Source organism: Balearica regulorum, chromosome 12 (genome assembly GCF_011004875.1).
Source record: "Balearica regulorum gibbericeps isolate bBalReg1 chromosome 12, bBalReg1.pri, whole genome shotgun sequence".
Taxonomy (NCBI): Eukaryota; Metazoa; Chordata; class Aves; order Gruiformes; family Gruidae; genus Balearica; species Balearica regulorum.
The window spans coordinates 19686474-19906212 of NC_046195.1; the positions used below are offsets into that span (position 1 = coordinate 19686474).

General features: G+C 42.2%; 1 protein-coding gene across 3 annotated transcripts; it reads right to left on the bottom strand.

Moving 5' to 3' along the window:
* Positions 1-10009: 10009 nt before the first annotated feature.
* Positions 10010-206188, bottom strand: ADAMTS17 (ADAM metallopeptidase with thrombospondin type 1 motif 17). Of its 3 annotated transcripts, XM_075763924.1 has the most exons (24): positions 206044-206188; positions 204954-205315; positions 194730-194895; positions 178312-178484; positions 166899-166982; positions 166161-166318; positions 159822-159865; positions 131255-131360; positions 110526-110666; positions 109063-109213; positions 94171-94272; positions 92364-92509; positions 87122-87288; positions 84385-84512; positions 73064-73184; positions 70497-70571; positions 64924-65004; positions 57128-57285; positions 52716-52875; positions 50591-50726; positions 37415-37619; positions 32846-32998; positions 16255-16432; positions 10010-13272 (listed from the first exon to the last, which is right to left on the bottom strand). In XM_075763924.1, the coding sequence occupies exons 1-24, from the start codon at positions 206111-206113 to the stop codon at positions 13121-13123; spliced, it is 3417 nt and encodes a 1138-aa protein (XP_075620039.1). In that variant the 5' UTR covers positions 206114-206188; the 3' UTR covers positions 10010-13120. The 3 variants fall into 3 exon arrangements, with proteins under 3 accessions (XP_075620039.1, XP_075620036.1, XP_075620038.1); XM_075763921.1 differs by lacking the exon at positions 70497-70571; XM_075763923.1 differs by lacking the exons at positions 10010-13272; positions 16255-16432; positions 32846-32998; positions 37415-37619; positions 70497-70571 and adding an exon at positions 47554-47793.
* Between the last annotated feature and the right edge of the window lie 13551 nt (positions 206189-219739).

A 219739-nucleotide genomic window follows, 5' to 3' on the forward strand; every position in this document is an offset into this window, starting at 1 on the left:
ACTAAGCAAACAGGAAAGAATACTGGATCGTTTGGGTTTTTTCTTTGCTCTCCTCCCCATTTATTACTGGAAGAAAGAGTATTTTTGCCTGTGAAAAATCTCTGTGCCTCAAGAGGTAACACTGGAGTGTGCTACTGCACCAGTGCTGAACTTCTGGGTAGCTTTGCTTCAACTTGATGGAGAAAATTATAGTGCAACTATTAGCCATGGATCTTTATATGATCAACATTACCTCGACTTTAAGCATCTACACTTACAAACTCCTTGCTTGTAATTATATCACAATAGTTTCAACTTACCAGAAAGCCGCTCACACCAGCTACTCTTTGTGGAAATGTCAAAGGAATGGGACCAAGTCCCAGGTGCCCAGAGAACACAAGTTATGGCTGGCCAGGAGGAGAAGATGCTGTCAAACATGTGGCACCTGGAGACGTGAGGAAAGCCAGGGCAGCTGCTTGATCCAGGAGATAAACCTTCATGCCTTTTCTAATAGATGTGATGCGTTTACAGATGTTCCCAGAAAGGGGCAGTAGAGACCAAACCCACACGATGAATAGAAAGAGATGTCCTGATCAGGGAGAAATATAAATAAAGAGAAAGAGTTACTCGCAATGGCTTGTTTGTTTGTTTTTTTTTTTTTTCCTTGGCATAGAGAGGCTCCACCATGTGTCCATTCAAATAAAAAAACGGGACCTGTATAGGCCAAAATGGGGCTGCTTGGTGTAACACAATAATCTCAACCCACTCTGAGATCACTTCCTTCACCTGCTTTTCAGAGCAGGGCACTAACCCTGCCCATGTTTCAAATGTGGATGCTGTATGGGCTGCAAGAGCAGGCAGAAGGGCATGTAATGCATCGGGGAGCACTACATAATGCACTACTTAACACTTATGTCACTACAAAGCAACCTTTGACTTGGCTTTTTAGCAGAGGGAACAATAATAATTTGGGAAAGGCTTACTATCAGGCTCATGAATTACCTATACCATGGCTCATCACTAACACAATTTGCCTTCCACCTAACCTTGAAAGAGAGGAGACAAGAGAAAAAGTGGTGCTTATAAAATCAAGATTCGCAATAGGTCATGTTGGTGTAAAGGTGTGAAGCAGGGAAGCTCATCCCTGGACCACTTTAACAATCTCTTCAGGCTCTCTTGAACCTCAGAGTTAATTCTAGAGCTGATCAAGCTGCTGCGTGAAGGAAAAGGCACAATTATTTACCTGGAGCAAATCCCATATGCTTTACTTCATCAAGCCACTTATCCCAGCCCTGTGCTATTGTTTTATGTCATTCTCTTGCACTGTCCATAAGCCATAGCAGAGGGGATAAATCTGCTGGTGGGGATGTCCAGGAACTCCAGTCATGGGACAATACAACAGGCATAAACCATGCATTCAGACTCTTGCTCAAGGAGTTTCTGGCCTAAAAGTAAGATTTAAAAACATGAAAGCAAGTAGGGGGCAATGTGAGGTGAGTGACCAGCAATCTGCAGCAGAGGAGCTGAGGCAGTAACAGCTTTATCAGGAAACCAAGAACCCTTTCTGGTCCTGCTCTCAGCATAGCTCAACACACCAGCAAATCTGGCTGGAGACTGAAATCTTGGCTTCCTCTGAAGCCAATGGCAAACGTCCCACTGGCTTCAATGGGAGCAGGACTTCATGCCAGATCTCGTGCTTCCCATTCCTTTGCCGTAGCCATGAGAGCAAGCTTCCCTTCCAAGGCTGTGTCTGCAGCTAGGGCCTTCAGGAGCAGAAGAATGGCTCTCCTTGCAACCTGAGAAATATCAATGGGAAATGAAAGACTTCTTTTTAAAAGAAACGGCAACTGCCCTAGAGAACAACTTGTCCAGAGTTATGGGGCTCTCTGGAGCCCCATTTCTTTCTCTCTGAGATTTTTCCCTTAGGCTTTAACTGCCCACAGGGTACACAGCAGCTCAAGCACACAGCTTGAGTGTGGGAGAGGTGGTATGAGCTGGGTTATGCAGTTAGCAACACTCATCTCCCATGGTCTTAACATCCCTCATTCCATACCTGCTCGCACAGCAGTACCTATACATAGTGTGACTTACACCAACACAGGCAGGAGAAGACTAAGTTGGCCCATTTCTGCTTTTATCACAACAGAGTTCATGCCTGTTGGAGGAGGTAAAGAAAGGGATGATGGAAGGGCTGTGCGCTGACCACACAGGGCTCTATGTTTGCTCTGGCATGAGCATCTCTCTGCTGAGATGAGCATCTTGAGATCTCCAAGCTATTTGTGAGGTGGCAAGGTCATGGCTCTCATTTCCTGCAAATCTTTGCTTTCCTTGGCAAAAATCAAGAATTTTGTGAGGGAAATCTTGGTGGGTGTTTTGTGATCAGTCAAGTACAGCAGATTACATTACTGGAGGGTGTATACAGGACCTCCCGTCTGCTAGACATAGTAAAATGAGTCTGTTTGCTCCAGAAATTCAGGAGTCACCAGCATGGTGCTGACCACCTGTATTATTTCTTAGGTCACGCGGCATGTCTATGGGACAGAATGATGTCTGTACAGCTGACTGTTTGCATATCAATTCTAAAGGCAAAGGAAATTCTTCAAATCCCAGAGCACAAATGTGCACTGCTACAGAAAAGCAGGTGGAGATGTGCCAAGTTACAGCTCCTCAGTTGCTACCCCTGTAAAGAATGCCCTGCAAGGAAAACTGGAAAATATTTCATGAAAGAGCAAAGATAACACAAGACTATCTGGCGAAGGGTAGAATTTAATATTAATGGCTTTCCTTTAGTCACTGTATTTCCTGATCCTAACGTAACCCTCTCAAATCAGCAATGGTCAGACAAAGGCTATAAACTTTTGCACATCTAAAAGGTCTTTCACTGAAAGATCTCAGAGCACTTTGGAAATACTAGAGATTGCTGATGGATGGCTCTTCCCTGAGGAGACTGCCCACATAGCCAATGGGCAGATGCCCCTTTGGCTGTAGAGGCCAAACACTGAAATTTGGCTTCTGCCCTGCTCTGCAAGAACATCTTCCTTCTTTGTCTCCCATTTCATCAAAGGAACCCAGGAAATGAGAGGAACTGGGCTGCCCTGGAATTCACACTCCAGATTCCGTGGGGGAAAAAAACCTTCTCCACGGGCAGATGGGTAATAGATACACAGCAGTGATGTGACTGGTGTCATTTCAGCCCGTCAGCCACTTTAGAATCTTGTCCCTGGAGGTCCTCAGGGTTAGATAGAGACTGCTCATGGCTAGGCATGGCTCAGCTTCTGGTGTATCTGAACATCTCCATTAAACAACAGCACGCTGAAGCTTGCTTTGAAAGTGAGCTGGACTAGCCCCATCTCCCCACCCTTCCCTGCCAACTGGTACTTGCCTGGAGTGGTCCAAGTATTAGTCAACACGGATAAGAGATGTACAACATGGCTCCTCTGAGTCTCGCGGTCCTTCGGTCAGAGGAGATCCTTCCATGCCACCCACATCTTCATTTAACCTGGCAAAGTACCTGAATTACTGAGCTGACTTGCCAAGAGAGATTTAGGCTGGAAACATGTCTAGAAAGATGGCTCTCATTAAGGGCTGAGATCTGCAAAAGAGCACAATGCTGGCTGGGGCACAGAGCTGCGGAGAGACGCGTTAGTCATTGCCTGCCTCATGTTCGGCCCTTCGGACAGTCTCCTCTCTTGGAAGATGCACTGTTTTGCCTGTGTGACTGTTGGCAGAAACTAATGAGCAGAGCTGGTTGAAAAATTTCCATCAAAACAATATTTCTGTTTTGCCAGAAGATAGTTTAAAAATTAAGTGGAAAAATTAGAGAAAAGGGCTTGGGTTTTGGCTGACATTGTTGGTCAAAAAAATTCCAAACTTGAGATTTTTTAGCCAAAAATGGAAGTATTTGAGGTAAGGCAGGGGAGGAAAGGGGAGGAGCCTGGCAGGCCTTAGCGATACCCTGAAAAACATCTAAGAAAATTTTGACAAATATGAGGATGTTTTTGTCAATTTTTTCCATAGTGAAAGATACTTCTGCTTTACAACCATTCTACGGGGATGCTGGAAAGCAAACAAGCAAATACGCTTTTTCTTTCTTATACATATGGCTATAGATGCTCCTAGCTTCTAGTATAAGCATAAGCAGCAATTCCTCTAGAGAGATATATAAGAAAGACCAGATCTGTCACAGGAGCTGCCCAAGAGCGTACTACCCAAAACCTATAATTCTCAGAAAGGGACACACACACAGAGCTGATTCTTCTGTGAGTTTGTACAGCTGATGGAAAGCCTCGATAACCTCACAGTTGCCTTGCATACAAATAAACCGAGCCATGGGGACAGCCAGGGAAAAGGCACTGTTTGCGAAGGAAGGTACTGTGCACACAGCTGTTGCAAAACCATCCGTACTTAACAGTCAGCCAGCCAAGGCAATGTTGTTGCTAATAACATTGCAGAGAGAATGGCACATAAATACCTGGGAACCCACAGAAAGCTGTTTTCCATCTTGCTTACACAATAATGTGGTTTTTCTTTTTTCCCTTTAAAATTGTTTCTTCAGCAAAACATGGTGGGGAAAAAAACTGGCTGGAAACTTCCTTACCGTCCGGGAAATGTGACCAACAGCATTTCATCGCCTCAGTGTCACAGTCCCCTCCTCAAGGTATTGTTGGCCAGTGTTGTGAAACGATGGGGGGAAGAAGCCGCAAGCGAGAGCGGCTGGCAGCTCTGGGGGCTTGCCAATGTCTGAAGAGAGCAGCAGTCTGTTAGTTCAGCAGGGCCCTCCTTCCTTGACACAAACCTGGGCATAAAGCAGATCTGATGCTGCTGAAGCCAACACAGCGCAAGTGGTACAGAAGGTGAATCAGCTCTGTGAGAAAACCAAGATGTGATATGTTGTTATTAGGCAGTGGAGAGCAGGGGAGGTTCAATTTATAGTGATTTCCTAAGGAATTAGACCATGATTCTGGACAGGATTTATATTTTAAACAACACTTAATTTTTTTAAAGGACTAATTCAATCTAGATGTGGATTTCATACCTTTTCCTTAATGAGAGCAGCACCGGGGGAAGCACGCTCAGAAGTACTGACGTGTCCTGGCAGGGGCTCCGACTGCTGCAACTCGCCTTGCTGACAACCTGAGCTTGACTCTCGTCCCACGACAGCCTGGGGTTACAGTCCCGGCGACTTCCACCACAAGCAGCTCTGGCTCAGAGCCGCCGAAGTGATAAAAGACTTCTTGTGTGATCATCTCAAGAGGAAAGTTTGGTGCCAAACAAAGCTGCAGTCTAGTTGGGTCTTTTTGCCATTAGAGACAAAATCAAGGGGAAAAATACAGAGCTGGGGAAATAAATGGAAGCTGCAAAATGTTCACATAATATCTTTTCCAAGAAAATGAAAAAAAAAAACCCCAAGAATGGCTTGTCTGGCTTTGCTGGCCAGGCCGTGGTTGCACTGATCTTCGTGCAACCTAAAGATCCTGTTAGAGGATACATGTTTTTCACTGATTCATCGACAGACTGAGTAGTTTTACTGCCTGTCTCCAGGATGGCTGCACAATGATGTAGTATGCAGGGACCTTACAGAAACTGTCGGTGATCTTTCAACAGCCAATGCTTTTTGGGGTAGCCGAGCCAACCATACAGACTGGCGCTACCAACGCTCTCCTCCTGCTGAACAAACGAGCATTTCCCTCTCTGCCAGCCCACATGTGAGCAGTATCCAGGCTTGGGGCTGGACCTCGCAGCCCAGTTTCTGTAAGGGGCATCTCTGAAATGATGTGGATTTTACCCTTGTCTACTTCCGATAAAAAATGTGTCTGAGGATAAAAATGGAATATGGAATATCCCTTTCCCTCCCCTGCCAGTGCAGTAACCACAGTACAGGCTCACACGATGAGCCTATGCTCATCTCCATGGCTTTTCAGATTGCTGCTGCCCATAACCCCAGCTAGCTGCTTTGGGAATCAGCCTTTTCCCCTGGATCACCTGTAGTCTGTAAGCTGTTGAGAGAAGGACCATTTCTTTGGGCACAGCCTTCCAGTATCCATGTCTGGTTGTAGCTTCTAAGCGTAACTGCACAAAGAACACTGAATCATTACAAAAGATCTCAGAACAAAACCCCCCCTGAAAGCAGCAGTGAGACATAAGGCTACTACAGGAGTACGATGAGAAAAATATTTTTCTTCAGAGAGTTGAGGGAGGAGATTAAAGGGAAAGGGACAATGATCATGCAGGGAAGGCAAGGCCACAAAGCGTGCCTGTGGGAAATAGAGGAGGATGGACAAGGCAAGCATCTCTGGAGTTACAGAGACTCAGGGAGAGGCTGGAGACACCGAGGATGCAAGGGTTCACCTGGAGACCGAGTCATGCCAGAAGCCAGCCCCACATGCAGACGTCCTGTGGGCTCCACCATGGCGAGCGTGCAGAGTTGCTCTCTCCCAAGGTTGAGGATGCCAAGGCCTGTGGCATGACCCAGACAAGTCACACTGGAGGCTCCAGCTCCACCCAGGCCACAGAGGGATGAAAGGATGAAACATCCAAACAGGAGTCTTTCACAGCCAAACAAGAGGAGCCGAGGGAAACCACAAGTTTCAAGAAAGCCCAGCTGCTTCTCCCCAGCCCAGCGGCCTCGGAGGATACCTATCCCAGGCCATGTGGACCTGGGCAGCATCTCAGCTGTGGTAACATGCAGGGAACACACAGGCAAGCCCCAGACATCAGCGGCAGGACTCTACTAATTGGGAAAGTCTGAGAGTCTGGCCACCATTTGGCAGACACGGCAGCTCTGACAAATTAATAAATGCGGTACAGTGCAGCCTCCAGGCATTCTTTGTGGGGTCTGTCACATGAAAGTGGCATGAAAGGAGATGAGGCGATGCAAGACACATGGAGGTCAGCTTTGGAGACTCTCTGATTACCTTCTGGGTAGTCACTGCTAAGGGGAGTTTGTGGTCCCTCTCTGCTTATATACTCTCTTCTTTAAACTCTCCTTTTATAAACAGACAATTCTTCCCAGCCAAAGTGAAGATCCTTCAGTCCTGCTCATCCAAGGCAGTTACGCTGTTGCAAAGTCTCTCTCCAGGCAGAGCAGCCCTTTTCTAAAGAGTGTGTGGAGAAGCCAGAGACATGATAAAAGGACAAAAAAAAAAAAGCACAGATAACTGTCTTCGTGCATTAGTAGAGTTTGAGGAACTCCTGTCTTCTCACTGACTCCAAATCAAGATAAACAGAAGGACGATGAAGTGCAAGTTGATTGGAGAAGTGTTATCAAGCATGTTCAGCACAGGTCAAAGTAGAAGAAAAAATGCTGTTCAGGAGCAGTTCCCACAGCCTGCCTGTTTCTGGGTGCACTATATTCATACAGTAGCAGGACAAGTGAAGCAAGTAACTTGCCAGCAAGTAGGTTACCCAGGCTTCTTTTCTTACACCATCAGAAGGCTGAGTGCACTGAACGTGAGTGCATCTGGCACAGTTCTTCTCTGCCTGGAACTCCACAGCATATTGGTGTTTGTGCCGACACTCTTCAATAAGAAGAAAACATACCTTTCCCAATGGACTATGTGGTGTTGGGGAAAGCACAAAGGAACATGTGGTTTTTCACTCTACCAACAGAGCAAGGTCCTCCAATGGTAGTACGCTGGGTGATGTGTGGGGCTGATGCTGGGATAAGGTGATCCATATTGAGCTTTTTGGAAAGAAATTTCCTTCCAGAGGAAGCAGGGTTCCACCAGCTTGCTGCAAGGGACCAAGAGACAGCTAAGGCTGCCATGTACACCAGGACTTGCAAAAGAGTGAAGGAAGCAGGTGGAATTGGTGGAGGCAGAACTGAGCTCCAAGCAGCTGAGGGGAGATTATACTTTCCTCCTGGTACTTTTACACCAGAGCACCAGAGCCATCCAACCCCACCTGCCTTTAATGATCTTGGCTGAGGTGCCTTAAATAAAGGAACAACTAAGATCACAGGGAAGGACAATGGCTCAAATCATCTGGTTTCTTGGTTAGAAGATGGGGATTATGAATAAGAGAAAAACAGCATGCAAAATAGGCAAACTAAGTATATAAGCCTACTGGATTTATAGAAGAGATATTGGCACATACCAGGAAAATTTCAAGCCAAATGTATGACAGCATTCCTTACACCCCTCCCACCCATTGCCATATCCCAGCTTAATGTAAAGCCTTTTGGCTTCCAAAGGCTTATAGCTATGTTTTATTGTTTAAACAGGTCAACAATTGCAATCATATGTTGACTCCAGGCAATACACAAACACGATGATGTGTTAATATACAGCAACACTTGGATGGAGTTCCTACAATTTTGCTGCTGTTAACAGTCATATGTATGATCACAGCTGAGCTGGTATCTCCTAGGGCTACCTCTGAAAACTAGGAAGCCTATCAGTGTTGTTCCATTACCAAGAAGCCAGCGTGAGATCAGTAAACGAGCTCTATTTTTAATATAAGTATAAACTCCATTTCTGGAAATCATTTTGGGAGGAGAACTCTCTCACACCAACTGTACTTCGGCTTGTTTTTAAGGCTGCTTTAGAAAGGTGCTGCTCCCATTCCAGAAGCGTCCTTTTAACAAGAATTGAGCTGGAATGGGATATGGATGATGGCATCTTTGTAAGACAGGATGGGAGAGGATCCTACTGGCATATCTGTGTGCAGCTGTCTGCAAAAAAAATCTTCACCATGCTGAGGGGGGAATTAAATAGTACAAAAATTCTGGCTAGTGCCTACAACAAAGACATCCAAACCACTTGGCACTGAAGTAATTCTGTTTATTTCACACCAGGGAAGTGTGCAGCTAGGTTATGTAGATACCTTTCCAATGGATGGGATAATTTTGCTCCAGTATAAATTTCCACATGCTCAGTAGCCTACATTATCAGGTTGCGCCTGTGGAGCAGCTACCATTAAACATACAGCAAGCCGCCACTTCATCGCAGCTCCAGCACACATTGAAAGCAACTTTCCTCAAAAGTACTGGCAAAATGTCCCCCCCCCCATACATAAGCTTTAGCTTCCCCGCAGCCTGCTCAGGCATACACAGCGATACCCTGAACGGAGCCTGGCTCACTTTTTCCAGACAGGCATTTTCTACTGTTGTGTCACTGACCACAGACCTTGCAAGGCATTAATCAGGTATTAACATTCCCTGTGCTTTAGTTTGCAACTTGATTTGTTAGCGCACTGGGAACTCTGAGATGCCAGAATTTGGGTGACAAATGACCTTTTACACCTACCACAGCTATCAAACAGTTGGCCTAGACTTAACCAAATCCCAGTCTCAGTCCAGTATTAGACAGATGCATAATGTACTACTTACAGCTTCACTCCTTTCTCTTAATTTTCATGCTAGCTGGTTTGCTTTGTACTTTTTTCAAGTTCAGAAACCTTATTAAAGTTGTTATGGAAAAAATAAATTTATTATTCAACATAGTCAATTTTTTCAAAATGGAATGATTCTCTTTTCCTTTTTTTTTTTTTTTGGTTTGGTTTTCATTTACAACTGTTTCCATTCAGTTTGACTGTTTTTATCTTTTCTATTTATAACCAGCACAAAAAAGAAAATTACCATGGATACAGTACATATGCAAATTAGCTAATGGAAAAATATATACATTTCACTCTGTAATGAAAAACTTAAATGATATTGCCATGGAGAATATATCCCTGTATTATAATAAAATATCAAGCAATAATCAACTGCTAAGATTCTTTTCCACCAACAAAAAATAGCACCATACATGAGATAGATAGTGAGAATCTACACTCAATAACACAATTGTGCAACTAGAAATGTACAGTACTTTAGTAACAGTACAGAGTATTGTTTACAATATGGAAATACCACCACTGTAATCAAAAGAGCGTCAATCTCTTACGAACAACTAAAAAAAGTATTGTCATAGATACACTGAAACAAACAGCTTTCTTTTCACCAGTATGTAGTAACTGAGGGCAGAGCATAGCTGTAAATTCATAGTAAAGCTCCTATAAAATGATACAAAACAGAAATGCAGGAGTATTGAACAGAATTAAACTTTTTTATTATTCTTATTTTTGTGGCTATTATAAAATGAGAAGGTTGTCACCATATGATGTAAGAGAATGTAATAAAATGGAGCTGTCTTGTGGCATCAGTTTTTAATTAATGTTGGTTTCTGATTATAAAAAAAGGTTGATGCATGCTAATCTGTGGGCTGTGAAAGCAAGTGAAGTTTTTTTTTCAGTGCTCAGACATTTCCAAGAATTCCTTGTAAATCCATGTTTCCTTAGGTAGGACCCAGAACTTGGACCCAAATGTCCTTTGAAGTCCAGAACCTAGCATACTGGGACAGGCCACAAGTCTAACTAGCCTGGTATCCTGTTCCGGACAGTGGCCAGTAGTGAATTATTAGCGAAAAACATAAGAATTAAAATCCTTCCTCTCCTACGCACCTTTCTAGGAGCCCACCTTTTACCTAGGGAGGGTGACAGATCAGCACTGGAAGGAAAAATGACCCCTGCTATTTAAAAGCACCTTTGATTCCCAATAATAATAATAATAGCATGTACTATTCTTCCAAAATAACAGAGTGGCCCAGTGGCAAATCCTTCAACAGCCCAACGCGAGTATTAGTAATGCCAAAAAATGATGAGCAGGGGGTGGTGTTTCATCGGGCCAGGCCACTTCATGGGCAAACGTTGCCCATTAAAAGAAAAAGAGCAAACTCCAAACCAAGTGAAGGATGTAAAGGGACCCGTCTCGGTCCAGCTGCTGTGAGGTGGCTGTGGTGGACAGGAGGCAGCAAGGACAGTCACAGCCCTGCAGGCTGTGGCACCAGGCAAGGGGAGAAACTACCACTGTGAATTACCAGTATAAACCAGGTCCTCTGGGTTCTGTGTGATGGCTCCGAACTCCTCATTAGCAGTTCATCTACCTCCTAATTTGCCTAACTGAACACCACCATGGTACTGCCTAAATCTTCCCTGTCACCCCCGCCAGCAACATTTTACATTGGTTACTCGCTATAAATAGTTACACAGCCTCTCCAGTAGGGCTACAGGATGGGAATAAGAGAAGGAAGAGGTCTGATCCTGACTATAGGATGCCAAAAGAACATCCAGCATAACAAAAACCAAGTTGGAATCATTTCCCTGATAGAGAAAATCATCTGGGGCACTGGAAAGCAGATCTGTTTGAGACAGGCACTTGAGAAAAAAATTGTGTGCAAATGTGCCTTTGTGCATACAGGCCAGCCCTTGTGTGCACACACGCTCATTCGCGCTACTAAGCACAGATGCGGATGTGAAGCCCACACAGTATCAGTCTGTTGATGAGCATTAGCTCCCTGTGCTTGAAGATCTTAGCCCTTAAGAAAATGCTAATGAGTTATTCCAGTGAGGTCCTGGATATTGAAAGGATTGTAATAAGGAAGAAAAAGTTGCTTTAAAGATATGTTAGGTACTAAGAGTCTTTATCCCTCCTTGCATTGAAAAAAAGAGACAACAGCAACTAAGACAACTTGAGGACAGGCGTGAGCAATCCAGACTGGCCCAGGGGCTGGGGGGTAGTAGCTGGGCTTTAGTTCTGCACTCATCTCCAAAGAATAAAACAGTAACACACAGTTCTAGAGCGAGTACAAAGCTGCAATTCATCCAAACGGCTCTGTTCGTATCATGAAGAGCAGGCTGTAACTTAACCACTGCACAACTGACCTTGGACCCTGGCAAGGGAAATGATACATGTTGGAGCAAGATATGATAGAGAGACATTGATCTGTAGGACTAATGGAGGGGACAAACTCTGCCCTGGGTAGAGCTCCTGTTTCAAGTCTCAGATCTCAGAGAGAAGATTGGTTTAAAGTGCAGAGACATGGAAGAGAGTATCATATATGCAGCACTTGCTAAGTGCTCTGATAGCACCAATCTGATAGCACCAAACCTGATAGCACCACAAAAGTAAGACAGGAAGCATTAAAATACAGTGAGTAAAATCGTAATCCTTACTGCAGGCAATGGAGGTCTTAGCCTTATGGCTTCAACAAGCTCAAGATTTCACTTTGAATGTCTTGTATCACTGACTACTTTTGACTCAAAAGGCTACATAACCTCAGATGTATACAAGAGCCAAGAGACAGGAAACATCTGTTTTGTTCTTTCCTCCATCCTTCACACAAAGCTTGTTCCAAATCCTGGTTCTGTACCAACCCTATCCAGTTTCATGGTCCTCTTAAAAAAACCCAGTCTCATTATCTGATTGTAATTCTAAAAACTGGAGAGGATTAGGCCAAGTAATCCCTCAGTGAGTTCTACTAGATGAAATGATTTCTGGCTTCTCCCATCTCATGTAAATGGTTCTTGCTTAAAAATAACTATCTACTGCTGTTAATAAGCTTCCATTTCATTAAGCTCAGAGAAAAATTATGTTTCATAAAAGAAACTATATTATTCTGGAGAAAAGAGAGAGAGAGGATTGTTTTTTAAAATTAGAAAGAAGAGTAGTCCCTACTAGTTGCTGTAAAAAAATACGACTTGGAATGTTGGGTATAATTGTACTGAGTTTTCTGCAGGAATTTCAGAGATGTCCATCCTCTGCTATCAGTTTTCACAAGCTTTTACAACAAATCCTCTCTTTAAATTAAGCCTTTCATTTATGTGCGTCCCTCCAAGCCCACTCCACAGTGGGATAACTGTTGGGAATTGAAAACATCAGATGAAAGCCAAGATTAAAAGATTAAGTAATGTCTCTACCTTTGCTGAATTATTTTGCCAGAGGCCTTCCTCCATGGAGGTACCCATAACCTTAGTCAATGTAATCACTTTGCAACTCTTGTCCTTTTCTTTAATGGTAGCAAGCCATCCAGTGGCTGGTGATTTAATATATTAAAGTAAAAAGCATTAATGAAAAATGTAAGGATGTCAAAATACGATAAAACAATTGGCTCCTTGAGATGACTCTTTCTGTTTGTTTTTTTTTTAAGGTGGATGAGTGGATTACTTTGGTATCCAGTCTGTAGTATTAGTTTCAAGTCTTATTAGGTATGCTTTGGAATCCACCACACTGTAGCAACTCATGAAGTTCCAGTACTCAGACCTACTAGTCCGTGATTTACATACAAATAGCTGTAATACCCTAAGAAGTAGCACAGATTCATTAACTCTTCTGCTGCATCTTGTTTGCATAAAAGTCTCTGCAAGTCTGGCAACAGCGCTGATACCACCGCATGTCTTGGCACAGATTCTTCTCCCGGATCACCCTGCAGTACACTGTCCACTGGTCGCCTGTGCACTTGTACGTGAGAGCAGCTTTGGACAAGAAAAGAAAGGAGAAACTAGCAGATTAGCCAGAGAATAGCATTGCAGGTGTGATTAAAATCACTGCCTATCCGGGAAGAGAAGGCCAATCTTGCTGTCATCACTGGAGATCAGATGATGTTCTTTCTACCGAAGTGCTAACTGCAAGGGTGTAGCTGGACCTAACTGGGGAGAACAAGCCTCCTCGTGCTGTTCCTATTTTGTCTAGATGAATAAAATGTCTAAAGCATCTGCCTAGATTTAAGCACATGTACACCTCACAGCAGCCAATGGTAAGCTGTGTGCTCCTAAGGCACGCTTTCAGTAGTGGCCATTCTTCTCTTGGTGGAAAACGTTTTTACAGAGGAGCAAAATCAAACCCAGGGTCACATGTGCTTTTATACAAAAGTAATGGTAGCGAAACTGTACACTTGATAAAAATGCACACGTATAGTGAGTGCTTTTTATGGTGTGTGATTTATAAATTGTATGTAGCATTCTTACAAATGCTGTGATAATAGGAAAATCTTTTAAATGAATATTGTGGCTTCTGAGGTTGGGAAAAAATGGTCTAATTAAAGAACACCAAAAGGTGCTGACCCAGCAGCATCTTGAGTCCTTTGTTCCTCATCTCTGCCGGATGAAGCCAGGAAAGACTCTTATCCTGTATTTAGCTGTGAGTCTCAGTGCCAAGCACCAGAAAATGATGGCAGCAAAACTGATAGGAATGTTTGTTTATCACTGGAGCTTTGTTCAGTTGGACAAGAAGCAAAAGTTTGCTAGAATCTGATGAAAGTTGCCCTGTCTCAGAAAAAAAGGAACATGAAGCCAATTTAAAAAACCTGATTGTGAGAAAACAAAAATTGAGTGGAAGTGACTATCCAAAACAGGGAGAGGGTAGAGTGATTTCTGAGTTTGCCAGCAGTGGAGGGGCTTTTTGAGGGGGTTAGATCTGCAGCACTCCCCACTAGCTATTGTTCCAACTAGGCACAGTGCTCAGAAAATGTGATGTAGCTGAAAAAATTACACATCTTGCAAGAACATCTGAGAGAGACCTGAGATGAGAGACTTTATATAATAAGAAGACACTGAGGCACAAACAAAGCTAGGACGCTAGTATTTTAGAGGTCTAAGGTCCCTCACAGGTTGTGAAGTAAGACAGGAAGCATGTTGAGGAAGCGATATGGGCCAGGTGCCTGAGGGACAGAATAAACCCCCTCTGAATGTGTCTTCGCTGAGGGACACTGGACACAGATGTAAAAGTTAGGTGAGGTGAACCCCACATTTAGAATCTTCTGAAAATGTTGCCGGGATGAAAAACATTCTGGAGTGGGGACAAAGTAGCATGGGTTTTGTAGACTACTGGAATTTTTTTCTGCGTAATTTTTTTTTTGGTGAGGATTCCATTGCAGAAAACAGAAAATTTTGTTTAAAGAGAATCCAATGAGAATTTGTTTATAAGCAGGAAGAGCAAAATACTCAATGATATATCTTTCCGCTAATATCAAATATCATTGTTTCTGGCCCTGGTGATTCCAAGCCCAATTTAGAAACAAAAGCATCCCAAATTATTTGCAGATTACTTTCAGCAGGGACTTGAGCCTTCTCAGTCTTCTAAACACATGAGTTTTTTATTGCTTTGTCCTAAAATGTGTATTAGGATGGATTTCTTGTCTCATCAGTGTATCAAGGGCTTACTTCACAAATGAAATGTTTTTCTTTCACTATGCTCTTAGCGCTAAAATATCTGGGAAGTACTCTCATATGTTCTTAAACAAGAGCTTAGAAGCTCCTCAGTATGACTGCATTTGCAAGAATAAAATTTCCCATTCTTTTAAACATCTGTTAAGCTTTTGGGAAACACATTTCAGTTCAGAAGCTTCAAGTCCAGTCCTAGTTGAAGTGTTATTTAATACTGGACAGCCCTATTAGAAAATGGTTCTCTATTACTTAGCTTCTCTGCCTTTTCATATGTATTAGAGGCTTCTTAACCTACAAAACTAGCTCTGCTGAGAGGATGGAGGCTGCTTTTTCTGGTAAGCTTTTAGCAGCACTGTTTACAACCCAGCCTCTTATACTGAAAAGTAATGGGAGGCAACGATGAGGCTGTGTCCGTGTAGCTGATGGCTTAGTTTAGCTTCATCTTACTGGTGATGATGTGTGAAATGTAAAGAAACCAGCTTGGTTCTTGGAGCTGTGGCTGAACACACAGGGCTGAAGTTTGGAAAAACATATATTTATCCCCTTATAAACTGAGCAAATATGATGTGGAAAATCATTGATTCCCACGATTTTGTATTAACAGAAGCATTCTTAACTACAGCCATTTCTTAAATACAGTGTTAAGGTGTTTTGGGAAACAGCTTCTCACCATATTCTCATCTCAGCCAGGTACACAGGGTATGCAGGGAGGGTGAGAAGAAGGACAGTGACAGAAAATCAAAGGGTTCACAGAAAGAGGGTAGATGCTCTTTTGCCTCCCTGGGCAAATTAATTCATCAAATCACATTCCTGTGGCAGCAAATGAAAAGCAAAAAAACCCAAAACAACCCAGTGATGCTCTACTTGTCAAGGTCATGTACTTTTCTTGGGTCACGGATGAATAAATTATCATACTTACACTCACCGCAGCAAAAGCAGGGTGTGAAGGTGTTTGTGATGGAGAAAGATATGCCTGTCAGCTCCCTCACCTCTGTGATCAATCAATCAATCAATCAATCAATCACCTACCCACAATTTGTGCGCTCCTGTTGGTCTCTCAGGTCTATCCACTGCTGAGCGCTCCAATTTGGGCAAAGCCAGAAGCAGGGACTGATGGATAAAAGAGGACCTATCCACACTGGACCTTTAGTCTAGACTCTGACTGGGGGGCCGTCTCCTAATTTCTGGCCTTGGGCAATCCTCTGAAGCCCCACTTTTATCACACTGGGACCCTGGGCTTTATCTGGTCCTTCACAGTTGGCATCTTACCCCCCCCAAACACCCCTCACTCACCAAGTCTGGGCGAGGTAATTGTGTTGACATTTATCTTCTCATTGCAGACCTCTTGGTGGCACTGCCTGTAGGCTGCTGGCTTGGACAGGACAGGGCACTCATTGCCGTGGCGCCCGGTGACTTTGTGCATACACTGGACCACGCGTGACTGGAGACCCTTCCCACAGGTTGAGGAGCACTGGAGGAGAGAAGGCACTGAGACACAGTCCAAGCAGAGTAGCTTCAAATTCACATACACACATACACCAGAAAAATCACTGCCAGAGCTGAAGTGTGCAGCAGACTGGCAGCTCCCTATGGTGTTGAGGACTCAACAACAGAAGCATCATGTCATCCAGGGACCCTTCATATAGCTCTCGCATTTGTCCATGATGATTTCACAGCTTCAGGGAGTGCTGTCAGCAGAGGAACTGTCCTGGCACAGGGAAGAAAGCTGTTGTCTTTCTGTCTGGACTCAGAGTCCACCTATATCTACTGTCCCTGTGGATGCCCGCAAGGTTCAAGGAGGCAGAGATGCAATTCCCTCCACCAGCCACAAAAAGGCAAAGCTGGAAAACGTATAGTGCTTAATTATGGATGAGCAGCTTCCACCTCCCTCTCCATGAATGAGCCAGTGGTACTGGTTGCCTTGGTTTAAAAGCCCTCTCCAAGACTTGGATGGTCTAACAAGGCTTCCTCCACAGACCAGATGACCACTGCCAGGCATTACAGCAGAGGCAGGCAGCTCTTAGTGCATGCCCAGACCTCTAGAGAAGCTCTGTTCCAGTATACAAGAGAACACATCAGGTATTCAAGTATTCACTCTCATCTATCCCTGCTAACCGTCTGGCACTTGTCTGTCCTCCTGGGAGCAATTGTAAATTGTACTCCATGAGTTTTGGCTTCTATTAGCCAGGAGGCCCAGTCTGCTTATACGCTCTCTCTGTTGTCGTACAATTGGAGTCCCTGACTCTCCCTCCCTCTTCCTCTGGCCCAGTCACTTGTGATTTACAATGTCCTACTTGCACGCTGTTCAATTTTAATAAAGCAAACACAGTGAGCACAGTGAGGTGCACCAGCTGGAGTTAATAAAAGAACCTTGTATTTAAAATAAAGAAACAATGGGTTGCAGGACTTTGGTAAGATTCCTATTTCTGCTAAAGCCACACACAAGCAAACGATAGGGGAGAGGAGGAGGAGGTGGGGGAAAGCTCAGGAGATATAATTAGGATGATGTCAAAAAGATCATGTTTTCTGTCCTCTGCTGTTTCTGAACAAAGCCAGCGCAGTGGAGCTCTCTCCCTGAAAAACACTATCGCCTTGGAGTGGTACTTCTTAAAAACAGCATGCCAAACATTGAAGAAGCTCAAAAGATGAGCACAATTGAGGTTGGACTGAAGTCCAAGTACGAAGGATGTGTATGCAGTGTGAATGCTTTAAGATTAGGACCCAGGGCCAAAGAACATATGGATGTACGTAGGCCTCCACCTCTCCCATCTATGGGGGAGAGCACAGCAAAGCTGTGGTCATTTTGTTCTGGAAATAGCACAAGAAACCCCTACTGCTTCTCAAAGACCATCTGATATAAGAAGTATAGCTTTGTTCTGGACCGGAGCGCAGGGAGCTTTTCCTTCCTCTATGAATCATTGAAAGGCCTGATAAAAAATGGCCTCAGATGAACAGGACCATGTAAAATAGAGCTGACGGAGTCCTGCTTCAGACAATGCAATGCAGAAATACATTTGCACAATGTGAACTCTTTATTTCTGAGTAGGAGTTGTAGGATCAGTGAAGCCTGCTGTCAAAAAATAACAGTGACTCTTCTTTAAGTCACTTACATTAACGACTGTTTATTAAACAAGTTTCTTGTATTTGGTGTACTCACCAAATTTGTATTTGCTTTTCTCTTAATTTTCCCCCTATATTCCACCTGCTCTTTATTCCTATTCTTTCACCCCTAGCCTCTCTCTAGGATTGAACTTCTGCATTCAGAACAATCTCTGGCTCAGATTCCTTCTGGTCTTTGTCACTAAGCCATCCTAATGTGCAGTTTACCTCTGCGTTTCCAGCTATGCAGCCACCTCCAGGACCTGATTATTGTATTTTGAAGGTAGCAGTTGTGCGATATTAAATTTTTACATGTATTTTGGAACTTGTCTTTTTAAAAAAATAAATATTTGAGGTTTTTTCCTTTATATCCTTCTTATTTCAATTTAGGGTCAACACATTGGTTTATGACAGTTTTTTTGCACTTAAGATTTTCTGATGTTGAATTTACATCAAAATTGGTCACTGTCTATTAACACCTCAGCAATGGTTATGGTATTTAGGACTATGCTGAACGAGCCCTTCCCTTGTATGCCCTACCAAAAAGCAATCACCGAAGTCCCTTATTTAAACCCTCTTCATAACTTGAGCTTCTGCAGTGAGCTGTAGGCATTTCGTTAGTCTTGGGTGTCCCTCTGCTCTTCCCCAGCACTGTGTGACCTCAGTGACTTCTACCAGTCTGGAAGGCAGTCAGGCATGGCCATTACATTTGGATTTAAAGTTAACAATTTTTATCCTGAAAAATGCAACCATTAGGCCCTTCCACTTCACTAGTCATAAGCAACCTCTAATCCTCAGGATTTCAGTAGCACTTTTAGTCTTCAGAGTGCTTTACTAATCTTAATCCTCACAAAAGTCTTTGCAAGGGGAGTAAATGGTACATCCATTTTACAAACAGAATAGCTGTTACCACATAGGCATAAAATAACCCATCCAGGCCACACGGTTCCTTCACATGATTGTAATATAGTGAGTCTGAAACCTCTGTCTCTGGCTTTTAGGCTCTCCCTGTGCTTATGAATGCTCTTAACAGAAAAAAAAAAAAACCCAACAAAAAAGAAGGAATGAAAGAAAAAAAGCATTTTTCTCATAAGGTGAATAAGGTTTTCAGATACCAATATACAAACACTCACCTACCTTTGTCTGTGTTCCTGTCTCTGTATTTGTTAACCAGCAAGGAGGGCAAGCAATGAAACTTTTTCCACAGACACTGCCAACTCCAATCCTTAGACAAATAACAGCAGAGTTTTTGCCCGAAGCAGTTTTATTCCTTCTCCTGGGAGACTGGGATCATCACCTATGCTATGCAATTAGTTTTTCACAGCCAGGAAGACAGATTTTAACATCTTTCTTGAACTCTTTTGGGCTTGGCAGCTAAAGGAAGGTTGGACATCTGGCTTATTTTAAGACGAAATTTTCAACTCTGTACTTGGATAGTCTCTTTCCTAGGAATTTCAATAGGAAATAGGAATAGATACAAAATACATACAAAGGGGGAATTGTTACTCATGCTGCACTATGAAGAGAGGACATCATTAAAAGAGGCATAAAAATCAAACTCCAACTGAACAGCAAATTCCCCTAAATACCTCCCCTCTTGCTCTGGACAGCTAAATGCACTGCTACAGTCTCTGTTCCCAAATATGTATGGAGCAAGTAAGCATATCCACAGAACAATTTTCAGGGCTAGATCACTCTGTGCCCTCTGATACAGGACCCTCAGCCTTGGACACAATTTATAAGGAGTTTGAGTAAGGAAAGGTGCTGTGGTCATCTTGCAAACACAGGAACTTCCAGGCAGCCAAAGCTGCCAGAGAGCGTATGGCTTGTGGCCGAGTGTGGCCTGAGCTACAGGGCCAAAAGTACCATTACAGCCCAGCACCTGATCCAGCTTCTACAGAGCTGGTACACTTCCACTGTGCAGAACGCTGGGAGGCTCCACTGCTGCACAGTGAAACTGCACTGATCACGTTTAAAATGCTGTTGATGGACATTGGACTTTTGGGGCAACTTTTGAGTTCTTACAAACTATTACCAAACATACTCTGAAAATCAGAAAAGCCTTTACAACCATTGATGTAATTCTCAAGAAACGCACGTGTGTTGATGCCATGATGGAGTAAAGTGATCTGTGAAAGCGGAGGAACGGTTTTGGAACCTGGTTCGGAGCTGCGTGGATCTCTGCCTGCCACCTGAGCTGCTACACAAGTCCTGAGAAAAAACCCCCAAGCAACTTGCCTACTCTAGGAAGCTGGGGACTCGCACAAGTGGTTGAATAGAGATACCAGTGTCAAACAAAGAAATGTTTTTTTCCTTCCATCAGGCATTGCCAGTGATATCACTATCAGAAAAATGCATATGCAAAATGCACATAGTTTAACCATAATGGACTAAACTGACAATATGGCCATTGTAAATTGGAAATCCACCCACATGAAACGATCAAAGGATTGTTCTGCACTGTAAAAAAGAGGAGGTTAACGAACAGTTACAAAAAGTGAACCTAATGAGAGCCCTTGTAACTCCCAGGTCAAACGCTGCTTGAGAAGGCAAAAGGAATACAAAAATGCCCCCATTCACATTCTTTGGCAGTAACATGCAAGCCAGTGGGGATATTGAGAAGGAAATAAACTCACAAATTGTCAAGGCAGCAGCTGCATTCATCAGCCTAAAGAAGATTTACTCACTAAAAAACTTCAGCCTTAAGACCAAGCTATGATTTTTCAACTGGAATGCTATTTCCACCTTAGGATACTGATATGAAAGGTTGAATTCTACCAAAGGTGCTGACAGATGTCTAATTGCTTCGAAAGCAAATGCCTCGGGAGAATATTAGGTATTAAAATAGAATGAATTTATAGTAAGTGCTGAGATCTGTCAGGGATTTCATCAACTCCTGATTTACAAAAGATAGCCAGAGAGAGTAACAAGAATGGATGAAGCCAGGGCAGGGCTGCTGTTGGGCAGCTGGAGGAATGCGTAAGAGAGACCAGTTCGAAAATCCCAGTGTTGAGCCTTACTGGGGACAGAAAAAGGTACAGATGTACCACCACAGAGGACAGGCTGTGATCTGTTCAGGACTGAACAGGATAATGAAGCATTGCTTATGCTTTAGCTGAGAGCTGCAGGCTAGGCAGGGATGCATTCAGACCATGCACCACCTTTAAAAATGTCACTTTTCTAACCTCCGAGAGATGTTAGTCTCTTTTGTAAGAGGCTTGCTTTTTCCAGCAGAAGGTTGTAGCATCCCTTCAGCCAATCCTGAATGTACTCCAATATTTAGAAGGCTGATCTGTTGCAGGGAAATACAGTTCAAGATGATTGTTGTAACTAAGCTGAAGACAAGATTTTTTTTTTCTTTATTCATCAGTCTGCAGTCATCTGATGTTTAAAGATACTGGTTTGTCCCCAGTTTGCTGAAAGCTGCTGAAGCCAAGGATAACACTATAGCTGAAGCTCCAATATTCAGAGAGAGAGTCACGCTCTACTGACTTCAGAGTTCAAGTATTTCAAGGCGTTAGGATAGGGTAGAGTGTTTTTCCTCCAGGGGTCTTAGTTCTTGCCTCTATGAAAGTCAGAAAGCAAGCAAGACAAGTACCTATTAATAACATTCTAACATGGCATCTGAGATGGATGACAAATGTCCTGTAATTGCTGCGTTCTGGAGACCTTAATAATATACATGTGTGTGTTCTAAAAGTCAGTGCTCCGCACACCTTAACATCAGGCTTTTTCTGAGTATCATTAATTCAAACTAGCTGAAAAGCAGCATGCAATACGCTTTCATAAATACCGGGTCAACTTTCACCATGGCATCATGCTAAAGAAAGAAATTTCTGTCTTTTCACTGATAAGATCTAATTAGCCCAAAGCAAACTGTAAGCTGTTTTTCAAGCTTCCTTGTTCTTTTCTTTCTTTTTTTTTTCCCCTCTTTTCTTTTTTTCTCCTTTTTGAACCCCAGATCTGTAAAGAGAACATATCTGGTCTTGCTTACAACAATCTTTCATTTGGAAACTTTTGTGAAATGACTGATTTGTTTAATTTAGCCATGAAAAAATGCATACCCTTCTGACTCAGTACAGGAAGAAACAATAAATTATAGCAGAAAATGCTCATGGCTGATGTGACAGTATCTTAGAAGAAAAAGAGAGAAGCAATCTTTGCAAACTGCCTACAGCTGTGCTTTCAAACTGCATGACCCTAAGGAACAAGACCTGACCAGTACATTCAGCATGTCTCACTGCATAATTAAGCCTGACTTTGCTATTCTGAAAAGTTCCATTGTGTACAGAGAGTTCAGAGATTAAGAGCTGAATACATGAATATTCTGGGTAGTGACAGTGCCCCTAAGTACTGGTGCAATGCAGCCCAGGTGGATGCTAATGAGGAAATGTCATTTAATTCATTATATCAATCAGACAGAATTTACTTCTCGCAAGCTCTCAAACTGGATTTCAAGAACAGGATCAAGCAGAGATGTGAAATGATATGGTATTGCCTATAGGGTACCATATTCTAGCATGCCACCTATAGTGTGTGTGCAACGTTTTGATCTGTGGCAGGTACAAAATGGAAATACTCCATAGCTTATTCCACCCAAAAAACTGCAAGGAAATGATACTGACTCCTGTTGAAGATGTTAGCCTGAAAGAATACCTTGGGAACTGAAGCTCCACTGAACACATATTTTAGTTATTCATCAGTTAATGACCAATGCTTCCTAAATGCAATTTATTAAAAGATGTAATTAAACTAGGGACTATTAGGATTACTTCACTTCAGCAACATGCTGCTCACCTCTGTCATCTCAGTCCTGCCTGAGCATTCTCTAGAGAGGGAGCTACTCAGCTTTGAAATGTATGGTGCTAACACTGCATTTCATCTCTTTGCACAGTCAAACAAGGGATCAACAGAAGCCTGATACTAATTGCTCTTTAAAGATGTTCTGGAAGATTGTCACCTTAATGCCTCAGTAGTCATTATAAATCTCAAAAGGCTATTGGAAAGACTGCAAAATTATAGCAGTCCCTGCTAGCAATACATACTGTGTGCTGTAAGGATTCAAGGGGCAAAAGCCTCTTCAGATGAGTAGTACAAACTTTAAATGGTGAATTACCTACTGTTCGTATATTTAAAAACATGATCCTAGACACTGTAACGTCTCAGAGTAACTCAGAGAAAATGAATGCCAATATTTGAACAGGCTTGTCTTTAATGTTTTCTTCTTTTTCACATTAAAAAAGAAAAGGAGTAAAGCAGTCATGATGGAATTCCATTTCCAATTCACTGATCTTGGTGGGAGGCTTTAATTCTCCATCAAAACAAATGCAGTTAATGAACTAGGCTTTTAAATAAAAAATATCAAAAAGGAAAAGTTATTCTTCCAATTAATAGGATCTCTGGAGGCTGTACTGGAACATGAGACAATAACACTGTGACAGAACATACTCCACTTCAAACAAAACACTGATGAATAAGGTCTTTCTTGCAGCACATTCTCCTTTACTAAGGAACCATCAAAATAATTTATACTATGGATATTCTCAGAAACTCCAGCAGAGATGAGCTGTGCAAATTGTTGTGCAAACAAGGAGCAGTCATTGCCTCAAAGGCATGAGCAGGTCTTGGTAGCTTACAGTCCCCCGGGAAATGACATGGCCAGCCAGCATTGTAGCCAACATCTCTTCACTTTCCATGCCTAGGTTTCCAACTACAGCTGCATCGACTGGGGCTGGCAGTTAGCACAAGTTTAGGTAGAGGCTGAACCTCAGTTTAGTGCCATTACACAGTATTTACACCTCTGACCATCACTAAAGACTTGCACAGATGTGGGGACAGAGAATCAAAGAGCAAAAGGGGTGGGATTCATTTTACTGAACTAGTTCTGTTTAGGTTCCCTTTGCTGTCAGCAGAGATCACCGCTTCAAATGGCAATTCAGCCTTTACTAAGGAAAGAAGATAAAACTACTACCTTCAGCTGCCTGTCTTACAATGACTGTAATGGAGCCTAACAACTATCTCAAACAAGGCACCGAACTGTCAGGTGGCTAGAACTCTGTGATGTGAATTCACTTAAGTGACGGACCCATGACCATACAGAAGTCTGTAGTTAATACAAGCTGAACTCATATGAACTTTCCTTTCTTTCCTAAAAAAGTGTATTTCCAGTAGGGGTAGGAAAACTATATTTCTAAGTCTGTCCACAACACAGCAATTGGTTGTACTTGGTGGTGGCAGGACCATCCATGATTATGACTTAGCCCAGAGAACTCTTTGATTTAACTCCTCAAGGATGCATTGCCCCAGGAGATTTTCTTTCTTAAAGCTGTAATTACCTTAAAGACATGGAGATTCCACGGAAAAAAAACTGCAGACAGTACTTAGCTCAGGAAATGGTTAGCATTTCCGTTAATTAAGAGACCACATTCCTAGAAAATCCCTAGGTAAAAGCTATTCTTAAAGTATACATGTTAAGACCAAGGGATTATCTAAAAGTCATGCCTTGAGTACCACAAATATTCCTAGAAGCATCCAACCTCTTTTTGATGTGCTACTTCTTCAGCAAGGCAGTAGAAGGGCCTTGGGCTGGGTTTTAAGCAGCCCAAGGGGACAGATTTGTGAAATGGCAGCAGGAACATGGAGATGTCTCCCCTCATATCTCCTCTTCTGAGGCTTTTACTTCCATGATCCAAGTCTTTTTCTCAGAACCCTTATTCTGGATTCAGGATGGCTCATAGAATCATAGAATCATTTAGGTTGGAAAAGACCTTTAAGATCATCAAGTCCAACTGTTAACCTAGCACTGCCAAGTCCACCACTAAACCATGTCCCTAAGCACCACATCTACACATGTTTTAAATCCCTCCAGGGATTGTGACGCCACCACTTCCCTGGGCGGCCTGTTCCAGTGCTTGACAACCCTTTTGGTGAAGAATTTTTTCCTAATATCTAATCTAAACCTCCCCTGACAAACTTGACGCCATTTCCTCTTGTCCTATCGCTTATTACTTGAGAGAAGAGACCAATACTCACCCTCCTACAACATCCTTTCAGGTAGTTGTAGAGAGTGATGAGGTCTCCCCTCAGCCTCCTTTTCTCCAGGCTAAACCACCCCAGTTCCCTCAGCTGCTCCTCATCAGACTTGTGCTCCAGACCCTTCACCACCTCGTTGCTCTTCTTCGGACACACTCCAGCACCTCAATGTCCTTGTAGTGAGGGGCCCAAAACTGAACACAGCACTCGAGGTGCGGCCTCACCAGTGCTGAGCATGGGGCGACAATCACTGCCCTGGTCCTGCTGGTCACTCTATTTCTGATACAAGCCAGGATGCTGTTGGCCTCCTTGGCCACTGGACACACTGCCAGCTCATATCTCTTTTACCTCTTTTTTCATTTTTCTTTTACTTAAGTTTGTGGAATAAAATGATAAAGGGAACAGAGAAAACTCCAGCAAGCCCTGAACTGACAGGAAAGATGACAAAAAAATAAACCATAGCCTTGGAGCTCTGTCATATGTAAACTGCAAGCCAGAATTCTGCATTTTATGTTGAAATCCTTAACTCGCTGAAGTCATTGGGAGTTCACCATTGATTTTGGTAGGTCAGTGATTTGGCCCATAGTATTATAAACAAAAGATTTCACTGCACCAGAAGAGATGGGTGGTTTCTGCTTTGTAAAACAAACACCAGCTTTCTCTCTATTTTATTCCATGCATTTCCTCAATGGAGGTTAAATTAAAGGTGACAGTTTTAGCTCATCACAACTCAGAAGGGTACCATTCTACTTCAGAAATGAAGAGCAATGGCTTTTCATCTTCCTTTCTAAATGGCTGCATGAAATTTTACTGGGATACTGGTAACAACTTTCCCAAATTGAGGAGTGTCCCTGGCTGATACGACCAATTTTGGGCCATTTGTTCTCATCCTCTATAGTGAGGAGTATCTTAAGATTAGCTGTTGGCAAGAAGGGCTGTGGTTTGCACATCAATGATCATGCACCAGAGAAACAAACCATGGGGAACCACAACTAGCAGTACAACTTAGAGCAGTCCACAGGGGCAGTAGTTGCTTTGATTCCTGGTCATGCCTAGGACCAGAGAAGCAGAAGGTTTGAATACTAAAGTTTGTTGGGTCCTCTCTTGTCACATCCAGCTCTATTTTCTTCTGGAGAACAACTGATCTGCATCAGTGAAGCCTGTAGACAATCTTCCAATGTCTGTTTCTAGCTATGGTGCTGAATGCACATGAGCAGCCAGAAATCATGAAGTTGTTTGCTGAGCCAAAGTGAGTAGGCAGCAGGGAAGGGTCTGTCAGCTGTGATATGCAACTGCAGTTTTAAGCGACAATCCCTCCTGCAGACATTTTTCTGAATTCAACAAGAAAAGTTATTTTCTCCAAGGTAGAAGAAGATGAACTTAGTTATGACCTTTATGAAGAATTAACAAGTTGTCCATAGTTTATCATAAACAGATGGTGGGTCAAGCCATGAGTTTGTAATGAATGTTAGAACAAAGGACAGTTTGCTTCCATATTTACAACAGTTTTGAATATACCTCTCAAACCACAGCTGTCCTTGATTTGCTCTTCTTATCATGTAATGTGAATTAATCATTAAAAGTGAGGTGTATTGAGGCTTTTGTTCATGTTCCCAAACATTTGGAACTCAGAAAACATGCCTTCCTGGCACTGGAAGATTGTAGAAAAAAAAACCACCCCGAAACAACCCCAGCATGTTTTCTGGTGTACTGTAAGGCTAGGGGGTTTTATCTCTTAGAGAATACAATCTACTGTAATCCTGCCAAAACAATTAATTTGCAATTACAAAATCCTTGTTACCACCCATTGTGATGAATGACTGCTGATTTTCAGTATGAAACACCTCTATGTCTGGCACAAACCCAGTATTTTTCTTATAGGAAATTAGATTTTTTCCTCCCTATTGTTAATATTCTTCTGGGATGAGAACCCATAGCCAGCATTTCACAGGCTGAGCAAAATACTGTAAAGAAATTGGCAACTATTGATGTCCAGGGAGGGCAGGTGGCTATAGGCAATTTTTCAGATGTGCTTTATCACTACTGACACTATCTGGCAACAAGAACATTGTTTAACATCAAACTTTGCCAAGCTGATCCTTACTAGCGTTTTCCAGTTTCTGGAGTGTACAATCTTTCTGAATCCAGTGAAAGTTGTGGCAGGTGGTTATATGAGATGTAAAGTGGTAGAAAAAGATTTCTCCTTTACTTGCCCCCCTAACTGAAACCCTGCTTGACATGTCATATATTTCTGTTTTCACCTGAGAGCATGAATCTGCGATGGTTCCTACACAAGACCCAACGATCTTGCACAGTCTGGCAGGTCAGATTCTGATCTGCATGGCATTGGCACAAGCCTGCATTAACCTAAGTGGCTGAATTAATCTGGATTTACACTAATGTAAGAGAGACTGATATCTGACCCACTGTGCTGAGTGAGATCCTTGGCTTGTGGCCAATGGGTTGTAGGGAAGAATGAAAGACAGTTACTGTGGATTTACATTGGGTTATCTGAGATTAATATAGGCTTTAGTATTTACAGAACATTTCCTGTAACTGCAAAGAAAAAATGTTGCAAAGCCAATATATTACAAGGCTTCTATGTATCTTTCTTCTAAAAATCTTTTCACTGGGCTATGTAATATAATAGGTTAATGAGATAAATTGTTGCCTGAGGGACAGAAGTTGCATGTTTAAGCTTCCAAAAGCTGAAAATGCATCCTTCTGAAAGTCAGCACTAACGATGTAGCTAGTGCATCTTGCTTGTAATTCTACCTTCCTTGATACAATATCAGTTAAAAGGAGAATAGCAAAAAAAAAAAAAAAAAAAAAAAAAAGAAACTGGGAACCCTGAACCATTCTGTGCTATTGGCTCGAAATACAATACTTCAGGACAGAAATAGAGTATGTAGAGGCATATGAAACAGTGAAACAATTAAATAAAACTGGAAATGAAGAAAGATCCATAAAAATCTTGTGGAGAATTGCTCCTGCTATATAATCTTGCCTCTTCAGTTATACCCTAGAAGAGTCCAGAAGCCAACTGGAGAAAAGGAGAGCAACATGCATAAAGACACATTCTGTTCACTAGCTGCCTGCATTCTTCACGGGAATGTAATCCTTGACATAGGGTTTGTCAGCAAAATACAATTCATCATGAAAGAATGAACTACTGTCTTGCTAAAGTATCAAAAGGCGTATTTTCAGCAGCCTAGGAGTCTGAGGCAAGTGTTGGGAAACTGAACTACCTATGTCTGTTCTTTTGACTAGCACAACTACAACAAAAATGTAAAAATTGTTTCCAGTGCTAGAACATTTAACAGCTCAGATTTCAAACAAGGAGGAACTCTTTCAAAGTAGAAAGAGCGTATGAGATGTTTGTTTCTTTAACTGAATGCAAACTGGATGTGGAATTTCCTTTTTGAATGGGAGATGGCTTGGATTCCCATTTGTATATTGCATCATATATAAAAAAGGATGATATAATGAATTGCAATTCTGAAGAATCCCGGCAGCAATGAAAAAAAATATTTCAGGTTAACACCTTCAGTGGATCTCTTGCTGTGCAATCTATCTTTCTACTAGGTTCAAAGACTCTTGGGCCAGGAGCAGTTTAGTTATGCAGCTCATCATACCAATGCTGCATTTGTGTTAAAGGCTGAAAATAATAATTATATCCGTTTAAGATAAGAGGTTTAAGAGAGAAGTTGCAGTAGTGCAGAGAAGTTGGAAGATTAATAGCAGTGGTAATGGAGGTTACACATGGCTGCTAGTAACAGAAAAATACTCTGTCTTTAAAATTACAGCAGACAGTCTGGACTAACAAAGGTAACTTCAAAGACATTTAAAATAACTTTACAGGCCTGGCCATACATGTTTGCAAAGTGAACTAGATACAGCAGTTCCTCATGCAATGCTTGAAATATGCTGCAAATACATTGGGAATGCACAAGTAGCACAGCCAAGACTGCTTGCTAAATCTGCTCAATTAGCTCCAAATGCTTTCCACAGATATAATACCTAGTAAGGACCATCCGCAAATAACCCTGACAAAAAGTGGGGAAAAATTCCTCTTCTTCAGAGTGTGGACAGGCAATGACTGCAAAACCACTACTAAGGTCATTGGATGAGGTTTTGGCTGGCAGGTACAGGATAAAGATCAGCATGGCCATGCCTCCGGCCCTTGCCTCTTCTACAGACAAGTGGATCCAGAGTCTGAGAACATAAAACCACAACTTGTCTGGCACAGACTTGGAGCTTCTACTGCTGCCCACTCATGCACCTTCTGAATGCAACAGGATCTAAAATCTTATGTAGGGTAACCACGTACATCACTGTCAGACACGAGGTGAGTTATTTATATAGTGCTGGGAGCTCCTTAGGGAAGTGATCTGTCTTCTTGTGCACAGAGTCCGTGTAGTCTATAAATACTACTAATAATAACATAAAAATAACAGTCTGCCATTACCACCCAAACAGCCTGCTCTATTTACAAGTTGTATTTGGACTTGACTTTTTAAATGAGGTTTTGCTTCTTTCTTAGATGACTTTCTTGTATCTTCAAATGATCTTGGTTTGGGAAATAAAGGATTGGAGGCCCAGTCACCATGTAAGCTGTTTGCACATAAAGTATCAAAGCCCCTTATTTTAATCTGTGATAATTACTACTGTTGGTTAAATCTTGCTTCCCTGATGATTCTTAACAATAAGTAACAAATGCATAATGCATTAATTGCAAAAAGCTGTTGCTTGTTCTGAGATCAATTTGTATTAATAGAAAAAGTTTCCATCTTAGTCAGCACAAAGCGCTCTCACAGCGATTTTTACAGCACCGGCAACAAATGTTTTACAATGGAATTTTACCCTGGAAGTATGAGTTTTAAGGAGGTCACTATAATCTAATTGCTGCAGACTTTTTGTTTTTCCTTAAAGGAGGAACTGTTTAAAGCTGGACAACACCAAAGAGGAGATGCTGATAGCTGTAAAGGCTCTCCACCTAAGTCTAAGCCCTACATTAAAGCTTCTGGATCCTCATGATGAAAATCCTTCACTTGGGATTTGCGAAGAATTGAATTCCACACCAAATATTTAAGCTATCTGGGTTTCTGGGACAATGCATCTTCTTCAAAGATTTGTATCTACCCGTACCCTTTCCTAGCAATCCAGTGGTGCCTTTTGTTTACCCCTCTAGTCAGAGAATAAGAATCTAATTGTGTGATCTAAGTGTCCAGTCAGAATTAACCAATATGTCTAGAATTTTAAATGCTCATTATAAACCAAATCTAAGTCCAAGAACATCCTGCTGGACTCACACAGGGTGAAATTCCTGGGAAGCAGAGAGTTGGCACAAGCTCTCCGCAGACAGAAGCAGGCCACATATGCAGCACATAAGCTTTTGTGCCCTTCTGCACAGGGAGGATCCTGATCCTGAGTTAAGAATTGCAAATGACAAGTGATTTTGCACTGATCCTATCCTGCTCACATGCAGACACTGAATCCATCATCAACACTATTTACTGTGACCGATGTACGATTGCAGCCTTTCTAGCAGTGAGCCAACATCTTTATCAGATTGGAACCATTCACACCATTCTGAACTTTCAATCCATGTAATCAGTGAATACACAATTATTTCATATTCCTCCCTATAAAGAGAATCCGGGTCCATTTGCATGCCAAAGTGTTTTAAAATTCGACAAATAAATAAATAATGTTATTTCACCTGTTAACACATGGGAACTGTTTGTTTTGGCCAGCATGCATGGACTGTGTGTGCCAGGTTATGAATAAAATAATGTTCAATACTCTAAACATTCTGTGATACAAATTCCTGGCTCAGCATAAATACAGACCTTCTGTATGTGGCAGGTTCTTAATGCATTCTCCAGCACTGACACCATTAAATTTACGTATCTATGACAGAGTATATCTATAAATATCTGTAATTCCTAATAATAATGTAAAAAAATGGAATCGCAGATAAGCCAATTTGCCCATCATGGGCCTCTATTTAACTGGATTTTGCTTGCTCGAGTTTGGGTTTTTGGAAAGCAAAATGCAACTACTGTATCCTAGTGGTTTCTGCACATGCCATACATTCCAGAACACAAAGTAGGCTTTCTTTTTAAAGAACAGTACAGTTACAGAGATAAGATAAAAGCAAACTGGAATATAATATTCCTGGGAAATTTTAGTTCTTTATGCAAACATGAAGTCAGTAATGTAAAGGATATGAACAACACTGGCAAAGGCTGAGTTTCTCACATTGCCAGGCCTCCTTCCCAAGCAAAACTACCTGTTACTTTAAGATCAGAATGCAAATACAGAGCAGACTCTGCTCTGGTTTAATCCACGGCATTCAGGAATTAATTCCACTGATGTCACTGGAGAAACTAAGTTCAGACAGGCCTAAGTGAAGGTAAAATCCAGCCCTGAGGAAGGGACTGATGGTTTTGGCTCTGCCTTTAAATTCATGGCTTCCTTTCATTTCAGGTGGCTGGAATAAGTCTAGGACTGGACTATGCTGTGTCGGTCTCAGACGAGCATGAAATTCAGCTGCACAGCTCTAGTCTTGCATCTGTGGTAATAAAATAGTGCACTGCCAGACTCTGCATGCATTGACAGGCTGAGAGAGTTAGGCTTGTTCAGCCTGGAGGAAAGGCGGCTCCGGGGAGATCTAATCGTGGCTTACCAGTACCTGAAGGGGGCCTGCAGGAAAGATGCTGAGGGACTGTTTATCAGGGAGTCCTTATCAGGACAAGAGGTAATGGGTTTAAGCTGAAGGAGGGTTGATTTACATTAGATCTTAGAAAGAAATTCTTTACCATTAGAGTGGTGAGGCACTGGAACAGGTTGCCCAGAGAGGTTGTGGATGCCCCATCCCTGGAACTGTTTAAGACTAGGTTGGATGAGGCTTTGGGCTAGCTGGTCTAATGGAGGGTGTCCCTGCCCGCAGCAGAGGGGTTGGAACCAGATGATCTTTAAGGTCCCTTCCAACCCAAACCATTCTATGATTCTATGATTCTATGGCACGAGGCAGAGGAACAGAACTCAGCTGTGAGCACTCTCAGTTACCCTCTGTTTCTGTGTGAGTCTGCTAGGGCTTCCCCCCAGTAGTATTCAGTTTAACAACAGTTCTCCCAAACCTTCAGATTTATCACTTGTGGAATAAGAAGACTAAGGTCCGGCTCTCTTCTCAGCTCCATATAGATGCTTTAAGGGAGACAAAACTCTCACCACAGTCCCCTTGTGAAATTTCCCTTATTTTTTAGTGACTAGGTTCCTAACTTGAAATGCAAATATTTAACACATATATACACTCAAGGAAACCAACCTTCTAGCATTCAATCTGCTAGCCAGAACTGTTCAGAGTTTTAGTTTTTGCAATATGGAAAGCAGTTTCAACATCGTTTATAAAGTAGCTTTTTGACACCGGAGTCCACCTCTGGTGGGAATCTTGTGTGGGTTTTGCCTTTGGATGGTTAAGCTGTCAATTAATACTCATTTCTATCCTGTTTGGAGTATTTTTCTCTAAAACTTGCAGGGTCATATCCATAAGCCTGTGTTGCAATGTTTGGGTTATAAACAGTATACAAGGAAAGCTTAAATCCCAGCAAAAACTCTAATCAAAACCAGTTAAATCATTCCTTTCTGAATATTTAAACTGCAGATTAACTCAGACAGCACATGGACGCAGAGCACACTGAACATCTTTACACTTCGAAAGAAAATACCACGTAGTGTTTGCCGTTACCTTAGACCAATCGCCTGTTTTCCATTCATAACAGCCTGTGTGATCCTCACACTCTTCCTCATCTCTTGGCCTGGTAGCTGCATCACATTTTCCTTGAGAATTTGTGCATGTCACTGTTCTTTTCTGAATCCCCTTGCCACAGTCTGCCGAGCACTGCAAAACAACAAGTATTGGTTTTCTGTTACATGATGCTAGAAATGATAACTTTTATTTTGGTAGCATAGCTAAAAGGAAAATCTGGTTTTATGAACACAGGGGAAAACTGATAACCTGTAAGATTTTTCCCCAATAATTTAAGCTCTTTCAAACATAAAATAGTAATTTGAAAAGCATCTTGAAATATCTGCTTGTGAAATGTTTTACTTATGACAAATGACGATTCTGAAAGTCAACCTTCTTTGAAAAATATCAGCTGGCATTTTGCTAGAATTGGTGTTACAGATGAATAAACCCACAAAATCTAGTGTTTAAGAGCTCATCATTCATACTGAAAAAGAACACACTGAGATTTACAACAGAGAACTGCCACGTCCCTTGATGTATCATCGGAGTAAAATGATGGCAATAAATGCATTTTGAAATCACAGTAGCATGAGACCACTGTTACAAACACATTTCTGCAGTACAGTTTGTACATACCATGGTAAAGTCACAGTTCTCACACGTGTTCTCATGTGAAACACATACATGACCCTCACTCTTTGTTTTACCATATCCTCATCACTACGTTAGTCCTGGAGAACTTCGAATGTACAAAGGGGATAGCTCAGGAGAGGCACTATTGGGTGACCCACAGTGTTGTGATCAGCTTCCAACCATGGCCAGCAAGCTAGCCACAGACATCAGCAGGGATGAAAGACAGACTTCTCAACACCAAAAGCATAAGCAGGGACTGTCTGAAGTCCTCCGAGAAAGAAGCAGGCTACAAGAGCTGCTACAATCAGTTGCTGAAGGAAGATTTGATTCAAGCATTTGGGCATTGTAACAAACGTTCATACAAGCGAGCACAAATTGTCCACAAATGTTTTTGTGCCTGGGCATTATGAAAGTGGCTTCTAAAGAGCAGGGATATCTGGTCTGTCATCTCTCCCTGTGGTTGGCTGGAAATTCTGTTTTACTGGAGAATTTGTCTTGATTTCATTGACTGTACTATGTGGGAAAAGGACACTAGCATGAACTGAAACAGAATTTCTGTTTTAAATAACCAGTTCGTAATAGAGTAACAGATCTGCTGATGCTGTTCAGCCGTCCAAGTGCATGCCAGTACACAACAGCATAGCTTGTCTCTCTGCTCTTCATTTTCATGCCACTTCAGTGGTTAAGAGTGAGAAATTTTCTTGAAGAGCCACTGGGGACAGGTGGGTGGAAAAATGATATATGTACCAACTGAGATAAAAAATAACCTCCTCTAGCATGTCAAGTTCTCCCCTTCAGGGGATCAGCATGGAAAAGACAGTTGATTTGACACTGAATAAATAGTGAAGATATGAGATATTCTGTGAGGTCTTTTGAATGTATTCCAAGAAGCTTCTCCATCCAGGGGGGTCTATGCTGGAAACAAGCGTCAGCTTGATATAAATTACATCAAATGGACAAATCTCAGCATGCCTGTCTAACCGTCTTAAAAATACAATCCAGGCAGTTCTGACCTGCTGGCCTTGTTAAGGACATGAATGACAAGTGTTTATGAGCTGGCAAGCAAACAGACATGCCTTTAAATACTTCAGAGCACTACAAAGTGACTTCTTGAAAATCTGGGAAACTTTCCACTTAATTTACTATGTGCTGCTCATGGCGTGACCTCCTTACGGATGTAACATCTTTGTAACAAGAACAATTGTATAGTTCTGCTAGATATGGGGATGAATTCTTCCAGGCTTTGCAGAATTCCAGAAACTGCTTTGCTGGACTCCTCAGAGCACTAGACTTGCCAGAGATCCCAGGCTGGAGCTCCCTAAATGGTACCTAAAAGCCATGAATTTGCCCCAAGTTGTATAGACTTTCCTAAATTATATATCATTTTCCTCAGTCCTCAGGGTGGACTCCTCAGGGTTGCACTCATTCATCTCAAACTACATAGCTCAATATATAAAATCTTTCAAATGGTCCAATCTACTCGAAGTAAATCAAACCGAAGTGGGACGATTTTTCACAGTAGGAGAAATCTCTAGGTGTGTTTTACAAGCAAGTCTGGGAAAAACACCAACTGTTTGTTCTTCCCACAAGCTTCTAAGTCATTCACAGATTAATACTGCATATAGTTTCCTAGACAAAACAGCATTTGCAAAAGGTTTCCAACAGATCTTTGGTGGTCACATATAAATCACTCTCTTTAAGAGTTTTTTTCTTTCTTCAAGTCATCCGTTTTCATGAAGAATTTCTTAACATATCGATTTTACAAAGATTCCACAACAGAACAATCTGCAAATTAATATGCGCAGTCCCTGAGTGTCCAGGGATCATTAGGTCTTATTTTATTAACAAATTACTTAGTCAAATCCCATGAGGTTTTGTAAAGGAGCAACACAACTTTGTAGTTAAGACATAACTCCTTTATTTGAAGGAAATCCCTATTTTTTTGTACTCCAGTTCTCTAAGAGTAGAAACAATTCACCTTTTTCTGACAACCTCTATTTTTGTCATTAAAAATGGGTTGAGCAGTACTTTGTCCAAAACAATCTCAAGTGTCTGGCAATAAAAGGGGAACTTAATTTTTTTCCACAATGAAGATTGCATTGGAATTTGCATTGAAAACACACATTTTTGATTTGGGACCAGATATCAGTGTGGTCAATTGTTTTTTGTTGTGTAACCAAAAAGTTCAAAAACATACATGACAAAATTGATCTATAAAATGATAACACTGCTGTTATATTTACTCCACAATATCAGATTAAAATGTTAAGGATTAAAGTGATTACCACTGAAGAAAGACCTAGTTAGGAGAAGTGTTCAAACTGGCAGAGCATCAAATGTGTCCTGGAGTCAAATGTGCTACATAATAGCAGAAATGTGCCAGAACAAGAATGAATTTAAAATCACGAGTGGGCAATTACAGATACGACAAAAGGTAAATAAGTTTATCAAATGAAAAGTAAACAAGTTGTTGAAAAAATGATCTAAAAATATTATGTATTTGCAAATGAGTTACATGGTCACAAATATGGAAGATTTCCACTCTGGAAAAAGTCTTCTGTAACTTGACTTACTCCATTTCATAAAAAGGAGAGAGAAGTACCTGGGATTGTTAACAAAAGACCCAAGTAAAAATTTCCCATGTAAAACAGGTAGGAACTGCACCATAAGAATAGTCTCAGCTATAAACAGTTCAGCTGGTTCAGCTATAAGAATAAAGAAGGCATCATCTGAAAGGGTTACTTCTATAACACACAAAAGACCTGTCAGACAACTTATTAAATCTTTGGTGTGTTTCTCCACATCTTTTGAAATGAAAGAACTCAGAAAGAAAACGAATCTCATGCATTAATGAACAGATACAGTGTCCTACTGAAAGGAAACACTATTCTCACTTAACTATCTTCTCACTTGCCAAATAAAGATTTCCTGTTCAAAAGGTGGACAATGGAATCACATTGTGTTTGTTAAGAGACACTGTTCCTCAGTGCAAGATCTGAACTTCTGTGACTTTTTAGCACATTTCTAACAATAATATTTTGCAAAAGCTCTTTGACAATGTTTTAAACAGGAGCTCACTGTTTCAAAACAGAGATGAATAACAAGGAAAGATCCTTCCCACAGAAATAACTGTTGCTGGACAGTCCCATAACACAGCCAGTCTGGAATGAGACTGATAGAGCTGTAAGCACTGCACCAAAGAGCACAAGAATCTTATCATTCATATGAGCCTAACAGCTACAACATCAAAACTAACATGGACATTCTATTAGGACTGTTACTCACAAGGTACAAAGTTGCCCTGTATTAGTGGAGTCCTGGTCAAGAACTGTAGGTATACTCCCAGTTCACTCTGTTGCTAAATAAAACACAGGCTAACTGTCTAGACCACACATAATTTATATCTGAAATGTATTTATAATATTTGAGAATAATTTCTTAACTCTGCAACAACGTGGACATGCACCTTTTTTTACAAAGAATAACCAGGTTTTCCATGTTCTTGAAATTACACAAAATAAGGTTGGTTAAGGCCCAAAGATTGTACATTCTCTGTAACATTTGGATGCTTGATAAATCTGGTATTTATTTTATACTGCATTTAAATGGAGCCAGAAGCCCTGGTAGGTTACTACACTTGTGTTCTCAGGTCAGTCAAATGTTTCTCCTTGCTGGTCAGAGTTTTCAGATGGAAAGATATAGTTACTATAGCATGATATCTAAAACCTGCCTGAAAAACTCATCCGGTATGGAATACAAAATTCAGCTCCAAACTGATCATCTCAACAAATGACAGTCCTTCTCAGTGCCCCAGTTCTGTGAGGCATTGAGTATGCTGACCATGAGAACATGCTTAATTTTAAGCACTTAGCTGGAGTAGGGCCAGTGTATTCAGAGCTGTGTGCTGTCTGGCTCCTTGAATCAAGTTCCTACCTTTGACCACTCTGATGCTTCCCAGATAGAAAGGCAGTCCCGTCCTTCGCAGCTTTGGACAGTTGCTGGTTTATTGCCAAGGCAGTAGAGGTCTCTCGTGTTAACGTAGGTGCCATTTTGCAACTGATAAACACAAGTCACTTCCCGGTGCTGGACACCTTTCTCACAAGTAGCAGAGCAGGGACTCCAATGGCCAGTCACCCACCTGGGAAGGAGCCAGAGAAGGAATGTTAAAAAAGTGGTGGGATAAAACATTATGCTTCACTTAAAAACAGTAAGAAATGGGCAACTCTTCCTAGATTTGTGGGTTCTTCAATGGTGCTGTATTGCCATCACACTGAGATTACCTGATCACCTTTAGGAGCTGAAGTGTGCAAAGCAGAAAAGTGTCGGTTTACAAGTGTATGTATGTCCACTTCTGCCTCCATGCTAGAGAGAAACACAAACTCTGCATAGCTCCCTTTAACCCCCAGTCTTTACAATGTGGCTGCATTTTTCCCCCAGGTAAAGACAGACTTGTCTGCAGACCATCCTATCCCACAAATATTGTTGCGTTTGAGAGGAACCTGGGAAAACTACTGCTACATCTGCACGCACATCTTCACTGTGCAGTGGAGCTGTGCAGAGAACCTGTACTTACTGTGTACAAACCGGGATGGTGCTACGGCCAGACAGTTTGCCCAACACGGCTTTCCTGCATCCAGGATCAGTCAGCTTCTCTAGCCCTACAGTATATGACCTCAAAGCATACAAATCCTCTACATCCCAGACTGTTAGAATGCAAAGACATCTCCTGCCTCATTTTTAGTTCACCCTCTCACAGCTGCTGGTCAGATTTCCCTTTTCATAGTTGGGCTTTCCAGGATGTTTAATTGGAATCTCATCTATTTGAAGTTCATGGCATTAGGGGCCTCAAAAATGGAGAATAGCTGGCCATGTTCATTCTTAGAAAATCTGAATTGCATTTAACTGCCAAGGCTCAAGAAGTACATAAAAAGACAAGATTTTCCCTATAGAAAGGATCCTGCGATGTTGTTTGAAAGCTGCTGTAGCTCACAAGGATGTGCCATAATCCAGTCTGGATGGGGGCACATTTCCCTATAACCATCATTTCTCCGAGCCTTTGGGATTCATTTACTTTGTAAGCACATTTCAGTTCCCACTTCCTTCCCCTTTGATCAAAGTGTACTGGGAACAAATACATGGCCTTTTTTGTTGTTGTTTGCTTTGTTATGTCTTTAAAGGCTCTTTGGCAAACACCCAGCACAACGTTGTGAGGTGTTCAGGTTCCTCCAAGGTAAGGAACACATTGCTGCTGGGAGCAGTCTCCAGCTGTGGGCATGCAAGGGAAATGAGGCAACCTCACCCGGCTGTCTTCCAGCTCAGTGTAAGGCGAACTGAAAGGCTCCCACTGACTCCAGCAAGTACTGGAAGCACCACTGTGGTTAGAGGTGGGCTACAAGGCAGTGAATAAAATGTCTAAGAAGAATCTGAATTAGGAGGTATATAGGGAGAAAAGATTTTTTTCCTTGAGACAAGCAGCATCGATCTTTACGCTTCCTGCAATCTGTCAATGAGGAACATGTTCTCTGTAATTACAGGCATTCCTGGATGAAGTGAAAGACTGGAACAATAACTGTGTAGGTGCTGTGCACCAGAAGGCTATCATGCCTTTCTCACCAGGTAATTGGCCTTCTAGCCTGTTATTTAGGACTGTCACCTAGATTAGTATCCTTATACCATGAATCTTTTTACTTGTCACTCAATCCTGGCTTGTCTGTTATGATAAGTGGCTCAAATAAGACTTCCCAAAAACAAAAGTCTGCTCTGAAATACTATTTCATTTTGATGAAGGCTCCAACATTCTAGGTAGAGCCCTGTATGTGCCAACTTATTAACCATATTTCTTTTGAAGTTGCTGCGTAACTTCTCCTAAACAGATCAAACAACTGTTTCTCATCTTCGTATTCCTGAACGGGGCAAAATCAGTTCAGCACAATTTGTAGAAACATCTTCGTTTGGTGCAATTGTCATGAATTCATTTGCCAAATGTTATGGTTGATGACCTGATGTGACAGCACTGATGACTGCGTTGACAGTGAAGGCAGAAGCCATTAGATTTGAGCAGGACAGGATCGGGCAGGCTGGCCACCTGTCTTTTGTGGAACAGGGCCCCACTCAAATGTTTCTGTGCATTAAAGCAGTTGACACATCTGCGAATTTCCGTTGGCTAAAACAGCTGGCAAGACACCAAACGTGTTTCTCTAGACAGTAGTTTTGGCCCATCTCTGTGGCTGAGTGCTTGGTATTTTGCTTACGGAATGGGAAAATGCCAGCTGGGTAATCAAATACTAGGACTGAAATACTGACAAAAATAGCCTTGAAGTGCAGAAATCAGTGTTCATGAAAATTAATAGCCAGGCTCCCTTCATATCAGCTGGGCTCTGCCCTATCAGAGCAAATGTGGAGGCAGCTATCTAGTTGGGTGAAGGAACTGCTCAGCAAGGGCATGTAGAGGGAGAAAGAATGACTTTGTCTTATGAGCTGAATGTGAGTCACAGGGCCGGGAACTGTTTCTGTAGAGGCTCCACTGAACTAATATTCACTTCAGCACTGTACTCTCACTGTGATCTACAGCTACTGGCAAAAGAAAAAGGGAAAGGGACTGAAAGCAAAGGAGAAAGATAAAAATACATTCTTGGCAGAGGCTCTCTGTGAGCTTGCATTTAGGATGGGCAGCATGCAGCATGCCAACTATTTCCAAGATGCCTTAAGAAGTCAGGTTATGACTTTCAGGAAGGAAAATTCCTTTTTAATTTTTTTTTTTTTTTGTTATTGCTCTTGTGGAAGGGAGAAATCATCTCGTTTCTACGCTGTTCAGCGGTCTCTAGTTAGTGCCACTCTAGCACAGATATGACAGAGCATAACTGGAAAACTAGCACAGAAAAAACAAATCATGATCATGATGAAAAGAATGACTGCACAGGGCATGAGCCAAAACCCAGGGAATCAATACAAAGCTGTGCCTGTGGTAAAAACACAATCTCCAGCTTTTTTGTAAGAGTGGCACCTGTATGGCCAGCTTCAGCTACCGACCAACTACATCCATCCCTGCTCCAAGCCCAATGGTTACAAATAACATGGGACTACACCGTAAAGGATCTCTGAAACCTCACAGCCCACTCGATCCTACTTGTGACAACTGCTGCTGACATGGAATCAAAATACTTAGAAATTAAAGGCTATTTTAAAGTAGTGGTTTTAGTCTCATATCCAAGAGACAAGTGATAGATTAAATGTTTGAATAATAATAATATCAGTAAAGTAGGCTATTTTCAAAGGCATCAAGAGGATGATCACTTTGACCACAAAATTTCATCCTCTCAGTGAAATCTCTGTTTGGTTCAATGGCTTGTAAAAATGATCTGGCAAACAAGTAAATGTGAGTGCTATGTGCAGTACTGGCAGTACCCTGGTCTTTCCCCACAGTTCTCCCAAAGCCCCCTTCATAGGCAGCAGAAAATACTATTTTAGTACCTGTAAGAGACAGAATCACTGCAACTATATTTCAGCATCCTTCACAACCAAAGTGGAAAGACAAGGGATTTATGGATAAAGTGATTAAATATGAAAATTCCTACCAGTTTCCTATTTGGTAATGTGCAGCAAGGTATTAGCATAATTACCATCTGCAAGTTATATGTACACAGGGAAGAAAAATGTGATGTACAAATAGTATCACATTATGGTTACTGTTAAATTACACTACAGACAGATTTTCCTCTCTACACTGTCATTACACCTTTTGAACACACCTGGATGTGTTTAAGAATAAGACTTACTTTTCTTTTTTTTTTTAAACAGTAAGTATTTTTCTTATGACAATGTAAAAAATAATTCCAGGGTTCTAACTCAAAACACCAAGCTAGTTCTGTATTATTAACTAAGCCAATTAACTGTTGTACGCTGAGCCCTGTGTACATCACATAGAGCATTTGGCTTCCAGTTATGTTTTAAGCCTGTAAACTGATCTTAGGGATTGCTTGACACCACAGATCTTTTCAGTTTGGTCTTTCCCTCCCAGGTTATAACCTATATTCTGAGTATTCGAGCCGGAGTCCCTGGAGAGCCTCACATTTTTCCAACAAGCACTGATTTATGTGACAAACACACTCATCTTTCTCACAACCACAGGGATGATTTTATCCTTGGTATTATTTTTTGTAATCTTACATCCATAGAAGATTCAAGAGCTAGATGATCCCTGCTGGTGGTTAGATTTAGGAAGAAAGTGATGAGCTTTTAAGCACAGATCTTTTAACCCAGTCAGTGGCTGTCTTTCTAGCTAAAAAATGCCCAGAAGGGTGTGTTTTTCTACAGCCTCAAAAAGCTAGGATGGGCAGAAAATGCAATCTGAGAGGGCTGTTTTAAATCTTTGTCTTCTGAGTCTTCCTCAACCTCTGACCTCTCAGTATCTCTGCTGAGGAATTGGGAGTTCTTCTAATCTGCTTTGGCAACACTCATCTGGCAGGCCCCTGGAGCAAACTTGAAATATCTTTTGGAGGTTCAGTTCATCATTTGATCTTTCTATGGTCTGGATTAGTCATTAACCTTGAATTATCCACTCTACCTACTTGCCTACTTCCACATTTTCTAGGAAAAAAATTGTCTACAGCACTATGTACATAAACCCAGGGGAGATGAATGTCTGCAAATGAAGACTTGTAGCTAACGATTTGGAAAAAAAATGCTATGAAGATAAAATGGGTCAAGGTTGAAGGATGGGGCGGAGGAGTGCAATCAAAAGACATGAGGTCATTTTTTAGAGATTTGTAGCCTCTTATAACATAAAGCCATTACATGTTCTAGGTAAATATTGCGGCCCATTAAATTTCACCTGGTTATTTCTATCTCAAGCCCTGCAGAAGAGGTGCAGGGCTTGAGGTTGGTTCTGTTCCATTAACTAAACATCCATGACCTATTCGCACATGCCCTCACAATTGACAGGGATTGCCTTACTTTTGTTCCCTCCCTAATGAAATTAATTTCCCTGCTTTCACAATAATCGCTCGGATGTGACCAGAGACACATTTGCAATAACACATTTTTTTCTCTTTTTATTAAAGCTGTTTTTTTTTTTTTAATTGGCTTTTAACTACAACTAGTTAAGAGCCTGTACTACCACTGAATAAAGTATCAGAGGAAATTTTCTCCTAAACAAGACATAGCCAGTCTGAAAAAGTACAGAAACTAGTTGTGACAGAAACTAATCTAAAGCAGTGTAATCTGAGGGTTCTATTTCTAATAGATTTTATTGCATACCCTTTGGTTTAACATACATTGTTGCTCTAATATACAGGGCAGGATAACCCCGTGTCTAGTTAGGATTGGTTGTCTTCAGCACTGGCTTGGGATGCAAAATCATGTCGAAGTCGCTCTTAGTTTTCTGAAGCACCTGGGTGAAACTGTGGCTCTGCTGATGTTAGGCAAAACTCAGACCAACTTGCAGTGGGGCCAGGACTTCACACTGGATAATTTTAGCAGGGAGAATTGGAAAAGATCTCTGAGAATCAGTCACGTGGAATTGACAGTCAGATATTTTTTGCTTACAGCGATCAAATTAAATTCATGCTTGAATATGCAGAAGCAAGAAAACACTGTTTATAAATAGACTTATGATTTCCATGAAATATGCACACTCTGCTGTTGTATCTTTCTTTCCCTACACATTTCTAAAGCTCTCCACCATATCTCTGCTATACTGGGGTCAAAATAATCAAGTGAATCTTGACTTTTGGGAACAGGTTGTGCCACACCCAGTCACTAGAAGGTTGGTTTGTTTTGTTTTTTTTAAAGTACAAGGAATCTAGTAGAATAATACAGCTGCTGATGTTGAAAGTAGGACTCCAAGACTAACATTCCTGTCTGATTGCCTTTATAAACAGTGCTCAGTAATTTTCCAGTACAGTAGTCATTCTGCTAACAGACTTGCCAACTTTCACTAACACAGGTTTCTTTTTTTCTTTAGTGATTATCATTTTGACAACTTTTTTTTTTTTTTTTAAATTTCCCACCAATTATAAGATCAGCCATAGGACAATGTTTTATAATTTACATGCACCTTGGGAAGTTTTTTTTAAATGGAAGACCTTGTCTTCTCCATCCTCTGTCCCCCGTCAAGTAGATCACACAGTTTCTGAGGACTCGGTGTGGCACTGGTGTGAGTAGGTGTCCTTGCTGGCAGCTGCCTCGCTAAGGCACAGAACCTCAGTACTCTCAGAGCCCTTTTTCAGCGAGTTAGCCCTATCCTGATCCATGGCTGGTGTATCTTTGGTGGGGCATCTCCCTTCAAGAAAGGCAGTACCTTTTCCTCAGCTCACACCACAGGATGCAAACAGTGTAAAGAGCATTACAGCAGGCAGCAGTAGGAGTGAATTTCATGATTAAATATTTTGCTAGATTATCCTGCTAATCCTTCTTTGTGGGTAAAGACTGCACTTGGCCTGAAGAGCCTCAAACCAAAGAAACACAGATCATTTAACATTTTAAAACAAGGCAGTGTTCAACATTCACGCTGTTGAGTCAAACATTATAATGGGAAAAACTGTGATGTAAGCCAGCCTGGGTGTTTACACCAAAGCTAAGAAACATGTCTCATGACTCCCTGTGAAAACTAATGCCAAATTAACTTCTGTTCTAGCAAGTCATCTTGAATTATTTCATGTAAATGCATTTAGCAGTAGCCAATAAGCCCTCCTCATTCTACTCTCTGTCTGTTCCTAAGACTTCTCTTCTCTTCCAGAATTGCTTCAGTGAGTTGAGTTGCTGGATTTGCTTGGAAACATCTTTTTGTCTTTCAGTAGCTAATTAAGTACTGATTGCCTGTTGCTGTACTCAATGAACTGCCTACGACCTGGAATGCGTGTGATTTTGTCTCCTTCTAGTGGATAGTGACAACAAGATGTACCCACAACAGGACATCAGCTACCTACTCACAAAGGTACCCAGAAGAGTCTGAGGCTTTCTGATCTACAGCATTTGCCTTCTACTCCTGCAAGACCTGCCAGAGACCTGCTGCAGCTGCCCACCGCCGGCAGCTCAGGGTAGTTTCCTTGAAGAGCAGCCACCAGGGTGCAGCATCGCCTGGTCGCTCAGCCGCCTGCAGCCACCGTGTCTTGCACAGTGTCCAGCACAGTCCTGGCAAATTCATTAAGCTCAGACTGATTCTAGAGATCCCAACTCCAGTTTTGGGAACTACTTCAAAACGAGCTCTTACGTGGTGCCTCCTTGGATCAGAGGGTGCTAACATTACTATTTATGCCAGATTTCCAAGCTAAAATGATTTGAAACCCTCCCCATGGCTGTTCCTTCTTTTCTTTTTTTCATGTAACCAAATTCAAAACACACCAAAAAAGATGTTTCTTAGCACAAGGCACAGATAAGGTTTTGAACTCATTGCCATTGGACCATATGGATGATAAACATTTGCACAGGTTCCAAAAGAGTCTGACTGCATTAATGAAAGAACATAACCATTTGGAAGCATTAAATGTCTAGCTCAGTCCCTTCAGTTAACAGACGCTCCCAGTATGTCCCTCCAGTTTAGTATAATTTCTATACAGCCCTGCAAGTAATTTCTAACATTCTCAAGGAGTTTTCCTTCATACTGCTCCCCCCTAAATTCTACTATTTGAAAGACTTTCACCTCACAAAATAAGTTCAAAACTGTTCTGCTCCCCATCTATCTGTGATGATAACACAAATAAAAATGGTGCAAACAGACCAGAATCAGGGATGCTGACTGATTTCTGTATTATTGGACTGTTAAACAGGGCGCTGTCACAGGTATATGGTGGAGCATAAAGGGAGAGGTGGACTCTCAGACAGTAACAGTCATATAGATAAGCACCATGAGCTTAAATCAGACTAAGAATGAAAGCACTGGGCGCTATCAACCATTACACACTGAGGCACCACGCTTTGAGCAGCCACCAGCCTTTCAGGCAGGTCAGCGAGGTGCCAAACCAGCTGGGGCCTTGGCTGAGTCTTATAACTGGCTTCATTTTTCGCCGGTGGGCATCACTGTGGTACGTGAGCCCTTGGAGAGCACAGTGTTGGATTCCAGTCCATGGATAGAAAAGTGAGAGGGGAATAGAAGAAAGAAAGAAAGAAGCAATCCATGTAACCTCAGCAGCGTGCCAGTTTTTAGAGCGGATTTGGAGGGAAACAATAATCAAAGAAATAATGGCAAATGGATGCAACATAGGTTTCCTCCAGGAAAAACTCATTGGCTGTATTTCTTTGATTAAAATAACTGCTTTTCCAGACAAAGGAAATGTGGTAGATTTAATCTGTTTGGTTATCAGTAAAGAACTCCTCTTGCTGCACTGGAAATGCATATGTAAGTTGGAGAAACTGGTGATACGCTGGGAAACATGGATATCAATGCGTAAATTGTATGGTAGGTGAGAGCTTGCCACAGTGTAGTGCTGTAAAGGAATATCAGATATGTCAGGAATTTAGATTAGTTACCAGTGGACTTCCTGAAAGATCTGTCTTGCATTTGATCTAATTTAGCATGTTCATTAATGACTTTGGCACAAAAAGAAGAAAACTTCTGAAAAATTGGGGAAAATGCTGACAATACAAAGTCTAGAAGCCTTGTCAATGCAATGGAAGATTAGGATGTCATACAGGAAGAACTGAATAACCTTTAGTACCGCAATAACAGAAGTACGATGAAAATTAATAGCACACTGTAAAGTTGTGTGCTTAGGGACTAATAACAAGCATTTCTGTGTTAAAGTAGGATTCATATGTTGAAAGAAATGAGGAGGAAAATGTCTAGAATGACTGTAAGCCACAAATATGATGCAGCCATGAAAAAAGCAAAGTACATATATTAGGAGCATTACTCCCAATGAAGACAGGAAAGTATGAATGCAATTGTGTAAGGGTAGCTTGGACTGGGACCGGGATTCTCCATACACTTCTGGTCACCTATGTACTCAAATTATTAATTTAAGTAATGTAAATTAGACCACTAGTAGAGAAGGTGACCAAGGTAACCAAGGTAATGAAGAATTGATGCACAATCTCTGATCCAATAAGAAGTTAAAGAAAAGTAATGGAGTTAGCCCAGCAAAATGATGGAAGGAGGAGATACACTGGTATGCTTTATCATATGGCACTTAGCCCAAGGCAAAGAGATAGGGAGGGAAAATACTATCAAAGCAAAGGAACAGAGCTGATGCAAGAACAAATGGCTGAAAAATGACAATAAATAATTAATGCTGGAATTAAAAGATCCTGACTCACATGAACAGCAAGGTCACAGGAGAGCCTTCCAGTGAGGGAAGGAGACTGTGGAGCAAAACCAGTTTATGGAAAGGAGTCTATGACATGCTGCTGGTAGTGGCAGAAAACTAACCCTTGGACTGAGGAGATACTTTCAAGTCCTAAACAGTGAAAATAAGGGCTCATGTCTCCTGTGGTTTTCTGTAGATGAAGGCAGCTTTTATGCTGCTGTTAAGCATCTGTGTAGGAACACCACATATTCAGCAGGTCCCTGAAAGAACTCAACCTCTATTAGAATCTATTACAGCAAAGAGGAGGAAAATTAATAGTGTTTGCATACAGGCCATTACAATTCTAACAGTTGGGAAATTTCATGTGTTTTTGGTTCTTTTCCTGCATTAGATGGGAGCAGTTTCACATTCATAGACCCAACCATGCATGTTGAAGTGTGTGGCCACTGGCCGACCTATGTTTTCAGTAATAACAGCTGATGTGATCTGTGATTTCTGAGTCTTGTGCCAACATGAGTGCTGGGTTTGCCTATATATTTGGGTTGGTGTTCAGTGTGCTGGAAACAACCCATACGCACCGCATGCAAGAATCCAGATTCCATCTGGTTACAGGAGGGCTTTGTAAAAAATATCTAAAGAGCTAGGCAAAGGATTAGAATAAAGAGGTGCTAATAGGGTGCAGTTGGGACAGGAAAGGAAGCTGTAAAGAATTTAATGGAAAAAGAGGGTCAAGGAACATAAAAAATAAAATAGGAAGAAAAAGAGGCATTTTTTTAAAAGGTGAAAGAGTAACAATAATAAAGATTGAAAGATTCTTTTATTTTTGCCAGTTTCAACAAAACCCTTAAGAAAATTCTCTTCTCTGACGTTTAATTTTAAAACATGTCAGTGTGTCCAATCCTTTTTTCAATCCTGCCTTGTTTTTTTCAGATGCTGGGTTGCAGTTGCAGAGTTCTAATCTTCTCCTTGGCCTCATGAAACTACTGTCCCCTGCCCCACATTATTTGGCTCTCCCAAGATGTGGCTGAAGTTCAAAGGGATATATAATTTGCAAAGCACTTTGGGATGGTGCTGGAAGAAAGACACTGTTACTAATATCATACCCTTTTTTTTTCTCCAGATAACTTTATATATATAACATGGGTTATTATTTTTTAATTTTTATTATAATATCTCAAATGCAATAGCCTCCTCCTCTTCCTCCATTTATACAACATGATCTCACCCCATCCCAAAGACTCTGCAATCCAGATTATACACGGATTAAGAGAGGAAGCAAAGGGACAATGTGGGATAGTGAATTAAAGTCACACTGCACATCCAAAAGAGAAACAGAGACAATATCCTATGATCCAGTCCTGTGCTGGCCATAAGACCCCTCCCTAGAGATAAATCCTCTGTAAAGTGATTTTTCTAAATTTTGAGTAAAAGTATAAATGTAGATCAAAATGCACAAAGCACAGCAGGTTTACTATAGAAAGGAAAGCATTGTTCCTTCTTCTACACCCAGGTAAAGGGCTTAGGTCTGAGTGGAAATGGGAAAGGACCTTATTGTAACAAGATGCTACAATAATTTTACTTGAAACCCTAAAACAAATTCAGGGCTTATAAAAAAAAGCATTGACATGGTGAAAGAGAATGGTTTCTTTAAGATGTTCTTGGTCAGAGAATATGCTAAGCATGCATTTCTAATATCTGGGTGGGCAAAAGCAAGTGGAAATTTAAATTCTACAGAGGCACAGAGAATGTGCTTCTGAAAATGTTTCCAGTCAAAAGCATGTTAAGTGTGAAAGTGTAGTCTACACGGAGTGAGTGAGAGAGTGTGGTCTATCAGATCATCAGCAAGGATTTTGTGGCCTTTCCGGGTACTAAGCACATTTGGTGCTTGCTGTCATTGCTCTGACAAAAAATGGTCCAATGAGAGTGTCCCTGTGGCAGTGCTAATTGCTTCTGGGGACAACTGTGCTAAATTGTGGCTATAAATTGCCTGATAATTCCATACAGAAGAGATACCTTGGAATAACATTAAGGGCTGGACCTGAATCCACAAAGAATACAGTCTGGATTTAGGAACAGAGTATTCTTTTCTCAGGAGGATTTGTGTGATTTACCTAATCCACTGTCCCTGCCGTGGCCAGGCAGGAATGTCATGGTGAAAGTGTGCAACAAAGAGGAGACTTCACCAAGGGCTCAGGGTCATGGAGATCCCACTGAGAAACAGCACTGTGGGTCTTACGGCTCTAACAGACCTGATGGCCAAGACGTCCCTTAGCTGCTCTTAGCTAGCAGAGGCAGAAGCTTCCTACTTCTTCCAGAACTTTGTAAGTTGTTTTTCTTCATCTCTACCACCTAGAACCCCTCCAATACACCTGCCTGGGCTCACTCCAGTCTCCTCCCAATGGCTTCGCAAAAGGTCTAGAAGAAATATTTCATGTCAGGGCAGAAACACAAGCAGATACTCCTTCCTTCTGTCTTTCTGAGAAAATGACATGACAGAAGTCCCAGCATCACTGAATTCAGGAAACTTCCTCATGGAAATGACAGTTTCCTTGAAGTCATTGAGAGCCTGGCTCTCCTTACCCACCTAGAAGCACATGGGATATCTCATTATGCCTTTCCGTACCACTGAGAGCGGTATGGCCACAACAGCGTACAGCAGCAATAATGGGCAGTGCAGACAGAAAATGAAACCTGAAACGGCCTAGGCTTATTGATGGATTACCTGACATTGGATTTCTCTGCTTCAGGGCACTTTAATCAGAGTGCAGGTCTAATTAGAAGGAAGTGTGTTGTTTCTCATTTTCCCTATTGTTTCTGCCAGCTTTGTAGCTGGCCAGGATTAGCTTTGTAGGTAGGTTTCCCTGGCTTGTCTGATTAAACGAGATGCAACAGCTAGCAGGGTGTTTTGAGTATGCTTTTTTAGATATTGTTGCGCTTTATCCTAAATGGATTTTATGTTCTAGCTACTGTCAAAGTGGAGCATCTACATTACTCCACAATGCTGAACATTACTGCAGAGCAAGAATGAACTTTTTCATTAGCAAACAAACTGAACAAATTAATTTGCCTTCTATGTTTTGTCATTTTGGCCAGAAACCTCTTTTTTTTTATACAATGCAGATTAAAACTAATTCAGCTAAAAGTGCTTGCCAAATTAAAAAGAAAGCTTTTTATTATTTTTGGAACTTATTAGTATTAGATCTCTAATTACTCCAGCTAATGCAGAAAAGCACCCTTACTGAGGAAAGCATCTAAAATGTGTTTCATCATCATTTCTTCACTTCAGCAAGATTCAGGTATTTTTCCAGAACTATGCAGGTGTTGCTAGACACCGTACAAACTTCACACGAAGAAGATACGCTTCTTGACTAGAGACTCCCAGTCTGAACTGTGCTAATACAGATCATGCATGCAACACAGCAGGTCAGCTGTAGTAGCTTAAAGGCGGTGGGTTGTTTGTGAGGTGTTTTGTAGCACTCTTTGACAATTAATCAGACCCTAGTCTGTGCTGATTAAAAAAAAAATAAGGTTAGATATGCTGTCACTGCACTCCTGTCTAGCTTTATACTGCCAGTTGCTCTGTCACCCAGGAGGCATCAAAGGGGATAAAAAAACCCATCCCTAAACAATGCATGAAGGCAGCTTGCATAGAATCTGGCCCTGCTGGCCACAAATTAAATGGACTCTGAGGTAATGAAAATCTAACCTGCTCAACAAAAGGAAATGAATATTACAGCTGGTTACTAGGGCTAACAATGCATTCCAGTACTTTTAGACATTTTCACCGTGTTCACCAGATGGAGGCTTTGGAAATGGGTGATTTGTGAAGGAAAAGGATATTGGGTTTTATTATTTTTTAACTCCTTACCGTGACTGGCAGGGGTGTGTGTTACATTTCCTGACCTGGGGCTCGGGGCGATTCACTCGTTGGCAGTCACTGTCATTCACCAGTGTCATGGTCTTGTTAATAATTCGAGTACAAGACACAATGGTTTTCCGTTCACCTACAAGTCAAATAAATAAAAAACAAATCTGAGAAAGGAAACTAGTGGCTAAGAACAAAACCATGTCAACTTGTTAACCAAAACTCAAAAGCTAGGAGCTCCCTACTACCTCTCCAAGATGTAATCTATAGAGACCTACCACCTCTGCAAGCAATCTTATTTCCCACTTCTGTTTTACCTTTGTACTGTTCTGGTTGTTTTTTTCCCCCACAAGCTACAAAACTTTCCTCAATAATTGTGAAATTGACTGCTTCACAGGAACAACATGTTGGCTTTCTCTTTCTAGTCTTTAATGTGAAAACAATCTTGAAAGCAATTTGTTTTCATTTCTGGTTCCTCCTCCACGTGAAGCTGTGCCCTGTAATCACCTAGGACAGATGCTGCAGCTATGTAAGCTGAAGCCACACAATCGTCCACCCCTCAGAGACTGATAATGACAGGACAGCTGCCTCTTACTGCTCCCCATTCAGAAAGAGTCAGGTTGAGAAGGAGTAACCGGGATTCAAGAATGATATGGGCTTGTTCATATTTCACAAAGAGGTGAAATTAAGCCACCAAAAGAAATAATTTCTCATCTTCAGTCTTCCAGATATACTACTTTGAAAACCCTGCCAGTAAAAGACATCTCAGGAGTAGTCAGCATTTCTGACATAAACTGTGCATCAGGAGTTTCACCACAGCAGTGTGGCCTTCAGGGTTCAGCCTTCCACGGTGCGACATCAGGAAAGCTGTGCACAAGGCAGCATGACAATGACCAGATGCAACAAGGAAAATACTATTCCTGCACCACGTGACTTTGCCTTACTGCTAATTATTTTGGTTTTTCAGATCCTCTTCTTAGCCCTGACTCTTCATCAAATTGAGTTTATTCATGATCTGCAGCAAATACTAAGAAATAACTCAAATTCTGTTAATAAAAAATTTATAAAGGTCTGTATGGAAGGGAAAAGGCTCTTCCTGGCTTGGCTAAGTAGTAAAAGCATCTCACAACCAAAATATGAGATCAATTGCATCCAATTGCTACTACTGGTAGGAGTCATGTTGCCAGGTACTGATTTGCTTCAAATATGTGGCAGGTTTGCAACACGAATCAAAAGAGCCACAAACAAATTTCCAACTCATTCATGTGAGGGTTTAATGGCTCTAAGAAATTATTGTTTTAAAACATGAGTAAAAGCAAGTGTCCATTTTAAAATGAGTTCTATTTACAGAAAAAAATAAATCCACAATTTCAGTACATTGAGGGCAGTGAGCCTTCAAATACGAAGATGAACATTCTTTCTTTGTGTCATATAATATGATAAATAATTGGGTCTGCTGGCAAAGAAAGACTGGCCAGAATGCATGGAAATGATCCATTTTCCTCAGGGAAAAATCTGCTTCTTCTAGCATGGACAGTGGCCGATAAACCAGTCTCTGACTTCACAGGCATCAATTCCCCCTAGGGTTTCAGCAAATCTGTCTCAGCGCATCCTAGGGATCATCGGAAAAGTGTGATTTGCAGTGTGCTCATGTACTCCTCGAAAGTCCACCCCACATTAAGAGCATCTGACGCAATCTCCAGGAGTTGTCACAGCAGCACTGCCCCTGTTTCATCCCTGGGGAAGGAAGTGTCTTTCAGTGAACATGTCTGAACACCTGTGAAAACTCGGCTCCAAGAATGTGACGGAAGCTTGAGATACGGGGCTGCACACAGTGCCTTGAGCCATCCATGGAGCGTTAACCCAGGTGCAGTTCCAGCTACGGTAACGAGCCGACAAAGCGGCGTCCCTGCCAAAATACTGGGTGAAAATTAACTGTGGGGATGTGGATGATAGCTGGGAGAGCTGGTGAGAATGAGCTCTCATTTGAGTTCATTATAGCAACATCCATTCCCAGGGTCGGTTTCCTTCATGCTTTGGCAACACTGTCTTCTGCAGGCACCTCTCTAACGGCTGGTGTCTGCAAACACCGTATGGTAAGTCTCACCAAGCTTCCAAATGGCCTTACCTCCTCCACACTGCACACTGCACCCTTCCCATCCGCTGTGCGTCCAGATGTACAAAGAATCCTGTTGCTTTTCTGGCTCGCTTCTGTTTTCAGCAGTATAGTTTACAGGAATGGTGTATTCGTAATGAATTCCATAATTCTGGTCATGAAATAACAGCACCTGGTTCAGCAGGAAAAGAAAGGCTGTTACGACACACTGTGTACTGGGAAAGCCAAAAAACTGCAGAGACAGTAATGCTGGAAATGCTGTCTAAGGCCAATATTTCTAAAATATAAGTACGTCATGAAAGGCAACCAAATCTTTATCTAGAAGCCTGAAATTACAGTGGTATTGGCAAAACAGGGCATCTGCAGAAGCAATAACTGCTCATGATTTGTGAATATTTAAAACAGTCATGGAGATGTCTAAACCTGGAATTCGGTGCATAACTTTGTTTAAGCCTCAAACGTGAACAGCAGGCCACTGGCTATCTAAAGAGAAATAGTAAGACAACAGGAAGCATTAAATCAGCAGTTTTCATGTAACAACTATTTTAATGAGCATCTAGAGTTAAAAAGTCACTCATCATACTTGTTCTATGCTTGTTTTCTAGAAAGCAAGTTGTCTGCAGCCTCATGCAGAGCCTCAGGCTTATGGTGGGAGACCTTTGTAAGGAATGGAGAAGTTCTAGGTTAACACTAAACTGTTTATTGATCATGGTCCTGGGCAGCCTGCTCTGTGCTACCCTGCTTGACCAGGGGGTTTGGACAAGACAACCTCCAGAGATCCCTTCCAACTTCAACCATTCTGTGATTCTGTGAGCTGCAGCATTTACAGCCTTTGAGTTGGGCTGCAGCAGTCCAGTTTGAAGGCAGAGAGATGTTTATTAACACATCCGAAGGAACAAGGTGATTCCTCTCAAAGCAAAAACAACTAATGCAAAAAAATGTCACATGCCTTCTGGGAAATGTGGCACTCAAAGTGAGCATGACTATTCCTGCTGACAAGCTGTAGGAGCAGGATTTTATTGTCTCAGAAACCTGAGGATGACAAGGAAGAGCCATATCATATAGGTGCTGGGAACATAGATATTTTCATACCCTGCATATTGCTAGAGGAAGGTGAAACCTGCTTCCAACAGCAGGCTGATTATTTCCCATGGAGTCCCATGTGATGTCTTTAGTGTTATTACTCCAAAATTCACTATTAATGGAGACAGAGGAACAGAGAAAAATGCTTATTTTTTCACCACAGGCAGATGACAGTTCTGGTCCTGCTTTGATTTACATGTTGGGCTTCGTTTGGCTCTCACTTTCACTAGCCTGAATCATAAGTGACTAGAAGATACCCAGTGGAGTATGAGGTCCATGGAATCTGAGTTACCACACTATTAACAAATGCCATAGAAGTACTACTGTAACGCTGATGGTGTGGCTTTAAACTTACTTATACTTATTATCCCATAATTGCAGCAGCATTCGACAGGTGAATTCTGCTGGTTCTTGTCACCTAGTGAAATAGGAGCAGCACCTTATCAAATAAGATATTTTAAGCAGGGCTATCATAAGTGAAGCAAGCGGCTGCCCAAGTAAAAAAAAGCAAATTTACAAATGCTATTTTCTGCAAACAATAATTGTTTTCAGTTCAGATTTGCAGAAATCACTCCTACTTAACCAATAATCTCACTAAAGATGCCATAAACTCATTTAACCAAAAAAAAAACCCTGTATGTGCTGAAAGGAGGGGTGCAGCTTGCAGCCACTGACATCTTGGAGGTCTGTGCGGTGAACACTGTGGGGCTACGCAAACTCAGCACCTGTGAGTTGCTCTGCACAATGCATAACCCTAGGAAGAAAAGCATCTTCAGGAAGATGTGGGGAACAAAGATAGGATTTTGCTTCAGCTACAGAGGGAGCCTTACTATCAGAACCAAATACCAAGGTTGAAACAAGCCAGTAGTCATTACAGTTTCAAAGATGAATGTTTTGGGGGTTTTTTTAAACAATTTGAAATACCAGGCAGTCAGAGGCAGAGAACTCAAGTCCTGCTCTGGCTTCGTTTAAGTGCATGAGATACGAACAGCTTGTTCTACAGAATTGATCAGTCAGTCTTGTCTAAAGCATCTTTATGCTCTGGGAGTGTTTGGCTGTCCTCTGTTGCCAAGAGGAGGTCTAGCACAGGCCTAGTTACACAAACATTAATTTCTCCAAGAAATATACTTACGGCAATGCACTTGGAGAAAAGCCGCAAGTATTAAAAACCAGCTCCTAAAAAGAAATCCTTATTATCTCAATATGGGTGCAAGACTAGTGAATCTAAAGGCCCATATGAAACCAATTTAATGCAATTTCGTAGCCATATATAATTGGGGTGTGTGTATGTGTGTATAATTGGTTTCAAATGCAGGTCACAATGGACTGACTGAAGCTTCTGGCTCTTTGTCAGTCCAGTGTATTCCACCACTGTTTGAACAACAGTTTTCTATTTAGAGGTAACTGGTAACCATCCTGCCTTTTTTGCATTGAAAGAATGAAACCCACTACCCTGTATCAAGGAAAAGATTAATATCTGATTTGAAGAAAAGACTTCACGTGTGCTTTGTTTATGACTGGCAGTGATTTTAAGCCACATGTTTTTTTTAATGGTCTGGTAACTTTTACTTTCCTCCTTTTTAATCATTTCTGGGGGGAAGGTGAAGAAGGAAAATTTCCTCTGCTAAAAATGCCAGTCTGTATGTGAAAAGGATACTCATGGAGAACGTAAGAATCACTAGTTTCCTATGCTAGTTGCTTACACCTTTATGAAGGGGAAGTGAGTATTTCTTTAAAAACAAATCTCTACTGATGCTGAAGTTCACAAACTCTAGTACCACATTTTATTGCAGTACACCTCAATGTAGTAACACCCTGGAAGGTTCCAAGAGCTGGCAAAGGAGCCCTGCACAACATCTTCACAAACAGTACCTGTGCAACTCCAGTACAAGATTCTTTGTCAGAGTCCTGGTTTCAGGAGGGAAGATTTGCATTAAAGCCAAAGTCAAGCAGAAGCTGACTTTGATGATGATGAAGATGGCTCCTGTATACACTTCCCTTGTGTGGGCAGAGCTTGAATTACCTGGCTGAGTCAGAAAAGTGATGGTGCCCAAACCTGCACCACTGACTATTTCAGCAGTAACCTCTTTGAATCCAGCTTTACAATGGCCTGTATGTGAACCTAGTAACCTCACTCATCTGTCTGACAAAGCAAAGACAAAACACCTCCTGTTCCTATGCAGCATATTTTGACACAGGATAAGTACTGACAAAGTGGAGTATTATTATTAATTTTTTGTTTGCATGTGAAAAGTTCAAGCAACTTTTGAGCTTTTCAAACTGGGCCATGAAATGTTGCACAATGAACAACAGCAAGCCAAAAAATTCAGGTGAGGAAAGGAAGAGACTTATGATTTTTAGCAGTGCTTACAGATCGCCTTCAGAGAACAAACATGGCAAAAACTCACAAGGAAAAGAAACAGTACCTGGAAAAATATAATTGTTACAGGGAACAATGCATACATTAAAATGCTCTATGTTTGTATGCAAACCTCGCTATAGAAACTGTAAAGCTTTCTGGAGACTTTCAAGTAGTAACACATATATGGGACAGGCATTATTACAGCTACCTTACAGATAGAAACATCAAGGTTACCACCAACGTTAAGGGACTGGCCCATGAGTCACCCATCACCCATTCGTGACAGGACTGGGACTACAATCCTGCTCTTCTCACCCCTGTGGGCTTCTCACTCATGTTGTCATACAGCAGCCACATGACTGTTTACAAAATGACATGCCTGTTTAACAGAAGGACTATGTTGAACATTAGGAAAAACTTTCAAGAATACCTTAAAATGCATAAAATTAAAAAAACCAAAACATATAAAGAAAACACAGAACATTTCTCTGTGCAACTAAGACACTACAGAGGGTTAAATTCAAATGTATCATCTGTACATCCTAAATCTGCATCTCTTCTGTTAGCGGAACAGTGTATTTAAATACAGAATATGTTGTGGGATCAGCTGAGGAGATATTTTGGCAAATATCCTTTCATGTGTGTCAGCAGGTATGTTCATGAAATGAAGGTGGCCCCTGGAAACCTATGTCCTTTAGAACAGACCTGTCACATCATCTGCAAGGCATCACAGGAGTATCCTGTACTGGACACAAGCCTGCTGGGACACTGCATGTTCTCCCAGAATAGAGCAGCATTTATTTTTAAATAAGGAGCTGGGTTTCCCCAGCCCTTGCAAAAGAATGCAAAGAGATGCCTTACAGCATACCTTTAAAAAACTGTGGTGAGGAAGCAAACAATCAAATTTTAACTTTCAGCTAGGATATAAACCCTTTATGTCGCATCACTTAAGAAACACAAACAAAGGATATAAAGTTACCATTAAGTGCAGTGGTATTTTAGTTGGTCCTTTGGCAGAGATTTTCTCCCACAGACCCCTTCGCACGTACCGGACAGTAGTGCCTGCGATCTGAAACTCACCAGGAAGCTCAATTTTCCAGTCGCTGTTAATGGATCTCTTACTGGAATCTTTTAAAGCTGGAACAGATCAAACACCATGGAATGAAATGTAAGTAAATTTGTAATTACAGTATAGACTATTGAGCTTCTGTCTCAGCCCACCTGAAGTACAAGATGCAGTAGCCTTGTAATGGATGGGAGTTTAAAAGATTAAAAGAAAAAAAAGTATAATTTTAGCTGACTCATCATAATGTTTCTAACTTGGGCATATTCTGTTTTTCAGTTGATGAAGGCATTTCTAATTATATTAACATTGGTATTAAGTAACAATAATGTCAAATAAACTGCTCTTGCTGAGGTTTTACTACCTAAAATTATTAAGTTCTGCTTTCTGCATAAGCAACATTCTCCAGTTTCAAAACTTCGAGGCATTCTGTGTGCCATTCCACTGCCAGAAAATTTAATGGGAAGAAAATAGAGTGTGCAGAAGGAGTTACAAAGGAAATAAAAGGAAGAAAAGATAACTACCCACTGTCCTTGAAAAAATGCTACTAATTTAGGACTAAATGGTAGAACTCTTCCACAGTTTGACCTACTTCAGGAGCACGTCCAAAACCCACAGATACTCATGGCATATTGCTGTCATGCATACAGCTCTGCTTTTGCAAAGGAAAACTTGTACAACTGAAATTATTTTCTTTGATTTTCAGTGCAGAGAGATTTAATTTGGATTTAAAAGTAATATTAAAATACTACAGCATTGTGCTAACAAGCAAGAACTACAAAGTAGAAGTGACTGGCTAAGAAAGTGCAAACTTACTAGCCCATTTTCCTTATCCAAGCTGAGCAGAGTGCCGATTGCAAACAGAGAGCATAATTAGAGAACAATCAGTTAGAGCCATAATTCTTCCTGGAATAATCTAAACATTACTTGCCAAAGGTTACATGGGCAACATGTAGGCACGTATGTAAAATGAACATACCTGGAATATCTAGTATATTGGAAATTAACACTTTGATCACTTTAAGGATTATTCTCAAATGTAACTATTTAGATTTTAATCTTAGAAAGAAGGATAGTGCCATAAATTTGGACACGTTAGAAAACTGGCAGATACGATATAAGAATCTAATATCACAGAGTAGCTGCTTTAGTATGATCTGAAGATACTTCTGGTAAAACACTTACATACTTGCATTGTTATATTCTTACAGCTATTAAAACTGGTAGTTGGGGTGAAACAGTATGAGAGCAACGGTGGCTGTAAACTGAAGTCTGGTTTGCAAGGCAAGATCTGTATATTTTTATGTAGACTGCCAATCCTGAGACTGACTAAAGTCTGGCAGCAGTTGGGTTCAGAGATTCTCATTCAGACAGTATATAAGGAAACCTATTCTGATCTTCAAGCCTTAAATTCATAGATCATTTATCTATAAACTTTCTTTCCAAATGTAGCAAGACAACTCTGCTTTTCTTCTTTTCAGTTTCCAAGCAGAACCAGCTTTTGAAACTGAATTTTCCTAAACTTTCCTTGAGAAAAAGATCAATCAAATCTCTGTTTTGATACACACATGAAGATTTGCAAGTGCAAAATAAAACTGTTCCTGAGTTTGTGTGTGCTCCATAATGCAAACATCGAACAAGTTCACACTTAGCTGTCATAGTTGTAAAAAGAAGTCAAGTTCCAAAGCCGAGACTGGTCAGTGAACAGAATGTGAACTTGGCAGATGAGCTTAATACCCCCTTCTGCTCAAGCCTGGAGGGCAGAATATTCCAACCTGCAAGCACTAGCTACAGGCATAATTTATAATGGCCCTGCAGTTTTTCTAAATTACTCCAGAGGCTTTTTTGCCAGTTAAAAAAACGGACAGGTGTTATAAAGCTCCAGCATCAGAAATAAGCAGAGCTTATGGTCAGGATACTTCCTGATGCCTCCTTTGCTCTCAAAAGGCAGAAGCAGGCAAGATATGATCGACCCCTGGGTTTGATGGAAACCAGGACACAAAAAAAAATAAATATCAGCATGCAAGGAACAGCCTGCCACAGCCACCTTCCTTTCAGAGTCAGGAAGTCCTGTAAGATGAACATTGAGAAGGAAAGATACTTGGAGTAACATGTCCTTTCTTTCAGCATAACCTATCAGGATCACTGATCTCCTTCAAACACTGAAAGATAACCCAGGCCATAAGGACATCACATTACTGTTGATTTGTCAGCACAAGTTGATTTAGGGGTTTATGTGTTTTCTACATTAGAACGGAAGCAAAGTTATTCAGATGTCTGTGTGATGCATTGAGGGAAGAGAAAATTGGCAGACTCTGTTCTAACAGAGAGGAAGTCCCAGGCCCCTTTCTGGAGAAGCATGCACCATGATCAAATTTGCCCTGACATCAGATGGACAGAATAGCCCGTGTGTTACTGGGATTCCTTAGTTCAAGGTTAACTGTGTCTTTTGGCTAAGCCTTTAACGAGATGTTTTCTTAACCTCCAGCACTTCGTGACTATTTTATTCTCTTCCAGTAAAAAAGACAACTTTGGCTTTCACTTAACTGAGTGTGTTGCAAGAAGGTAAGAGGAGCCGATTTAAAGTCTTTTTAAGTCAACAGGAAAATCTCCCATTGTCTTCTCTTTGGATCAAGTCCCCACAGTCAGCAAACCCTTTGAGGAATGCTTAGGCTATACATCACTGCCTAATACGCTTAGGAGACAAGGAATTGGACTTCTTGTCAACTGTACAATGCAGCTGACTTACCAGTTGGGTCTAATTTACTGGGGGAGTGTCTGTAGTGATACTGGGCTATTCTGCATAGACTTTCCTTTTATTCTAGTTGGCAATGTCTAACACCTTTTCTATAGCTATTACAATGAAGGTTCCCTCAAGAAGTGACAGGCCAGCTCATTCCTTCCTCAAATGAGGTTTAAGAAGAAGGAAATCCCTGTTAGATTCCACTTTAGGGGGTTTCCTGAAAAACTGTTCTGTTTGGACAGGACAAGTGCCTGGCTCCACAGATCCCAGAGGGTCTGCTGAAGGTAAGAGGAGATACCTGAAGTGATTCCAGCACAGGGCACCATCTCACAGTGGAAATCTACTTTTAGACTATTCCACATACAGTGCACAGACATGGTCCCAAGCACCTGGGAACCTCTCTGCTGTTAAAATGGTCCCTAGCATACCTTATGGCCCAGGTCAACTTGAATTCTCCCAAAAAACTCCCAGCATGGCTCAGGATCCAGGACTTTCCAGGGTCCTTTTCCCAATAAGCAGTACACAGGCCCCTGCTGAGAGCCCATACACAAGATGCTCCATGACCACTGGCCTCAGTGCCCAGGAATATTTCAGGGCACATTCAATTTACCACCTGAGCATCATTTGTGGTGTCTAACCTCTGGGGAAGTCTGGAGCAGGTGGACGTTGCAATGTCCTCTGCAGCTGTGTGTCCCTTTCTGAGGATCTGCATCCTGGGGAGTTACTGGAGAAAGGTGGAACATCCTTCTGTCCAGCTGCACACAACCTTCCTGACAGCTCTCATGGTCTCATTAGAAGCTCCAAAATCAGGGTGAAAGGAAACTGCAGGTATGGTTTCCCCAGGAGGAGTGGGATGTATGTTGGGGAATGTTTTTTTCTGAGGAAAGTTCTCTTTGGCAGACTAGGGGTATTTGCGTGCTACACCAATATAACTCTGTCTGCGGCTTCCTGCTTTGTTCCTTGATTCACAAAGTACCTTCTGCAAACTTCAGACAGAATTCTGAAGCAGTATTGCTTTCCTCTGCCAAAACCTAGTGGCTTCCAGGAAGATCAAAGCAGCCATCACACTGGCCTTGAGGAGCCATGAACATGACTAATCAAAGCTGTGGATGAGATAAAACTATCTCCATGTAATACGGCTGACTACTAAAGATATCACAGCACATGCTCAAAACGGCATATAAGAGCTTGAATGATTAAAACTATGCTTTGGTTCCAGCTCATCAAAGGAAGATAGCTTGCTGATGAAAAACACAACGTTTAATCTTTGTGGACCTCTTTTCTGGGAAAGGCTTGATTTTGATTGCTCCAGGCACTGCTCCCTTAGTGATTGAGGAGACGGAGAGTTTGGAAATAGCCCTGTTCCCAAAGGTGTTCCTTGAGGATTGCAGGAATTACACTGGAGACTCAGCAGAGTATTTGGGCCAAAGTGTTTTCACGACTGTTTGTCTTCATTGCATGCAAATACCCCATCAGTGGGGATCAATGCTGCAGCTATAAAACCCTCATGTCTCTCAGACACAGGGTACTGCTCTTTATCCAGTGGCTTTTGTCTCACACAACTCTGGTCTAGCCCCAGAGGTGATGATAGTACTAAATTCAGTGGGGTGAATAAGGCTCTTATTGAATACCGTGCTTTTCGTCCAAGCATTGCAGAAGCACTTTGTAAGACAGCAAGTATCTTTACCGCCTTTTTAGAGAACAAGCAAAGCATGCAACAAAGAACACTTTCCCAACCTCCCTGAGAGCTCAGTGCCAGGAGCAGAGGAGACCAGGATATACACAGTCTTCTCTGACAAAACTTGTCTGACTGTGTTGGAAAAGTCCAAACAGGAAAGCAGCAGTGATCCCTTTTTGCTAGGCAGTCCTTACTGATTTAAGCTAGCACCCACAGGATTTATTCTGCCTTGGCTGCAGTTTTCCTGGGACCTATGTGTCAAATGTGGTAGCAAAGCACAGCTCTTTCTCTTTGCCCCCCTGTGGGTGCATTTAGGCAGTAGCAAGAATCCACTGTTACATCTCTAAGCTTTTTCTGGCTCAAAGTTGTACAGTAGAAGAGCAAAAGAAAAAGGAACCCCAGCAACAATCCATAACTTCTTTTTTTCTTGTTGGCTGGAAGACAGGAACTGACCAATCTATTTCTAAACCTGGCATCTAGTCAGATCTTTATTTCCACCTTGGGTCCCTCCAGCTTGCTTCCCAGCCTGTGGACACAAACTGCCGAGGCATTTCCTGTTCAAGGTGGATTTTAAGCGTTAGAGCCAGCCAAGGCAGCCAGCGTGGGTTGCCTGTAGGTGGAAGGAAATTCTTCAGGCACTGCTCCCAGCACATGGAATAATGATTCCAAATTATGCTGGGCTCATTCCCAAAGTGCTGTACCCGGTTCTGAGTGGAAATAGGACCTGATTGGACTCAACTTTGTCAGTGTAATTGAAATAGAAAATCCTTCCATACTCAGACTGGATTTACAAAGCTTTATGAAGCCTATCAATCAGAGTGATTTCTTGGTCATCTTTTTTGTCCTACTGGAACACTCCTGCTGCTATTCTTCAGCTTAGGTTAACAAGACATTGGGTATCTTTTCTTTGTGTCCAGTGTTCCTTGAAAGAGAAAACTCTGGAAAGCTCAAAGAGGTTCTTCTGGCTCCTGACCATGAACCAAAGAGCTAAAGTATTCAGAAGCTTTAAAATAGCCAGATTTTTATCTATCTTTATGTGATGCACACAGGGCCAAGTCCCACTCTCAAATATACAGAATCCTAATCTTCACCATCCAGTGGGGAAATATTTGCTTTAGTCAAGGTTATGTGGTCACAATGAAGGGCAGTCACTAGCTCCACGTAAGACTCTCAGTGCTGCAGCTATCTGCCAAAGCTAAAGCCCCGGACAAATACCCTGTGCAAATCCCACCAAGAGAAACAAAAAGGCTGGCTTCCAGAAGGCAGAGTATTTGCAAAACCCAGGGAAACACTGGCTCTCATTGTTCCACTAGTGCTTTGCTATGTCAAACATCTTACGTGTAGGCGTAATCCTCTCCCAGCAAGCTGGCTGCAGCATTAGTGGAAATACTAGCAGTAGTGATACGTGCTTCCTACCAAGAAGTGTCACAAATGCCAATACTTTTGACCTGAGAGCAGTGGAATGACGTGATTTGCCCTCTTTTTTCCTCCTAAATCTGGAATGAAAGACAGAGAACAAAAGTGTCTTTCCTGGTGATATGGCCAACTTTGGAGCATCTCAACATAGAAAACCAATGGCACTAGACCTGAAATCCTAAGACACGATCACTATATAGTTTTCAGCAGCATCCTATGTCCCAGTACTGGATATTAATATCTCCTTTTGGCTGCGGAGATGGAGGATTATAAGCAAAAGACATGGAAATCAGAAACCAAGGGTCCTAGTCTGAGGTTTGCTACTAACTCCCTAGCCATGAACAAGTTGCAACACTTCAGTTTGCCTTTCCGCAAAACAGAGTGCAACAAGCTTCATAATATTCTCAGAGTTCCTACCACAGGCTTGATATATCTCTGGAAGCAATTCCATCTTTCAGAGAGCTTTTCTGTCCTAAGACCTTGCAGTGTCTCTGTTCTGAGAAGCTCACTTTGAGAGAACCAGAACATGCACAAGTGAAAACAGTACCTAATACTTCCCAGGCTAAAGGACAGCTGGCACATGCATCTGTTCCAACTACTACAATGAGAATATCAGCATGTGGAAGGGCTGAAACATTGATATGGAAGGACAAAAATGATGTGTTAATGAGGTCATCAATAGCAAGAAAGCTTAGGTTTGACAATGCAGGGACCTATAAGCTGTAAAAGTTCACTGGGATTTTCTCTTATCCTTTTGTTTTCCCATACAGCATGAATGAACTTGAGAGAGACAGAAGGATTCCCCCATTTATGCGTGGCCATACAGTTCTGAGTGTGCAAAGGATGTTTCAATGTGATGGGTGTTCTTTTGGGCCTTGGACAATTTTCCTTCAACTCTCTGCTCTGCCACAGACTTCCTGTGTCAATTCAAGGCAATAGGACATCAGCATTTCTATGGCTTGGTCTCCCTAGAAGTAGATGGGAGATAAAGGCCTTCATCTATTGCACAGTAATGACAGGAGAAGAAACACCCCTAACATTGGAGAGAAGAGGCAGAAGACCAGACTGACAGATGTATATTGTAGCTGATTGGTTGCATTTTACAAATACCCTTCCAAACTTTAAGTAAGTGATTAGTAACTGGACAACAAATTCATTGACAGACTCTGCCCTGCAACAACTTCACATACAAATCTGACCCATTACCCGTGACTAAAATGGTTTCCAATGGGGAAAAGAGGAGAGGAAGCCTGTTCCCCTCAAAAGAAATGCAGAAGTAGAAATGAGAAGAGGATTAAACAAATTATTTGGCCTGAGAAAATAGAGGCAAGTGGATTAGAGGCTGCAGCTAGCCCATCTCAGAGTGCAGGATCAGGTCTTGGATAGAGCATCAAGTGAAAACCTGCTGCTGCAGGAAATAGTACAGGCAACCTCATGGTCAGGTTATTGAGGGATATCAGTGCTCTGTCCTGCCTCTGCTTCAGCCTGAGCTGGGCGCCTTCCTATCTGTATCTCTGCCATTCTTTCTCTAAAGGCACTGTTCTCTTTCCCACTCCCTCCCAAAGTGTTGTGTGCTCCTGCCAGCTATGTTCAACCCCGTGCCAAGTTCTGTTCAGTTACTCTTCTGTCTATATAAAAGTATTCTTTGGTCCTTTCAGGTTGCACAGGGCCTATAAGTGTCACATACTATCACATCAAACAAACATCATGAAACAAAGCCATGAAAGTAGAGAGAGATTGCAGCAAGAATCAAATCAACAGCCGCTTCCTGGCAACAACAAACCTATCATCTTACAGGTCATTTAGAAAAGGGTCACTTTAACAGAAAACAGAGCTGAGTTTTGAATCAAAAAAATTTTTCTTTTGTCTTTTTACCCAGAAAACTGTGAGCAGGTTTATCCTCAACCACTCTGATCCGTCGGGCACCTGCAGGGATCACAGCTGCTTCGATGTAACCTATGGCAACAAAAGAGCAGATGGATGAGAGCATGCCACAGACAGCCAGAGGCATCCATCATTCAGTATCTCACCATGAAAAAATCAACTCCTGCCCAGGTTGGGGAACGGGTGGGAAACACTTCAAATGAGATCCCTGCAATGGCAGCCAAGTTTCACTGCTGGGACATGCACGGTTATGACTAACATTTCAGCCTGAGAAGAGGGAGAGAAATGCACATGTGCTGCTTAATTGTGACTTAAGGCTTGTGCTTGGGCGTAATTAGATTTGCTCCCTTCAAATCACCCTGGCTCTCCTGCGGTACTGACAGGGATGGATGAGGACTGCTCCTGAGCTGATGCAAAGTGTCACTGTCAGGAGCAACACTGAGCATAACAGAACAGACATCTGTGGTTTCAAATGAAGTTTCCAACAGATGCTCCTGCTTTACCCTCCCAAAAAAACCCTGCTCAAGGCTGTGATCAGTATCAGAAAGGACTCACTTCCACTAAACACCAGGAATTAGTGGGACAACTGGGGGGAAAAATTTGGTTTCGCTTACACTTCACCATTATACAAAAATTCTGGAGGATATAACGGTAACAGTCTCCTTGAATCAGGCTGCTAAACAGAATTCCACAGCTCAGATTTAATGCAACAACCAAGTTGAAAGTTTCTGAAGGACTGACTACCAGTCACCTCTAAATGCTGCCAGCAGATGCACATGCCAAGTTAGACCATCTGAGCATCTGGCATAGTAGGGAAGTTTTTACAGCACCCCATCTTATTTTTATAGAATTCTTTTGTTTTTTATCTTTCGGAAATTCTCTTGGCTTCTTCGTGCTACCTTCAGCAACCAGCAATATAATGCAATTATACCCCTTTTGACTAACAGAAGAACAGTAAGAATAATTAGGAGCTACAAGGAAATGCAGCCTATTTTCCCTCACCATAGAGCCATGTGGAGTTACATACTTGTTCCATGGGGTGGAAGTGGTGCCTTTAAACTATAAAGCTGAGGAACATCAGGGCCCATTTCAAAGGTCTGAGAAGCAGGCAGAGTTTTTCCACTGGCTTCAATGGACCCTGAATCGGGCCCCTGTAAATGACACTGATCTCATCACAACTATGATTTGATTCCTTCTAATTGGCCACCCAGTTTACTGTGCAGTGTATAACTTGGCACCTCTTTTGGGTTTTTGCTCTCCCCTTTGAGATGTTAAGTAGCTTTTCCTGTATGTTCCTTCATCCTTTTTTTTTTTTTTTTTTTTTCCCTTTAAAGGGCTGTGTGAAACTGCTCTGTGTCAGCCCTGCCTTGATGGAAATTGTGGCAGTCTAGAGCAATGGGTTGGAGAAGTGCTGGCATAAGGAGCAGTGACTCCTCCAGCATTCAGCAATGTTTGGGGAGATATTTTAGGGACAAATGCAGCTGAATGGCCGTGCTTCTGCTGCACTGATACAGGAGGCCTCAAAGGAGGATGCCGACAGCCTCGTACATCTCAGGACTAAGTGATTCTGTTACCATTATGACGTGAAGTGAGACAGACAGGAATTTTGGGCCTCGGATTATGGATTCATTTCTACCTGTCTGAACCAGCAGTGCCTAGCCCCTTTGTCGCGCTATGAATACAGCTTGAGATCTTGTGTTTCATGAGGTGCATTGGGTGGATAGCTGAGCAGGGCTCAACACACTCCCTCTTTCCCTGATCATTGTATCTGAATTACACATTCCATTTGGCCTTTCAGCTCAGTTCTTTTTGCACTTGTTCCTCCTTACTTACGTCTTTACTCAGAATATCTCAGAAACAGTCAGTCATCCCTTGCAGGAAAAAAAAGAAAGAGGGAGAGCAGAGCTGCAAACCAGGTCTGTGTACAGAAGCCAGAGCAGTGGCTCTCCTGTCTGCTATTACAGAGTGGGTTTCACTGGGAAAAATCGTTACTTCCAGGGTCAATTTTTTTTAAGGCAATCCTGAAATCTGTTATAAAATCAAAGCAAACAGATGTTGGATTTTATTCTAGACATTGCCAGGAGTTGGTTTTTCATCAGCTGAGATACTAAATTACAGTCAAAACAGAGTGTTTCAGAAATCAAACATCCCTACTGCACTCCATGCATCTGCATATAAACCCCACCGACAATTACCACCAGACATGAGCACACAGCAACGGTGTGATTAATGACAGTCTGTCATGGGGAAATAGGTCCTATGACACACCTGAACAGCACTATTAGGAAGCCAGTTTGGAACATGCCCAAGTTTCAGGTAATTTAATGTACATACTGGAGGACTGATTACTTGTTTTTTAAATCACATACCAGATACAAACACCCAGAGTTAAATCATGCAGGGGTTGGACACAAAGTTACACTGAATTTAGTGGAAAGTCAGTCACTAACTTCAGTGAACTTTGGATCGGTCCCCCAACCTAGCAGCAGCCAGGAGTGTGCCACACTGCTTTAGGGGTGAGCGAGCTGTGGAGCTGTGCTTGAGGTTCAGCTAGTGCCATAAATACGCTCTCATTTCATCACTGTGCCATGAGAGAAACACCACGTGGAAAAGTTGACTTTTATGTTACTTTTTACAATGGTAAATAGTGGAGTGTAAGCTATTAATAGTGTATTAGTTCTGGAGACTGTTTAGTTTGGTCTTATACCAGATTTTTCTCCTCATGTAATTTCTAATCCTGATTGATGGCTTTGGGGGGTTATATTCACAGCTCCTGAATAAGAAGAAACATACTGTGCTAACTCACTGAGATCATGTGGCACAAACCTGACTGCTGACCTTCACTATTCTGTTAGTGAACTGTGAACAACTTTGCAGTTGTATGGATCTGACCTCCCCTTTCAGAGATGAAGCAGAATTCTTGGGCATGTCCCACCGAGAGCATCTTGACACTCTCATTCATTATTTCCAGCAATACTGTGTGAGTTAGTGGTCAAATCCTATTGCAAACAGACTATATAACATCCATGCAAATTTGCCACAAACTCAGATTGCTACCACCACTCCAGTCTGGTCCTTAGAGCTAACGTGAGGCTTCTGGTCACAGAATATTCCTGATCTTTGTGATAACTGCACCAGAAAAAACCTCCGTTGTTTTCCAGGCACATTTTATTAAGCAAACTGTAACTGCAGATTGCCAGAAAGATTATCAAGTGTCAGCTAGTAAAACTAAAAAAAGTCTCAGTGTTGGCCCTGTGTCAAGGACTCTCAAAGATCTGTTAGGTCTTAGGATAATTGTCTGCAATGCAGGGGTTTGCAAGGTTGGGCTTAAAGATCTGCTTTAAATGAGGCACTGGTTAAAGACTGATGAGATTTGGCAAATATCAGGCAGTATTTCTAGTAATTTCACCCATAAATCAGCCTTTTAAGATGAAGCTTTGAAAGTACAACAAGAGAACTTCATTATTTGATAATTTATAGTGCTGTATGTAGTATACTCCACCTTGGGAACAGTTACTTTGGCACGCACCAATCTTTCTGGATAATCTGCATTACATCAGTGTCTCAGGAATGTAGGACCGTGATTGAAGCAAATCCTAGATACAAATTATATGGTGTAACTCGTATTAGGAGAGACACCAGAACAAAGAGGTGGCTTTGTCATCAAGCAGATTAATATGTGAACAGTGGCTACTGTATCTTCATTTAAATGCTGGAGAGATTTGCAAGAGGAAAGCAGCTCACACAGGAAAATCCATTGTTAGCCATTGTTATTATTCCCAGAAAGAACAGAAAGTTTAATGTGAACTTCAGAATGTCGCTGATCTACTACAAAACTCTTTGCCTGGTTCACATTGCATTTAAAGATGGACTTCCAGGTAAACGAAAAATTATCCCATGGCTGAAAATACCGATTTCTGGGCACTTTATATCTTACCCCTGTACACCCATAAAAAATCAGGTGTGAGAAAGTCAACAGTGCTCATCCCATTATCAAACTTCCCCAAAGCGCTTTGAACAAAGATCTCAGGGTAGAAGCCAAGGAAATCACACTGCCCTACCTACCTGCTGGTCACAGCCAGCACAGCTTCCTTAATATTTTAGGGATAAGTAAGTACCAGCTGGGCATCTCAGTTTCCATGACCCTTCCCACTTTGCATCTTTTGCTGAGTGCTAGTTGTTGCAGTGGAGAGGAAACATGCATGTCCATTTTCTGAATAGTTGTGATGATTCTCACTTGCTACTAGCTTGAGAGTAATTCCTCCATTGGCACCTGTCCACTTCCAGCCATGGGATAGCTAATTTGGGAGAAAATCATTTCACTGGGGAGCCATGGATAGATTTCAAAGCCTCCTACTATTGCTGTGAAGTTGGTCACTGGGATTTCTAACTTGCATCTTCTGCTTAAACTCTTATAAGACATCCCAGAGTTAGCCCTAGGGTTTTATTTTCTCATAATTTAAGTGTACACCCTATTGACAAAAAAAGAGTTTCTTGTGTTGGCTAACGATGCTCCTAGTCAGCACTACAGCACTACTGTTCAAATATCCTTTCTTTCTTTTAAATATGTGCTGGACAAGTAACGTACAACAAAAAGCCTGCTTTTTCACCATCTTAAAAAGAAAAATTGCTAGAAAAGATACACTCTTCCTTTCCCAAAATGACAGTTACAACAACCGGCATATCTCACCTTATTACGGTCTGCTGTTAAAAAATTCCAAATTATCTGTGGCCCTGCTTTTGGATCACAAGCAAACAGCAGCAATGAAAATCTTGATATGGCTGAGAGAAAAGCCAAGAGAGACAGATGCAGGGCTCATTCTCAATGCAGGTCTCTGAGCATTACAGGCACAGTCTTGGAGTCTGGACAGAAGTTGTCAGTGATAAATCAGCTACCCAAAGACATGAGCCAAAGAGCTGTCCTTTAGTTCTAGGCCCCCTGTACAGTGGCAGGGTGACATAGATGGACTTCAGAACAAGTCTGTGTTTGCTTTTGAAAAATTATTTTGTAGAAATAGGTACAGGGCACACTGCCAGTCAAAAGCAAACCTCAGTCTAAACAGTGCATTCAGTTGGCCTACTGAAGACAGCCAGCTGCACACAAGTGTATGTGATGTTTAGCATCACAAATAAAGGCTTTTGACCTCCTCCCCAAAAGATAAATGGAATTCGTTCACAGCTGGATCACCTTGGATCACAGGTGGCAAGATCTGAACTGTTGGACCTCCTACGAGGCACTTTGGGTGTTCCACCATTATGCCCCACCGGGGTGGCAGAACCTCATCTTGGACATTAAGGTTGGAAAAAAAAAGAAACAGGCCCAGTTCTTTTTACTTGATTAATAAAAATTTGGCTTTCTTTCATGCAGACAGGTTATCTAAAAGGAAAGGATCTGTACTTGACATCTTTGACAAACCAAGCTAAATAGTAAAAGGACTTGAAATTTATCCATGGCTTTTGATACTAATCTCTCCATCTAATCCAACCGAAAGAAGACAAAGAACCAACACCAAAGGATGTCACCAACACCCACTGACACTGCAAACAGCATTCAAGTATCTTACACGAGAAACACTTGGGAACAGCCTTTGCCTTTGCCATCACACATGTGGAAACCTTCTTACAATGACTATTGGTTACTAAGAAACAGAAAGGAGTTGGCATGGATTTAGTTCAGTTAATAGGGCTTGACAACATCATTTGCAATCACAGGACCAATCCCGCAGTCAATGGAGTCCCACGTGCAGAGCAGCTGAGGATTTGGCCCAAAGGTTGCAGCTGCAATTCCCAAAACAGATACCACTCCAAAACAATCAATGTCTTGATATTTGAAGTCTATTCTCTTCTGAAATAATAAATCAGCATACTTGATACAGTGTGTTGGCCTTGACTTGGATCACAGGAAGTTCGTGGGGATTTGCCACTGACCTGTGCAATCATTTACACATCCAGACCCTGTATCTGTTACCGTAGTCCTATTGTGTATTCTTCTTTGCCACAACTTTTGTCAGATTTTGTACATATTTGCTTAAATGTCAATTTAAAGAAAAAAGGCCAATTTTCTTCTTGAGTAACTGCATGTTCACTTGTGATACCTCAGACCCAACCCTGGAGCTTTGCCTACTGCGTGAGATTCAGTAGGTTAATCTAAGGACCTGATTCTGCAAACTAGCATTACATGAATAGAAATCGATGGGAGTAACTCACAATGCAGAAAATGTTTGCAGAATCGGGGCTGGGAATCATTAGTGAAACCAACAAGTCTGTTTTCAGTGTCTAACATAAAAGAAATCTAAAAGCAGAAAAACATGGACAGTGAACAATTAAAAGACTGTAGATATTCTTTCGATTTTAGTAGGCTAGGATGCACATTAAAAGAGCATAATTTAAAACAAAACAAAACAAAACAAAAAACCCAGGATGATATCGTTTGGCAATTCGAGGGTGTCACTTCTAAAAATTATTCCCACACAAAATTGAGTTCCCTTTAAAATTAATAAATCAAAACATCTAATAAATGTTTATGAGATTATAATTGTAAAAACAATTATCTTGCAGATTATGTGAGACGGATAAAGGTGGCAACATTGCATTGACAAAGCAACATTTTGACAGGTTTGCACTTCTGAGATGATCAGCAAACGATAAGGATCAATAAATGCTTGAATACTGATCACAGTTCAGTCAGCCATCTCTTCTTATTAGGTTACAGGGCACTGGGGGTGAAAGCCTCCCGTAGTGTCTTGGCAGCCAGACAACCAGTTATGGCTGAAACTGTTCTGTTCCTACAGCCTTGTAAAGTTACCACTCTCATCTAGTTGGAAACGGGTGTAAACTCCTGGCAGTGACCCAGAAATTTCTTATTTATCTGCACAAGATGTTTTGTCATCTCATCAGAAAAGATAAAAGATAGTTACTCTTCAGGAGCAATAAAGAAGTTCATGAACAGCTATAAAATCTGCCACAGAAATGGAGAGTAGTTGTTTTCAATGTAAATGAGAAACTTTTCCCACCATTTGCATCAAATGCAACTGCCTTGACATAAGTAGGTGGAAAACAACTGGGACAAAAGAGTCAAAGGCAATAATGCAGGAAATCATTCAACAGGTTGGCCTAGCAACACAACAGCACAAATGTGCTCCAGGAAGATGTGGTGCACGTGGGAAATCCTACCTGCATCTCAGAGGAGGTGACAGATCACAGCGGGCTCTACAGATAAGGAGGAGAAGGGTGCAGAGGAAGAGGTCAATGAATAAAATCCGAGTCTCAGACTTCAGTGCTGAGACCTTGATTAAAGGAAGCTGCTAAGCACTGGTGCTGCTCTAGTAACTAAACAGAACTGAAGTGTGTGCTTAAAGGGAATCTTTATGTGCTTTGCTGCACTTGGTACTGGAGTAGCATGTATTGAATGTATTTCTCCATACAGAAATGGCCATTCTGTATTCACTGAATGTGAAGTAATTTTTTCTGGACAATTCCTGAATCTGGCTTTCCTTTCCTTTACCTGATTAGGATGTGTGATAACAGGTTTCTCAAAAGCAGGATACAGAAACTCTGAAACAAAGACTAATTAAAACACCAAGCTGTATATACATTAATGTTTAAGAAGAGAGGGGGAAGTCTTAACTCTGACCAGAAGCTCTTGTATCCTATAATGGATACTATTGCTGGCAGGGAATCAGTAAAAATATTCACAGGGGAGTGCTCTTTCATTTAGCTGAGATATCCTGATTATAACATGAATCATCTGCAACATGTAACATGCATCATTCTGAGCTCTTTGAGAGCTCAAAGATCGTGCTGATATCAGACTTCCCTCCCACTGGAAAAGATACTGTGATTTTGTCTCTGACTTAAAATCAAGAGCACCGGTAGCATTCAAAATAAGAAACACAACTTCATTCTGAATTTCAGACAGAGGCAATGGCTCGTATCTGGGCAACTGAATAAGAAGCGGTCAGAATATCACATTTGAATTGAGCTGAGTTTTGTTTTGTGTTTCTAATGTGTTTACTAGAGCAGATGAGTCCAATGCTATCTAAGAAGAGGAGCTATTACTACCAGTCTTTAACTCTCCTCAAGCAGTTAAGAGAACCTCCACTCCACTAAAATGCTGCTGAGGGTTACTCACCCATCCCCTTGGTGTGGTTGAAGTCGCCTTTCACCACTTTACAGGTTTTGCCATCACCACTGCAGATTCCACAGCGATCCTCTTTGGCAGCTGAGCCAATGATTCCATCGCAGCCAATTTTCTAATGACAACAACCAGAGGTCCCCATTATTTTGTTTGCAAGGTTAAAGTATCTCTAAACATTGAGGTCAAGACTAAGATAGGCATCTGACTGAAAACCTAAATGGGAAGAGAACACTGTGATCAGAGGAGCACTCATTTGGAATGGTGTTGAGTTGTTTATTCAGCAACCCCCTTCACTAACACTAAGAACATGAACTTTGATTCAGAAGATTTAACTGAAGAGAGTTTCACAAACACTAGTTTTTCCAGATATCACCACAAATTGCATACTAACCCACTCTAACTTCCTTCAAACACTACAGATTAAAACCGTGTTTCACGTTTGTATAGCAATTTCCATCTGAGGAGCTCAAAGACATCCTCAAAGAAATGGACAACTACTGTGATTCTTAGTGAAGAGAAAAATGTGATTCCTTAAACAAAAATTAACCCACGTAACCAGAATTCTGGTCATAGCCCTTCACCACATAAAAATTCAGAGTGCTGTTACAAGTTCCAGTGTGCTGCTCACTGAATGAGCTCTGCTTCAGATTGGGATCTTAAGGGGGAGTGTAACATTCAGTTCTGATTACACTTTTGCAGTACCTGAAAAAAGACCTTATTAATCAGATGGCTCAAGATACTTGCAATGCGAAAGTACTTCAATGGAAGCAGGTCTGGTGTATTTTTGGCCAGTCAGTACCATAAGACTGCTTACACAATTATGAAATTTTCAAGATGCTTACACTGTATCAAGCTAGATGTTCAATTGTAAAAAAAAAAAATAATAAAAAAAATCTAATGATTTCGCTTAAAGCTTCATTTTAAATGGTATTTTCATAATTTTCTATACCTACCTAAACTTTTTCCAGGTAAAATCTGCAGCTTTGCATCCACGGACAGGTATTACTAGAGTAGTCACAGTGCTCTCCCTGTAGCTATAGAGATTGTTGTGGTAATTTTCCTTATTCACAAACCATTTCCAGGTTATGATGGTGACCATTGCACATTTGTAGATCTTGAGGTTGATAAGACTTACTTATTGTCATTAGTCTATGTATATTGTTTACTGACCATGTAAGTTCCTCAAAATAATCAGCAATTCATTCTTAAAACATAAATTTCTACTGAAATAAGAGTTGTCATTACGCAAGTTATTAGCAGAGATTCTACTATTAAAAATAAGTGGAAGATTTATTCTCTGTAGATAAACAGTTTCTTGGCAAATGAGTTAGCAGGACTGTCACTAATCACACTTATTCAAATAAGGCTGTTGGGTCTCTCCCTTCCTTGCCTTCTTATAATAAAGCCAGAGGAAAGTTGGAGAGATATCTTAGGGAACAATCAAAACAACAAACATTTTGAAAAATAGGGTAAGCAGGGAAATATTCAGAGAACTTGGGCTGTTTATCTGAGACTGCCTGCGTGTAAGCAATGTAATTTGGACCTGAACTCAAACATTCCCCCTTGTTTTAGAAGACACTGGCCACTGCCTAAGTCCAGATGTATTACAGGGATCAAAGACCGCCAGCATTCAGATGTGTTCTGATGCAGTGTTTGTCTGGGTAAATCATTAGAGACAGACACATGCTGAGAAAGGATGATCATCCTAAATACTTACAAGAGAAATGCTGCTCATTAACTAGAACAGCATGTAAGTTAGTAGACAAAAGCTACAGGAAAAATCCTGTATAAATGGGAGTTAAAGGAAGGTAGGAAGAAGACCATGGAGTTTCTGGCAGTTGCAATTCTCAAGTCTAAACTTCACACCCATGTCCAACAAATAATTTTGGGATATTGAATGTGATTCTGCCCCCAAAACAGAAGGATGTCCCAGCAGTTCTCCTTCCAGGGAAATAAATATGATTTATTAATGGGGTTGCTGAAAGGCAGCTGGAAATATATGCCTGCCTGCCACCCTGCTGAGATACTGGAAAGGCTGCGTTTAATTTAAGATTCTAGTGCTATCTTTTATTGCACTGTATTGTTATTAGCACTATGTGAGCACACAAATGAATAAAGGGAATATAATGAGTGTTGAACTACACTTACTTCCAGTGCTGCATGAGGAATCTGCAGGACTATAATGGAGGAGGCAAAGAATGGGGAGTTAGCAATCACATGCTTTGCATTTACGCTCTAGTTTCCCACATGATGTAAACCAGTGTAAGCCAGCAAAGCCTCTGAAAGAACAAGTTCCCCCTCTTCTGACACTGGGGTTCAAGACAAGCCATTTCCTCCCACATTTACTAGGTCACTGACACACTTTGACTTGAGAGACCCTCTCTGAAGGCATGGAAAGAGCAGCCACTGAATCCACAAATATACCTCCAAAAAACTTTGTTGTTTTTAACCCGTCATCTTCACCCTAATTCCCTGTGAGTGGAGGAACTGGGGACGGCCCTTGCAGCCTTCCCGTCAATGGCACCATCCCTCCCATCCACAGGGCGGACTTTCCCTTCAATAACAGGGCTTGAGAATAAAAGCCCCCATCAGATTTGGGCCAGGAAATGGCTTCTTACAAAGAAAATCTTTAAGAGAATAAACCAGATTTCTTTCTTGGCTTCAAGATGAAAATCGGTGCGTTCTTGCTACTTTATGGAGGAAAAATACCTTGGAAGCACTTTACTCTTGTCTACATAAACATTAGAGCCCGTTTCCCCATCCCCAAGCCTTCCAATCATTTCCAAAGTGAAAGTGTATTTAATAACAGTACATAATGAAACAGCTTTTGTTCAGCTTTGACAATGGATTCCAAAAGCTGCAAAGTCATTTAGAAACACATTACAGTGACCACCTTGGTCACTCGGATCCTTTGAAAATTCTCCATGTTGAAAATACTGCCACTCTTAAAGCAAATAAGGCCTTTAGTAAGGCCTGTTGTGATAGGACAAGGGGAATGATTTTAAACTAAAAGAGGTAGATTTAGACTAGATACAAGGAAGAAATATTTTATTATGAGGATGGTGAAACACTGGAACAGGTTGCCCAGAGAGGTGGTAGATGCCCCATCCCTAGAAACATTCAAGGTCAGGTTGGATGGGGCTCTGAGCAACCTGACTGAGTTGAGGATGTCCCCCTGATGATTGCAGGGGGGTTGGACTAGATGGCCTCTAAAGGTCCTTTCCAACCCAAACTATTCTATGATTCTAAGTGGCAAAGGGGAAGAGACAGGGCTGGAAGGGCAAGGAAGCAAAACACAGTGAGTATCACCCTTCCTGGGAAGAAAGTATCTGCTAGAAGTCCTTGGACTGTTAATTGACAAACATGTCCAGTTTTCTCCAAGGTGAGAAAGCCCCTGAGATTCCAGGACTGGGGGCCAGAGGCTTAAGCCTGAGACCCACCAGACGGGGAGTAAGATCTTTCGAGTCTGTACATCATCAACTTCTCACTGACATTATGCTGTATGCTATACGTATTATACTGTCAATCATTAAAACAGATAGAGCTGTCCTCAATCTGCAGAAAGCTTTCCAAAAAATGAGGGCTTAATTAACTGTATGCAAAGGGAAAATCCCAAATTTCACTGCTCCAAAGCCAAGTTTTTATAGTGCGGAAAGAATTCCTTGAAACCCAAATAGCTCAAAGGATCTTTACCATCTCTAACTTGTTTTGTGCTGCTTCCTGTACAGTCCATCTTATTGATCAAGGTAAGGTGATTTTTTTAATTAAGAAGCAGAAAGGCAGAAAGGGGAAGCTTCATATTCTGAGGAAAGAAAGACCTTATAAATAACATCCTGTGTATTTTCTGACCCAAGAGTTATCCTGCAGGTGAGCAGACTGACTCCATGAACCAGTCAATCCAGCAATAGCTCGATACTTTCAGTTCCATCAGTCTTGAATGGAATGGGGAGAAGGGAAGCAGTTTTGTAATCTTGCCAAGATGGTCCATTAAGGAACGAGCGGGGCACTTGGAGCTCGTCCCTGTTCAGAAGGAAGAATAACAAGTAAAAAGCCAGTCTGGTGTAACCACCATCTGTTTAATAGTCTATGGGTGCACTCACCACTGTCAGCCCTGTTCTTGGACTCTTGGAGCGTCCCCATACCATCCAACATGGACTTGGACAGTGATATCCGTAACTTTGGCAAAGGGACTGATGTTAACACCACCCAGGAGCTCCAGCTCCTGCCTGTACTAGCTGTTGAAAGCCTGCAGTGCTGCAGTACTGCTATTAACAGCATCAATTGGACAAAAAGAAACCGATTTTAACCAAAGCCAGTCCCTTGCCCATATTAAAACATGGAAGTGCTGGCAAGAAACTTAAAGATAGTCTTGTGGGGCTTCAGGTCCTCAGCATGGACAGTCACAACTATATCCACAGGTTTCTTGATGATCTTCAACCTAGGCAGTCTCCTGCTCTGACACCATGTTTTGGAACTATCCATTGCCCTTTAAATTGGCAGGTAACTGCACATTTGCTGAGCCAAAGGCCTGAAATTCACTGTCTCTGAGCTGATATCTCAGTTCACCCTTCCTTCTCTCCCTCCCCCTTCCTCTCATTTTTATAATTAAACATCTGAAAATACTGCTTGTTGGGTGGTATTTCCAGCTTCAGTCATTGCTGGCTCCAGCATAGGAAAACTCCTCTTCTCTTCTGAATACACATCATTTGGACTCTCTGTGTGAACTATTTTCTGTATTGCTTGGATATTTTTTAATGATATTTTTATTTGTATTTTCAATGGCTGTGCAAGAGTTCAATTGATACAGCCTGCGTGAGTATGTTTTGCTACATAAACACAATTATTTTTGTTATATACACCCACCCTGTGTAAGAAATGACATTGTAGGCTCACAAAACTGTAATGCTTCCCATATGGTGAACTAACTAGCTGTCTCAATGGATCAAATATAAATATTGATGCAACATGTGCCATTTTACAAATTAATCATGTACAGAGCATGCTGGTTATGACAGATTCATCTACACTGCCAATTTTTTGTCCATAGTATCCAGTGTCCATTGATACCTCCAGGGATGGACCACATGAAACAGGAATGTACATATGTGAGCAACTGACATTCAGATCTGAGGGTAAGAGAATTCTTATTTCTTTGTTTTAAACATGACTGCCCTTCTAGAGGATTATGGGTGTCTGTCAGGATTTGTACAGGATGGTGAGCCTAGATCCCTAATCAAGCAGTTCATCTGTAAGTTACTTCTATTTCTGTTCCACAACAAATTTTGGGTGATGGATTGGAGTCCATGTAGAAGTTAGTTCAGCAAATATTCTCCTGTCATTTCCTGAGCCTTCAGATTTTATCTGAATCAGAGCAGCTCTGCTGGCACAGGAGATATGCACTGCCTATTTTAAATTAGCATTATTGTATCTGCATTAGATACACAATTACATTTGTCCATTGACTTTGTGTTTAGATGCCTTAGTAGTTCATGAGTGTCCTGGTTTCAGCTGGGATAGACTTAATTTTCTTCCTAGTAGCTGGTATAGTGCTGTGCTTTGGATTCAGCATGAAAATAATGTTGATAACACACTAATGTTTTAGTTGTTGCCAAGCAGTGTTTACAATTAAGGAATTTTCAGCTTCCTATGCCTTGCCAGCGAGGAGGCATGAGCTTTCTGCAGGAGGTGCACAAGAAGCTGGGAGGGGACACAGCCAGGACAGCTGACCCAAACTGGCTGAAGGGATAGTCCATACCATATGACGTCATGCTCCATATATAAGCTGGAGGGATTTGGCCAGGGAGCGCCAAGACTTGGGAACTAGCTGGGCATTGATTAGTGGGTGGTGAGCAATTGTGCCGTGCATCACTTGTTTCATATATTCTGTTGTTGTCGTCATTATTATTATTATTATTATTATTATTATTATTTTCTGTCCTATTAAAATGTTTTTATCTTGACCCACGAGTTTTACTTTTTTTTTGATTCTCTCCTCCATCCCACTGGTAGTAGGGGGAGTGATCAAACAGCTGTGTGGTTGTTTTAGCTGCCTGCTGGGTTAAACTAAAACAATGGGGATGCTAGATACAATTATTCTTGATAACCAATTTTTCACATATAGAGCTTGAAGGTTATGTGTCAAAACCCCTGTGTTCTGGCAGCAGAGCATGTTACATGAGCAAACATGCAAATAACACAAGGCCTTTTCCGATCCCTGGAACTCCTTTGCTTCTGTTCTTTGGTCGCTTTCTGTAGCTACCCCTTTCCAATCCTTCCAAACCAGCTTCATCTGAATTGACACCTCTGACCTGATTCCACCCTGCCTCTGCCCTGGTTTATACAAATGCCAACAGGCTGCAGATACCAGAGGATTTTATATCAAGTGTCCATTCTTTAAAAGAGGCATCTATCATGTCAGTTCTGGATGTGAAAATAGTATATATTTATCAGTGTATGATATATCCATAGCCTCCCTTCCGGTCAATTCTTGGCTGCTCAATCCACAAGCAAAATCTAAAGCCTCCAAGGTAGAGAACACAATTGTCTATTATATGCTCTCTGTGAGTTAACACAGAAGAAAAATAGGGAAACACAATGATTTTTTTTTCATATCCCATTGTAAAGTACACTAAAAAAGTAGTAAGATATCAACGAAGTCTTGGTTTTTGTCGCTGTGCCTTACCACAAAAAGCCCTGATACTCTTTTTAGGCCTCAGATTATATAGCCACAGTCCCAGAAATTGAAAAAGAAGGCAATTATACAACAGATTTCTGCATTTCAAACAATCCTTCTGGATTTTGTACACACATATTAAATAATTTATCAAAGTACAGTGCTAAGCCAAGTTGTTGTATGGAGACAAGATACCCAGTCTGGAACATCTTGTACCACAGTCTGTAACGCAGGAATATGAGTAATGCATAGAAAATACTCAAGTGCGGAGGCAAAGCCAGATCTGCATCCATCAATCAAATGCAAAAAGTGGGTACTGAATACGTAGAAAATTGTTTGCCAGCAATATGTACAGCAGACAACTGCAATTTATCCTCTGCCACCTGTGGCCCTCTCTTGACATTGTGCCTATCCAATTTGCAAAAACTATTTTTGAAAATGTGTCAGTTTTCAAATATGTGCTCCCTTTTCATACTGTATGACAATCGCTTTTGGAAGAAAGTCATTCTATAATATTTTTGTTGTGCCAGGACAGCCTAATGTGTGGCTTGTCATCGTTGAATGGACTGTGGATTCACCAGCAAGTTAAAAGTAGCCATGACATGGCAAAATAGTCATGAGAAAACTGTAGATAGAGTCAAAATATCTTCATCTCTTAAATTGTTAAATCACAGCAAAGACCACCCTTGATCTCTAGCCTGGTTCCGCTATACAGGAGGTCTCTCTTGTCAAAGAGACCTTAGATTACATCCTGAAGTACAATCTGTAGTCCCACTGGAAAGTTCTCATGCTATCATGAGTCTCAGACTAATCCTCCTTTGAGAAAAGTCAGCACAAAGTCATGTGCGTCATAACAGTCAGCTGAGCAGCTTGTCTTCTCCCCACACCACTGCTGTGTGACATCTGACACCTTTTTTAGCTCTACTTCTGCCAGCAGTTTTCTATTAACATCATCAGCACAGAGTGAAGAGCTGTGAGAGGGTAGAAACCACATTGCTTCCATGAATGTTGACTAATGAAACATAGACCGAACAGTCTTGAGGAAGAACAAAACTCTCAGAGAATCCTCTCTCTGAAAACCACTTGTCACTTGAAGAGAAATACGAGAAGATAAAAGCAATCTGAGCTGCTGGTTGCATTGCCCTACCCCATCTTCATCATGTCCGTGCTAGAGAAAGCAAACTGTGGAAGCAGGCAAGAGAGAGGCTGCAAAGCCTACATGAGCACTTACCCTCCTTCTCCTCAGATGCATCAGACTGCTCTTGTTCTCCAGCCTGCTACAGATTTTCTGTCTCTGAAAAATCTCAGGAGAAAATAAATTCTCCTTGCTAGAAGACTATGTGCATTTCAAGAAGAAAAGGTCAAAGAGCATCTAGTTTGCTCAGAAGATGCATTTGTCATTACTCTACAATGTTTCCTCTAAAGGCAACACTCCAATTTTTCAGATCTACTCCTGAAGCTCTGACATAGCTTTTATTTTGTCCTCATTCTGGCAAAATTTTATCACTATCAAGAATGAAATGTTCAGCCTCAAAAAACAACTCTAATAAACAAGGACAGGACAAAATTGAATGAAGACCTTATGATTTGTCTCAAAGACAAGGAGTAAGATTATAAAAACTCTAGGTGACTTATGAATCCCTATGCTAAATTTAGGGCTGACTTTGCTCTCTGGTGCTTCTATGCATGACCAAAGTATTAGCCAAGTTTACTCACTCCAGCTGCCTTCAGATGTAAGTGATAAATACAGGCATGCTGCTGCTTATGACAATTTTGCTTCAGGAATAGTTAGGCTGACACCAAAAGGCTTCATTCACACTGTTTAGATTGGAGCTCAGCTCATGTCTTTAAAATGAATCTGTAATAAGTTCACAAAGTACCAGTGAATGAAAACCCTCCTCCCTTAGTCCCCAAATGCAGTTAGGGTATTTTGAGGCTTCAAAGAATCTGTTCCCCCTTCCCTTCTCAAAGTACCCCTCTCCTTGCAAGAACATTGTTTTTTCTTTGCCATGTTCATCTACATTCACTCATCATGCAACAACGATGCATGAGTTTCATTTAGGAGCATCTACTGCTGAAGGGAAAAGAGCTATTACATTTCCTGGACTAGATGTTCACAGGCAACGGTTACTGCTAATTTGTCTGTTACACTGGCAATGTGTCATTCCTGCCTTTGAGAGCCTTTAACTAGAAATATTACACAAGAAAATAAATAACAGTAATACCACCCTCTGATTTCAGCACTTATTCTCTTCTCCGGACCCCCTGCAATGCTTGTTGCCAGGCTTTGTCTACACTGGGTAAAGAAATAAGGAGAAGAGTAATTAAATAAATATGCCAATTAAATTGGTTTAATAGGCAGCTTGTTAGACAAGTATCTGTGGCAAATGGGGTACACAGTCACGCATGGCAATTCTCAGCACTAAACTGCATATAAGGCAGGAAAGTATTATAAATGAGTTCACGAGGCTTTCAAATCTGCTCGGCTTGAATTCATCATTTTGCATTTTCTCTCAGCCAGATGCAAAGGGACTGAATGTTCTGCAGCTGTCACCACCTCTCTGCACAGTTAAAGGCAGTTGCCCCCGACTTAAGAGTGCGATTTGCTTTTCATGATGTACCTCCAAAGATCTGTGCTCATAAAGGTTTTAATTTGGAGGGGAGCTTACTACTGCTTCGCACTGGTAGAAGAAAATATACATTGCCATAATGTCTGATTTACCATTTGTGGCTGATCTGAATGTTTGGAGCAGTAAAGCTGGCCAGCCCAGCGTAATGGTCAATGGCACACAGCTGGAGGTGCACAGCTGGTCTTACTGTAAAAGGTTATTAATGGATTTTTTAGTTTATTCAGATACAGCTGAAAACAGGGAAAAATTAAGTAACTTGTGATGCACCATGAACCTGGCTCTATGCAAAGCACTTTGTATTAAAGAGCATATAAAGAATCAAACCTGTGCTGGCTCCCCAGCAACTGCCTGTTCAGTCTTCATCTGAATAAATTAGGACTGAATTAAACACACCTCTTCAGCAGCATTTGGCAGGAAACAGTGGGAAGGGTCTCCTTGCAGCAGTGCAAAATTCAATCCAGATAAAGATTTTTCACTTATCTCTTCGCATTGCTGTTAGTAAAGCTGCATTAGTCCCCCAAAGCCTCTCTTATACCCAGGTGATTATCACGTTCATTTATCATCTCCCTGCCCGGAAGTCTCAAAGCAATAAGAACTGGTAGTTCTTAATCACTACTCACAGAAATCAGAAATAATGCCAAATTTGGTATGCCTTGTGCCCCTAGGGCAAATCAGCATATCTTCCATGAAGTGAGTGAAGTAAAGAGTGATGCTAGAAAGCTATTCTGGTTAATACTGAAAAGCAGAACTCCTAGTATAGGATAGACAAGGATAAACTCAGAGGAAGAACTGTCTGGAAGAATCCAGCACTAGCAAGGTTGCAGAAGGCAACTCAACTGTCTTTCACATTACTAACATGTGTGCAGCAAACTTTCAACACATGCTACATAATTAGGAGAAAGAAAAACCAGTAAGTGTCCGCCCCGTTATAGTGTCCGTGACAAATGACTTGAATCCAACTCCAACACATTGCTAGAAGCATCCATTCCAAATGACTTCCTGTAATTTATGATCTTTAAATAAACATTTTCTTCTCTCCTTTCCCTTGTTCAAACCTTAAATTTCCAGTTAGTATGGGTCTAGAATCAAATCCAAAGACTCTTGAACAGAGTCCTCTTCATTTTCATTCTTGTCTAACCAGAGACAGAAGGAAACAAGCATTTTGAGGGTTTGGCCAGTCCATCCAGGGACAACCAAGGGGACATTGATTGTCCCACTGCGGTACAGCAGAAGGAAGCCTACCCTACATTTTGTCTGGTTTGCTCTTTATGTGACCCAAGCAAGACAATGCAGATGAGAGGCAAAAGAAAACTGGCTTGGGTTGTGCTCAAGGATCTGCTCCTTTAAACCTATACTCTCTATTGCATGGAGCTTTAAAACCTAGTTTGTGAGAGGAAGGGAACCCACTGCAAGGGAAACAGGACCTTTAAACAGTTTTGATGGGCCCCTACAGTAACTCACCTGGGCATTACCTAGCAATACAGTTAACAAAAATCACACAGGGGAAGCTACTGGCTCATGCAGCTGCAGGAGCCAAAGAGCAAGTGGTATTGAAAAGCTTCCTCAATATTTCTAGACAGGAACCAGGCAGACCTGAAAAGCATCATGATGCTGGCAATGTAACACTTGTAACAGGCTAGTGACAATTTATAATCCAGTTTGCAGCATCAGTGGGTTTTTTCAGTGATTCGTCTAATAACCAAAATGGAGCAGTTAAGCAAGCCAGATTTCCACTCCCGTTTGCTGCCCTCACAGAGTCCCTTCCCACCCAAGCCGTGTGATGACTACACACAAGCAAATGTGATCATTGAACATTCCCAGCTGTTCCTCATACCTTGGGCATTTATCCTAATTCTCAGACCAAGACACAGGGTTGTGGAGTGCTTACAATGGGTCTTATAAAATAGGGTTGTCCTCTCCCCTCCACCCACAGGGATGCCTGTTCTAGGATACACACAGTTGCCCCAGACTATACATAACACTAGAAATAAAACAAGAGAAAGTTACTCCACCTGGCACTTGCCATGTACACAGAGGTCGGTCTCGTAAGGCCCACATGGAGTACCATCGAGGACTCTGTCTGTCACCAGCACAGGGGAATCCTTCCCCAGTGGAGAGCAGAAGAGCTCGCATGGCTTATCTGGAAAAAGAAATACAAAAGCAACTGCCTTTAGGAACAGCACAAACAAGTGCAATGGTGATGCAGTCTCTACGTAAATGGCTTTGGAAAGGTATCTGTTGATATTCTCATCTTTGAAGGAACATGAGCCTTTCAATTCAGGCCTGTCATTTGCCCACTTTAAGATATCAATATTCAAAGGGTTACATTGATGAGACTGGTCTTTTAAGACACAGAAAACTATTTAGTCAGTGCAGTTCTATATATCTGTCTGCAATTGGAACATGTTTGTTACAGGAACGTTCAGCAGCCTGATATGAATGACCAAGTTACCGCGTGAGTGCCTCAGACAAAATTCAGGCTACAGCCAGTGATTTAAGAAGAGCAAGTACTCCAGTCCATTTCTGCTCTTGGACTGACTTTCTTGCATCAGTTTGCCAGTAAGAACACTTGATTACATAAATTTAAAGCACTCTTGCATACATATTACCTACTATTTCCTTAAACTGATATTTGTGGTCCTACAAACTTTTCCATCAGGAAACTATGCTGCTAGAGTATCTAGAGAAAGAACCTCCAAATTCATTTGAAATACATCAGTAGAGAAAAGTTGCGTTTTTCACCCACACCAATGGCAATCGTTATATTATATATTTAGACCTCAGTTTGGAAAAGCTACTATTGTGTTTAGATGGAGGAGTTAATTAAAATAAAAAGCTTTTTCAAAGATTTGTATTATTAACTGGCAGCATTAGAGCAGATGTCAGGGTTTGCTGACTGCATTTGCCACATGTTTAAGTAACAGATATTTAGGCAATTTCATGTTTTTCCTTTGGAGCTGACTCTGCTACTTACAGACTTCATCCAAGGAAGAACCTATAGACATTCAAATGGAAACATGTTTTGTTCTACATCAAGTACCTCCACTCATCAGACATAAGAGAGGAGGTTTGCCAACACATTAAGCTAAGCAGCATAGGCCTTTTCTGAATTTCCAGTGCAATCAAAACCTGCAATCAGCTCCCACCTCACTAATACATGTAAGTAGAGTTCAAGGACAGCAGAGACTAGCTCAAGGTTGGTTTGGCTCTGTGTCTATCTAAATGCTTCTGAGTGTGGCGCTTTGATATGCTGAAAAAAAGGTACTGGCAAACTGCATGGGTGCTCTAACATGCTTCAATAAACAGTGACACTGAGATGTGAAGCTGAGCTGCCCTCTGTCCATCTGTCTTGCTTGACAGAGGAACTACAGGCATATCCTGTGGATGTTCAAACTCCCTGCCTTGTGTCTGATGCAAAGCAAATTCGCAGAGACTGGATTTTGATTTCACTTGCAGAGGAGCTGGGAAAGCTGTTGAAAGCGCTGCTTGTGCAGGAAATCGCTAGTCTGACCACTTCTGGACAACCTCTCTTTCTGCAGCAGCAAGATCTGCAACAGGATTTGCATTCATGGAAATGGGGCAACACAGCTCAGGTGAGTGAAGCTTTGCTAGATAGTGGGAACAATGTTGGCTATTATCTTTTAGCAATAGCTTGTTCAGTCTTCAATAGGCCAAAAAATGTCATATTCCCTTTCTGCGGCTGAATGAAGTTCCCACTACAATATGCTACTAATTGTGGCAGCACTGATCAGAGATGATCACTGAATCATCCGTTGTTTGTTTTTTTCTCTCTCCTATTTACAGTACTCTCAGCAACCCATAGTTACTGACTGGAAATGGAGAAAGGAGTGAAACAGCTCACCCCTGGAAAAAACTGTGAGAGTTTTCTGTAACTGTAACTAGTCAGGGAAGTAGCTCTGCACTGTGCATTCATCCAGCAAAACTATTTCAGAGGAAGGCAGAGGGGAACAAAAAGCAAAACCAGCCTGTACCCTAGGACACGTGAAAGAATTGTGCTCTTGGAGGGTCTGCTATGGGGACTGAAATGCTGTCTGTACGCTTGTCCTGGTGTCAGACCTAACTTGTCAGTGCTAGCACAGGAAAGGGCTTATCCAGCGCCTGGTCTTCTGGCATCAGTTTCAACACCATTCTCCTCTGTTCAAGCATTTGGTCAAGCTAAGATGAACAAATGAAACCAGCCTTGTCTGTTTTTCAGCAGAGTGCAGCAAAATATGTTTGTTCCTGCAGAAAGGACATTATTACGATCCTTTTTCATATCCCCCCAACATCTGGTTGAAAGCAGCTGAACAGCAAGATCCAGCAAAGGAAGCATTAAAGGAATGTAAGTAGGATAGGCAATCATGCTGAAATGCCCAGAACTGACACACATTAAAAATGTCCCAGGGAATCCTTTTTTTCAGTTCCAAATGAATTTGTACTCTCTAACGTTTAAACTCCCATTCCCAAATACATACCTATTCAGATTGTGAATCAAGGCACCTCTTCCCCAGCATTACAAAGAGATGAGTAAAGAACTGATGGCTCTGTATTTTCTGTTAAGAAGGCTAAAATAACAGAAGGGCAGCACCAAGAACAACTAATCATAATCAGTCTTTCAGTTGCAGCTAAGGGGAACATACTGTAGCCTTCTCACAAACAAATTGGAGTCCTGCAGATGAAATCAAGATGGATTGAGAAGCTACAGTGAAAGAACAGCAAGGAATTACAGAGGAAGATGGAAAAACTTACCATCAATGATGACAGCTGTCAGGAGGCTTTTTTTCTTGTTGGTGTATCTGTCGTGGGCCTGGCACTGTTGGTCCCTAAAGCTTGGCACACCTTTAGGGCAGGGTAAGTTCTCACACACAGTGTGCTCTACACTGGCTCCACGACAGTTCTTCCCGCCTGGCCCCGGGCTATGGCAGGAAAGACAAACCAGGGTCAGCAGAAACAGCACAGCTACTCACAGGCACACTTTCGCCTAAGTTTCCATGTCCAAGGCAACTCTTGAAAGAGCAGGAAGGGTCCTTCCTCTCAGATGTTCCTTGCTGGAGGTCAAATCCTGCTCTCAGTTGCTCTGACAGAAAATTATCCAAGCTCCATTCTGGATCTATAATTGGCTTATCATAACAGATGGTCTGGAGTACTTCAGAAGCATGTTCTTTTGTAGTATCCCATACACAGATCAATAACTAGGGGCTACCCACACATTGCACACCTCCGCTAAGAGGTAATGCTATTCATCTGTGGGCACCAAGCAGCCTTCTTAGAAGATAGTGTTTAACTGTTTCTATTCTGGTCACGAACCAAGGCATGTGAGTAATTTTACACTGCTGACCTACACTTCTTCTTTGACTTCAACAGCAATTAATTCCTGTCCTAACCTATTTTCAGATGGTGCAGGCAAAAGACTGAGAAAGAGTGGAGAGAAGGTGTGTGGGGGGGGTAAAACTTTGGGTTCTGCCATGACATCAGGCCTGAGCTCTAACTTTTCCTATGACTTGGGACAAGTTTCTTAACTGATGGTTACGTGTGAGGGATAGGCTTTGGAAGGTGCACTGAGTATGACACCTAACATCCAAGTATTTTTTATATTTGCACAGTCAGGCAGTTCAGGAGATAATTTGTGGTTCCATCACAAATACCAAAGTTAAGTATTTATATTCTTAATGGGGAACCTAGAGGCACCACGGTGATGTTATTGTGCCCAGGATCACACCTAACACCCAAGGCAGAGGCAGGCAACCCGGAATGTTTCACTTCTTTCCACCATTTTCCTTGCCCCCTGCCTCAAACACTCTTAACAATGGGGACACTGCAAACGCACATGTCCTCTAAGGTTCTGTTTTCAGCAGTCTGAAACTAAAATAACATAGAATGAGCTATAACCTGTACCATACGTAGGGTGTCCAGAAACAAATCTGTGCAGCAGATAATCTCCATCCACGAAAACCACACCATTTTACACATTTGGTTTTTAAACATGCAGGAAAGGCCACTAATCCAACATCAGGATTAAGCACCTGCAAAATCTGTTTATTCTTATTTATGATTCCCCAGAGAAGATGGAAAGCTCAAACTCTCAACAATAGCCTATATTTTCTCTGCAAAACAAAACAAAACAAAACACCCCAAGTAAGCAAAAGCCTTGGCCATCCTAACAGATTATTTCTTTAGCCACTTGCTGATACTCTCCTGAATTTGTCACATACCTATCTCCCCAGCTGTAACCAGCAAAGACGGATAAAGCCATGTTCTGACTTTTCTTTAGCAGATGGCTATAAAAAGCAACTCCAGCCAAATTCCAATTTTTAGCAGTATGGCAGTTCATTCCAAAAGCTTCTTCCCCCCTCCCTCCCAGAAGAGCAATGAACATCAGGTTATATCACCCAGCTAATTAGAAACCAAGGCCCTCGTATATCATTTATTTGTGTCAGTAGTCCTAGCAAAAGTTGCCCTGTTCATTTACACACTGGCTATAGGACTAGGTCTTTGACTTCCTAGCTGTGCTGGACTTGATGAATTCAGCATTCTGTGCAACAGAAACATTTGATTCTGCATAGAAGAGCTTTATGCCAAATTTCAGCCTAGATCAAATTCTCACAGTAGCTCCATAAATCCCAGAAAAAGTGTTGTGTGTGTTGGCTTTTGGGTTTTTTTTTTTAAATGGAAATGCTGGTCTCCAACGACACTGTAACATCACAGAGAGTCACCAAAAGAACAGCCTGCACAAACGCCTGCTTGCACTGCTAACCCCTCTTTTCTGCCACAGACACATGCAAGGCAGCAGATGTGCTGAGACTGATGCAGACATCTGGGAGGATTGTGTCTGCTGCCTTAGACTGGATGAGAGACACACTCAGTTCCCTGCACTCACGTAAAGACAGATGATACATGAACTTTGGTTTCAGCACCATCTCCTGCTAAAGCAAGAGATGTAGCCATTGAACATAAGTGACTCTGTGCATGTTTGTGTGCACATACACAGGGGAAAAAATAAAACCAACCCAAAAAGAAAGCAGTCAGTATACTCAAAGAGTGACAGCTCTCTCTCAAGAATAGAGTATCAAGATGATGACCATGGAACAGGAGACACAGTAGGACTACTATTTGCTGTGTTCATCAGCAGTCGCTTTGGCTTTAATCTTAACGTGTCATTAAGTTGTGAGGGACTTTCTATGAGTTTGCCAAGGCAGACTGGAAGCAAGCAGCTCTTGCTATTGGTAATAATGTTCACTGGCAATAATAAAGTAATAGCCAAATCCATCAGGAGATAGAATTCCTGAGCACCTGCCACTCCCAGTCAGTGGGAGTTACAGGGACATACTACCTTCTGACCTGCACTCTTCTGCTTGGCTCTTCAGCAGCCTGACCTGTCTTCCCTTTCTAATTAAGGAATAAAAGGAACTGCCTCCTCCTGATGTAGTGTCTTCCAAAATGAAAGAGTTGGATGCACTCATCGCATCAGCCACAAAACAACAGAGCATCCTACAGATCTGGGGGATGTTTCTACTCCCAGTAATCCAACAAAAACAATATACCCAACAAGACCTTCCCAACTCAGCTCCCCTCTGTCCAATAGCATCATACTTTATTTGGTAGTATGTTGCTGTTTTCTACTAGATTAACTCTAGTAAAACACTAGTAGAATATACAGCATCTATTCAAGGGGTTCAGGAAGAAGCAGATAAACAGACATGAACAGGCAGTCAGAGAAACGGACAAGATATAGCTCTCTAGGCTGATTATGTTCTACTTCAGTTACTGTTTGGGTAGGGAATGCAGAATTACTGACAGTAATCTTTTACTTAACTGACCTGTGTAGTAGTGTTTCAGTGTTACAGGCCTCTTGGCTCATTTAAACAGGATAGTGTTTTCATCATGCAAGATGAAGAAAAACAATGACAGTCACTCCCTCCGGTCTCCCACAAACAGTTACCTAGCACTTGTTCATATGCCTTTCTTTTCCTGCTTCACTCCATGTTGGTGGCTTCATCCTTGTGTCCCTTCTACCTCCCCAAATGCTGAGGCCAAGACTTTGGGCATCATTTATATCAGATTCTGCAAAAGAATCTGAAGGGAAAGATCCCTGTAACCCCAGGTCCCAAGCCCTGTATAATGTGGGCTCTAGCACTGCCTGGGATTTCCAATAAGCAGTATAATTCAAGTCCACCCTGACACATGCCTGAAACAGTGACTGTGCGAGATCTCCTGGTAGAAACTTCACAGCCATCTTCCACTGTATTTGTGCCAAGGGAATCTACTCACTAATGGAACTGAAGAAATCAAAGCCCATTTATACTATTGCGACCCTTTTACATGACAAGAGGGGACTGGAGAGGGGGTGGAGATCTCATTCTGATGTTCTGTTTAAGCCAGTGGTTTTCTCTTCAATCCCACTGTTCGACAACAGTCTGAAGCCTAGACAAGAACACATGGCAGTACAACTCCAAGGTGTGCATGTGCAAATTGGATGATGACACACTGCCTTACAATCATTTGGAGGCAATGCATGCAAATACTCACAGAAATTACAGAGAGGAAAAACCAAATCAAACAGTGAAGCAACTGGTTTAAAAATATTGATAGTCCCACAGGCTCAAAAGTCAGCTGGCAGGAGTAGAGATTCCAGTTTAAAAAAAAAAAAAAAATACCAAGACCAAATATATATAAAATAAAATATAAATCCCTTAGCCAATATTTTTGGACAGTGAATAAACCAGCTGCAGAAGAAGTGGGCCGATGCCAGGAATTTGAAGCAAAAGAAGATCACGTGTACATCCCCAGCCAAGAATGTATATGAGCAAGAGAATTTTAAAATCAGTGTGCAATCTTAGAGGGAGCATTTCCTGTAATTTAAGGAACGATGATGAATGGATTTAGGTTTGGTCAGCACTGTGGTTAAAGAGACTTTTTGTAGCTGACAGCAAAGAAACCAGCTCAGTCCCTTGTTCAGGAAAATGAGCTGGTAAAAATCAAGCCTGGACATTATAGACATGCAATTGCAGTTCAGTGTTATTTAAGGAGAGGAATAAACAAAAATATCCCTTTCACATGAATACAGCTCAGCAGCAGTCAGTGTATGCCTATGCATCATACAGACGTGTCTTCAAAGTGACTACGTTGCTAGCCAAAATTTCAGCCCTATTTAAAAAGAAAAGTTTCCTGTGCTTTGTCTGTGGAAAAAAACTTAAAATATGAATAAAGTTAGAGATACGCAACTTGGAGGGCTCCTCTCAAGATTGTGAGCACCCTCATTCATCTCAGAAGTTACAATGCGCACAAATAGGGGTGGTCAGTGAAATGGCCACCGGGGGAACCTATTCAGGCCTCCCATAAGAAGAAAAGACTTCCAGATGTGCCTCAATTGAGGTGAGGGATGAAGGATGGCACATGGGAGATAACATCACTTACATTTCTTCCTGAATCGGAAAAAAATGCAAGCCCAAGCAGAAAGCATAGGGTTATTTGTAGTCACTGTGCAGGAGCTCAAGAGCACCCACTGCACTCTGTGTGCGGGAAAGATTTCCTTTCCATATGCAGTACATCCTGATGTACAGAATATCTCAAGGTGCTTTACCAACACAGCTATATGACACTATGACCACCGTCAGCCCAGAGCCAGCACTCCCTGTAAAACTGATCTCTAAGACATATTGGCTCAGTTTGGTCTGTAGATCTAGATCAACCGTCCTCATTCACTGCAGTGCTAGACAGGAAACACACAATCATTTTTTCTGCAAAACTACACATCTTTAATTAAATTATATCTATGTTTGAACAATTGCAATGGGCTACTTCCAATGGCAACGCTTCAAGCGGTTTCCACAGAACCGACTGAGTCACTCCAGGATTTTGACCTGGTCCTTGCTGGAGTGAACAAATCTCTCATGTCCTCTCCGCAGCTCTGCTACCCATTTCTTCCCTGCACTCTTGCAGCAAGGATTGTCTAAGTGCTACATGCAAAAAGAAACATGATGTGAAGACTTACGGGGGATTGTCGCATTTCCGCTGTCTGAATCGCACTCCTGTGCCACACGTCCGGCTGCACATGCTCCACTGACTCCACATGCTCCAGTCTCCATCAACATGCTCAGGGATGGGAGTTTTACTGACACACTCCCCAGCTCGGCACCACTGAAATGCAAAAAGAAGCCCCGATCTTGCAAACATTCCTGCAATGGTGGACTTAAAAGGATATCTGAGAGATTACAACGAGCCCATGTTTATGCTTCTAGAGATTCAAGGCCTCAGTGAGATTGAGGTGGGAGGAGGAGAAAGGGAGGAGGTGAAACACAGAAATTCAAGTGTCACCCTCAATGAACCCCTGAAGGGAGTTCTGTCATTAAAAAAAAATGACAGAATTGAGCCCCTTGATTTATAAAGCAGATAATTATCTAAGTACTAAGACTTAAAGCCACCCTCTTCACAGAAACCGAGTCCAAGAAATTATACCTCAAAGCTATGTCTTCATCAGCAGTATTCACAGTATGTACAAAATAATTGAGGTATTTTGGACCTAACTTGGCTAAAGCCCCAAACAACCTTTGATCCTATTAGGTTGCGTGACCAAGCAGTAAACTTGGCCTATTCTACTGCTCTGTCCAGGATATGATACAGGAAGCACTGCTAAGGAGTCTTACGAAAGAATCACCAGGACTCTGTGGTTAGAAAAACACATATCTAAAAATCTTTTGTCTCAGTTTCCTTGTCATGCTTTCCAGGAGCCAGCTTTTCTTGTCGTTGTTTATCTTTATTTGCAAGCAACGATAAGGTCTCTAATCCTTGCTTTTAGTGACAAACTTTTAAATTTTACTCTTTCTTACCTCCCCAACCATGAAACATACAAAAATATCGGAATCCAAAACCAGTTGGCAGTTACCAAACCAGTCAAGTTCTTTTGTAGCCTAACAAGTTATCAGCCACACTGGGAGAATCAACCACATATAGGTTTATGAACCACACACTACCTATCACAGCCCATCTCGGAGGTTAAACACGTTCACTTAAGTCAACTTCTCAGCACAGTAGGTCAGCTGGGAGGCAGCAGCTCAGCCTCAGTAACTCCCACCCTTACGGCATTGAAGCCAGTTACCAGAATGATGTTTTTCACTGGAGGGAGATCCACCAATGTGCGAGTTTATTTTGTGTTTCTTGCAATGATTTTCTACATTGACCTGGATTCTGGGAAGTCCATATATGCCTTAGTCATCTGAGTATGTATATACATAACAGTAACCACAAATGATACTTCAAAAATAATAGAACATCACTGAATTTGACCATTTCGAGCTACTTTTAGAAACTATAAAGTTTTTAAGTAGCCTCTTTTTCTTTCCCCATCTTTCTCCACTCCCCAAATGTCAGCCTAAATGCTCTCCACACTCTCTACCTCAAATATAGCCAAGAACACTACTACCTTAGCTTACGCTGAAAAAACAGCTCACTCATGAAGCACCACTGACAGCAATGAACAGAAGCGACAGGAGTGAGCTACCACCTAACATGACTCACAGGGAACTCAGTCTCTGCACTTAGCAGTGAGACATGGGGTTTCCCTGCAGTGTTTGTGCCTACACCACAAGAACTTGACTACTGAGGTCTCCAGAGGCTACTGGAATCCATGTAACACAAAATCAGAAAGACTTAAGCAAATCTGGCTGTTAATTGAGCAGTTTCTGTAACAGAATCAGTAAAAAAAGATATGACTTTATGGTAAATACTGAACATCTTGGAAATACTATTCCACAGACAATGCTGGCAAAAAGAAACTGACTGCTACTGAGCATTTTGATTACCTTGTCTGCGCCACATTCAGTGCCATCCAGAGGGGGGTCCAACTTTGTTTTACAGGACGTATCTCCTTCCACCAGGCACCAGAGCCCAGCACACATCAAATGCTGTAATCACAAAGCAACGAGGTGCAGTTATTACTTTTGGAGATGTCAGCTATCATTATGGGATACACTGCAAAGCTCAGGCAGTCTTTCTCAAGTGAATCCAGAGGCATCTAGTTGGTTTGCGAGCAATTATTTTTCAAGGATAGATTGGCATTAAGTGGTGGGGCTGGGAACATAAAAGAGATTGATGGATGCCATTGTAAGGAATAAAACCCACCCAAAACAAGAAGTGCATTATTTAAATAGGTTTCTTTTCACAAGAATAAATCTAGTCTATTAAAAAAGAATCATATATCAGAGGCCAAGATGGGTGCTTTAGAACCATGCCACATGCTTAGATGTCCAAGCTGCTTAATTACCTGTATTTTTTTAAAAGATACTCCAGTAACTAAGCATGATGAAATGCAATCAGTCCTGCTGGATCTGGTGGTAGCTCTAATTAGCCAGCAACGCCCCTTGAGAGAAGATGATCTTAAGGCAGAATGAGAAAAGGAAAGGATTTTGTGGTGTGCCATGCAGCAGAGAAGGAGCTTGGTGACAAGCAGGGGCAAAGTTAGTAAAGGTCTGGTGGTGAGTAGTAGCTGCTAGAGGCCAACGTGCTAGAGAGGGTGAAAAAAGAAATGTGAGGGTAAGAGCAGCAAGAAGTACAGCACATCTCGCTACCAGACTTGAAACACATTCTGGTATCATTACTCAACATTGCTGCTCTGCTCAGCCGTGTGTTGCAGGAATATTAATGCTGACCACACTTGCGTGATCTGTCAGATCAATAACATTTTCAGAATTTGAGAAAAAGAACCAGGAAAAGGGGCCTTTACATCGTTAACATTTTCCACAGCATCCACCGTGCTTTGCATTCCATGAAAGTGGATGATTTCAACACAGTGCTACAGATCCGAGTACCAAAAAAAGAAAGAGAAGAGTTACATTTCTTTCCACTATTGTTCACGTTTCAATGTAATGGTAAAAAGATGAGAAGCCTGACTCAAGTGCCAGCTGGTCTTGTCAAGATTTATTGCACCTCATTAAATAGTTGAGTCAACACGCTTCAACCTTATGGTTCTTTCACAATGTAATGTAAGAGACTGTGGGTGCATGTGTGTTTTGTGTACATGCATGTTGGTGTGTCTATATAAAATAGATCTGTATGGCAGAGGGTGCAGACGAGATAAATCCCAATACCAAGAGTGATGATGTAGAACACACTGAAACAAAATAGTTATCACAGCAGTATCTGCATCCTGTTTTATTTCTACATTTCTTTCTGGAAAGAGGATTTTGCGCTATTTAAACCAAAAGAACATTCACAAAAACTAGAAGCAGATGGCACAATTCAGCAACAGCTGTATCAACCGCAACACAAAACGTCATCATCAAACAAAGAAACAACAGCAAATACATCAGGGAAGCCTAAATCAATGAATTTTCAAGACATTTTCCCTGAACTAATAGAGCATATGGGAAAATATCAGACTTTAGTAATTTTGACTAAACGACTGTGACAAATTAGTGGTTTACCCACAGCTCTGACAGCACTTAAGCACCAATTAGCCATAAGGACATCACATACTGTTTTACAGATAGGTATACTGAGGCAGAAGAATTGTCAAGCCAGAGATTTCAGAGCTTACTGAGAAATTAATTGTTCCACACCCCAACTCCCAGATTCTCAAAACCTCACGTTCCTTGGAGAGGACTAAAATCAAAAAGTACATCAATTAACTGTCCACAAGTGTTATAGAAAGAACACTGATCTAGGCAATAAATCATTTAAACTGAAAAAGCTTTTCCCCAAATGCCAAACTTACAGCTCTGAGAGGATGCTTGTTTTCCTAGTTGTAAAGCTAGAAGTTGTTACTGTTAAGCCAAGGTCAGGAATTAATTGACAATCCGGACTGTCTCTTCTCCCTGGATTATTGTGGACAGTGATCTTGTGAAAGTACTATCAGCAATGCCTTCTTTCAAATTGTGGTTGGGGAATACTAATATGTAAAATGAAGGGAAGCTTCAGAGATGAAGGGTGCAGATAGCATGTATTTCCACTTTTCTAGGCTTCAGCCACTCTGACACATAACCACAAAGCTTCAGAGCAGAATCTGATGATAAATCCTCCAGTCTGATCTCTTGAATGACCCAGACAGAAATTTTGCCCTGTGGTTCCAGAAGGAAACTCTCTGCTTCTGCTTTCTGTCAGAAAGGCATCCTGGCTGAAGATGTAATGGAATTCACTACATCCCTAAAGAAGTTGTCTTAGACACATATGAGCATCATTGCTAAATAGCTTGGCATTTTGCAAGGCTGGTATTTGTTAAGCTTCAGCCTCAAGCCCCTGGATCACAAGCTGCATGTAAATTAGTCAGGGTTAAATTCCCATCTTTGATGTAAAACTGGGAGGAGGAAGGGGGGTGGAGGTGGAAACAGAAAATCATAAAAATGAAGCAACTTTTTGTAAAATTTTGGTTTCCAGCCAGAATTCCTCCATAGCCAACAAGAAGGGGGAAGGTGATAAACCCAGCTAATGTGCCCAGGTATGAGCCATGGCCTGGGGGAAGCAATGGGCACCGATAACCTCAAACAGGTGTGTCTGTACCAGCAGAACTACAGCCCTTGGATACAGCTGGTGCAAATATTCACACACACGTGTGTGTGTGTATATATATATGTACCTGTTTGTGCATATATATACATGTATACACACACACCTATATTTATAGGAGACAAATAAAGGAAAAATCTCTCTTAGCACCACCAGCCTTTCTGAAAATTCCCATCTTTGAGGTATGGAAAACACAGGATTTTTATAGTATCCCTGTGTTTGATTCTGAACACTAAATGCAAAGCATATTTCAGGAAACAATTACAGACAAATCTGGTAAGTGCGCTTCAGCTCTGTGTTCTAGTGCCATACCACTACAAAGCTCAAACACTCATTAGCGCAGTCCCCTGTATTTAATACAGCATTCAGATACCCCAGCGAAGATTAAACCATCAGCTTTGGTATTGTATGTTCCCAAGATGTTTTATCATGTTAATAGCTCATTTCAAAAGAGATCATATATCCTCCTCAGCTCCAATAGAAACCCAAATAAAAATCCCCATTAAACAGTCCTATAGCTAACCAGTTGTGGTGACTGACTTTTTAATAGTTAAATAGTCAGCTTTGTGGGGAAGTATCAAAGTGAGAAATGGCAGGACTTGAAAGGAAGTTGCTTGTGTATGAGTGGCAGTTCAGAGCTTACACTGATATAGAAGAAGCCATCAAAAGAGCTGTATTACTGCTAATTGTAAATTCAGCAACCAGTTTGTAGAAGGCAGGTCTCTGCCTGCAAAGTCTTCCCTACAGCATTCAAAAAGTGCCACTAAGGATTTTCCAATGATAGATATTTTTCACTGGAAAAATATTGATTTGTTGAAACTGTCTGTGGGGAAAGGTCATCTTTGGATCAGCTCCCAGCTTGAAATATTTCCAAGAGCAAAATAAAATAAAAAAAATTGAGATGGTTGTTGAAAAGTAATATTTCAATTAAAATTTAATTATTTTTTTAAATTGAAATACTTGTTCAACTGAAACCTTAAGGAATTTACACAGACAGAAAATTAAAAAAAAAATCAAAATAAAAATGAAATTTTTATAAAGGTCCAAATTTTAGACTCTCGAAAACTCCTGGAAGATAGGAAAACTTGTCTGCACATCTGTTAGAAACCAGTCCTGAGAGAGGTCACAGTCCGGAAACTCTCAAGCTTGGAGATATCTGCTCGGCAGGGGAATGACGCTTCTGATTACAGGTATTATAATGGCATCTATTTGAGAAAGGGGCCTTACTGTGCCAGGTGTTTTCTCTTCCTCAAAGAACTTGCAATCTAAACAGACTCCTGGGAGCTTGGAGATAATGGAAGCTTTATCCCTCTGTTATAGGTGGGAAGATGAGGAACAGAAAAGGATTACATGTCTTGCTGAAAGTCTGCTGGGAAACAAGCAAAAACACTGCTCAGAGCTCTGCAGTCCTCTGCTCGGTGTCACAGCCACAGGCTCACACTGCCTGCTCTGGCTAAACTTCAGGGTAAAACCAGAAACAACTCCTGGGATACTCCCAGGAACATGTCTGGCTGTGGGCCTTCCCACCTTTCACAGCTTTTCATACTTTTTCACAACGCATACTGTTTCTGAAGACAGTGTTTACCTTACATGTAACTCCATCCCACACATGTGCCAGCACAGACTCACAGCGTGTGAAGCGCTACGACCACTCACATGTGGCTCTAGGGAAGTAATCTATTTTAGGTTCTTTAACTCAGTGCTGCAGCTGGAAATGAGGAGAAGCCAGAATTAATTCAGCCAGTTCTTTGCCCACAGGCAGTAAGTCTAGAGTCTGCTAGTTTCTGGGTTAGCTATTGCATCACCACTGTTACTAAATTCAGCATGATTCTGCCCAATGACCTCATATGGTCTCAGTGAGAAGAAAGAACTCGCAGTACTCCCCCAAAGCCCCAAATTATTACCTACAAGGGGGAGCTTCCAAATCTCCAAAGCCTAAAGAACATCCAATGAATAAAGATGTCCTTCCCATCAGGGAACAATGCTACAGAAGCTAGTTCTTTCCCTACACATTCACTCCCTCACCTTGGGTTCATCCAAAAAAAGAAACACTTATTTCTCCTGAGAATAAATCTGTTCCTGCTGCCGACTGCCCACTGGAAAGAGGAACCTCTTATTTCTAGCAGCATAATTAAACCACCACGAAACCAATTTTGCTGTCAAACCGAGGGGATTATGAAGAAGGACTTAAGAAGAGTAAATATCCTTAGGGAAGAGACCACATAACACACAGGCATGCTTATAAATAGGCTGACTTTCAATGAAGTATCAGATCTCTTTTCTTTTGCCAAGGTTTTGGCTTGGCATATAGCTAACCATAAGACAAAATTTGCTTATAAACAGAAACCTAATTAACACCTATTAAGTACAATAAACACACAATTTACACATGCTTTCCGGTTCAAAACACTATGTATATGTTCTTGAAGCCTCACAGTGTGCTTCTGAGGGGGAATTCTTTACACAAGGTGAGAAAAACAACGCTCCCAATTGCTACGCTGTTGCTGCCTTTAATTTTGAGTGCATATGCAACTGACAATCTACAATGGATCACAAGGGAGGAGGGCACTGTTGTCTGTCACTGCTATTAGGTGGAACTTGTTGTTGAAAACTAGATGAAAGGAGCCATGGGCTGCCCCAGACAAGGTAACTGTGAAGCTTGGATACACGTTTCAGTGGCCAACTGCTGACCTTTCTCTAGAGCTGGTATTCCAAGGAACAAGTGGTAGGTCCAACAGTGCAAGTATCTGTCTATCTGTCCAAATGACAGACCCGATTCAAACGTCAAGGGAAGGCTTGATAAAGAATCACAAGGACTAGCCTAGAACATTCAGGCAATGGTCAATATCCTCTAACTTTGCATTTTAACAAAACTGGGCAACAATCCCACAAATTCATAATGTGTAATTTTATTTGTTAATGACAAAGTAGAATGGGTCTTTTTACTGTTGGACTGAAAACATCTCAGACTGTATTATAAAAAACAATCATATAATCTTCTTAGATGCAACTAGAAAAGGTTTCTTAAAAAACATTTCCCTGTTTTCACTACGTAGTAATCATCTTGTTTATTTAGAAAAAGAAGCTCTGTGTTCAGCTCTGGGGCCCCCAACATAAGGAAGACATGGAGCTGTTGGAACAAGTCCAGAGGAGGCCACGAAGGTGATCCGAGGGCTGGAGCACCTCTCCTATGAGGACAGGCTGAGAGAGTTGGGGTTGTTCTGCCTGGAGAAGAGAAGGCTCCAGGGAGACCTTACAGCAACCTTCCAGTACCTAAAGGGGGTACAAGAAAGCTGAAGAGGGACTGTTTACAAGGGCATGGAGTGACAGGACAAGGGGGAATGGCCTTAAGCTGAAAGACAGTAGATTTAGATTAGATATAAGGAAAAAATTCTTCCCTGTGAGGGTAATGAGGCACTGGCGCAGGCTGCCCAGAGAAGTTGTGGATGCCCCATCCCTTCCATCCCTGGAAGTGTTTAAGGCCAGGCTGGATGGGGCTTTGGGCAACCTGGTCTAGTGGAGGGTGTCCCTGCCCATGGCAGGGGGTTGGAACTAGATGAGCTTTAAGGTCCTTTCCAACTCAAACCATTCTATGATTCTATGATACAGAAACAGACATGCATGTTGTTATACTTTTTGGATGAACAGGACCAAATAACCTGCCTGCTTGGAGCCAACAAACAAATTTAGAGTTGATTCCCCTTTATATTAGTTTTTTCATCAATGTAACTCCATTAACTCAATGAATGGCCTCTTCATCAAAACTTATGTGAGTGGAAAGTTACCAACATCAGACATAAGTGTATAAAATCAACAAGATTGTTTTAACTCTTGAGGAAATGGCCCTTGACAGTTAAAGAACTCTTAAGGAAATAGTCCTTGAAAGTTTAACTGCTTTCCGGTGCTACTTTTTTCCTTGTGCAACAGTACAAAAAATTCAACATAGTCATTTCCGAGATTTGTTAATGTTCTGTATCAGAGAAAACAAAACCCAGCAAACATGACAGGGGTCACGCTGGGTTTGGTTCTTTGAGCTAGATGGCTTGATATGCATCACTCCAACTACCAACACATGGATCCCATATGAAATGTACCTATATATTTTTATATATATATATATGGAGTGATACCAAGAGCTTTTTGATCTACAATTAAAACATAAGAATGTTTCCCCTTCATCTTTCAGGGAGAAAGACAAAATATCTGTCAGCTTCCAAAACAGTAACTTACCATGACACACTGCTCACCACAGACAGATTTGGATGTCTAAGGTCTGAATGAAATTAACTGGTTATAATCTTCAGTCAAATAGTCTTTCCAACAGCAGATGAAAGCTGAGGGATTAGAAAAATCCAGAGCTCTCATGTTTGGACAATGTTAGCAAAAGGAAAACCAAGCTATTCAAGAGCTGCCCAAAACACACTTACAGACAGGAAGATGAGCCCTGACCTCTCTAGAGCGGATGCAGCAGGGATCTTTTGCCAAGTGTGCCATCATCTTTCATAGTAAAACACTCCTAGGGGTCTATGAATGGCTCTGCAGGATAGATGGTAAGAGACAGAGAAACGTAAAAATTCTTCTTTTGAGAGCGGTTTGGCCTACTGCAAGATCTTCATCCTTTCCTCTGAAGAAGTTACACTGGAATTAATTACATTTACAGTGGAAATGTGCAATGCAGTATCCGGAAATTGTTCCAGTCTAGGGGAGATACAAGAAACCAGTATTTTGAGAAGTGAAGAGTGGTTTGAGATGCCTGACTGGAAATACCTCAAGGAGGGCAACCTTTCAAAGCTGGTAGAAGCTCAGGACTTCTGGAAAACCACACAGTTTCCCTGAGACTCAAAATCGGATGCTAAAAAATGAATGCATTCAAACCTATTTCTTCATTTGAAAACTTGGGACATGATTGAACCTCCTGAACGTGCATCAGTATGAAAGAAAAACTGACAAAAGCAGCAATGGCAAAGACACTGCACAGAAATGCAAATATGAAGGGCTAGTAATGAAGACGGTCACAAGGAGTTCAATAAACAAGAATGGATCCTGCCAGTGGAAGAGTCTCATACTGCCAGAGAAGGCACAAGTGAGTAGAAACACTTTTTTTCAACTGTACATTGGGAAGCAAACAATGAAACAGAAAAACACTGTCTCTAGTTTTAGCAATTTCTAGTGCTCTCAAGCAAACTAAACGCCTTCTGCACCGTTTAAAGCGTTTCTTTGCAAAGCACTAGTTCTATTTCATTTTTTCCTATATCCGGAATTAAAATAATAGTCAAAAGAAAGAGATTGGAAAGATAGTATTAATGAGACCACAAACTAATTTTTATGGCAAAGCAACCTATGCTAAATACTAATCTTTTCAGTGCCCGTAGGGCATTCATGAAAGTCGCTCCTGTGGGTCTATGATTCATAGACACATAGAAAGTCAAGTAGAAGAAGATAAGCTTTATCCACCTTCCTACCAACACAGAATTCTTTCTTGCTGTACGTGCTCTTCAGCTTTGCTGAGCCCTATTTTTGGCACCTTAAATAAGAGAATTCAACTGTACATGTTTCATCATAGCTGAAAATATCATGGAAGTATCTTTATGTGGTCAAACCTGGAAGAAGTAGAGACATGTGGTACAAGGCACTGGAACAGAGTCACTCCTTCAAATTAAATGTTAGAATTTTTGTACTTTAACTTATTACCAATTTCTACCTGTAGAAATTAGCTGTAGCTAATCAACTGTATCACAAGCACAGCAGCTATTTAGCATGGTATTGTACATGTCATGCACTAAGTGCTGCTCTGAGGATCATACTACACATACCCCACCAAGAAAAGGCTTATGAGCTCACAGTATTATGCTATCATCTAGCTCTGGAGAAGACATTTGCCCTTGATGAGGGAAGGGCAAGAGCTTCAGGCAAGTTTCGTAATCAGCCCGATCACTTCCATCTAATATTGTGTTTGCAACTTAGAGCCTGAAATTTTGACCTTGCACTTTGCAACATCCATCTCTTAGTGTCTTCAGTGAGAGTAACGTTCATTCAGTAACTCCCAGAGAACTCCTCAGACCTTAACACTTGATTGTAGGATATGAAAAGTATTGATTTTTTTTAAACAACAGGCAGTGTCGTCCATTAAAAAAAACCCAAACAAAAATCTGAGAAATTAAAAGAATGAAATCATGGATCGTGTTTCTTGGCCATGGGAAAAGAGGAGAAACGGACAGTAAAATAAATATAGATATGTACACACACTGTCCAGATGTGGTTGTGAAGATCATGGGAGTTTTCTCTTGAAGTGTTTTGCAGATGAGAAGTTCCCAGAAGGCCAATGGGAGAGGTCTGAATGCCCTTCAAGCTTGTTATACACTGTTTTCAGGCTGATACTCAATCATATTTTGGCTAATTTCGTTAAGTTCAAACTTCAGCTGTAGATGCCACATCACAAGGCTACACTAATTCTTTCTCCCTCCCCTTGTGTCTTAATAAGAAACGTAGGATTGCCAAGCTCAAGTGCTTGATTCTTAATAGGCACTCTGTATTATTTTTAAGAGTTTATTATTTTTATATTCTTAAATTTCCACGTTGTATTTTTATAATTTTATTTTGGTTCCTCTCTCTCTTTTTATTTTTCTTTAAACCACTGCACCAGAATGTGTTTTGACCATCTTCCAAACTGAAACACGTACAAAAATTTCTGAAGCATTCCAATAATTGTAAACTGGGCTGCACTGCCCAGGCAGGAACTCTGCTTCTCTCTCTTTCTTTCTCTCTCTCAAACAAAAAGTATTTCCACTGAAAATAAAGAGAAAAAGGTCTTTTTGCAACATACAGAAGCAGTGAAATAGGACACTTCAGCTTCATATGAAACAGGCAATGTGAAAATAGTCTGAATTTTAACAACCTACATTAGGAAAACTATAAAATACAGTATGGCAATTAAGTAAATTGTTACCTTCACTTCTAAGAAAGAAAATATTGTTTTATTTTAGAGAATTTCCAAGCTTCTATCCTGCAACCCTCAAGACAACCAAAACCATCCTCTGCCAGATTTATTATTATTGTTGTTGTTGTTGTTATTATTATATATTTACATGAAAGCTAAAGTGTCTAATGGAAAATTATGCAGATAAAGTCCCTGGTTGTACAGAAAATGACAGTGCAACCTATTATTTTCAGGATAAATCAGCTCTCAATCTAATTACCATGTTCTTGTAAATATCTTATACATTACTAAATAATAGGGCTTACTATCATCACCTGGATCTTGCAAATGACTCTGCAAAGGAAAAACAGACAGAGGCCCATTGATTCCCATGCATGGAGTCCAAGTCCACTCCGCCAGCCTCTTTGCAAGATCAAGACCACAGAGAGACCCACAATTGCTTAATTACATTCACCACTATACCATCAAATATGAAAACTTAAGGGATATGTAAAATCCACTTGATTATTACAACTGTTGCTTTTCCTTTACTTTATTTGGTTCCTCTCCTTTTCCATTTTAGCCCAGAAATCTAGTCAGTCTCCTTTGGCCTGCAATCACTTTGCCCTCTTGTTCTATGCTGCTGCTCTGTGGTTTGTAGATACTGGGAGATACCTATATTTGTTAAAAACCAACTTGAACTTAAGAAAAACAGCAGAGCCAATTCTAGCTGTTTTAATGTTTCTAAAACCAGTATCATGTCAAAATCCATATTCCCAGTTTCATCTTGAGTTGACAGTGTCCCTTTTTCAGAAAAAAATGTCTTTGCAGCAATGTTAATCTCTTTCCACATGCCATTTTAGCCTAAGCACAGTTTTGACTCAAAACAATACTGAAAGATAATGGTTATGTAAAAACCCGCAAAAATGTGTTAATAATAAATAAGCCAAAAGGCATATAAAACAAAAAGCCAAACACTGGATACAAGAGATAGAAATCACATTTTTTCCGTAAATATAATTTCAATGCAAAAGCCTCTGTTAGTAGGCATGCCAGTCTGAAAAATAAACCCAGTGTTCTGATTAAATACACAGCTTATTTTCATGTGAGGTTATGAACAATGCGTTTTTACGCATTTCTGGTGGAGAAACACCATCTCTGCTCTGAGAGAGATTCAGCATAAACCAGCTGTGCTTCTCCTCTCTCTAATAGCACTGTTAAATAACGGGGTCAGCAAAGAGTTAAAGCCTGCTCTCTGCAAAAGCCTTCATCGCTTGAGTGAGGTTGAAGCTTTTTGCTTCCTCTTGCGTAGGGGTCAAACGAATTCACAATACTTGATTCATAGTGCAGTATGGATCTGAAGAACAGAGGTCAGACAGGTTGAACTTCCAGTAATTTCCGCAATCTAGCATGTTAGCCCTGGACTCAAGTCAACATTTAGCAACCAGATTCCCAAAAGATCCCTGTGTTTGGGGTACGCTGATAACACACTATGCAGTGTCAAAGGTGCATTGCTGTTCAGGTTTTTTCCACAACTCATATCATGATTTTGCTCAGAGCTTGAGAATGACATGGTCATCTATTTAATTTCTGCCAAAAGCAACTTATCTCCCTCAAACTAAAGATCACTGTATAAACTCTTAGGTGGGCCAAAAGCTCTTCTACCACTGCAAGACCCATGACTGTACACCTTCCCACCTGAAAATAGGCAGCATGTCTGGTATGGTAGAAGCACATTTGTATGTTGCGCTAGATAAGCGTTCTCATTGATCAGACAATGCCTAACATTTCCAATGGGAAAGAAAGCACCATGCGAAAGCACTTTTGATCGCTTTGCTTATTACCAGAGAAAACTATGTCACTTAGATGTGAAGGGAAACTACTAAAGGGTCTTGAGATATTCATTATCATACGTGAAAATGTCTCACTTGAGAACTGCCCAACTTCTATTTCCTTACTCAGTTCCTCAGATCAAAACTAATTCTTCCACAGAGCCATGAAAACATTTACTTTCCTGATGATGAGCAAGGACTCACCCATCTAATACTCAGGTTAAAGTTAATCCAAAACCAGCCACCTGGATGTATATCAAATCAATAAAACTGTGAGCAGAGCACACACCAAAATGGACTTGCATTCCCTCAAGGGGCTGGCAGGTAATCTTGCCATTTATTATTCACACAGTATCGTAATAGAAACAGCGCTTTTCAAATAAATAGAAATTGATTGTTACCTGCCTAACAAGCATCCAGCCTAAAAGCCTGATTCCACAGCTTCTTAAACAGGCAACATGCACTAGTAATTCTCACCTAACATGGATGTTACAGAACTAGATCCTAAATTATACATCTTGGAGATCACAGATTACAACAATAGGCTATGATTAAGCTGATTATCATATACTCATGCTGTCAATTAGTTAATTTTTTTTTAATTTTTAGTACATTAAAATGTAGACACAGTATTCAAGCAAATTAAAAAGGAACATCAAGAGGTATAGTATATGTAAAGCCGAGCCTACCTCATATGTTTTCATTTTGGTTCTGCAAATTTGGAGCAGAATAGCTGCAGGATAGCTGGTTTGGCAGACTTATAATTCCGAGAGCTACTATTTTGTGCTAAGGCATCTGAGTTATCATTAAAAACAAACATGGAAGAAGAATTTTGGAGATGCAATCTGAAATATCCAGATAAGATTGAATATTCATGGATTAAATATCTAGTTGGACCAGTGTCTGAGGTCCAGACACTGCCAAGCATTTAGGCACCTGACTCTCTGTGAAGGCAAAGGAGATTACATTCCTTTAAAACTTTGGGCTTTGATGCCTTTAAGGGAAAGAGCTAACTGCACAGAAAGTTTCTGCAGTTTCTCAAAAATGTCAAAATTTTGGATTCATCTAATCTCTGAAATTTGCTCTACAATCAAATTGTATGGCAGTTCTGAATATAGGTCCTCTAGTTTGCCTGATATAATTATGTAGCTCAACAATCTCCAATGAAATGTTGTAATATAACTCTTTTATTAAATAAGAAAATAAGACAGTAGACACATGTAATCATAAAAGGATTGAGCAGGCTCATTTCCTGAAGTTTATTTCCTTTTTGTAACAAATATTTACTGTCAAATGTTTATTACTTTTACATTTGGATTTTTTTCATACTTTATTGAATTAAAAATACCACATTACCATTGGCTAAAAGAGGAGACAGCTATATTTGCCAATAATTTCTACAGCTAATGCCAATGACTAGTGCCAATTTTTTTTTTTGTTCATATTTTTGTAGACAGCTTTGAGACTTACGATACAAGCATTCTGCAGATGAGGCATGAGAAACACAAAGGTGAAAAGAACACAAACTTCGAAGGTTTAAAATTAAAGCTGATCATTTCCTCTAAAGAATTTCCTTTCATTGACTTCAAATACCAATTCAGAGTAGTAAAACAGGATGCAAATATTTACTTAGATTAATGGCGTGTGACATAATTGATCCAAAGCTTCACAGTGTGAATGCTAACTCTTAACTCGTATCTCTAACAGAAAAATACTTCTAAATAAGTGATTGCAAATTGTTTTTAATCTGCTGAAGTTCTACAAGCCTTTTCATCAGAAAGTACTAAAGTCCTCACAAAATGTGCTTTTCTTTGGGAGATACTAAAGGAGTGATGGAGGAAAAGAGCACAGTTTTCGCTGTGTTCTAAAGACGTCAAATAATAAGATCGGTGAAAATCCTGGGATACACAAACACCTGCTGTCTGTATGTTACAGTGCCTGTTGGCTCATTATTCTGGCAAGCAACTTGTCCCTGAAGCAATTCCAGACTGGACATGCAATTTCTGCATGAGAAATGTTGACCACCTACCAGTAGGCTGACATTCTCATTAGGCACTGGACTATCCAGAAACAGAATGTTTTTTATCGCAACAAAGGAAATAGCAAATATCTATTCCAACAGCAGTCAAGCTGGGTGACACCCACACAAGTGGAAGAACTTGAATCATCCTGGGTAGATCTGGGGCTTTCTTTACAGACCTATATTCTAACACTTTGCTTCCAGTACAGTAGTCCTGGTGGTCTGCATTTTCTTGATGGAGCTGGAAAATACAACCTATTCAGATTCTTTTCTTATTGTTTTATATTAGCTAGTTTCCAAATCCAAAATAAATAAAACAGCAAATGTGAAACTAAGAGCATGTTCCCAGGACTTGCATGTGTTCAACAGTTTTAGTAATTTGGCACTTAGAAACCTCAGTTATCACTGATTATTATTTTCTTTGGTAACACTGATTTAAGATCCCAAGATTGTTCAGAATGGGAATAAGGGACAACTAAAAATTACAAATGGCTAGTTAATGACAGCAAGAAACCTGGCTGCTTCATCCCTGTCTATGTAGGACAGAATGCTGCCAGCTGGTGACATGACACAGTGTCTCATGATTTTGTTCTGGATATCTCCAAGGCCACACTGGAAGAAAGCATTTCTCCAGTCCCTATCTAAAGCGGGATGCAGACAAGCCCTGGTCAGAATTAAGACATCTAATTATGTGCAAGACTTTAGGAAAAGTTTAGCTGTCTAAATTCCAGAGGACAAGTCAGACAGCCTCATCTCAAATGCGACCTACTTTCAGAGACATCAAAAATCAGTGTTTCCATTTTGCCAACCAACCCCGTGATATAAGCCATTTTGCACCCAAATCCGGACTAAACATCATGTTGCGTAGAAAACACACAGGAAGGGGCCTAATTCTGCACAAATCTCTAAATGGCCTCATCAAACAAGCAATCATTAATATTTCCTTGGCAGAGAGGTAGAGTCAGCTCTTAAGAACATTGTAGCAGTGTGAAGGTGAGATCTACTGAAAGATCCAGACAGTCATCTAAGCTGACTCTGTGGAAGTGAGCAAGCACTCTTGTGAGAAGAGACTTTCACCTCAGCTGAACTTCCAGCAAAACAATCTCTACTGAGTACTTCAGCAAAACAGTGTCAAAAGGGAACTGTCCCTAAATTAAGACCAAGTACAAACAAAAGTCTTTCTGGGTCTGCTCTAGGAGATTAACAAGACCAGTGAGGGGAAAGGAGGAGGACTGTATAGGAACGTACTGTTGACATGAAGGTCAATGGGAGTTTGACTACTGATTTTGTATATCAGCAGTGCTGAACACACTGAAAATCCCATTAGGTAGTTCTGAGGAAAGTACAGATTCCTTTTCTTCCCCAGGCTTGACAGCTTTATTTCCGGTTCCCACCTTGTTTCCAGGTATGTCCCATGCACTCTTACCTCCATATTCTTACAGAACGTAGCATTGGTCCCAAAAAGTATCTGGCACTGTTCATCGGCACTGTAGTGCATTCCAGGCAGCTTGTGAGGGAGCCGCACCGCATATTGGCTTCGGGGGTCTGTCACCAGCAAACAGGTGCTGACCTTGGACCTGTGGAGTGTAAGAATTAAATATGCCTTTAAGGGAAAGCACCTTTGAACTGGCGTGTTAGATCACTGCTGTAGAGAAGCTGTTGTCCTCTCTTTAACAGGGAATCTGATGACCTCATGTGAAACAGTGGAAGTCTTCCCCAGTATGTATCTGTAAGCCTCCTAAATCATTGAAAACTATGGATAGAAAGGTCCTTGGGAACTCATCCCTGGCCCCAGGCTGCAAGGCAGAATCGACTATATTCACCTCATTCTGGGTTAAACATTTGTCTAAACTATTCCTAAAACTCTGATCAAGTCATTTCTGCCTCAGGCTATCCAGTCCAAAGCTTCATGAGCCTTACAATGACAGTTAGAAAGTCTTCTATCATGTGTCACCTGAATCTCCCTATCTGAATTTTAAGCCCCTGGCTTCTTTTCTTATCTGGCACAGACATAAAAGGAAGATTTTTCCCTTTGCCTTCACAACAATCTTTAACAAATTGGAGTATCACGTTGTCGTCTCCCCTCTATCAGGGACAAGAAAGCTCAGATGCAACTTCTTTTTCAACTTCATGCCTTTAATGTAACAGTAGATATCCCATTTTCTTTCACTATTTTCCTTTCTCTCCCACCTCTAATCCCGAGCCGGGAATTTTCCATGCTGAACCCACTTCTAGCAACAAAAGCACTGATCACTGTGCCAGCCACTGTTTGTCAGAGAGCTGCACTGTGGGTTTAAGGCCACGATTTCAGAGTTCAGACAATTCCAGTGCTTGCTATAGTACCTGAGAGTTAACAAGCGGCAGGACAGAAATCCTTCTTGAACTGTTGAATATGATGAACTGAAGTATGGACACAAGAGGGAAAGAAGTTTATAGTGAACTGTTTAAGACCAACACTCACTAAGAAGTGAGAAAACACATCAGAACTACCTCCAGGCAAAGTAAAGTTTCCATAAAAAAGCCCCTATTTAATAACAATAATGACAGTAAAAGCCACAGCACAAAGCTGGCAGCATCCTGCAGCAGAAATTTTTTCAGGCTACCTACACACAGATTTCGGTTATTGCAAACACGAAGGGCATTTTTTGTAATATGAAGGTCATCTGGGATTGTTTTTAAGAAGCTATCAATACATTGACAACAATTCTTCCACCTCTCTGCAAACCCCAGTTTCAAAGGGGCTACTGTAACAGAAACAGATTCAAACTTGCACACCCTAATGACACATGCACACACTTTTTTTTAAGGAAAATTGTTTAGACTTTCATTTTCAAATAACATGTTGGATTCTTTCCTGATAGGATTTTTGATAATCAGCACAATCCTTACTTTAGGAAGTTTTCAAGGTCATCGCGGCTGCATGAAGACCAGGAAAGGTCACTTGGGTTCCTGCCCTTCACCCATTCTCCAGACATAATATGAGACCTCCCTGCGCAGGGTTGATGATCATCATCATGGCTCATTCCCATGCTGTTTGATTAAAACAAAACAAGACAAAAAAACCTATCAAGTTATGATGTGGGTTTCTCATTTCTCATTGCACTTAGTAATGACACTCTTAGCAATTAACAAGTCGAAAACAGGCTGCACATATAACACGGAATCATCCACCTACTGCTCTGGGCACCTGTTTCATAAATAAACTATAGGTTCCTTTAATTTAAAACTTAATTTCACTAAGGTTTTAGTATTTGTGTGTTTGAAACTTTCAAACGTGCTTCTTATGGACTTTCCTACCAGGAAATGTAACTGTTTGAGGGTTCATGAGAAGTGAACCTGGAGAAGTGATGTAGCACAGCCGAAGGATATCTGCTAGAATATCAAAACTAGTATTTTTTATGGATTGCTTTCCCAAATCTAGTGGATATGATCCCTATAATCATACTGAGAGAATGGTCAACAAAACAATACTACAGATGGGCCAATTTTGTTGTTGTGTCAGTGTGAATTTGGAATAAGTCTACTGTTAGGAAAAACATTTCTCTAAATTTGTGGTATTGTACAATCTCTCTCTCATTTAACTTTGAAGCGGATCCTTCCTTGAGCGGTGGGTTGGATCAGAGGACCTCCAGTGGCCCTTCCAACCTGAATTAATCTATGACCGTATAACAGCAATGCTTAGATAGGAGCCTGAGGCAGAATCAAGCCTCATTTCTGCAAGCACTGTCCAAACAAGCATGAAACTGTCCCATGCCAGTCTCAGCAAGGACAGAATATGACCTAAGCAGCAAAACAAACCATCTAAACAAACAACAGATTGTGTAGTATAAACATACACAGAGGAATACAAACACATTCAGTGAGGACTTCAAAAAATATTCAGAAATAGAAAAGTGTTACCTTAACCTTCATCCAACTTCCCACTCAGGACCCTTCTATCATTAGCAGAGCCTCTACCATTGGGCTGCTAAAGTAAATCACTGTTCAGAATAAATCTCTGTTGCCATTATAGGAAGGCGAGACTCCTCTGCTGGAGGTAAGTCTTTGTGAACAGCCTTCACGGTGCCAAAGAAGGGATAACTGATGTGACCAAGTTCACCTGCTATATCCGTGAAATGTCAGAAGTCCTGACTGGCAGTTCTACACTCAGCCCATCATACCATGCTGCTTGGCAGCAAAAGTGACTTAAGGATTTTCCATCCTACTTTGAAATGATCATTAAAACTTTTTTTTTTAAAATTACATGGAATAATAACATTTTGAAAAATTAACATTCTTCCTTCAATTCCAACATGAAATGGAAAATGGCTTTCAGACAAAAGGTGCCTTGTACGGCCAGTGTCACTTTCTAGCAAAGTAACCGTCGCCAATTTGGGGCTGAAAACACAGATTAATAGGAACTCACTAGGTCTCCAGCTGGCTGGACTGAGCAAGCCAGGAGAAGTCTCTTTAAATATGGTGTTGGACTCTTTAATCCATGCTATTTCTCTACAAATCAGGGGCTCCTGTTTGCTTTCTGACTACGCTCTTGGCTTTGGTTCTCTCCAGATTTGGGACTCAACTGTTCAAAGTCTAAACACGACATACATTTCTAGTTGCAATGAACCAAAACCGGCTTCAGTAGTTTGATAATTATGGCTTAGATTAAACCACCATCTACGTTATTTTTAGCTTAAAGTGAAGATTATATGGTGGAGTCTATTATTTTAGGTTTATCTCCAGGGACATTATTATTTCTAGCAAAACTACATTTAACATAATTTTTAGACTCAGAAGTTCATAGTTATTCTTGTTTTTAAACCTTTGTGGGTTTTGAACACAGCAGAAACATTAAAATCAAGCACATTTTGTTTGATGCACGCAGAAATAATTTAACAGTCTATTAGTAACTCTAACTTCAAAACAGTAAAGAGTGAAATTCCTGCTCCACTGAAGTGAATGGGAGTTTTGCCATTGACTTCAATGGAGCCTGGATTTCACTCCAAATATTTCACCCATGTTGTTTCTACACACAGTGAAAACTCTTCACATGCTAGGAAGAAAGTTCCAGCAGTACTCCTCCAATGCAAATAAGCCCATCTAAAGTTCGTAGTCCTAAAAGTCAGGAAAGGAATTGCTAAGTACCATGAAGCAAGGTATGTAAGCTTGCTGGAAATCCTCCAGAGGAAAGTTTGCCCAGAAATGCCAGTTTAGAAAGCTCGTGAGCATGCAGCAATCGTGTTAACTTTTCTAATGGAAATGAGGCAGGTTTCCAAGGTTTCATTCAGCTTGCCTGCCTTGTGACTGCGACAGTGCTAGACTCAAAGTTGGGTCCTTCAGGTTTCTATTCTGTCAGGACTTCTGTGGGATGGGACTTGGCAGCCCTCCCATTCTGCCAGCTTCCTGAATGGCCTTCTTGGTCCGCACCTCAGCTGTTCCACTTGAAAAGAGTGAATACCATCTTCCTGACTTTCCAAGTGTTTTAGGTTCCCTGATTTTATCTCTTCCACAAAAGACTAGTGTTTGGTCTAGAGTTGTTAATTAAGAAATACCTTAGCTCTCTGATTAACTTCATTTATTCGTTGTTAAATTTGTTGAAAGTGGGATTTTTTTTTTTTTTGTTGGCAAACAACAAGGGCAACGGTTACTAATTAGTACATTCCGGTCCTTTATTTTAAACCTGACCTCATGAAACATGTCAGCATAGGAAAAATGCTGAGGTCAACATTCATTACTCAGGTTTGATTTTGCAGGGGTGTTTGAGGCAGATAGAATGTATTCTCCATAAAGACTGAGTCAGAACTCACATCTCAGAGTTATTTACAGGCTTCTTCTGCAAGTCGTTCAATTCTTACACGTGTGGAAATCGACACCTTTCTGAATCATTCCTGATTTCTTAACAGGAATTCTTTAAAAAGTCATAAGCATAAAGGAATTGAACCTGACCTATTGGTATAAAGCAAAGGAGCTCTGCTAAGTCCAAAGAACCGTGCCAGTTTATATTAGCTTGGGATCTGGCCTCAAGGTACATAGGCAACCTCTACTGGCCTCTCTGTGATGAGTTTCTGGTAGAATGAAACCAGCAACACCTTTGGAGCCTGTTTTAATTGGCAGTGCAGAACTTTTCCCAGCATCTACTTTACCTTACAATGACTCACTTGAGGAAAGGATTAAATGACCTGAAGGACTAAGGCATACCCTAGCATGCTAACACATTCTTTTGTGAAGTTCAAGGGTCTCCAGCTACATCAAAGGGATTGGTTTTTCCTAAACACATAGTAAATGTAATGCCATGCTGATTCCTGTTACTAATGAATAGTCCCCCTCCTTTTAACAGAAATAAATCAGACAGAGCATTATGTGTTTGTACTAAACAGAGTGCAAGCACTGATTCAGTACTTTGCATTTTCTTTGTGATCATCTAATCTTACCTGCTATTCAGAAGTTCACATGGAATTAGAAGCAGATAATCAGTCTCTTGAAATATTCTGCCTTGGGAAGGAGTTCTAGTCTTACATGAACAGATCTTGAAAAAAGAGCCGATAAGAATGGCTCTTAGATTAGAAGTAGGAATGTCAAAAGGGCACTACTTTACCCCGCAAACCCACTGCCCTCTGTGCTCTCCGAGTCATAACTGTCCATTTCATCAGGAGCAACAATCACATGTTGCATGTTATCCTTTACACTGCAAAGCCAGCAGAGCCATTACACAGAGGAGCAGGACTCGATTTCCCTTTGTGCTGCTACTACCATAGTCACTAGCTCCATTCTAAGCACAGGGTAAATTTCAGCCTTTGGTTCATCACATTGAAGACAATGAGATTCCACAAAGACAAGCAAAAACAGCTCGGAGTGTCAGCTCTTAAACTCCTTTCATTCTATGTTAATTCTGAGTAAGCACAACAGGACTCTGGTTTCACACTCCAGCTTCTTTTCTAATATAAATAATGCATTGGTTATCAGTCAAAGACACTAAGGCATTACCAGAGTCCTGCAGCATATTTATTGTAACTCATTATATGCGAGTCCAGAAACAAGCTGACTGACCAGTTTGAGTTCTGACCGTTAACATAATCACAGCAAGGCAAATTTTATCAGGAGTCACAGGGAGGCAGCAACAACAGATCTCTTTGATGCTGTTTTTTGTAGAACAAGACTTTAAAGTAGCATTGCCATGAATAAAAAATAGTATGCAGTCTCTCAAAGCCTTGGCTGCTCTGGTCTGTGCTCCTTTCCAGGACACTATTCTCCATCAGAGTCTACACAGCAATCAGAACTGGGTCAGGATGCCAGAATTACACTCTGGACCTGAGCCAGCCAATTTCTTCTGTAACCTTTTTTAGCTAAATGCAATTAACAGCCATTTGTTTTCCCACAGCAATGCTAAATAAATGCACTTGCTTTGTTTGTTTCGGTCATTAGTGGAGCTTCTCCTCTAGACAGTTAATGTAACTAAACTGCTCTGTTTACCCTTGGTGTGTTTTCCAATGTTTCCTGTTATTCTTTAAAAGCCCGAGTCAAGGCGAATCAAAGCCTGTGGAAAGCCTCCTACTGCCTTCAATGCACTGTGCGTTGCACCTCCAAGTTCTTAAGGTCATGTATACAAATCTTCATCAGAACCACTATGACTCTCGATAGATTTCCTAATAAAAGCCCCAAATCGGAGTTGAAGGATAATGCCAAGGGCTGAGGGAAACTGATTTAGGAGATAGATACTTTAAATTTTTTCAACAGCTGCAACTTTGTGGCTGGTAACAGACCACTTGAGAAATCTCCAGGATTATTATCCACACTCCCGCTCTGGTGGGGACAGATTATGAAGTAGGGGCAAGAGGCAAGTTTGATGGAAAATACCATCACCAGTAAAAGAAGAGCTTTTCCTCAGAAAAAGGCAGAAAGAAGGTAGCAAGTGAAAGAAAGAATTATGAAGAAGGGAAGCCTGAAAAAACCACACCCAGAAGTGGAAACACCATGAGTTTCTACAATCCCTCTGTTTCAAATAAGCACTTCAGCTGGCTGTGAATAAGAGCTTCTCCATAGCCTCCCTGTGAAAGCCAAATCATTCCTTTGGTCTGCAAATAATTCAGGGTGAGTCAAATGCTGGTTCACTTTAGAAACGCGTGACACTCAGGACTAGCAGGGCTACCCAAGGCAACCTGGCTGTCACCCCAACTGCGTATTGAACCTCTGCACGACATTCGATTGTTTGTTCTCTACACAACTGGCACTAACCTCAAAGTCACCATTTCTCCAAAGGACAGTGGGGCCGTACAGCTACCAAGAAGGAAATGAGGACAGTGGTTTGTCTCTCACTTCTACAGATAGAGAAATCCAAGGAAGAGTCTTTCTCTTCCTGAAGAACCAACTCACAAACAGCTGCAACTGTGTAAGCTCAGCAAGACATTAAAAAGGAAGAGCTCCTTGGGGCCACTTGTTCTGCAGGCCAACATGGACTCAAAGAACTGAGCAAAGGGCCTGCTACAGCAATGTCCCAAATACAGAGGGGGGGCACGAGAAAGCAGTGATATCTCTTGCTCCGAGTGAAAAGCTCAGTGGGGCCACTAAGGTTTTTACATTCTTGGCTGATCCCTGTTTGCTGGAAAGCATGTTTTCTCTACCTGTGTTTGTAACAGATGTCTTAGCCTGCAGATGTTCTCTAAAAGGCTGCTCCTGCAAGGCAACAGTGAATTGCTAAGAGCTATATGCAGTACCAGGACTTGCACGTCACAGCAGAGTAGGTCACTACTGACCACCTCAAAAGAGCATATGAGAGAAGTCATTCCCTGTGACCCGGCTTGCCATGACTCACCCAGAAGTAATCTAGCATTAACTGCAGAGCCAGGATTAAGCACAAGATTTCTTTCTAAACCCTGCTGGAGTAATATAAATGCAAAGGGAGGGCAGACTGGACAACATCCTCACATAGTGTGAGAAGAAAGGGAGAAGGGGAGCTGTAATTCACCCACTCTGGCATTTCAGTGTGGGCAGGATGACGGTGCCCTGTGGAAAGCCTGCTATTTAGAGACGCTGTGGGCACAAATGCCATCTATTTATCCATATGAAGGACAAAACTGAAGGACAAAATTCCTCCCCCTTCCCACTTCCTATTGGGTCTCCATGAACGGTTGAGAAGGGAGTCCTGTCTCTATAGTCCATCCAATCTCAACCACAAAGGAAGATGCTGGTATGGAAGGAGGTTACACAGGATGCATGGCTGACAGCTGAGAACGTTAAGCATGGCCATTAAACTCAAATCAATATAGGTCACTAAACAGAGAACGTACATCAGCAGTTCTCAGCAGCTACTGACTTGGGCTGGATTTGAACCAGCAACTTAGAAGTGGGAGACAGCATATCACATAATCAAGCTTGTGAGCCGTCCAGTCCCAAATCGAGTTCAATGTTAGGAATTTTTATTAACATTTGAAATTGAAGCTGCATCACTGGAAAGATGCCTACTTCTGAACTGGTTCAACATGTTTAACATTTCAATATAAAATGCTGATATCTTGCAAGTTACGAGGTTTCCAACCAGTTGAGAATAAAGGCATACCAGAGACAGAAGTGAAATGGGGTTGCTCATTAGAGCTGGAATTATAATAGGAGCTGCAGTGCAAAATGAGGACAGTGAGTTTAAGACAGCGATTTAGGAAGGTGATGCATCTGCAAAGCAACCAAAGAGAGGCAGAGACAGCCAGAGAAGGGAGTCCAAGTGAGGCTTGGGTGGAGGGTAAACTAACAAATGCTGGGGAAACACTGAGGTGACCTGAGCTGGGGAGGAGGCAATGAAACAGCTTGCGTAACCTTCTTACAAAAACAACGGTCACTAAGAGTGTTGGCTTAATTGAAAACAGGCTTTTTCACCTTGTGCTTTTCAAACATGTAAACACAGTCAAATATAACTCGACTATTTCAGAAGCCGTCAGGAGGTACTTGGAAAGTTGTGATGAAGAGATGACCCTACTTAAAGCATTTGAAGTAATCAAAGATGGTCATTGTGTACATAATGTTATCTAGAACAGGGGTGTTCCGGATGGGTGCTGAGTTATTGTGTTTTTTTTTTAATCAGGAGAGACAACGTTTAAAGGGAGCCATGACTACTGGACTCTTGTTTTCATAACCAAGTTTATGTCACTCTCCAATAATGAAGTAACCAGATATTTTATATGGTTATCTACTCATCAAACAGCTAAGAAGTCAACAACAGCGACTGAGAACACACGAACGCCTATGGTGAATAACAGTGTGGAAAGCTGTGGTTTATTCAGCTGCATGACAGATCCAGCCCTTTATGATATGGTTTTCATTTAAAAAGAATTAGTTCTTTTGCCATGGAATCTGGAAGGCAGCAAGTATGAGCTTGTGCTGCAAGGGACAGATAACATACATGAGAGACTGACATGGCAGGAACAGGCAGCGTGGCCTTTTACTCGCTCAAACATTTCATCTGAAAGCTCGCTGCCCACGTGGTCCCAGATACCTGTAACAGAGCTGGCCAAACCCCACTGACATCAATGACAGTCCTTTTATATGGTTTGATTGAAGTTAGAGCAAGGCCATGAGGAACAGGGCGAATCATCTTATGATCTTCTCCCCAGCAGTAATATCACATGTTCACACTATTGACTACTTTTTCCAGCAGCCATTTGCTCCTGTGATTCTCTCTCAAGAATTCTTGCCTCTTTTGCAGAGTGGCTGACTCACAGCAGGGCAGGCATTGCCTGATGTATTCCAAGGCGTTTGGTAAGATGAAGGAATCCAGTTGCGATGCAACTGAACACTTACCATCCAATGGCCTGCCTCCACTGGATCTAATTTGTAGGATGTGGTCCCAGCATAGTAACCTTTTCCTGAAAAAGCTTCACAGTGTTTCGGGTAAGAATCAGCAGGTTCTGAGACTGCAGGGTGTAGCGTACCTTGTGGCAGAAAAAGGAGTGCTCCACCAAATACAAAGACCTAGAAAAAGCTAAAGTTGATAAATATATGTACAAATAAACTTGGCAGAAACTCCACATTGAAGAGACAGCATTAGCTCAGGAAAACACCCTTCTTCCTTCTGATCTTAATGCTCACTTCTTTCAAAGTCCCATGTAGTATCTCATAAAAATCTTTACACATGAGAGCTGTCAACCAGAGTAGCTCCAGCAGTATGCATTCAAACTCAGAAAGGACTGTGATTACACAGCACAGTGTAAACCATTCAGTACCATGTCAGCACAGGTGGGGTCCTGTCCTATTTAGAATCCTGTCTCTCTGAAAGAAAACTTTTAAAGATGCAAAGTAAGGTACGACCCTCAGTTATCAGGGGTGATCATGTAATGGCTGTAACAGTCCACTCCTCTACTGCGTCAGGACTCAACAGTGGCCATAGTGGTCCAGCCTGATGCAGCAGGGGCTCACCTGAACCTATGCAGGCAATGGAGATGTGGGAAAGGCTCATGCAATGACTCTCACATGGGCACTACCCAACATCACATGAGAATGACTGCCCAGGGCTAAAAATGCTCCTTCTCTGCCCTCACACCCTCCCAACAGGATCAGGAGCTCAGCACTCTTACACTTACAGTAACAATTTCACTATCTTTTGTGTTGATGAGAGTGCACGATGGCTGCCATTCCAGCCTTTTTTTTTTTTTGCCCCTATGGGCCTTAACATCACACAGCATGTACATAGCCCCTTCACATCCCTAGAGCACTACCCCATCTCCACGGCAGTCATCCAACCAGATGCTCAGCATTTCTAAACGCTTTCACATGCTTTGATACATGCCAACAACACACAGGAGCAACAGGTTTCTGACACAGCATCAGTAAGAGTCAACGCTTGCTTTAACAGTCCAATCCATGTTGAAGAGGTGAACACAGATTATATTAAAAAACACTCACTCTAAAACATGCATCAGTGACTCTTTACCGGGAATCACTTCTCTCAAGCTATGAATGAAGAGACACTGGATAATTGTCATGATCACACCTGGGCTGTGACCCTAAAACAAGAATAAAGTTATCTGAGGGTCAAAGGGTAATGCCCCCATGAAAATGTATGCACTAAGCTGTTTCTTTGCCCTCCAAAAGATTTAATCCACTTGGACATAAAAAAATGCCCTCTCTCTCACTGGCTTCAGTCTAGGTTCAAAGAACAAGGAATTGTTGCAGAAGGAGCACAGTGACTATGAGTTAAACAGTGGTAGGCAGAGAAAGACTGCTCATTTCTCTTTTCTGGTGAGCAGAGACTGCTGTGCTCCATCTGTAGCTCCTCATATGGAGAAAGCACCCTGGTGCATCACAGAAGTAACATGCTGAAGGGTAACAAGCTGTTTGCTTTCAGCACTGCCTGAAGTGGGTGAGAACGAGACCTCAGAAAATGTGACATGCATTTCCTCAGAAGATGAAAAGGGAATATAAATTGTAGGGTAGAGAAAAGACAAAACCCTGGGATAGCTGGGTGGCATTTCCCACCCACTAGGGAAGAAAGACAAAAGCTCAGTAAGAACGGCTGACGGGTCTGTCACTCAAAGCGTTAGCAAGCTAAGGCGAAGCTCTTGCATGCAATCACTTGAGTGCACTTTTCCAAAACTCCGGTGAAACCAGTGAAAGCCTCCAGTCAACTACATTAATGACTGAGGGTCAAACCTTAACGAAGAGATGCAACATGAGACACCATTAAAAGAAATACAAGGAGAAGGGACAGACAGTGAAGTATATGCCAAATATGTGCAACACAAGTAGCCACAAACGTCCCACACTCTACCCCATCAGGAAGCCACCCACTGCCAAGTGCTGGGGGAAGTGGGGCAGCCTGGGGAATGCACTGTAGGAGTCAGGAATGCTGGCTGCCTTCCCCACACTAGGAGATGAATTCTCCATCCTTGGAGGTGGGAATGAGAAGATGGCCAACATCAAAAGACAAAGAGGTGTGAAGTAACTGTAATATATATAACTCTGCCAGCATCAAGTTGTCTGAAGTCCCCAGACAAGCCAGTGGGTACATGTTTTATGGTTCCCAGTGCAGCTGAAGTCCTTTACACAGAAATAAGTATTTTTCAGCCTCTTTCTTTTATTCTTCTTTCTTGATCTATGTTCCAAATCGCTGTGGGCTTGCAGATTCAGTGCAAGAAGAAATCCATCCTATGTGACACTCTTACACTCAGTCACCAAAATGACAGGTGACTGTAGTGGACAGTAACAAACCTGCATGCTCTCTTTTGCTTGAAAGAATGAAAAAAAAAATTGTCTAGGAAAAAAGTTGCATAGGAAATGCATGATCCAATTCTATTAGTTGCAGTTATAATCTAGCAATGGATCAGTCTGCAGTAGTTCAGCTGAAGACATTTGCTTTAGCTGAAGACATTTGCTATAAGGATGTGGCATTTTCAGCGGTACCCTTGTCAAAGACACTCTCATCGTTCAGGAGTGCTCCCCATCCTTTGTTTCTAGTAATGCTCCTTCTATATACCAGCTCCCTAAACTCTTGGGAGTTTTCATAATGGTGCAGCTGGGAAAATAATTCATAATCCCAGAATCATCTGGCCTTGGCTGTTCATAAATGATTTTAAAAGCTCAGCACGCTATCTCACTTAGTCTCAATCATTTGATTGGCAGGGAAAGACTTGATATCAGACAGGAACCTTGCAAATCATGGCTGCTATCAAAGCAATTTCGAAATTATACGTTCAGACCAATAGTGAAGTGGAATTCTTTGGGTAGTGGGCATGCCTGGGTGCCTACAAACCTCAAGACTAATGAAGCCAAGTTTGCTTTTATATCGTCTAAGAATGCCACATGAATAAAGCAAAAAGCAACTTGAAAAATATACACTTGCTTTGAATAACTTTGGCTTGAACCATTGAACCATGTTAATGTGAAGACAAATTACAGAGAAACAAAAAAAGTCTATTATCTTCATAAGAAGATATCTCTTTAGAGGGTCTTTAGCTGGTAAGAGGTTCAGCATGCATGTCATTTAACTGATGACAGCCTTCTGGAGACTGCATAGGAATTTTTCTCATGTGATTCTGTTCCCTATACTGAGAGGTGCTGCCTGCAATAACACATTTGGCAAACCTGGTATGGTTATTTCAACAAACACCATAAAAATTTCAGAATGAGCTTCAGGTATGTATTGTAGTACTTAAGGTACAAAAAGAAAATACTAATAGATTTTTCTAAACGAACAAGTTGTTTTTTTTCTTTGAATGGAGAGAAGCCTCACGATCATATCTGGATTGCTATTGAAAAGGCATGAATAACAGAGTGAAAGAATGGAGGTAAAAAAAATATATCCAATGGAGAGGATGACACTTAAAATGAGTAGATGGGAGTTAATGCTTGTGCACACAACCAGAAAAGCAGAAGTCATTATTATAATGCTTCTGTAGGACAACCCAGATTGCCACATTACTTTAGAGCTACTAAACCCAGGCAATCTGCATTTTTATCAAAAAATGACCACTGATGACCATGACAGCTCATGATGGATACTAGGGAAAAGTTCTGCCCTCTTGGGCTAAACCTATCCCATCTTACATAGCAAGCAGCTTGACTTGAGATAAAGGAGGCACTAGACAGGAATTTACCCATTGAAAGGTGTAACGGCTGTGTTTTAGAGAGGAAGAAAGGAAGCTGTGCTTTTCCTTTGAAGGAAAGATACTTTTCTGAAGTACAAAGACTACCTAAACTAACAAGCAAACTGTTTCTATGGAGCATTTCTTTATCCTGCCTAGTTTTAATGTGTATAATTAAAATGAATATTTAAAATGCTAGATTAGATACCTGCCACTTCATTAGCTATCTCCAGAGTGATGCTGGCAAACAGCAGGGTGGTAGGAAGGGAGACCAGCTGGCAGCAGGTGGAAGAGACAGGCAGGCTTTGGACTCTCATAGGCAGGTGAGAGTCAGCTACCAGAGGGTGGACATCAGAAATTTCTGAAATGTCAAACTGTCCCATTTGTGGACAAGATCTGGCATACAAAATGTGTGTCTCAGTGGCCTTCGGAGCAGAGAAAGAAGGTACAGTAAAAAAATACTCATTTTTAAGGCTCAACACGCGAAGCTTATTAGAGCCCAGCAGGAAGGAAACTGTTCAAGCAAGTGAGAATAAACCATTATGATCAGATTTGTTTTGCTTTGATTTGTTTTACCTAAACAAGAACAAAAGCAGAAAACTGAGAAAACTGTGGATTATTCTTCTCTTTTTTGGAAACTGGGGTTCAAGTGAAGACATTGATGACAAAATGCCCTGCTGGGTTGGATCTAGCAATGGAAAGAAGCCCAGCATCTGCTGTAGGGAGGATTTTGCAAATGGAAAGGGATCAGTGAGAATAAAGAAGGCCTGTTTATTTTGTTTGTCTAGTAAACTCTTTTTGCTGAATTCTATTCCCCAACACAACTGTTGGCCAAGAGGCAGCCAACCTTGTTCCACTACAGTGCAGCCTTCCACTGACATAAGGGCAAAGGGAACCACATTTCTGGAGGCAACATTTCCACTGGCGTTGCTGCCGCTGAGTTACTACTGAAGGCTTTTCCAAGTGACAGTCTGGGATTTATCACCTTCCCCAGCTCCGCAGTCATTTTCACCTGGAACCTGTCGAACTCAGCAGGCCAGGCAGACAGCATGGCTTACAGGCTATTGGAACCCAACTGCTAGTGGAAAAATAAATATTTCTGCTAGATTTCTGCCCTTGTATAAAAACAAAGGATTATTTCGTAAATGGCACTTGCAAACCTAATATTTCCTGTCTTGGTGTGTACTGTAGAGGTTGCACAATGGGGACTTGTACTGTCCCTGTGTTTTGGGTCACTGGGTGCACAAGGCTGTTGCCAGCAAAGCCAATGAAGTATAAAACCAGAACCCTTGTAGCAGGAAGCATATGAAGATTTGCCAAATCATTACGGCCCAGCTATTTAACGCGGCCTTGGCTTACTCAGCAGAATAAGCCTTCAAAAAGAAAGACATAGCTGGCAAAGTCACAAAGCTATTGATTAAATGAAAATTGTGTTGTCTGGGAGTTTCTAAATGACTGTCATTTGCCTGTTTGGTGAAGTTTTATTATGTTAAGTAAAGCTGTACAAGATGCTCAGAAACAAAGAAATTAGAGGGACTGCAAGAGATCATTGCTTCACTAGGGATTACACAGACATCCTTCACAAAGCGTAAAGTAAAACCATAGAAACCCTTGCCCAGAACCACACTAATGCTTGCCACAAGAGTTCAGAAAGCAATGGGAGGTGGACATTCCCACGCCCAGTTCCAATGTGGTTACATTCCAATATTGTAAATAAACTATCAAACTTGGAAGATACAAGGGTGAGAAAAGATATACATGATAGAGGGACGGTACCCCACTACTACGCTAGGATTAGCAGGTTCAGTAACCGCACCTGTAAATATCTTGCAGTTTTACATAAAACTAAAAAACCCACCCAAAACCAGGCCTATTATCCAGAGTATGGCACATGATACTACTCAAACCTCTCCATTTCTCCTTCGCAATCTTCTTTTTCTCTATGTGATTTCTGGATGTGATTTTTTAATGTGAGTTTTCTCTGTGTGATACCCTACTGTCATGGCAAAAACAACTTGCCCAGACAAGGTTAATATAACAGGGATATTCTACTTTGGGGATTCAAATTAACTCACTCAGCTATCACGTACTATATTATGTCAGGCGAACACAACTTCTGTTTAGTGGTGCTCCATCACTACCTCTTCCTCAAGTCAAATCATCCATGCTAGCAGAAGTCTCCACTGATTTTTTTATTTACGTATGTTTAGATCTATATCTGGTTTTGATCTCTGCTTCCTTTTGACTAACTTAGAACACAGTTTTCAGAAAGCAATTATCAAGCTACTCATATCAAGCTACTTAAGTACATAATAATTTTTGTGTCTGAAACAGACCCCTTGGTGTGTTGCCTAAAGTGAAAGAAGCATCTCCTGAAATTTTAGACTATACCTAGTTCTCCCTCAAAACCAGAACATGTTATTAAATAATTGCTTTGACTAGATCATACCGATTCTGACATACAAACATATATGATGAAATAGCCCATGTTCCATTATGTCCTTTTGGAGTTGTACAGAGAAGGGCAACTTAACAGTGAAAATGTGCTTGCAATTATCTGTGGAAGAATGAAACCTGGGAGGAGGGGAACAAGAAAAGGGAGCCTGGGAACAGAGAGAGACATTCCACAACAGATTTACAACACAAATGGCAGAAAATAAAATTAGCAACTCCAGGGTGGGTACGGACTGTTGCCAGCATTTTTGGCCAGCCTCAGGGTATGTCTACACAGCAGTCAGTCACTCCCAGGAATCCTGCAACGGCAATATACTGGAAAAGCAACATACTCCTGTGAGATTTAAAATGGAGAGTGCTGGCACTGGTAAAATATAGCTGGGGCAGTAACTGCTGGAATCAAACTACCAAGCTACTCGGGAAGTCTTGGTGTAGCCACACAATGACTAGTAACTGAGCTTGCTAGCATAAAGCTCGCATGGGATTGGCTCTGGCTCCAGTCCTCCTTGAGATCCAACTGACCTTGATTTTCAACCCCTGCAAACGCAGACATGTGAATTCAACACATTGTCATTTGCAGCATGGTCAAAACAGCCACACAGGGTTTACAAAGGCCCAGAGGGAACTGCATCACAGCTCTCCACCACAAGGCAGAATCTACATCCCAGCTGCCAGCAATGCCATTGGAGAGGTATATCCAGTCACAAGAGAGATCCTGTCGCCACAGGCTGCCTCCCTGAGCCACCACATGAATGGATACTACCCTACAGGCCCACAAGACAGGCACCTCTTTGCAAGGTCTCTCTCTAGTAAAACATTCATGCACAGGAGTGAATAAGATGCCTGTGGGCATGTGTTAAGCTAGAGTCTTTAACTACATGCTGAAGTACTATCCTATACGTAGAAGCTTGGCCTCATTTGCAGGACAGAGGGACTGGAGTTAAAATTGAAGTTGTCCAGATAACCCTGAAACTGAGACTTTGGTGCTTCTACATATTTGATTCTGCAACTTTAGTAATGTTGTTTTTAATGCCTTTTGGGAGGTAAGAAGTAATCTGGGGACAGATTGCTTCCTGGCAATTAATTGGAGTACTTTAGCAATAGCAATGAAGAAAAACATGCCACAGAAATTCAGGTCAGGCAGAACCTGCCTGATAAATGTCGGACTAACTCATGCCTCTGCTACACTTCAAACAGCAGTTGCAAGGTCTGCTGCCTTTTCTGTGACTGATCTCGCTGTCAGCACCATAACACTCTAGGATCCTACTGGTTGTTATGCTCATACTTCTACAAACCAGCTCCTTGCATTTGCCATCATTACACGCAGATAGTCAAAAGAGCAACACGAAGCAGAAAAAGAAGCCCAGATGGGAGCTCTTCTGAAAAATAGAGTTAATGTTTAAAGTCAGCCAGGATATAAACTGCACTCGGCTGCCTACATTAGTAGAGCCATGCATTCAAGGCTAGACTATGGTGAGCTGCTCTAAAAAAGACAGAGGGTTGTGGGGTTTTTTTTTTCTTTCAAAACAGCTTCTCCGCTCCCACATCTTGCACCTAAATGTTATAATCCCAGGGTAAAATGAGAGAATTTGTGGCAAAAGTCTCTCCATTTTTATAGCATTTCCAGAACTGCTCCCCTTGTAGCACTACCATGATTTGGCTGGCAGGCTCCAGCACGGCGCTGGCTGGCATCACAAAACAGACTGCTTAAGAAATAGTTATCAGCACAGTGTGTGCTCTGCAGCGCTACCTGACTGCTCAGATCAGTGTCCCACTTACTCTCGTTGTCCTTAGCTTCCACGTGAAACTTTTTTTTTAAAAAATGTATTATGACCAAATCTTTATAAATTGTTGGGCAGGGGAGAAGGGGGACTGTTAATTTCCTGTTTGGTTCTTTGGAATTAAGCTTGTATGCCTGCACCACACTGACCTGGCTTTGTAAGTTGTCACAGGACATTATTCTGTACCTCTTGGATCTGCTTAAGACACATTCCCCTTCAGCCTGCAATATTTTCACATTCTGCCTTACAACTATTTGCATGACAGAATCTCTCCGCTGGGTGCTGCACTAGACAGATCAGGGAGGTAAGTTTATTCAGTAGTCTATCAATCAGCATAAATATCAGGCCACAAAGGGAAGATCCAGAGAGTGCTTTTCCCTTACCTGTCACAATGGCCATAATCATGCAGCAAATAATTATGTACCCTAAAGTAATTTTAACCAATCTATATCTATCAATACTTAACACCTAAAGCAAATAAATAATCACAACGGACAGAAACCAGCCGGTTCTAAACTATTCTCTTGGCTGATTCCAAATCCAGAGCTGTTTGGTTTGCACACTATAGGCTTTTTACCTTTGGACTCGTTTTTGTCCTCATCTGTTTCAGCTTCAAGTTTGAGGCCATGTGGTTTCAGACTGTTGGCAACAGATTGCATCTTGCTTATTGTCAGTTGATTTTGATTCGCTTTCTTAAGGGCATCTGACACAGCGTGGCTTCCAGCCATACCACCTCCAGCTATTCTCTCACCATCTAGGCAGTGCCAGGTTCCGCTAGCTCATGAATGGGAATCTTCCCTCCCCACCCAAGCCTGCCCCCCATGCCACAACAGGAAAGCCGAAGCTGTTGAAAGAAACAGGAATGGCAACAAAGCTGGCATTGTTGTCCGGAAAAACCACTGGCTACAGCCCACCCGCTTCATTTAGGGATAACGGATATAAAAATGAATCCCAGCTCTTGTTTAAAAAACTTATTTGCCTTTTTCTTTGGAGAATGACTTGAAAATGGTAACAATGTCACTGCTGTAGGCAAAAAGAGAACTGGGGAGGGGGAAGTGGCACTATTTTTCTAAAAGTCACAGTTGTTCAGGGTGGTCTTTGGGGTATGAATCTCAGATTAACTTCACACTAGTGCAGTTCACGGAGGAGGAGGGAAGCACCATTCAGGATCCCGTTGACAACAGGAGGGTATTTTCAAGCTCTTACTGATGGAGTTGCCCTGCTAGTCTGAGCAAAGATGAGAGTAAGAAAGTGTTCAGCATACTAAGCTGTTTATAACATGAAGACCTTGGACTTACACTTTTTAAGACTTCAGGGACCACTGTGATCTCTGTGTCTTCCCTTTTGTGTAGGTCAGAACACAGCACTCCACCCAGAAATCCCTGGATAAAACCCAACCAACCATGGTTACATTAAAGTGCGTTATTTTAAAAGACACCCACTATCGACCATGCTGAATGAAGGAACAAGGCTTGCTGAGGGTCCTGTCTTGTATGGTTAGAAGTTTATGATTTGCAGGCTCATCATGTATTCAGTGGTCTCTACCCTGCCTGCTACTTTTTTGTAACAGCAAAATTCTTCTCCTGGACTCTTTGTAGGAAAAATTATATCTAAGTACAAATGGATGCTCCCTTTGTGTCCATGGCCCAAAATTATCTCTCTGGATTTGAACATATAATTACAACAGATAAAAGTTATATCACTCACCCCATCATCAAGCAACAACAACTCTATAGGTTAAATCTGAAGATGAACTTTTATAGGACCTATAAGCATCACCCTAATGGACTTATTTAATGATGTCTCCATGTTTTCACAGTGCAGCTGTCCGTAATAGTGTTTTTTGCAGTGAGTCCAAATGACATTAGTGGCAGATTAGGAATCTGATACATCAGTTAGTAATCCATTCACTTTTTCCAAAGTCCACATCAGAAACTATCTGTGATTGCCAAACTGGGCTTGTGATCTCCACAGATATTTGTTAGTCTTAGGGCAAGAAGTAATAAATCTCAGCTTTTCTATACTCATAAGAAAATCAGCCTTCAATAAAACTCACAATTATGGGTCTCCAAAATTTATATTTTTGCCAATATGGATGTACGTTTTGATTGGATTTTTTTCATTTTCATTAAGAAACTTGCATCAGTTTCCCGTGGCTTTCATTTTTAAACCTGAAGCTAATGTCAGCTTCTTTGTCTTCATCTCTGCAATGTGTTTCCTTACATTTCAGTCACTTAAAAATTACAAGTTTGTAGGTGAAGTGTGCAAACAATCTTTCTATTTGCACAAGACATGCTGAAACAGGTCTGGTCAGAGCATTCTGTTGCAGTTCAAAAACAGACAAATAAGGAGAGTTCTGCCACCTAGTAAGGTCAATGAAAAGACTCCTGTTGACTTCAATGCCAGACAGACACCAGCAAATTGACCAGACTTTGAAATAAGTAACGAAGTCACTGGTGGATGACAGTATAGAGGGATGATTTTGATGCTCAGGTTGGGTGATGTTTTGATTTGGCACACTGGGGTTTGATTATGCATGCTTATGGCTGGGTTTAAGCAAGGGAAGAGGGGGGAGAAGGGCTGGAGGGCTTGCTCCAGTGTGTGATGGAGAATTGCGACTCATTGGGAAACAGGCTAACCTAGAACATGTGCTCAAAACACCTGTGGCAGCAGAATCCTGCCAGCAGGTTCTCTAACCTAACCCAGCTGGCTGCTTCAGTCAGAGTCTTCCTGGCTCACGTGCCTTCTGAGAGTTACATTCCCCAGTCCCAGACACCACAGGTCCCTTGACTGGCTCTTACAGCCCCTCCAAGCCCCTCCAGCACACAAGTACTTTTCCCAGTCTCTCTTGCCTGAGCGTGTTCTAGTCTCTTCTCTCTCAGTAATGGGGATCATGAGGCAGCTCTGTTTTAGAAAATGCAGTCTCCTTTGTAATTTTTCCTTCTTCACCTGCAATTCTCATTTAAGCTCTCCATTTCTCCCCACAATGGGATCTATGACTCTCCTGAAGCAGAAGATTCTCTGTACAAAAGCACACTCACTGTCCAAACCCTCCAGGGTACTGAACCCAAGCCACCCTCTGTCAGCCCCTTTAGACATCTCATACCAACCTCTTGAAATAGTTTTCCAAGATGGAGGCAAAAAAAGAAAACCAGCAGAGAGAGGACATCATGGTCTTACCACCAAAATTGCACTCAGAAAAGAAAATGCAGTTTGCTGTTTTCTGCACAGATGGAGGGCTGTATTCGAAAGCATTACATCCCCTATTTTTGTTGTGGACTTTTTGCAAGGCATTATTAGAAGGAAGCTTGACAGCTCTGCTGGGAAACTTGGCAAACACCAGGGCAGACCAGTCTTGTTCTTTTACACAGCTGGATTTTCTGCAGCTCAAGTATTTTTCCCTCCTGCTCTTGGCCCATCCAAAGATGAGTCCTGAATTTCCCTTAACATTACCCACAGGTTAATTTCTTATTAACTATAGGCTCAGTTTAACATCTTGGCATGCAATTTAAATAAAACCAAAACCAAATGTCCTTCATTTCTGCTGAAACCACCCTTGGTTTGGCTCAGCTGCCTTTGGTGTCACCGGAGGGTGAACAGGAGATTCATTTTCATCTTGTCATTTTTGGTAGTAACCTAAATATCCTCCATGCGACTTTGAAATACTCTGCCATAAAATAGTTCTTTGTCATGGCATGAGATTGGCCAGAATCTGAACTCGAATCATTGGCTCTGACTTAGCTGTCAAATACTTGTTACTGTAGAAAAGGAAGATACAACAGACACATAAACAGTAGGAGTCCAGAAGAGTGCAGACAAAACTTACGCACAACTTCTCACTAAAGAAACAAAGGTGGGATTTCCCACCTTCCATCCAGAGAGGCTAAAGGAAGGAGTACTTGAAAATCCCATAGGTACAGCCCCTGCCCCTGTATAAATTTGTTCCTGGTCTAATTCTATACCTTACACAGTCTAACTGTGACACAGTGCAACCAGAGTGATGTCAATGGAAAGGGAAAAAAGCTCGTAAGTATTATGAGTAAGTGCATATTACACTTGGCCTGGAAAGCAGTGAATCCTTTGGGTTAACTCATTAACTGCACTAAGACGATGCAGGTGACTCTTCCAGTCAATTTTGTTTTCTCCTGTCCATGGGACATTTACAGGCAGCTTTAAAAAGTCTTCAAAAAGTCACCTGCAGAAAGCACCCGGTAACCTCATTCTGCAAATTTCTGTCTGACTTGGAATCATCACGTTCTTTGCTGTTTTTTCCAGTCAGTGTTCAAAGTTAGCTGGGATTGAGCTGATAAATCAAGTTATATCATTTCTTTCTGTTGATCAAATAATACTGCTTAAGGGCACTTCCAAAATACTGATGTTTACAATTTCAGTCACAGATTACTTCACATGCAGAGATGAAACCACTACCAAAGTATTTAACTATTAAAATCCTTGACATAGACACACCTGAACTTCAGAGAAAATTTAGCAAGTTCAAAGATTTTGAAGTGGATATTGGTTTTGTGGACCTATTCTACAGTGTAAACAAAAGCAGAATTTGTCTCTAGCTATTACCATCAGTAATTTAAGAGAATGAGGCCTCTTTGTGCTACTCAAAATCAAAACTTAAGAGTGGAAAATAGAGGATCAGATAGAAAGATTTATGTGTGCTGAAATGAATATTTACATAAGCCTCCTAAAAATTAACTTATTTATAAATCTGCTAGATTTATGAAATCATAACAAACATGCCACTCTAGTAATTTCACTTGTATGGCTTTAAATGAAAGTATACTACAGTGGCATCAGTAAAGAAACAAACAGAAGGACAAGTTCTTACTTGTGCCCAAGTTCATGTGCAATTGTAAATGCCAGATTGAGACCGTTGTCTTCAGCAAGAACACACTTTCTCTTGGCACTGCAGACACCTCCCAGGTAAGCAATTCCTGCAACAGAAACACAGAATCCTCCCATCAGAATCAGAGAAACAGTTCATTCACTCAAAACATACGGCAGTCACTCAACCAAAATGATAAAAAATGTGCCCAGTATGAAAGATATTAGAGCAGTTTGCACACAAAATCATCTGAGTATTTTGTTCATCATCCCATTGAAAAATCAGTCTAGAATTTTGTCAGACAGGAAACAAGTTAAACACACTCACCTTCACTGCTTTCATCGGAAAATATATTTCACTGTTCATACAGACTCAAAAATTCATCTATGATTGTCTATTAATGCCCCCTACTACAATGTTAGAAGATGCAGTGAAGTAGCTTGAACAAGCATTTAAATGGAGTTCTCCTAATTTTCAGAATAAAGCTGGGGAGAAGGAATAAAACAATAAAAGCAGAGACTCTCTGAAAATATCCTACATTTTCCCTTAATTAGTTAAAGCAAGCAAGAGTGGCGGAGTCAGAAGAGCTGGCAAACTCCTGATGGTGAGTCAGAAAGCCAATGTAGGTGGCAGAAGTCTTCTATGACTTAGTGGAATTTAGGATTTGATCCCATGGCCAATTGCACAGTACTCTCTAGGCCTGTTTGTGTGGGCACCACAAATGGTTGTAGGCTGAAGTCAAAAAGGAATTCAGAAGTCATGGCATGAAACCTCTGCTATGGAAAACCAACAGTCCTCATATGCCCTTCCTGCATCCAGACTCTCCCTTACAGAAAGTGCCATTGTACTTGGAAATGTTGTGACTGGCATCAGAGACCACACTCAGGACAATTTGCTGATAGGATTTTGTTTCATCTGCCACCTAGAAACCACAGTTAAGCCACTGGGAATTACGCACAAAGATTAAAGACAGAGCTAAAGCCTAAGGACGTCTCTATTCATGCAAGTCCTCCACTGCTAACCGGGCATATCTCAAAAGCCATACAAACAGTTCAAGTGTGCATACAAAACAAGATTTCCAGCTAGCATGCAGCAACCTAAATGCTGAGTTCATCCTGCCGCTTCAAACATCCTTCTGCCATGCTGGAAAAAGGGGAAGTGTAAAGACCTTCCACAAATGCCTTCCATTTTTTTCACAACAGATATATTTGCTTATATCTAACAGACAACAAGAAATCTATTTCCTCACTGTAATACTGTTCTCACAGAGGGGTAGCTAGGATCTAGCTGCCTTTAATGAGTTGACCGCAACAGTGCAATGGAGACATGTTTTTTTGTGGTTTTTTTTTTAAATTCTGTCAGAGTTGACAAAGCTCTGCTTATCAGGGTGCAAATGGTGTAAAACTCTAGACCTGGAAGAAGTCCAGTTCTGTTTTCATGAGTTTTGACAACAATATGGATATGGGTATTTGTTGCCAGGGGAATTCTGGATGGAATGAAGGGATAGGCAATAGCCTTTTAATTCAGCATGAGCAGCAGAGAGCAAAGGTAGTGCAGGAATCAGACACTAACATTTGTTTACTTTAAAAGTGCTGACTGTGGAAGCCCAGATTCATACCACATGCAAAAAATGAAATCAAGATTTAATCTTTTTAAATCAATGACCATAGAAGGCTGGATTTCAGCACTCAAACTGACTTGCTTTTTACTTGCAGAATAGTCATAAGGATGTCACAGAACTGCTCAGGAAGTAATGTTACTTTGAGAAAGAGATTGGAACCTCAGTGCACACACTTGATGGCCTAATGAACGGGTCATAGAACAGAATCTCAGCTGTAGGTGTCTGTAGTGTGTCCTGGGCTATGAACATGCCTTCTGTTTCTTTCAAAGATCCCGAAACATTCCTGGTTGATTTCTGAAAGGGAAGTACATATCTCTCCCGATTTGTATCTGCTACCACGCACCCTTATGGTGACTTAGAAATACCCTCACCAATAACAGTCTTTTGCTTCCAACCCTACTTGGGATCAGCAATTTCTGGGAATACTCTTGGCAGAAGGAAAATACTGTTTGAGAAAATGTTAGTTTATTGTAAAACCAGTAGCAGAAGGGCTGAGATTAAGAAAACTACCAGATTTTGGTTAAAGGGGAGCAAAAATTTAATATTTGAGTCACAGAAGCTAGAGATTAAAAGGAACAATTAGGTGACTCAGCCAATCCTTCGCTTCTTTAGATTTGTGCCTTTGTTTATTTTTGAGTTCTTAAATCCTATCCCAGCATGCATACATGAAACAGGGTACTTGGGAGGATGGATTCTTCATGCCAAATTGCTAACCCACTCCATTGCTGCCTCTCCACTGGAGCATACTGTGTTGTCACAGGAGACAAAACGGTGATGGCCCATTGGCCGCTGGTAATCCTGATCCCCAGCTGTGAGAGAGGAAAACCAGTGAGGGCTGTTGGGTTCACCTTCCCTCATTAGCTTGCCCAGCCCAGGCTCTTCCCACAGTGGTGTGCTACGACCTTGTGGCACAACCACATCTACTCCAAAGTTGTTCCTGGAGATCCTTCTGCTTTTTGAGGATAAGGCAAACATAGCTCTGTAATAAACCAACCCAACTCAGCTAAAATACACTTTTACTGGACAGGGAGGGATATTTTGGTTACCTTTCAGTAGTTTTAGGTAGAGCTAACAGAGCAGGATTCTTATTGAAAGCGTTTTATTCCTGCTACTAAACCTGATTATTCCGCCTTTATCTTCCATTTAACCAGTGCTAATATATATCTCAGTTGTATCTGACACATCAGGTTTTAACTGAGAGACAGCAAAACAGTATTGCATCTCAATCTCAGTGGTCAATCAGGCAAGCCAGTTTAGCCTGAAATGATTCATGCTAATTTCCTTCTGCTTAATTTCGTAAAATGAGGCTGAGTCAATGTTTGCTGTCACTTGGAGATGGAAGGGGGCAATATATTTCCACGTTTGGGAGATGTGGTGTAGTAAAATAGTCTGGAGTTCTGTCAATATATTAAAAGAGGTTAAATATCACTTAAAATGTCAAATATATTACCTCAAATAGTAATTCGTCTCAAATCTTTGTTTAGTGGTTCTAATCCCCACTGAAACTGACTGGCAGTAACATCGCTCTGTGCTAAAAGCCTCATTATTCAAAGGTGGAAAACTAACGATTAAGGACTTGTACATCCATCGGGGCTGAAAAAGAAGTGACTGTGGCTCAGGTACAGACTCTTAGTCACCTTATTTTTATTAATTATTTTCAATGCTTAATATGAATCCTGTGTGGCCATTTTCTAATATTTTCAATGACCAATTAAAAAATGTAGACATCTAAAATTAGTTGATTATTACAATTATTAAAGACTTCTGTCGCAGTGGAGCCCAACTATCAGACAATATAGGAACAGAGGTGCACTGGGCAGGGAAAATCATAATCCTAGAAGAGCAGACAGCAGAAAAATTTGCAGTACATGAAATGAACTCAGTAAGAAGTCCAGCCCATGAACTGCTGAGTGCTTATTAATGGTAATTTTGCTTCTGGCCCTGGCTGGGAGACAGGTGTGTGAAAATGAAAAATAGGGAAGAAAGTTGAACTGGTTTTGTTTGGTTAGGTTTTGTTTATTTTTTTTCCCCCCTCCTGTGCTCATGCAAATACACAGACAGTGGCTTTCTTCAGGGGAAAAAAAGTCCTATCCGTCCAGATACACTACTAACTGCCAGCAATTACCACAAATCTATTTTTAATATCAAAAAAGGTCAAGCAGGAGCATCAGTGGTAGAGGGAAATGAAAGCCAATTACTATTTTTACTATTATCAAGTGTGAGGGTTTGGGTTTTTTTTCCTTTCTCTCATGAGAAATTGCATAATTACAGTCCATAACTTCTGTGCTTGGGTTTGACCACGCAAAGCTATCTGCACTTCCACAGCAATCCTTAGGACACAGGCAACTGTGTAAACTCAGATTTATCCAACAAGTTGTCATACATAAACAGTTTGCAGCTGTTGGCCAGCTAATGAGCCCTCTACTAGTAATATCTCTAAGGGGAATGATTACATTTATCCTACCAGCTCAGCTAGGCATTAGGATGTTACATACTTGCCACAGTGACAGCCAAAGCTGGAAGACAACAAATTGTGGTGTGTGGGTTCACATTTCATCCTATTCAAAACACCGGGGGCTTCCTTCTGATGACTGTGGAATATTCACTCAGCAAGTGGTTTGTCCAGGTACTCCAGCTTTCAACTCTCTAATGTCTTGTTTTCATTGCACTCCTAATACTTTAATCTCTTCTTTTGCCAGCCACCTCTGGATACTGAACTTTTACTTGATTAAAACTTGGCTAGCTTTCCTCTTCTCAATGTATTTGCTGTTGGGAAGGGAGCCAAACTTGAAGTCCTGAAGTCTGCTTGGCACAGATGGAGACTCACTGCATATCCACATGCACAGAGCAAACCTCCCATTCCCCACCATTGCCAGTTTGGTGTTGAACTGATGTTTTTCTCATCCTCCCACAATTTTCAATTTGTGCAGCTCACACATTGCCATCAATTACACTCCCGTAGCTTCTCTTAACATCCTACACAAGTAAAATCAGGAAACCCTAGAAGTGATTCATGTTCTGCCTTTCCGTTCAATGACTATGATATATTTGACAGAGATGCCCTGCCTGTATTTACACATCAAGTCAGTCACCAAGGGAATCTTTCAGTGCTTATGATACTTAAAAATGAAAAATACTTTTCCTTTCTATAAAGCCTACATACGAAAGGTTCCAAAATTTAAAAAACATTAAAGAAGTACCCACTAAACTGCCTCCAAGATAGGTAATAATACAGCCCTGTTCTACAGCTGAATAAACAGAGGTCCCAAGAAGTCAGTGGTATCCAAGTGAAAAAGAACAGTATCATGGATGGACCCTCTCTAGCATGTACAACACAGAAAGGCTAAGGTTGTTACCATCACTGTCCTACTGAGCCTCCAGTTCCAAGTTGGGTTTACAGGGATCATCCAGAAAAAGCTAACAGGGTGAGCTGTTCCTTCATTTTATGAGAATGTGCTAATCCAAAGCCAGACACGCAATTTTAGTGCCACAGATTAATTTGTCTTAATGCTGGATAGTCATCTAGATGCCAATTTCTGTTAATATTGCAGTAACAACATGGTTTCCATTACAGTTTAATATTCACGTATGGAAACTGTTTTCCTTAGCATAATTTTCATTGTCACTGTATTTAATGAAAACCACACTGAAAACAATACACTCATTATGAATCACAAGTACAGGAATTATAGTACAACCATCCAATGCACGGGAGACAGCTACAGTCAGGTAAGAAAACAAGTTAACAATGATGCCAGGTGCTGTACCCAATGCAAGTCACGATATTTGGAACTCAAGTATTTATAAAGGAAGAGTTTCTGATGCCAAGGACCGTCCAATAAAACCAGCTCCCAGACACTGCAAGAAGTCAGCCATTGCCTATTTCAAACAGGTCTCCCCATAAGTATGCCTTTCCTCTTAAAGTGAATGTGAAATATGAAATAAGGTCAAACTCTATGTGCCCGAGAAAGAAATCTACACTGACAATAGGGATGCCATTTTTCCTCTGTACTTAATCAAAGGACAGAGCATATGACGCACTGTCTGTCTCATTCTCTTGGTGCCATACAAGCGACAAAAATGAGTCCAGAGAAGAAATTAGTTCAATTCACTTGACCTTGCTGAGTGGCAGAACATCCACTCCCTGTTGAGGGCTTAAATTCCCTTTGGGGTGGGAGGTGGTTGAACCATATCGAGGAAACAAGGCAACATAGGACTGGTCCAAATACAACTCTCTACACAGGACTGGGTAGGCACACAGATAACGAGGGAACTTTCAAAGTCCTCAAAAGGAATTCGTAATTTTGTAGAATTTAAGAATTTAAGCTAGAATATCATCCAGGCAGGTGTATTGTGTATATGACTCCCTTTCTTTTAGCTTGTGGAGAAAACTGGACTGGAGGAAGTAGCATCCAGCACTAATTTTTTTAAGCATTGGTGAGCCCATGCCATTTCTGCAGGCAGAAGATGATCTGGATTCCTGGAAATCCCAAGAAACCTCTAGCTAAGGGCATGTGAAGTTCACTCCTCCAACTCTACAGCACACATTTGTTTTCATACAGTTTTCAAACTGGTATCCAAGTCCCCATACATACTCTTCCCCACCTCACTGAGAAACTGGCAAGTACTACCCCAACTTTACAGAAAAGCGAGGTAAGACACAACATTCAAATAACTGGTAAGATGAGGCAACAAGTCACCGCTACTTTTGAGAACACACATCAGACCCTGACTTTCTGTACCTAGCCAATCTGTTGCAAATGTGCCCATCATTACAGAATCCTCCTCTTGCTTTGGAGAATCTACCTTACCCTGAATTTCAATGTGATCTCTATAAAACTCTGTTTCTTGCCTCCAAATCAGCATGACCTGCAGAGATGCAGCATGCTTTCCCAGAACTCAGTGTACTCTGGGGTTGGACACCTCCCCTATGGGACCGATTCTTGCCCTGTAGTGCCCAATAAAATCTCTTCTTCCTTCTAACTCTGAAAACACTGTCACTTCCAGTATACACAACTGCTGTCAGAATCCCAAAAGCCCAGCAAGAAAAATAAATAGCTGAAACACAAAGCATAGTTACTTTCTGGATCTCTTGATTTTCATTACACACACCCTGAAAGACTAACAAATAAAATCTGTCCCTGATATTCACAATACTGGCTGTGATGTTTCTCGAGCTGATAATGTAATAGTCCTCAGAACACAAGGTCCTAACAGCACAAATGAATGAAATACACAATACCTTTTATAGGGGATACTTTTCTGACTACTGGGAATACTTAAAGATATTTGGTACTGAAATACTGCGCCCCAGGGTCTAGTGACTGGCCCTGGATAACATTTCAGAAGACCAGGACTCTAACTGTGAGAGTCAGATTCAATCATGTGCTTAGTCTTGTGAAGTGACTGCGATTCATGCAGACACACCCAAATTCTAGCCATGGCACCACTGAAGCTCAACCGAACCTCTCAGTTGACTCTTTCAGCCCACACTGAACTCTGTGCAGGAACACGCTGCTCCCATTTTCAAACAGATTAGCTGACATCCAACCACGGTTTGTCTACGCAAGTTGCCCTACTCTATAGCTTTCTGATAAGACCACCTTTGTGAAGCTAGACCTCTTCATGTCTGTAAACCTGCAAAGAAGGCAGGACTCTGCAAATCATTAGAGATAAAAGGAGTGCTTTTGCTATCTTCTTTTTCTCTTTAATTACCCTGCAGGATGGCAATTAATGGAACACGTGGAATCCCTTCCCCAGCATGGCCAACTCTCAGCTTAGCTTTCAGTCTTTCTGCAGGGTTTTTATGTTTCCTGGGAACCCTCCTGTGGTTTTCTAAGTTTAATGGATGAATCATTTATCTGCTCCTTTACTAACTTCCCCCCCACAGACATTCCCCAAGATGTCAAGAACTTTATTCTAATGCTACTTGCATTGGATTTACATTGTGCTAATTCACTGATTTAAGCAGAGCCTCTCCTGGTGTACAAGGGACTGCCCAGACAGTTGAAAAGCCCTAGAGATTGAGACCTCTCATGATTTTAGGGGTAATTTTCCTCACCCAAGCTAGTAAAAGGTTGCTTCAGATACCAAATGCATTGAGATGCAGAAAGCTGACAGATGTTCTAACACCTTTTTGGCCTAGAAGAGGCTTTAACCAAGGCCTACAAAAACATGCCAGACAGGCTATTAACACTGCATTATGCCAGCAAAGAGCAGACAACCTTCAGAAACCCTCAGAGGCTTGGCATGGGCATCTCTGAAAACCACATTACTTCCCAAAGCCATTCAAGAAGGTTTTGTGATCACAAGCATAAATACTCACCACGCTGACCATACCTGAGGAGAGGTATGGCATTCACAGTAATCCAAAAAAAGCTGGAAACAAGTATACTGGTTAACGTCACAGAGCAGATATCCATCAGGAGTGACATGGATACCACTGATCTTGCCTTGGAGCAAGGGAATGCATTAAAAGACCACCTGAAGTTCTTTCTGGCCCTAATTTTCTAAGCTTTTACAATAAAACACTGGGATCTAAGAACTCAGCAAAGAAGCAGATAAAAAGAAATACCCTGTTTATTTGACATCTGCTCTTTGTTCAGCATGACATCCCCTATACCATTAACATGGCTCCTCCCTTCCAGCAAACCATTGCTTCCCTAGATGACAGCACATTAATAAATCCTCTCCATCTAACGTGACATGAGGAGTGGGTTAATTAACTGGAGCAGAGGAAGCAGGGTATCATCTACATGTTTACTCTACTTTGATATGCTAACAGCCACATTCCAGAGAGCTTCTCCCGCACACTCCCCAGCAACAGGAGCCCCGGCTGCTGCTGAATGCAGATCTCAAACAGGCAAAAACACGGTTCCTTTCTGCATTCCTGTTTCTCTAGTTAAATACAAAGTTTTGGATATTTAGTCCAAATCTAACCACCATTCCCAAATATAGATTCCCAAACCCTGGCAGCTAATTCAGCATCTGTTTATAGACATCATTACACACCGCTGAAAGTCTCTATGCTCATGCACACACATGGAAATATATGGCCTTAATTACTCATGATATGTTAGAACAGCTGTATTCCTGTTAAGACAAAAGGCAGGGGAAGAGCTAGCTAAGTGGATCTGAGAGAAGTACTCCAACTGGAGAGGGACTGATGGACTGGATGAGTCCACACAATGCTGAAAGGTATACAGGAGCCTGGCACAATTTAGTGAACAAGGGAGAAAGACAGGAAGAGATAGGGAATGAGAAGAGATGGTGACAGAAATGTAGCAAATGGAGATAACATGGGTTTTCCAGAAGTCTTCAAGAAACATGACTTTGATCTCGTAAGCAGCAGGGAGTCACTTCTGTGGGAGGCACAGGTCAAGAAGGGCAGGAGATAAGATCAGAAGGGAAGATGAGCTCTCTGAGAACTTCTGTGTGTACTTACTGCTGGAGAAAAATGGATCTACAGCCCTGGGTCATGTGTCTCTGACATCGTGGGTTCACTTGAGGAAAGGTAGGAGCTGGACTGCAACAAGGCCTGATGAGGACATGCAAGTATTCAGGCAGGGAGGTCTGTGTCTTAGTGTGGGCAAAAAACTGGCACTTCGCATAAGGAAAGGACAGCTGTTAGAACTGGTATAGAAACAAGCACTGGAAATCAGTGGGATACAAGCTGTTGAAAGAAAAAGAGACAGGCATAGGAGACAAGGTTGTTCAAGGGTATCTTACACCAAAATCAGAATCAGATCCAGCAGAAGTCAGGAGAGATCTCATGCTTTTGAAAGACTACAGGAACATGTAAAACTGTTGTAGAATTAAGCAGGATCTTCCCTTCTCACATGGATCCAAATATTGGCATGATGATATGCAAAAGACATGCAACCTACCAAGGCAACAAGGAGGACTCGGCACTGGATTCAAGATCGGTGGAGTTCAGTGACTGAAGCAGAGAGACACAGGATAGAAATGAATCCACATCTCTCACCTGCTGGATGTCTTGACAAGAGGAGAGAGCTCCACCTGTTCCTTCTCTAAACAGCCGTCATGAATCTCACCCTTCACATTCTCAGATGTTATTAAAAATCAAAATTATTTCAACATTTCAGTATTTTCATTTTGACCTGTCCTATTTGGTGGAATAGGTCTGAACTCAAGAATTGCTTCAGTGTCCCCTTAAGCTGCGTCTTTCAGGAAATACATAACCCACCAAAAGGAAAAAAAAAAAAGTAACAACAACTCTGCCATCAGAAAAGAAAGCGCTCCAGGGCTACAATGCTCACCACTCTGCCATGTGCCCATTAGTCCTGTTCTCAGGATGGGTTCCCACCTGCAGGTTATAATCTTCCAACAAACAGAAAAACAACCCTGCCATTGCCTGCAATAGCTGCTGCTTTGCAAACTGTGTTGCATTCCAAGAACAGCTCTGAGGCTATCTTCATCTTGCTTTTTCAGATGAGTTCTGTCACTTCCAGTTTTGAATTTGTCAAGTTTGTCCCTGCAACTCATCTGAGCCATCAGCTTCAACAGAGGGCCTGAGTTCAGAGACAATGAAGGAGAATGAAGAAAAAGAACAAATCAGAGCTTTTAATGAGACTGCTAAACAAAGAGGAACATGGAATTCAGCAGCAGGGATCCTGGAGCCTTCAAATTCCTCAGTATCTCCCTTCCAGAATGAAGAGACAAGGTCAGACTTGGCAATAAATCAGAAAAAATATTTGGAGTCTCTGTACCAAACAGCATCTGCTTTAAGAGCTAACAGTCAGGGTCTGGCACTCAGTTCCAGTTGTTCTTTCTTGTAATTGCAAACACTAAGAAACTCATGAAGCTATTCAAATAAATTAAAAGATAACTTTTAACAATTTCAAGAGCTTTACTGAGCCATGCCTATCTCAGCCGGCCATGGTGTTGGTCAGGGGGTGGATTTATGAGCAAGGATCAGTCCTGCAATTGTTCAGCAACATTCAGCAATGTGTCATGAACAACGTTTCAGTGTCTGGAGAGTTTCAGCACAGTCTGCTGAACAGGACAGTTTTGGAGATGGCTGAACACCTGTGCTGCTGATGAATGGCATTCTTCCACGGCTCTCAATTAAATTCTTTCCATGTTCTAAAAGAATGACTAAGCAATTGTTACTCTCAAAAAGTGAATGAATCTATACTTTTGAACCATGTTAATATTTAAAGTGTATTTTATTTTTAGGCACGGTACGCATGTCAAGCTGTTCTCTTGGCAAAATAAGACCAGCTCAGGCAACTTGCAGAGCAGGCCAGCAGAACAGGATGATTCACAATAATCAAACTTTGAACAGATGCTTTTCCAAATTGCTTCTGTGATACTTCTCAATTACAGCTCCTACATACTGACTTACAGGGCTCACTTTGTCACACTGCCAGCCAACACATGCACTGATAAACTTATTTAGCAATTCTTGGTTCAGCCCTTCTGTTTTAATTCTTTGCTGAGTGCTGATTTAACCTCACAGCCTGCCTGACTTGAGAAAAATGACAAACGCAGGGTGTGTGCCTGATAATGTTAATAAGGTTGAGTTACTCTGCTGAAGTCAGAATTCGGGCTGAAAAGCTTGTATCATGCAAAAGAATGAAGCTGGTACCTAAAACCTCAGCACTGGCTGCTACCTCTGCTGCCAGGCATAGGGGGGGAAAATGATCCCACCGCGTTGGTGGACAGGAAAAGGAAACTAAGGCAGTGCCATGCCTCTGCTTCTCCCCTCATGCAGTACCAAAGTCAGCACATTTGTTCTGGCAGGCCATGTTAGTATGGTGGAAGGGGAGGCAACAATATAAAAAAAACAAAACAAAAAAAAAACCCAAACAAAAAAACAACTTACTGCAAAATTAATGGCTTGATTTCCTACATATTTGCTCCTCCACTTGGGGTTTCTGATGTAAATGTGGGTGTTGCAATCTCTCCCTCAGTGACAGCATCAAAGGGAGAGGGCTCTCTCCTCTGCTCAGTTTCCTAGTTTTCAGAAAACTTTCAAAAGCCTAATATTTCTGAGATCCACATCCTCAAATTTGACTCAAATTGGCCAATGGGTTAAAATGTTATTGGGGAAAGACTGTCATTGGGGTAGACAGACATAAGCGCAAAGCACACACATTGCAGACACGCACTCACCAAATCAGGTTAAAATGACTATTAACCTAAAGGACCCTCCTTTAGGTTAATAAACCTAACCTCAGGTTCCCAAACAGAGCTGTCTGTTCCAACTTCCACCCCACAGGAAGGGAAGGACCCACATGGTACTTTACTCAGACATAAACAGATCACAGCGCCAGCCTGACAGAAGAGAAGCAATGGCTAATTTCAGAGGTCATGTAGCTGGAGATATTCTTAATATGTCCTGAATCTTCTTTCTTTAGTACCTCTTTCTCTAAATTACTCCAAAATAAAATGTCACCTTTAAAATAACACAAGCTAGAGACAAATTTTTACTAAGAAAAAGACTATCATGAGATTTTCTCACACTTAATAAAAAGAAATCTATCATGTTTAAATTCAAGCTCCTGTGAAAGAAAACACAAATTTGGATGAATACTGCTGAGCTCCTTGTGATGACTGACAGCAGCCAGAAGAGTCCCTGGTGCCTCACAGACACAAGTCAAGGCACAGTCCCAGTCCTGAGGCCTTTAGTCTGAATTCAGAAATGACAGCACATGAGTCCCACGGGGGGGCTGCACCTGCAGGCAGCACTAAAGAAACTCTCATAGTATCCTGCAGAAGCCAGCGGGACATTTCCACGTGAGCAAGTTCGTGTTATTGCTATAGGTCTTTGTGCTAAAGTATCAGGACCAACAAGTGGAGAACTGCCTCTTCTAGTCTTGCGCTCTTCTAAATAAAACACCCCTGGGAAGTGCAGAAGCTCCTACATATTTGTACACTGTCTGGGTGACATTTCCAGCTCTGAATCAGATCTGTGTCCCCCTGACTGAAAATTACATGCTGAGTCTGCTCCATGGTTTGTAGGGGGTTTCTCAGCTGTCAAGCCCCACTCAGTAAGTGGCTCACGGAGAGAATTTGCAATGGTAACAGCTGTACTTTCCAGCTACGCAGCTAGGATATTTTTGTATAAGCCTGCTTTGGTGCCCAGTGGCAGTGGCCATGTCTGTCAGCTGCCATGTAATGAGGTGCATTTCCCAACAAAGCCACCTGATTAATGACAGCATAAACAGCTTCATGGCATTCACAGAAAACAAGTTGAATATGTATTACATCCAATCTAATTGTACCAGCTCTCATAATCACCAGGGGTTTGATCAAAATCTTACTGAAATCAATAGAAGTATTACCAGCGGCTTTGGAGAAGGTGCATTAAGCCATTTCCTGGCTTCTTTTACTTAGTTCCCACCCCTGAAGGCTGGTCTTTGTCTTTTTTACTTCAGTGTAAAGTCAAAAAGCTTTAGTCACTTCAGTGTTTAGACCACACTGTGGCTCACAGACACTGGTGCAAGAGTGGGTATTCTGCCTCTCTGTAAACACACCAGTTCATTGAACAAATATGGACTACAGGTTTCCCATGTTTGAAAATGCAACAAGCAACAAAGATAAAGATAAAAATAGAAAAGAGAGGGATCGTTCTGAGATACTCAGTCAAAAGTTATCACTTTTAAATCCTTCATTCAACCAAGAATATCCCAAGAATCTAACCATCACAGCAAACACACCTCTGTACTGCAACACAAACCGCAGCAGCAAAGAGTTAGCACTTCAGTAGTCGTAACAAATATTTTTGTGTTGCAGGATCTGAGGCCCAGGTTCAGGAAAGCATCTCTACCACAGATGCTGCTTAAGTACGCGTCCAGGTATAGGTCAGGCGAGAATCACAGGGAAAACCATCTGGAACAACAAAGCAACTCCAGTGAACAATGCTGCTTTGCTGAAGTCCACGTCAACAGACACTTCTAAGAGATCACCAAAGGGATCAGAAGGAGCACCAGTACTTCCCCAGAACTGATCAGGAGTCAAGACACAGGGCGAGAGAGATGTGGTCAGGAATTTCATCCATGCTTGGACCCAGACAAGACCATGGTGGAGACAGTACTTTCTCTCTGACCAATAGACATAGCTAGAAAAGGAGACAAGCTACGGCATGGAAGATAGGAAACATGAGTCTACAAGTTTCTTAAACAGAGATATAAAATACTCATTCTAAATAGAAATCTAACTTCAATCTTTTACTTTTCTCTCAAGAACAATAAACTGATTAGACTGATGGACTCATTTTAGAGAATCAGTTTAACTTTCCATTAAATAAAAACATCCACACAGAGTTTCCTAACTACTGGCCAGTTTTCTTATAAATAACTGCAGTGTTTACTCTATTTGTCTACTACAGTGCAAATATTGCTCTACATGCTAGAGCTTGATGGATGACATTATTAAAACCAACAAGTAGATCCTCAGCAGAACATTAATGTGTACCCAGCAGTCTAATTATGGTCAGACAGAGTCTTAATGCAAACAGATCAGGCAAAACGGCTACACAAAAATGTATGACACAACTACGCAAAAACAACAAATATCTTCAATCTGCTGACTGTTCATGACCACTAACTAAAGTAGAAATACAAGGCTAATTCCAAGCTAAGCAAACACAGAAATCCTTAGCATTCTACAAATCATGCTGAAAGAGTACAGAAGGAGAAAGATATTTCATAGGTTGGGTCTAGGATTTATTTTTATTTTTTATTTTAATAAGTTCAACATATTTCTATCAGCTGATCAAAAAGGTAAAGAGTTGTCAAATTCATGCAGACAGACACCTTGCAACCTTGCAGATTATAGGATTCTGAACCTGAAATTGAAAAGTGTATATAGCAGGAAGCCTGTGTCCAAATAAAATTCCAGGGGTTCAAAGGACAGTTTATATATATAAATATATATATATATACACACACACACATCTCAGTGAGAATTAGGCTAAATTTTCACCATCTCCTGCAGTCACCTTCCTATCTAAATTGGCAAGAACTTGATAAGGAAACTCCAGTATTTTCTACAAAGAAAATCGGGTCAAATTCAGGTATATAAAGTTCAAAGTATTCTGCCATTCATTTAGAAACAGCAATTTTTTTCCAGAATGGGCATTATCAAAAGATGTATCCATTCACATAAATGGATACAGAAATGCAAACACATGCACATGCATGGATATATTCACATACTTTAGCACTGATCTAATGAAGAAGCAAAAATAAACAAAGAGGACCAATTTCCCTCTAGTCTGTATTCCAACCCAGATAATCATATACCTCTTCAAAATAATTGATCAGAGGAAACAGAAAACTCAAAGTTAAGCCTACCAGAGCCACTGATCACAAGTGCCACATTGTATTCACCCAGGGTTAATGAAGATTGGTGTAATTTCCCAGCTAGAAACCATGCAATCTGCAAGACAGCTGGAAAGCAAAAAGATCCTACAAAATCTAAATCTTTCACTGTATACTAGCACATTATTAATGCCTCCTCCCTCCTTAGCATGTGCAAAAATGCAAAATTGTATTTTTTACTTCATCAGCCTATCCATTTCTCAAAAGACACAAGCCCAGAGGCAACCTTTGTTCCCTGTAGTATCTGACTAAACATTTTGAATTGGCAGAAGTATAATGAACTTTTATCAGTACTTTTTCCTACTTACTCTTCAGGCCACTGAAACCCATTATTTCTCATGTTCCATGACCACAAACTCCAGATACTAACTACCACAATGAAACTCCATCATAAGCTTTTAGAAAAACCTAGGAATGTGAAGCTCACTGCATCTCCCCATTCTCCTTGTCTGTTCTGGCAGGAAAAGTCTTCAAGAATTCCAACAAGTCACTGAGCCATGATCTTGCTTCCTTTCCTAGAAACCATGTTGGCTTTCTTTTATCTCTTTTTATCTGTTTGGTCACCTCTGCCCATTTAAATTTTCCTAAGAAATGAGGTTAAAAGAATTGTTCTGGATTTTTTGGACATTAAACAGAGAAATGTGAATTTGCTGATTCAGCAGGCCAATCCTTAGCTGAACATTATCTCCACGCCAGATGTTCTAAGGCGAGGCCAAAAGATGACCAAAATTATCGCAAAGACATAAATTCTGAGCAAATTATGAAGTTACCATTTTATCTTTGGACACAGTCTCCTGTGGAGTAAAAGTATCAGCTGAGATGGCCGACATGATTATTACCTATTTTCTGCATTGACCCTCTATACAGTTTGCTGTCAGGGAGCAGCTAAGGCAGGTGCTGCTCCAAAAGGGAAGAAGAAGTGAAGTTGAGCACGGTAAGGCAGGCAGAGGCAGTGGCCTCACCGGCAAAGGCACAGTCCCACTGTACCCAAGCAAGGCGAGCAGAGAGGTTCTTAGCAGAGCTTTCCTGAAGTGCTTTCCTCAAAGCTGGACACCTGAACCGTAACCCAAGTTGGTCCAGGCAGCCAAACTCCCAGGAGGGCCAGGGATGCACTCAGAGTCCTGACATTTGCCGTCCCTGTGATGCAAATGCGTCCTGTATCCCCCTGAACTGCCACAGTTCACAATCCTACTGGTTAATGCAAAATTATATGGCAGATCATCTTAGTCTTCTATAACTGCTTCCTCCTCTTTCTCAACTTCCTTGGTGCCAGTACCTAAAGGGGGCTACAGGAAAGATGGGGAGGGACTATTTGTCAGGGAGTGTAGTGACAGGACAAGGGGCAATGGGTTTAAGCTAAAAGAGGGTAGATTTGGATTGGATGTTAGAAAGAAATTCTTTACTGTAAGTGTGGTGAGGCACTGGCACAGGTTGCCCAGAGAGGTTGTGGATGCCCCATCCCTGGAAGTGTTCAAGGCCAGGATGGATGAGGCTTTGGGCAACGTGGGCTAGTGGAGGGTGTCCCTGCCCATAGCAGGGGGTTGGAACTAGACGATCTTTGAGGTCTCTTCCAACCCAAACCATTCTATGATTCTTTGATTCTCTAAATGTCTTTCCCACTTCTACAAGCAACAACTAATGAAGGAGGTTTAGGTCCTTGATCATTCCCTTTTTATGATCTCCCATTTAATAAACCACAGGATTCACTGTGTTAACATACTGAATCCTTGTCCAAGCGTCAAATATAAATGACTAAAAAGAGGGCATACTGAAATATGATGGATTTTTATTTACATGGCATTATTTTTCAGGTGTAGGATATCCAGCTAAATTTGCATTTAAAGTTTAAATTCACTTCCACGATGGGCAACGGAGCATTTATATCACTTTTAATGGCCTAGTTGAGACCTCCAAGCAGGTGACATTTACCCACTTTTTCATTTACAACTATAGCACAAAATATTCGCAGCTGATCAGCTTGGAGTCAGGAAACTATTAAATCTATATATCACTTATAAAAAAACCCTATATATATCACTTATATTAAAAACTATTATATTATATAAAAAACTATACATCACTTATATTTTGCTGCATTATAACCACTAATCAAGTGGGGGACAGAACCTCTAAAAATAAGACTGTATTTTTAGATGCTTAAATACAGCTGTGACCACAGATGATGAAGCAGCCGTCTTCTTTAGGCCCTCAATTTTGCTGAGCTGTGAGTACAGCACAATCTGACTATGAAGTGGGATGTCCCTGTAAACTACTGATTTGGTCAACAAAGTGGAGGTGTGTCTCTCTAATATGTGATGGCAAACCATGGCCTGTGCATTCTTGGGTCAGCTCAAAATTTCATCACCTCTCCCACAGCACCTGACATTAACATTTACAGCCATGAAGCAAGCTTGTACTGGATCACAGCTGGAGCACACTTCCTACTATACTGCATTTTCAGCATGCTGGTAAATACAGGGAAGATTTTCAGTGGTGTAAAGTCCTTTTACATGCCCAATTCCTATTTGCATGAAGTGTAGCACAATCACAACTGAAAGACTCAGAACTTGTGCTGAAGCAGCGGAAGTGGGAGAATTGTTAAATAAAAACCAACAACATTCCAAGGACTTACACTCACTTTCAATCTATTGAGGGCACTTGGTGTAGCAAAATCCTTCCAGGACCAGACACACTATATAATGGGCTAGGTATTTTACTAGGTCATGTTACCAGATAGTTAACCAAAGTTGAAAAAAAAACCAAAACCCAAACCAAACCAAATCCAAAGGAAAATCAGTGCAGGTCAAGCTTCCTTCTTGGGGATGGGGAGGGAGGAAGTTTTATGTGCACTTCCCAGTGCTGTTTTCTGGGTTATGACTAGTAAAATCTCATCCCTACTTATTTAAAACTTGCTCTCAAAATTGCATTTAGTCTTGGCAGCTGCAAGACAAAGAAATGTAAAAGTACAGTAGGCAACTGTCCTTCATTTCCTTCCTTTACTCTTACATATCCTGTGTGCAACTGGAATGCTTCTATTTGATTATCCAGTGGAGCAAATGCTACAATGAATGCAATCATGCCTTATTACCCTACGTGTCTGTAGCCTATTGCACAGCTATGTACAGATGTTTTTACACAGCTTGCTTTTTAGCTACAGGGTCTATAAAACAATAGAAACTATCATCTGAAATGTTTTCAAGCCAGCAAAGGATAAAGGCACTGTAAAGCAGTCAACTGGATAAAAGCCATCTATGTCTGACAGGAGGAGAAGAAAAACCTCAGAGGTTTCTCAATTATAAATGTGTCAGCTTTCTTAAACAATATGTGGCTGCAGTTTGCAGCAAACTGACCAGGCTGGAACATGTAAACAGAGGTAAAAAATAAACATTCAGGCAGTGGAGAGAAGAAACACAAACCTCTGAAGGGTTTGAAGGGTTGAATCATTATTTTACTGACCTGACGAACTGGCTGCTGCCCAAAGAACCTGAACTTCCACTGGGAAGGCCTGAGAAGAGGGAGCACTGCCTCCAGCTAAGGGTCCTGAACTGAGATTCAAGAGCTGTGGCTTAGCCCACAGCCAACTCTATCCTTTGGCATGTCCCTTCACATCTCTAGGCTTCATTTCCTCACTCAGTACAATGGGGATAACAGTTCTGATCTCTTTGATAAAGAGCTTTGAATTTTACTGAAGAAAAGCCCTATTTACAAATTCATTTCCTTTCACTCTCAAGAAATCCTTTTTTTTACAAATATAGTAAAATGCAAAAAAAACCCCAATGTATTGTTTAATGGTACAGGTCTATTTGGGAGGCACCATGAATTAACAGGTAAGGCACTAGATTGGATGTCAGGATGTGCAAAATCTGTTCCCTGCTCTTGGATAAGAAACAATGAGCAAATGCTTTTATGACTCCCATGTTTTCCCTGTCCACCTGGTCTGAAAGCGTGTTACAGCAGAAAATCCTGCTTTCTGCTGCAGAGAATCTTGGGCTGGCATTTCTAGCACAGATAACAATAGCAAGCGATGGGTTAGTTATAGCGTACTGACAGCAGGTTTGACAGTGTAGAAAATAAATATTATTTCTCTTTACACATTATAAAAGAGAAAAAAGGAAGCAGATGAGCTATGAAAGCAGAAGAGATGATTTTATTAGTTTAATGTTCTGTCTTGCAAGAATCCCCCTGAGAAAGAAATCCTCACAAGGGGAAGTGATGGAGCTGGGGTGTGAAGCTGGTGAAGCAGTGCACAAAGCATGTAAAATCTGCAATCTGCAAGTCTCTGTTTACACGGATGAGGCAAGAGACAACAGCAGAAATAATACAAACCCCAAAAGACAGAACTAGTCTGTCCACAGACCTAACATAATGAGATTGTTCTGCTCATGTCTGCCTCAAAGGCTTCTCAGCTTCACACGCACAGTAGCAAGGAGCAGTTCCAGAGCTTTTCTTGACAGTTGTTTGGCACTGTGTGCTTAGCTGGACATCAATTAGGCTTCTGCCTTCAGCTTGTCTGTTTGCAAACACAATGACCACTTTCAGAGATAAACAGCAGAGATTTCCTTAAATCCTGATTAAATGGTATTTAGCCATAAGCAGAACCTTGATTCTTAGGCAGTGTCCTACAAATCATCCCTAATTTAGACAAGAATCAAAACTGTCTACGAGATAAGACTATAATTCAGAAGTTCTAGCATAGTATATTCAGGTAAACCAAAAACATAAGAACTATCTGTCACAAAAAAGAAAAAAGAAACATTAAAAAATTATGGTTTTGATTGTTTTTTACTCCAAGCTAGCAGGAAAATCTACTGTATTTCTTTTGGGGGACACTATCATGTAAATTCATTGGGAACTGTTAGCTAAAAGAGTAATGAGTGTTTTTCCGACAATGATTGCACGTCAGAGCCCCAGACCTAGGAAGGGGGTGAAGGGCAAAAAGATGGGGAAGGGAACATCTTATGCAGGTATCTGCCCTTTAAGCTAGAAGACTGAAATTCCCAGGTGCTTTGTGTACATGTCTATATAATTTCACACAGACATAAATGGCCCTGGAGTGGAATGCAGTACATGTTTGCACCCGTACCAGTCAAACTGCACAATGAGTTAGCGCATAAAGTGAGTTATGACATGGAGCTGAAATGAAAGAATAAAGTCAGAGTATCGGAATAAATATCAACAAAGTCATGGCAAATATTTTCCCTCCTGACACACTCCTTTTAACAAAGGCAACAGAAAGGAGCTTAGTTAGTTACACACCAGTTTGACATCAGGCTAGGATTTGGTTTGGAGTCCTAGATGCCTGATGGGAAAGTACCGTAACACAATTCTTGTAGCCAGTGAGTTTTCCAAAGATATCTTTCATTCAAATAGTAATCAGCACCCACCTTGTACAATGATGAGATGTGATGGCCTGAAGGATATTTACTCAGAAATAGGTTGCCTGGTAAAGAAATACTATGATTCCTTTCCACAGCATTTGAGACAGTTGTTTGCTTGTATTTATCAAAATACATTACCATGAACCATTGATAAAACCATGGGAGAAGGTAAAGTTTTCAAGCTAAGATAAGCTTAAACATCCTGCACCACCTTTGGGGCAAGTCACAATAAGGAAGGCAAAAGCTCTGGCATAAAGCCTGACTGGAGGGTTTGAGTGAGCAACAAGAAAAGCAAGATTTAAGATCAGCAAAGATACGCTAACAAAGAAAAGCAGGGTGGTAAGCTGATGAGAAGATTTTGGACATGCTGCCTTACAGTTGACAAAGACTCTGTATGTATTTCAGCAAACCAGCTTAAATATCTATGAGCATTAATTACCAATAGCAGTTTGATGGTCGAGGAAATGAAAGGGCAGGTACAGAGCAGGAAGTGTGTTATTCCTCCCCACTGACAGTGTTTAGTTCCAAATAACAAGCTAGCTTCAAACATACACCACCACTGTGAGGCCTATTGTTTTATCTTGTGGGATGGGTGCTTACTAAGACGACAGACAGATAAATAATTGGAAAATAAAAGTGCTTGAAACACATTTTGGGGCTACAAAAGGAGAATGATGTATGGAGGAGAACCAACAAGGAACTGCTGGAGGTTTACGAAGAACAAAGTGTAGTAAACGTAGGGAAATTCCATGACCTCAGTGGGCAAGCCATGCGGTTAGCGTGATGGAAGACAGACCATCCAGGCCTCTCTGGGGAGAGCAGCCTCTTGGTGTCCAGGCCCAGCTGAACAAAGAGAAGATGAAGGAACAAAATTGAGCAAGAGCTTCTAAGAGCTCTGAACTACCACCAAAGAGAAATAGACCCTTGGCAAAAAGGCAAGGGAAGGGGGTTTAATCATGAAAGCAGCTGAGGGTCTGTGATACTTCAGAGCTAGGGACTGGCAACACATGCAAGAGGGAACAGTGACAAACGTACAGAAAATCTGTCACTAACCCTCCCTCCACTAAGCGCTTTCATTTATTTTAATTACGCAAGTTAATTCTTGCCCCCAAGACATGAAACAACAGAGAGAAGATGAAGAAAAAAAGTTGAGATAACTAGAAATTCAGTCGATAGCACTCACTGATTAATAAATTTTAAGAACAGAGTAGACTGATCAATCACCTCTTTTCCATAAAATGACCTCACAAAAGGACCATATAAGCTCCAAACTAAAGAGAGTATCCTGTGTTTGGCTACTGCATCTCTTCCAGAAAGAGAGTCATTTTTCAGCTAGGCAGACCAAGAATCCACCACTTCCCTTAGTATATGGAATGAATAGCGACAAACCTAAACAAGACTACTGAGCTGCAAAACAAACCCAAAGGCAAATGAAATTCAAATGCTCTACTTTCCATAACAAGAAAAACAGAAAATAAGTCTCTATAAAATCGTATCAGCACTTCACTCAACCAACTACATTGCACACATTACAAGTTTTCATATAAATAAATGAGAAAATTGATGCATTTAACAATAAATATGTAGTCTGTTAAAAATGGTATGCCCAGCTTTTTTATTTTTTTACAGATTGGATGGAGGGAAATAGATTGTGTATATATGACCGTGGTTGGTATTTTCTGTTTTACTTGTCTTTCCAAAAGTAGACTGGTCAGCTTCATTGCTTCACTGTGGTTCCTACTTGGTCTTGTTTTCTGGGTCTCACAGACTATTGTTTCTTTGCAAGATTTTTAAATATTTTAGTGATTTTGAATGCTCAAATAGATGACTTAATAGACATGTCCACTGATTGTCAGAAAGTACAAAGGACCATCTTCAGGATATCAGGCTTTCCAAAGATGTCTCAGGTATCCCAAACCAACTAGTCTCTCTAGAAAAAACCGCAGCCAGTTTTTTTGACAGAGGCCCAAAGGAGGGTAGTTGCATGTCTCAGACAATATATAAGAACAGGACCGGGATCCTGACCCCACTAACAAAATCACTAACAAAACTCTCACTGAGTCCAGTGTAAGCAGACTTTTCCTCTGGTCTTTAATTGTGAGCCTCTGAACAGCTGTGCACACGCAAAGCAGCCTGGCTGAAGCCATGTCCCCCAAACAAGAAAGAAGGAAAAGCGCACACAGGACACTGAAGTGAGGAAGAGCAAGGGTTACGGCAGCAGGAATTCCTGATTACTTGAGTGGCTGTGCTCATCCCAGTGCTTCTATTAAAATTTATGCAATCTTATATTACACTTAGTTGGCACACAAATTTTTAGTGGGAATTTGGAAGAAGAGAGATTGCTAGCTGGTGAAAAGAAATTGGAAGGCTGTTGTGGGTAGGGTGGGGCCTGAGAGATGGTAGTGATGAATATGCCCAATAGCACAGTTCTGCACTGTCTGGGTTGTGCAGCTGAGTATTTATTCCCTAGCAACCAAAAGGCAAGGGAAAAAGTCTTCCACTGCACTGTACCATGGCTGCCTTTGGTTTCAAAACGCCAGCAGCCTGACTCTCCATTGCCCTACACAGCCACCAAGTGACATAAAAATTTGCAATGCTGCGAGGTCCCCTTCTTTCACAAACACCAAATCAATTTGACAGTGTTTCTTTAAGGGACATTTTAATCTACAGTATGTTCATTTTAATGCATTAAAGTGTGTTTGATTTTGGTCCGAAGGACAGTCCTAGCAAGGCTTTTGCTAAAGCCAGGCACTGCTTCTCTAATGAATTGTTTTAAGCAGCAGGTATTTCTATTTATTCTGGCATCAAATAAAAACCCGCCCTGGAATATACAGAAACATTCAACACGAACCACTATGGAAAATGTTTTAATGTGAGAATTCCTTTTCTTTTCCACTCACAGCAAACCAGCTAGTCTTTTCCCTTTCCTTGGGGATTAATTCTCTGTTGTGACACTGTTAGGGAATTGGAATCAATATTACACAGGGAGGAAGATTTAAATGAACAGTACACAGTACAGGTAGGACCAACCAGAGGCCACCCGACCGTGCAAGCAAATGGCCAAAGAAAAGGTAAAAATGTGCAGTCCTTTATTCAGATGTTTTACATGAAATAAAAACAAAAGATGAAATCTACTTGGAGACATAAACCAAATGTCTCGTTTTTAAAACCTGGGAATATTTTGAAACACTTTACTATGATAAACTCATCAGAAGAAAGCGGGGTGTAGCTACGAAGGGAGGGAAATTGGGTAATAGCACCACAGCATGCGGCTCGCCATGATAGCACTTTTCACCCATAGCTTGCTACACACTTTGAAGGAAGGAAAGGACTAAGATGTGAACACACTGGTACGGCAGAAGGATGTCATCTGTGCAGTCACCCAGCAGTGCAGTGGCAAAACCAAAACCCAATTTCCCCATTCACATACCAGCATTTGGAAGACTCAAGAAAAAGGACATGAATTGTGGAAGGGTTTCTAATCTTCAGGACTCTCACTAAGTTATCTTTGAGCCCTTTAATTAAAGCCAGCCAGGAGATGGGAATGTTTTTCACAAAACATTGATTCACTTGTGGAAACAGTCTGGAAAACTATGTTTCTCAATCACCGTCACTCTGATGCTGAGTTTTCTCCAGGCAGCTATTCCTTCAACTAAACCTGCCCATCTGCAGTATATACCCTATACTCTGCTTTCTTTTCCCCGACATCAAGCCACAGAAAAGCACATGTGACTGCAGCAGAGGTAAAGACATTTTTAACCAGGGCAATTTAAGGATATTTAAGACACATTCTCATTTTCCATTTCCCAATTCCACACTGCCCCCACTTTTATTATTAGCTGAATACAGGGAAGTTTCAGCTTGGATCTGGGGTAACATGTACACTGAGGAATCAAGGCCAAGCTTTGCCTTGAAATATGCAGGATCATTCCTAACTAACCGTAAAGCTGCTTATTTGGCACTAGCAGTGGAAATATTGAACGAAAGGGGCATTCTCAATCTGCTTATGTCACAGAAAGGTTGGATTCTGACAACGTGCAAGGCTCCAAGCTGCAGCCTGATATTAATAGCTAGACATTAAACTCTCAATTTGGCTGGCTTAGAGGCAGCTCAATTGGAACAAAGATTTTTCTGCAGGAAACGGCAGATCTGGTTAGAGTCACATCACAAGAGATGAGTCTGAAGCAGCAGCAGACTGCAAACTTTTTGACTGGTGTGTGACAAGGCTGTGTCGCACAAAGCAAAACTTCCCTGCTCAAATTGCAGAGCACATCAGAAATCCCGCAACTGAGGCTGTGGAAACACAATTGTTGCAAATGTATTGCACGCAGGCATATCGTTCTCCTTCTGTCCACCTCCTTTTGAATTCATTCATGCTTAGGGATAACTTAAACAACCAAGTAGGGGAATGAGCATTAACAAACTATTCCTTAAACAAATGTGGTTCTGTTTCTTGATGTGGCCAGTGGGGTATCACCCCACATAGACACACCTACATATTTGCACCATTTTTGAGCTTGTTTCAGCCATTATGTAACCTTCCACACTACCTTGGCAGCTGGGCCAAGAAAATTTGAATAAAGTCCCCAGAGCAACTGGTTTCAGTGAGGGGCCCCTGCCAGAATACAAATACAAACCTCCTGCTGCTGTTTTCTCTCTGTGTCTGCATGGCAGGCAAAGATTCCAGACAGGTTTTTCAATATGGATCTTTTTGAGCACAAATGAACACCTCTTATAAGCCATTTAAACTTCATAATTCTACTTCCGAACAACAATTGGGCCTCAATACTTCCACCAGGGAAAGTTTTGCTTCCATATTTCTCACAATGTATAGAAAATCAAGGCACCGTCACTAAAAACTCCATTACTTACAGCGCTCTGAGTCCTCTTATTTCAGTACACATAATCTCATATATTATTTATAGTCTCTCAAACATGACTAAGAAATATTAGATTATGGATTTGTATTGCATCATATACTCAAGGACATCACACTGCTTCATATGAGAACTTCTTAAGCCATGCAGTCTCCTGTAGCTTTGCACTCAAAATCCTCATTTCATAGAGGTAGACAGAAGCATTCAGAATGTAAGTGACTTGCCAAATGTCACACAATGAGTCAATGCCAGAGCTGGGAATAGAAATCAGGAGTCTAGAGTCCAGATTCTCTGCCTTATATAGAGCAGTAGCCTCAGTCTCCTAGTTTAGGAGAGTGCCTGCTCACCAGAAAGATGTTTCTTCCTTTACAGGATGGCAGCATATCACATTGCAATGGCCAACTTCCCCCATAAGCAGGTATAAAACCACATAGGCGTCTGCTGAGACCATGTTCTTCAATGTATAAAAGCAAAATACATGACAAGAAATGAAAGCAAGTTGCTGTTGTAGAGAACTTAGGGGAGTGCTGTAACTTCAGCATCATCATCAAGACCAAATGCGATGTCACTCTTTGGACTAGCTTCTTGCTTTTGCACGCACTGTTGCTGATTTGGAGGGGACTATCTGGGAGCTGGAGTGAGGAATAGGAATCTGGCAACAATAGAGACAGCTGAAACATCAAGGTAGTTCTTCATGAGCCAGTATAGCATACCAACGGGCATCAGCCTACTTCAATTGTTGCACTCGTATTAAGCCCATTATATAACTTACATAACCCATGTATATATACAGGGCACAGAATGGCAGCTATTAAAAACCTACTTCTCTACAACTGACACCTATTTTTCCCTATTCTAACTAAGGAAGAAAACTGCAGAATCTTTCACACAGTTAAAATTTAGTACTGCCAACACTAACCACTTTCTCAAACTAGTTGCATGCCACAGAAGTACATTCCTTAACTTATTCTTCCTCTGCTGTGACACATATGCAAATGACACAACAAGGCCAAATTCTCTTCTGGTATAACATCTGTAACATGAATGGATTACATATGAGCTAACTTTCATCAGTAAAGAAAAAACACAGTTTTATCACCAACACAACACCTTTGGCAGAGAAGGGGGAATGATGGTAATACTGTGCTATATCCATCCACAGAAGGCAGAGACAATGATCTCTATATAAATCACAAGTATATGATATATTCAGGACATCAGACACATTGTCCATAATTATCAGGTACTATCTTATGAGTTTAGAACACACATAAGGACTCAGAAACATGAAGCATCTGTTTCATGGATAGGAATCCATCAAAATCCAGCATTCCAATTTCATCTTGCACCACTGCATTACTCCTTAACAAGCTGATGACCAGAGGAATTGGTTATCTTCTTCAGGCTCTACCTCCAGCCACTAAGTGTAAGAAGTATTTCTCAAGGCAGGGACAGATGAGATATCAGAGTGCAGTGTAACTTGGGCAGACTTCATTCAGATTGCAGCCCTACCAGAATAGTTCCTGGTTTTATGGTTTTGAAGAAAATTTTCAAAATATGCAGCTAATATATACAACACAGAAACAAGGGCCTAAATTGTAGATGATCTGAAACGACTGCAGTAGCTCACCAATTTGGGTACAGGCAATAATGCTGGAAAATTGATGTTCTCAAAATGTTTACTTACTTCCACAGTATTTAAGAAAAGATGGTCTCATATGATGGAGGATTTCACCTGTACTCAGGGATAAGGCACACTGCCTCTGGGTTCAAACAACAGAAACAGTGGGGCATAGAAAATGCGTAAGTGAAAATGTTAGTGCTTTGTGGCCACAGAGGGAAACTGTCAGGGGAGAAGGAAGGAAAAGTAGGATTGAGAAGAGCAAAGAGGCCAGACTAGTCTTGTCCCAGGAACATGCACCTTCTAAATGTCTTGGAAAAAACTATGCAGGAAAGAGTAAGAAATGAGTTTAATCTTTATTGCTCTGATCTTCCACTTTCTCCACTGCAGCAAGTCACAGCACAAGAAAGAACTTGAGTATTTTAAGAACAGAAAAGAAGTCATAAAAAATTTCCTTAGTCATGCTGTCTACGGTAATATAATTCCCTGAATAGAGATTTTCAACAATACCGTCTTTAGAAATGGAAAGAGCCCTGACCTTAGTCAGCATGTGTCTTCCATCAGCGCTTTTTTTTTTTTTTTTTTAACTTCTTTATTGTGTCTTACAACAGCCATCTCCCGATGCAGGTACACAGTACAAAATCTTCCTCAGTGGAAGCGTGTTTTTCATTGGACACAGAATATAAATGCATTGTGAGGGATTCCGACTAGAAAGAAAACCTGGACATAGAGGCCAGTCCTTGTTCATGTTTGAAAAGGACATATATGTATTTTTCAGCTCTGTATTTCCTCCTTTCACTTGATTAGTCTCCACAACACAGAGAAGGAAGGACCTGCATTCTGAGATTCTGGGTAGTTTCAGAGCTCATGCTGAAGGTACTTCATGCTCTTCATCACCCACTATTGTCAGCATAGCAACCCCTAGTCTGCAAGTGTGTCTCTGAACACTGGAGTGTAAGATCAGCTGAAAACCAGGATCCATTCCAAGTTTACATAGAATGTAGGATAAGGGGCCGCTTGACTTTGAGGCAAGTCTAACAAAACATGCAGTCATCATAGAGAGGATGTTGAGCTATGCCTCCAAACACTGCTGCTACTGTGGTGATTAAAAAAAATACCAGGATAACAGATACAGTGAAAGTTACTGGTACCTAAGTTAAATAAATAAATCAATAAACAAAGTATTTAATGTGTGGGATGTAAGGATCCTGTGTATCCAGGGTTTGAATAAGATTAAAGGCAGTTAGGAAGTAGGAGGCAGAAAAGAGGATTTAACTTGGCTTTCCTACAATGAGGTATTCTGCTCTGGTGTCTGAGTGCAAGCTTGATCTGAGAGCGTTACACAGGTTCTTACAATTGGAAATACATTCATTAGTTAGCAAATTTTTGTTTAAGGTGAGAGAGCCCTGAAAGGAACATTATACAGACACACCAAAAGGCAGTTTCCTAATCTCCAATTATTGAATTCTACATCCGCACCAAAGAAACAGAAATACTTAAGATCACTTCCTGAACTCAGAGACCTCCAGTGCTTAGAAGGGGTTAATATTTAATGGCTTATTTATAGTTTATATCTTGCGCAACTAATCTATATTTGCATCACAAAGGTATACAGAATAGCAAAAGCAACATTACAGCAAACTAAAGAATGAAAGATTGCCCAGAAAGCTCCTCTTAGCATAGAGGTGGCTATCAAAATACTCTCCCCTACTTCTTTGACTTACCCACAGTGTCACAAGGCTCGTCTTTGTGTACGCAGAAATCTGTCCTAGAAAGAAAAACAGAACAGAAGTGAAATGTATCCTGTGCCTCCAGACTTCAGGCTAGGAAAAAGCAGTCATGTACAACTCACGTATCATGGGTGTTGAGGTTTGGGGTTTTTTAAACTGCTGTGCAGTCTACATGATGATAACACAGATAGCAGCATTGATTGCTACTGCAAGATTACAAGCAATTATGTGAATCAGCTCCATATACTGCAGTCCAATTTCACAGACTTAAGATCTAGCATGTAAAAGAGTACTGCCTCACTCTGTGATGTCAGACTTCTTCGGCAACTGGATTAAAACTGAGCCTCTTATTTTCACAAGAGAACTACAACAAAAAGGAGCAGGCACCCTGTGATGCAACAGCACCATCAAAAGTTGGCAGAGGAGATATGTGGGGACACTGCCTGGAGACACAGAACTGATCATGTACATAGAGAAATTCTCAGTTCTTCAGGTTTTTTTTCTTCTTCCACTGGAATAGAAAAAGACAAGAAAGAAGCAGGACTAAGCAGAGAAAGGCAGATGTTGACAAGGAAGAAGAAAGAATTACAAGATTTGCCAGGTAACAGCTAAGTGAATTAGCTTCAGTTAAGCTTATTACAGTCAGATTTGCCATTTTATGATTTGAATCCAACACAGAGGGGTTCAAGAGATTTCATTTGGTCTCTGTTACTCCCCCACATCTCATCCAGTCTCCCCAGATGTTGTCAAGGCAGGAAGAGATACTACATATGCCACTGGCACCCACAAATCAACCAGGGATCCGCAGAGCTGTATTAAACAGAAACAGAATAAAAAGTCTTGAAGCTCACCATCTAAGTGATGACACTTCATGTGAGAAGATTTTGTAAATGAGATTCCTCATGACAGAAAAACAAGTGTGAGAGGAAAAGTATTTTGTAACTAAATTAAAGGTTTGAAATCATTTCAATAAGTACTTAGACCTAAACTTTTAGGAGCTATCTTCACCAGACCTGCTTTGCAGTGCCATCCACTATGAAGAGGAGCTGGAGAAAACCATCACATGTACTAAAACATTTCAGAAGTTCCTTAACCCAACAGAAGCTGAGGAACCATAATCTTTATCATTATGGCTTTCCTCACCCTGTGGGGACGCCAGTGAGAGAATCATATTAGCACATTTGGAGTGTGTCATTTGAAATGCCTGAGTCCTCAGTGGGATTTTGAGAGTTTAAGAGTTTGGCAGGGGGAAGATTAAAAATACTTAGAGAAAAGATAATACTTAGAGAAAAATAAATACTTAGAAAAAGAAAATACTTGAAGATAAAAATAGAGAAAGATTAAAAATACTTTTTTCTTGGAGAAAAATAGGAAACTAGAGTTTTTAGGAAAAGGGATTTGAGGCCCAGGACTGTGGCTGATGAACCCAAACCCTTCACATCAAACTCCTTTGAAAGTCACAAATCAAGTTGTCAAGGGCTTGGGAGGAGAGAAGCAACAACTATTACCAGTTTTTATTAAGCAGACATTGAAAACTAACCATGCTTCAATGCAGAAAAACCGTAACAACTATCAAAGTGTTCAAAAAAATCAGACAGGAATAGAACAAAATCAGAAGCTACAACCACACACCGGCCCCAGCTTTCATTTTTCACTGCAGCCTTACTGTGTCTCGACACCTTGGCATTCCAGCCTTTCCAAAGAAGACTAATGACAGTCTCCTGACGGAGCTGGCACAAGCGCGCCTGCTTGAGTTCCCAGAGCCAACTTGACGGAGGTTTATTTAAGGTCTTATTATGTTATATAAACTGGTAAATCAAACAGATGCTTTTCTTGTGACAACAGATAGCTGAACTATTAGTAGATGGCAGGAGGCCATTGCTAGAAAAGCATCTCTCTTCAGGGGCTGGCCAGCTCTGCAAATAAAGCACAGCAATTTTGCTCCTTGCACTCTTGTTCTACACTGAAAGGTGTCTGGCACTTTCAGGCAGCTCCCTGGAGAAATTACCACCATGCCATAAAATGAGGGGTCTTGTAAATGATCCAGCACAACTTGCAGACTCTCCTACAGAGGTAGAACAATCCTCGTCTGTAAAGAGAGTGCTGTGATGCTGTCTGGTCAGGGAAGGACTTGAAACAGGTCAGCAAGTAGAACCAAACGTAGCTGCCCAATTCACTGCATGTGGGCCTGCAAATACGAAACCTCCTTGGCCCATCCTTTAAACTGTCATAAACACAAGTCCAAGAGACACCATCGCTCTATTCAAAGATCTTCTACCAAAATGTTACACTTTAAATCACCTGGACTTACTGTAAACATTTTACTCCAAAACTCTGCAGCCAAACAGAGAAGCATATCCAAATCTTTGGTCACAAACAAGATTGGTGGGTCTCAGTCTTCTTCCAAAGGCAAGCAGCCATCCCATCACAAAAACTATATACTGAAACTCCTACAGTCCTTTCCTGGCAATCAGGGGGGAGCCAAAGACTGAAAAGCCATTAAGAAAGACCTATCTCACCTGACGATCAGTCAGAGGAGTGAGGTAAGATGGCCTCATCATGGCACTGAAACTCATCTGCTTTTAAAAAGGTTTCACTCAGGTCTCTCTCCGGAGCATTTTTGAGCTTGATGGAATCTATATTTTTGAAGTGAGAGCTCAACATGAATGATACTATAATGATACTCCAAGGATATAAAAAAGATATATTAATATTCATTGCATGTGCAGAGGTCTCTTATCACAGAGACATAGTTTTGTTAGCAGAATCTTTTATAGAGCTATGTTGGAATAAAACTCTTACTCCAGGAGCTGCAGTTCAAATGCAAGATCTGACCTTATCACACTAAGTCTTGGACAATATATTGAAATCACATGCTGTAGCTGTGAAGCAAATTTACTCTTCACTGTTAGCCACTGACTGAATCAAGCAGGACACGTGTTCTCGTCTTCTAGGGACCTGTGAAATTCTCGGTCATTATCACTTGTGGTACTGTGCAGAGTGTATCCATTAACAGTCTTAAACAATTCCTCTAAAAAAATGACAACAAGTCAGTTGTTTTGTTCAATAAAAATAGCCAGAAAAGAGGAGCTCAGAACTCCTCCTACAGTCACTCTTCCATCTGGCTCCCACGAACTGGAAAAAAATACCTAACTGTGCTAAGCTAAATTCTGCAATTCAAGTCCTTCCTGTAAGAAAGAAGGACAGTAGTTGAACTGTGCAACACAAATAAGAAATATTCTGTTTAATGGCCACTTCCCAGCATCCTTCAAATGACATTTTTTGACCACTTTAACCCTGCAGCGTCATAAAGCTAAAGGACAGAGGAAAATGGTACAGTCAAAAACCTGCCAAAAAAACCCACCTTTCCACATCCATATGTACATTTAGTAGCACTACGTGCCCAGTTTCCTTGTTGCACATTGAATTGCCTCATTTGCCCATTTAATGGGAAGGCAAAGGGCTGGAGAAATGTGGAAAGGAGGAGCAGGCTGCAAATGGAATAACTACACCAGTATGTCAGGAAAAAACCAAGTCTTTGCTTAATGACAGCTCTGAATTCTGTTCCTATCAGTGTAGTGTTATTCTTTGCTCTGTTATCACATCACCTGTAGTCTAATAAGTGACCCAAACACCTACAGGCAGGAGGTGGGGAGAACATCAGTATGTCTGAAGATTTCCTACAGAATGCAAAAGACAGACAATCAAGAGGGGAATGTGTTTCAAATGAGACATGCTGCTTAGATCACTAAGATACAGATTCTGCAGACAGAAGTTATTCTGGTCAGCTGCCCATTAAAATATGCAGTACATTATCCATAGATGCCAGATATCTGAAATTCTGCAAGTTCAAAAACAGAATTTGAACAAGAAAAGTCTGATGATTATAGAGACCACAACAATATACTCAGACTTTCAGGGCCATAAGAGATTATTCCCACTATCTCATTTATTTACTGAACTGGACAATGGCACATCTTATTTCACAGACATAGTATGCCTCTTACTGGAACTCAATCAGGTGGATACTATTAAAATCCCACAGGAGGGATATTTGCCACTTAGGTCATCTACTTTTGCATACAAATGAGTATATGGGGAACATGAATTAGAGGTGAAGTTTTGAAAGGCAAGCGTGCCTTGGTGTTTCAAATGAACACAGACAGATTGGAACCCGAGGGATTTCTTCAGAGATTGACCCCAAAGAATCTGTTTCTAGTCCTAAAGCAGCTGCAGCTGCTGAAAATTCAGCTTCTGCTTTTTCTGGCGCAATTGCTTGTGCTGGACATGCTGTTGCTCCCATATCCTTTACCACTGGTCCATCTGTACAGTCTGGGGAGGGTCCAGGGACACACACACACACTTCCAAAGCCAAGAGTAGAAAAACCTCATTTCCCTGACGCAGGAATCAGCTGCTGGGCCAGAAGTCTTCCACGCAATGCAGCATCCTCTATGCGACAGAAGCAGGATGCGTTAAGGGTGACAAGACACAGCAAAAGGAAGGAAAAAGACTACAAGTACGCACTGCTGGCCTATCAAATGGGAAAAATGCTGCTCTTACACACAGCAATGTGCTCTCTGGCCTGAACTTTCTCACAAAATCTGAATCTGGTTTCTAACCTAACCGAACCAGTACTTCTCCAGCTATTCTCTTCCTACACATTCTTTCTACAATTCCTCCTCAGATGCCTGAGTCCAACTCATTTAGCCTGACATTATGCATTCAATTTTATAAGCTGCAGAGAGACTGCACAGATGAAATGCTCTTCTCATTCCCTCTGCCCTGTGCTTAGAGCACATCAGAAGAGATTCTGTATGCCTCGCTTGTCATGCAGGACAACTGGATGCCCAGATGAGTTTAACAAAAATGTAAGTTATTTATTTAGGCCCTGATCCAACGAAGCACATGCTTAACTATAACCAGGATGTGCAGTCCATTGACTTCAAAGGAACTATTCACCCTGTCTAAAATGTTAAGTATCTGTTTAAGTGCTTGGTTGGACTACACTGAATACAGAGGAGAGAGAAGGATTTAGGGGAACTGCACACATGTCTGTGAAGGTGCATTCTTAGGAACTTTGTTGGCCCTATGCCCTGCTCACCAGCTATTTTACAGAACACTCACCAAAATCTCATGGACAGTTTGCAATGTAACTATTAACACAATAGATCATTACAATCAGAATGGCAGTTTATGTAAAACCATGTATTTCTACTTACATTGTTGGCAAAGGAAAAAAAGGTGAAAGAGGTGAGTAATATTGAACTGCAGTACAGACATTTCCTGCCTCAAATTGGGGAAGAAAGGGGTAGGAAGTAGTGTTTTTCTAGCACATACAGTCTCCATCTTACACTATATTTTTGTGCCCACTTATTCAGAGATTGTTTCTATAACAATGCACTATTCGTTTAGATCTAGTATGCAATCAACTTAAAAGACCATGGATTTGCTACTCAAAATTTATAGTAACTGTGAGGAACATGGGACTTGCATTGTTTTGTGAGGTTGAGCTCAGGCAGTGAAGTTAGAGGAAAAAAGACTACAGGTTAATAGAGACAACACCCTTTTTGCTTACTTTATCTGGGCCATACCCTGATGTGTTTGATACATCAATAGGTACAGAGCTGCGGGCTGCAAGTAATTTTGCTCAAGTATTCATACACAGATTATTTCACATCTGAAATAAATGCAGCAGTTTTCAAACATACAAACAAAGTATGACACCCCTCCTCTTTCTCAGTTGTGATAGAGGAGGGGTCTTAAAGTGGTTATTTCCTAGGGCAAAGAGAGAGAAAATTAATTTAGTTTGTGGTATTCAACTCTCACTTTCTTCAGGAGATAATTCCCTCACCACCCCCCCACTACTGACACACTGTCTGCTCCTCTCAGACTGCTCAGTTGATTCATACCTAATTACACATAGGGCACTTGTTCTCAGCTGCGTTCTCAATTCCACAGCTTCTTTCTTCTAGGAAGAAGGGCTTATGCTCCAAAACCTCACATTTTTTTCCACTTATCCCAGCTAGGTTGAGAAAAAATTATCACCTGTGCTACAGCCACATCTTGCCTGTATCCTGACTACGACATGCTATAGTGACCATGACTACGACAGCGCTCTAGTTCAAGAGGAGAGATGCTTTTGCACAACCTTTTAAGTATACACAGAAACATGACAAATCACTTTCATTTGAAGCATCTGAACAGCATGTAGGTAGCAAATGTATCATCGTCAACAGATCTTTTTATTAGATTATTGCTAGACCGGATAACCCCATCATTGACTATGGGCCATTATTGGTTGAAGTAAATGGATAAACCAGACCTTACTGTACCTGGTTACAAAAACAGCAGCATCCACAGGAGGGGTGTCATCCCTTGCGCCAGGAACTTGGTTGTTACCAAGGTATTTTGCCCCACCATATTCTTCATTTTGCCATTGACAAAAGCTCTCCAGAGACCTTTCTCCATGATGCCCAATAGACAACTTCGCCTTTTGGGAAAAATAAAGAGATACAAAAGAAGAAATATCAGTCACAGTCTTTACATAAAGAATTAGACCTCTGATGAAAAAATGAGAGGCTCAAAGCTATTGATGTGATAGAATGAAAAGTGTGAAACTAACTTCATCTGAGCAGGTGAACTAGGGCCTTTGGAATCCACACTGTAGATCTGTCATTTGATCTACAGAACAAGCTCCATCATCTGGCAGCAGTCATAAGCTTCTAATACAGCACTACATTCAAGTCTCGTAAATCTGGAAGTTATATATTCGATACCAGAGCCATGTAATTTTTAATCTTTGTAACAGTTAACTCCCGAGACTGGTTCACAACTATAAGCAGACAAAGATTTACCAGGAAGAATAAATAAAAGGACTGTAGGTCCTTTCACTCCCACAGCCCCCCTGTATTTCCCACCTCTAGTACTGCATTGTGAACGGTGGCAGGGACTGCTTACAATTTGTGATCATATGGCCAGACATGCCCCACTTCCCCCTCCCACCCCAGCGCAGCCTGTGAGACTGCCACAGTACAATTCTAGCAGCAGGGTAAAAATGAGTTAGAACTCACAGGACGGTTGCGAAGCAGGACTAGTTTGGTCACTCGAATGCTGACTTTAATTCCAAGACTTTGATGTTGAAACATGTTGTACACCTGTCAAAAGGCAAAGAAAACATCCACAGCATATCAGTAACAATACCAAGACCTAGTAATAGCTGAAGGAACTAATTGTGACTAAAGTTAAACATTTGTCCTTCAAAAAAACTGACACAAAACAAACCCAAATGGGTTGTACTACTACACTCAATAAAATAAAGAATTTTTAAGAGCTACTGTGTTATTACTCCAACAGTTCCACATAATACAGTGTAGCTAAAACACCTGCAAAACCAGAGTAGGTTTGCCTCTACTGTACTGCACTGGGCTTCACCACCTGCCAATTTGTCACAGACTAACCTGAGCAAGATTACGCATTCAGGGACAAAAAACATTAAAACACAAAGCTAAACAAAAAAATACACAAGCTAGTTGCAGAAAGAAAAATACTTTAAATTGGAATAAACAAGAGAAACAACAAAGGAGCAACAAAGGAAAAGAGAGAAATATTCCAAAGAAACTCTAAACGTACACCAGTCTCAGGAACATGGACATACGTTATGAAGCTTCCAATATGGATCTTCAGCATTTAAATATCAGAGATATCTGAATGCAAGATGAAATAATGGTGTGTTTTAGACTTCAGGAAATAGAATGGAAAAGCAATTTCCCTCTGTTATTTTCATATCTTATATAAGAGAATAGTAATAAGGCAGCACATAATGACACAAGCCTCAGGAAATACAAAAATAGTACCGGAAACTACCTTACTACTTTCTCCAGATTTTGCATTCCAGCTTAGATACTTCACCTCATTTTATAGGTTAGAATATAAGATCTTAATTGATGCCATAATTTTATTCCTCCATTTCTCTGAGTACAAATGCTTTAGCTAGACTATATCAAAAAAAAGGTGAGGGAAGGGTTTATTTTAAAAAGGTGTAAAATACCTTTGGATGAATATTGTGTTCCCTACTCAGTCAAAAAAATAAAATCAATACCACTAAAGAGAGACTCTTGACTAATGGGAGGCAGGATATGGCCCCAGGTAAGCTATATTCCTTACTCACATCTCTTTTGGCTAGAAATATCACACAGACTCAGCTAACTTCCTACAACAAACCCAAGACATGAACACATTTTGGATATTATGCTTTCAATGCTTGGTATTTTTCCTATTTGTGCAAATACTCAGGAATGTGCTCAGTGTAAGAGTGTTCTTAAGCTCTTCAGTGTTTGGGGTTGGATTTAAGCACATACATAAATGTTTCCTATAATTTAGGCACAGATTGCAAGACAGACGCTACTCAGTATTTGACCCACTGACCTTTGGTATGAACACAATAAGCCATTTATCTTCCCTGGGGCTGGTATACAAATGCATACAAGTTCTGGTACTATTTACTTAGCTCAGGGGTATGTTGGTAGAGTAGCTAAGGCCTCTCACTACAGACCTGGGGGGATAAACTTGACACTTGCAGAGAAGGGCTCTGACAGTTGACCTATGTGTAAATGAAGACCAGGACATTCAGCTGAGAGGGTCAATGGGGCATCATGCTGATCATGTCAATCTCTTATGTACCACTACAGAGACTAACAAACATTTCCATGTGATGGATGCCTTTGATTTGCTCTCACCATCCCATAAAGTTTCTAGTCATAAAATCAGAGTACTGTAAACAGTTCTTATCATTAAGCCTAATGGCTGATGGTACTTGCCTTTCCATCAGAGCAGACAAGCTGCCTGCCTCCAGACCCAGTGCAGAGATCCAAAACACCACTGTCTTCAAAAGGTAGTTTTCACTGGCAAAACTTGCACAGTAAGAACCAGCTACTGGAGAGTTTAGCAGGTCATGTTGAAGGCTGTCATCCCCTCTTCCTTTTCTCTGGTGCTGTCTGTCCTAAGGATAACTTTGACTGTATTTGTATTTGCATCCATCAGTGATCTCAGAAGAGCCCAACCTAGCCAGTAGCAGCAACAATCGGACACTAAACCAAAAGAACACTAGGCATGCAAAAAAGGCTTTACTTTGCTTGTTTATTCAAGCTTTGTTTGCTTATTCTCTTAAATGGAGCCCAAAGCCCCAGATAGTTTGTGTTGCCTAGTAGGAACAATAACCTTTCCCTCTGCTAAGTAAGCCTGACTGGTACAAGTGGCTGTTCAACTTCAGCACAACTAAAGCATTCAAACACAATCCACCTAGAGAAGAGACAGAGCCTTTCTCATCAGAGATCTGCTCCAGCTAGCTCTGCTTCCCCCCCCGACTCTGAATGCCCCAGAGGCTGAACCAGACTTTTCAGTCCATGAGCTCTGACTGGATTACAAGGCAGACGCTTGTTTCAATGCAGTCAGACTGGTTCCTTCACACTGCAATCCGTACTTTAATGTATGTACAGGTAAACATAGTGGAACTTGCCTGACACTACAGTGCTGGCCTACGGACTCTGATAACGGCAGGATGCTGATTATCGCTGCGGAACAAATCCAGGTGTACAAGCAAGAAGTGTTTCTCCTGATGTTTTTGGATAGCCAGTGTGCAGAATGTGGAAGATGTGGTGCAAACACAAGTGGCAGTGCATATTCTGGCCATGCTTATAAGTTGTTTAACTACAAGGATGAATCTCTATGTAAACGATTTATTACTGACAGAAGGCAAGAAAGTATGATAGCTAACAATACCCACACATTGGGGTAAATAATCTCTAAATGAAGTTTTAAGAATTTTTCTCAGAGACGGATAGACAGCTGCCAGAGGACGAGTAAACCTTTTTTTCTTTTCTTTTTTGTTTCATACAATTCTGTACTGTTTCTCAGAATTTAAAGTATGATCATAAGCTCAGCTGAAGAAGACATTAGCACTGTGATTTAAGATGGTCCAGCTCCAGAGCTGCAGGACACTGTCAAAATATCACATTTACAATTTCCAATCTTCTTTCATGAACCTAGTTGAAGAGTGGGGAGACATCTCCAGCTTCATCTGCCTTTGCTGACTCCTCTATTTCTTCTCCAGTTAGCAAAAAATCCCCTGTAAAGTTTTATACAGAAAAGTCTACATAGATTTAGCTGGGAACTGTTCACACTCCACCCACAAATAAACTTGTCTTTCAAAATGAGCTAAGATCTGCAGGCAAATTAGCAGAAAACAGACCTAAAAGTGTGCCTGAAAATTTGTCTGCACAAAGCAAACATCACCACATGAACAGCTCTTACTCATTAACCAAGTACAGGATGTATACTCTCCATTGCTATACTGAGAGGATTTCCTCAATTAAAACAGAGTGCAAGACAGTTCTGCACAAGTGATTTTCCCTTGCATTTAGCCCAGACATCAGACTGCAATGGAGACACGGAGTTTGAGAGGCAACCAGCTACATGGCACTTGAGCTGCTCTGACTAGATGCCTACCAGACCCCACCCAGCAGCTCTCTCACAACCCCTCCTCAACGGGACAGGAGGAAAAATAAGATAAAAAAGCTCATGGATTGCGATAAAGAGACAGAGATCACTTATCAATACCATCATAGGCAAAACACACTTGGGGAAAATTTAATTTATTGCCAATTAAAATAACTTGTACTGAGAGAAACAAAGATAAATTAGAACAACTCCTTCCCCTTGCCTCATCCCACCACTTTTTCCCAGGCTTAACTTCACTCCATTCCTGACTCCTCTACCTCCTTACCCCAAACCCTCAGGGGGATGGGGAATGGAGGTTGTGGTCAGTCCATCACAGCTGCTCTCTGCTGCTCCTTCCTCCTCACACTTTTTCCTTGCTGCAGCATGGGTCCTCTCCACAGGCCGCAGTTCCTGTCAGGAGAACCTGCTCCAGTGTCAGCTCCTCTCCACAAGCCACAATATTCTTCAGGGAATACCCATCTGTCCCACTGTGGTCTCTCCACAGAGCTGCAGGGCAATCTGCTCAGGCACCTGGAGCACCTCCTGCCCCGCTTCCTGCTCTGCCTGGGTGCTCACAAAGATTTTTCCTCATACTTTTTTCCTCACTGCTTATGCAGCCTTTTGCCCTTTCTTAAATATGTTTTCACAGAGGCACCACCAGGTTTTCTGATGGGCTCTGCTGTGTCCTGTGGTAAGACCACTGCAGAGCCGGCTGGAACCGGCTGTGGCCAGCACGGGGCAGCTCCGGGTGCCTCCTCAGAGAGGCCCCTGCAGCCCCCCACTGCCAGCACCTTGCCAGCTGTGCCCAATACACTATACTTTTAAATGAAAACCCAAACTGTCTCAAATCACAGTCTTTAAGGCTAGAAGGAACCCATGAGAACACAACCAGACCTTAAATGACTTGATGAAAACATACGAGACTGAGTTGAGCACAGCTTATTGACAGCCATTTTGGCAGCACACAGCCAGTGTTAAACCAGGCTCTGCAAGGTAGGTTGTGCCCAAAAGAAGTGTTATCACGGAATCCAGGTGCCTTTAAAATAATTCATATCCATAGGTCTTTCCTGCTAGGAACTGGATTCCATCATGGCAGCAACCACCTTCTTACCCTGTCTACGAGGAAACCATCACCCACAGACTTGGTGTGTGAATGCTGTTCAGACACCATGTCCAGCTGCCTATCATCAGCACATGAGCTAACAGTGCCAAGTGAGATGGCCAAGATAACTGGCACCAGTGGAGGAGGAACGGGATTTCCTAGTGCAGATGTTCTCAAGATTTCCTGCTGCACAGGCAGCATGCATTAATAGAGAGACTGACTCACAGACACCTCTCTTCCCACTCACAATACTGTGGGCCACCCTCCCTCAAGGCTGCAATTGCATCACACCCTTGAGGCTGCTGTGACCAATTCCAACAAGGGAAAAGTAAAAATATTTGGGGTATTTTAGAACCTTTAAAAAATGAGGCAGCTGGGAACACAAGCATCAGCTGTGTGAAACTAACACACTGCCATGGAACAAAATGCAAAGGTTGCTGGTTTAGGCCATCACCACAGTGCCAGAAAGCAACTTGGCTGGAAGAGCAATGGAGGTTCTTGGTCACTGGGCTACAGAGAATGGATGTGAAAAGTTGTCAGTGTGGCTGAGGTGTGTTCATGAGCACTGGTTGCCCTGTTGCAGGTGAACTTTGCTGTCTTGAGTTCCATTCTGTGAGGAGTCATCAAAAGTAGAAAGAGTGCTTTGGAAACAGGTATGGTAACGAGTCATAAAAACAGATATAAAAATGGAAGGTGAAGTGCAGAAGAACACGAAAAAGAATAAAGCCTGTCTCTGACATCTCCCTCCATCTGCATTTCCCTGACAGAGCCTTACTGCACAGAATGGCCTAGAGAAAACAGAAAAGCTTGAAGCCTGAACTATCCTTCTCCTCCTCCTCCTCTGTCTGCATTCCTCCTGCCTTTCTTTCTCCTTACAGCTTTGACATGGAAGGGACAGAATAAATGCAGCTTTGGCATGAGCTCTCCAGGCTTGCCCCAGCATGCATAAAGCACAACCTAGACATGAAGAATTGGGCTAAAAGAGGAACTAAACTACATCAGTTTAATTTTTTTTTAATTCTCAAGAGCTTCCTCTACAGGTGGACAGTGGGAGGGAGATGTGTGTGTTTCAGATGTTTCAGAGTTCAGAACAGCAACCCTGAGGGTAAATTGACTTTTTTCTTTTTTCTTCCTTAAATGTTGCACTCAAGCAAGAGCCTCCCCATTGCTTTGGCTGCTGGACGACATTTGGACAGCAGAAGCATTAGTCAGGTTACTGAGGTTGTCTTTCACTTGTTTTGAGAAGTGCTATAGGATTTCTAACACCCACCTAAAGCCAAGCTTTCAAATTACCCCATTAAACACTATGAAAAAGAACATATTCATGGCTCTTTATAAGATACAGTTGACATAACTCTTTCTCCTGGGGCTGCTGGAATGAAAAGAGAAATCTGTAGACAGTGATCAAATATTTATATTCTTTTCCCTTACATCGCTGTCCCCATCATGAAAATTCCAGATCAGGGTAAGGGAGCTGATTATCAGTGGCAGCTCTGGAGCCTTTATGTGCCAGCCCCCAAGAGCGCAGAGATATAAATCCATCAATACATGCATGATAAAAATGATTTTATCTGCTTCTTTAATATAAAAAAATCTCTCACAGGGGAAATCCAAAATGAAAAATGATCTGCAGAGTGTAAAATAAGGCTTCAGAGAGTAAACTAGTATTATTCCTAAAGAACAACATAAAAATTTTCCCTCTTAATGACATCCAAAAGATCACTAACTTCAAGTTACTGCTTGCTGCTGCAAAGAGCTTTCATGCTAATCGCCTGGCTTAGCAACAGCTGCAGGAGAACTAACACATACTACAGTAACTTACCACCGCATGCTGTAGTCGCTCAGAAAAAGGCAAGCTCAAAACCAAGGCACAGTTGTAATTTATTCCAAAACTCCCAAAAATGCACTTAGGGAAGAAAAAAACCCACCCAACTCTTTTTTTTTCAGGTTTTCAAACCCATAGAAAGCAGCTTTTAAATTACTATGTTGTGGTCTTACAAATTCAGACATCTCTGTCTCCAAATGCTCAGAGGGTCAGAGTGAGTGGGACTTGGTTTGCAAAGCAAACTCTGCACAATTGCAAGGAGCCAACAGTCACAACTTGCTGTTCAGGTACTAGCTGCAACCAGTCACTCCTCGGCGTTAAAACCACCATGGTCATGGACAGAACTATCCAAAGGGTCTCATACCTCATTTATCATATGCTTCAGAATAATTTGAATCAGAGTTTTCTCCAGGAAGCTGAAGGCATAAGTCACAAAGACCAGCCACAGTAGAGGCCAGTGCAGTTTGCCTGTCTATGAGGACAGAATCTCCTCTGTGCCTTACTGGCCAACTCTCTCAGATGAAAAGAAAACACAAGAGGAAACAAAAGCATAAAACTCCAGCAAGAAAGCAGTGCATGCCTCATGCTTCAGAAACTGCTCCTGAACCAAGCCCAAAATGGCAGCTAATGTGAGCAGATACACAGAAACTCAGGGGAGAAGAAAAGAAAAAACCGGTGAACTGGTCTTCTAATTGCTGGCTGAGAAACCTGAAGTTCAGTTTAGATGATGCCATGAAGTGTTGCAAGAGCGCCATAGGACTTCACAGGAAACAGAACATCCATCCAAACAGCCTCCACATGGATGATATGCAATGAGAAATTATAGTTGCCAGATGCAGACTAACAGAATGGGTGAGCAAAATAAGCATGTTTTACCACAAAGGCACTTTGTTTCGGAGTTCAGAGGAAGTTCTAAATACTGGCAGCTACTGAAGAAGGGCATGAACGAAGGCAGGAAATGGGAGATGCACTCAAGCCAAAGGATGCCAAGGGGAGACAAGAACTGAAATGCAAACACTGCAACGCTGTGCAAAAGCTCAATACCAGGGAAGTTTAACTTAGAAAAATAAATCAGCACATATATATTTAAGTAGCTGATTTTGCATTTCTATAATTCTGCTGATATAATATCTCTCCATGTCCATGTCCTTACATCCAGCATGCCCATAAACTCACTGCCTCACTAAAGCTGCAGATGTACTTAGTGGCATGTTACAACTTCTTCATCAGCTTATTTTTTTTACCATTATCACAAAGCCATGAGGAATCGTCCATTAGGCAAATCGTGTTGAATCAAATACCTTGCCCAAAACCAAGAAAAGATTTCATTTTAGAGGTGGTGACTTAAAAAAAGTCAACTCAAAGCCCTGGAGCCATGCTTGTTCCTACTCATACATTACAGAGTACCTTAGAGGGAAATTCTTCCATGATCTTGGAAAAATCTGTCTTACAACTTCAAATATTAGTTTAGTAAATGGAAGAGCTTGCACCTCTACAATGACTTTCAGAAAAAAAAAAGTAAATTTAATGTGAATCTATTCTCTGTTCAGGGGGAATGGTCAGAACTACAGAATATCATTAAAAACACAGTATTTGCTATATGAAGTACTACCGTTATTTCTGGGTTGCAAAAGGCATTCGCTGTGTTTCTTAGCTGTTATTCTAGAGGAGGGTGGTGGGGTTTTTTCCCCTAAGATTCTCATTTACCAAGGGAGCAATAAAGCAGTATTTTGTAATGCTGACTTTTTTCCCGTCAGAAATTCTTGTAACATAAATAGATATTAAATACTTTAAGGCAGATCACTTTACTTAAAATGTCTATAAATATAAAATGCATTAATAAGACCTCTTAATGCTTGTTTTGTGGTTTGACAGTAAACGTAATGGCTTACAGAGAGGAGTTAAGTTAATATACCCCTGACCAGTAATGTTCTATTTGCTTAAATGCAAGCGTCCAAGCCAAAGTTAACATTCTGGTTTCTTTTAGAGGCAGCCCGCCATCCTGCAGTGTAGCTGAATAAGCACTGCCTAATATCATGGGGCAAATCCTGCCCCCCAACTAACAGTCACAGAAGGCTGACAGGAGTTGTATGGAGGCAGGCAGGAAAGAAAGATCCCAAGCAGCCAGGAGTCCTTCATTTGTGTGGTTACACAGAGCACAACTGATCCCGCACCAGAGAAGTATGTAACAGATGCTGCCCTAAGAAGTTAGGGTTGTGCTAATTCTCATACCACGATTTTACAGATGGGAAACTACCATCATGGCTGGTTCAGGCACTACCCAAAGAGGGTGGCTGAGTGAAGAGTTCAGCTAAGGCCTACCTAAACCACATGGCTATCCAATCTCTCTTCCTGAAATATATTTTCTGAATTATTCTTCAGCCTCTTTTGCTGGGCTGAAGATCAGCTTTCATTATGGCAAGTGGAAGATTAAAATCCCCTTTGATTTCCTTGAATTTCACCTTCTTTTACAACCTCAGAATAAAAGATTTATGCAATGATGCCATCTATGTATTTGCCTATTATTATTCCTCAGTATCTTCTGATCTTGCCAGCCACTTACAACCAATTTCCTCAGGGAGGTGAAGCCCTCAAACATACTATGTTCCTACAAATGTGGGAATGTAGGTGGCCAGACAAAGGAGACTCACTCTGTCAGTGTTCCTCTGAAGGCTGGAAAGCTGAAACATAAATTCAAATCCTTTCAGACATCAGAAAAACCACATGGGTGAGCCCCTAGAAGCAATGACTTAACAGTGGGAAGCATTTCAGCTGGACTTTGCACCTTAGGAGATGTCAGATAAATGTGTTCCTCAGCCAAGAGTCCTCTTCCATGTGCACTCTCTAGTGTCTAATAAAGGAGTGAGCTCACACTACAGCATCAGAACCTAGCTTAAAAGTCCATCAGCCAAATCCATTGGAAACTAAGCTTCAATATTTGTATAGTAAGTGGGTTTAGAGAACCCAACCCATCTATCAGCACCTCTCCACACCTGGCAAGCTGATGTTGCTGAGATGTTCTGCAGTACTCCTCAGCCTGAACAGACAACAGTATTCATGGCCATCTTTTACTTAGGACTTGGTCTATCAGTGTAGTCAACCCTAACAATCTTCACAGGCTGATAAAGCTACACACAACATAGAGATGCACTAATGGCTACACTGAAATAATTGAGCTTTTGGTATAAGGATCATCAAGACACATGATTAGACAGACGTTTTGAAAGTCTCACAGCCATAACGTCCTGTCCCAGCCCCAGAAGAACTGTGGGCACAATGGCAGATGTTTATTTTCTCACTGACAAATCAGTGCAGAGCAGATTTTAGGAGGACCCCAGGCTGCTACTGCAAACAAAAAGCATCCATCACCCCTCTTGAGGTCCCAACCATCTGACATAAGGAAGAAACACAGCCCTGACACATACATTACATCTGAATATGCATTTCTGTTAGTTCAAAAAGTGACTTGAGAAGCAGTTTTGTTCAGAGCGGAATATGACATGTTCTGCCTGTTCACTGCAGTGCTGGTATGTGAATTTAAAGGTGGACAACCATGGCTTTGAGAAGAATAAGGCTTTTGTTCCCCCAGCAAACACATCCTTAAAATGCAAGAAAGCCAGAAGGTAGACCCTGAAGTGATGGGTGGCACGAATGGATTTGTTACAAGACGACACTTCCTACAAATCAATCCAAATAAATGTAGGGGCACAATGAAGCCCTATTAAGTAACTGTTGTCACAGCATGCTAGAACACAAAATAAAAGGTAGAGGAAGGGACATAGAAAAGCAGCTTGTTAACAGAAAAGACTAGTTAAACAAACTCCTTGCTTAATCAGCAAAGCATTTCACTACAGGAGGGCTCCCTCACCCCAGTGTTTGATAAAGGAATACAAGACCTCTTAAAAAGCTGTTGTCCCATAGCCGGATTATGCACTGAGCATCCATCACTCAGCTCTTCACTGGGAAGCATGACCAGTCAATTACTGTTAAGAACTCTTATTTTTTTGCAAGCCAATTTGCTGCTCATGAACAACAACAGAGCAGTAGTCAGGAGAATTAATTGTTCCTGGATGTTACAATAGCATGGGCAGAGGAATACAAGCTTCCTCCAAGACTTCCTTGTGCAAATGCCTCTGGAAGGACCCCTGCCGTCCCTAAGCAGAGTTTTCAGTATCCACATCCAATTTAGCCATTATCTCTTTATTGGCACTGCCAACAAGTGACTGAGCGAGCGCTCACGGGGAGAGACTTTGTGTTCCCTTATCAGCTGAGACGGAAGGCTTAACTACTAGGACAGCTGACAAATTAACACCCACACTTCATAGGAGCTTGCAATTTCAAGCAACTCCTGGCTGATTCTCTGCAGAACTTCTAGAATGCTTCTAAAGCCCAACTCCATCAACTATTCAAAGGTATGATCAGAGCCACTTCATGTAGCACAGGAGGTCCTGGGGTAAAGAGAATGAGGTCATCAGGCAGCTGGGTGATGTCTGCCTTGTTTTCTACAGCAAGGGAGGTGGCCATTTTTATTATGTAAAAATCAGAGATTGAAAGTGATTCTAACTGACATTAAGCTAGGTGTTCTGCTGGAAATCAATATGACTTCTGTCTTCAGTAATGCTTTGACTGCCCGCTATGGCAATGACAGAGAACTATCATCTCTTATGAAACAGATGTGCCATGGAAATCTTTAAGAACCCAAGAAACATCATGTCAGACGACCATCTATCCACTCCAGGATACTCTCTTCCAAGGTAAACCATAGCAGTACAAAAAATGTGGTAGAAAACACCACTCCTGAACAATTATGGAATATTTCCTAACTGAAAACTTGCAATTTCAATTTCAAAAAAGTTTTTTAATGTGATGTCCTTAGGCAAATACAGGGAATCACACAAATGGGGGAGAAGAGGCATCTAACACAAGAAAACCAAAACCTTTCCTCATACCTCAAGGTCAAAACAGTTACCCAGTTCAGCTGTCAAGGAAGCCAGCTTTAGCCTACCCTGGATATGATCTGTTTACTCTTGCTTCTTATTTTGAGAGTAAAGTGCCTACTTACCATATTCATAACTGTGAGGATGAATCTCTGGGCAGCCTCCGCACCATGGTATTGGACCATATCAGCATCTGCCACCACCAGAGTTTCTACTGTGTACTCGTTGGTAAGTCGAATGGCATTTCTTCTCTCCCTCCAGTCACTGGTTGATTTCATTTTCTTTTGTCTCTTCTTTTCTAAAAGTCAAAATAATGATTAAGGCTGGCAGATCATAATAATACATTTATACTCTTTTCAGCAAACATTCTTGTGCACATTCAGATTGCAATGACCTTTAATTAAAGTGTCCTTTGCTGATTAAAAGAAGCAACCAAGAGGTTCCATTGCAAGTACATCTGTACCTCTGTGTGCAGATTTGTATGAGACCACCAGATTACATGCAAATAGGAAGGAGGATGGGAAAAGAGGAGTCCAGAACAGAAAAAGATTAGCTGTACTTCAAACCAAGAAGTAGTCATGCTCTTGCAAAAAATTCAGAAATTGGAAATCCTGCTCGTGAAAAGTGTAACATTCCACTATAATGGAACAAGTGCTAATTAAGGAAAAATCTGCTGAAGAAAAGTTTAGGATAGGAGACTGTGCTTTGGGATGCAACACTCTAGACTCTGCAGGTTCTCCTTAGCCAGGGAAGTTGTAAGATATTCCTGGAGTCAATATTTCCATCAGTTGCATTTTTACTTGCTACCAGCATTATCAGAGCAATGTAACAGAACACAGGATAGAGTCTCAAAAATTTTAAATTAAAAGATTGTTTTTGAACATGCGTTATTGGCCAACTGCAGAAGTCTCTGGATGAAAACCAGAAGTGCAGAAGGTCAGGCTAGATAAGACCTTCTCGAGCTCTCTTTGCTCATTTATTGCTATTGGCATGAGCACCAGCACCAGCAGCTGCAGTCACCGGCCACCTACGTGCAGAGCTCACATGGCTCTTTATTGTGGTCTGTGTACCAAAACCAGGGGACTCCCTACAGCAGCTGATCTTTAATGAACTTCAATTACAAGAATTGGTGAAAAGGACATATTCTAAGGACTACAAAGTGAAGCAGTGGTCAGCTACCGTTAACACAAAAATTAAAACACAGAAGTTAAACCTCCCTTCCTCCAAACTGAGGACTAATGCTTTAGTAATTTGTCCACTTCTAAACTGAAAGGTGAAATGTGTTTCACAGCTCAAAGACAGATGTGCAAAGCAGCAGAAGCATGAACAAAGGAGAACTTAAGTTCAGATCTGAAATTGAATCTACTCACTTCATTGCAGTCACAAAAAATGTGTTCATGTTTTCAATGGTAAAATGAAAGAAAAGCAAATGAAGTCATTAAAACAAATTTACAAACTGCCAAGATTCACTGAAATTACATCTGCTTACTGCTCAGCCTGCAATATACTATGGATAAGATAGTGACACTCATATTAATGCTGATTTCTTCCAATGAAAAAGGGAGCAGAAGACACAGCAGGTCCCGAAGCAGCATAAACACAACATTCAATGCAAAAGTGACGTGGGATAGACCATAATGGCTGATCAGACAGATACCTCTTAGGTCACACTACACATGCTGCTCACTTCCCAGAGCAGAGAATCCCATTTTAATTTTCTGTTGATTTAACTTGAGACCCTCTCTTAGCAAAGCACCATTCTGCAGCAGGCAGACCTGAGTTAGCATTCACTGATCCTGTTTTTCCACAGCCTGTTTACCAGCTCCCTTACATAAGTCAGCTTGAATTTCCTTTCTTTTCCAGGCTGGTAAATGCACTCGCATCCAGATCATCAGTTTTCCCTGACTGACCCTCTTGTATTCAGGGTGATAAACTCCATCAGCTGTAAGCCCTTCCCCCAGAGCCCACCTGAAATGGACTCTGCCTTCTACTCGTTCATACATTTTCTGTCCTGTCAATATGCACATTTGCATGTGTCCATCCCATATCCCTATCCTGAGCTGTCTAGCAGTCATCCAGTATAGCTCTGCACATGCTTTTCCGCCCAAGGCATCAGCTGTCAACACTAGGTACATATTTTAAACTGAGAAAACAACCATGAAATTTGATTTGAATCTCTTTAAAAAGAGTTTGGAAATATCCCCCCAGGGTCTAAAAAGGCAGACAGGAGCCCATGGACAAGCAAAAAATGAAAACTTGGGGTGCTCATAAATAATGGAAGCTACATGCCAGCAGCAAAGATGAAAATAACCAAGTTTCAAGGCTTGCTTTCACATGGACGGCAAGACAGCTACAGAAAAGTGTGCAATGATGACAAAGCTGCCACAGAGCAGGGGATCTTTATGTTTCTAAGGCAATAAAATAAAATAGAGTGACTATACCAGAAGGAAGGAAAGATGAATGCACCTTCAATTTGCCAACTATAAAATGGAGATGACTTCACCAAACTCCTGTGAAAAAGCTCCCATGTTTGTTTGTTCATTTCATTTCGTTCATCCACCCATCCCTCCCTCTGCATAGCCATGCATCTTTAGCTGCAGTACTTTCAAGGTTATCATTTAAATACCAAGGGAGAAAGCAGAGAAAAATGAAGAAAAGGCAAATTATTCCAGTAAGAACATTGACCTTTTGAGTCTTACTGCTAGCAGTCAGAACCTTCCTGAAAGTAACAGCACTTCCCCATCAAATTCTTATTTTGGTAATTCCCTAATAAATTAAAATTAAAAGTTTTCAGCTGGTGTAAATCTCCTACCTATAGAGAAGTTGCTCTTATTGGGGGCTAGGCCTAGACTCAAATACGTCTGGGCCTGGCATTGAATGAACTGTGTAAAAAGGCTTAAGTGGAAGAAAACAAATTCAGAGTACTCTGGGTTTTCACTTCAAAAATCTCCTTTTTGGTAGAAAAGAAGCCACTTGTGCCAGAGGAGGAACCCACTATGCTGGACTGTATCTTGCACTCTGGGAAGAAGAGGTCACGCCATGGTCATTTGCCGTGGGATTGCCCAGTGTGGTCACTCCTCCAGAGGCAGATGAAGGAATTGGTGAGGCTTTGCCAATTCAACTCAGCACCTCTTTGCAGAAGGCAGCTGTACAAAACTCTGAAAGGTGTGATTTCTGGAGAACGGCAGCATAAAGGGACTCCTGGCAAATTGCTGGGTAGTCTTGGTTCACACAAAGCCTCTGGCCTCCATTCCTCCATGAGTTTTACTTGAAGCTGTGGATTGGCTGCTTTCCACTGGGTGGTAAGGATTAGAGGTTGCATGTGGAAAACTACCACCCCACAGGCTTGCCTAGAAACACGGCCAAAGTGACCTAACTTAGAGAATCTGGGCTCATACTCTCATCCTCTCCCTCACATTCTCCAAGCATAAGCTTACCAAGCACTTAAAACAGGCAACATGTAATGGGCTCAAGGGAGTGTACAAAGAGCTCAGGTGGTCACCGATGATATGCCACAGAAGAGGTAAGGCAAAACAACACAAACTACTTGAACAGAAGAGTGTGTGTGTGTCCCTTTTTTTTTTTTTTCTTTCCCTTTTTAAATTTGTAGCTCCTTTATAGGGTAACTTTTCTTTCTTCTTTCAGTCCTTTTTATCCTTGCAGAAAGCTACTTTCAGAGTGGTCTCTATTTGCATCTTCCTGCCTACCACACACGCAAACAATTTTTCCAGCATAATCAAGCACATGGAAGAAACACAACTATCATTTGCATGGATGAACCATCACAAATGTAACAAAATACACACATGCCGTATCGCAGACATTTGATGAAGAGGAGAAAAAGATCCAAAACCAATAGTAAAAATCCTCATTAAACGGATCTGCAACTAATACCTGAGGTGAGTCAACTTTATGGAGGTATCAAAAAAACCCCATCTCTAGAGTCTTGCTTCAGACACAAGCCAGCACAGAGAAGGCTCACTTCTGCCCCACATGATTTATGGACTATGGGCAGAGAATCCCTCCATGAGTACATGAAACCCCAAACTAAAATAAACATCAGCCATTAAAACAAGGATTAAATGCTTGGTGGATTCTTTATTTGAACAAACTGATGTTACAAATTTTGTGGTGCAGATGTTAAGTGTTAGTGTGAAGGCGTAAGAGGCCATAAAACATGGGCAGGAGCCTGTCAGAGGAGTTTATATTGCGGGGAGCATACATAACCAAACTGCATACTATTTTAGGAGTCAGGTGTTCCCCGCTTAAGAGGTCAGACAATTTCACGTGAAATATGAGCTGAAACGGTCAATCTATAACACAGCACGTATATGCTGCGGGTGACTAGGCACAAGGGACATTAGTCTTTTGCCAGTCACTTTGACAGTGTGTTAACAGTCTATCTGGCCAAAAAGTCCACAAAATTCAGGACTGTTAGGTGATGGGAGAAGGGTGGTACACCCCCAGATCCTCAGAATAAAATGGATATAACATTGCACAAGTTCATTAGCTGGCTTTTATTTACAAGTTCTACCTTTCCTTGGCTAGTCACCTACAAAGCAACATGATAATAGCACATTATGCTGTCCAACAGTCTTAGCAATCTTCCTCAGAATGACAAAAAACATAGTGCCTACTGTGATCAGAAGCACAACAGAGCTCTTCGGAAGCCTCAGTAGAAAACTCCTTATGTTCAGTGCTTTTTATGGCAACCCAACAGATGTACAATTCCAAAGCAACCGCCCCAAATGACCTTTTCCTATTACACACCAAAAGCCCTGTCTAGCACTGTCTGTTTTTTGGCACATTCTTGCTGTAACTGCAGAGTGCTTTTTTCCTGCTCTTCCTACCTCCCTTCCAACAGTATTTCCCAGACTCATCTGAAAAGCAACCTCTTCTCCTATAACCTTCCACTTTTTTCTGCCTAATCTTTCCCTTTGTAATTTTAGCTACCTCATTCTAGTTAAACCTACTGAAACTTTCTGGATGCAGTTCAACAAAAGCCACAAATAAAATTAAAATTGCAGAGTCCCTTCTGCAAGGCCAAATTTCTCCCTAGAAGCTCTTTTCTATTGCTGCCTTAAAAATCCTCTCCAGTTCTTCCTCAGGAAGCCCTGTGCTAACTTCCTTACACCCATGACACCTCTAACATCTCTAGATACCCTCACATGGAGAGCCAGCTCTGCTTTCCTTTATGCTGTTACTTCAGCAACTTAAAAAGGAGAGAGTATGGAAGTGGGGCAAATAGCTAACAGTTCTCCCTGTGCCCCAGGAGTTTCTAGACAATCTTTCACTGGTACTCACATTAGGCAGGTTTTATTAGTTTCACTTAAAAGTAAAAATCATTGGCTCTCCAAAGCAAAACAGAGAGAAAGAAAAAGGAGACCCTGCACACAAACCAAGCCTAGACATTAAAGAAAGGAAGTTCTTGAGGTATATGCTTACTAGTTAACCTAAAAGCATATGTCAATCAGGGGAAGGGCAAGTTTGCTGAATTATCAGAGGGATAGGATGCCACAAAGCTTCTCTGGTACCCACCAGTAGTAGAATACAAACACCTCTCAAAATGCAATCAAGTCTGTGTTTAAAATACCACTATACTGCATCTATGTCTCTTGGACATTGCTATTTAATCTAGACACTGCACTAATTTCAAAGAACTATTCAAATCTAGCATAATGACTTGATTTCATTTCAAATCAAGAAGGCAAGGTGTAAGGTGGAGCCCAGGAAGGAAGGAACACAGAAAGTGGAAGTTAACAGCAGCACTTACATCCCAGGACCAGAGCAAAAGCAAAACCTAAACAGAATACAGACAGGCTTCCTTCTTAGTCTGAATTAAAATCAAGGAGCGGTGGGTTGAAACACAGAGAAGAGTGTGTATTATTTAACAACACATCAAGAGAAATACACTAGAGTTAAATCAATCTTTTCCTCATGTTCGGATCTGACAGCAGAGCTACTTCCAAACTGTTTATTAAACAGCTTCTCCAAAAGACTGACTGCACAGCATCACCATGATGGATGCCCACAAGCTGTACACGTCAGTAATCTTGTTTGCTTGGCCTGGGGTTCAAGTTGCTCATGGTTAGAAGTCAGACAAATTTGAACAGGCTTAGGGATCTGAGACTTCCAGGATGACAAAACATTTGCTGCACAAGTCAGGCCACTGAGGGATATGTGCTAACACAGCCCGAGCTAAAAGAGCAACCACAGATCACGGGACAGCTCAGAGCTGTGAGATCACCACAGGCATATAAAGGGGGCCAGTTCAAAATTCATGGACACCACCAGAAACATCCCTTCACTGCCTCCTGTGGGCTTTACATCCAAAGCTTTGTGCGTTGGTTACCTTGCAGCTGCAGTTTTCATCCATACAACAACACAGAGGTTCTTTTCAAAACACTGATCTCCTGAAGGGGAAAAAAAACCCCCAAAACCAAAAAAGAAACCACACTTCAGCTCCAGAGGCCTTGTTCCACAGTGTTGCTTCCTTGACACTTTTCCTGTGGCATCCACCTCAGAGTAGACACAAGCAAGGATTGAAGAAGGAAACTAAGAAGAACAGACACTGTTGCAGTTGCTGCCACAGCCAGCGCTCCCCGATCTATTTCTAGCCATGGGAACATGGAATGCCCTTCACCTCTGTCAGGACATAGCACAAAACTGTCCCTGTGCACTGGTCTTTTATACTTCCATTAAAAACTTGGGGTTTCAGATTTACCACAGCTAGCTGGTGCCAGTGGGTAGGCTGAAGTTCAGGGATTAAAAATGGTTGCTCATTCAAATCACAGCTGATTATAGAGCTGTCCTCTCATTTTTAAAGCCTTGTCCTACAAAATAGTTATGCACCCCCATTTCTTTCTGACTAGAATGGCAGACAAAATCATGCATCAACTGGTATGAAAAATCATTGCATAGCAGAATGTTTTGGGTTTTGTCGGTGGTTGGGGTTTTTTTTGCTTGGGTTGGGTTTTGGTTTTTTTTGTTTTGGGGTTTTCTTGAGGTTTTTTGGTGGTAGTGGTGGTGGTTTTTTTTAAATACAGCCACTTTTATACCAAATCACAAGGTCATGACTATTTGTCTGGCACAGCAGCAAACAAGAATTTTTGAGACAGAAGTCATGAACTCTGTGCTGCATCTCAAAACACCACAGAGATTTTATTGCAAGGATTGTTATCCAAGTTAGTCTGTGGCTTGGACACATCAGTTAAAACCTTACTCTTCCGCAAAACAGTCATCAACGTAACACATCAGGACTTTGTCTTTCATGTCAAGCCTGTAAGACAGCACAAGATAAGCACTATGATCTCTGTCTGCGCTCTGGTTCAATTTGTCAGCAGAATTTCAAAGATTGCCACCTCCTGAACTATGTGCAGTCATCTCCTTATAAAAGGTCACCTTCATTGTAGGCTTTCCATCCAGCTAGAAACAAGGATTTACTCATGTAAGACAGTCAGAGAAGACAATCTAATGTTACTGAAAGCAGGCACAGCGAACATGGCTTAATGGTTTGACTGTTAAAGTGGGAATGGAAATATCTGCTCTGCCATTCCCGCTTAGCCTTGGTGCCTCAGTTTCTCATCCTGCATTTGATTTGCTGTGTTACTAGTTGTAAATTCTCTGAGGCTGAGTTGATTTCCTTTGTTTGTGACAGACACACAAAGATCTCTACTTGCTTGGGGCCATGGGAGAAAATCCTGTAAGACAAATATAATTAGGACCAAGTGATAAGGAGTGATGTACACAAAACTCTGAACTCAGACTCCTCAGTTTTGATCACTTAAACCCAGCAGATCTGAGACCAATCACAAAGCACAGTCCTAATCCACTTCAGGGCTTTAGAGACTACAAAATGCTTGGCTGCAGTTATACTGTGAAAAATGGCATCACTGGCCTCCAGGTTTATTTTATTTTAATGAGTCTTTAGCGAACATGCTTAGTTTGCAAAGAATGTTTTTACAACTGCCAGCCTTACCAATCTATCCTGGGCTTTGGCAGCTGAGCTCCAATTGCTTCTGCTGAGGCTGGAAGAGCTCAGGGACTCACCAAACCAGGGGCTCCTCACCTACAGTCTGACCTCACCAATACACCTATGCCTTGAGAGAGGTTGCACAGACCTCCGTGAAAGCTGGGCAATTTACCTCTGGTGATTTGCAAAACCCAGTAAAGAGTACAGGTTCATCTCCCATAACAGTGTTGGCTCAGCAGGTCAAAGTGAAGTAAAAAGTAGTGTAATAGTTATTTTTAATCCTTAACATATACAGATATGTCAAACTACCGAGGGAACAGATCAGCCGAGAAAGAAACTGGCGGTTTATAGAGCAACTTCCAGATCCAAAGGTTCTTGGTACCACTGCCAGCTGAGAGTTAGTAGCCCTAATTTGCAAATAGAGAAACTGTTTGAGAGTTAGAGGTTATAGTCTAAATGACCTCTAATTTTCTGTGCCTTCAGTCTTGGGTTCACAGTCTGAGACATCTATGACTGATCACTCCTAATTACAAACTACCTCAAAGGAAGCTTAGAACTTTTGAACAGAAGCAAAACCTACCCCAAAGTGTTCCCATCTTGGCCACACAAACATGTAGGTGCCCAACACTTTGTAGCTTTTATAAAAAAGATCCCAAGGGATCTGCTGAAGGTCAAACAACATTAAGAGTTGAGGCCAAGAGAGTCCCAATTCCCAACTCTTGGCTCTAACCCTGAGCTATGATAATATGGAAAAAACAAAGACAGCTAAAATGTAAGTGATGTGCCTTAGTCTCCTTGGAGCCACCTGTTTGCCTTTCTAGCCAGAATGGCCACTGGAATACCCATGACAATCCTGAGACAAGGACGGCATACACCAGACAACCCAGCTCATTACCACCTGCCAGTTTAGATTTCATTAAATTCCAATGGAAACTAGCACTACGTTCTATTAGGAACCAAGCAAAGGAGCAGTACAGCTCTGCTGTGTGCAACTGCTCTGGAAGGGGAAGAAATCCATACACTATACGTATGTGCATGTCCTCTTTTTTGGTCTCTTTTGCACCTTGACAGTCAAGGAAGAAGAAACTGCTCCACGTTATTCATGTTGCCCTCATGCTGAGGGCTTCATCCAGAACAGACCAGCGATAAAACTTCACTTGCCACATGTGATGGAAGCGGACACTTCTGAATGGCAGATTGCTCCAAAAGGCTGCTGTTTATCAGCCATAAGGAAACAATCACACACTTACAGGGAAAATCCAGACTCCCCGTTTGGAAGACCAGGGACCTGGAGAAACCAAGGGATTTATCCACACAAGTGAGACATACTCCCATGGGTAAAGTGCTGAATTTCTGATACAGGGAATACTTCTATGCTTGCAAACACTTAATCACATTACATCTTCTGCATAGTCCATTGTTGAAATCCTTGCTTTAATTCTTCAACAGATGCTTCCTAATATGGACTAATACAGGTTGCATTACATCTCTCTATTTTTAGTGCACATGTTTTTTGGCCATAACAACTGCTATTTCAGGCCAAGTCAAACCTACAGAGAAAACACAGCTAAGAGACAATGATTAAAGATGGGGAAATGCAACATAGCAGTAACATGTGTTTAGGATTTATACCTGTTCAGGGAAAGCATTCCCTACATTTGATACCTGCATACTAGCACTTATTTAAATTATTACCAGCTTTGATCAATTGTTAAAACAGGTTGAGACATAACTATACAGAAAAGCAATGCATTGTTATGTGGCGAATTAAAATGCTGATCTTCCTGGTTTTTCACTATATGCTTCTCTCCATGCAGCACATTTGCACTAAATGAAAACTGGTTCATTTAAACTGACAAAAGAGTTTAAAGCAAACCCACATTTAAGAGTAATTTATGAGGTCTATATCATAAACATGAAATAACAGTCTTCCCTCCAAAGACAAGCTGCTCTCTCTCATGCTCCTGGACTGTATTTTATATCAAATCCCTTCTATGTAAGGGGACTTTAATACATCACTGGAGACTGTTGGAAAAGTTATAACAGAACTTACTTTTCCCAAAGAAACAGAAAGTTTTATGACATGGTTAGAGGAGATTCCTATGCTTTCATAACATGGTTTGATTCTGTCTTTAACTTTGATATTTTCTCTCACCAAGGAAAACAGAGAAATTTTTCCCATCCATAGACTTTGATGGCATAGGAAACATACAAAATATGTGACCAGATCTCAGCAAATTAGTTAACTATCACGGAACAACAGTAGTTTAACATAACTATATCCATTTACTGCAGCTGAGGATGTGGTGGATATTGTCACATGGAAACAGCTTTATTGTATATATTACAAGGTCACAGAGAGACAGGGCAATGAAAGAAGACCTATCTATCTCAGGTGTTTTCTGTCCCCACTCTTAGCTACAGGGGGCCAATAAAAGAGATGGTACAGCTCCCCTGTAGTCCTCTCTGGTCTGCCCATTTCCCCTCTGCCATGAGTTCTTCCCATGGGGTCAGAGATTGGTGGGAATCACAGATATTGCCAAAACAGATTAGCCCTGCAGCTACCTCTTGTCCCCACAAATAAATGGGGAAGTCAATTCATGGAAGTCTAGGCCAAATCTGAGGGCACTGCAAAAAATCACATATGATGCATTAAGAGACACCTTTCTCTCCCCACTTGGCTCAGCTGTAGAGAAATTCTTACTTATGTGTATTAAAACCTACAAACAAAACTCCCCATGACTCCATTCTTTCTGCAGAAAGACTAGACCAGGACCTTTCTTGTCAAAGTCATCAAGATTGGTCTTTAAAATCAGAACAGTGTGTGACAGCAGGTTTGTACCCCAGATGCAGCCCAGTGTCTGGAGATGAGAACCTAAAAACTGTTTCACATCACTGGTGTGAAGCTATTTCCCATGTTTCTAATGACGCCATGCTTCAGAGCAAATGAAACCCAACCTTTCCCTCTTTCCCCCTCACAGCATATGCACCTGGAAACCTTTTAATAGGTTTTCTGTTTGCCTCACAGGGGCTCGTGTTCATGCCTGAGCAGAAATGTGCATTGTGACTTGAACTCTTTCTCCTGCTGGATGACAGGTGATAAAAATAATACGTATATACATATCATATGACTAACAATAGCACCTGGCCCATGGTGATGAGATCCGTCCTTTGCTGCTGGAGCACTTCAGAATTTAAACAAAGGAATTAAAACATCAGCTTTGAATCCACAGACCTGGGATTTTTTTTTAACCCATTAGTAGGCACTTTCAAATTCAAATCTCAAGGATCCAGTCATGCAAGACCCTAAGTACTTTCCCATTCCTGACTACAGCCAGATTAATCCTCTTACACAGATTATTCCAGGAGAAATTTGGCTCCCATAAAGTTCTCCTGCAGCTCTAAAAATAATTTCAAGTGCTGTAGGACTTGTTACACCACTTAGACCAAAGGAGTTGTTTTGAGATTTTTAACAAGCACTTATCAAACCAGACTGCTAGCATTACGTAGCCCCAAGGAACTCTTCAACTTGGTTTGTCTCTCCAATGGCTGGGGTCTGTGAGGAAAGTACCACACTTTTGGGTGGAAAACAAAAGGAATGCTCTTCGAAAGCTGTGTTCTCTATCCCCTCAGTAGTGCAGACACACGGCACTTCCTGATTAAGTTCGTTTTGCTTTCTTAAAAGGCTTTCCTCCTCTCCCTACAGATATATAAGTCACTTTTTTTACAATCAATTAAGCTCATATATCACAGGACCATTGCTGCAAATAGAAATTTGTCATTGAGCAATTTAGCTCTGTTTAAATCCTTATGACATGATCAATAACTAACATTAAAAATTCAGCATCTGATGCTTTGTATTTCATTTGAATCCCAAATAACCCCAGGTGATGCCAGGTACCACTGAATTACAAAATTTTAAGAAGAATACATCTTTAGAGGTGATTCTTGTCTGTTCAGAAAATACAAGAACAGCAAAGCACTGGAAAATGCCCAAATGTGGTAATTCTGTGGCTTTGAAAAATACTTGTTTTATATTGTATTTACACAAACATGTATTTTTCTATGTTGTTCCACATATCTAAAATGTCTAGCGTGTGAATATTTCCTAAGTATTTACAACATCCATTCTTTCCTGCCAGGTTTTAGCCTGGGTAAGCCAAATTACAAGCCAGTGAAAAACAACGTCAAGAACAAATTTGATCAGTTCTTCATTCTGCCAATGTTGGTGACTACCATAGTAAAGAGACCTTTTCCCAGGAGAAACTCTGGAAGCATACCCCTAGATCATCATTTCCACACAATTTCATTAGGAATAGACCTTTTGTGTGTCAGAGAGGATTAATTTTTTTTGTTTCTAAACTCCTTGTGCACCAAAGTTAATCCAAACCAGACAGGAGTCAATTAGGTCGTTAACGTGCTAAGCCTATTAACAGCCATGACTTACATTTCTTTCCCACAACAATGAAAAACACTCAGGAGTCTGCCTTTAAGTGGCAAAGCCCATGAGCAATTTCATTATTTTATGACACGGCTACTTGAAGTGGTGGCTGTTTGCATGAGCAAGCAGCACTCCCCACTGTGCAGCAATCAGGTGCTTTGCTCCCTTTTTAGCATAGCCAGCCTGCGGTCAATGCAAAGAACCGGCACCAAGGGATACAAATTCTGTTAGAATGTGTGTGTATGTGTGCTCTTAGTCCTTCAGTTCTTCATATGAAGAACTTCAATAACTTTGCTTGCAGTAGGGAATTCTTGTTCCTCAGAGTGTCCGTGGATTAGGAACCTAACAGATAAGTAATTCATTTTGCTGACACACAGAATTAAGTGCAATCACATCATGTCAGACCAAGGGTGCACCTAGCCCATGCCATGAGGTCTCCCAAGCTCAGGACCTGCCTATCAATCACCTCTGGGCCAACCTAAGGGGGACAAAGCTTGCATGGAGGATCCCAGCAACTGTGAGGTCTATTCACATTCCCTTTTGGACAAAGCAGAGAAGAACAGCATGTAGTGGGTCCCCAGAAGCCTTTAGGAAGCACTAGGTACTGCTGGAAACACTTTTTTTCAGTGTCCCCTTTTAGTGTCTTATTTTTACAGTCTTATTTTTACCTTGGTACTCACTCACCTCCTCTTTCCATTTGTGACCCCATGTAATTACCCAGTGTCTCCCCAATTTCCTTTCCTTTAGTCCCTCTTCTCAGGGAGGGAATTTCAGTTCTGCCAAGGTCAGGCAGCACCCTGCCCCTAGACAGAAGGTCAAAAGGTTCAGTGGCAAAAGGATGAGGCAGATTTCCTGGACTGATTTTGGTTCAATTCAGCTTTTAACTAATGGCTGTCTTATTTTACAGTGTAAGAATTTTGTAATGCATTTTCTATGAACACAGGGCTGCAGCACCTACAGTACTTGGCTAGGAAATCAGAGTGGTGCTGAAATCTCATGTTTCCTCGAAAAAGAGACATAGGGGATCTGTAACTCTAACCAGAACCAAGATTTCATACTCAAGAGAATCAGAAAGAAGATTGGCTTAGTCTGAACCCATGAGGATGATAAACCTGCTGAACTACTACGAGCTTAACTGTACACAAGAGAAAATAAAGGTCCTGGTTACAGGATTTACCAACAAGCAGTGCCAGCTAGGAGGCAAACTTCCGAGCAAGCACAGGTCATCTCTGCTGGTACATAGGCTCGGTTAACTACAAAACCCAAGAGATACATAACCTAAGAGATACAGGCAAACTTTAAGTTCATGGCTGCCTATTCCAGTCAGTTCCTTCAGACCTCCGCTTCCACTGCTGTTCCCAACAGGAAGCCTTTTGTGCCTCCCGCTGCTGCCATGCCTCTTTACATCCAACAGCAGCACTTGTTTCTGACCACTCAACTGTTCCCATACCAGTGGGTCTTACTCTTGTAGCCATTAAATTTGCCACTCCTGCTTCCTGCTTTGTGCTTTTGGCAGCCCAGTAGAAGACGGCATAGATGCCTTGACCTGCTGCCTCCATTTAGTACGCAGTCCTTCCAGGAGAAGGCGAAACTGGAGTATTGGTGGGGTAATGGAGCAGGAAAGGAATAAAAAGAACAGAATATACAGGCACACTAAAACCTAAAGAAGAGATTTTGCAAAGTTCATAAAAAATACCCTCTATGCAACCCACCCAGACAGATTTCCAGAAAGGATAAAATTCAATCGCTCCAAGAAGCCAAAAACTAGACCATTTTATACTGGCTGACAATCTGACTGTTTGGCTTTAAACGTGGGAAAAGACAGGATCTGATTCACAGAATCACAGAACGGTAGGGGTTGAAAGGGACCTCTGGAGATCATCTAATCCAACCCCCCTGCTAAAGCAGGATCACCTAGAGCAGGTTGCACAGGATGGTGTCCAGGTGGGTTTTGAATATCTCCAGAGAAGGAGACTCCACAACCTCTCTGGGCAGCCTGTTCCAGTGCTCTGTCACCCTCAGAGTGAAGAAGTTTTTCCTCATATTGAGATGGAACTTCCTGTGTTCCAGTTTGGGCCCCTTGCCCTTTGTCCTGTCAGTAGGCACCACTGAGGAGAGTCTGGCCCCTTTCTCTAGACATCCACCCTTAAGATATTTACGATCAATGAATAGAGTTAGACATTTTCGCTTGAAAACTGATAGGAAATAATAATGGCAACAGCTGTTTTAACACAAAAAAAAAACCCCAACCAAAAAACCACAACCACCCCAAAATGAAAAGGGGTGCAAGACAGCTACATTTTTTCAGGGTTTCAGCTGCTAAGCATTAGAACACCAGTAAAGTTTGCAGCAGCTTACAGGCACACACTCTCTAAGTGCAATAATATAGTAAACTTACTGACCTTCTGTGGTGCCTTGACTGGAGGAAGGTGAAAGACAGGAGAAAAATATTGACAGGAGGATTGGCATCAAAGAACTGGATCTCCTTCCTGTTAGTCTCCCATTCCAATGGGGACTCAAGGGCTTAAAATCAGATCCACAATTATAACTTTTAATTTAAAACATTGTAATGCTGGGTCACAACTGAAGACTGACAGTTTGGAATATGCCATCAGCACCTCACATACCCATGAAGACCCACAGGATTTAAGCCCAGGATCCTAACACTGGCAAAGTGTGTCAGGATGACACTGGAAACTGAATCCAGAGCATTAGAGAATGTCTACTCTTAACTGCCAGACACACAATTAAATTCTAAATCATTGCCATTTCTCAGGAAGCCGGTTCACCTCCCAACTCTTGTTATACTACAGAAACCCCATTGAAACAATATACCTCATATTGCTAAACTATTTAAGCAGAAAAGCACTAGAAATTGCTTGAGAGGTGGTCATTTGGTCCAGAATAGCTTCACACATGAGGCACATCTGCATTTCAGCTGCTACTTTATCCACAGCCAGTGTAACAGGATGGCAGACAAAAACTGTTCAAGCACTCCATCACCTAACTCACATAGGCTCCCTGCTCTCACAGCTGTAGCTCCTTCAATATCAAATCCAAGTAGACTAAATTTAGCCTAGGGATATCTATATGAGTTGCTATCATGTTTTGGACACTCAGACCTCAAACCTGGGTTCACAGATCTCCAAGGAAAGCTGAAGACCTTAAAAGTTTCTTTGCTATCTCTATAAGCTCATTCCCTCTAACAAAAGGCAAGAGGGGGGAAAAAAAGTTTAATTTATCTCACAAAACCGTAAAGCAATTTAAAAGTTGCCACTCAAAGAAACAAAAAGTCTTATAGCATGAGAACTAGAGCTTAAGTTTGACGAGTCAAACACCAAAAAGAAAAAGCAAAATCAAGTTCCTAGTTAAAAAAAATTACCTTGCTTAACTACATTCTGCAGTTTCAAATGCACATAAGCCTATACAAAAGCAATTAAAAAAAATAATAATACAAAGTCTGCCCAGTTGAACGCATAGCCTGATACACTCCGTTACAGACAGTGTGCTCTGCTAGACAGAAGTAAAAATGATGGAGAGAAGCTGAAAAAGAAAGTAGATTGTTTTACAAAAGAAACTCTGCATCTCTTCCCTTCTCCAGATATCTTTTAATCCTGTTATGAGCTGGATCCCTGGAGTTGCATTCCACAGATGGTACTTTCATATAATTTAATCAAAAGTATCTGAAGTGACACTTTCCGCATTCTGAAATGCAAGGTTCACCATTCTATCTATGCCTACTTGGCACAACTCTGTTGGAAAGGTGAGACAAAAGACCAGCCCTCACCACTGACTTAAGTTTCAAAATTTGGGCCTATGCTAAAAAGATTGTGAATACCTTCCTGAGCAGCGGTCACATCACATGATTAAAACAGAAGTTTACTCTAACCTATCATAAAGTTTATCTTCTCACAAACTGAATGTTACAGCATATGTCCTAATAATTTTTATATTTGTGATGTGGCTCCTTCTGTCTGAAGTAGCAGAAGGATTCATTAGCGCATGCCATTTTTCACTAGCTCCAGCTGCCCGAACACTTGAATTACAAAATACAGACATATCTGGCAGAACAATAGATAAATATATAATTGCATACTCATGGCTGTTCTCTTGAGCCACTTCAAGCTCACCTGCTACAACCTTGCAGTGCTCATCAGGAATGTGCGACTTCATGGGATTGCTTGATTTTGTGGATCGTCTACGCCTGATGAAGTGTTCTTTTCCACTAAATGAGGTCTCTGATGTATTCACTGGTTGTATTAGCATGTGCTCTGATCCAATTTGGATATAGCCAACCTGTCCACAAAAGAGAACAAAAAAACTCCATCAGACATTTTGGTATCCTAGCCTTGTCTATCAACCCAGTCTGAACCTAGACCATTTCACTGCAATCATTATTCACAGTGTGAGGAAAAGAAAAGTGATTATGATTGTGTTCGGTCTGCACAATACAGACTAAAGAACTTCATCTGCTTCTCGTATTTATTTTTATATCACTGAGCACTATATCATTGTGCACTGTACATGTACAAAGAAAAGATAGGTGGTTCTTGTCAACACCTTTCCTTTCCCTTCTTCCTCTCCCTCCAGCTACAGCAGCTAGCTGAAAGCATAAATGGGTATGTCTTATGAGATGCTCAGCTCACATGAGAACAAATAAATCCTAGTAACAGAAATCCTTTCATAATCACCTTTCTAATTGCCAGTTAGAATTGCGTTGTTATTAAATGGCATTTACTATCTCAGTAGAGCAAAGAGGTGAAAGTGCGTACAAACAGAAGACCACCTATGTATATATGTCACTCTTGCTGACAACACTAAGTGAACTGATGTTGTAAGTGTAACTTGCAGAGCCACCCACTTTTTTTTTCTTTTTTAATAGAGACCAAATGCCTGTTCATGACTACAGTAGTGGCCACACAGCAAGCACTGCTCTCCCTGCAAGCCACGGGTTGGGTTTCAGAGGTCAAGCTGGGAATGGACTGTTGTACCTTCCCAGTTATGAGATTTTCCACCATCCCTGGCGTAAGTAACACAAGGAAGGCAAAGACCCTGTCTCAATAACAGTAGACTCCATAGGCTACAGGTCAGAGCACTAAACCCCTGCCTTTCTTGCACCAAGTCCAGATCTTACACCAGGGTTGGCAAGAACATCTTTGGAAGGCAGCTTCTGCCCCAGGAGAGCCCTGCTCTGCTTGCAAACCAGAGTTTTTGAGGTTCTTTTATGCCTTTTCCACGCCTTTTCTGGCATGAAAAGAAGAGAGTGTATGCAAAGATAACACCTTAAAACTTCACAAAGCCTCCAGGTTTAGTAATCAGCTCTGAGGTTATAACACATTGGAGAAAGTGAATACGTACAATGAGCATTTCTTACTTACTTTTCATTGTACTAATCCAATGATTATTTGTATTGCAATTAAAAGTCTCAAAATGCAGCTCTTTGCCATATACCCCCCTGAGAGAACTCTCTAGGTCTGGTCCAACTTCTCCTGCTAGCAACAAAAGGCCTCATCTGGCCTGCCAGGAGGCATCAGATTGTGCCTATGGTACACCCTAGAGGTAAAGGAGCTTACAAAGGGGTCCTGCTAGGTTGCGGGCCTATAGCACCCATCCTATACACATAAAGAGAAACCAGACTTTTTTTTCACGCAGTCCCCTGCATTCTGTGCCAGCCAGGCAACCATCCAAATAAATGCTCTGCACGTACATGCAAATACTATATATTCAACAGCTGACTGTACTAATATGATTTATAATATACATTACATACATACTGTATATTGTACATTTCCACACCTTCCTGCCAAATTCAGTCCTCACGTACACCCAGGAAATCCCTTTGGCCTAGTATTTCCAGCAAGAGGAATTTCTGCTAACAGAAATGAGAGCTCTTCTCCTTTGACAGCCGTCCTAACTGAACAGCATTCAGGAAAAAACAGGATCTCTCAGAAAGCATCACTAATTTCAAAAGTGCACTTGGAAAAAAATAAATTAAAAAATCAGTGTCTCTATTTGCCATGGCTGCAAAGCACTGTGGTAACAATTAGTCTCCTGCCTCAAAAGAGACAAGAGACACGTCTTCTGAGGTCTTTCAAAAGAGACCTTGCTCTTGGGGCAAGGGCACTGATTTAGTATAAAATGCCTTGACACCTCCCAGAAGGGCTCCCATTTACAAAGAAAAATTGACATTATTTCTTGGCCCTACAGAATGAATACCTGTTTACAAGACCCACTGTCTCCTGGAGTTTCCAAAAGGTCTGCCTCTTCCTTTAAATTACAAGTTGGGCTTTGTCAGAATTGTTTCAGAGACAGCAAAAGCTCTAGTGACTTATTCTTCCAGCCTCCTTTATGATGCTCTCCACTACTTCCCCTCCTTGTTCCATCCAATCTTCCAGCTGGGAGGTAGCCCCAACCCCCTTTTTTAATATAGGTTTTAATTATTTAGAAGAAAGGTTGTAAATCTGGTGCCATGGTACTAAAAGCCACACCAGAGCTCCTGAAAGACTGCCAACCATTTTTGTTGGTGCCAAAAATATGTAAGAAGTAGTCAGTTTCATCACCACCCGACATTATCCCAACTTTCTGGCATCAAGTGTGAAAATAATTTAAACCATTGGAAAGGACTTATGTTTCACATTTGCTTTGGAATTGTGAAACCTATGGAGGGAAAGAGCCATGCGTCTTCACCATGGAATAGGTTAAGAAGCAATCTCAAGTTTAATCTGACAAGCCAAGTAGAGTTTCAAGCAGGAAGGATTTGCAGGGTTGAGCCTGTAAAAAAACTCCTAGGGAGTTAAATTTTTCCCCAAATTTGCCTGTTGGGTTCTAAAGAGTCCTCAAACCTGTTGGCCCAGATGAGATCTTTTGGACATGGTAACTTGAATACTCTGGTCATTATTTTGCTTTTTCTGTAAGAAATGCATTCCTCATGTTGCCTCCCTCAAATCCTCCAACTACCAGATACTATACTGTGCTAATGTCAGCATAAGATATCAGACATCAGCACTAGACAAATACTCTACGCTTTTCTTCTCTAGTCTGTGTGATGTTCAGGGACAGCAGAAAGCTGGATTTTGAAGATAAAGAAGTAAAACAGAAGACCATGTAACTGTCAGAGCTATTTTTCCCACATCTCTGGAAGTCATTTCAATTAAATAAAATGCTTTGGATCTGCCAATTCATGTTTGCCTGGGGAGATGCATATCAAAAGCTGGGTTACTCCCTCTCGTCCTTCTTTCACTGTGAAAGCCAGTACAAACAGGACCTGCCACTGTGCCAGACCCCAGTATTGCTTAGTGTCTGGGAAAGCAACTGCTGCCTAGCCCCACTATCCCAGAGCACCCGAGACAAAGGAGGCATCGGGAGCCCAAAAATTCAGAGGGGTGTAGAAGTTCATCATATTCTGCATTATTAACCTAACCTGGATTTTACAGTTAGTATGGCAGGACCATATAGCTGACAGAATCACGCAGCTCAGCTAACAGGAAAGGTTGGAATGATTTCATCCTCAAGAGGCAGGCAACTAAACTGACAAGTTGATTAAAATAAACAATAATCCATGCTTCCCACTACAGCCCCACTCACCACTGTGCTTAACAGTGGCTATATCTTTCATATTAAGGAAATTTAGGAGTCAGCTCAATATTGCTCAATTGCAAAAAGACCCTGTTCTCCAAACCACCAAAATATTCTCACATGTTCTTAACCAGAGTTTTATACATACATTGGTCAATGAAGCAATCTACTCACTCTCTAATCTACTCTCGTACCACCAATAGTTCACTCTTCTTCTACGCACTATCTTCCCTGCCACTGGAGTTTTCTCAGGCTAAATGACAGCAGGGAAAGGAGGAAGGTCCTCACACCCTGTCACCGAAATCACAACGGTAACAACGGGACTGTTAATCCTGACACACAAATAGTATTTGTAATCACATTGTCCTGCTTCACTGGCTTCGCTATTCTGACTCTGTCCCCTGGTAGTACTGGTGGAGCTACAGCAGCTCGAGGGCTAACTTGGGACGGGAATCCAAATCTCCAATGTTCTCTACACGTGGTTCTGGACCTTCCCACACGTTAATACTCTCCAACAGTTAACACTGTTTTTCCAGCCCTTTTTATTTTTGCAAAGTCTTTGAACAGGATCTGTGAAATGCTGAATCTTTAACAGATTTTTCTTTTGCTCCTAAGTGTTCATTAGTTACATGCATATGAACACGCTGAAAAGTTTTAAACATCTGACAAATTCCATCCCCTTCTCAATTTCTCAACTGTTACACTGTAAATCTTAGTTTAACCATTTCCTCAAAGTTAAAAGGAAGTTAATATTTAAAGTGAAGAACAAAATCCAACATGAATACAGTTTAATAAACTTCACGTGGCTTTCAGTTTCATCCTTATTAACCCTGCTTCAGCTTTAACCTAATTGTTATTTACAAGTGAAATCCAACCAAATTTAAAACAAGAGCTTTAAATTAGGTCGTGCTCCAGCATCATTTCAGGTCTACGCTCAGTTGTGAGAGCAGATCGTGCCCAGGAATATCTGACTGTACCTCTGTCCCAGCCTGCCCCAGCCTCCGAGTCTGCTAAACTAGGAAACCAGAACGTGCTCTCCCTTTTGTCCACTGTGGAAGAGGAAAGAAAATCCCAGCACAAAGAAACCCAGCACGATAATTTTAAGAGGTTTAACTTTCCAGCTCATGGACCAGCTATGGATGAATGCCAGACAGCTCCTCTCCCAGACAAGAGAATTCAGCAGAGCCAAAGGTTTCCTCAGGGGAAATCGTATCTATCTTACAATCCTAGCATGCCTGCACTGCCCTGCTTCCCATAACAGCAGAGGCTCTTGCAGTCACCTGAAGGGCAGCACCGCCCTGTTGCACACAGAAAACACTCACTACCACTGGACAGGGATTGAGGGCACCAAACTTCAGACATCTGCTCTAAACCAGGCATCATCTCCCTCCACAGTCAATAAAGAAAGGCAGACACCTCCAAAGTGACAATGCACTAATCTGAAGTACCTAAGAAACAGGACAAACCCCCAGGGGAAGTGCTCTTTGGACCTACCCATTGTAATCGCTTACTCTCCCCTTGATAACCAGAGTCAGGCTTAAAACCAACAGACTGCAGCCTCTTCTATATTCTTCTTCCTCTTTTTCCCAAGGACAGAGCAGAATTACCATTTCACCAGGAATCCTTTGAGCTATTGCTCACTCCCTGGAGGCTGCAGTCCAACTTACTCAGTTCTTTTTGCCTGACTGGCCTTCCATCCAAAACCACACGGAGACATCCAGTTCCTGCATAGGCACTTACACCCACGTGGAAATCAGTGGAAGTCCAGAGACCCTAGAAGAAGCTATCCATCCAAACAGTGTTTGTGTCTGGTCCCACAGCATCATTGGTGAACAGCAATGTGGGCGATAGCAGGGGCAGAATTGCCCAGCTAACTGGGAAATACATTTCTGGTATTTAACCTTGTTTAGTACCCAAATGCACCGTCACAACTCTGTAATAATCACCATTTTCCCTTATCACCGCCACCAAACTTACAGCATCTCTGCCCAACCTACCTGAAAAAAAGGAAACACCTGGCTAACACAAGGTCCAGAGGGAAGCTCTATCATCTCTCCTTGCCCCTACTTGCCAAAGCTTGTCTACATCTATACCCTCTCGAAGTTTGCGGATGGTACCAAGTGAAGGGGACACAGCAGAACAAAGAGCCACCATTCAGAAATATTTTAACAAGCTGGATTTGTCCACCAGGAGTTGCATGAGGTTTAACAAAGGTAAACGTACATGAAGCTTGGAAGAAAAGAAGCTGTTTTCTTCTCTGCATAGATTGTATGAGACAATACTGCAAAATGTTTGTTTCCTGACTTCCAGCATGTATTTCTTATGGTGTAGCTTCAATTACTGTATTCCATCCTATAACAAGAACATCACTGTTCTCATTCCATGAGCCCTTGTAATGCACATCATCCACTACCACTGACCCAGTCTGCACAGGGAAGTCTCTCTGAATTCAAAGGAGATGAAAATGTGGTGTGAAAAAGTTAAATGAATGAGCCTGAACAGGAGGGAGCCACAACCTCTTCTCTTATCTCACTTGAGAATGACAATCCACTTTAACTAGAGACAGGCCAATGAGCAGTCCTGAACCCAAAGTCAGAGATTCTAGATTTCAAAATGAAAAAAGAGAAGTTACTTGCAGTTAAAACTCTGCCTCTAAATCCATCCCAGTGATTTTCAGCTTTCAGATAAGTTTCCTAACAGACAAGAGTTTTCAAGTGTCTTTCTAAGTCAAAACCTAATGTTCATTTTAACATGAACCCATGACCCTCTTAAAACTGTAACTGTTTCAAAAATTTTGGTACAAGAAATAGAAAAGCCTACACCAGTTGTAAGGTACTGATGTTGCAGTCCAACAGACTGCATAGCAGTCCAGCACTTCAGCATGTGAAAGTGACTCTAGTATAAAAAAAAAAAGTAAAAAATTAATAAATCAAATGAAGTCTTTAGGAATCCCATATTTTGCAGATAGCTTGAGGAAGAATTCTGCGATGTACAACTTGGAAAGAAGTCTCCCCAAAGGGTACAGGACCCTGCCTATCTGTCTTATCTTGGGTCCACAGGACTGATAAGCCCTGCTGGGACTCAGAGAAAGCATTGTTACAATCACAGCCCAAGTACATGGTGCTGAAAGGACCTCCTTACTCTGCTCTCAGTTAAAAAAGCTCTACAGAAGGTAGCACTGCTCTGCCAGACTTTGCTAGAGAGGATAAGGCCGGCATGCAGACAGCAACCGTCAAAATGTAACTGTGAAATTGCACCTGAAAGCAATGAATGAGTAGTTCTGAGATGTATTGAGCAAACTGGAATTTCCTTGCTGGAGGGAGACCTAACACGTGTCATCTAGGAACTGATCTCAGAAGCAGAGACCTTAGTCCACTACGCACCTCAACTCAAAGTAACACACACTGAGGCCTTACAAAGGTGGAACTTTCCAAAAGAGAGGCAATTTCCTGTACTGCCTGTCTCCTAGTGTCGGTCAGACGACAAGTTGCAGAACTTTGCTCCTGCCTGTGTCTCCTCAGCACCAGGAAAGGACAGTTCAGTCCTGCGGCGTGGTCAGAATCCAAGTGTTTACACGACTGCGTTCCCCAGATGGGACGTAGCCCTGCCAAGTTGAAGTGCTTTTCAGGGACACAGTACGTCCTGTCTACACTGCAATTCCCAAGTCATCAAGAGGGACAGGAGGGTTGGAGCATCCTCACACACGGTACTTTAACTATGCAGATGAGACCTTAGGTACACCAGTCCTAAATGTGTTATGGCCTAACGTAGCTACAAGACTATGGCCACCCTTCTCGATGCAATTGCAAGCTGTAGCAGGAAACTACAACAGACCACATACTGGTTAACAGCAGCATCTGCGAGCAGAGTTTAAAAAACAAAACACAACCTTTAGATGCCACACTGGGAATCTGATATCATTACCAGGAAGCAATTGCTCAGTCTGGTTGTAGCTCAGTTTTCATGCCACTGTGTCAGGGATTTTGTTTTTATTAGAACTCTACTTGCACTGATCATTTTATATCACTTTTTGTGTGATTTATGGCATGGTTAAGGAATATGATTACAACAAAGTCTGGGCCAGCTGGAGATCAGGATATAGTATTATTACTTACTCTTACTTCTTTGCAACCAGCTTTTCTGAATGCGATGTCCTGATCACCCAGTTCGAGTCCAATGAGCACTCCCACACTGGAGTTTTCAGGAAATCTCCCACTGCAGCGCTAGCACTGCTCAGGAGACAAGTGCCAGGATAAACAGGCTGTAGAGTTTCCACTACCAAGGTCTTTCTCCTAGCCCAGCATGCAGACCTTATCCATATTGCCACCCGTGAAGCTGTGCTGCTGCTGAGGGCAAAGCCTTATTCTTTCTGCTGCAAACAGGGCTTAAGGAAGCAATGGAAAAATTCAAAACCCTCTGTAGTGATGGTCTTGGTATTTTAAATTGCCAGGCTAGGAGGCAAAAAAATTGAGCTCTAAAGTCACCTAACCTCAGTTCCACTCATGGCAGATTCAAGACTTCCTAGATAATTTGAGGCAAACTCTTAATTCCTCTGATCCCAGAAAACATTTTGCCACTAAATTGCATAGCTTTCACTACCAGTATGCTGGTTTAGCATGGCCACTGCAAAAGGCTGCGTAAACACTGCAAGCAGGCTAAAATCCAATATGTTGGATTAAGAAACCAAAAGGTCCATTTAGCTAGAATAAGGTGGTCTACATGGTGATGTGGATCAATTTAATGAAGCTGTTTCAAAATTTAATGAGGTTCACCTTAAGTTTAGGTTCATCCTAAAGACACTTCAATTTTCTGTTTTCTAGTTTTCAGTTCACAAAGGTGTTATAAACTTTCACTCATATGTATCATGTGTCTGCTTTGACCCCTTCTCCCATTCCTGGTGATTATCTGAATGAAGAGCAAATGAACGGATTCCTCTAATAGGAAAGGACTATCCCAACACGCAGAAACACATCTCTCTCAACACTTCTTCCCACACCACTCTCAGTGCTTCCAAGACCAGATCTGCAGGCAAAGGCAAGCAGAGCTTTACCAACACTGCCACTTACACATGTGGCAGTATTGGCTTTGGTCCCCAAAAGGTGCCACAAATGAGCAGCACTGACACGGATCACTTTCTGATCCCAAGTTCATCTAGCTCAGTCATGTCAATTCAGTCATTGCTTAGAATTCACATGATACAAACAGATATTGCAATATTGTGGTTCATATTTGGAGAGTAATGAACAAAGACTAACTAGTCTTGTTTCTTTTCCAACTTTTCTACTGGGAATATGGCCAATCTTTTTCACTCCCCCCTCCTCCATTCCCCGATCTCAGGCAGTTAATACTGTGCCTACAACTACATTCCTCTTTTTAAAAAGGTTCCTTCTCTGCCTGTTTTTGCTTTTCATCTCTGCTGGAATAGGTAGCTTTGGAAGCCCAGCACTTCATGAACAGGATTAACAAAACGTGCCTAGTGACAAAAGCGTAGAGCTGTTAGTGATTTAAAGCTTGAACTGGAGATATCAGTTTTAAACTGAGAAAGCCCTCAGTGGTACACAGCTCGATTTACCGTGCCACTCAAATACTCAGCATCTCCGAGCCATTTTTTTTTTTTTTTTAAACCTGAGACACAGCGCCCTCATATGGTTCAGGAATGAAGGCCCAAGCCCCAAGGACAGAGCTCATGAAGTGCTGCTTACTGCAAAGTTTAAGACTAAATCTCCATCAGCAACAGGTCTGTACCGAGAACTTAAGCACACATCCCAGGACCATGTACTGGGAGTCTATGCTTAACGCCCCAGTGATCTGCTGAAGTACTTTCAAGTTACAACAATAATTACAAACTGGCCATCATCTAAATCTTTACCACTGAGGAACAGAAAGGCTGTCCCATGCAAGATCACCTCTTCATATCAGGATGGCCTTGCAGAGCCACCTGAAAACGCTACAACCTCAGGCAGAGAAATCCTGACACTGGAGGCGGGAAAAGCATCCCCGAGCAGGATGGCTCCTCCACCCATACCAGCTGTCCCTACACTCTAGCTCCCACAAACCACCGTCGCACACCAACATGGATTGCACGAGTTGGGGGGAAAGGGCCAGCTGAAGACCCGAGGAGGGAGCCAGGCAGGCAAGTGACCAAATCCCCACAGTGGGACCCAGCCGCCAGCCAGAGAGCGGGGGCATAGTGACAAGAGGTGGGTCCATCAGCCAGGACGTTCCTCTACGGCATTCTCAGGCCCCGCTGCGCATCCACAGCGGACACGCTGCGCTGAAGCCCTCGGCCCCTCAGGCATGACTGAAGCTGGGGCAGCTCCTACAATGGAGAGCCGGGGGAGACAGAAAACCCACAGTGGGACAGCAGAGAGGTGAGGGGTTGGGCAGGAGATGCACTGCGCTGAGGCGAGGTGCGGGCACAGCTCCACGGCCATTTCCCGCCTCCGCGGGGCAGGGCGGCTGGGGCAGCTCCCAGGGCAGGGAGCCAGGGCTGACAGGAAAGTCTTCACGGGGGACACGGGACGCGCTCGCCAGGGCCCGGGGAGGCGAGGGGACGGGCGGGACAGCGCGCAGGAGGTGCACGGCGCTGAGGTAAGGTGCGGGCACAACCCAACGGCCGCTTCCCGCTTCCGCCGGGCTGGGAGCGGGGCGGGGGGTCGGGCAGCTCCCGGGGCTGACAGGAAAAGCGTCGGAGGGGAGGCGGAGGGGCTCGCCGCAGCCCGGGGGGACGGTCGGGGAGGCGGCCCGCGCTGAGGGGAGGCGGGTCGGGGTGGCAGTACCAGCCCGGCGCAGGTGCTGAGGGAGGCGAAGGAGTCGCTGCGGTTCAGCACGTGTCCCGTGTAGAAGCAGAGCCGCTCCTCCGGGGGCCGCCGGGGGCTGGGCGCCCGCCGCGCCTCCCCGCGCCGCTGCTCCACCACGAAGCCCCGGGCGAGGAAGCGCAGGTCGCGGCGGAGATGCAGGTAGAGCTCGGCGCCGGCGGCGGGCAGGCGGAGCAGCAGGGTCTCCGCCGCCGCCCGCTGCCGCGACAGCGCCCGCCGGCGCCGGGGGCCGCCGCGATCCCCTCGCACGGCGGGCGGCAGCAGGTGGATCTTCTCCAGCGCCACTCGCTCCGGGATCACCACTTCCAGCTCCGCTCCGCCAGCTGCAGGCGAGAAGGAGAGAAGCTCAGGCGCTCGCACCCCCGCGGGCCGGTCCCGCGGCCCGACGGTGCGGCCAGGGGCTCTGTGCCCCGCCAGCCCCCCCACCCCTCCCCGCGGGGACGCCCCGTCCTGCCGGGGCGAGGACAGCCCTGCGCTCGGATTTCAGCGCAGATACTCATGCACTGGAAATTGTGAACAGGCTGCAGAGACAATGGAGCCAGAGTAGGAAAGGGATTTATTTCTCTCTCTGTATATATATATATATATATGCACACATATATTAGGGACAAAAATGTGCAGGGAAGAGGGGAATAAAGCAAATGCTAAAGCTACTTGTATCATTAAAAAAAAATATATAGCTCAGACACAAGCATCGCATTTCACCAACCCCAATAAAAATCTGCAGGGAGAAGGGGAAAAGCAGAGCAAGCCGAAGCCGCAGCCAAGGACAGTCAGCAGCTTTCCACATGAAACGTTACAGCAGCAGCAGCGAGAGGACAGGAAAAGAAAATACAAAAGCCTGGAGCAATTAATCCTGCAGACTGGGACCGCGGCCACGCAGGGGATCCGGTGCATGCCCTGCGGTCTTACGCCTGCACGCTGCCGCCCGGGGCTGGCGCCCGCCGCTCGCCCCGCCGAACCCGCGACGCGGGGCTGCCCGCGGCGAGGGCTGTCAGCGCCGCCGGAGAAGGGGATGCCGGCGCGGAGAGCCAGGGGAGGGAAGCGCTACCTGTGCCGGCGTCCAATCCCCAAAGCAGCAGGCAGGGAAACACGAGAGGCAGGAGGCAGCCGTCAAACATTTTATGGCAGCGGCGGGGCCCAGCGCGGAGCGGAGGCGGCGGCGGCGGCAGGAGCCCGGGCCGGAGTGAGCCCTCCCCACCCTCGGAAAAAGTAATCAGCGCCGCCGACAGCCCCGGCGTGGTGGGCGCCCGGCCACGCCCCTCCCCGCGGCTCAGCGCGCTCATTGGCGAAAGCACCCACCTAACCACGCCCCGCGTTCCTCTATTGGCTACGAGCTGAACACGTTGGGCGGAGGGCTGGCCTGCGCGGGGAGGGGTACACGTGGGTGAGGACGGCCTGCAGGGGGCGCCCTCTCCTGCCCCCCCCCTCCAGCCTCCCCCCTCCCCGCGCGCCCCCGTGCCCTGGCTGGGGTCTCTGCAGCCGGTTCTCCGCGCCCCGCCGCGGCTCCGGTGCCCGTGAAGCCGCCTGAAACACCCCAGGGTGAGGCGTGGGAGGGCTGGCAACCAGCAGCCGGTGGTCTTCTCCATCATGTTTTCTGCATACCCTTTTCCTCATTACTGAAAGGATTTAGACACTGCTACAGAAGCTGTCTTGAAAAATTCACCCTTTCCTTCATTTCCTGCAGGTTTTTCCACCGCCATCTGAAATACTGGTCCCAGGACTCAGAAGACCAGGAAAAAATGAGGTTGGCAATACATGACTGCACAAAGATCTTAGGCGATGATCCTACATACTCCTGGAAGGATTATTGTTTTCATCACGTGGATGAAAAACAAGAAACAAGTGCATAAAGCTCAGGAGATATAAAAATTGATTTTTACACTGGTGGACAAGAGGAGGACACTAATTTAAAGCAGGGAGGACAGATAGTTGAGCTAGTTGAGAGGGCTGTTTGGGAGAGGAAGAAGAGGAGGAAGCTACCTGCCAGGTCCCTTTCCCTTGCCGCTCGGTGCAGGGGACGCTCACATCCTCACCTTGGTGCTACAACTCCCATTTTCACTGAGATCCTTCCTACCTGATGGCTGAGCCACGTCCTGCGTGTCCTCAGCTGCCCAGGGGTCAGGAGAAGTCAGCTTGGTCCAGGCGCTGCTGAAAAGCAGTAGGGTGGTTTCCAAGAGTAGAAAGATTTCGGCTTTGGATTGGATCCTCCTGCTATGGCTGAACCATGGAAAGCAGTAAAGACCCCACAGTAGAGCTGCGTTAGCAGCTTTCAACTGCTGTGGCCCAGCAAAGCAGTGTCCCGGAGTTTAAACTTCTGCAAAAATCTGCAACCTTGTTACTGAAATTGTGGAAGAATTCAAAGGAAGGCCCATAAAAGAGTGTGAATGACTCTGGCAGATCTCAGAGCAGCGCTTACACAAGAATTGTCCAGAGTTGTACTGATAGTGGTAATGGCTCTGAGTCGCAAGCAAGGGGAATTAGATTTGGATGCTCATCCCTGCAAGGGCAGTGCTAAGAAAAGGGCTGTTTGAATCTAGGAAAAGGACTGGTAAGAGAGGTGAGCAGGTTAACACCATTTTCTCTCTTTCAGGCATTGGATGGGCAACAAGAACCATGTTTTCTTTGAGGTCTGCTCCTGTGACAATTAGAGAGATTGCTTGAGAACCAGAATCCTGGAGTTGCCTCCAGCCCTTCACCCCACCAGCTCTGCTCTTCCCGGGCATGGAGGAACACTCTGTGGCACACAGCGGGCTGGCGTAGCACCTTGGAAAGACATACCCTGCTCAGGGCTTCTGCAGCACCATACGGCCATGAGTGCACACAGATGTCCCACCTCCTACTGCCGTCTTGGGGAACTCCTCGTCTCTCCAGTGCGGTGACACTTTGAGGATGTTCCCAGCAGTCAGCAGGAAGAGTGAAACTGAGGACCTGCAACCAGCTCCCAGCAGGCACAATCTGGGCAAAGCCAGGACCCACGGCTCAAATTCACTTTCTTAACATGAGATCAGGTGAGATTTAATAGCTCTGTGTTTTCCTGTCTCTTTCAAGGCTCAGTCTGCTCTCTAACAAGAAGTAACCAAAGCAAAAGGACTGTCTCAGACCCCATTCAAGTGAGACAAAAATTCAGTTTGAGACCGACTACCTTGCTGTATGTCAATAGTGTAATGTAACATGATTAAAACAAAACTTCAGAGCCTGAATTTCTCTCCTGACCTGTTGTGAACCAACAATTTCAGCGCCTCCCTCCAAGCCCCGGCTGGCACAGCAGCTCTGGGCAGCAGCTCCCCCACAGCTCTTCCACCCGTGGCGATCCTCCACTCCTGAGAACCGAGAGGCAATTTGATTTGTGAGCTGCCAAATCTGGCCTGAGCCCTGAACAGTCATGTTTAAACCCAGACCACCAGCCGTCTTCATTTGCTAAGGGACCAAAACTGGTGCTTCGTCTCTTCCCTCAAAAGGTTTTGATGAGGGGGCTTAGATTTGCTTAATTTTTCAGTAGATCCTTTCTCCCACCTTCCAAAGTCCTTTGCCAAAATAATAATAACAATACAGAGCAAGAATAAATTTAATAGTGTGGGAGAAGAGGGGCACTAATAAAGAGAACTCTGTAACTTACTGCATGGAAGGAGCCGCTCAGCGGCTGGGCTGGCCGGCAAAGACTGCAGTGGGGTAGGGCTGGTCCCTGCTGAGCATCGCAGAGTTGCAGAGCATCTGGGCAGGGGCCCAACGGGCTGCAACGCCCCACGACAGGGGCAACACCACAAGCGGGCCTTGGTGTTGGCATGGGCTGGAGCCAGGAGCAAGGGACAACCCCCCGCAGAGGTACCCACAGAAAAGAGGAAACTGTCTCAGGAGCGGCGGTGCTCTTACTGAATCCAAATACCAAAGCTCCAGTGAGACACAGACTTTCATCATTAATTTAACACCATGGGCTTTTCAGAAATATCTTGAAATTGTTACTGATAAGGATAACGCGTGTGGCAGGAGGGGACTGTGGTCCTTTTTGCAGTGATTGCATTTCTCCCCTGCGCCTAGCCCGGGGGGTGTGTGTGTGTTTCTCCTTCTCTCACCATCACAGAGAGTGGATTTGGCCCCACAGTTTCTAGGAAACAAGCCCTCTCCCCCTCTGAAACTCGTGTTTTACTTTTTTGCAATTTTAAATGTTATGTCAAGGAAGCCAAGTTTCATGGCCATTATTGCACAGTTAATAACCCTTTGGAGACTGCAGACATGTGTTACATACATCTTCCCGAGCAGTCATTTGGCTCGCCGCCTGGAAAATGCCAGCACGCGAAGGGTTAACTTGGCCATTACTCAGCCTTCTCCCTTCTCTCCAGCCACCCCTCTCCAAACCCTTCCTGTCCTGGTCCTGAGCAGGCAGTCCCGACCTCACGGGTGATGCTCTCCTGCCCAGGACGCTCTGGTGCCTTCCCCACTCTCCTCACAGCTCCTCACCCCGCTGCAGCTTTGAGCGTTGGGGATTTCCTTCCTGCCCTAATGCTGCAGACTTTGGCCAGGCTGGTTGGGCATCAGCCTGGTGGGTGCCACTGTTACTCGTGCAAATATCTCCCCAAAGAAGCCAGAGACAGTTTAATGACAAGTAGGGACCAAGAAAAGTTTTTTTGTCATTTAAAACAATCAACCACATAAATGCAAGTAGTTCTATAGGTGCTATAAGTGGATTTTCTACAGGTTTGGTTAAAGTTTCTTGCCTGGATAGAGGGTGTTTAAGGATGTGCTCCTTCATGTGGAGTCTCCAGTGTCTAGTACCACCGAGGCAGCCCTCAGCAGAGGCATTTATGAGGTTTTTCCTTCCAGCAGCCTGAATTCTCCTGAGCCTGTGAGAGAAAAACTCCCTCTGGGACATCTGTCTGTGATCTGGCTGAAAATGGACAGCCTATTGCTGAGCCCCTGGGGATAAGGAGCAGAAAGAAAAGTGACTGTGATACTGGAGGTGTCCAGGGATGGAGCCAAGCCACCGGCACCTGTGTCCTCATGGGAACACACAGCCTGCTTCAGTTAAGGTAAGTCCATAGCAGCAGACCTATCCCTTTCTTTTTCCTAGCAGAAAGCTTTATTCACAGGCTGACAAGGGTTCCCTTTTGTCAGAGGGAGTTTGCTTTGGTTGAGCTGCATGTGTCTAATAAACAGAGAGTGCATTGCACGAGGTTTTCTCAGGAGATCTTCCCTCCAAACACTTCCCCTCTGCCTGTCTCCAGAGGCCTCACAGCTTCACCCAGCTGCAATGGGGAAAAACATCCTATTATTTCCATAGAATACAGAGAAAAGAGAAGTAAAATACTCCTGTGGGATAGGGGCTGAGGAATGGACACTTGAAATCCCATGTCACTTCACGCCTGCCCCCATGAGAGTGAAGATTTGGCTACCTCCCCACACCGGTGGCACCACTGCCTGCACAAAACCTCCCAGGGTATTGCTGCCTCGGTGCAGATGTTTGGAGGGATCAAGGTGCAGCACTGTCAGGAGCAGAAAATGACATTGCACGCATGCTGCTGTGGGTGAGAAAAGCCAGGAATATAAAAGAACATGCTCCGAATTGAGTAACACATGCAGGGTGCCGGGAGAATCTGCTCCCTCCAGTGCAGGCAGCACTTTGTGTAGAGAGATCAGAAATGAAAGTGTACCACCACCTCCGTCCAGACCATGCTGGGGTTTTTAAACACAGACAAGACTAGTCCAGGGTCTGTTTGGTATCTGAGAGCTGCACATAGATAGCCATCACCCAGGCAATAATAATCAGCCACACGTCACTCCCCAGGCATGCAGGAACAAATGGACAAAGGAAAGAGCTGTGGTTGTTTGAGGCTGACCCTAAAGTTCAGCGAGGCTTTTTATGAAGTCCAGTGTTGCCACCTCTGATGATGTTATCAGGAACCTGGGAATAGCTGGCACTTTCTTTTGTTCTGTTTTATGGTTTGTTTGGGTTTTTCCTCTCCAGGCCTTGACTCCTGCAATCATGAGACTGATTTCTCATTTAACTCCATCACTCCATGTTTGACCCCATGACAGGCTGGGAAATGTGAGCTGTGAGAAGCCTGGAGGCTTATTGCCCGGGAGCAAATGAAGAAGTTCCCAACCACAGGATTGCTTAAAATAATCCTTTCTCAAAAAACGATGCCATTGATCTCTTTTTTGGTGTGGAGACAGATGTTCTGAATGCTTGGAGTTGACAACAGCAGAGCCCTTCATGCAGGCACCACCTCCCTCTTTCCTTTGCATTGTCCTTCAGCTGGTCATATCCCATGTCTGGTGTTCCCCTTCTCCTCTCCAACATCTCCCTTTGTATCCAACACCTGCTTCGGATGAAGATCACCACCCCTGAAAGCGAGTATTTCATGTAAGGCTCCTCCTTCTCTGCATATTCCTTGCAGCAGGGCACAAGAAGCCGGAGGAGGAGATTTGTAAACCAAGAAGGTGGTGCATGGCTTGGAACAGAGATAGAGGTGATGCTGAGGGGATGCACAAGACTACAGCCATCTGCGTGGATGTCTACAGGGGCCTGGACATGGTGGCCCAGTGCAACCACACAGACCTAAAGTGGCTTCTTTCCATCATGAAAGCACTAATAAGGGAAACTGCCGACTTAAATCACTCTTAATAATGTTTTCCTATTTCTTTAACACCTCTCCCTTGAGCACTCTCTCCTCCCTTCACAGCGTCTTGGCCAATTACACTTGCAAAGCAAACAGAAAACTCACTATCCCCACGAGCAGGGATTACCGGGGGTCGGGGGCCCTCCTCAAGCACTGTGGCGGGGGCTCTGAGGTGGGTCATGGCACAGGAGCCTGCTCTCCTCCAGCCAGCAAGGCACGTTCCCATCCCTGGAGAAGGGGGCCCACGACCAGGCACTGCAGGGCTGGGGTGCCCCTCCTCACAGCCCACTGGAGCTGCAGGGCTATGAGTGGGGGGGACACCAAGGTGGAAGGGGCTTGTCCTCCAAGCACAAGCACCACTGGATGGGGGCAGAGAGCCAAGGAAGAACCGTGTCCCAAGGCCAAGCCACACTGGCCCCCCAGCCTGGATCTGTAAAACATCCCTTTTCTCTTGTGGAAGTGAAACAACCCCAAGCCCATGTGCTCAGGTAATCGTTGCTCTGGACTTTTGTTGTGTAATCCTTCTTCTTTTCTCTTGTATTCAAGCTGTTCCCAAGCTGCCCTCAAAGTTTCATTAAACCACTTGAGCTAATTTTTACACAAATTCATCAATCAAAAATCTCCACCTTTTATCCATGAGCAGTAATAGCACCAACAATGCAACAGCATTCAGAGTTACTTTTCCCCACAGGACCAATCCTTTACTCAAGTTTGTGCAAATTTTCCTGGTCGCTCCCATTTTGGATACAGACCTGTGCAGAAGCATTACTGTAACACCACTGTCAGAAGCAGTGCAGAGTTCACAGCCCAAAACCTCTGACTGCCTGGAGCTTTTAAAAATTCACAATACAGTTTCGTTAGCCTTCTCCCCAGACTTGGCTGCTCTGCAGTTTACCCGCTCTGGACCACTCAGTCTTCATGCTCCCTCCCCATCACCCCCAACTGAGTCAGCAAATTCCCCAGCGCTGTCCCAGGAGGACAAACACCCCCAGCAGGGAGGGAGCTGTGGGCCCTCAGCCTCCAGCACATGCTGTCCCACAGCCTTTAGTGTGAGCTCCACAGCCTGGAGGGGCAAACTGGGATGTTTGGTCAACTGATGTTGCATATCTATGTTAGTTGTCTAGCCTAAGGGTCGCTTGGAGCAACTACCTGGGGAAAGAGCCCCACAATTTGGGCTCTTGAGCTGACCTAAAGCAGTAAAACCATCTTTGTTCTCAGGGGACAAAGGAGCAGGGCAGGCAGGATGTGCTGTGACCATTGCGCTGCCACATCTGTAATGCCACACACTTTGATAGAGTTTGTGCAAGTCACATTCTTCTAAGCGACAGCAAGGGCTGCCTTTTCCTCCACAGCCAGCAAGGAAACCCGGCTGCCCACGTCAGCAAAGTCTGCTCGGAGTCACTAGGTAAGAAGCGGCCAGATGGAGGGCCAGTGCGAGGTCCAGAGGGAGCAACCCTTCTGGAGTCTGAAACACATCCTGCTCTTTAATCAACAACAGCCACCAATACCTCATCCCAGTCCATTTGGGGCCAATATTATCTTTATTTGCAAGGTCATACAGTGAACCAAGAACAGAATCGGGATCCTCCTCTGATGCTAGATCCTCTCTCCCAGCAGAGCTGGCAATTGACTTTGGCTTGGTTGCAAGTATTTGTTCATAAAAGCAAAATATTAGCATCACTCTAGGACTCTCATAACTGCCTGCTTTCAGGCTCTCTGGGCTGGACACCCACAAGGAATGAGAGGAGATGCGTTTCAGGTAACCTGCTGGCAGTAAGGAGTCGCACCGGCACCGTCTGTGAGCTGTGACGGAGGAAACTGCGCCCACAGCTGGGTACCAGCCCATGGCAAAGCCCACACACTGTGAGAGCCAGACAGGCAACCCCGAAGCTTCAGTCTGCTGGGACAGTCGAGTCAAATCCAGCTGCCTCCTGGCTCTGAAAGAGAAACCTAGAGAAGAGCTGAGGTCAGGTGGGAACCACAGAGGCTGCCACTCATGGTCTACAGCTTCTGAGCACAGCCATGCATGGAGAGAGCTCAAGGAAATGCTTCACCCCACTATCAAAGCAAATCAGTTCCCAGCTCTCTACACAGTCATAGCTGAGCGCAGCCTGAGCACGAGGGTTGTGCCGAATGGGATTAAAGCACCTTGTTTAGACCAACAGATCCCTTCTTCTTGCTGACGCTCGAGGGGAGTGTGGAAGTGCGCAGGCTGTTTGTGTGGCTCAGTGGGCCATTTCAGCCAGGGCTTAGCACAGCTATGGAGTCGCTGGGTTCCTCAGCACACCCTTCGTGGAGCCCAAGCCCAAAACTTCCTCCCGGCACAAACCAGCCAGAGCAGCAGTAAGGGAGGAGGTACGCACCGTGCCACCCCCTAGACACTGAGATGTCCTTGGGGGAAAACTCCTAGAACTGCTAGATTTTGGTCTTAATTGTTTGTGTCTCTGCTCTGCATTTATAAAAAGCTCCGTTCGTCCAGCATTTAACACTACCTAATGAGTGCTTCAACCTGGGGCTGCAGCGACTGCTGTTTATTCACATTAAAGAAGTTTGGAAACAGCTTTCTATAGGGAGCACTTTTCAGTGGTACCTCCTGCCAGTGCTCTGTGGTGGTTCTGGAGATGTTTTAGGGCAATGTTCTTGGGGCACAGAACCCAAAGCTCAGTCTGCACCCCTGCACATTGTTCCTGTCAGGGCCGTGTAGCCCCCATTCACTGAGCAGCTTGCCTTGTACCTTGTCTTTTCCAGCAGACAGCCAGCACCCAATTAATTCATCTTTCTGCCTTTGTAAAAGTTGTGGGTGGGGATGTTGCCAGGTGATGCAAGGTGGGCTGTTCACAGCCCTCAGACCACCAGCACAGGCATTCCCCCTCTCTCAGGTCGACCTACTCAGCAGTATGGTGATGGACCATGTTCTGGGGACAGGCTGTCCTCGGGGAGCTCCCCTCTTCCCTTCATAACAGCACCAGATGGTTGGTACGTGGGGTAGGGTGCCCTCCCAGTGCATGCTCACAGGGGGGTTTTCTTACACAAAGCCACTTCTTGGCATTCCCAGATCCTTGGGTTTCTCTGGCCATGAGCTCAGCCTCTGTTGGATTTAAAGGATTCAAGATGCAACTGCTCCTCAGTCTCCATCTCTTTTTGTGTTTGGGGTGTGATGTCCCACTGCTCCCTCCCTTGCAGATGCACACACTGAGCATGGTCCAAACTCTTCCACTCTTAGAGCTTTGCTTTACTGTTGGCAATGGCACAACACACAGAGCACCTCAGATGCTTGGGGTGGAGAGCGTGTCTCCTAAGGTGGAATGGCAGTGTAACCATCGTTATGCTGAGAGTTTTGTCATCCTTATTTGCATTACAGACATTAAAGATCTAGGTGTGGAGGGACTTACTATCATCTGCAGACCCTGTGGCTTGACAAATATGTAGTTTAAATAGAAAATACAAAAAAGTACAGACAGTAAAACAGAGCCAGAGCAGAGTTAACATCCTTTCTTCCCCAGCCCCTACCCCCAGATACACCAGGTACAGCTCTGGTACCAGGGGGGTCAGGAGCAGAGCGCTGCACCTCGGGGAGAGGGCCACTGGTGACACGCAGGTAGATGCCAGCCCTCGGGACACCGGCACGCTGGTCCTCTGGACGGGTACCACGCACTCACTCTCAGTAAAATTTGTAGTGCTTTTTTACTTTTTTTTACTGGTGACGTACCAGACACTTGTTTCACAGTTCGAGACTGACCAAGTGGAAACCGCCAGTTGCAAGAAACACTTTTGCACCAGAATCTTCCATAGAATCAGTTTGTTTTAAAGGGCAAAAAATGGTCAAAAATGCTACATGGGAGCCGTGTCCAAGCAGGGAGCAGTGTCCTACTATTGCCACCTCGTGGGCCCTTGCAGCAATAACCAGGTAACCAATATACACATTTTTAATGGCATAGGTGTTCCAGCTTTCTCACCGCTGCATGCAGCACGTACAGGCCAGCAGCGCTACTCTGGCCTTTCCAAAGGGAGCTGACAGCCAGAGCAGGGGGAAGGCCCGAGGGACATTTCTTTCCCATACATGAGATCTTTCCTCCGTGCCCGGTGCCGGCTGCCTTGGCCCAGAGACCAATAGTGCTATTTGCTGCGAGTTTCACCCCAGCACCTACAGCTCCATCATACGACAGGACAGAGGAGCACCCATTCCCTCGACAGGCAGTAAAATCCTCTCTGGTGTGCAAAAATGAAGAAACTTAGAGGTTTCCCTGTCCTCAACATTGCGTTACAGAGCAGGAATTTGTCTTCCTCTCGCTAACATTCAGTGAAAGGAGCGTGGCCCTTCCATGGCCCAGAACAAGGATGCTCAGCTGCATGCTGGCAGCTCCACAAACTGTGGCTGAGCCCCTACATTTGCTTTGGGTAAGTTCCTAAGTGTTAAAAAACAATAATCATTGCCCACAAGAGATAGAGCAGCCATATTTGCAGTTCACAGTGCAGAGACGTGGTGGTTGGTGCTGGTTTACAATTTCCTTTGCGTCGGCCATACGTGCCAGGGCAGGGGAAGGGGTGAGCATCTCAGCTTCCCTCCTGCTTGGATTTTATGTCAGAGCAGAATCGTAACTGAGTAACTGGGAAACCGCAGCACAGAAATGGATGTGGGGGGCAATTTCCAAGTTCAGTAAATGCAATAGGGAAATGTATGAAAACATTTTGGCCCGGAAAAAACAAAAACCGACGGCAAGATTCAAGGGGGAGTCAGACTTGCTCAGCAACTGGAGGTGAACCATGGCTGCAGGTCTGCTGGCCTCCACCTGTGGCTACCCTGGGCCAGCCCCAGCTGAGTCCCTCCCTGTCCACTCACTCACTTACTGGGAATTTTCTAAAGGAGTGTTTCCCAGATCCTGCTACCTTTGCTCCTGCCTTAGGAGCCCATCGGCTGGGCTCAATCTGAAACTGCTGGTGCTCAGGGAAAAGGAGTTGTCCTGGCTACAGAGCTCACCTCACGGTCCAGGCAAAGCTGACCTCTGCTGCTTGGAGAGGGCTGATCCCCAGGTTTACCGAACTCCCATCTTTTTCCTCCTCCTTCTCTTGGGGTTTTTTTTTCATCCTACCCTTGTTACTGCTTTGCTTTCTGATTCTTGGTGATGCCAGTTCCAACTGAAAGAGGAGGGACCGCTTTCCCAGGGATGTCTTTCAAGAGATACGTGCCCGGTTTGGGCAGAGGTAAAGCCAGAACTGTGTTCAGGTGAGTGTCCTGTAGAGATAAGATCTCATTTCTGGGGAGGATTTCGCCCTGGGCCACAGGAGGAGGAAACACTGAGGCTGTGCCCTGCTCCTCATGGCTGGAGAATGTGGTGCCGTGCTGCCCTTATCATTTTATCTGGTCACTAGAGATCTGGATCCAGTTCTCATCAGCATCACGGGAAAGCTCCTGTGAATTTCAGTGGGAATTTAATCATCTATTTCACTGCTCAACTCTAACATTATTTTTAGACCACCTTATTTTGTGGAAGGAAAAATATGGACTTTTCACCACCTGAAACAACTGCCTGGGAGCTGTTTCTTCCCAGCCCGGCTCAAAGCAGAGTTATATTCTATGGCTACAAGGACATGCTTCTTGCACTTCAAAGTCACTGTGAATATGGTTTATACTTGTTATTCCACTTAATTTTTCTGACTTTGGAATGATTACGGGGTCTCCTCTGAATGCTTTATGGGGTAACAAAACTCCAGAACAACAGGGCTCTTCCCAGCTGAGTAAATAGAAGATATTTTCATAAATCTTCAGACTATTGGAACATCAACAACATTATCCTTCATGGCTTGTTATGACTTTGTATTTGCAGAGTCATATGTTGAAGCTTAGACCTGTGCTTTCAGCTTTGTCTTCTATTAAGCTAGAAACCTCAAGTAATCCCACAGAGGGTACTGCGGTTAAATAAACTCTCAGAGCCTGACTTGAAGTTCTCTGTAGTCAGCTAGGGTGAAGATTACATTGCTTTGATCACCTCCATTTCCTCGATTGGGAATCCCATTCTTTGACAAGGGATTAATGTCAAGGCTTCAGCTCCTCTCTGCTGCTTAAGATCTTAACACACATGGATGACAGGACAGAAAGTGAAACTGTATTTTTCCTGTTTTCTGGCCAATGATTTCCCCTCTCCCCCATTATGTCCCAGCACTTTGTGAAAGCTTCCCTCTCACATGTGCTATACCAAACAGCGTACACTTCACTAGGCAAGTGTACCTTAGCAGTACGTGTAACATTGCTGCTACTACAGGGGGGAGCAGAGAAGGGGCATGGAGAAATCTCTGCTGATGAGGTTAAGCAGCAATGCACGTGACCAAAAACCTGCAGGTGGCAAGCAGGATGGCCAACACGAGCCGGGCAATGGGAATTCAAAGAAATGATCTAAGGTTGAACTAAGCTCCTCACTCAAGCTGCGCCCAACCCCTGCAGCACAGAGCAGCTGCTTGTTGTACCTGAGCGGCAAGAACATCTAGAGCTGCAACTGTTCATGGGGCACCCTTCCTTCCCCAAAACAGGTTTCAGAGCATGAACCTACCTCTGCCTCATACCAGAGTGGGAGAGGGGCTGCCCTGGGCCGCTGGTTTGGTACCACCTCTCAAGCTTTTGGTGCTGGCTGCTCTCGGAAGCGCACGATGACTGCTCTGACCTTGTTTGGCAACATCTATAAACCAAGTAGCATCATGCAGAAATATGGAGACAAGAGCGAGAGAAAATGCTCCTCACTAAAGAGTTGGAGAAAGCAACCTTTAAACAAGTCTTTCACACCTACACCTGTAAGACCTGTGTGATGAGTTGGCCAAGCCCTCTGCTGACCTTTCTCCTCCTGATTCCCAAAGCCCTGCTCTGGAAAGGCCAGCTCCCTCTCTACGCTCCTGGTCACTCACAGTGCCACCTTGCTGTCTGACACATATTGGTTACTCCCTAAAGCATCGGCATCAGGTAGATTTCCTAACTTTCATAAGGAGAAATCACACTCAGTGGGAATACAGATGTCCCGTGTGACCTTCGACAAATCGGAGGTGTTCATCTACCTCACTATTAGGTGCACACCTTGGGCAGCCAAAGCTCAAACTCCATAGGCAAGAAACAATCCCCGGTTCCGTGTGGCCCCGACAGGGCAGGAAGGAGCCCATAAAATTGACTGGGAAGCAGGAACAGGCATTTCCAGTGATTTTGGACATGACCAATGAAATCAGCTCAGAGGTACGTTCTTGGCTCCATCGCTGCTCCACACAGAAAAGCTCCCAGCTCGTGGGCAGCCAACGGCCATCGAACCAACCCTGTGGCTTTTTCACAACTGGGCTGTGTTCTTGTTCTCAGCATGGACATTCATTTCTGCCCACTGGTTATCTGTTGTTCTTCAAACCCACAGCTGGGGGAAGTGCCTGTGGAGGTGGTGTTTTTCTTTCTAAATCAGCAAGATTTTTTTTTTTTTTATTCACAGTTTGCAAGTTGTTTGTAGCCAAAACTCACACATCCCTGTTCGATTTGTTTTCCATCTACTTTTTTCTTACTCATAAGCTTAAAAAAATGAATTCAGATAATAAAACCAAAGTATCCTGCCACAGTTCATTATTTGGGCTGAAACACCTTCCCACAGGTTTGTTTGCCCATGGGAAGAGATGGTAAGTCAGAACCTCTGTGATCTTCCTGACCAGGGAGGCAGAAAGGGAAAGAATGAGAAATACGGAACAGCTTTTCGCTTTTCAGCTGATACAAACCAGCACAGCTCCCCTGTTTTCAGCAGAGCTTTCCTGCTTTTTCCAGCTTAAGATCCATGTCCGAGTTGTCTCCAGTGCACTTATGATGAACGATTGAGGTAGCAACCCCACGGCAATCTAACTGGGCGATAGCTCCTCAGTCTGTGTATAAACATAAGCGCTCCTGGGAAAAAAAAGAATTATCTCTGTGTTTGTACATTATTCTAACATTCCTCAAATACACCTAACTTCATAAGCAGTCCCAATATGCACAACAACAACTGAGTAAAGATACATAAATGCGTTGGCATTGGAGTGAGCAGTTCCCAGTGTACGCAGGGACACTTTCAAGTCCTTTAGTCAAAACATCAATCTTGAATAATACAAATGATGGATGATGCACCCATTAATTTTGTTTCC

Bases quoted from the DNA above. Each gene is read 5' to 3' on its own strand.
- ADAMTS17 (XM_075763924.1), bottom strand. From the start codon at position 206,113: ATGTTTGACGGCTGCCTCCTGCCTCTCGTGTTTCCCTGCCTGCTGCTT. The intron at 110,667-131,254 runs GTAAGAACTTGT...TTAATCAAACAG, and splicing joins GCACATGAACTTGGGCACAA to CATGGGAATGAGCCATGATG. The intron at 87,289-92,363 runs GTAAGTCTTCAC...TTCCTGCCATAG, and splicing joins CGGAAATGCGACAATCCCCC to CCCGGGGCCAGGCGGGAAGA.